The sequence below is a fragment of the Neoarius graeffei genome, chromosome 15 (genome assembly GCF_027579695.1).
Source record: "Neoarius graeffei isolate fNeoGra1 chromosome 15, fNeoGra1.pri, whole genome shotgun sequence".
Lineage (NCBI taxonomy): Eukaryota > Metazoa > Chordata > Actinopteri > Siluriformes > Ariidae > Neoarius > Neoarius graeffei.
This window is the reverse complement of record NC_083583.1, coordinates 73,567,619-73,802,770: the sequence shown is the minus strand read 5'-3', so window position 1 is coordinate 73,802,770 and position 235,152 is coordinate 73,567,619. Positions and strand designations below refer to the sequence as shown.

Genomic DNA, 235,152 nt, shown 5'->3' with positions numbered 1-235,152 from the left:
ACACTCCAGATTTCTGTTTTTTTCATCTTAATTATTGTTTGTGTCACAATAAAAAAAAACAATGTGCACATTTAAAGTGGTCGGCATGTTGTGTAAATCAAATGGTTCTAACCCTCCAAAATCCATTTTAATTCCAGCTTGTAATGCGACAAAACAGGACAAACACCAAGGGGGATGAATACTTTTGCAAGGCACTGTAAATGTCTCAGAAGGTGTTGGGCCACAACAGACCCAAGAAAAGCTTCAACACAACTTTGCACAGATTCTAGTGTACTGGAGAATATTCCTGAAGGAATATTTTTGAAAGAATGGGGTGTTTCTGATGGTGATAGAGAGTGCTGTCTAACCCATCAGTTCAGAATCTCCCATATTTGTTCAGTTGGGTTGAGATCTGGTGACTGCAAAGGCCAAAGCATATAATCTAAACCATTTTCATTCTCATGAAACCATTCTTGGCTCTGTTGATTGGGACACTGTCATCATGGGAAAGAGGATGACATTATCCTGAGATCGCAATACTTTATCACAGGAGAGAGTCAGTCACAGTAACTTTGTATTGATTTGCAGTGAATCAAACCACGCCAGCACACCCTGTCGGGAAACACAATGCACTGCACACACAAAATACATATCCTGTGATGAATACAACCTCGACAGCAACACGCTGCCACTCCTTTAACAATGGGGAAATATAGAAAAAACAGCAGGTGAGACTTTTGTGTGAAAAACAATTTATTAAGCACCTCACATGCTGCAGTTATTGTTTGCCATTGTGGAGTTCATTCAGTATGATGTGGTTTGATGATGGGTTTAGCATCAGCAGTGCTGATCAGTGAAGTACAAAACTAACATCAGCGCTTTCTAGTGCAGCAGCTGAATTTTAAACAGATGGAGAAGAATGGCCTAAAGACGATTGGACATTCTTATATGATATTATGTTTCAGGAGAAGTGGTCTGAATGGCTGAAGGAGAAAACTCGATCATTCAGCTGTGACAGAAAACAGAGTGTCATTAGCAGAATGGAAAGAGAGGCGCAGTCATCTGAACTCTACAATGATACACAACTAGTGCAAATTCTTTGCCAGAGTTTTATTACAGACTAAAACAATTGTACATCAATTCAATTTGCGAAGCTGTTTGGCCCCACGATGAAAACCATCAGTGTTTCTGAGTTTTATTGCAGACAGTATGTCTGCTTCCAATCGGCAATCTTTAGCGTCACGATTAATGCTCGTGGATCCTTCCTGTTCTTACAGACCGTTATTTGTCCTGGCAGTTCGTCACCTGGATATGGAAAAGGGCAGAGAAAAAGAGAGAGCAAGATTAAGCAAGAGGTCCAGAATTATGGAACACGAGCTGAATCATGTAATCAATACACTCATCAATCTCCTCTGTATGCAGAGGAATGCTGCGGAGAAATTTAACAGAAATCACCCAACATTAAAGGGGAACCGAAGTCGTTTTAAAATTGCTTTATTCCTTAATTAACATGTTATTCAATTACATTTTCAGTTTTAGTAACCTTATATCGTGACTTGTATTGGCAACTAATTGCAATTAAATATTATACTTATCAGCCTATTTGGTTTTTAGCCGTGTTGAATTCAGTTCGTTTAGCCCATGGCAGGCGTCGCTTATCCGCGCGATCTTCACGAGACTTTGAAACGTGAAGTGTCAGCCAGGTGTCAGTGCCACCATTTTGAAAACTGTTTTCCAAATGAAATATTGCACAAAAACGAGTTTAAATGACGATTACTGCCTGCTTTTTTTTTTCAAACTTTCCTGATTGCTATCAAAACAAACAAAACTTCCGGCTTGATTACGTCAGCATTCAAAAGAGGGCGCACGTGTCTTTTGTGTCGGTCACTTTGATTTCCGCTGCACGTTTTACTTCCATCCTACAATGTCTCGCACAGGTCTCGACGAATCTCGTTTACGGCCGCCGCTTTGAAAAACGGACTGATATATTACAGAGCATATTTCAAACACTCAGAATTTGCTAGAGCAGCGACAAAACAGCGATCGAAAATGCATTTCTATATTTAATAAAATGAGAGAAATAGAATTTTGATGATAAATTTGCTTTCAGTTCTCCTTTAATAAACCATTACTAAACAAGTACTTAGATTAACTGGTTATCAGTAATTGAAACTGATTAATTACACATCAAATACCAATTAAAAAAGAGTTCTGACTGCATATTTAAATTAAATAAACTGTAACAAATAATATTCTGTATGTACAACCCCAATTCCATAAAAGTTGGGACAAAGTACAAATTGTAAATAAAAACAGAATGCAATAATTTACAAATCTCAAAAACTGATATTGTATTCACAATAGAACATAGACAACATATCAAATGTCGAAAGTGAGACATTTTGAAATTTCATGCCAAATATTGGCTCATTTGAAATTTCATGACAGCAACACATCTCAAAAAAGTTGGGACAGGGGCAATAAGAGGCTGGAAAAGTTAAAGGTACAAAAAAGGAACAGCTGGAGGACCAAATTGCAACTCATTAGGTCAATTGGCAATAGGTCATTAACATGACTGGGTATAAAAAGAGCATCTTGGAGTGGCAGCGGCTCTCAGAAGTAAAGATGGGAAGAGGATCACCAATCCCCCTAATTCTGCACCGACAAATAGTGGAGCAATATCAGAAAGGAGTTCGACAGTGTAAAATTGCAAAGAGTTTGAACATATCATCATCTACAGTGCATAATATCATCAAAAGATTCAGAGAATCTGGAAGAATCTCTGTGCGTAAGGGTCAAGGCCGGAAAACCATACTGGGTGCCCGTGATCTTCGGGCCCTTAGACGGCACTGCGTCACATACAGGCATGCTTCTGTATTGGAAATCACAAAATGGGCTCAGGAATATTTCCAGAGAACATTATCTGTGAACACAATTCACCGTGCCATCCGCCGTTGCCAGCTAAAACTCTATAGTTCAAAGAAGAAGCCGTATCTAAACATGATCCAGAAGCGCAGACGTCTTCTCTGGGCCAAGGCTCATTTAAAATGGACTGTGGCAAAGTGGAAAACTGTTCTGTGGTCAGACGAATCAAAATTTGAAGTTCTTTATGGAAATCAGGGACGCCGTGTCATTCGGACTAAAGAGGAGAAGGACGACCCAAGTTGTTATCAGCGCTCAGTTCAGAAGCCTGCATCTCTGATGGTATGGGGTTGCATTAGTGCGTGTGGCATGGGCAGCTTACACATCTGGAAAGACACCATCAATGCTGAAAGGTATATCCAGGTTCTAGAGCAACATATGCTCCCATCCAGACGACGTCTCTTTCAGGGAAGACCTTGCATTTTCCAACATGACAATGCCAAACCACATACTGCATCAATTACAGCATCATGGCTGCGTAGAAGAAGGGTCCGGGTACTGAACTGGCCAGCCTGCAGTCCAGATCTTTCACCCATAGAAAACATTTGGCGCATCATAAAACGGAAGATACGACAAAAAAGACCTAAGACAGTTGAGCAACTAGAATCCTACATTAGACAAGAATGGGTTAACATTCCTATCCCTAAACTTGAGCAACTTGTCTCCTCAGTCCCCAGACGTTTACAGACTGTTGTAAAGAGAAAAGGGGATGTCTCACAGTGGGAAACATGGCCTTGTCCCAACTTTTTTGAGATGTGTTGTTGTCATGAAATTTAAAATCACCTAATTTTTCTCTTTAAATGATACATTTTCTCAGTTTAAACATTTGATATGTCATCTATGTTCTATTCTGAATAAAATATGGAATTTTGAAACTTCCACATCATTGCATTCCGTTTTTATTTACAATTTGTACTTTGTCCCAACTTTTTTGGAATATATAAAATTACATACACACTATATAAAACAAACTGCTGATCTATTGAACTTCAACATGTAAAATATTTTTTAAAAATAATATGCGATGACTGTAACGAGAAGAACTGCGCTGCTCTACTTCTCACCACAGTAATAACTCTAACTACACTACTGTGTAATACCATTTGTAGACTTTATTATTCCTGACTGTTCATGTCCTCAAATTTCTTCAGTACTGTGTTCAGAAGCACAGTCGAACACATAAATATAAAATGAAGCATTTTGATTAACTGTTCCGGACAAAACAGCATCATTGAAATACAACGTAATCAAACATGCAACTCATCAACAGGGAGAATGTTAAAAAATGATTTCTGGCTGAGGATCACTGATGTGCCTGTCGGCTCCAGATGGAGGAGGAGGAGCCCCTTCACAAATCACAGACAGAGAGAGAGAGAGAGAGAGAGAGAGAGAGAGAGAGAGCGCAAATACAACGTCGATGATGAAACCAGATAATCACTTTGATTAAGTTCATGTTTCACCGCTGGGGGTAAATGAATGTTTACTCATTTAGCAAACAAGCGCGAAAAAAAACCCCTCTCTTTTTCTGACTGCTGTTAAAGAAGTGACGAGGACAGAACATTACTGTTACAGTATAGTACTGAGAGAGAGAGAGAGAGAGAGAGAGAGAATTGTTTGAACTGTTGAATTGAACTGAAAGAGAGAGGAACTGAAAGGTGAAGAACAGCATGACACAGGAGCAGCAGGATCTTTATTACTCTGTCCACTGAATAGCTTTCAAATTGTAAATAAAAACGGAATGCAATGATGTGGAAGTTTCAAAATTCCATATTTTATTCAGAATAGAACATAGATGACATATCAAATGTTTAAACTGAGAAAATGTATCATTTAAAGAGAAAAATTAGGTGATTTTAAATTTCATGACAACAACACATCTCAAAAAAGTTGGGACAAGGCCATGTTTCCCACTGTGAGACATCCCCTTTTCTCTTTACAACAGTCTGTAAACGTCTGGGGACTGAGGAGACAAGTTGCTCAAGTTTAGGGATAGGAATGTTAACCCATTCTTGTCTAATGTAGGATTCTAGTTGCTCAACTGTCTTAGGTCTTTTTTGTCGTATCTTCCGTTTTATGATGCGCCAAATGTTTTCTATGGGTGAAAGATCTGGACTGCAGGCTGGCCAGTTCAGTACCCGGACCCTTCTTCTACGCAGCCATGATGCTGTAATTGATGCAGTATGTGGTTTGGCATTGTCATGTTGGAAAATGCAAGGTCTTCCCTGAAAGAGACGTCGTCTGGATGGGAGCATATGTTGCTCTAGAACCTGGATATACCTTTCAGCATTGATGGTGTCTTTCCAGATGTGTAAGCTGCCCATGCCACACACACTAATGCAACCCCATACCATCAGAGATGCAGGCTTCTGAACTGAGCGCTGATAACAACTTGGGTCGTCCTTCTCCTCTTTAGTCCGAATGACACGGCGTCCCTGATTTCCATAAAGAACTTCACATTTTGATTCGTCTGACCACAGAACAGTTTTCCACTTTGCCACAGTCCATTTTAAATGAGCCTTGGCCCAGAGAAGACGTCTGCGCTTCTGGATCGTGTTTAGATACGGCTTCTTCTTTGAACTATAGAGTTTTAGCTGGCAACGGCGGATGGCACGGTGAATTGTGTTCACAGATAATGTTCTCTGGAAATATTCCTGAGCCCATTTTGTGATTTCCAATACAGAAGCATGCCTGTATGTGATGCAGTGCCGTCTAAGGGCCCAAAGATCACGGGCACCCAGTAGCCTTGACCCTTATGCACAGAGGTTCTTCCAGATTCTCTGAATCTTTTGATGATATTATGCACTGTAGATGATGATATGTTCAAACTCTTTGCAATTTTACACTGTTGAACTCCTTTCTGATATTGCTCCACTATTTGTCGGCACAGAATTAGGGGGATTGGTGATCCTCTTCCCATCTTTACTTCTGAGAGCCGCTGCCACTCCAAGATGCTCTTTTTATACCCAGTCATGTTAATGACCTATTGCCAATTGACCTAATGAGTTGCAATTTGGTCCTCCAGCTGTTCCTTTTTTGTACCTTTAACTTTTCCAGCCTCTTATTGCCCCTGTCCCAACTTTTTTGAGATGTGTTGCTGTCATGAAATTTCAAATGAGCCAATATTTGGCATGAAATTTCAAAATGTCTCACTTTCGACATTTGATATGTTGTCTATGTTCTATTGTGAATACAATATCAGTTTTTGAGATTTGTAAATTATTGCGTTCCGTTTTTATTTACAATTTGTACTTTGTCCCAACTTTTTTGGAATCGGGGTTGTACATTAGACGGGTCTTACAATCCACGGCGTTCCTGCGAGAGACAACGGGGATCGCCATGATGCCGGTCTTTGATTTTCGGTTTATCCAAGCAGCTGAGGCTGAGGGACCCGAACGTAGCTAGCTACAACAACCATGTTTTAGTCAGAGGATAACGTCTTTTTAAATTCTCTTTTTCTGGCTCAACGTGTGCCGTCATTGGGTGTGCAAACAACTCGCGAAAGCTTCAAGATTTTATGAATGGAATCTGTTTTGAGCACAAATGGACTCGCAAGACATGCCGTCCAGCACCGTACGCTGCTCATCTGTGCATGCGATTCCCGTCTTTCCACTAACCGCTGCATTTTGGACCTGAATCAACAACATTAATTGTATATAATTGATGGTTAGATATTGTACATTATTCAAACATTACACTCCATTACAGTCATTTCGCTGACGTTTTTATTCAAAGCGACTAACAATGAGTGCGTGTTGCCTCGGTAGCTGAGAGAATCCAAGAGCGAGCAGTGCTGAAGTACGAGTGTAAACAAATAGCCTACAAATACCATCCAATATCTGGAATGATCAGGGGAGTTAAGAAGTTGAAGAAGCTTGGACAAATACACAGACAAAGAATTATTTACGTATGGTGTGTTTATTCTTTCCAAAGTTTGACAGCATCTGCATTAAAATGGTGAGCCCGTGCTTCTCTCCTACTGTAGCTTTTGCTTCTTGAGCCTAAACAAGACACATCATGGGACAGTGGGCTGCTAGAGTTCTATTAGACTAGAGCTCGGTGCTGGTGGTTAATATGGTTATAGTTATGGTTCTGGTATTTGGCAGACGCTTTTGTCTAAAGCGACTTACAATATATAAACATTACATTATTAGTAAACCAATACAATTGCTCTACTCTGACATCCACCTTCCGATGAAAGCTGCTGCATGACTGCAGGATTTATTTCCCTTTTTTTCTTTTTTTGCTCTGGCTCGGCTCAACCTCAGCCTTTAAGCAAAAAAACTCACCCTTTCTCTCTTTCACACACAATTTTGTCAATTTTATTACTGTGTAGATAACTGTACGCCTCTGTGCTTTTGTAGTTCTTCAGCTCCTTGCCATCAACGCCCTCACTAAGGATAAAATAATTAACAACGTCAATGTAGCTGACGTCGGCCCACAACTTCATGTCGTCTATCTGTTCCGTGAGGGTAGACGGATGGGGCCCTTGGATCGTATTATCGCCAGAGCACGTCAGAAAATTGGACCTGTGCAACCATCTTTTAGTCATCTTTGAACTTAACTACCTAGCAGTTAGCGTTAGCTACAAATGTCAACACAGTGGAGTGGAAGAAAGATCCCGGCTTCTGCTATGACGCAGCAGTGAATCATGGGAAAGGTCAGAGTTTGAGAAAGTTGTGGATAAGAGCAGCAAAAACATATCTGCCATCAGAAAATGATTATTTTTCATCGCTATGGTGTAATGACTCAAAGAAAGTATTAGCCATAACATATTTCCCAAAATGAAACTTTCGTCTTCCCATAAGCAAAATCTCATTAAACAGAGTCATTCTGGAGGATCTTAAGGCTGTCTGTGAGCTGGACGTTGCCCATGCATGGAATTGAAAGGGAGGAAAAGAAGTCGTCCGTCATGACGCTATTTGGATTAAACACATGAAAAACCAACCAAGAGCAACAGAGGCCATAATGAGAAACGAAGAGCTATAAAACATTCCTGTTTCTAACACACACACACACAGCTGTCTAATACTCTAAAGCATAAATGTAACCCTTTATTCAGTTCATGTTAATTGTTTCATGGGAAACACCCGGCATGCTGTCAGCTGCAGTTCTATGTATTTTGTACTTCATTAGTGTCTTCACTCCCTGGACTGTGTCCTAAATGCCACATTATTCCCTACACCGGAGAATCATGTGCCCTGTATAGTATGCTATGCTAATACACTGTGTGTGATCTGGCATCAAAGCCATATGTCCAATTGTGTTCAAATAAGTAGCGGTGCATTAAAAATGTCCATATTTCAAATGTAGTGGAAACATTACACATTCAATTCCAAATCAAATCAAAGCAAAGCACAACTTTATTCATCACACTTGTGAAATTTCCTCTCTGCATTTAACCCATCTGAAGCAGTGAACACACATGTGAGCAATGAGCTCACAGAGCAGTGAGCAGTGGGCAGCCATGCCAACAGCGCCCGCGGAGCAGTTGGGAGTTCGGTGCCTCGCTCAAGGCCGTCCCATATTAACCTAACCGCATGTCTTTGGACTGTGGGGGAAACCGGAGCACCCGGAGGAAACCCACGCAGACTCGGGGAGAACATGCAAACTCCACACAGAAAGGCCCTCGCCGGCCACGGGGCTCGAACCCGGACCTTCTTGCTGTGAGGCGACAGCGCTAACCACTACACCACCGTGCCGCCCATTAACAAATTTTATCAAGACTGTATTATTCTTTTACAGGAAGCAAAGAAAAGGAAGATCCCAGACTTGAAGCTGTTCTGTACGGAAGAACGGGCTAAAATTCCTCCAAGCCGGTGTGCAGGACTGATCAACAGTTACCGCAAACGTTTAGTTGCAGTTATTGCTGCACAAGGGGGTCACACCAGATACTGAAAGCAAAGGTTCACATACTTTTGCCACTCACAGATATGTAATATTGGATCATTTTCCTCAATCAATAAATGACCGAGTATAATATTTTTGTCTCATTTGTTTAACTGGGTTCTCTTTATCTACTTTTAGGACTTGTGTGAAAATCTGATGATGTTTTGGGTCATTATGCAGAAATATAGAAAATTCTAAAGGGTTCACAAACTTTCAAGCACCACTGTATAATTTGCTTCACTTCTTTTAGGTTTTCCCGTCTCCAATTAACTTTTTATTCAAATTACGTTGTTCATCTGAACAAAGTTTAGGACGGCTCATTTTACTTTGCGATTCAGAAGGAAATATATTTTAGAATGTGTGAAACATTTGCTTCCCTTCTTCCTTAATAAAGGAGAATTAACGATACCTATTTTTTCTCAGAATGAATGCATTCTCTAATTAAACTCCACACTACTATTATTTTGAACACGCCCCTTTCAATGAATGAATTACTCAGAACAAGCAGCGTGCATGTCATAACAGTTGGGTCTGTTGTTTTTCTATTACACTACTACATCTACAAGTAAATTATTTGCCAGGCAGAAATATCACTCCACACTAATAACAGTGGTTCATCAGGTTACTGATGTTGTGCTGCTACACTACCGTTCAAAAGTTTGGGGTCACCCAGACAATTGTGTGTTTTCCATGAAAAGTCACACTTTTATTTACCACCATAAGTTGTAAAATGAATAGAAAATATAGTCGAGACATTTTTCTGGCCATTTTGAGCATTTAATCGACCCCACAAATGTGATGCTCCAGAAACTCAATCTGCTCAAAGGAAGGTCAGTTTTATAGCTTCTCTAAAGAGCTAAACTGTTTTCAGCTGTGCTAACATGATTGTACAAGGGTTTTCTAATCATCCATTAGCCTTCTGAGGCAATGAGCAAACACATTGTACCATTAGAACACTGGAGTGAGAGTTGCTGGAAATGGGCCTCTATACACCTATGGAGATATTGCACCAAAAACCAGACATTTGCAGCTAGAATAGTCATTTACCACATTAGCAATGTATAGAGTGGATTTCTGATTAGTTTAAAGTGATCGTCATTGAAAAGAACAGTGCTTTTCTTTCAAAAATAAGGACATTTCAAAGTGACCCTAAACTTTTGAACGGTAGTGTATGTGAGAAGGAATGGATTAAATGTTGCCATCTGTACGGTGTTTAAATTGAGCATCAAGTGAGATTTACACGTGAATCGTTACAATTTTTTTCGCTAAACAAACTCTTGGTCACTTCAAGAAATGAGGATTCCTGAGAGAACGCTTTCTTGTGTGTCTTTCATGAACAGTCAGGCCTCAATTCCCCCACAGCACTCTTCACATCCCTTCATCCATTTTTCCCGTCCTTTCATCCAAGTCCACCTTATTCAAACACCTCAATGACCTACAAGCATCTGCATCACGTAAGAATGGCCTTTGCTGAGAAGTCAAGTGAGTAGTGGGAAGGGAAGGGAAGGGAAGGGAAGGGAAGGGAAGGGGGGACCCCCCCAGCTAATCAGAGAAAGAAAATGCTCAAGAAAGCAGCTAAATGTACATTAATTGTTTGAAAATATTTCTAGATGAGGTCAATTCACCAGTTAACTGCACAAGACTACACTGCTTTAACAGACCGATAATATCTTAATATCACTTTTACATGAGGTGCAGAGGTGCGAGTGAGACCGCGGGGGATCCCACTCAGCTAGATTAGAGTCAGATCAGTGGAGCATGACAGCTCAAATCCCATCAAGACTTGCTTTGGACACTTCCGAGGCTGAAGCTGAACTTGGTGTAAAAACCTCCCAGATGCTGCTGTACACATCACCATCGTCCATCCTTCAGTAAGCTAGGATCTTATCATCGTTAAGCTATCAGGAGTTTCCATGCCATGCTCTCAGTTAATCATCTGAGCTGTGAGCTCGTCCACAACACTGCATCTGAAGAGCCTTAAACGCTGTAACTTCATGCATGGATTTGTTAATGCAGAAAACACAACAGCTGGGAATGTAATGTGTAGTGTGTGTGTGGTTAAGTGAAGTCCAGTGTGGCTTGTTCTTTTCAACACAAATAAAACAGCCTTTAAATAGTAACAGTTTTTACTTCAAATATGGAAAAGAAGATGGACTACAAGATCAACTGTGAGCTACTGTTCACTTGTGTATCCCCCCCCGCGCTTATATCAGAATGTAAGCAATCGAAGGAATAGGACACTTATTATGAATGTTGACTTCAACAAATAATGAACCCTGAAACAAGTAAGTAAAGAGCCGTGTCTCTCCCGAGGGATTTCAAACAGCATCCTGGGAAACTCATTTTGAAATCGCATTTTGCTTCTTGAAATAGCGTCAAAATCCACCCTATATGTTTCATAAATACGTTGAGTTGGTAAACAGGAAGTCGACGTGCAACAGACCTGAAAATGGTAAACATGGTATAGAACCCCAAGCTGAAGCTCAGTACCAAATATCAAGCAGTTGTGATTTGTCATTGCTGCAAAAAATGTTACGAAAATTTTGTAAATCCATGCTATACAGTATGTTTCGTAAATACAATAAATTGGTAAACAGGAAGTCGATGTGTGACAGACCTGAAAACAGTATACATGGTATAGAACCCCAAGCTGAAGTTTGGTACCAAGAACCAAGTGGCTATGATTTGTGGTTACTGAGAAAAAGGGCGTGTCGGACGGACAGAGGTAAACCAGTATACTCCCCCTTTGGAGTGGGGGTATTATAATAATAATAATTTTATTATTATTACTGGTTGACTCATAAAAATGAATAGGTCCTGCAACCCCTAATGGAAAACTACGCTGAGCATCATGGGAAGTTCTTTCTAGGTTACTTCAGGAGACACGGCAGAACTTTTCTACTTTTAATGATCCATGCAAATAAACTAAAGCATGACAAATGAAGGTGATTTAATTGACAGAGCTTCGAGAGTGAGGCGTTTCTGCCAGGGTTTTCTCACAGGATGTTTGTCAGCGTCTGTTAAATCTATTAAATAATGTCGCCTCCTTTCTCATTAGTGCTCTGAAATGTACTTCTCTAACAGCAGTCATTCTTCACGAATACTATGTTCTTATTGGGTGAAAGCAGTAGGGACGATAACAGGCCACAGAGGAGCGTACTCGATCAATATGAGGTTATTAGCCATTATGGCCCCCTTCACACCCTGCAGAACATGCACCTGGTACATTTACACTTCCCTGTCACACAGGTTCTGTAGATTGTGATCAGTCATCATTGCTGCATTATTACAGGATTGTACTGAAGTTATATGCAGAAAACTCTTCATTGATTGCTACAGTTCAATGTGATTTTGATGCCCTTTCTGTTTCCTGTTGAACCTACACTTGTGATTGCATCTACAGTGGTGCTTGAAAGTTTGTGAACCCTTTAGAATTTTCTATATTTCTGCATAAATATGACCTAAAACATCATCAGATTTTCACACAAGTCCTAAAAGTAGATAAAGAGAACTCAGTTAAACAAATGAGACAAAAATATTATACTTGCTCATTTATTTATTGAGGAAAACAATCCAATATTACATATCTGTGAGTGGCAAAAGTATGTGAACCTCTAGGATTAGCAGTGAATTTGAAGGTGAAAGTAGAGTCAGGTGTTTTCAATCAATGGGATGACAATCAGGTGTGAGTGGGCACCCTGTTTTATTTAAAGAACAGGGATCTATCAAAGTCTGGTCTTCACAACACATGTTTGTGGAAGTGTATCATGGCACGAACAAAGGAGATTTCTGAGGACCTCAGAAAAAGTGTTGCTTTTTCCAGCTCATCAGGCTGGAAAAGGTTACAAAACCATCTCTAAAGAGTTTGGACTCCACCAATCCACAGTCAGACAGATTGTGTACAAATGGAGGAAATTCAAGCCCATTGTTACCCTCCCCAGGAGTGGTCGACCAACAAAGATCACTCCAAGAGCAAGGCGTGTATTAGTCGGTGAGGTCACAAAGGACCCCAGGGTAACTTCTAAGCAACTGAAGGCCTCTCTCACATTGGCTAATGTTAATGTTCATGAGTCCACCATCAGGAGAACACTGAACAACAATGGTGTGCATGGCAAGGTTGCAAGGAGAAAGCCACTGCTCTCCAAAAAGAACATTGCTGCTCATCTGCAGTTTGCTAAAGATCACGTGGACAAGCCACAAAGCTATTGGAAAAATGTTTTGTGGATGGATGAGACCAAAATAGAACTTTGTGGTTTAAATGAGAAGAGTTATGTTTGAAGAAAGGAAAACACTGCATTCCAGCATAAGAACCTTATCCCATCTGTGAAACATGGTGGTGGTAGTATCATGGTTTGGGTCTGTTTTGCTGCATCTGGGCCAGGACGGCTTGCCATCATTGATGGAACAATGAATCCTGAATTATACCAGTGAATTCTAAAGGAAAATGTCAGGACATCTGTCCATGAACTGAATCTCAAGAGAAGGTGGGTCATGCAGCAAAACAACGACCCTAAGCACACAAGTCGTTCTACCAAAGAATTGTTAAAGAAGAATAAAGTTAATGTTTTGGAATGGCCAAGTCAAAGTCCTGACCTTAATCCAACTGAAATGTTGTGGAAGGACCTGAAGCGAGCAGTTCATGTGAGGAAACCCACCAACATCCCAGAGTTGAAGCTGTTCTGTACGGAGGAACGGGCTAAAATTCCTCCAAGCCGGTGTGCAGGACTGATCAACAGTTACCGCAAACGTTTGGTCGCAGTTATTGCTGCACAAGGGGGTCACACCAGATACTGAAAGCAAAGGGTCACATACTTTTGCCACTCACAGATATGTAATATTGGATCATTCTCCCCAATAAATAAATGACCAAGTATAATATTTTCATCTCATTTGTTTAACTGGGTTCTCTTTATCTACTTTTAGGACTTGTGTGAAAATCTGATGATGTTTTCGGTCATATTCATGCAGAAATATAGAAAATTCTAAAGGGTTCACAAACTTTCAAGCACCACAGTATTACATTTTTAATTAAACTGTAAACATTGTACAAGTATTTGTGCATGTGCTTACATGTTCTGTACCAGGCTAAAGACTAAAATATTGTTGTATTGTATTGTGGCATACACTACAGAGTATTAACATAATAGACTTATTGCTGCAAGAGAGTAAAAACCCCACCCTGCCTTTATTTCTGTAGGGATGATAGCAGACTTTATTGATCTGAATGTCGAGTTCTGCTGGTCGTGTTGTAAAGTTAGTCATTGATGTGCACAGTAGCAAGAAAGCAATGCATGTGTGTAAGTGCTCTGGTGAAACAAGAGGCTGTTTATTTGAAGGGAAAAAAATGATGACATCTCAATTGGGTTGGGACTTTTCTCTAAAATGCAGGTCTGATACAAACACTGTACAGAGGGTGCCTGAGCGCCAATGACACTGTAAATCAGACAACCATCGAGGGATCTCAGACGCAGTTACATTCTGATCACTATATGCATCCTGTGTACCATTATGCCAGTATTTTTAAATGTTGTCAGAAATGTAACTTTATCTGTGAGAAAATCAGAAGTGTTGCATCGCTCAATAAAGCAAATGGTGTTTTGGAGGTAAAAGCACAGTTTTAGGACACCTGGTACTGCAAGATATGAGACGCCTTTGGGTCGACTTTGAGAAATTTGCCATTCTTGTAAAGTGTACTCACATGGGAATCATTGTGTGTGTGTGACCTAGTGAGAACTGTAAGAAAGCCCAGCCAGTGCTGTTAAAATCCCATCAGTGTGTAAACAGTGTGAGATGGGAGACAAGGGGACACTAGAGCTACTGGACTGGCATAAACCAAGGAGTTAGCGATTGAGCACACAAATAAGTACTTTCTTTTTCAAGCTTTGCTTTCAGCCATCATACCTCTTCTACACTCACTGACCTTAAGCTTCTGGATTTTTCAACCTATTGCTGAAAAGAGAAAACACAATATAAACACATAATGCTAGCATATGCACCTCTGCTGTGTAAAAAATGGAAAACCCATTGACACAAAACTCACACTGGGATAGCGGCTGATTCACAGATGTTTGAAATGTACAAACGTGCTCACCTATAGGGTGGTCACTATGTTACAGTTTCACGGTTAATCAAGGTATATAATCAAACAGTGACCTCACCATTGACTTCAAAACAAATTAAAAAGCATTTCCATGACATGATGATCTCCCTCTGACAGCTCCAGGAGAAGAGTAGACAGCAAGGCCAGCCGCTCTACATGATGTTCACTGACCTCACCAAGGCCTTTGATCTGGTCAGCAGGAAGGTACTATTAGAACTTCTTCGGCGGATCGGTTGCCCTCCGAAGCTTTGCAGTATGGTGATCTCGTTCCATGCTGACATGACAGGTATAGTCCTGTATGATGGATCCTCCTCAGACTCCTTTTCCATCAACAGCAGAGTCAAGTGAGACTGCATCTTAGCGCTGACCCACTTCAGACTCTCCTTTTCCCTCCTCCTGTCATATGCCTTCGACTCGTCCACTGACGGCATCTATCTGCTCACCAGATCCGATGGGAAGTTGTTCAACCTGGCACGACTAAATGCAAAGACCAAGATGAGGACGGTACTCTTTGTTGATGACGCGATCTTCGTGGCCCACACTGACGATGCCCTACAATGACTCAGTGATCGCTTCATCGATGCTTGCAAACAGTTCGGCCTCATTATAAGCCTGAAGAAGACGAATGCCAGCACACAAGATGTCACCACTCCCCCCTCTATCACCATTGACAATATCACCCTGGAAGCTGTGGACAACTTTACTTACCTGGGGTCAACCATCAGCAACACCCTCACTCTCAAAGTTGAACTTGACCAGCAGCTCAGAAAGGCAAACACCATCATGGCCAGTCTGACAAAGACAGTGTGGGAGAACAAAGCGCTGACAGAACATACTAAGATCCAAATCTATCAGGCCTATGTTCTCAGTACTCTACATTCACTCTACAGCAGTGAAGCCTGGACCACCTACATGAGGCAAGAACGTCGGCTCAACGCATTCCCCATGCGGTGCCTTAATCGCATCCTAGGAATCAGCCGGCAAGACCGCATCCCACAGCGACATCCTGCAGTGCACCAAGATCGCCAACATGTACATCCTGCTGAGCCAACGCTGCCTTCGATGGCTGGGACACGTCTAACACATTCGGGTTGGGAGTATGCCAAAAGATGTCCTGTATGGGCAGTTAGCCCAGGGTACCAGAAGAGTTGGCTGCCCTTCACTCAGATTTAAGGATGTCTGCAAAAGAGACATGAAGGCCTGCAACATCTTAGATAGCTGGGAAACATGGGCCATGGATAGTTCTACCTGGTGTCAAACTGTCTGCAAGGGCATCACAGACGCAGACACAAAAAGAGATCATCTCACAGCGGAGAAGAGAGACTGGAAGAAGCGTACTGCAGCAACCCCAGCCTCTCAGTTCTTCTGCACCGACTGCAACAGGGATTGTCATTCCTGCGTCGGCCTGCACAGCCATAGCAGGCAATGCCACAACCCATCCAACAGACGACACCTCAGGGGTGCATCAAGCATGGTCTCCTGAGACTGAGATGCCAATGATGATGAATGATGACTGTGAACCTGCATTATCATACCACAAAAATTTCAAATTTTTTGAATCCTGTTGCATTTTGGGGTTTTAGATTGCTCCATATCCGTTTATGTGTTATGTGACATGAGCATCATTTGTGGATTTCTGTCCTGTACAAATCAATCCACAAACATGTTTTTGCAGAGTCTGCATTAACCATCTCCAACCGACGAGCAGCCAAAAACGCAGTCTAATTTAGCAGAAACAAGTACAACTTGCCATCAGGGTGTTGATGATGATGTTTCCACCACCGTCCAGCCTTGTTTGCCTCAAATACCCTTATAATATACTTCAAACAGGAAAGAAGCTACTGAAGAAAAACTATTTCAGATGTTTGACCCTGATTAAATCAATTATAAAATCGAGTTAGATTTTGTAATCCTACATTCAACCACCCATTCTTGAAATATTGTGGTGACTGAGTCTGGCTGACAACATTTCTGCAGGGATTGCTGGTTCAAACATGTGCGTCAAGTTGTGTAAATATACAACCCCGATTCCAAAAAAGTTGGGACAAAGTACAAATTGTAAAAAAACCGGAATGCAATGATGTGGAAGTTTCAAAATTCCATATTTTATTCAGAATAGAACATAGATGACATATCAAATGTTTAAACTGAGAAAATGTATCATTTAAAGAGAAAAATTAGGTGATTTTAAATTTCATGACAACAACACACCTCAAAAAAGTTGGGACAAGGCCATGTTTACCACTGAGACACATCCCCTTTTCTCTTTACAACAGTCTGTAAACGTCTGGGGACTGAGGAGACAAGTTGCTCAAGTTTAGGGATAGGAATGTTAACCCATTCTTGTCTAATGTAGGATTCTAGTTGCTCAACTGTCTTAGGTCTTTTTTGTCGTATCTTCCGTTTTATGATGCGCCAAATGTTTTCTATGGGTGAAAGATCTGGACTGCAGGCTGGCCAGTTCAGTACCCGGACCCTTCTTCTACGCAGCCATGATGCTGTAATTGATGCAGTATGTGGTTTGGCATTGTCATGTTGGAAAATGCAAGGTCTTCCCTGAAAGAGACGTCGTCTGGATGGGAGCATATGTTGCTCTAGAACCTGGATATACCTTTCAGCATTGATGGTGTCTTTCCAGATGTGTAAGCTGCCCATGCCACATGCACTAATGCAACCCCATACCATCAGAGATGCAGGCTTCTGAACTGAGCGCTGATAACAACTTGGGTCGTCCTTCTCCTCTTTAGTCCGAATGACACGGCGTCCCTGATTTCCATAAAGAACTTCAAATTTTGATTCGTCTGACCACAGAATAGTTTTCTACTTTGCCACAGTCCATTTTAAATGAGCCTTGGCCCAGAGAAGACGTCTGTGCTTCTGGATCATGTTTAGATACGGCTTCTTCTTTGAACTATAGAGTTTTAGCTGGCAACGGCGGATGGCACGGTGAATTGTGTTCACAGATAATGTTCTCTGGAAATATTCCTGAGCCCATTTTGTGATTTCCAATACAGAAGCATGCCTGTATGTGATGTAGTGCCGTTTAAGGGCCCGAAGATCACGGGCACCCAGTATGGTTTTCCGGACTTGACCCTTACGCACAGAGATTCTTCCACATTCTCTGAATCTTTTGATGATATTATGCACTGTAGATGATGATATGTTCAAACTCTTTGCAATTTTACACTGTCGAACTCCTTTCTGATATTGCTCCACTATTTGTCGGCGCAGAATTAAGGGGATTGGTGATCCTCTTCCCATCTTTACTTCTGAGAGCCGCTGCCACTCCAAGATGCTCTTTTCATACCCAGTCATGTTAATGACCTATTGCCAACTGACCTAATGAGTTGCAATTTGGTCCTCCAGCTGTTCCTTTTTTGTACCTTTACCTTTTCCAGCCTCTTATTGCCCCTGTCCCAACTTTTTTGAGATGTGTTGCTGTCATGAAATTTCAAATGAGCCAATATTTGGCATGAAATTTCAAAATGTCTCACTTTCGACATTTGATATGTTGTCTATGTTCTATTGTGAATACAATATCAGTTTTTGAGTTTTGTAAATTATTGCATTCCGTTTTTATTTACAATTTGTACTTTGTCCCAACTTTTTTGGAATCGGGGTTGTACATGTAGCAATCCACAAATAGATGCAGTTGACTCCACAAATAAAGGAACGGAGAGAACATTTTCTTTTGAGCATTTTTTGTGAATGAATAATATTTGTGAAACATGGAGATATCTCTGCATCAGAATTTTAGGAATCGCTATTCTATTGTGGATCTCATGCTATTTATTTGCGGCACGGTGGTGTAGTGGTTAGCACTGTAGCCTCACGGCAAGAAGGTTCTGGGTTCGAGCCCAGTGGCCGATGAGGGCCTTTCTGTGCGGAGTTTGCATGTTCTCCCCGTGTCTGTTTCCTCCGGGTGCTCCGGTTTCCCCCACAGTCCAAAGACATGCAGGTTAGGCTAATTGGTGGCTCTAAATTGACTGTAGGTGTGAATGTGAGTGTGAATGGTTGTGTGTGTCTATGTGTCAGCCCTGCGATGATCTGGCGACTTGTCCAGGGTGAACCCCGCCTCTCGCCTATAGTCAGCTGGGATAGGCTCCAGCTTGCCTGTGACCCTGCACAGGATAAGCGATTACGAATAATGGATGGATGTATACTCCTCCATCTGACAGCTAGTGTGTGTGTAAACAATGATGGAAGAAGCTACTGTTATACACACCTATCAAATATCAGAATGTTTACACTCACCAATGTCTGTCTTACATTTTCTACACATTTGTCATTTGTATTAATCGCCAGTAAGGTGAGGAGAAGACAGATTATGGATTTTAAAATAAATATCTCAGTCATCTGGCTATAAAAACTAAAGCAACAGACTGGGAAGATAAGGTATTCATGGTACCTGGTTTTATCTATTGTACTCGAATATGCAGCAACATCCAACCACAACACATAACCCCGCTATCCAGCGCCATTATCAGCAGTGTCAAAACAAACATGGCCAACCGAACAGAAATTTTATCACAGGCCAAATGTCATTTATAATCTCAGAGTGGAGCTTCATCCATCTGCACATCAGATGACATTTTCCCGATTCCTATTACGATAAGACAGACTTATCATCAGTCAGGACAGCTGGCTGAGGGGAACACTAAGCAAAGTTAAGAGTACACTGGAAGAAACACAAGTACATTAAGCTGACTAAATACAGTGTCTTGCAAAAGTATTCATCCCCCTTGGTGTTTGTCCTGTTTTGTCGCATTACAAGCTGGAATTAAAATGGATTTTTGGAGGGTTAGAACCATTTGATTTACACAACATGGTGACCACTTTAAAGGTGCACGTTGTTTCATTATTGTGACACAAAAAATAATTAAGATGAAAAAACAGAAATCTGGAGTGTGCATAAGTATTCACCCCCTTTCGTATGAAACCCCTAAATAAGAGCTGCTCCAACCAATTCACTTCATAAGTCACATAATTAGTTGATTAAGATCCACCTGTGTCCAATCAAAGTGTCACATGATCGGTCACATGATGTCTGTATAAATCAACCTGTTCTGGAAGGACCCTGACTCTGCAACACTACTAAGCAAGCAACATGAAAACCAAGGAGCCTCCAAACAGGTCAGAGACAAAGTTGTGGAGAAGTATAGATCAGGGTTGGGTTATAAAAAATATCCCAAACTTTGAATATCCCACGGAGCTCCATTAAATCCATTATAGCAAAATGGAAAGAATATGGCACCACTACAAACCTGACAAGAGAAGGCCCCGTCCACCAAAACTCACAGACCGAGCAAGGAGGGCATTAATCAGAGATGCAACAAAGACACTAAAGATAACACTGAAGGAGCTGCAAAGATCCACAGCGGAGATGAGAGTATCTGTCCATTGCACCACTTTAAGCCATACACTCCACAGAGTGGGCAGGGCTTTATGGAAGAGTGGCCAGAAAAAAAGTAATTGCTTAAACAAAACAAAACAAAAAAAATCACATTTGGAGTTTGCCTAACAGCATGTGGCAGACTCCCCAAACACATGGAAGAAGATTCTCTGGTCAAATGAGACAAAAATGGAACTTTTTGGCCATCATGGGAAACGCCATGTGTGATACAAACCCAACACCCTGAGAACACCATTCCTACAGTGAAGCATGGTGGAGGCAGCATCATGCTGTGGGGATATTTTTCATCTGCAGGGACAGGAAAGCTGGTCAGGACTGAAGGAAAGATGGATGGCACTAAATACAGGGCTATTCTGGAGGAAAACCTGTTTGAGTCGGTCAGAGGTTTGAGACTGGGATGAAGGTTCAGGGTCCAGCAGGACAATGAACCTACTGTAAACATACTGCTAAAGCTACACTGGAGTGGTTTAAAGGGAAACATTTAAATGTCTTGGAATGGCCGAATGAAAGCCCAGACCTCAATCCAATTGAGAATCTGTGGCATAACTTGAAGATTGCTGTACATCAACACAACCCATCTAACTTGAAGGAGTTGGAGCAGTTTTGCCTTGAGGAATGGGCAGAAATCCCAGTGGCTAGATGTGCTAAGCTAATAGAGACATACCCAAAGAGACGTGCAGCTGTAATTGTAGCAAAAGGTGGCTCTACAAAGTATTGACTTTTTTTTTTTTTTTGGGGGGGGGGGGGGGGGGGGGTTACTTATGCACACTCCAGATTTCTGTTTTTTCATCTTAATTATTGTTTGTGTCACAATAAAAAAACCAATGTGCACGTTTAAAGTGGTCAGCATGTTGGGTAAATCAAATGGTTCTAACCCTCCAAAAATCCATTTTAATTCCAGCTTGTAATGCGACAAAACAGGACAAACACCAAGGGGGATGAATACTTTGCAAGAAACTGTGTAGGTATGGTCCCTTTAAAAACTACATTTCCCATCAGCCAACTTCCGCGTTGACCTACGTCACGCGTGGGCGGGATCACCAACGTCACATCCACCATGAAGGCATAAGTAACGGAACATGTTTCCGCTTCCTCCTCTTTCCGTCTCGGGACCAGCGGTCCACGGACACAAAGAGGCTGTTCACCCGAGCAAACCAGAAAAAGACCTCTTTCTTGCAAGATCCACGATTTAGCGCGATTTCTTTCTTACCCTTGGCCAAGGTAGACTCCAGAGTTGCGCGACCTTTAACTCAAGTCGAGTTACAACCGGTTTTATTCGTATTAGAAGTGACGTCACGACTGCCGCCCAAAAGCAGTTTAATTCAAAGTTGAGAAAGCGGCTGGACCCTTTTTTTAACTGAAGCGCTGTGCACCTTGTTCTACAAAGATTTCCTTCCCACGAGTTACGAAGCGTCGGACCAAGAATTCTTTGTTTTTCTACAGAAGTCTCAACGGGCTCCTGTGAACTCAGCCTCTCCAAGAAATTCCCTGTGCTTCACGGAGATCTCCACAACGGTGAAAACTCCAAAAGTCTCGGGACATCTTCTCATAATCTCGTGTAGAAGCGAAATACGGAAGTAAGACTGGCATTTTTGGGCATAATAAAAAACCTAGTCTTAGGAATTAGCTTTTATTGAAGTAGTGTGAATTTAAACTCAGGAACGGTTTAATTGTTTACACTGTAAACACGCAGAGTGTTGAATTGATTATTGTTTTGTTTTAATCTCTCAGTTGTTTTAATAGATAGGCTGTGCATGCTTCTCTTTATTCCTCACTAACACTTTAATTTCATTATCACACATTTTGACCTTATCAAGGTTTCAGTGGATTCAGTACTGTTATAAGCTAGTGAAATTAGCCTACGGCTAATTTCTTTTGTCCCATTAGCATCCAAAGCTAAGTGTATTGTCTTAGAAACAAGTGGCGGTCCTCCCCCACACACACCAACACACCTTAGCTAGCATTCCTTTACCTTAGCTAGCAACCCATGCTAGCCTTTCTTTTGCTAGGCCATACCACGTGGTGGTCCTCCCCCACACACACAAACCCACCTTAGCTAGCATTCCTTTGTCTTAACTAAACACAAGGCTAATCTAGGCCTCCACACGTGGCCACATGCCTCACAAACCCACCTTAGCTAGCTTCCCTTTGTCTTAGCTTAGCCACACGAGGCTAATCTAGGCCTACACAAACACATGGTCTCCAGGCCTCACCAGGCCTGACACACACAAACACACCTTAGCTAGCAATCCATGCTAACTCTTTGTTCAGGCCACACACAGGCTAACTCTTTGTTCAGGCCACGTGGCCACTCACAAACACACCTTAGCTAGCATTCCTTTGTCTCAGCTTAGCAACACAAGGCTAATTCCTTTGTTCTCCATAATTCTCCATAATTGGAATACCATAATTTAGCTGTTTGGTAATTTATTATTAAGCACCAAAATTAATGGTATTAATTAATGAGACTGATTCCATGAGTGATTTAATGATAATATGAGACTGATTCAATGAAAACGATTCAATGGTATGATTCAAATGAGACTGATTCAATTTTAATTATTAACCTTCAGATTTAATGAGATTGATCACTCAATTACCCAAATGCACCTACAACTGTATATGAGTAACTTATTAAATATATATAAGCAGTTATAAAATTATGGTTTGCAGTTATTTATTTCCAGTCTAAATTTTTAAAAATGGCTCCCACTTGCTGTTTTAGAGCAACAAAATGAAAAATACCAAGCAGGCTAAAAAAAAAAAAATCTGCAAACTTGTTACTCAGTATCTTTAATTATACACCCATCAGCTGTGCCTTTAAAATTACCTGCCTAATATTGTGTAGGTCTCCTTGTGTCGCCAAAACAGCTCTGAATTGAAAATTATTCATAAAAGAGAAAAAGTCAGTGCGTTTACATGCACATAGAGAGAATCGAATTTCTCCCATTGCTCGACTGAAATCGAAGTTCAAAATGCCATGTATACACCTTAATTCGGCTGAAATTGAACCGAACTTGATTTCTCGGAATCGAGCTACATGACCTACGGTAGATTATGCGATTTCTGCCGAGCTACTTAGTGCATGTAAACCCTATCGAGCTATGTATTTGAGCTACTTACTTCAGCACTGCCCCTTCCGGAAGTGACGAGTGATGAGACCACAAGCGGGAAACACAACAGCCTCGGTCGGCATGACAACGGCATGAATCTTTTCTTTTTGTGGCATTGTTTGCACTGTTAAAATTTAGCTCACTTACTGTATCACCAAATACATCTGTACAGCTGTTGCATAGCTGTGAATTGTGTACATAAACAAGTATTTGTGTGTGTGTGTGTGTGTGTGTGTGTGTGTGTGTGTATATATGTCCAACATCTGAAGAATGTCAATAAAAACAAAACAATTGAACTTTTTGTGTGTTTATTAAGACATAAGTTAAAGGTCTCATGGCATGAAATTTTCACTTTCTGAGGTTTTTTAACGTTAAAATGAGTTCCTCTGACCTTCTTAAGTCACCCCAGTGGCTAGAAATTTCATAATGTGTAAACCAAACTATGCCCAACATTTAAGAATGGCGCGTCAAAACGGCGCATTGATAAACTCTTCCCTTGCCTACGTCAGCAAGGGAGATGATCCCCACGCCCCCCCTCTGGATTCCCACCCACTGTATGGATTGCCCGCCCAGCTCAAAAGTTGCCACCAAACATGGAAGTTGCGCTGTACATGGATGTGACAACACAGAAAGGAGTCTGTTTTTACTGCCGACGGGAGAGCCCCTGAAGACACAGTGGCTTAATTTTATTTACTCCAATAATACGCCGTCGAGTCTACCTAAGACGGTGTATGTTTGTCGGAAGCATTTTCCTGATGAATGTTTCCACAACTTGGGACAGTACAGGGCAGGTTTTGCACATCAACTGTCACTGAAGCCTGGGTCCATACCAAGCATCCCTGCCGCATCAGCCACAAACACCGAACAAGTAAGTGTACAACTGTTAAGTCGTTTTGCCGTGTTTTAAAATCGGTGCCACGTTAGCCTTGCAATGGCTACATTAGCTGTGCAGCTAACTGCTTCCTGCAGTTAGCCAGGTACTCTGCGCTACAAAACCAAAAAGCATGCAGCATGCTCTGCTATAATAGCCAATCAAAACAGTTCTTACAAAGACACCCACATTCTTTTTTTTAAGTCACTCGTTCATTTTATTTGTTTGTTTGTTCAGTAAAAACCCAAACATTTGTTGAATTTATTTTATTTCCTCGCGTCGCACCTTAATGACGTCAGCGCGCGGTATTTTTCCCTTCGCGGTTTGTTCCTTCTCTCTCGCCATAGTAAGACACCCACATCCGCTTGTTCTGACCCACTGGAGATAGCGTCACAGTGCTGTTAGCCAATCAGAGGTAACGTTTACATGTCATGAATATGAATGATAAGACCCGCCCCCACCCTCTACCCTTCCCCGCCTCCTGCTTCTCATTAGCAAAACGACGCACTGGGAAAAGCGCTGAAATGGGGCTTTCTCCCAGGAGGCTATATCTACGTGCCGAGGGTTCATTTCGAGAAAGGCTGCGGATATAACATCCGGAAACCTCCACGAGCCCGTTTAAAGCATCAACAAACCACCATGCCATGGGACCTTTAAATTGTAAGCAAAAAATCAACTTTAGAAAAATATTTTTGTAAGCAAAAAAAAATAAATTTTTGTAAGCAAAAAATGGACTTTAGAAAAATATACAATTGTGCAAAATAAGTTGTCTTACAAAACAGTGGTCTGCGCAGGACAGTTTGTAGCCATACAGTCTGTTAGAGCAAGCCTAACAGCTTGAACACGGAACTTGTGAACACAGAACTGCCAGTGTTGCCAGATTGGGCGGTTTTAAGTGCATTTTGGCGGATTTGAACGTTTTGGGCTGGAAGACGTCAGCAGTATCTGGCAACACTGCTGATAACTTTGTTTATACTCTTGAATAGCTCTTCTTCATGACGACAACTGGAAGTGTACCAACACGATGGGGCGTGTAGCGCCACCTGTGGCTCGGGTGCACAATGTACCTCACACAATAGCTCGATTAACTTGTGTGCATGTAGGATTGGATTTCTCTGGCACCCCTGCTGGGACCCTTAGCTCGATTACCGACAGTAGCTCGATTTGGATGTGCATGTAAACGCACTGATTGAGTGCCTAAGACCTTGAGTCTTTTACCCCCGTGACCATATCCCTCGCCCTATGATCTGTTTGAGTTTTCCATTCTTGGGGCAACTGTTTCAAACACTACTCAGTTTCTTTAGGTTCCTTTCAGTTCTGCTTGAATCAGTTCATTTTCACAAATATCATCTAATTCACTAATTTCCCCATCTGTCCTCTGAATACAGTCACACTACCATTGCTTTGCTCCATTGTTGTTTTGCTGCACTGCCATTAGAGTGCATTGGGAAGAAAGCCACATGATGTCCATTCACACCATTCTCATTCATGGTACACAGCCATTCAGCTGAAACCTTCCCAAAGCTCCATCACCTCACTGTGCAGGGGGTCAGTATAATCATGCATCTCTTCCATATTTTCAATCATTTCAGAATTACTTTTTACTTTAGCACTGCTTGTGCGTAATGGTTATTTTAACTGGTGGTTCTTTAAAGTGCTAGTCTTAAGAAAATGACATCATAAAATCCCGGGTTTTCTGTGCGTGATATGTTCAAACGGGTTGTAAAGTTCACCGATAAATAAAAAAAAATTGGTTCGAGAAAGAAATTTTTTGCATCTGAATTCTGTTCCAAAAATCACTAAAAGCTTGTCTGCCATTAGATCGCAGCAATTTATTAGTCAGCAGCGCTACATGTGTGACGTCATATGCGCCCCACCTTCTTTTGTAAAGCTCTCGACGACAACAAGGACAAAGAAGTGACTCAGTAAGCGTGTTTCGGTTTGCGCGCTTCGTTTGCTAAAAGATCAGTAATTATCTGTCATCTATCTCAGTATTATATTTGGTCACAGAAACTACCTTAGAACGTTATTGATCTGATGAAGGACAACTAATAAATTCAAGCAACCAGCTAAACACAAGCGGGACACTTCCTGTGCGGCGGTGAGCTCTTTGGGATGGAGCTTCTGACTTCTGTTTCCAGATGGTAGGAGCTGCTCCGCGTACCAGACGTCGCTCAAATCCTTCGATGTGAATCTACGTCATAAATTTATCTTTTTTTACAATGTATGGAGCAGACACCAAATCGTCCTTTCGGCTTGAAGCTACCTCTCTCTGTCCGTACAAATCGAACCCATTCATTCCACAAGTGTCCTGCTGACTTTGGGCTATACCGGATCGAAATTCTACTTTTTTTTTTATCAGCTACACTTGAACAGCCTTGAACAACACACCTCTCAGGAGGCAAGTTTTGTTGTGGAATAAAAAATATCGTTAAAATCATGCTACGCTTTGTAAAGCAGATGAAGCCAGAAATGCCGCGAACTTTCAAGCGTTTCGCATATGATGTCACTTCCTTTGAATTAACAATAACTTACCAGGAACGCATTCGTGTAATGGCGGACTCAAGGAGTCAAACTTTACCGGTTAAATAGAACATGTTCCCGGTCTCGTATTAAAATACAATTTAGACAGTAAACTATTGAACATGTCTAGTTCTATAAGGTATAATTTCCAGGGGTGATGTCATTTTCCTAAGACTAGCACTTTAAATATGCATTATTATATGACGTATGAAGGTCCACAACCATCTCTGTTTTGTGTACAATTTTTTTTTTATTCAATATCCCATTTTTAACATTCCTCTACATTGCCAAAGAAAATCAACACCAGGGCACAGTGTGCCAAACTATTACTTTTTAATAAGTATTTAAGCCCCCGCAAATTTTTGCATATTTGAATGGATTGCAGATTATATTGCACACTGAATGGTTTCAGATCCTCACGGAAAATGTAATAAGAAAATGAAAACATGAGAACTTTTTTTTTAAATCAATAGGAAACTGGAAAAAAGGTTATGCAGCACCTACGTGACCTGCGTGGGGAAAATCTTTTCCATTTCAATAAACGATCACTAAAAACTGTATTGCGCTGTTTACTCAGTTTGTTTTTGTCTTGTTAAGCCTCGGTCACAACCGGCCGTACGTGCTCCTACGGCCGGTCTACGTGCAAAAAACGCAAGAAACGCACGGAGGGCGCGCATGTGACGTGCTGATTTTTGAGCCGTAGACCGGCCGCAGAGGTTCTTTGTCATGTCAAACAAACTCTACGGGCACTTATGTTTTTTTCAGGTTGCAAGACAAACTTACGGCCAACGTGCGTCTTTCTCCACGAACAAAAAAACCGCAGCGATTTGGGAAACGCCAAAAATCGCAAGGCCAAAAAATCGTACGTCTGGTTGTGACCTAGGCTTTAGTTTTGTGTGAAGCTCTGAATCCATTAAGTGTGGCACATACACTACCGTTCAAAAGTTTGGGGTCACTTTGAAATGTCCTTATTTTTGAAAGAAAAGCACTGTTCTTTTCAATGAAGATCACTTTAAACTAATCAGAAATCCACTCTATACATTGCTAATGTGGTAAATGACTATTCTAGCTGCAAATGTCTGGTTTTTGGTGCAATATCTCCATAGGTGTATAGAGGCCCATTTCCAGCAACTCTCACTCCAGTGTTCTAATGGTACAATGTGTTTGCTCATTGCCTCAGAAGGCTAATGGATGATTAGAAAACCCTTGTACAATCATGTTAGCACAGCTGAAAACAGTTGAGCTCTTTAGAGAAGCTATAAAACTGACCTTCCTTTGAGCAGATTGAGTTTCTGGAGCATCACATTTGTGGGGTCGATTAAATGCTCAAAATGGCCAGAAAAATGTCTCGACTATATTTTCTATTCATTTTACAACTTATGGTGGGAAATAAAAGTGTGACTTTTCATGGAAAACACAAAATTGTCTGGGTGACCCCAAACTTTTGAACGGTAGTGTATGCGCAAAAAAAAAAGAGAGAAGGAATCAGGAAGGGATAATGTATGTGTTACAAAATGCATGTTTTTTTTAAATCCTCCTTTCACAGTACTTTTTCTAACACAGTCTATCCAACCAGTGTATTGTTTTTTATCTTAACGTAATGGTCTCTATGTTTCTGTAAAACTGTAGAAAAAGGAATTATTATGATCCTGTTTCACAAACCTGATTGGACGGGGATTGGATTCTCTAGAAAGAAGACTGTCTGCTTCCAGTGAGTCTTAGTGCAGTGAGGAGATGTAGAGAACATCACCTGGAAATGGACATAATACCGGATTAAACCAATTCTGATTCAGATTCCGATCAAAACTGATTAAATTTGTTGTTCTACTTCTTAAGATTCCGATCAAAACTGATTCTGACCAAACCATTTCTGAGGCTACATCCACACGACAACGGCAACGAGATTTTTTTTTTTTAGCAGGTAAAAAAAATATCGCGTCCACATGGGCAACGGATCAGTAAAATATCAGGTACATATGGCAACGCAACGCTTGCTGAAAATGATGCAATACACATGCCACACCTCTACGTGCGCTGTAAGACGGTCCCATCGGAGACACCAGAACAATAGAAGAAGTAGGACGCATGCGCATAAACCCCTTCTTCTACCCGGCGTGATGACTTGTTCTAGTCATGTGGTTGTGATGTCATCATAAACAAATCCGTTCTACTCATCCAGATGACTTCGCAATGGCGCCGTTGCCAGATTTTTCCACTCTGGAAACCGTTCTCAAAAAATATCGTTTTGGGGCACCCAAAACGCCGGTGCCGTGTGGACGCCAGTCCAAAACGATAAAAAATTTTATCGGATTCACCTGAATCCGTTGCCGTGTGGACAGGGCCTGAGACTGATAATGAGTCTGATTAAGGCTACATCCACACGACAATGGCAGCGAGATTTTTTTTTTGCGGGTAAAAAAAATATCGCGTCCACATGGGCAACGGATCAGTAAAATATCAGGTACATATGGCAACGCAACGCTTGCTGAAAATGATGCAATACACATGCCACACCTCTACATACGCTGTAAGACGGTCCCATCGGAGACACCAGAACAATAGAAGAAGTAGGACGCATGTGCATAAACCCCTTCTTCTACCCGGCGTGAATAAGTGAGTGCTGCTTGTTCTGGTCATGTGGTTGTGACGTCATCGTAAACAAATCCGTTCTACTTATCCAGACGACTTCGCAACAGTGCCGTTGCCAGATTTTTCCACTCTGGAAACCGTTCTCAAAAAATATCGTTTTGGGGCACCCAAAACGCCGGTGCCGTGTGGACGCCAGGCCGAAACGATAAAAAATTTTATCGGATTCACCCGAATCCGTTGCCGTGTGGACAGGGCCTAAACAAGTTCCAATTCTGATTAAAAAAAAAACCCAAAACAAACAACACCATTATAACACAGTTGAGTTGGTTGAGTTCTCGAATCCGAAGGTGTGGATTAATTTTCTATGACAGCAGCTCTGACTGTGGTTCTGACTGTGATAAACATATTATATATTTATACTAATGCACTCACTCTAGTATGTTATCAGCTCATTCACATGGACATAAATGGGCCATTTTCAAAAAAAATGTACCTATTACGGTAAAGAAGAAGTCTTCACTTATTTTTCAGTTTCTCATCAGAACAGAGGGGTTTAATTGAAAAATGATTCACATAACTGCATAGACAATAAAAACCTCTCTAAATTTTCATACTGAAGTTTTTATCTTATTTAATAAGAAAAATAAGAGTGATTTATGTTATCATTTTTCTTTACCGTTACCAATGCAAAAACTAATTATTCATAAATATATCTTACATTCTTGAACTTACTCAGGAGTAAATTTCATTTTTCACAAAAATAACTAATTAGGTGTTTAAACAAAAGTATTGAGTACTGTGGCAGCGGGGGCGTGGTCAAGCGCCGGTCTGTGACAGGAGGGCGGAGCCAGGGAAGGTGAGTGGCAGAATCGCTACACCTGACGGTAGTTAACCTGTGTTTTGTGTGTGTTTTCCCAGTAACCGCTCCCTATTTAAGGAGGCAGAGAGAGAGCAGAGGGAGCGCAACCCGGGACCAGATGCAGAGTGTGTGTGTGTATGTATGGGCTTATGCCACAGAAGACTGAAAAGTTATGGAAATAAATAGCCTTCTCTGCCTCGAAGCGTTGTCCTGCCGTCCTCTGTGCTCCACCCACACATTAAAAGCGCTACAAGTACGTTATCTGATTTGTTTTTTTTAAATAAATTCAAAAAATATTGTTGTGTTACTTCACCGTTACCCAAAAACATTTTTGAAAATAATTAGTTCCTAGTGCTTGCTAAAGAGGGAGCTGTTCGACATCCTGAAGTGCCAGGATGTTGGGACTCCATTTTGAATTTTTTTGAGGCAGTGGAGGCTGAAAGGTGAGCAAAACATTTCATTAATTACTCATGCCACGCAAATATACTTTCTTTACCGTGATGCCACATATCATCTTATAGACATCAGTGATCAAATAGAAGCTATTTGTAGTTGTTGATTAAGTTTGAGTGATGAAATATGAGCAATTATTCGAAAGCATAACTGTCATGCTGTGTTGTAAGAGAATGAGACACCTCTTTACCGTTACCATATACTTTCTTTACCGTTACCATTCCTAGTAACGGTAAAGAAACTTTGGTAACGGTAAAGAGAAAATCATGCATAAATGTCTGTTTTTCTCTAGACTTCCGGGCCAAATATAGCCTAGTAAACTAGACCCACCCGCCTAGCGGCCAAAAATATTTTTGCCTACAAGTGGGTCTAGCCTCGGACCATATCAACAACACACCCCGGACATCAAATCGTGCCCGCCAATCACAACGCAAGGTTTTTGTTTGGATTCTTTGGGCGGGCTTTTGCAGGAGTGACGACAAGGCTGCGCGACGCTGGAGAAAGCACAACAGGAAAGATGGCTACGGCTATTGAACAGCGCTCGTTTGACTCCGCTTTGGAATCAGTTTTAGAAGAATTAGACTTGGAGTTTTCGTTGAAACATGGAGCCTGGCAAGCCAGACTAAAAATATTTTTGGCCGCTAGGCGGGTGGGTCTAGTTTACTAGGCTACCTTTCTGTCGCTCTGACTATGTCACAGTCACTGTTGCACTGATTGGTCAGAGCGTTGGCCTATACGCACAGAGACAGTTTGAAAGACAACGGGTTGTTCCTCCCACACCCTTCGGAAATGTCTACGACCGAGACCAGACTAAATATTCACATTTAGTCTGGCTTGCCAGGCTAGGCCAAATAGGCAAATAGAATTGAATTTAAAATATTTTAAGTCATTGTGTACCAGATGAAATATAATAAAAGCTTTTTTGGTATGGTAACGGTAAAGAAAGCCACAATTTCAGAAAAATTTATTTTTTCATAAAAATAATAGGAATCTAGCTTTGCTGATTAGTAGGACTTGATTTTAATCAATAAGCAATCTTTTTTGTACATTTATAGAAAGAGTGACAACATTTTTTTTCATTTCTTTACCGTAATTGGTACAATTTTTTGAAAATGGCCCAAATACACAGCTGTTATTTATCAAAAGTAAAATGTATAATCGTGATGTGTCGTTCATTACTAAACTGGCTCTCTGCTGTGTTATAAGCAGAATAACACCTTTCGGGTCATGCTGCTATATGAAAATAATCCACTGCATGGTGGTAACCGTATCACATCACCATGACATGGATTATTTTTGTATAACATCAAGAAACAATTGTGTTATTCCTTATATGTGAAAACACAAAACTAATTCTGAATCTCAGAGAACTGATTCTGATCAAAATGACTCTTTATACGAGTATTCACTGTAAGAATGAAAATTATATTTACTAATCAACATGAAAGGGAGCAGCGTATGCTGCAAAATCAAAAATGCTGTGAATGCACGGTCTGGTTTTATTTCTGTTCGGTTTGGCTGATGGAGGACGGTGAATGCTGAGTGTGTTAAAAAAAAATCACCTCGGGTGTGACAGGAAAAGCATGAGAGTGTAATTGTAATTGGTTTGCTGTTAAACTAAACTTACCTTGTTCATGCAGTCTCGGTCAAAAAAAATATCAAAATAACCCACCACTGCCTGGAGAGAGAGGGGGGGGGGGGGGGGGGCATTCACATAAATGTAAAGCTAAAAGTAATAAAATATTTGTCTTTAATTATATTCAAACATATTAAAATTGAGATGAACAAACTTTCAAGAAATGCTTTTACGTCACTATAGTTAGTTCAGTGCACACGTTCTTTTGAAAGAACTTAAGGTGTTTTCACGCTTGGACCCTTTTAGCCCGTTTTTAGAGCGTTTTTTGCACGTGTGTGAGCACTCCAGATGAACTCGGACCCCTCGGGAGGCGTCTCACGTCAGCTGGCTTCCAGTCCACGCTGCAGTTCGTTTAACCTGTGTATTGTGAACACAAAGTGCTCCAGGTTCACATTACCTTTTGCCATTGTGTTTTAGTCCTCTAGGCTTGCCGTACGCAGATCACATACTATTGCACTGGGACACTGGGGGGGTTAAAGGTCTGAGAGCTCCCGAGGAACTATAATGTGAACAGGACGAGGACCGAGACCACATCAGTGGACCAAAAAGAGACCCGAGTCCCCTTTGAAATGAACTCGCAATATGAATGGGACATTCCACCGAATGGGTGCCATTTGTTTGTTGTACCACTCCCAAATTAAACTTAATTTGTTATATCTTTTCAACACTGATTGTAATAACACACATATTTAACTATTCAAAATGGGTCAACCTCAGGCTACGTTACTTATTTTTTTTACAAGGTTTAGAAGTCAAAGATGGCTGCATACTCTTTATATGAGTAACAGGACTGAAAGTAACAGGACTGAGTTTTTAGCCTAGGATTAGCTAATACATGGAATTAAGCCACATGGCGTCATCGCTAATAGCATGATCACACTTAGCACATTTTAGTGATTTACCAAAAATCTGTATTTTTAAAATAAACAAATCTGATGTAACTTCCTGTTGAGCATGTGATTTATGGAATGTTCCAAATTTGTCAGATGGGGTAATATGTTTGGGTAACAGGACTGAGTGAAAACCCAGGGACATGACTAAAATGTGTATTTTAACTAAGATATTGTGGATTTCTTATGAAAAAAATATATTTAAACCATGGATAGGATATGGAGTCACACAACAGTGCAAAAGAAATACTGTTTCTGAAGGATTTTAATCATAATATTTCATAGTTAAGTATAAAGTTAGAGTGCGGGGACAGGTAATACATGCTATTTTTCAGTGTTTTAGGTAGTTTTTATTAATCCTTACAATTATATATATCTTAAATTTGAAATCAGATCAATGTGCAGGACATCCTGCGTAATAAGGAAATGTATTTTAAAGTGCATTTATACATATAATTTTCTAGGGACGGAAATGGCACCGATTCGGTGGAATGGCTCGAATGCAAAAAGAACAGAGTCCCTTTTCTGCTGGTCCACTTTAAGAGTTTGACTCGTTTAAAAAGGACGACGTGAAAACACCCTTCGTTAAAATGCTCTATCTTATTTACATGGCACTGAAAATATGAGACATTTTACACTATTTTGAAGTGTTTTTTTTTTTTAATTAACTTTACTGAGGGTCAAAACTTATTGATTTCATTTCAGTTTTGTCTTTTTTTTTAATATGTGTGAGATTACGCCCATTCATCTCATCACCTATTCTTCTCTTCCTGCTCTGCCTCTCACTGATTGTGTTCTTTGTGTGTGTGTGTGTGTGTGTGTGTGTGTGGTGTTGTCAGCTGTGTCAGGATTAAAAGCTATTAGTTCTGCTTCACTGCCTCTGTGTGTGTGTGTGTGTGTGTGTGTGTGTGTGTGTGTGTGTGTGTGTGTGTGTGTGTGTGTGTGTGAGTGATTGATAGTCACTCTTCTCTCACAGGAGAGCAGCACTGTATTCCTTCATTCTGCTGCTACAAAATGTAAATATACATTAATATAATATGTACATCTACGGTATGTGTGTATAATTAATATAGATAATAGCTGCATATGTGCATACAACAACAACAACAACAACACCACACACACGTATGCAATAACAACAGAAAAAGGGGAAATTAATTTTTGTATATTTGTGAGTGTACTGCGCAATTTTTCTCTTTTGTCCCTTTTTGCATTCGTGTGCAATTTTCATGTGCAAGTGTGTGTGTGCTGCAAAGTTGCATTCCCCTGATGAAAGTGTGACCTGCTTTAGCTCAGGCGTCCCAGTAGTCTTTGCTGGAGGCTGTACATTTCATCACACAAACACACATGCTCTTTTAGTCCTTGTGTTCGTAACACTGAGAAAATGAATTCCCGTTTGGGAACGGTGGAACGCAATGTGATCAGATATCTGATCCGTTTCAGACAAATCGTCCCAGGATGCATACACAATTACACACACACACAGGTATACTGTCAGGATGACGCAGGACTGACTGACTACGACACACAAGCGTGTATCTTTAGTGCTGCACGCATTTACACTGTGTGCATGTTTACACTAAAACACGGCAGAAATTGTTTTCTAAAGTAAACCAGCAGCATTTCTGTTTCCCTGAAGAACTTTTCAGTGCTACGGTGTTTATTTAATGTTAGTCCGACAAAACCTTTTTTTTTTAATAATGATTTTTTGATATGAGGAGGGATCTTTATAGGTGAGAACTAATTATTCAGTTCAAACAATACATCATTCTTTATGAATTAAATACAGTTCTCGCATGATGCTGATGGACAGGATTATCATTATTACACCAGCTCCAGTCTGTGTATATACAGATTAGTTCCATGTGTGTATAACAGTGCGGTAATTTTACGGTACACGGTAAGAGTCCAGCCATGCAGGCAGATTAAAACACATCATATACTCGTACAGTTTCCTCATTTCAAAGAATTAAATCTCATAACACGACGGCAGCGAGGTGGGAATCCTGGGAAACTGCTCGAATACTAATAAAATAAGATTTATAAAGACTACATCAGAACAAATGTTTTCTCTTCAAGGCTTTAAAAATCTTTCCACAAGTAGATATTAAGTGTTGATGAGGATAACGGGGATCTGCTTCTGACAGCATGATGGCTTTCAGCTGATCCTGAGGTTTCTTCACAGCTTTAAATCAATTTTAAACCATTCGAGCAAATATTGAATTCAACTCGTTATTTAAAACTAATAAATGTGTCACAAACGGACATCGATTTTAGTTTTGTAAGAATAATTTACTCAACACTTTACACGCAATACGTTTAAAATAATTTACACGTCCCAGCCTTTGTTGTTATTATTATTATTATTATTATTATTATTACTACTTCACTCAGCACAGTCACGTGCGTTTCCAGCTCAACAAAGCAGCGCAGGGACATGTGAGTGCAGCGCGAGAGAAACAGAAGGAAAAAGCACGAGAGGAAAAAAGGACACGAGCGTTTTGTTGTTGTTTTTTTCTTTCTTTCTCATCAGAAGTGTCCGGCCTTCACAGGCGGCGAGGATAAGCGATGAGCGCGTGCTGTCGAGCCCAGCCCACGAGCAACACGACAAGCGCAGGGAAAATTAATAATTATCATCATGGCTAACGCCGACCGGGGAGCAATTCATCATCGCGCTCTTTTCCGGCGCTATCGTGGCGGAGCAGCGCGTGCTGCAGCCAGATACAATTATGCGGCGCGAGCTGCAGAGGAGGGCGGGCTAACGGGGCTAATGCGCTTTTGATGGGCTTTATTCGCGCGTGAGAGCGGTCACGCTCGGCCACACCTCCCTCTCTCTTTCTCTCTCTCTCTTTCTCTCCAACGAACGAACGAAACACACACACAGGAGCTCTCCGTTACGTTCCGCCGCATTGGTAGCGAACAAACAAGGTTTAATTCGAGAGGAAGAGCCTTTACACGCGCGGGAACGAGCGCAAACATTCACACGCCAAATAATAAAGACAATGCGGATACAATGAACGGGTTTACAGCACAGTCTCTCTCTCTCTCCATCTCCTCCCCATCTCTGCATCTCTCTCTCTTCCCAATCTCTGTGTGTCTGTCTTTCTCCATCTCTCTCTGTCTTTCTATCTCTTCCCCATCTCTGTCTCTCTCTCCATCTCTCTCTGCCTCTCCATCTCTTCCTCATCTCAATGTCTCTCTCTCTCTTCACCATCTGTCTCTCTCCATCTCTCTCTGTCTCTATCTCTTCCCCATCTCTCTCTCTGTCTCTCCATCTCTTCCCCATCTCAATGTCTCTCTCTCTATCTCTTCCCCATCTCTGTCTCTCTCTCCAGCTCTCTCTGCCTCTCCATCTCTTCCCCATCTCAATGTCTCTCTCTCTTCCCCATCTGTCTCTCTCTCCATCTCTCTGTCTCTATCTCTTCCCCATCTGTCTCTGTCTCTCCATCTCTTCCCCATCTCAATGTCTCTCTCTCTCTATCTCTTCCCCATCTCTGTCTCTCTCTCCATCTCTCTCTGCCTCTCCATCTCTTCCCCATCTGTCTCTCTCTTCCCCATCTGTGTCTCTCTCTCCATCTCTTCCCCATCTCTGTCTCTCTCTGCCTCTCCATCTCTTCCCCATCTCAATGTCTCTCTCTCTCTTCCCCATCTGTGTCTCTATCTCTTCCCCATCTCAATGTCTCTCTTCCCCATCTGTGTCTCTCTCTCCATCTCTTCCCCATCTGTGTCTCTCTCTCCATCTCTCTCTGCCTCTCCATCGCTTCCCCATCTCAATGTCTCTCTCTCTTCCCCATCTCTCTCTCTCTTCCACATCTCTGTCTCTCTCTCCATCGCTTCCCCATCTCTCTCCATCGCTTCCCCATCTCTCCATCTCTCTCTCCGCCTCTCCATCTCTTCCCCATCTCAATCTCTCTCTTCCCCGTCTCAATGTCTCTTTCTCTTCCCCATCTCGGTCTCTCTTTCCCCATCTCTCTCTATCTCTTCCCCATCTCTGTGTCTCTCTCTCTCTCTATCTCTTCCCCATCTCTCTCTCTTTCCCCATCTCTCTCTATCTCTTCCCCATCTCTGTGTCTCTCTCTCTCTCTTCCCCATCTGTGTCTCTCTTTCCCCATCTCTCTCTATCGCTTCCCCATCTGTCTCTCTCTCCCCCTCCTCCAGCATGTTCTCTCGTTGTCTGTCATTTTTTCTTCTCCTCTTGTCTTTTTTTCTTCATATTCCCTCCATCTCTTGCCCACTTTCTTTTTCTTTCATCATTTCCATCCTCCCCTTGCTCTCCTCCTCTTTTCCACTCATATAAATACACTCCCTTTGGCATTATTTCTTTATTTTTTTCTTTTCTGTTCTGTTTCAGATTCTCTTTTGTCGTTCTCACCATTCGTTTTTTATTTGTCATATCTCCTTTCTCTTCTCTTTCTTTCTTTTTTCCTGTTTGTTTCCCCTTTTTTCTGTTTTCTTCACACACACCCCTTAATAGAAGCCCAGTGTTTATTATTATGATCTGTTTAAATGATCCCATGAGAGCGGTATCTCTCACACTCTGTGTGTGTGTGTGTGTGTGTGTGTGTGTGTGTGTGTGTGTGGAGGGCACTGCTTCCCGCTGACCGACACTCCGGTGCACGGCGAGTGTTATTTGTCTTCGGTTGGCGCGCGCGCTGCTGTGCTGTTCATTTAATGCAAGGTTAGGCAGGCTGATGTGATGAATGGAGTGTCGGTGGAGGAATAAAAGCATGCGCTCCATCATCATGGGCGGTTTTTTTAATGTTACGAGGTCGTTTTTGGTCTCGTTTATTGCTACTCGAAACTGGACCAAAATTATACTCAATATCTTTTTGCCGTGTTGAAAAAAAGTGGCAGCACCAAACAGCCTACAGAAATTTTTTGTTCGAGGAAACTGGGGTAGGTTGGTACAGGTTTGGTTGCTATATCTGTGCCACATGTGTGAAAGTATCGATACACCAATCAGCCAGAACATTACAGCCACCTGCCTGCAGTCCTCTGCATACCAAGTCCAAATTTTGGGATGAAATATTCAGGTGAAATCAGGCAGGTCATTAAATATGTGTGTTATATAAATAATTAAATTAAATCAATAAATTTATTATTATTATTATTAATAATGTTCTAGTCTTTGCACACCAAAAATGAAATTCTGTACAATGAAAAAATAAATTCCAATCCATCTTGACTGTTGTGAAATTTCACGTGGGAGAATGATTACCTGACCAAACAAATACAGGTTCCACTGAGTTCTACTGATGTCACACGATAGAACGACAAGTAGGGAAAAAAAGCAGGAAAAATGGCTGAGCAGCTCATTAATCTTGTTGCCCAACATCCCGTCTCTCAGCTTCACCGCTCCCTGGTGTCCTCTCCATTCCAACAACCAGAGTACCCAAAACTTTCTCTTTCTTCAGAGAATGTAGATAATTACTGTCCTTTCGTCACTATTAGAAAACTCCATCATTCACTCAGTTCACAACTGAAGGGTAATGGAATGTGAAATAGTTATTTTAAAAAATAATAATCACACCAGACTTGGTGGGTACAATCTGTGGGTGCACAAATTTTTTTGTATTTTTGCATCACAATTTTGTGTCGTATCCATGAATGGGGATGAGAGTGTAGTGAAGATGCAAGGAGTAGACGTAAAGAAAGTTGGTGAATTCAGGTACCCGGGGTCAACTGTGCAGGAAAACGGGGGCTGCGATAGTGAGGTGAGAAAGAGAGTGCAGGCAGGGTGGAGCAGTTGGAGAAGGATTTCGGGAGTCATTTGTGATCGGAAAGTCCCAGCAAAAGTGAAAGGTAAGCTGTATAAGACAGTAGTGAGACCAGCTGTGATGTATGGATTGGAGACCGGACCCTTAACGAAGAGACAGGAGGTAGAGCCCTGCACTCCCGCGGGACCCGACGCAAAGCAGTGCGGCGCGGGACAAATTTTGAAAGCTCATTGCGGGCGCGGGCGGGAGCAGGAGTGCACATATGCGGGCGCGGGCGGGAGCGGTGATAAGCTGCAGTCCCGCTAACTAAAAACGTGTTTAAAATAAAATTTATAAATTATTAATTTATGTCTATCATATATAATTTGTGCTGGATATTTTATTTGGCATTAATAAAAACATTTTAAGATGCCTAAATTTGCAGAGAGAGTCAGATTGCCAGATTGAGTGAGGAATGGCATCTTAAATTTGTCATTGATCACCCTAACGGGCAATCCTTTGATCACTCTAATGACTCGCCGTTCACACCCAGCCTCCAGTGACCCACACTAACATGATGCCTCAATGACACCTTAGCCCATGTTTACATTAGACCGTATCAGCGGATCATCAGATTAACGTTTTTAAAACGATTAGTGTGCACACAGCAACACCAATACACGGATACGCTCGGCTCCGCAGGCATCCTGCGCTCCAAATCACTCCGCCCTGAACCGCGAGTGCCCTCTGGAGGGTGCGCACTCCGGCCCTGCGCAGCTCACAGAGCGCGCGAGTGAAGTGAACAAGCTGTGATTCGGGACTGAGCCGCTGTGTGTGTGATCCCAGCGCAGATCACTTACCACTTGCAAGTGGAAGGATGGCAAGCCTAAAGACAATCATAACTACACAGTGGGCAGTATTTGCATCAGTATTTGCAGTATTTTCATACTTTTATACTCTTTAATGAAAGGTGATACAAGGCGGAAGTCCGCGCCGTTTTTCAGCAGTAGCGTCACATGACCAACGCCAGCGAATCAGGAAGGTGGATGTCACAGTGACGTTGTCCAATGACGACGCCAGCTAGAGCTCAGCACAGCGTATCCGCGTATTCTCAATGTTTACACAGCACCGGAGCTGACACGATCTGGATTGAATACGTGGACCCTGACGGATTCCCGTTTCCCGGTGTTTCCAGGCGGTTTAATGTAAACGGACAGTGCATCCGCGAAGAAAACGAGACAGATACGGTCTAATGTAAACTTGGCCTTAGATGAGCTGGTCATCAGAATTCTGATTCTGATCCAGGAGAGGATAAATAACTCTCATACGTTTCCGATTCCTTTCCTCTTCCGTGTTTGAGATCTCCGATCATGGCAGAAGAGCAGAGCTCCTTTACTGAAGCTCACAGTGCTTCAAAAGTAAGTGCTGCTTTAAAAAGAGCAATTTTTAATTTACCGTTAAAAAGTCAAGAGTCCTGAAATCAGACATTTTAGTTAGAAATGCTTTACAAATGTAAACTGGGTTAGCCTAATGTTTTGTATGGCTGAACAATAAATATACCAAATTTCCACTTGGAATTACGTGCTCGCCTGTCTTTTTTTATTGTTTATTATTATTATTATTATTATTAGAGACACTGACAAAGGCAACAGCCGAAACGTTTGTCTCCTTCTGTTGCTAAAAACAACTGAAAAGAAATGTAACTAAAAGAATAAGTTCAAGAGTGCGATCCATCTCTCCTTTCACACTAATTATTCATAGGAGGCGCATCACGGGAGAGCGCATACTTAAATGATTAGTCTACTTAAATAATAATTATTATTATTAGGTCTACATGCTGCCATTTCAACATTCCGAACTCAGAAACAAGGTAAATAATAACAAACGTGAGCGTGAGCTGTAGATATTTATGCTCAAATCCACTCAAAGTAGGGGGCGGGGCACCATCACGCTGTGTCAAGACAAGAACTTTCCTGAGAAATAACGCGAACGTCTGCATCATGCGGGATTTGCGGGCGGGAGCGGGACAAAATATGGCAGGCGCGGGCGGGAGCGGGACTGAAAATCATAATTCTTTGCGGGCGCGGGCGGGAGCGGGACTGCACAATGCGGGCGCGGACGGGAGCGGGACTGAAAAATCCGACCCGCGCAGACCTCTAACAGGAGGCAAAGTTGGAGGTGGCGGAGTTGAGGATGTTAAGGTTTTTGATGGGAGGTTGGACAGGATAAGGAACGAGCACATCAGAGGGACAGCACATGTGGAGAGCTTGGGAATTAAGCTAAGAGAGATGAGACTGAGATGGTATGGGAACATCCTGAGATGTTGGAAGGAGAATGTTGAGGATGGAGCTGCCAGGCAAACGAAAACGAGGAAGGCCAAAGAGGAGATACATGGATGTGGTGAGAGAGGACATGAAAGTGGCAGGTGTGGTAGAGAAGGATGCGGAAGACAGGGAGCAATGGAGACGAAAGATCTGCTGTGGCGACCCCTAATCGGGAGCGGCCAAAAGAAGAAGAAGAATAATTTTGTGTTGTATCCAATGTGTAAATGCATTAATATCCCTCACTTTGGGCAAGAGGCATGGTTCACCCTGGGCAGGTCACTAACTGTATCACAGGGGTAACACAGAGACAAACATTCACACTCACATTCACACCTATGAGTAATTTAGAGTAACCAGTTGACCACATATCTTTGGACCGTGGAAGGAAACTGGAGCACCAGAGGAAACTCACACAGGCACGAGAACATGCAAACTCCACACAGAAAGACCGCAAGGTTTGAACCGAGAACCTTCTTGCTGTGAGACAACAGTAATAACCACTGCACCACCGTGCCACCCTTCCTCAAACCATTCCTGAACAATGTTGGCAGAGAGCATTATCCTGCTGAAAGAGGCCACTGCCATTAGGGAACACCAGCCCTATAAAGGGGTGTCCTTGGTTTGTAACAATGTTCAGGTACATGGTACCTTGGTGGTATGCATGAAAGTAACATGCACATGAATGCCAGGACACAAGGTTTCTCAGCAGAACGCTGCCCAGAGCATCACACTGCCTCTGCCAGCTTGCCTTCTTCCCATACTGCATCGTGGTGTCATCTCTTCTCCAGGTATGTGACAAACACACACACACACACACACCCAGCCGTCCACATGATGCAAAAGAAAACGTGATTCATCAGACCAGGCCACCTCCTTCCACTGCCCCATGGTGTAGTTCTGATGCTCACATGCCCCTTGGAGGTGCTTTCGGTGGTGGACAGGGTTAGCATAGGCACTCTGACCAGTCTGTGGCTACACAGCCCCATATGTATCAAGCTGCACTGCATTGTGTGTGTTCCATCAGCCAGCATTAACTTTTTCAGCAGTTTGTGCTCCAGTCACTCTTCTGTGGGATTGGACCATACAGGTTAGACTTTGCTCCCCATGCGAATCAATGAGCCTTCGACACCCATGACCCTGTCGCCGGTTCACTGGTTCTCCTTCCTTGGAACACTTTTGTTCGGTACGCAGGAACAATGCATACCAGGAACACCCTACAAGCTGTTCCATTTTGGAGATGCTCAGATCCAGTCATCTAACCATCGCAGTTTGTCAAAGTCGCTCAGATCCTTACGTCGCCCATTTTTCCTGCTTCCAACACATCAACTTCAAGAACTGACTGTTCTCTTGTTGCCTAATAAACCCCACCCCTTGACAAGTGCCATCGTAAAGAGATAATCAAGGTCATTGACTTCACCAGTCAGTGTCAGTCATGTTTAATGCTATAGCTGACTGGTGTGTGTGTAACGTGACTTAAATAAGTAATATTACTGATTTCTCTGTGCACATATGCTATACGGCTGAAGGTTTGTGGACACCAGACCATCACACCAATATGTGGGTTTCCTCAAAATTCCCATAATGTTTGAAGTACACAGTTGTATAGAACGTGTGTGTGTGTGTGTGTTGTAGCTTTTCAATTTCCCTTCACTGGAACTAAGAGGCCCAAACTTGTCCCAGCAGGACAATGTCCCTGTGCACAAAGTGAGCTCCATGAAGACATGGTGTGTTAAGTTTGGTGTGAAGAACTCGAGTGTCCTGCACAGAGCCCTGACTGAACTCAACCCCACTGAACACCGTGATTGATGGTCAGGTGTCCACAAACCTTTGGCCGAAATGTCTAAACTGCAGGAACATTATTAATTTCAGTTTTTAAAAGGCAATTTTTTAATGACTTTACCCTTTGTTTTTAATCAACATTAAACAGTTCTCAATTTTTATTCTCGAGTAAACAGCCTCGACATTCTATGCTTTTTCACTTTGGTACAAGTTGACTACACTGCAAAAAATAAAAATCTTAGGAAGTTTATTTGTCTATTTTCAAGTCAAAACATCTAGCCACCCTTATTATAAGACATAATTGCCCAACAAGCAAAACCTCATTTAGCTAGAAAGGCTAGTTTTTAGACAGTCCATCTTGAAAATCTTGTTTAGACAAAATGTCTTGAAAAAGTCTTATTTGGAGCACCTTTGAAAATAAAAAGTTTTTTTTTTAAACAAGTACGTACATTTTAGCCTAGTAAACTAGACCCACCCGCCTAGCGGCCAAAATATTTTTGCCTACGAGTGGGTCTAGCCTCGCACCATATCAACAACACACCCCGGGCATCAAATCGTGCCCGCCAATCACAACGCAAGGTTTTTGTTTGGATTCTTTGGGCGGGCTTTTGCAGGAGTGACGACAACGCTGCGCGACGCTGGAGAAAGCACAGCAGGAAAGATGGCTACGGCTAGAGAACAGCGTGTGTTTGACTCCGCTTTGGAATCAGTTTTAGAAGAATTAGACTTGGAGTTTTCGTTGAAACATGAGCAGGAAGAGGCTCTCCGCTCATTCCTTTTCAAGAAGGACGTTTTCGCTGTTTTGCCGACCGGCTGTGGCAAAAGTCTGATCTACCAGCTGGCCCCGCTCGTAGCCAAAAGGATGGGGCTAGTTTGTGCAGTATGAAGAATTAATAAACAGCTTTGAAACATTACTTTTTGATTGTTTCTTATTTTCCTGTTATTTTAAATTTAAGGGAAATTATTTCACCAAACACCACTAAATAAAAACTCTCAAACAGTTTAAGCAAACACTTGAAAAAAAAAAAGTGTATGTTAAGTATGTGGTACAGACTCCAAACTTGTGGTCATTATCTCCAAACTTCTTAATATCTAGAACCTGTTTATTAATTAATACGCATTTTGAAAAATTATTTATTTCAAGGCCTCCCCCACTGCTTTCTGTCGCTCTGACTACGTCACAGTCACTGTTGCGCTGATTGGTCAGAGCGTTGGCCTATACGCACAGAGACAGTTTGAAAGACAGTGGGTTGTTCCTCCCACACCCTTCGGAAATGTCTACGAGCGAGGCCAGACTAAATATTCACATTTAGTCTGGCTTGCCAGGCTACGTACATTTTGGACATTTGTCAAATGCGGTTCATTTTGTTTCAAGAAAAAAAAAACTAAGTATGCTTGTTTTGGGAATAAATGAACTTTAAGGCCCGGTCCCACTGGCCGATGGACACAAAACGTATGCAAAAAGGACACAGCGGACGAGCAAAATTTCGGGGGTGGCTCTATCCGTTTTCATCCGCTCCAAAAATGGACAAAATTTGCGAAAATTTGCGAAAATAGAACGGAAAAGAACGGACGTGGGTAGTATATAGCGGGGATGTTAAACGCATGTTCATAGGAAGCCTAGCGGATGAAAGCGGATGGAAGTGGATGACAGCTCCGAAGGGGTTACTGGTGATAACTGAGAAGCGGACACATAGCAGAAAGAGCGGATGCATAGCGGATGAAGGGGATGCATCACGTACGCCTAACGGAAACAAAGGGGATGTTGCGCGGATGTATATCGGATGCAGACCGTTCACTGCGCATGCGGGGGGTATGAATTGCGTCTGCTCCGCGGATATAAAGGGATGCAGCACGCACGCCGTCAGCATAAAGCGGAAAGACGTGCTGGCGGCTACATCGATACATCTCTACTACTAGATGATTTTCTCTACCTTTTTATACAAAATATCGATTGTCTGCTAGGTGTCCTTCTACATACTCTAGACATACTCCAGACATCCTAAATATACGAGATACATCCCAGATATAAACGCTTTGTCCGTTTTGAATACTTTATATACGAGATGCATACGCTTACATCCTTTCTATTTCCATGCTACTAACGATGAATAGACGTTTCATGTACCTTATCTTTCCTCCCTCTTTCCGTTTTCAGCTGCAGCGGATGTGAGTTGCGAGGATGCCCAGAGGATGCAGAGAGGATACAGCAGACGTTTAACGGATGATAACGGACATAGAACGTTTGTTGCTCGTATATGTCGTGGATTTACATCGTACACGGCGGAAAGTTCATCCGTTCTAAAAGTTTTGTGCAGCTCAAAACTTTGCGCGGATGAAATCACAGTGGACGGATGCTCGATGGATAGAGCGTATGAAGCACGTATGCAATGAGTACACAACGGATGCATAGCGTTTTCCAACGGATGGCAAAGATTTTTTTACGTTTTACATCCTCTTTGCATCCGTAAGTGCAGTGGGACCGGGCCTTTACTGAAATCTTTGAATCTTTCATTACAATTCAACTCCACCTTACAGATCCTAAGTTTACTGCGACTGTTTTCTCAGTCAGTCATTCAGAGTGAGCTCCTTCTCGATGCTGTACAGACTCGAGACCAGACAAGTGCCTTCAAAAAGGCTATGAGTGAGTGGAGGGCGTTTTAGTGAGGTCTTTTTGGAATGCTGTGAGTTAAGTTCAGGTGGTTTTTTTTGTTTTTTGTGCCTGATCTTGTAAACCCCTCGTACACATGAATAGTCAGTGCCCCCAAAATGCACTGTTGCTTTGGCGTTGTGTAAGCACTGCAAGTCAAAATGCGTAGACTTGTTTTTTTTGGTGCCTGAGGTCCTGGGGAAGTGGAATCTTAAGAGATGTTTTAATATTTGAATGTTGAAATGGGAAAAAAAATAAACTTGTTGCAATGCTACACGTGTCGTCAACTTGATTCAAGATGGTCTCTGGTCTCATATCTAGAGTATTTTACTAATTACAGGTCACAAAAGGAGAATCTTTTAAGCTAGCAATGCTTAGTTGTAGAATTTAACAATCCTAATATTAGTATATTTATCTTAAATTCAGTTTTTTCTGCTAAGACTTTGTCATGAATTGAAGTGAAATACCCTTAAAATGAAATGAATAAAAATGACTTGAATGGCTAAATGTAAGAAGTACGATCTTGTTAAGAACTATTTTGATTATTTTGAGTTAATCAGATCTCGCATAATAAGTTCCCCAATCTTATTTTGGAATTATTTCATCTAAAAACAGGTTAGATTTTTCATCTTACTTTAAGAAATCTTACCAAGTCAAATTTGACTAGTTCCATTGGCAGATTTTTTTTCACCTGATTCAATCTTTTATTTCTTATTTTTGAAAGGCCATTTTTTGCAGTGTATGATCGTTGTGTTAAGTGTAGAAGTCATTCCTTGTTTGACATACAGTACAGTCTAATGACAGTCTAAAGCACAATCTGTGTTTTTAACCTAATGTACTGCATCATGATGCTAATAAAATAATTTTGGGTTGTGTAGGAAACTCCAGATATGAGTTTGGTTATTTAACAATTATTCGCCGAAGGTGAAGTGAATATCGGTGAGTAATAACAAAAGTCGAGATTATTATTCACCGATATTCACTGAGCCTGAGGCGGATAATTGTTTTAGTATAAATACGCAGGTGATTATTTAAAAAATGTAAATAAATCATATTTAAAAAATCATTTATTTCAAACTTCAAAAGCAGCATGCGAATGTAATAAAGGCGCAGAGCAGACTTGTGTCACTTATCTACACTGACTCACATAAAATACTTTGCTCTGAAATCGATAAAATAAATCACAATTCCACCTCACCTTGGAACAGTTTTAGACCAAACTTCGCAGCATCTTTAGTGCTTTTAGGGCAGTGTTGTAGTCGAGTCATTAAACCTTGAGTCCGAGTCCAGTCTCGAGTCCCTAGTGTTCAAGTCCAAGTCATTAAAGAAAATTTGGAGTCGAGTCCACTATTGATCCGAGTCGAGTCCGAGAACAAGACTCCAACGGCACCATGTGACGGTGTCTGTTGCTGCCTTCATGTGAAAGCGTCTCTGCTACAGTGTTGGACTAACGTTTCTGCTCGACCACCCCATTTTAGTTAATAGGCTACAGACAAAAAGCTTGTTCATCACTCAGCAAGCCCCGCCCACTATCAACAGGGCAATGAACACAGCGTGCCACTTCCTTCTCCGGATGGAGTCTCGCCAAACGACAATTGAAGATCGAGGTCGTCCCCGTCGTCTCCTCGATAGTTCTTCTACATATGGAACACACAGCAGTGCATTTTTTCCTACTGCACGAGAAGTCTGTATAAGCAAAGCGGATAATCCTAGCGGCGTTCTCTCCAGGCATTTTAGTGCCGTTAACGTTAGTTTGTTCCTGAACATGACGTATGAACAGGTGAATGTGCATTCTCTTGCACAAAATTAGTAGAAAAATTAATGTAGATATAAATATTTTATGCCAAATTATTATGGCATGTTACAAAAAATAAAGAAAAAAAAAAATCAGAGTCCTCGTCTCCAACTTATGAGTCCGAATGCAGTTCATGCACGAGTCAGAGTCATCAGTGCTCAAATCAAAGTCAAGTCACGAGTCCTTAAAGCAGATACGCAGAACCATGGCCTCACTTTTTGTTTATAAATGCCTTGAGACTTCAAGAATGGCACAGGAATAGTTTTAAGCGTTAACAATAAATCTAATATAGTAATTTTTACGATTAAAGTGATTCATATAGGTAGCGGTCTGAGTGAACGACCTTGACATCCGTGATACCACAGCAGGAAGTCTATCGGTCTCATCGCCATTTCCGCTATACTAAAACACAGAGCTGGCTGCAACTTCGATCCTCCATTCTGAGCTAATTTGTCGCCATGCCACGTAGATGTGTTGCTGGCGGGTGCAGCAACACAACAGAAGGTGGATTTACGTTGCATTCACGGCCCGAGAATGTTCAAACTGCAAAGATTTGGATGCGTTTTGCAAGAAATTCATGGATTGGGCGCCTACGAAGTGGTCTCTCCTCTGCTCTGCACATTTTACTGAAGACTCGTATGAGACCTCTGATCTGTTGAGGCGCGTTGGCTATAAGCCTGGATTGAAAGAGGGGGGTGCAGTACCAACAATTAAAGGAAAAGAAAACTACATGTAAAGGAAAGTAAGTTCAGTTGCACCAGTTCTCCCGGAGTGTGAGCCGAGCAGTAATGGTGGAGTACTCAGTGTGGAGAAAATGGAGAATGAGTGGAGCAGTCGTCAGATTTCTCTGCTGGATATGCTCGACTCAGCAGCAATATCTCGCCTTTATGTGGAAGAAGCGAATGAAGGAAGAACTGAAAGTCAGATTGTTTCAAAACAATCGGCCACAAGGTCGGCCTTCAAGAAGTGAGAACACAGACGGGTAAGATGCGACTCTCATTTGGTTACATAACAACAACACTACTTGTTTACCTGCATTTAGATTAATACATGTAACTTGTATTGTGTGTTTAAGTTAGCGGTATAAGATTATTTAATTTGCTTCAGAATGTGATTGTCTCAGTTCATCTGATTATTTAATGAGCCTTTTACGTTTTATCAGTGGAAATGCATGCATGTACATGTATGTTGCATAAGTTATGACACCCATCCTGTTTTAATGAGAGTCACATGAGACTGTCAGTTCAATTCCATCCAATTCTCTAGACGGCTTTGTTCTCTGGCTTTATTTCGTAAGGCGGGGGCCTCCGTGGCCGAAGTGTTACTATCGGATTCACTTTCCGATGGTTCGAACTGATACGGTTCTACCGTATGTGTTTAGCAGTAGCATGTACACACACTCTAATTTCAGGACTATTGCAGGCAGATGTATTACTATCTGAGGAAGCTGAAGAATCTCCAATAAATCCGAACGAAGAGGCCACTGCAACCGCTCTCGCCTGCCGAGTCTGGCTTTGGTCTACAGCACCGGTTCCCGCTGTGACGTCACGCACTCAGGGCTGGCTGGCTCAGCGGGGCGGCTCCAATCACAACTTTGCGGTCGATTTTAACTCTCAAAAATATATATTTTTTTATTCCCAATTATGCAGCATACAAGAGTCAAGGATGGAGATACTATCCACTCAGAAATGTATTTAAAAATAAAGGTTCTGCGTATCTGCTTTAAAATTAGGGCACGAGTCAGACTCGAGTCCGAGTCCTGGACTCAGTACTACAAGCCTGTTTTAGGAACAGCATTTTCTTTCATAATTTGTAATTCTTCTTCGAGTCGCTCGAGGTGATTATCGAGAAATAGTCTGAATCTCTCGACCAATCAGCACGCACGATTTTCTATAATCACTTGATTTTTATACTAATCTCTGCTATTTAGTTCAAGAGATAGAGTGAAACATGAGAGACAAAGTGAAAATGATGTTTACAAACTCCATTTCATCTGGTGTACAGCTCCAAAAGCAGAGAAAGAGATAATAACGGTGTATTGATTAATCTATAAAACTGATGCCAGTGTGTGAGGGATGTGCATGTGGGACCGCACCAGAATGGGAACAAAAAGAAAAATTCGTCTCGCAGAATGTAGGGTCGTTGTTTTTTGTCTGTCTCTCTCTCACACACACAAAAGTTTAGTTTATAAAGTAACTGTGAAGTGAAACACCTTATTCTCCTGGCAGACTGGGGTCATCTATCAATCATTCAGGTGTCACATGGCCAATCTCAGCCAATCAAAGGCCTCATCCATCTCCTCTCTCCTAATTAATCTTCACTCTTGACAACCTTGATTAACAACCTTGTGTGTGTGTGTGTGTGTGTGTGTGTGTGTGTTACTCACGGTGCAGTATGTGTTTGCTGTTATCTTCAGAGTAAAATCAGCAGTGAAATTCAGCTCAGAGACAGTGACAGCATTACAGTCCAATGTCTGGGGAAGACACACACACACACACACTATAGGACACAAGTATTAGACATCATAAATGGAGAACTAACAAAGAAAACTAGTGTGTGTGTGTGTTTATTGTACTGAACTGCTCAATACACAATACAATGGTGTGTACTGTCCATCCATCCATTATCTCTAGCCGCTTTATTCTGTTCTACAGGGTCGCAGGCAAGCTGGAGCCTATCCCAGCTGACTACGGGCGAAAGGCGGGGTACACCCTGGACAAGTCGCCAGGTCATCGCTGTGCACTGTATTTTCCCAAATATCAGATGTCCTCTAAAACTATTTTATAAAAATGATTGCATGAAATAACTCTTAAACACAACAATTAGGTTTTTTCCACTCAAACGTTAAGAAAACCTTTTTTTTTTTTTGGTCCATATTCTCATTAGATCTATTTTTAAATAATAGTACTTAGCAGTATACCAGCAGCCCTGTGATGACCTGGCGACTTGTCCAGGGTGTACCCCGCCTTTCGCCCGTAGTCAGCTGGGATAGGCTCCAGCTTGCCTGCGACCCTGTAGAACAGGATAAAGCGGCTACAGATAATGAGATGAGATGTGAATTAGAGCCCTACACTCCCGCGGGAGTCCCGCGGGGCCCGACGCAAAGCAGTGCGGCGCGGGACAAATTTTGAAAGCTCATTGCGGGCGCGGGCGGGAGGGGAAGTGCACAATGCGGGAGTGGGCGGGAGAGGTGATAAGCTGCAGTTCCGCTAACTAAAAACGTGTTTAAAATAAAATTTATAAATTATTAATTTATGTCTATCATATATAATTTGTGCTGGATATTTTATTTGGCATTAACAAAAACATTTTAAGATGCCTAAATTTGCGGATGTGGTCTAATCTCGCGTACGTTTCCGATTTCTTTCCGCTCTTCCGTGTTTGAGATCTCCGATCATGGCAGAAGAGCAGAGCTCCTCTAGTGAAGCTCACAGTGCTTCAGAAGCAAGTACTGCTTTAAAAAGAAAAGTAGGGGGCGGGGCACCATCACACTGTGTCTTTAAATTATATTAATTTCTTATAGGCCTACTTGTATTTCCTAGAATGTAAATGTGAGGAGTGACATATAAGCTATGTGCAATGTACAATATTCTTAATATCCACTGTAGATTTTGGTAGGTGCATTGGGTGTCTCTGTAAAGCCTCAGCTGCGCATGCCGCCTGGCAACGCGCACCCTCGCTCCGTGCGCTAGGTGAAGGATCGGTCAGTGGAGAGCTCAGCTAAGCTCAGCATGTTTAATTCCCCAAGCCAATGACAAGAACTTTTGTGAGAAATAACGTGAACATCTGCATCATGCGGGATTTGCGGGCGCGAGCGGGACAAAATATGGCAGGCGCGGGCGGGACTGAAAATCATAATTCTTTGCGGGAGCAGGACTGCACAATGCGGGAGCGGGACTGAAAATTCTGTCCAGCGCAGACCTCTAATGAGTATACCAGCAGGATGGAGAAGGGTGCCAATAATTCTGAGAGGCACTCACCATTAACTTTATATCATTTGAAGTTTATGCAGCGAGGGCAACCTTACGAATGTATAATATAATCTTACAATGTATAATAAACTAATAAACCCTCACCTAACGACTAGTGAATGCTAGTCACTTTCGACAGCTAACTTTGCTGGGGCTGCGACAAAGAATCGACAAAATTATCATCACCTCGGAGAAAAACACGAACATTAGCAACATGCGGAAAACATTCCACACCCTCGAAACAAAATCAGTCAGTGGGGGGATTGCTTTTTAAGAACGCTGGATGTGTGTCAGAAGCGAATGTGATTTGCCCCACAGCACTGCATTTTACTCTGCTGCATTTTCAACAGGACGATGAAGTGCAGGTGCAATTCCAGTTCGAGGCATGCGATGGGGAGTCTCCGAGGAACGAGATCTTTGCAGTGGATGCTGAATTTTCAAATTGTGAGAGGATCTCCTGCGCACAGCCCTCTTTCAAGTCATTCCACAGGTTTTGGATGGGATGTAGATCTGGGCTTGGGCTGCACCATTCCAGACCGTTGATGATCATCTTCCAAACCATTCCTTGGTTAACTTGGATGTGTGCTTTGGGTCATCACGTTGGAAGGCCTTCATCTTCAGATGTCTAACAGAAGTCTGCAGATTTCGTGCAAAACAGATCGATGTTTGGAGTTCTACCTTGGCGTCATCAGACCATACTACATTTTGCCACATGGTTTGGGATGATTTAGGCGAGCTTGGGGGATTTGTTTTCTCCTGAGAAAGGGCTTATATCTAGCCACCCTAACCTATAGCACAGAAGTGAAGAACCTGTCACATGCAGGTTGTGACCAGTACTTGTCAGATATTCCTGCAGCTCCTTTAATGGTCTCTCGGCAGCCTCACTGATAAGGTTACTTCTTGTCCTGTTATCAGTTTTAGCGGGACGTCCTGTTCTTGGTGATGTCACTGTGGTACCCCATTTTCTCCACTTGTTTGTTCTCCACTGGCTTCCAGTAAGCTACAGAATTGACTTTAAAGCATTGCTGCTGGTGTACAAATCTCTAAATGGTACAGGGCCCAATTACCTCTCTGATATGTTGCAGCGGCCTAACCCAATCAGATCTACCAGATCGCAACAGAAACATTTACTATTAAAACCAGTTGTTAAAACAAAGTGTGGTGAAGCAGCTTTTAGCTACTATGCAGTACAGCGATGGAACCAACTGCCAGAGGACATCAAAAACGCTCCTGCTGTTGGCAGCTTCAAATCTAGGTTAAAGACCAAGCTGTTTTCAGATGCTTTCTGTTAAATAATTAATATTTTTACATTTTTTATAATCTTTACTTTCTCTGCATGTTTTAAATTTACTTTAACTTTATTCTATTTTATTCTGCTAGTTTCTTTTTCTTTCTTTTTCTCCTTTTTCTTTTTGGCATTTTAATATTTTATTTCTACTATTGTTTAATTCTTATTATTTTCTTTTAATTCTTTTAATTAATTATTTTATGTAATTTTATTTCTCTATTGTTTACTGTTTTTGTTTTTACTTCTGTAAAGCACATTGAACTGCCATTGTGTATGAAATGTGCTATATAAATAAACTTGCCTTGCCTTGTTGTTGATTGCCTTCATGGTGTTCAATGGTACATCTAATTTTTTTTTTATTATTTTGTATCCCTCTCCTAACTCATATCGTTCAACAATGAGATCCTGTATGCACTTTGTAAGCTTTTTACGGACCACGGCTTCAGCAGCTGGATGAAATAAAGACCATCTTTATTTAGGGTTAATTAGATTCATGATAATTACTTCTGAACGTTGACTGTGATTGGGTCATTCTGAGCACAGTCACATGCCCCAATATAAAGGGGTGTACAGACTTGTGCAACCAGGTTACTGGAAGTTTCTTATTTTTCTTCCCCCCCCCCCCCCCCCCGCTAAATGTCTCCATTTGTTTTCACTTGAATTTTGTTGGTTGCTATAAATCATAAAAGATGGAAAAATATCTGACATGATTTATCTTAGTTTTATTTTTTACATCACAAAACTGTGGACAAAGGTGTCGATAATTGTGGAACGGTGTCACGTGATCTGATACGCCAAGTACCGTATTTTCTGGACTATAAGCCGCTACTTTTTTCCTAGGTTTTGAACCATGCGGCTTATACAAAGGTGCGGCTATTCTGTGGATTTTTCTTCCACCGCTAGGGGCGCTCTAACCGGAAGTAGAATCAAAAATAAGATAGACGAAAAATCAATGCAAAGAAGAATTAGCAGATCTTTAGCAGATAGAACACGCACGACAAATTACTAACTGGTAATTATTTTCAAATCCAGCGAAGATGATTAAAGTGACTTGTGGTTTCAAACACAGGAGAAATGAAGATAAATAAATACCGGTTATTTTCTCTTGGTTCTGTTCCGTTTTAATCAGCAAAGTTGCTGCCGTGTTAAAAGGCACTGTTCGGAAAGAATCTGTTCAGGTACATACATGTACATTTACAGTACAAAATCGTTCTGTACATGCAGTAAATATCTAATTTTTCAACATAGATATCTGCGGCTTATAGCCCGGTGCGGCTTGTATATCTTTTTTTTTATTTTATTTTTTAAAAATAGAGCGGATGCGGCTTATATACAGGTGCGCTCTATAGTCCAGAAAATACGGTAATCAGGAATCATCCCTCTTTTTTTTTTTCCAGTGGAAGTTTGAGTAATTATTCATGCACAATTTATGTACTGAAAGTCTTTTCTACTTTTGTAATGGCCAAAACATCGTTAAGGTGTCGATAGTAGATTTCAAAATATCAGTAAGATTAAAATCTTTGGTTTACTGTCATTTCTTTTCCCACCGAACATTACAGCAGCCTACATCTCGCTGCTTTCCATAATTTTCGAACAGTTAAGTGCATATACGAGCTCGACAGAGCACGTATTCCAAAAATACTGAAGTCTGTTGAAAACAAAGCGAGTTACAGCTGATATTATTACAGCAGAATAGAGTAGAGAAAAGACTTGCACTGGTTTACAAGTGATTTGTGGCCTTGCTAATGTGGCAGGGTGTTGATGTATGTAAGTGTTTAGCAACCATGACTGAACATCTGGATTTTCTATCTCCATGATGAGAGCTTTCTTCCACCGTCACCGTCACTGTGATTGCATTTCACTGTGGTCTAATTCCCTCACACTGACCAACATGCAGTTAAAAGTGCTGCCCAGTAAAATGCAATAAATCACGGTGGATTACTTTCACACTTCTGACACATTTAATTCTGCATTTCACATTCATTAGAGAGATCATGTGACCTGACAGAAATGCAATACATACAGTGGTGCTTGAAAGTTTGTGAACCCTTTAGAATTTTCTATATTGCTGCATAAATATGACCTAAAACATCATCAGATTTTCACACAAGTCCTAAAAGTAGATAAAGAGTAAAAGTACTTGGTCATTTATTTATTGAGGAAAATGATCCAACATTACATATCTGTGAGTGGCAAAAGTATGTGAACCTCTAGGATTAGCAGTTAATTTGAAGGTGAAATTAGAGTCAGGTGTTTTCAATCAATGGGATGCCAATCAGGTGTGAGTGGGCACCCTGTTTTATTTAAAGAACAGGGATCTATCAAAGTCTGATCTTCACAACACATGTTTGTGGAAATGTATCATGGCACGAACAAAGGAGATTTCTGAGGACCCCAGAAAAAGCGTTGTTGATGCTCATCAGGCTGGAAAAGGTTACAAAACCATCTCGAAAGAGTTTGGACTCCACCAATCCACAGTCAGACAGATTGTGTACAAATGGAGGAAATTCAAGACCATTGTTACCCTCCCCAGGAGTGGTCGACCAACAAAGATCACTCCAAGAGCAAGGCATGTAACACTCTGCGAGGTCATAAAGGACCCCAGGGTAACTTCTAAGCAACTGAAGGCCTCTCTCACATTGGCTAATGTTAATGTTCATGAGTCCACCATGAGGAGGACACTGAACAGCAATGGTGTGCATGGCAGGGTTGCAAGGAGAAAGCCACTGCTCTCCAAAAAGAACATTGCTGCTCATCTGCAGTTTGCTAAAGACCACGTGGATGAGACCAAAATAGAACTTTTTGGTTTAAATGAGAAGCATTATATTTGGAGAAAGGAAAACACTGCATTCCAGCATAAGAACCTTATCCCATCTGTGAAACATGGTGGTGGTGGTATCATGGTTTGGGCCTGTTTTGCTGCATCTGGGCCAGGACGGCTTGCCATCATTGACGGAACAATGAATTCTGGATTATACCAGCGAATTCTAAAGGAAAATGTCAGAACATGTCCATGAACTGAATCTCAAGAGAAGGTGGGTCATGCAGCAAGACAATGACCCTAAGCACACAAGTCGTTCTACCAAAGAATGGTTAAAGAAGAATAAAGTTAATGTTTTGGAATGGCCAAGTCAAAGTCCTGACCTTAATCCAATGGAAATGTTGTGGAAGGACCTGAAGTGAGCAGTTCATGTGAGGAAACCCACCAACATCCCAGAGTTGAAGCTGTTCTGTACGGAGGAACGGGCTAAAATTCCTCCAAGCCGGTGTGCAGGACTGATCAACAGTTACCGCAAACGTTTAGTTGCAGTTATTGCTGCACAAGGGGGTCACACCAGATACTGAAAGCAAAGGTTCACATACTTTTGCCACTCACAGATATGTAATACTGGATCATTTTCCTCAATCAATAAATGACCAAGTATAATATTTTTGTCTCATTTGTTTAACTGGGTTCTCTTTATCTACTTTTAGGACTTGTGTGAAAATCTGATGATGTTTTATGTCATATTTATGCAGAAATATTCTAAATGGTTCACAAACTTTCAAGCACCACTGTATTCTTTAGTGTGGAATGTACTGGTTTTTAAGTTCTCCTAAGTGTTACTGTGACATTTTTTTAATCCCATGATAGTCATGGGGATCATGGGATTACAGTAGACTTTTATAAAAAGATATGTAGCCTGCTCCATAACCATATAAAAATCTAAAAATTCATTACGTTTAATCAAATATCATGGCTGCAGTGACACTGGCCCGATTCTAGCTCTCCCTGTCTCCGTGTTTCACTTACACTGTTGTATTTTTAAGTTATTCATTCTCATGCTAAAACTGAAAATGTGCTGATGGCTAGACTTCAGTCTCACGCGTGTGTTTCTTAAAATTAAGGTTCACTACACTTAGTTTGCTGTCATTAGAAGACTGAAAAACCCTAAAACTGAACCCAGTTACACAGTGAATGAAAAGGTTTAACGGTAAACATTTCTGTGTTTAGATTTTTGGTAAAAAAAAAAGTACTTATAAACATCTCTCTTGTTAGCATTACGAAACACTAAAGCATTATGAAATCAACGTACCTGAATAACAGTCGGCTCGGAGATGACCGTTTCAGGTTTCAAAACCTCGACCACGGCTTCGGGAAGCACCGCCTTCTTCATACATGCCATCTTAAAGCCGTAAACGTCATCCCAGAATGCAATATGATCACGGTGTTTCTCGGCATCGCTCACTGCTGCCAGGCTAATGCTACATCGGTCAGGATAAACTGAGAACCAGACAGAAGGAACAACACGCGTTACGCAAAATGTTAAAAACACGTTTCTGGAAAACAGTTATTCTGTATATAATGGTTCACTGTTATCTGAATGTTACGTGTGTAAATTGTGCAAGTCATTTCTCGGTGTTAAAACTGCAGTGCATTATGGGTAACATACAGTTCTTCAGCTGTCAAGAACAACACTGTATGAACATTTATGCCAACATAAAATAACCACCGTCAAGGAATCTCATTCGAATGGGTTCTTTGTGGTCTGGGGAAGAGCCTTAAAAATGAAAATGTTCATGAAGAACGCGAACTAGACACGAAGCACTGAGGATGGAAGTTTCTTCTGCTGTGGTTTTGAAGAGGGTGAATTTCCTTTTGTGTAAACATCTGAAAGTCAAAACAGCTTCTGGCAAAAGAAAATCTGAATTAAACTGGTCATAAATGCTCAGCGTACATTCATCAGTTTTAATGTGTTTTATGGTCATAAGAAAAAGCGCTTAGAGCTAAACTTACTTCCTGCTGCGGAACCTGCATATGCTACATGCTAATGGTAGATTGACTAATGCCAACTAATGAAGGCTGAGCTCTCTCTCTCTCTCTCTCTCTCTCTCACACACACAAAAACAGGCCCAAGGCAACAACATACACTCAGATTAGACTCATAATGCAACCATATTGCAACAGCTGACACGTTGCATGTGCTGTGGTTTGGTCGGCAAATAAAAAGCAAAAAAAAGGGCTTGAGTGAATGAATAATAAAAATAAGTAAGTAAGTAAATAAAACGATGAAAAGAACACAGTGTGCGGACATGGTTCTTAATGAAGTGGGTAAAAAAAAATAGTATGCACACAACATTGATAAATAAAATATTCATCAGGTAATAATTATTTTAAAAAGAACAAAACATCACTTTAATAATGAATGAATAGCAGAATAGTTACAACCCCGATTCCAAAAAAGTTGGGACAAAGTACAAATTGTAAATAAAAACGGAATGCAATAATTTACAAATCTCAAAAACTGATATTGTATTCACAATAGAACATAGACAACATATCAAATGTCGGAAGTGAGACATTTTGAAATTTCATGCCAAATATTGGCTCATTTGAAATTTCATGACAGCAACACATCTCAAAAAAGTTGGGACAGGGGCAATAAGAGGCTGGAAAAGTTAAAGGTACAAAAAAGGAACAGCTGGAGGACCAAATTGCAACTCATTAGGTCAATTGGCAATAGGTCATTAACATGACTGGGTATAAAAAGAGCATCTTGGAGTGGCAGCGGCTCTCAGAAGTAAAGATGGGAAGAGGATCACCAATCTCCCTAATTCTGCGCCGACAAATAGTGGAGCAATATCAGAAAGGAGTTCGACAGTGTAAAATTGCAAAGAGTTTGAACCTATCATCATCTACAGTGCATAATATCATCAAAAGATTCAGAGAATCTGGAAGAATCTCTGTGCGTAAGGGTCAAGGCCGGAAAACCATACTGGGTGCCCGTGATCTTCAGGCCCTTAGACGGCACTGCATCACATACAGGCATGCTTCTGTATTGGAAATCACAAAATGGGCTCAGGAATATTTCCAGAGAACATTATCTGTGAACACAATTCACCGTGCCATCCGCCGTTGCCAGCTAAAACTCTATAGTTCAAAGAAGAAGCCGTATCTAAACATGATCCAGAAGCGCAGACGTCTTCTCTGGGCCAAGGCTCATTTAAAATGGACTGTGGCAAAGTGGAAAACTGTTCTGTGGTCAGACGAATCAAAATTTGAAGTTCTTTATGGAAATCAGGGACGCCATGTCCTTCGGACTAAAGAGGAGAAGGACGACCCAAGTTGTTATCGGCGCTCAGTTCAGAAGCCTGCATCTCTGATGGTATGGGGTTGCATTAGTGCGTGTGGCATGGGCAGCTTACACATCTGGAAAGACACCATCAATGCTGAAAGGTATATCCAGGTTCTAGAGCAACATATGCTCCCATCCAGACGACGTCTCTTTCAGGGAAGACCTTGCATTTTCCAACATGACAATGCCAAACCACATACTGCATCAATTACAGCATCATGGCTGCGTAGAAGAAGGGTCCGGGTACTGAACTGGCCAGCCTGCAGTCCAGATCTTTCACCCATAGAAAACATTTGGCGCATCATAAAACGGAAGATACGACAAAAAAGACCTAAGACAGTTGAGCAACTAGAATCCTACATTAGACAAGAATGGGTTAACATTCCTATCCCTAAACTTGAGCAACTTGTCTCCTCAGTCCCCAGACGTTTACAGACTGTTGTAAAGAGAAAAGGGGATGTCTCACAGTGGGAAACATGGCCTTGTCCCAACTTTGAGATGTGTTGTTGTCATGAAATTTAAAATCACCTAATTTTTCTCTTTAAATGATACATTTTCTCAGTTTAAACATTTGATATGTCATCTATGTTCTATTCTGAATAAAATATGGAATTTTGAAACTTCCACATCATTGCATTCCGTTTTTATTTACTTTGTCCCAACTTTTTTGTAATCGGGGTTGTAGAAGCTAGGCAGAAAAAATAGCTTAGAAACACAGATATAGTATGATGCATAAATAGAGTAAATGTAGAAGGAAATGAAGGAGGAAAGACAGAAAGAAGAGAGAAGTGTTTACTCCCAGTGTGTGCTTTTACAGCTCACAGTGTTCGCTGCACAATATCTACACTATAATATGCATAATACACACACGATTCTCTCTCTCTCTCTCCACCCACAGGGGGGTCTAACTACATCACACACACGCACTTCAGTGACGTCCAAGCGCTGATCGAGTAACGGGACGTCCCACTGCAAGTGAGCGAGCGAGCGAGAGATAGAGGCCGTATTCTAAGATTCATTGCTTTGACATCATTGTCCTTCTCGAGCCGGTGCTCACGGCCCGTTTATCACCTCACGCTCGGCCATGAAGAGGTGCAGGGGAAAGTGCCTTCATCATGGAGGAAGGATGAGGGGAGAGAAGTTAAAGATGAGATGGGAAGGAGGGGGATAAAAGGGAGCTGTAATAAAGAAAGGAGAGAAAAAAAGAGAAAAGGTTTTTATTCTTCTTTCAATCTGTGTGTTTATTCCTCACCCACCCTCCCTACCTTCATCCAGTCTCACCCTTCCACATTCATCACCTCCCCTTATTTAACCTGCTCTGCGTAGGTTGCTGCACTGACTCCGTCCTACAGGTGATTTTATTTCTGTCCACATCAGCAGTGTCTGGGTTTCTCTCGCTCTCTATCCCCAAATATCAACTGATCATTTTAGTCTGGACAGACATGCTATGACAAGTACACTACCTGGACCAGGCAGCACGGTGGTGTAGTGGTTAGCGCTGTCGCCTCACAGCAAGAAGGTCCTGGGTTCGAGCCCCGGGGCCGGCGAGGGCCTTTCTGTGTGGAGTTTGCATGTTCTCCCCGTGTCCGCGTGGGTTTCCTCCGGGTGCTCCGGTTTCCCCCACAGTCCAAAGACATGCAGGTTAGGTTAACTGGTGACTCTAAATTGAGCGTAGGTGTGAATGTGAGTGTGAATGGTTGTCTGTGTCTATGTGTCAGCCCTGTGATGACCTGGCGACTTGTCCAGGGTGTACCCCGCCTTTCGCCCGTAGTCAGCTGGGATAGGATCCAGCTTGCCTCCGACCCTGTAGAAGGATAAAGCGGCTAGAGATGATGAGATGAGATGAATATCTAAGAGCGTTTGATTGGATAATTACTGCAGTGATTAATGTGTTTCAGCTTCAACAAATCTTTTAAGCCTAACTGATGCAGTGAGTAGCTTCTCATTTCTTAAACTACCATGTTGGAAGATGGAGCTCGTGCTCATGGAAAAGATGTTCCTGTGTTTCAGAAGGTCAGATTATTGACCTGAATCAAGCAAAGAAAACAAGTAAGGAGGTTTGAACTGAAGTTACTGGAATTGGGTTAAGCAGGGCTGCCAACTTTTCGAAATTCCTTGGAGTGAGGTTTTTTTTTTTGGGGGGGGGGGGTCGACGGCAAAATTTTTCCACACACCACGCAGTAAGTGGGAATTTTGTATTCAGTTTGATATTCACTTGTCCCCCTGCATTCTGATGTTTTGTTTGTGGGTCGTCCAGCTGGAGATGGACAATGGGGGGGGTGAGATTTTGGATTTAGTAGATGTTCCTGCATTCTGGTGGATTTTTGGAGTGGCCTGCTGTGCCATACCTTTATTCTTACACACCCTGACTTGCCAGGCCTTCAGCTTGTGGCCAACAAAAGCACCAAGTTTTGGCTTAAAAGCCCCCACACTAGAAAACTACAGATGACCGCCAATGTTCCTGTAGCCCTATAGACCTGTGTTTCAGATTTAAAGGCAAGTTCATGTTTGAAAATATTTCATCAGCTAAGCCTAAACACCTTCTGAATTGAAACTAAATGTTAAGTTTTTAATAACTGTTGCAAAAAATAAGATTGTCCCTCACTGACTATTCATTATGCATTTAAGGGCTTTCCCCACCACTGGGTTCAGCAGAAGATTGGCATGGGGAAAAATATCAACAGCAAAAGAACAAATAAAATGCTTAAACAGTAAGCAAAATGTGCATGTGCTACAAGAAACATTAAAATGATTAAGTTTGAACAGTATTGAAACACAAAAAGCTGAACCTTGGCCATAGGTGGGAATGTGCACACAAAGTTGGGCTTAAAAATTTTGGTCATACTTAAATAAGCTATATTAATATATTTCTTATTAATTTATTTCTTATCTATGTTTCTTATTAGTAATAGAGCATTCGTCAGGGCCTGTTATCTGACAAATATTCTCTACCTGTCTTGCCCTCTTTGAAACCCTGTCTCCTCAGTATATTGTTCTCTGTCTTTTTTTTTAAATTATTCACAAGTTCAAGTTCTTTGATATTACAGGTGACCATGCTTTATTTACTTTAACTGAGCAATTACATACATCATAAATAATTAAAAATAAATACCCTGTAAATAAACAATAGGTATGGTGGCTAATGGCTCTTCTTGCATTTGTAATATTATCTCTTACTTGCTTTATTTTACAACATTTCCAGTATGGCTTCAAATAAAGTCATAAAGTATGATAACATACAGTAAACAAACTAAAAATGCGCTTAATAACCGTGTGCTAAGGAGGTGCTCTCCCGTGCTGCTTGTTGGGGAAGATAGAGGCTGTGGCACGGCAGGAGGCCTATAATGATTCAGCATGCCTAGTACACAGCTCTCGATATGGCATTAAATATTCTCACAACACTTATAGGCTAAAACGATTAAGAAACTTTATATAAGTTCATAATTAGGCCAGTAACACCACACATTGGCGTGCATATGTACAAACCTGTCTGAGACACCCGTCTTCAACTCGGATACCTTCTTCTCTCTCCTCTTCCTCTAAATTGACGGTAGGCAATTATCCAACTTCCGGCGAGTGCAGCATCATTAGATGCGCCACCTACCATAGTGGAGTGTGTACAGAAGGGAACACCTCTCTGCCTGTTTAGCCGTGTGTAAGGCGTAATTGATCAATCGCAAGTGGTTGGCGCGACGCAATGGGTAGCCTAGATCAGATAGATAAACTAGATTTTTTTCTAGCGTGAGAAATTGGAGGTATGGCGTGTGAGCGTGTGAAGACAATCAAAGGCGTGTGTCTCACGCTCACTGTGTGAGAGTTGGCAGCCCAGGTTAAGAACCGACCAACACATTATTAAAACCTGGGAGGATAGTGATGAACCGTCAACTTCAGGGAAGAAACGTGGTCGGAAAAAAAAATCCTGACTGACTGTAATTGAAGATCACTTACAAGTTTTTTTGAAATCAAATTATTTAAAAAAAAATTGACAGCAGAACTCACCGCTGTTTAATAGTGAAAGTCAGATCATTTCCACACTCTCAATGTGACGAGAACTCTCAGGATTGGGACTAAACAGCTGTGTGTCCGGAAGAAAACACTTGTTAGTGAGACTAATCAGGAGAAAAGGCTTCAGTTTGTTCAGGAGTATCAAGATTGGACTCTGGAGCGATAGAAAAGGGTCATGTGATCTGATGAGTCCAGACTGACCCTATTCCTGAGTGATGGGCGTGTCAGGGTAAGAAGGGAAGCTCATGAAGCGATGCCCCGTCATGCATAGTGTCCACTGTCCAAGCCTCTGGAGGCAGTGTGATGATCTGGGGTTGATTCACTTGTTCAGGCCGAGGCTCAGCAATGTTATGGGGCAATAAAATGAAGTCAGCTGACGACCTGAATGTACTGAATGACCACATTATCGTCACATCAATGGGGTTTTTCTTCCCGGGAATAAAATTAGGGCTCAGACTGTGAAAGAGTGTCTCAGGGAGCATGAGGAATCATTTTCACGCATGAATTAACCACAACGCAGTCCCGACCTTAACCCCGCTGGAGAAGACTTTAAAGAGTGGCTCAACTCTCCAGTCGCGAAGACAAGATCTCAGTGAAAACTTAATGCAGCTCTGGAAGGAAATAAATGTTGCGATGTTGCATCAGGTTGGTGAAACAACGCCATGAGAAATGTGCGCCGTAATCAAAGCTAAAGGTGCAAGTAGCGTGCGTCTGTTTTTTGTTCTGGCCAGGCAGAGTAGATTTCTCCCTTGCTACGTATCTAAATTAGTATTAGTGCGGATATGTGTAGTTACCTTGGGTGCAAAAACAAGACGCGTATTAATAGCTTCCATTATAGTCTGATGGAGGCTTAGGGAGGGGAAAAAAAATCTCTCAAATGCAGAGTTTGAGAAACAATGAAAACGGCACACGAGGAAGCAGAATTACAAAGCGGAAATTGTCATTAGGGAAAACAGAAATGGGAATAAGAGGTCACGTGACTGCGTGCTGCGAGTGCCATCGAGGAAAGAGAATAAAGACGATCAGAAGGGTGTGATGGAGCGGGTTGATTAAACAGCTGTATAGTACTGAGACAAATGGCATCATTATACAGTACATAAAGTCCTGTTATGTGATCATGTGACACAAAAGCATCCAGAATCAGAAACCTGATTCTTTCACAGCGAAGGATTTTTTTTTCTTCTTACAGAGGATCAATCATTCCAAGAGGGCTTTTCTGTCACTCACACGCTCTCTCTTTTATTTCTGTTACAGAGAAACAACACCGAGAGCAGCAATTCTCAATACTACAATCGCTCTCTCTCTCTCCTTCACCACCCCACTCATCCACTATCAGGAGCAATGACCCTGTCTCTTTTTCTCCCCATTCTCACTGAAGCAGTAAAGATCAGGCAGCAGAACCTCTGCTCTGCTGCCACTCACAAATCACACACGGCTCCATATGCTGCATATGACTCTACATTTCCCTCTCGCTGAACGTCCATGCAGTGGATTTGTACATGTCAAACATCCTAAACCTAAATTTATCAACACATAAAAAAGGAACATGGAATCAGGACAATGAGTAGCTAACATATTAAGATATTACAGAATGTAGTAAATACGAAGCAAAAAAAAAAAACCTAATGCTGCAACAATTAATCAACAAAATTGATAATATTTCTCTCATTTCTCAGCCTCTCCCTTCCTGACAAGCCTCTCTCTTGCTTTGCTTCTGCGGACTCGTCTTGTCTGAGAGACCCTTCCTGCACTGTTCTCCGAATCGAAATTATGGATTTGATCAACTGGTCACTTCACGCAATTGACACAATCTTCTCGACTAGAAGTCTGGGTTTGGGGGAACCTGCCTGTCCAGCCGGAACGTTTGCAGCCGGATACACCATGGATGCCTGGGAGAAATGGCGTGTGGTGTGCTTGGTGATTCTTTCCGTGGAGGACATTGAGGATATTTACCAATTCGGAACCATGATCACAGGATTTTTGCTGATTGGACTTGGCATTGCCCTGGTGTATCGAGGAAATCAGTTAACGGTGGCAGCTGTTCAAAGCCCCACAAAGCTGCCCGACATGATTGAGGTGGTGGGCAGAGCTGTTAGCACTCAGACTGTAGCTATTCAGAACTTGAGTCGTAACATTGATAACATCATTGAGAAGTTGATGGCTTTGCAAAGAGAAATGGATCATTTTGGTGGCCAGAATGGACAAACGGGTTAAGCGAAAAAGGACACGTCTACCCATCTTAAGTCTAAACAAATTCCAATCTTATCTTGGCTCTCCCAGCCAGCACTGCCTTCAAGGCCATCGCTGTAGAAACGCGATTCTCCCCCTGGAGTTCACTGCAGTGAGACTCTCTCTGTGGGTGTGTGTGTGTTTTTTTTCCCTATACTTTCTTTCTGTCTGTACTATGAAAGCTAAGTCGAACCGGAGTCAAATTCCTCGTGTGTGTAACATACCTAGCAATAAAGTGCTTCTGATTCTGATATTCAATAATAAAAAGTAGTTGGCAATGAATTTCACTGTCAGAAATTCACGCTCTGACTTCATTTAGAATAAAAACACGTGCTGGAAATGGCGAGGCACGTTACAACAAATAAGACCTCGTTTGAAGTATGGAAACGCTTTCCATTACGCTACACTGTTGGCCTTGTGATACGGCTCATTCGGATGTGAGTAATATTTCAATCTGTAATCATGTGTTTGTGGGAATATGGGAAACAGTGCAAGTGTGATGCATCTGCTTGAATCATGCTTATTGTCCACCATGTACAGAGCTGTCCTTCCTTATTGAGTTCACATATATGGTCATATTTAAATCAACCTTCCTGCTCTTTCAGAAAACATTATCTCATTATTAAAACACTCAAATGTAAAACGTTACAGAGCCATAGTCAAGTCAAGTTTATTTGTATAGCGCGTTTAACAATAAACATTGTCGCAAAGCAGCTTTACAGAATTTGAACGACTTAAAACATGAGCTAATTTTATCCATAATCTATCCCCAATGAGCAAGCCTGTGGCGACGGTGGCAAGGAAAAACTCCCTCAGACGACATGAGGAAGAAACCTCGAGAGGAACCAGACTCAAAAGGGAACCCATCCTCATTTGGGCAACAACAGACAGCATGACTATAACATTAACAGTTTTAACATAAAGTCAGCTTCATTGATGCTAAAAGTCAAGACCGTATACACTCCTGTCAGTGCAACTGGATTGATAATACGCAGATGAAAGGTTAATTGAAGCACAAAGTGCCTAGTGAGATTTCACAACGCGCTCTCAGACCGATGACAAGGAAGGGAACTGAGAACCCAGCAGTCACTTGAAAAGAGTTGCAGGACGACCTGAAAGCAGCAGGAACAACGCTTACACAGAGAACAATAAACAACGAACCGTACCACAATCATCTCCCTTCTTTCACCTCACACAAAACACCTGTGCTAAAAAACAAAACAAAGAGATACACGCCTGAACGCATTTAGAATTAAAAACATCTAAACTCCTCGGGAGCTTTAGCAATAACTCAGCTAACGATCTGAGAAAGAAGGGTTGTGTGTAGGATCACTGTGGCTTTCTTAGGGAGTATGGATGCAGAAGCATCAAGATATGGGGCTGAACCTTTGGGAAAGGTACTGAGGGATTACATGGCATCAAAGGAAACATGAATAAAGCGATGCACCGGGACACAGAAAAGTCAAAGTCCCTTCCCACGCCATGTGGCGCCGCCGATCTCTGTTTCTGTAGCCCTCGGCCACTCGCCTATTACATAGCTAGGGTTACGGGGGGAGGTGGGTCCTCTGGTAACCGCGAGAGTTTGACTCCCCACTCGCATCTGTATTGAGGTTTTTCACCCACGTGACCAAGTCATGTGATGCATCGTTAGGCTGCCATTTTGGACGTCACGGCTCGAATCAGTTTGAATGCGAGGAAGGCGACAAACGAAAAACATAAAAGAAAAAGGAGCGAGATGCAGAAAATACCTTCACTATCCAGCGACGTAGGGCATTTACAGGGCAAGCAGAGGGAGAGGTATTTGCAAAAATTGAGGTTAGCAGGCTTAGAGAACGACGTTTACCTGCTTCCACCAGGATTGTTCACTGACGTACGGAAGTACACGAAGCCCTCGTCTTTACCTGACTTCGGCCCACATGATCTGTATACCTATGTCGTTAAAAACCCATCGCCATACACAGGTATTGATCTGAAAGCGTATAAGAGTTTGGATGCCTACAAATATTTTGTGTCAGGCTGGGTAACATGCCTACATCAGTGGGTCGTCCCTGGAGCCGGTGGTCGCCATCTTATTACAGCTAAGGTTTGTTCACATTTTCATTTACTTTCGGTCCTCAGGATAAACAAAATGTTATTAAATGTCATTGAAATAACTTCTTAGTCTGTTGAGACATGGCCCGTTATAAATTTGCTGTTACCAGGCAATGACCAAGAACTCTATTATTAGGGTCGGTGTCTGTGTTGTAGCAGTGTACTAGCAGCTAGCTGTTAGCACTAGCTAATATCAACAACATAGTGGCTAGTATGTTATTGTAGCAATGTTTACGTTCAGTCATTTGGATGACTGTTAAAACCTTTCAGTCTCAAGTTTTTCCTTTACTGGATTTACTAGTTTACTGTAATTATGATCCGGCAGCTATTTACACCGGATCCAGTGTAAATAGCTGCCGGAGCGCGCTCCGGAACCTCGGCCGGAGCACTCCGGGAGCAAGCCGGAGCGTGCTGCTTAATTTGAGGGGGAGCAAGCCGGAGCGCGCTCCGGAACCTCGGCCGGAGCACTCCGGGAGCAAGCCGGAGTGTGCTGCTTAATTTGAGGGGGAGCAAGCCGGAGTGCGCTGCTTAATTTGAGGGGGAGCAAGCCGGAGCGCGCTGCTTAATTTGAGGGGGAGCAAGCCGGAGCGCGCTGCTTAATTTGAGGGGGAGCAAGCCGGAGCGCGCTCCGGAACCTCGGCTGGAGCACTCCGGGAGCAAGCCGGAGTGTGCTGCTTAATTTGAGGGGGAGCAAGCCGGAGCGTGCTGCTTAATTTGAGGGGGAGCAAGCCGGAGCGCGCTCCGGAACCTCGGCCGGAGCACTCCGGGAGCAAGCCGGAGCGTGCTGCTTAATTTGAGGGGGAGCAAGCCGGAGCGCGCTCCGGAACCTCGGCCGGAGCACTCCGGGAGCAAGCCGGAGTGTGCTGCTTAATTTGAGGGGGAGCAAGCCGGAGTGCGCTGCTTAATTTGAGGGGGAGCAAGCCGGAGCGCGCTGCTTAATTTGAGGGGGAGCAAGCCGGAGCATGCTGCTTAATTTGAGGGGGAGCAAGCCGGAGCGCGCTCCGGCAGCTATTTACACTGGATCCGGTGTAAATAGCTGCCGGATCATAATTACAGTAAACTAGTAAATACAGTAAAGGAAAAACTTGAGACTGAAAGGTTTTAACAGTCATCCAAATGACTGAACGTAAACATTGCTACAGTAACATACTAGCTACTATGTTGTTGACATTAACTAGCTTGACCTTCAAAATGGCGGACACCGGGGCGTCACGTGACCCTGTGACGTCAGGTGAAATACCTCAATTGCAGCGTGCCTTGCCAGACGGCAGTAGGGACCATTTTTACGATGGTCTTTGGTATGACCCGACCGCGAATAGAACTCGCGATCTCCTGATTGAGAGGCGGACACACTAACCACTAGGCCAGCTCGCGGTACCGGGACATACAGTGCTGTGTGAAAGTCTTAGGCCCCCTATTTGTTTTCATACAAACTTTGTTATAGATTTCTATTTTATGACTTCTACATTGAGTCAAAACATTACAAAAACATTTTAGAATCCAAACGTTCGGGGTTTTTTTCCAGCACAAAATTAAATGTTACAGAAAAAAAAAGTTTGTATCTGAGCAGCATATTCCATAAGAGAGCACTTTCCAGATGAAAAAAGAAAACATAATGAAGGCTGCTGGGTTTTGGTGTAAAATGAAGAAGTGAGTGTGACAGTCAAAGTGTCCAGAAGAACTGTAGCTGGTTCTGGAAGACGCTCAGTAAAACCTACAGCTCATTTCCGCATAAAACTGACCTCACTGGACCTCATTCTCATTATCTGTAGCCACTTTATTCTGTTCTACAGGGTCACAGGCAAGCTGGAGCCTATCCCAGGTGACTACGGGTGAAAGGCGGGGTTCACCCTGGACAAGTCGCCAGGTCATCACAGGGCTGACACATAGACACAGACAACCATTCACACTCACATTCACACCTACGGTCAATTTAGAGTCACCAGTTAACCTAACCTGCATGTCTTTGGACTGTGGGGGAAACCGGAGCACCCGGAGGAAACCCACGCAGACAACATGCAAACTCCGCACAGAAAGGCCCTCGCCGGCCACGGGGCTCGAACCCAGGACCTTCTTGCTGTGAGGCGACAGCGCTAACCACTACACCACCGTGCCACCCTACTGACTTTGCTTCATTTATTTTCGATTACTATTGTTTATAGTATTTTTTTAATGTTGAAACATTTAATTTCATTATTTTTGAGCCATTTTTTGGTCGACAGCATTTCTTTCCATGTGCCTAAGACTTTTGCACAGGACCGTATTAGAGGAGAATTTCATTTAACTGGGGAGAAAATGGACATTTCAAAAAAGACAAGGGCCCCAAACATGCAACCAAAATAATTCAAAAAGGCCTTGCATGGCCGAGCCACAGACCTCCTGAATTGAATTCTATTGAACGTTTATGGAGGACACAGAGGAACCTTCGAAACCTTGGGGAATTGAAAACAATTCATCAAGAGGAATGGGCCAATATTAGACCAGAATGCAGATTAAACCTAATTACTTCTTCATGTAGATGTCTCAAAGCTGTAGTCAACGATTTCTTTGCAACAGAGTACTAATTTTGGTAATTTGTGGTATAAGCACTAGACGTTAAATAACAAAAGCAATAGTGCCTGAATACTTATTTCCCCTCACTGTTTAAAAGAAAAGTGAAAATCAGGAATGAAGAAAGAACGAGAGAGTGAGAACACTATAATGGGATTAAAATGATTACGTAATTCCACTGTGTGCGAGTTCATGCGAAGCTGCTGTTCGGCTCATTACGACTTCAGCCAGCAGCTGGACTTCAACGTTCTGTCACTTCAATGGGAAAGTGTAAGACTTTAATCTGAAATATTTATGATTATTAGATTTATATAGAAATTCTTAGACTGGCTGCAAAATATGGGCAAATTCATGATCTGGTACAGTGCCCATGCAAAAGTATTCATCCCCCTTGGTGTTTGTCCTGTTTTGCCGCATTACAAGCTGGAATTAAAATGGATTTTTGGAGGGTTAGAACCATTTGATTTACACAACATGCCGACCACTTTAAAGGTGCACATTGCTGTCTTATTGTGACACAAACAATAATTAAAGGGGAACAGAGGGCAATATATAGAGTAAATATAACAATAAAACACACATTAACGAACCTTATTCAAGACTTACAAAAGTTTTTTGTTCTAAGGTTGGAAAGTTATAGTGTTTTGAAAGTAGCTCGAGCAAACTATTTCCGCAGTTTGAACAGCCCGCCATGATATTAATTTTATCCAATCAGAATGCACGTTCATTTTCTCTGCGTAACACTCATGACGTATGTATGTGCCCAGTTGTGTTGGCTCATTGAGGTTGGGAACAGCACGTGTGAAATACCTGTTTCTGCCTCTTGCGACGATTTCGCAAGTCCACGGGTGGCGCCTATCTCATTGCAGCAAATAAATTCTGCTGGACTCGTGAGCAACTCCACGTTACATTTTCCGCACGAGTACCACGCCGTGTCACCTGCACGCAGACGCTCTGCCCCACGCTCGCCATGCCCATGGTCAGCATCAGTCTCATCCTCGCCGTCATCCGAGCTTTCTTCTCTTCTTTCTTCATCACCGGAGTCGAGAGTACCTCTCCTAGGTTCAAACTGGTACCCTTCTAAGCCATAGCCTGCTTGCAGTGTGTCTTGCGGGATCTCTTCGTACGATTCGACAGAGCTGTCGCTTTCACTTGATGCGCCCGACGCCATGATTACACGCTTATCTCCTCTATTTCGGAGAGTTCCGCTAGTGCAGTGGGTAGCGCTGACGTCACGGTCTTTTAAAAATGGCGACTCTTGTGCGGTTTAGCGTATAAAGTGTTATATTTACAATTACCAAGATATTTTGTTGTTTTCTAGTATATAAATTTGATAGAATACTTAAGAATACGTTACTTTGTCACATCAGCAACTGTATATATTATATTTGGTACCCCTTTAAGATGAAAAAACAGAAATCTGGAGCATGCATAAGTATTCACCCCCTTTCATATGAAACCCCTAAATAAGAGCTGCTCCAACCAATTCACTTCATAAGTCACATAATTAGTTGATTAAGATCCACCTGTGTGCAATCAAAGTGTCACATGATCTGTCACATGATGTCTGTATAAATCAACCTGTTCTGGAAGGACCCTGACTCTGCAACACTACTAAGCAAGCAACATGAAAACCAAGGAGCCTCCAAACAGGTCAGAGACAAAGTTGTGGAGAAGTATAGATCAGGGTTGGGTTATAAAACATATCCCAAACTTTGAATATCCCACAGAGCTCCATTAAATCCATTATAGCAAAATGGAAAGAATATGGCACCACTACAAACCTGACAAGAGAAGGCCCCGCCCACCAAAACTCACAGACCGGGCAAGGAGGGCATTAATCAGAGACGCAACAAAGACACCAAAGATAACACTGAAGGAGCTGCAAAGATCCACAGCAGAGACGGGAGTATCTGTCCATAGGACCACTTTAAGCTGTACACTCCACAGAGTGGGCGGGGCTTTATGGAAGAGTGGCCAGAAAAGTGTCATTGCTTAAGAAATCACGTTTGGAGTTTGCCCAACAGCATGTGGCAGACTCCCCAAACACATGGAAGAAGATTCTCTGGTTAAATGAGATTAAAACTGATCTTTTTGGCCATCATGGGAAACGCCATGTGTGGCACAAACCCAACATACTGAGAACACCATTCCTACAGTGAAGCATGGTGGTGGCAGCATCATGCTGTGGGGATATTTTTCATCTGCAGGGACAGGAAAGCTGGTCAGGACTGAAGGAAAGATGGATGGCACTAAATACAGGGCAATTCTGGAGGAAAACCTGTTGGAGTCGGCCAGAGGTTTGAGACTGGGATGAAGGTTCAGGGCCCAGCAGGACAATGAACCTAAACATACCGCTAAAGCTACAGTGGAGTGGTTTAACGGGAAACATTTAAATGTCTTGGAAAGGCCTAATCAACCTCAATCCAACTGAGAATCTGTGGCATAACTTGAAGATTGCTGTACACCAACGCAACCCATCTAACTTGAAGGAGTTGGAGCAGTTTTGCCTTGAGGAATGGACAAAAATCCCAGTGGCTATTTTATTTCAAAATTATTTGCCAATAGAATAAGACACTTTTAAACCTGAAATGAGTAAAACAGGCTGAATGTTCGATTTGATTTACAAAAATCTCAAAATGAGGAATATTAATAAAAATGTTCTCATATTCAAGATATTTTCATTTGCTAAGGTCTCATTTTTTACAAGGAAAAACAAACAAACAAACAAACTACTACTTACTACAGCTACTTATTGCACAATAACAACAAAAGCATGTATATAATTTTTCTAGCATTAATGCAAACCATTTTTGGAAACAATAGGCCTATAAATGAAACATGCGTCATTATGCATCTTCAGAGAGGATGTTTTTATTTACCCCTGCCTGCGCGTACATGTTCCATCAAGGGTCTAACAGTGGTGTACACTTTAGGTTGTTTACTACATTTAGTGCACACCACCTGAGGTTCAGCCACAGAAAACAATGGCGTGATAAAGCAAATATAACGTGGCAAATGTCCTTCTTTACATATTTACTCAAGAAAGCATACCGCTGTATGAAACCACTGTTCTTCAAGTAAATGACTTTTATATATATATGTATTAGGGGCGGCACGGTGGTGTAGTGGTTAGCGCTGTCGCCTCACAGCAAGAAGGTCTGGGTTCGAGCCCCGGGGCCGGCGAGGGCCTTTCTGTGCGGAGTTTGCATGTTCTCCCCGTGTCCGCGTGGGTTTCCTCCGGGTGCTCCGGTTTCCCCCACAGTCCAAAGACATGCAGGTTAGGTTAACTGGTGACTCTAAATTGAGCGTAGGTGTGAATGTGAGTGTGAATGGTTGTCTGTGTCTATGTGTCAGCCCTGTGATGACCTGGCGACTTGTCCAGGGTGTACCCCGCCTTTCGCCCGTAGTCAGCTGGGATAGGCTCCAGCTTGCCTGCGACCCTGTAGAAGGATAAAGCGGCTAGAGATAATGAGATGAGAGAGATGAGATGAGATATATGTATTAATGCTCGCCTGCTTAATAGTGAGAGTGTGTGTGTGCGTTTTTTAGCTTTGTGGTCCTGTCCTGTAGACCTTGAGTCTACAGTGTGAATCACTCCAGTGCTGCCACATCAGTGCTCAATGTTGTTTATCAAACCGTATTAAAGCCGACTTTCATCGCAGAACTCCATGATGCTTTCTTTACTCATGAAGACTCCTACATTTTGTCTGCTGTGTCCACACGGCTCACCTGAACCTCCCTCTGCGAGGTATCGACTCCTGGCGAAGATCACTGAATCCAGCATCGACTCAAACAGGAGGAAGTATCCCTGTACAGAAATGCAGAACTCTTAAAATTATAAACACACAAACGCACACTTCATGACATAATAACGCACAAACGCGTTTCCAAAGCTGTTACTGATTAGAGACTAAAATTATATTAAGGAATCAAAAATCAGACAACTGAGTAATAAGCATAATATATTCTAGTACAATATTATCATCAAGTACATGTATTCACGGGCGGCACGGTGGTGTAGTGGTTAGCGCTCTCGCCTCACAGCAAGAAGGTCCGGGTTTGAGCCCCGTGGCCGGCGAGGGCCTTTCTGTGTGGAGTTTGCATGTTCTCCCCGTGTCCGCGTGGGTTTCCTCCGGGTGCTCCGGTTTCCCCCACAGTCCAAAGACATGCAGGTTAGGTTAACTGGTGACTCTAAATTGAGCGTAGGTGTGAATGTGAGTGTGAATGGTTGTCTGTGTCTATGTGTCAGCCCTGTGATGACCTGGCGACTTGTCCAGGGTGAACCCCGCCTTTCGCCCGTAGTCAGCTGGGATAGGATCCAGCTCGCCTGCGACCCTGTAGAACAGGATAAAGCGGCTAGAGATAATGAGATGAGATGAGACATATATTCACATCTGCTGCTGCTATCACTAATATTAATATTATTAGTGCAAATACTGATGTTGATCTTATATCTACTACTGTTTCCATCCACAGCCTCTGTATATATGATATTGTAAAAGCTCTTTGCTATCCATCACCATGAGGTAATGGCCCGGTCCCAGAACACCCATAACTATAACTACACCTATAACTACAGCTATGACGATCCCTCTGCCTGAATTTAGTTCCAGTCTGGAGCAGAAACACCACAACTATAATATCGCTTGGTCCTGACACTCAGGGAAATAAACGCATGCAACCGATTTCATATGGATAATGCATCACGGATTAAAAAAAGAAGTCTAAAAGCAATTCAATGTTTGGACTGCCGAAGTTCATAATTAAAATATCTTACCTGCATTTACATGTTTACTTTATTAATTTGCTATTGATATTTCACTGAAAATAATCACATATCTGTGAATAAAAGATCCGTGCTTTGTATTAAATTTTTTTTATTTTCCTGGAATCTGTATTCCGTGACTTCATAATGCAACAAAGATGTACAAAGATGCCCAGGGAAAAACAGCACATGCTCAGACAACGTCACATGGAAACAATTAACTGATTGGTCAAATGTTTTAATGGATCAGGTCCAGGCCTGGAAAAATCACTCCAGAAGTATGTCTGTGAAGATTCTCAGTCATCCAGGTCATGGTATACTGTGGGTGGTAAAAGAGAGCAACTGGACTTGCTTGAAGATTCTTGAAGACGTTTCACCTCTCATCCGAAAGGCTTCTTCAGTTCTGTCTGACTGGTAGGGAGCATCAGGTATTTATCCTCTCATGGATGAAAAGCTCATCTAAGGTGTCATTGAGTCATCCTGTTGGTGTGGGTCACTGGGGGCTGGTTGTGAACGGCCGTTCACATCTGCTGCTGCTGCTATCACTAATATTAATATTATTAGTGCAAATACAGCCGTTCATAACCAGCCCCCAGTTGACCCACACCAACAGGATGACTCAATGACACCTTAGATGAGCTTTTCATCCATGAGAGGATAAATACCTGATGCTCCCTACCAGTCAGACAGAACTGAAGAAGCCTTTCGGATGAGAGGTGAAACGTCTTCAAGAATCTTCAAGCAAGTCCAGTTGCTCTCTTTTACCACCCACACTCCAGAAGTAATCTCACCGATACGGATAAACCCAGCCCTGGGCTATAGGGATCGTTATCGGTCTGGTGCAATGAGCTCTACGTAAAAACCTGGAGAGATCATAGCCTAGTCCCAGCTGTAGAGACGAGTGAAGCCATCTGGCCGCCATATTACCACTCACATCACATGTATTTGGCTTGTTTGTTAAATAGTCATATCCCCAAGAAAAGTATCTCTTGACTTTTTATTCCCTTTCATTATCTCCTCTCATTATCTCAACTTCACCGACATTCCTTACATATCTTGATAGCAATTTTATATATATATATATATATATATATATAAAAGAGTGATTCCACGCTTATGGGTACTGAAATGGGGACATGAACTTATTTTTAAAAATTCACCTAAAACCATTTCTTTTTTTTACCATCAGGTCACAAAACATGTAATCTTTAATGAATGATATGTTAAAAGATAACTTTAATTTTCTGAGATGTAATAAAAACATTTATATGCCAAAGTCAGAACGTAACAGAAGTGTTGTGGACATATATATTCTCAATTTTAACAATGTAGAATTACTTTTTGAAACATAGGAAGGTGATGTTTTAGCAAATATAATTAATAAACATGTGTAGTAGAATAAACATACACATTCTTTCAATAAGATTAACATGGTCTATAGCTAGATTGTAATTAATTTGTAACAGACGCGAGATGGACAATCGTAACAGAAGTAATGGAACAGACATCATTTTGGAACTCATAGGCTTGACTTCGGCATATAAATATGTTTTTATTACATCTCAGAAAATTAAAGTTATCTTTTAACATATCATTCATTAAAGATTACATGTTTTGTGACCTGATGGTAAAAAAAGAAATAGTTTTAGGTGAATAAGTTCATGTCCCCATTTCAGTACCCATAAGCGTGGAATCGCTCATATATATATATATATATATATATATATATATATATATATATATATATACACACACACACACACACACATTATATATATATATATATATATATATATATATATATTTTTTCCCCTATCCACATTCACTCAATGAGCAATCGCGTGCTCTGATTGGCTACTCTACTACTAGGATATCAGCTCATATACTGTGAGTAGAGAAAAACAAAATGGCAGAGCGCATCAAGTCAGACAGATCACTTTGTCATTAAGTATTTCAAAGAAACAGAAGCAGCTAAATAAAAGAATATAGGGTTTTTTCCCCCCCACAATATCTCCTGTTCCACACTCCAGCCCAGTCGGTGGCGGTAGTGCACCTTTAAGTTGGTTTGCCAACCGGCAAAAAACCCGAAAGTAGAAGAAGAAAAACAAAACGGTGGCGCATGTTGCTGAACCAACCAAGGATGAAATAAAAACTCTACTCAAAAACACAACCCCCAAAAAATACAAAAAGCAACAAAATGTGGAATAAAAAGTATTTGACGGTATCTTTTTTTATTTTTCAATAATTATTTTTATTATTATTATCGCATTTTTCACAAATTGCTCGTCATTTCGCCGGTTTGTTTACATTCTAAGCGGAAATTATTTTGTCGGATGTTTTATATAAAGTTTTTATTTATTGAATTTGCAAAAAATAAAAATGCTGTTTCTCAAAATCCAGTGAATGTGGATAGAATATTAAACAATTATTTCACTCACTCTGGTCATACATGGCCTATAGACAGCTTGATGCTACGTGTCTCATCGCCTATCAGCTCATGTACGACTCGATTTCGTGGATTAACTGTTTTATATTATATATAATTTCCCAATTTAACTCATATTTCCTGATCAACGGTCAGTAAATATAAACATGATAAACATCTCCCATTCACTTTGTACAGGAAATCATACATCAAATGCTGTCTGGGAAATAAGCCATTGACCGGGAGATGTGACCAACCTTGATTTAAGAATGCTTATCAAAATACTTTGGGGGCAAGGATCACTGGAGGAGTAGTACCTTTCTGGTTGGCCTACTTGGTGTCCCAGACTGGTCTCCCCAAATCCAGCAGCATGTGACGTGCAATATACGGCCAATCCATCATCAGCAAATGGCCACTCCACCTAGCCACTCACATGCTGAAGACCATCTGTTATGGGTCTCCACGCCGCCCCTAGTTTATGCAGAACGCAGCGGATCTAGGGGAGTAAACCCCAATAAAAATTCATGGTCAGTCCCTGCTTGGGCTAGCCCACTGACCCTTCAACCATTAGCCCCTTTGGATTAGTTGTGGTGATTTGTGTCTCTATATGATTCCACTCTACAATCTACTCACTGGGGATCATAAGTATGGAAGAGGGCAGCCTGCTTGTGCAATGCTCGGAGCTAGCAACCCTTCGCAGTGTAATTCAATCCGCTACGGACCCAATGACACCTAATCAGCAACTACATCACCAACACCTGCGTCGTAAATCTGAACAGCATAACAGCAAGCATGATGGACCTCGGGTAAAGCCTTGTGGACCCCGTGGTCCTGATCAGCCCGGATCCACTTGCAAGGGCCCACAACAAGTTAAGTTAGCTTGTTGGAACATCCGGACTCTGTCTGATGCAACAACATCCAAGTGCCAGGCTCCAGAGCGCCGGTCAGCTTTAGTTGCCTTAGAGCTAAAGCGCCTCAACATCAACATTGCTTGTCTCAGTGAGTGCCGAATACCAGACGAATGTGAATGATGGAAGGACTGTGCCAAAGAAGACCTTAACCTCTTTGGGATTTACAGCCAGTCCTGGTACCAGCACGCCCAGGATCGCCATGCTTGGAGAGACCATCTCCTTGCCGGGAGACAACTATGCGAAAAGAAACTTAAGGGCAGAGTAGAATCAAGAAGATGCAGAAGACATGAAAGGGCTGGATGGGTCCCCCATCGTCAATGACTGACGGGGACCTTAAGTAAGTAAATAAGTCAATATACTTGCACTCGATTTAAACTAAAATCATGCCATTAAAATAGACAATCATGCCCACTTTGTCAATGAATGACCGTTCCACTCCGCGATGTGAGTGGTAAGATGGCGGCCAGATGGCTTCACTCTGACGAGCCATCCGACTTTGATGAACTCTCCAGAGTTTTACATAGAGATGACCACCAACCACAAACTGCAGGGGACCGATTTATTTACAGTTATTGTGATAGTTGTAATTATTGGTATTGTGGGATCGGGCCTTAATTTAACAGAATCATGGTCAATCAAGAAGATACTTAAAAAACAACATTGCCATGAAGTGCACACTGTCTACAGACGAGGTGAGGATGGTGATGGAGCTGAAGAAGAATCTGATTTGTTTACACAAACTGTATACCATCATCGAAACCACAACTGGAACTATTTTGTGGTCAGATGAGACCAAAACAATGACAAACATCAGACACCGACCATGAAATATAGATGTTTTGAGGCTGTGTAGGTTTTAAGATGGAAAGGGTTTTTCAGAAATTAGATAATAACGAAGAGCTTCCTGATTTATTGGTGTCTCTAAAGGAATTATAAAATTGTCAGTAATTGTTTTTCCATCAGATCACATTTCGGTCAGCTTTTACAAATATGATTATTTTATGTCTGTTTTATGTTTATATGCAATATAAATCAAATCAATGTAACCACATTATACTGCAAAAATATCTTAGCAAACATGCTGATGTTAAGCTGCACAGTTTTTCCCCCCGAGTCAGCATCAGAGCTACCATCGAGCTAGGACCATTTTCACAGGATTCTGATGAGTTTCTTTGACGGCCCCTAGATATTTTAGCCAAACCCCTGTCTGCCTTTGCCAGGAGGTTAGGATGTCATTGTGAATGTTTGTGGGGACCCCAAATAAATACACTGCAACCCCGCTATGAAAAACTCTTACGAGGAACTTTTGCATATAACGCACTAAGTTTGTGTCCCCTGCCTTTAGTGAGAATGAGTCTAAAGGCCTCTGCATGCTCTTGCGACAAGGCTTTCGCAGATAGCTTTTCGCAGACAGTTGTAATTTATCGTTGAGCGGGGAGTAAAGGCGTGCGCGATGTTATTCACCGGCACAACGCAAGGGGGCGCAAAGTCGCTAGGAGTAGATGGTGGGTGTGGTTAGTGGAGTGTTTATCCTCCGGTTACTTATAATGAGTAGAACTTTTTTTTTTATAATGACTAGAACTGGAGTCGTATAGCTGTCCGTACTTCCTCAATCAACCGCTCTTCATGCTGCTCCATCTTCGCTCGTGTTTTTAAAAATGCCGGTCGTGAAAACAAAACAAACCGGGAAAGTAGGGAAGCGGAAGTGCGTGTACAGTGGATGTAGAGTGGACCAATCAGAGCCCTCTTGTCTGCGACGCTGTCTGCGAGGCTTCTGCGGTAGTCACAATTTTTGGGAGGTGCGTGCAGAGCATCTGCGAAGGTGGGGGGGCTACGCAGACACTGTCTGCGACGCTATCTACGAGGACTGGGTTGTCAGCATAAATTGGCCTTAAGTCTTCAAAAACAAACCATCACTGTGTCACAGCCACACGCGTTGGTGCTCGGAGTGTGCAGCGCCATTAGGACTACTTACAGTACCATGCACCTGTTCCAGATTAGAGTGCAATCACAGCGCACCCTTATAAGGACTCTAAATACACAGACTTGGTGAAGTATTCACACTGTATCGACTGTCTCATGTTACTAAGCCTTGTATCCGTGTATTGCCTTTCTGGTTTTGACTTTGTTTTGTGTATTTGGACTCCGCCTTGTCTTTGCCACTGCAATTCTGTTTGTGCCTCGCGTGACCATTACACGTTTCACGGCCCTGCCTCTGTCTTACGTTTTTAAACTGTTTGCCTGCCTGTTTGTAAATAAACACTCTTCCTGGAATTACAGCCTTCATTCACCTGCTTTCATGACACACTGAGCCATGCGCTCCTCTTCCCACCAGAGACAAACAATAAGTAATCAAATCGGCAGTTGAGTTAACAATACGTGTGAATGTCATAAAACAAAGGGTTAACAAGTCTCGCTTAGGTGTCCATCACTAACAATTATCGAGAACGGTAATCACAGGATCGATAAAAGGATGAAATGACTGATGACACTGCTAAACTTAACACCTAGTTCAAGTGTACCGGAGGTCTTTTTATACCCCCCTCTTCGCCCAGCCCAACAGCATGACATAAATGACATCATCGGGGATTTGCAACACATGAATGAACTGAATGGTGAAGATTGAGAAAACACAGCGAATGGACACTGACTATGATACACCGTTAACCTCCATCACTTCCAAACAGATGAAGAAACCAATCATCACCTCTATTCATGATCCTTCAACTCAGTCAGTGAACTGCGATAGTGACTCGGAAGGAGAAATTCATGACAAGGAAAATGTGCCTAAAATTTCATAAATAACGTCAGTGTTTGGTGTGAAAAGTGATGCCATTACAACAAGAAGACAGAGTCATCTATATTCCCCGCCCTATATACCAAGTTTCAAGGTATTATTTGTCACATTTTTCAAGTTCTGCTGCAGGAAACCAACCCGACCTCTTTACACTGACCTCAGCAGCCAATGGCATAAACCCACTGGACCTTTGGTCCAGGTGAGCTAAACATTCTCACATTTCTTAGTATCAAAAGGCCCATATACAACCCCGATTCCAAAAAAGTTGGGACAAAGTACAAATTGTAAATAAAAACGGAATGCAATAATTTACAAATCTCAAAAACTGATATTGTATTCACAATAGAACATAGACAACATATCAAATGTCAAAAGTGAGACACTTTGAAATTTCATGACAGCAACACATCTCAAAAAAGTTAGGACAGGGGCAATAAGAGGCTGGAAAAGTTAAAGGTACAAAAAAGGAACAGCTAGAGGACAAAATTGCAACTCATTAGGTCAATTGGCAATAGGTCATTAACATGACTGGGTATAAAATGAGCATCTTGGAGTGGCAGCGGCTCTCAGAAGTAAAGATGGGAAGAGGATCACCAATCCCCCTAATTCTGTGCCGACAGATAGTGGAGCAATATCAGAAAGGAGTTCGACAGTGTAAAATTGCAAAGAGTTTGAACATATCATCATCTACAGTGCATAATATCATCAAAAGATTCAGAGAATCTGGAAGAATCTCTGTGCGTAAGGGTCAAGGCCGGAAAACCATACTGGGTGCCCGTGATCTTCGGGCCCTTAGACGGCACTGCATCACATACAGGCATGCTTCTGTATTGGAAATCACAAAATGGGCTCAGGAATATTTCCAGAGAACATTATCTGTGAACACAATTCACCGTGCCATCTGCCGTTGCCAGCTAAAACTCTATAGTTCGAAGAAGCAGCCGTATCTAAACATGATCCAGAAGCGCAGACGTCTTCTCTGGGCCAAGGCTCATTTAAAATGGACTGTGGCAAAGTGGAAAACTGTTCTGTGGTCAGACGAATCAAAATTTGAAGTTCTTTATGGAAATCAGGGACGCCGTGTCATTCGGACTAAAGAGGAGAAGGACGACCCAAGTTGTTATCAGCGCTCAGTTCAGAAGCCTGCATCTCTGATGGTATGGGGTTGCATTAGTGCGTGTGGCATGGGCAGCTTACACATCTGGAAAGACACCATCAATGCTGAAAGGTATATCCAGGTTCTAGAGCAACATATGCTCCCATCCAGATGACGTCTCTTTCAGGGAAGACCTTGCATTTTCCAACATGACAATGCCAAACCACATACTGCATCAATTACAGCATCATGGCTGCGTAGAAGAAGGGTCCGGGTACTGAACTGGCCAGCCTGCAGTCCAGATCTTTCACCCATAGAAAACATTTGGCGCATCATAAAACGGAAGATACGACAAAAAAGACCTAAGACAGTTGAGCAACTAGAATCCTACATTAGACAAGAATGGGTTAACATTCCTATCCCTAAACTTGAGCAACTTGTCTCCTCAGTCCCCAGACGTTTACAGACTGTTGTAAAGAGAAAAGGGGATGTCTCACAGTGGGAAACATGGCCTTGTCCCAACTTTTTTGAGATGTGTTGTTGTCATGAAATTTAAAATCACCTAATTTTTCTCTTTAAATGATACATTTTCTCAGTTTAAACATTTGATATGTCATCTATGTTCTATTCTGAATAAAATATGGAATTTTGAAACTTCCACATCCTTGCATTCCGTTTTTATTTACAATTTGTACTTTGTCCCAACTTTTTTGGAATCGGGGTTGTACATTACTTAATCAAAACAAAAAACAACTTTCAAGACTATACCACTCATAGTTTTCAAGTTCTGCTCTGGAAATAAAACCTACCCCTAAGACTAACCTGAGAGACCAAGTCTGAAATTGTTTCCATGGAAACATGAAAAATTTAGATTTCTCAAATTTCTTAGTATGAAAAGGCACATCTACATCACCTTGTTAACATGTATACCAAGTTTCAAATCCATATCATGAATAGTTTTGGATATACAGTGGTGCTTGAAAGTTTGTGAACCCTTTAGAATGTTCTATATTTCTGCATAAATATGACCCAAAACATCATCAGGTTTTCACACAAGTCCTAAAAGTAGATAAAGAGAACCCAGTTAAACAAATGAGACGAAAATATTATACTTGGTCATTTATTTATTGAGGAAAATGATCCAATATTACATGTCTGTGAGTGGCAAAAGTATGTGAACCTTTGCTTTCAGTATCTGGTGTGACCCCCTTGTGCAGCAATAACTGCAACTAAACATTTGCGGTAACTGTTGATCAGTCCTGCACACCGGCTTGGAGGAATTTTAGCCCATTCCTCCGTACAGAACAGCTTCAACTCTGGGATGTTGGTGGGTTTCCTTACATGAACTGCTCGCTTCAGGTCCTTCCACAACATTTCCATTGGATTAAGGTCAGGACTTTGACTTGGCCATTCCAAAACATTAACTTTATTCTTCTTTAACCATTCTTTGGTAGAATGACTTGTGTGCTTAGGGTCGTTGTCTTGCTGCATGACCCACCTTCTCTTGAGATTCAGTTCATGTACAGATGTCCTGACATTTTCCTTTAGAATTTGCTGGTATAATTCAGAATTCATTGTTCCATCAATGATGGCAAGCCGTCCTGGCCCAGATGCAGCAAAACAGGCCCAAACCATGATACTACCACCACCATGTTTCACAGATGGGATAAGGTTTTTATGCTGGAATGCAGTGTTTTCCTTTTTCCAAACATAACGCTTCTCATTTAAACCACAAAGTTCTATTTTGGTCTCATCCGTCCACAAAACATTTTTTTCCAATAGCCTTCTGGCTTGTCCATGTGATATTTAGCAAACTACAGACGAGCAGCAATGTTCTTTTTGGAGAGCAGTGGCTTTCTCCTTGCAACCCTGCCATGCACACCATTGTTGTTCAGTGTTCTCCCGATGGTGGACTCATGAACATTAGCCAATGTGAGAGAGGCCTTCACTTGCTTAGAAGTTCCCCTAGGGTCCTTTATGACCTCGCCGACTATTACACACATTGCTCTTGGAGTGATCTTTGTTGGTCGACCACTCCTGGGGAGGGTAACAATGGTCTTGAATTTCCTCCATTTGTACACAATCTGTCTGACTGTGGATTGGTGGAGTCCAAACTCTTTAGAGATGGTTTTGGAACCTTTTCCAGCCTGATGAGCATCAACAACGCTTTTTCTGAGGTCCTCAGAAATCTCCTTTATTCGTGCCATGATACACTTCCACAAACATGTGTTGTGAAGATCAGACTTTGATAGATCCCTGTTCTTTAAATAAAACAGGGTGCCCACTCACACCTGATTGTCATCCCATTGATTGAAAACACCTGACTCTAATTTCACCTTCAAATTAACTGCTAATCCTAGAGGTTCACATACTTTTGCCACTCACAGATATGTAATATTGGATCATTTTCCTCAATAAATAAATGGCTGAGCATAATATTTTTGTCTCATTTGTTTAACTGGGTTCTCTTTATCTACTTTTAGGACTTGTGTGAAAATCTGATCATGTTTTCGGTCATATTTATGCAGAAATATAGAAAATTCCAAAGGGTTCACAAACTTTCAAGCACCACTATATGCTCTGGAAACAAACAGTGCTCTTTTTGCACCAAACGGCACCAGTTCACATGTTGTTTGATATGTCTACAAAGTTTCATGAAAATATCTTCAGTAGTTTTAAAGATATGGCCCGGAAACGAAAACGTGACGGGACGGACGGAACCCATTTCTATATCCCCGCCAAACTTTGTTTGGGTGGGGGATAATATTCTGAACTTTTGAGTATAATGACCTATTTGGATGCCCCCCCCGCAAGGGGTTTGTTTGTTATCGGAGGGTTGCAGTGTCATTGTTGTGGACATCTCACTTCCTGTATATGAAGCTTCCTGAAAACCTCATCAACCAAAAAGTGCTTTAAAATATTCTGTTAAAAGAGAATGTTTTTAAAACCTTTTTATTCATGACAAAGAGGTTCAACAGGTTTGAGACCAGCATTTTTCAGGAGAAGAAACACTTCACAGGGTGTATTTTGCCCCATAATAATCTGCTAACTGTACAACAAACAAATACATAAATCCATACAATACAATACAACAGAACGCTAATGTTTTAGAGATTCCCATCAACACAAACTCACCCTTTTCACACAGACACACGTACAGACGCAGATTTATCGCCCATGTTCCTACATACATGATTACCCAGAGTGCTCTCTGCCCCCTGTGCCCCCTCTTTGACCCCGGTTCAGCTTGTGGAGACTCCATCTTCTTCCTCTTACTCCATATCTGCTGAAACGCTGATTTAGCCACTGGCTTCGTCCTGAACAGATAAATGTTGAAGAACTGCATCCCACAATCCCCCTCTCCTCCTCACAGCTGTCGGATGTCTCATGGCTCAGTTCCAAACACTTGTATTTGCGTCAGTTATTAGCACAAATACAGTATGACCTATACAGTCAGCTACAGAATTATTGGCACCCATGGACAAGATGGGTGAGGGAGGTAATGGGATGCCCTTATTATTATTATTATTATTAATTAGCTTCATCTCACGATACAAGTTTATTCTAAGAGAGTGAAAAACAGTGCTGAAGGTGTGTCAGCTCTGCGTTCCACTGGACTGATGCCTCTATCTGTATGATTGTTGTTCTGTCTGTTTATATCTCGAACCAGCTGTCATCATGATCGTTCTGTCAGATCGTCTTTCCTTACAACAAATAATCTATCCATCTATAAACAATGTATGCATGTGTGTATCGCACTCTCCCTCAGTCCTTCAGGTCTGTGGTGTGTGTGTGCGCGCGCATATGTGTGTGTGCGTGCATGTCCTTGCTCTCACTCTCTCTGGGTCGCTTTTTAACACACTCAGCATTGGACTGATGGCTAACGCTTCTCCGCTGTGTAATTTAGAACCCAATTTCACACGCGGCTGCTTCCTCCGCAGTGAGAGAGAGAGAGAGAGAGAGAGAGAGAGAGAGAAAGAAAGGGATTGAGGGAGACAGAAGGAGGAAGATTCCAGAAAGCAGAGGAGTGACACATCCCGAGGTACTGAATGCCCCGAGTGGAAACTCGTTTAATTATTAATTACTAAAACAAGGTGTGATCTCCACCTGGCATCGCTGAGAGGTAAATACAGACCCAGTGGAGCGGATCGCAATAATCACACACGGTATTGACTCAGCTCGGTCTCTCTCACACACACACACACACACACACACACACACACACACTGCTCTGCATGTAAACAAGTTGACATGGCTCCTCTACCAGATTGACACGCTCATTATAGCAAGTTAAAGCTAATTTGAAGGCGACACTTGCTTGAATGAAGCTACGTCTCCATCCAGCGTTTGCATTTATTCAAAATCCTTCCAACTCCATCCTTACAAAAGCACCACTAAGGATCCCATCCAATGGTCGACATCTCAAGTGGCACTGTAACACAAGGCTAATTGATTTATTTTAATTAATCTTTGATTATATACACTGATAGCAGTAAACTAGAGAGATGATCATAGTTGTATCTCCCTGCACGGTTAATGTACCGGTGTGCTTTCAAATGTTGGGACAAATCTGGTCTTGAAAAATTCCCCATCTCTGTAAAAAAAAAAAAAAAAAAAACGTTCATATGGGATAAGAACTCCTACCTTTGAGCAAATTTATATACAATGATTACTACGAACGGGCGGCACGGTGGTGTAGTGGTTAGCGCAGTCGCCTCACAGCAAGAAGGTCCTGGGTTCGAGCCCCGTGACCGGCGAGGGCCTTTCTGTGCGGAGTTTGCATGTTCTCCCCGTGTCCGCGTGGGTTTCCTCCGGGTTCTCCGGTTTCCCCCACAGTCCAAAGACATGCAGGTTAGGTTAACTGGTGACTCTAAATTGAGCGTAGGTGTGAATGTGAGTGTGAATGGTTGTCTGTGTCTGTGTGTCAGCCCTGTGATGACCTGGCGACTTGTCCAGGGTGTACCCCGCCTTTCGCTCGTAGTCAGCTGGGATAGGCTCCAGCTCGCCTGCGACCCTGTAGAACAGGATAAAGCGGCTACAGATAATGAGATGAGATGAGATTACTACGAACACTAATATGAACCTGGATTGATCAGCTTCAAACTGTATAGTTTCCGGTTTCTGGAATATTATATTCAGATCATGTGATGGATATCGTATCTAAAGCATGCACTTATTTTAATTACACACACACAAACATAACTGTTGAGTGAAAAGTCATTTGTCAATTTATGACAAATATGATTATTGCTTGAAAATACAGCAATCAGAATCAAATCCAAAAACGAAGATAAATAAAACTAGTCAGTCAAGGTGAACAAAATTAATGGCATCCTCTGATGCACTGCAATGGCTGAGCTGCATTACTGGAAGATTTAACAGTCACCATGCCATGATCAGGAGGCGCTCTTTCACCGTTTAGTCATTTTGGCATTTTTAGCTAGCTCTAAAATTTCTTGATGTCAGATGTTTAACACAGAATCAGCCGTTCCAGTGAGTGGTTTAGCTCCCGTCTCGTAAAAGAACCTAGTTACTGTGAAAATGTCTGGTAATGAAAAACACATTTCAGGTGTGTGAATTTGTAAATTGATTGGCACGATGAAAAAGAAAAGAGGACGTAGAACACAGTAATGACATTTTTAACCCAATCGCCAGAATAATCTACAGCCAGACGGACGATACAGCTGAAAACTAAGCATGTTTACTGAGTTCCTTTGGCTCTACATCATTTAGAGGCTAAAGTAGATTACCTACAGTACAAAAGTTTGGACACACCTTCTAATTCAACATTTTTTCTTTATTTTTATTAATTAAAAGTCACTTCATGTCTTAAAGTCATGATGGATGTCGTTTCTCTTTACTAAGTTGAGCGGTTCTTGACATAATATGGATTACTACAGTTGTAGAATAGGGCTATTTCATTATTTGCATTTTTATAATTTAGTGTTTGATCTCAAACGCATTGAGAAGGCAAGAAACTCGTCCACTAATTAACTTCTGACGAGACACACCTGTTAATTGAAAAGCATTCCAGGTGACGACCTCAAGAAGCTGGTTAAGATAACGCCAATAGATGACTTGCAACCACGTAATCGAAACGTGCTACGTCGTGAGCGTCCGCCATGATGGTGGAGATACAAAGCAACTCGGATGGCAGCCGCTGAAAGCGTGTCTGTAAACAATGCCGAATTTTCTCACTATTCCCACGATTTGAACAGTCAAGCGAAGATTTGATACAAAGAGAAGATAGATATGTGTGGGTTTTGACCCATATTATTTAAAAAAGTCAGACTTTTCTGAAGCTTCTGCTGACCATCGAGTCCCCAGATATCACGTTCTATCTGGTTCTGCTGCCGATGGATCAAGTCGGACCTTGGGCGAAACACAGCCCATGTTCTGAGTGGGCGCCCAGCCTGGATTCCTTCTATCGTATAATTTTGCTGGCGCTCCTCGAAGTGAAATGGTAATACACGTGTTAAAATTATAACAACAAGTGAGTGAAGTACGACAAGAGAACGCTCATTTTATAGCAAAATTCTAGCAACACGAAATAAAATTCTTCCATGATATTATCGAGAAAGCTTTAGAATCTCACCTGAGATAAAATGATCACTGCAAACACGAGCTGTTTTGGTTTTAGCCTCTGTTAGATCAGCCCTGCCGATGCTGTTCAGCCGTGCTCGTCTCCTCTCCGTACTAAACCTCAGAGTTTCCTCGCCGTCTTTCCGAGTCCCGGACGGAATTCTAAAAAAATCGGAACGTGCCACGGTCACGAGTACTGTTGTAACCACGACCATATACAGCACAAAGATATGGCAGAGCTAAAAGAACGCTTAAAGCAGCGTTAAAACAAAGAGAGTTGCTAAAAAACGTGTGACTGCGTTTTGTTTGGAATGTCGCTTAACCCCGTATTTGTATCTCCACCAACATGGCCGACATCCGGGTTTCTGTTTTGCTCTGACGTCACTTGCAAGTCAAGGATAGTGCGCAAAGTGTCATCAAGGGAAACACTGGCGACTATGAATAATCTAAAATACCAAACATATTTTGGGTTTTTATTTAAAAGACTTTTTTGTTTACCATATAATTCCATTTATGTTCCAGATGTTATTTCATAGTTTTGATGTCTTCAGAATTGTTCTACAATGTAAAAAAAAAAAAGGGTCAAAATACAGAAAAACCTATGAATGAATAGGGGTGCACAAACTTTTGACTGGGACTGTATATCTCTCACCACTGTGTAGAACAACAAAATTATGTGCTTGAGCACAAAACACCCTGGTGAACAGTATTACTTGAGACACATTTAAATCTGCAAATTAATAAATAAATAAATTTAAAAAAAATTTATATATATATATATATATATATATATATATATATATATATATATAAAATATAAAAAAGCAGCCTGTTCAGGAAGCGGGGGTAGTGGAAACCGTCTGAAGCCCTGATCTCACAGATTTCTGTTTTTGTTGAAGAAATAACACACTGGCAAACAACTGTTCAAGATTCCGTGCGAATTAGTTTGCAAATTTATATCCTTAAAGGGGAACGAAGTTGTTTTTAAACTTGCTTTATTTCTTAATTAACGTGTTATTCAATTACGTAACCTCATATTGTGACTCGTATTGGCAACGAATTGCAATTAAATATTATTATCAGCCTATCCGTTTTTTAGCCGTGTTGAATTTAGTTCGTTTGGTCGACAGCAGGCGTCGCTCATCCGCGCGATCTTCACGAGACTTGTGCGAGACTTCGAAGCGTGAAGTGACAGCCAGGTGTCAGTGCCGTCATTTTGAAAACTGTTTTCCAAACGAAGTATTGCACAAAAACGAGTTTAAATGACGATTACTGCCTGCTTTTTTCAAACGTTCCTGATTGCTATCAAAACAAACAAAACTTCCGGCTTGATTACGTCAGCATTCGAAAGAGGGCGCGCGCGGCTTTTGACAACGTTAGCAGATGTCGATTGCTTTGATCTCCGCTGTACGTTTTACTTCCGTCCTACGATGTCTCGCACAGGTCTCGACAAATCTCGTTTACAGCTGTTGCTTTGACATACGGACTGATATATTACAGAGCGTATTTCAAACACTCAGAACTTGCTACAGCAGCGACAAAATAGCGATCAAACATGCATTCCGATATTTAATAAAATGAGATCAATAGAATTTTGAAAATAAAAAATTTGCCGTCAGTTCTCCTTTAAAAGTTCCAAATTGATTTATTCCTCAAAAAAATAGAGAAACCACAAACACACCTTGGGTTTATGACTGAAGTCTGAACTAAAGCACAATCCACACTGCTAATGAAATGCTAATGAAATCTGAACAGCAGCACTGAGAGTTGTTAAATGAATTACCCCATTATCGCTCATCATGCAAGGACATAAACACACACACACACACACTTCTGGGCTTGATCCCACAGATGTGAGAAATATCAATATTAAAATGTGTTTCAAAAGTCGAAGCAGTACAGGAGTGTGGTGATCTATCAGGATGACTGTAGACCCTGACAGGGAAATCTGACGCCTCGAACATTTCACATCGCTGAGCAACAGAGGCTCTGAGCTGGCTCAGTAACCGTGAGATCACTGTCAGGGGTTGTGTTAGAGAAAAGTCTTTCACAAATTCTCATCTCATCTCGTCTCATCATCTCTAGCCGCTTTATCCTGTTCTACAGGGTCGCAGGCAAGCTGGATCCTATCCCAGCTGACTACGGGCGAAAGGCGGGGTTCACCCTGGACAAGTCGCCAGGTCATCACAGGGCTGACACATAGACACAGACAACCATTCACACTCACATTCACACCTACGCTCAATTTAGAGTCACCAGTTAACCTAACCTGCATGTCTTTGGACTGTGGGGGAAACCGGAGCACCCGGAGGAAACCCACGCGGACACGGGGAGAACATGCAAACTCCGCACAGAAAGGCCCTCGCCGGCCACGGGGCTCGAACCCGGACCTTCTTGCTGTGAGGCGACAGCGCTAACCACTACACCACCGTGCCGCCCCCCTTCACAAATTCACAGCACAAAAGTAGATCCTGTAATACCTGATTAATAATATCTTCTCAATTCCGGAAATACTAAATCATTCGACAAAGATTTGTCCTATCTGCTCTCTGTTAGACCACAGCCCTGGGACCGGGACCAACCCGATTCAGGGTCTCATTCGGTAATTTGCTTTAGGTGATGTGTTACACTGATTTTTTCCTTCTGCCCCACTGATATTGGGTAATCATGTGGCCTGTTACCTAAAATGGTTTCACAAACCGAACACCACAAATTTAAGATGTGGTTAAACTGAAACGTCTCCCTGTTTGATATAAAGTCCACTAAACACGAGGGATGGGCCATTATTTTAAGCCACATCAGGTGCAGAAAAGCTAAACTGCTTTGCTGACATTTCCAAAGCCAGACTTGTGGAAGCTGCAGTCATCAAGAAGTATGTTATCAACAAAACATCACATAACTTTCGTCAGACTTTACAAGCCTTTTCATCATTATGTGGCTTGCAGTATTAATAAACGTGCTACACAGCTGGGGGGTTTTTTGGGCTGTGATCTTTTCGTATCTGACGTCAAGAAAAAAAACCCCAGAATATCTATTACCCTTAACAAGATTATAATTTCAGTTACTAATAAAAACATAATTATTATTTCAGTTAATATGGTTTTGTTATATAGACCCAGTAGGGTGCATCAGTTGCCCTCACTTTCATAAAATCTGATGCGTTTTTGTTTGGGTGTTCCTTTTCACCAATAAAGACATCCTGTAAAATTGTTTGGCCATATTCAAAAGTCTAATGGTGGCACCATGAGGTTCATTTTTTGCCAAAAAACGCTTATTTTATGTTTTCGCGTAAGGTTTGAATCACAATGTTGGACTCAGTTTATTGATTTATTGTGACCCAGAGATCATGTTAAGAACCTTTGCAAGGGACTGAGAAGCATTAATGTGATTCATAATACATTTGTATTGTTTAAAACAGGGCTTTTCAAAGTGTGGGGTGCGCCTCCCCTGGGGGGCGCCAGAGTTCTTCAGGGGGGGCGCAACGTGAGGAAAAATAAACCAGAATAAGTTACTATTGTGGACATTTAGCGAACTTCAGCTAGCCTTTGCCAGAGACAAAATGGATCGATTTTTAGTACCTAAAGCTACAGTGAGTGAGGAGACAGAGTCTGGGCCAAGCAAAAAAACAGAGCCTCCAGGATGTTGCGATTTGCAACTTCAATGCAAATTCAACCAATCCCCACGAATTCAGGGCGGTGTTGCAATTATATCCAATCACCGCAACTTTCCCGCAAATTTGACCAATCGTTGATGTCGTCTTGAGGTGACGTCGACAAACTACCTTCCGCCTTACTTCCGTGTATACGTTCAAGAGAAGCAGCAAGCGCGCAGTGTTGCCAGATTGGGTGGTTTCAAGTACATTTTGGCAGGTTTTAACATATTTTGGACTGGAAAACGTCAGCAGTATCTGGCAACACTGCATGTGCGAGTCAGTGTTTATGTAGGCTTAAATTCTGTTACTGAAAGTGTGTTATGTTTACAGTGAAGGACTGTGTGCACTTTATTTTTTTACTTAATACAAGAAATTAATGGATGCCAACATTTTTGCCAAAATGGTATTTTATTTTCCATTGTTTAGGCAGCTTCAGCATCATACTGTGAGATTCTGTTCAAATTGTTTTTTTTTCTTCTATGAAGCCTGAGCCATTTATTTTATTAGTTTATAATTATTGTTTAATTTAGTCTTCAGGAGAGACTGCCTGCACACAGTACTAGTATTAATAGTTTTTTTTCTTACATGAAAGCTGAGGCATTTATATTATATTTTAAGGTAACTTCATGTTGTGCTGTGACATTCTATGCACTTTAACTTTTGAACCAACAGGTGCATTTGGATAAGTAAAGCCTATTTTTCTGCATTTTTGTAGTCCTGCTAATCTTTTATATTGGTAAAGATGTTTATAGGACCATTTCTCAGTGTCTTTGTTTTTTTAATCAATAGTTTTTCAGTAATAACAATATTTAACATATCACTCAATTTTAATCACAAAAAGAGAAAATCGCAACAATTTCTCGCAACTTTCACTTCCTCCCGCAATGTTCATCGCAATTTTTTGGAACCCCCCCGCAACATCAGACATTTTAGCCCGCAACAATCACAAAAAAGGCCTGCGGAATCCTGGGGGGACTGAAAAAAGAAGGAAGTATGACCACGATTATTTAAAGTTTGGATTTTCATGGACTGGATCTGAAGATGCTCCACTGCCACAGTGTGTTGTCTGCCAAGAGGTGCTAGCTAACGATGCTATGAGATGTTTAAAATGTGTAAAACAGGATGTTTTAAAAAGCACAGGTGTTTAAAATGTGAAAAAGAAAAAAAATGTGTACAACAACCATTTTTTAAAAATATGAATGGAACATTAAGTATAGCAACAACAAAAATTGTAAGGGGGGGTGCTGTTGTTTATTTGCTCTCCAAGGGGGCGCTGACTCTCCCACACTTTGAAAAGCCCTGGTTTAAAAGTAGTTGAACAATGATTCAATGAACAGCTAACACTCAAACTGTGCTTGATAATATATTTAGAATATGTACTAAAAATGTGTATCTAAGATATTTGGTATACTCTATAAGGTGCCATAATGTTCCATGAAAAGTGATCGAAATTTTGTCATAAAAGTCATAAAATAGCAGCTTTTTCCATAACTTTGAGCTCCTGGTGCCACCATTAAACTTTTGAATTTTGTCAAAATATTTCACCCAGTGTGTTTTCTCACCAAAAGGAACATGAAAACAAAAATGCATCATGATCGGAGGAACTTTTCATTTTTAGGGGGCAACTGATGCACCCTAAGACCCAGGTATGTGCCAATAATGAGATATTATTTGCATCCTCAGCTACGCTGGTCGACGACGAAGTCTCAGAATACATACATTATTGCTTCAAATCTGCCTTATAAAAAACAGTTGTAAAATGGGCCGTCCTAAAATTAAGTAAAGCTGATTGTCCGATAAAGATGCCATCAGCTAACGCGAGGCTGAATGAGCTTGTCCCTCCCACAGACAGCTCACTGCTACGTGCTCACACTTGAAAGGTCTCTCTGTAGTGAACATTAATCGAGGGAACATAGTGTACTGCGGTGTAAACAGTCCTGACTCACCCCGCTTTGTGTTTACGCCTGCCTGAGTGGCCTAGCAGGCTGGGAGTTGTGAAGAGAGAGGTGTCAATCGAGCATGTTCATTAAAATATATTAGGCCACATCAAGATCATTTTCAGAACAAACTGATCTCCGAGTTCAGCTGGCATTTAAGCAACATTTTATCATCACTATCCTAACTTCCTATTGGAATTTACTGGACGTTTTATACAACACTCGAATTTGGTATCAAACGAACTGAATTAACATTTTCCACCACACTCCTCGGGACCTATTCTTTGCGATTACTAGCTCACCCAGCTGACACAATTAATCAGCATTACAGCAAACCAACAAAATATCCCATATCTCGCCAAACACAAAATTAGGATGCAAAACACGACTGGGTAGACCGAATGATTTAAGACAGTGGTTCTCAACCTTTTCTACTTTAAGGCACACCTACAGTGGTGCTTGAAAGTTTGTGAACCCTTCAGAATTTTCTATATTTCTGCATAAATATGACCTAAAACAACATCAGATTTTCACACAAGTCCTAAAAGTAGATCAAGAGAAACCAGTTAAACAAATGAGACGAAAATATTATACTTGGTCATTTATTTATTGAGGAAAATGATCCAATATTACATATCTGTGAGTGGCAAAAGTATGTGAACCTTTGCTTTCAGTATCTGGTGTGACCCCCTTGTGCAGCAATAACTGCAACTAAACATTTGCGGTAACTGTTGATCAGTCCTGCACACCGGCTTGGAGGAATTTTAGCCCGTTCCTCCGTACAGAACAGCTTCAACTCTGGGATGTTGGTGGGTTTCCTTACATGAACTGCTCACTTCAGGTCCTTCCACAACATTTCCATTGGATTAAGGTCAGGACTTTGACTTGGCCATTCCAAAACATTCACTTTATTCTTCTTTAACCATTCTTTGGTAGAACGACTTGTGTGCTTAGGGTCGTTGTCTTGCTGCATGACCCGCCTTCTCTTGAGATTCAGTTCATGGACAGACGTCCTGACATTTTCCTTTAGAATTCGCTGGTATAATTCACAATTCATTGTTCCATCAATGATGGCAAGCCGTCCTGGCCCAGATGCAGTAAAACAGGCCCAGACCATGATACTACCACCACCATGTTTCACAGATGGGATAAGGTTCTTATGCTGGAATGCAGTGTTTTCCTTTCTCCAAACATAACGCTTCTCATTGAAACCAGAAAGTTCTATTTTGGTCTCATCCGTCCACAAGACATTTTTCCAATAGCCTTCTGGCTTGTCCACGTGATCTTTAGCAAACTGCAGATGAGCAGCAATGTTCTTTTTGGAGAGCAGTGGCTTTCTCCTTGCAACCCTGCCATGCACACCATTGTTGTTCAGTGTCCTCCTGATGGTGGACTCATGAACATTAACATTAGCCAATGTGAGAGAGGCCTTCAGTTGCTTAGAAGTTACCCTGGGGTCCTTTATGACCTCGCCGACTATTACATGCATTGCTCTTGGAGTGATCTTTGTTGGTTGACCACTCCTCGGGAGGGTAACAATGGTCTTGAATTTCCTCCATTTGTACACAATCTGTCTGACTGTGGATTGGTGGAGTCCAAACTCTTTAGAGATGGTTTTGAAACCTTTTCCAGCCTGATGAGCATCAACAACGCTTTTTCTGAGGTCCTCAGAAATCTCCTTTGTTCGTGCCATGATGCACTTCCACAAACATGTGTTGTGAAGATCAGACTTTGATAGATCCCTGTTCTTTAAATAAAACAGGGTGCCCACTCACACCTGATTGTCATCCCATTGATTGAAAACACTGGACTCTAATTTCACCTTCAAATTAACTGCTAATCCTAGATGTTCACATACTTTTGCCACTCACAGATAACTGTTAATTGGGTTCTCTTTATCTACTTTCACGACTTGTGTGAAAATCTGATGATGTTTTAGGTCATATTTATGCAGAAATATAGAAAATTCTAAAGGTTTCACAAACTTTCAAGCACCACTGTATTCATATTTGTAACGAGTCGGGGCCCATTAAAAAAGATCCCCAATTATTTTGGCTCATCTATTCTATTAGAATCTAATAATCTACTGTAAAGTGTATTAATGGCATGTGACATCACTCCCTGTTACAGATGGGAGCCCAGGAATTAAATAAATGCAGTAAAAACAAACTGTTTTTAATTATAGGTATTGGATTTAAAACTGTATGGATGTACCAGAAGCCAACATAAACCCATGCATGCGGAACATTCGCAGTCAAAAAGGATTAATGATCCAAAAGTGGAGTCTGGTCCATTAACACAAGAACTTATTGCCATGTTTGTGTTCAGCAAACAAGCAAGTTATTAAAACCAAGAAGGTCACTCAAAAGAAGTGGATATAGAACCCCCTCGATGGGATTAGATCCTTACACGCTAACAAAGAAGGATTGTTCCTGTGAAAGAAAAGTTTACTCGCTAAATTTGACATGAGTAAAATAAATTTTGATCCTCTTGTACCCGGAACTAAATACAAAGACAATAGTCAAGAAAACTATTAATTAACTTAATGTGAAGATAATCAACAGATTTTAAAAGGTTTTTTTTAAAAGATTGTGTATATTTTTAGTCCTTCGTATTTATAATTGTTTGTATCATCTGTCCATGCACGACCCCACCAGCTTTGCTGATCAACTCATCGTGTTTCAATAAAGTAATTAATTCATTCATTCATTAGGAGTTAAAAAATGATCCATCCGTTGAGTTCCCGACGTCTCAAACTACCTGGTGCTGCAGACATCGTTCTACACGGGGACACAGATGAAAACCTGGAAGAGCATGGAGGAGAACAACTTTTTATATGTGGCTGGGTTAAAGATCAGGACACTACAAGATAAATCCTGGATTGTTTCTGCCTGGGTAAGGAGGAGTTTCTGGGCTTTTTGTCCACGTCTTTGAGAAGGTTGCTAGGACGCTACAAGTTTTAGTATCGGGTGTAAACAAACCAGAGCTGCTCGATTCTCAATCCTCCCTGCTCTTCTCTTCCAACAGGCATCACAGATCCATATAATTTACCCACAAATGTATTTATCCCACTTGAAAAGTGTTCAGCAAACCAGCTACCAGATTTGGGACACTACAACATCCTGAACTATTTAGTATTTGGCTTCAAACTCGAAAAAATTTTGCAGCCCACTAGATGGCGCTTTGTGGCCCATTGGTTGAGAAACACTGATTTAAGCTAACACACAACAGCACTCTAAACATACATCAGAAACCAGTAGGTGATGGGTTTGTGGGACGTGTCGTTTTCAGACCACAGTTGCATTAGTGCACAAGGTAAAACGCGACAGCAGCGTGAAAAGCAGCTACGCATCACAATTGTCTGTGTAATCTGGAAGTCAGTAGCTGAGCATAAAACAAACTGTGACACAATAAAGTAGTCATATTAATAGTGTATATTCATCAAACCCCGAATTTAGAGTGTCTTTGCAGCTCAAGTTTAGGTTGGAGGAGGAAAAAAAACAAAAAAAACCCTCATTTGCAGAAATGCCACTCCGTATGTTAGTATTTAAAACATGCTGATGAATGCAAGTTAAATCAGCAGAATTTCTCCCTGCACTAAAACGTAATTTTCTCCACAACCCTTTCAATTACAGCGCAACATCATCAGCTGTATTCTCCAGGGTCCACACACACAAAATAATTATAAACGCCCCAATACACATTTCAGCAGGGCTGCGACAGCCGTGCATACGATGTACACTCGAGGGTATAGAAAGCGTCACTCACACTAATGCATACGCACTCACGGGTCTGTGCTTTTTATGATATGTAACAAAGAAAAGCACCAATTTGCTGAAAAAAAAAAATCAGGCACATTTGATGCATGAAGTTTATAGCCTCTGGGTTAATGCACGTTTCAGACTCATCGTAGGAGGTGAGGCTTTCAATTTCACTTTCCAAAATGTGAAACCTACCATGAGACATTAAGGCCAATGTAAGCCAAAGGAAGAAGCCGGGGTGGGGGTGGGGACAGAATTTCTGACAGAAAAAAGCACCAATTTACTGAAAAAAAAAATTCAGGCACATTTGATGCATGAAGTTTATTAAAGTTTATTAAAGTCAGAAATTTATGAAAATGTATGAAAAAATACTCAGATATTCTCATCTCATCATTTCATCATCTGTAGCCGCTTTATCCTTCTACAGGGTCGCAGGCAAGCTGGAGCCTATCCCAGCTGACTACGGGCGAAAGGCGGGGTACACCCTGGACAAGTCACCAGGTCATCACAGGGCTGACACATAGACACAGACAACCATTCACACTCACATTCACACCTACGGTCAATTTAGAGTCACCAGTTAACCTAACCTGCATGTCTTTGGACTGTGGGGGAAACCGGAGCACCTGGAGGAAACCCACGCGGACACGGGGAGAACATGCAAACTCCGCACAGAAAGGCCCTCGCCAGCCACGGGGCTCGAACCCGGACCTTCTTGCTGTGAGGCGACAGCGCTAACCACTACACCACAGTGCCGCCCTCAGATATTCTCAGAGATTATAGTCATACATTTGCAAGAAATAAAACTCAGAAGATCCGAGATTAAAAAGTTACAAATTTACGAGAAAGAACCAGAAGGTTGGATCAACATAATCACAATACAGACGCCACGGCTGAGCCGAGTTATAGGCAATGCAGTCTTTCCTCCTCGTTCATGCAATATATAAGAATAGAGCACTAAGAGGGAGAACTACATTTCCCAGAATGCACTGCAGCCAGGAAGCTGCTGGGAAGCAGAAGAGATTTTTTCCCTTGTAAATTTGACTTTTTAATCTCAGAATTTTATTTTTTCCTCTTTTTTCTTCTCATAAATTTACAAGTTTTTTTCCCCCCCAAGAATATTACCCCTGCCTTAACAGGCCATCATAGAAACCAATAACATAGTGCCAATTTGATTTGTATATTTGGGTTTTTTTTCCCCTTCATTAATATATACACACACAGATCAGTCATAACATTCTGACTACTGACAGGTGAAGTGAATTACATTGATTATCTCATTACAGTGACACCTTCCAAGGGGTGTCAGCGAGAGAACAGTCAGTTCTAAGTCAGCCTAAGCGCCTTCCTAGAGCATTTTCTTGCATTCTACTTGGACTTATCTACTACTCGCCCGAGGCCACTGCTCAAGACAATAATAACTTATACAACCACATCCAGTCCACTGTTGATAACTTCCTATCGCAACACCCTGATGCCTTGATTTGCATAGCTGGAGATTTCAATCCCAACTATATCAACTAACATATTCTCTCATATGTGTGGGCTTACGCAAATTGTTAAGGTGCTGACACGTGATACCGGTATCCTGGATTGGATGTTAACAAATTCTCCCAAGGCCTTTTCTGATCCGCGACAACTCCCCAAGGTTGGTTCAAGTGACCATTTCTGTGTCTTGATACAAGAAAACTGGAATCGTCCCAAACCCTCCAAGAGATCTGTGGTGTCACGTGACACTAGGGAGAGCTCCTTGAGATCATTTGGATTACAAGTTATGATTGGGATCAAATTGTCTTGTGTCATGTCAGGATAAGTTTGATACTTTCATCACAACATTTGGTAACGCCGTGGATCATTTTATGCCACTAAAAACGAAGAAGGTATATAGCAGTGACAAACCATGGATCACTCAGAAGATAAAACGCTTGGTTAAAAAAAGACAAAAATACTTTATCCAAGGAGGTAAAGACTCGCCCATGTTTCATCTGTTGTGCAATAAGGTCCAGCGAGCTATCAAGGACTGTAAGAAGGCATTTTACAAGTCAAAGGTGAAGAACTTGAGGGATGCAGCTATAGGGAAGTGGTGGAAAAAGGTTAAAAGCCTTTCGGGTGCATCTTATCATGAGCGTAAGTGGTACGATCAGCTGATTGACGGTGCTGATGATTCTCCGGACTGTTTGTGCGACAAAATCAATAACTTCTTCGTAGGATTAACAGCTGAGTTCCCGCCCCTGCAACCGTCGGATGTTGACAACGTCATTGCGGATGCCCCACCTGAGAGTCTTTTGGTTTCTGAGTTCGAGGCCTATGTTGTGCTGCGCAAGATCCACGTAAAAAAGGCACCAGGTCCCGACGGTATTCCAAATATCGTTCTCAAAATATTTGCGTTTGAGCTCGCCCCAATCATCTCAAACATCTACAACTCTTCTCTCAGGGATGGTTTTGTTCCACCTCTCCTGAAGTGCGCTGCTGTCTGCCCTATACCTAAGCAGAGACCACCTAAGGCAATCGAGAATGACATTAGACCTATATGTCTTACTTCACAATTAGCTAAAGTGTTGGAAAGTTTTACTTTAGTTCGACTCTTCCCTAAAATTTTGAATAATTTAGATAACCAACAATTCTCTGTTTCTGGTAGGTCAACTGAGCAAGCAATAGTTTACTTGTTGCACCTAACATTAGAAGCGCTTGATAAAGGTAACTCTAGCATTAGGTATTTTTTTGCAGATTTTAAAAAGGGCTTTGACCTAATAAACCACCATATTCTACTTGAGAAGCTAGCAACCTTTGATATCCATTCCAGTCTATTAAAGTGGGTAGCAGCCTTTTTGCAGGGCAGATCCCAATTTGTGCGTATTGGTAACAGTGTATCTTCTACCAAATACCCTCACAGAGGAATTCCTCAAGGTACAAAATTGGGACCACTGCTCTTTGCGGTTATGGTCAATAGCCTAGTTTCTCAGTGGCCGCTCCACATAAAGTTTGTTGATGACTTATCTATCATTGAGGTAGTTCCAAGAAATTCTCCATCCCTGACCAACTTTACTGTAAGGGACATTCAAGATTTTGCTGAGCTTAACGACATGAAATTAAATCCTTCTAAGTGTAAGGAAATGGTTGTTGACTTTCTTCAATACAACAGCTGCGTTTGGTGCCCGATTGCCATCGGCTGCACTACTGTGGAACGCGTTAAGTCATTTAAATTAATCGGTGTATACATCTCTCATGACTTGACATGGGACATCCACGTAAACTACGTATTGAAGAAAGCCAACAAGTGGCTTTATGTAATAAGGAATCTAAAACGTTCTGGCTTTCAGGTAACTGATATTGTTACCATATATTGCTCTCTCATAAGATCTATATTAGAATATGCATCCGTTGTTTATTCCGCTCTTCCTAATTTTCTCTCCAAGGCACTAGAAGATGTCCAAAAACGCGCGTTGACAATAATTCTACCGGGTGTACATTATAGCGACGCTTTATCACAAACCGGTCTACCTACACTTACAGACCGTCGCGCTGAATCTCACAAACGTTTTATGAAAAAGATACAACCCGTGAATCCCCTTTTTCCTCTGATACAAAGCAGAATTGTAGAACGTGATATAAGGTATAATCTAAGATCGGCTAGGACTGCTATAAAGTCTGTATGCAATACTGAATGGCTGAAGGATTTTGTAACTGTCAAGTATTTAGATTATTGTTATGCTTAACTGTTTATTGTTATGATTAATTGCGCAATACCCTGCAATTCAGCCATCATGGCTGCGATTGGAGTTAATAAACGAATAAATAAGTTCTTGAAGTTGATGTGTTGGAAGCAGGAAAAATGGGCAAGTGTAAGGATCTGTGTGACCCTGACAAGGGCCAAATTGTGATGGCTAGATGACTGGGTCTGAGCATCTCCAAAATGGCACATCTTGTGAGGTGTTCCTGGTATGCAGTGATTAGTACCGAACAAAAGTGGTCCAAAGGAGGACAACCAGTGAACCGGCGACAGGGTCATGGGTGCCAAAGGCTCATTGATTTGCATGGGGCACGAAGGCTAGCCCATATGGTCCAATCCCACAGAAGAGCTACTTTAAAGGAACAGTCCACCGTACTTCCATAATGAAATATGCTCTTATCTGAATTGAGACGAGCTGCTCCGTACCTCTCCGAGCTTTGCGCGACCTCCCAGTCAGTCAGACGCAGTCAGACGCGCTGTCACTCCTGTTAGCAATGTAGCTAGGCTCAGTATGGCCAATGGTATTTTTTGGGGCTGTAGTTAGATGTGACCAAACTCTTCCGCGTTTTTCCTGTTTACATAGGTTTATATGACCAGTGATATGAAACAAGTTCAGTTACACAAATTGAAACGTAGCGATTTTCTATGCTATGGAAAGTCCGCACTATAATGACAGGCGTACTAACACCTTCTGCGTGCTTCGGCAGCGCATTGATATCTAAGCTCCGTATCAATGCGCTGCCGAAGCGTGCAGAAGGTGTTAGTACGCCTGTCATTATAGTGCGGACTTTCCATAGCATAGAAAATCGCTACGTTTCGCGTCTGACTGACTGGGAGGTCGCGCAAAGTTCGGAGAGGTACGGAGCAGCTCGTCTCAATTCAGATAAGAGCATATTTCATTATGGAAGTACGGTGGACTGTTCCTTTAACACAAACTGCTGAAAAAGTTAATGCTGGTGAAAACACAAAGGTGTCGGCATTAACTTTTTCAGCAGTTTGTGCTACAGCAGCTCTTCTGTGGGATTGGACCGTATGGGCTAGCCTTCGTGCTCAGACCCAGTCATCTTGCTATCACAATTTAGCCCTTGTGAAAGTCACGCAGATCCTTACTTTTGCCCATTTTTCCTGCTTCCAACACATCAACTTCAAGAACTGACCGTTCTCTTGCTGCCTAATAAACCCTGCCCCTGGAAGGTGTCACTGTAATGAGATAATCAATGATTTTCACTTCATCTGTCAGTGGTCAGAATGGTATGGCTGATCGGTGTACTGTGCTATCTTATTAAACTGCATTAAATATACAAGCAGTAATACTGGAACAACTAAGTGATTTAATACATGCAGTGATATAGATTTTACTCCATGAACAATATACTTTTATTTTATTTGTCTATGGAAAAAAAACAGTCTCCTGGTATTAAGCTTGATTAAACTTTATTCAAAAGTATATTGTCCTTAAATAAGACAAATAAAGTGTTTAAAATTTTTTACATTAAATTACAAAAGTGACATTCTATAAATAACATTATACATACAGGAGATTTTTTCGATGGAATAAAAACGTGTTCTATTCCCTTCTAGCGGGTTTCTTTCATCTGGTTTGATAGCATGCAATATTGTTAGCATATCACTTATCCTACGTGTATTACGTCACTCTACCCAACGGAGAATGAGCGTTGAATATGGTTTACAATATTGCATGGTTGTCAAGACAACATGGCGTCACACGTCAGAGCTGATGCAAAGATTCAGTGAGAAAGTTTTCTGCTGCGCATGCGCACAAGCATTTCTTTGTTCGCCGGCAGTGTCCACAGCAAACTGTCGCAGTGAACTGAAAATGCCATAAGATACATACTACACGTAAAACTATAACTGTTCCATCAAATGTGTATGTATAATAATAATAATCATAATAATAATAAAATTGGCTGGCTTTCTTCCCTGGTACAGTGGGGCAAAAAAGTATTTAGTCAGTCACCAATTGTGCAAGTTCTCCCACTTAAAAAGATGAGAGAGGCCTGTAATTTTCATCATAGTTATACCTCAACTATGAGAGACAGAATGAGGAAAAAAAAATCCAGAAAATCACCTTATCTGATTTTTAAAGAATTTTCTTGCAAATTATGGTGGAAAATAAGTATTTGGTCAATAACAAAAGTTCATCTCAATACTTTGTTATATACCCTTTGTTGGCAATGACAGAGGTCAAACGTTTTCTGTAAGTCTTCACAAGGTTTTCACACACTGTTGCTGGTATTTTGGCCCATTCCTCCATGCAGATCTCCTCTAGAGCAGTGATGTTTTGGGGCTGTCGCTGGGCAACACGGACTTTCAACTCCCTCCAAAGATTTTCTATGGGGTTGAGATCTGGAGACTGGCTAGGCCACTCCAGGACCTTGAAATGCTTCTTACGAAGCCACTCCTTCGTTGCCCGGGCGGTGTGTTTGGGATCATTGTCATGCTGAAAGACCCAGCCACGTTTCATCTTCAATGCCCTTGCTGATGGAAGGAGGTTTTCACTGAAAATCTCACGATACATGGCTCCATTCATTCTTTCCTTTACACGGATCAGTCGTCCTGGTCCCTTTGCAGAAAAACAGCCCCAAAGCATGATGTTTCCACCCCCATGCTTCACAGTAGGTATGGTGTTCTTTGGATGCAACTCAGCATTCTTTCTCCTCCAAACACGACAAGTTGAGTTTTTACCAAAAAGTTCTATTTTGGTTTCATCTGACCATATGACATTCTCCCAATCCTCTTCTGGATCATCCAAATGCTCTCTAGCAAACTTCAGACGGGCCTGGACATGTACTGGCTTAAGCAGGGGGACACGTCTGGCACTGCAGGATTTGAGTCTCTGGCGGCGTAGTGTGTTACTGATGGTAGCCTTTGTTACTTTGGTCCCAGCTCTCTGCAGGTCATTCACTAGGTCCCCCCGTGTGGTTCTGGGATTTTTGCTCACCGTTCTTGTGATCATTTTGACCCCACGGGGTGAGATCTTGCGTGGAGCCCCAGATCGAGAGAGATTATCAGTGGTCTTGTATGTCTTCCATTTTCTAATAATTGCTCCCACAGTTGATTTCTTCACACCAAGCTGCTTACCTATTGCAGATTCAGTCTTCCCAGCCTGGTGCAGGTCTACAATTTTGTTTCTGGTGTCCTTTGACAGCTCTTTGGTCTTGGCCATAGTGGAGTTTGGAGTGTGACTGTTTGAGGTTGTGGACAGGTGTCTTTTATACTGATAATGAGTTCAAACAGGTGCCATTAATACAGGTAACGAGTGGACGACAGAGGAGCCTCTTAAAGAAGTTGTTACAGGTCTGTGAGAGCCAGAAATCTTGCTTGTTTGTAGGCGACCAAATACTTATTTTACCGAGGAATTTACCAATTAATTCATTAAAAATCCTACAATGTGATTTCCTGGATTCTTTCCCCCCATTCTGTCTCTCATAGTTGAAGTGTACCTATGATGAAAATTACAGGCCTCTCTCATCTTTTTAGGTGGGAGAACTTGCACAATTGGTGGCTGACTAAATACTTTTTTGCCCCACTGTATATCAGATATACTCCATTCAGCTACTCGTCCTCGACTCATTCTATATCATGCTAGCTGAATGGAATACATCTGATATATCACTCAACGCCAACCAATATTATTTAAATATGCACATATGGCATTGAATAACACATTAACAAACAGCATGTTAATAACTGAATTTATATTAATGTAAATGAACTAATTTACTCTGCACCAGACCCACTGACAGATGCAGCGCTTACCCACTCGGTGCCCAGTGTCCCCAAGCTTACATGAACGTACATGAGCAGGTGAGGAGGAAATATCGCTCTTGAAATTTAATTACTGACGAACAAAATAAACCTAAAAGGTTATTTGGTAACAGCAAAAAAGGCACACAGAAGAAGAAAAGCGTCAAGAAACAGAGGCACCATGATATCAGAAAAGTAAAAATAAATAAATACGTTATGCAGTACATGTCAACATACTGAAGAGTCAGCTACTGTGAGATTTAAGGCCATGGTGAACCCAAGTCCAAGGTATGTCGAGAACAATGTGAGGAAATTTGTGAGAATCTAACAAGTGAAACATGCAGTGTGTGTATTTCTGTGTATGATCAGGGGACTAGTGAGTAATGACTGCTGTCCTCACCTGAAGGCAGTGAGACCACCATCAGGAGTAACACCATTAATTCAGCCACACACACACACGCGAGCAAAGTGCACATGCACACACTTGCAGACATATAGTGCACTAAAGGCTGTGAAGGACCAGGATGTGTTCCCTCTGCTGAAACACTCTTTAACTGAGCTGTACTGTTCTGCTCTATTTTGGTCCCCTAATTTGCAGTGTCCTGGTGTCTCCCTCCCTGTGTGCGCAGTCAGCTCAGCTCGGTCTGATCTGTTCTGTTAGCGCTGGAGTGCTGTATAGTGCCACGGGCATTTCTGTAGTTCACATTGAGCCGTAAGCCACTAGTCAGAATTAAACCAATAAAACAACAATGAACAGCAATTCAGCGAGTTCAGGATACAGCAGGATACGAGGAAAAGAAAGTCAGAGTGCATTACACCAGTGTTATTCTATATTTTGGCAGCCTATTAAGTACCACATGGTTTAGCGTTAGTTTATCTTGCTGACCTCTCAAAGCAGTATAGCCCATCACAAACACTTCACGAAGCAAAGGATCAGTCAGTGGAAGATATTTTGTTCTAGTTCATGTAATCTCTGGAACAGTGTTCCTGAGAACATCAGGAATGCTCTATGGGTCATTTTAAAGACATATTAAAAATGCACATGTTTAATCTGGCCAATATTTCCCAATTTTTGTAATCAAATTTGTCATCATTTTCATAATTTTTTTAGTCAATTTTAGACCCTTCATGAGGGTGAAATCTTGTCACAGTGGAGGGGTCTGTGTACCCTAGTGAACCTGAGCAATCCTCATGACCTCCATGAAAGGTTGTCATCGGCTGTCCATCATAGCGATGATGACTACTTCATTAGGATGCTCAGAAACGCAGATGGGCTGCAAGGCCCACATCAGAGCGACAGAGTCGTCCGCAGCGGCGGCACGAATGGCCCGGCCGGGCCGAGCCGACCACGGAATGTCTGGCCTCGCAAGCTCTTGCATACTATTCTCCTCTTCCAACAAAGTGCCTTGCATAGTAAGGAAAGACAAACAATGTTGTGTCCCCATCGTGTTGTCTCTCTGGACTTTCGAGCCTGATGCCAAGTGGTGCACAAAAGCGCGACAGACCTGATGGGCATGGAAGTTGCCCCGCAGTGACAACTGACTTGCCAAGTGATGCCATCCATTGGCCATTTGAGTAGCTCTTCCACATGCCATCTGGTGGTGTGCCATTGACCCTGTTGGGTTCATCTGCAACAATGCACCGAAAAGTGCCCTGCTGCCAGCGCCTTATTGGTGATGTACTATTTAACCCATAACTGGAACCCAGGCAGGTGCTACCACCTGCCTGGGTTCCAGACGGACCTGGGAGCAATGGTGATTAAAGAGTAACTCCACTTTGCCCAATACACAAGTCCTCCTGGACCTGAGACTCACCACCAGTTGCAGTTTAAAGTCATACCCAGGACTCCATGAAAGGTACATTAAAGGCTAAGTGTACACTGCCTGGATTAGGGTTCCCAGGACCCATCACTGGAGGCAAGCCTGGTGATGGTGTGCATAGGCAAGCATATGATGACTAGGTCACCCACATAGCCCAGTCAGGCTCAGTCCAAAATGGTAATATGGAGCTGTTTTGTGGGCTCAGCACCTGCCAGATGAAAGGTGGGGATCAGGTGCAATAGCAGAGGGGAGGCAGGCGTATGATGTGACCAGAACCTGCTTCACTACTGAGATAAGTTCATGAGTTAGTATGATATGGACTATATATAGTTGGGCTTTCATCCACACACATTTAGAGCTCCAGTATCAAATGTTTTGACTGGAGGTGGTGTCTGTCCTACTCTAAACTATTCACAGGGGGAAAAAAAACTTTTGGAACTGGCGGGGAAATTTTCAATATTAAGAAGAAGATACTCTGATTGTAGTTTGTGCAGACACACCAAATAGCATTTCAGAGCATTTAGCGTTTGTGGAGCAAGTGACTGAGATAGTACCTTCTACTTACTCAACAGTGTGTCTGGGCAACTCCAATGCTCATTGCCCTCTGTCCAAGCAAAAGGGTGAATTTCATACAATCCAGTAAAACTGTATAAACACAGAAGAAGGCAAGGAGAGGGACTCTGCTCCTGGCAGCGATGTTTAAGTGTCTTGGGATGTTATTCACCACTGATGGCCACCACTGAATATCAGGGTGGCTGTCCATCAGCTGAAGCTAAGTAGAAGTTGGGTGATGCAGCAGGACAATGACCTAAACTTTGAAGTATAGCTTAAAAAAAAGGAAAAGCCGCCATTTGGAGCGGCCCAGACCTTAACCCAGCAGAGAGCCATTTGCACCAGACATCCTAAGAATATGGAGGAGATGAAGCAGTTCTCTAAGGAAGAACGATTCAAAATATTCCAGATCACAAGTACGGCAGAAGGTTTTAAACAAAAACCAAATGTTAATTGTCCGTGTGTTTGACATATCTACAGTGGTGCTTGAAAGTTTGTGAACCCTTCAGAATTTTCTATATTTCTGCATAAATATGACCTAAAACATCATTAGATTTTCACACAAGTCCTAAAAGTAGATAAAGAGAACACACTTAGACAAATGAGACAAAAATATTATACTTGGTCATTTATTTATTGAGGAAAATGATCCAATATTACATATTTGGGAGTGGCAAAAGTATGTGAACCTTTGCTTTCAGTATCTGCTGTGACCCCCTTGTGCAGCAATAACTGCAACTAAACGTTTGCGGTAACTGTTGATCAGTCCTGCACACCGGCTTGGAGGAATTTTAGCCCATTCCTCCGTACAGAACAGCTTCAACTCTGGGATGTTGGTGGGTTTCCGCACATGAACTGCTCGCTTCAGGTCCTTCCACAACATTTCCATTGGATTAAGGTCAGGACTTTGACTTGGCCATTCCAAAACATTAACTTTATTCTTCTTTAACCATTCTTTGGTAGAACGACTTGTGTGCTTAGGGTCGTTGTCTTGCTGCATGACCCACCTTCTCTTGAGATTCAGGCTACATCCACACGACAACGGCAACGAGATGTTATTTAAAAATATATCGCGTCCAAATGGGCAACAATCAGTAAAATATCAGGTCCATATGGCAACGCAATGCTTGCTGAAAACGATGCAATACACATGCCACACCTCTAGGGGCGCTGTAAGACGGTCCCTTCGGAGACACCAGAACAATAGAAGAAGTAAGGATGCATATTAGCCACAAAGTCAGGAAAATCTGTTTGTAAAATTACATTATAATGACCAAATACAATGAAAAGTATTTTTCCAGTCTCACCTGTGAAAGGTAATCCCATGTGATCTCGTTTGGATGGCAAACCTGTTGGTACAGTTAAACGCAGCTAATCTTTATTCTCCGCTTTGACCTCTCCAAAATGGCGGCGAGGATGACCTATGATTCTACGCGGAAGGCGGTGTCTTTAATGGTCTGGAATAAATTGAATGCTAATTAAATAATGATTAATTTGCTCCTCTACGCCCTTTTTGAGGAATGTATTGTCGGACTTAAACCCACATCTGAAGAGGTGAGATTGCTCTTTTTTTCTCTATTTTTGCTGGCGGGATTGACTCTCTCTCTCTCTCACTTTGCACCATTACACAATAAATATTCACAGTGAAAATATTTTGTAAGCGCGTTTCATGAACCAAGTTATAGGATTTGTTGACAACTCGCATCGCAATGAGAAGATCATTGGCACTACTGGTGTTAAGAATCAGACCATTTCATAAATGAATATTTTGCTGTAGAGCTGCAGTGTTTGTACAATTGCATGTTTTTGCTTCACTATTACTGTCACTATTCTGCTTCTTGCATTACTACTGTGAACTAACACTGAACATAATAATAATAATATCTAAGCTCGTGTTTCACTCTCACTAGTGCTCTGTAAGGCTTTTTCCTGGTGATATTCGTTACACTTCTACCCAGCGTGAAGCACTCACAGTCATGTGGTTGTGACGTCATCGTAAACAAATCCGTTTTACTCATCCAGACGACTTCACAACGGCAACGTTGCCAGATCTTTCCACTCTGGAACCCGTTCTCAAAAAGATTGCGTTTTGGGCACCCAAAACGCCGGTGCCGTGTGGACGCCAGGCCTAAACGATAAGCAATTGTATCGGAGTCACCTGAATCCGTTGCCGTGTGGACAGGGCCTCAGTTCATGGACAGATGTCCTGACATTTTCCTTTAGAATTCGCTGGTATAATTAAGAATTCGTTGTTCCATCAATGATGGCAAGCCGTCCTGGCCCAGATGCAGCAAAACAGGCCCAAACCATGATACTACCACCACTATGTTTCACAGATGGGATAAGGTTCTTATGCTGGAATGCAGTGTTTTCCTTTCTCCAAACATAACGCTTCTCATTTAAACCAAAATTTTTTATTTTGGTCTCATTTGTCCACAAAACACTTTTCCAATAGCCTTCTGGCTTGTCCACGTGATCTTTAGCAAACTGCAGACGAGCAGCAATGTTCTTTTTGGAGAGCAGTGGCTTTCTCCTTGCAACCCTGCCATGCACACCATTGTTGTTCCGTGTTCTCCTGATGGTGGACTCATGAACATTAACATTAGCCAATGTGAGAGAGGCCTTCAGTTGCTTAGAAGTTACCCTGGGGTCCTTTATGACCTCGCCAACTATTACACGCCTTGCTCTTGGAGTGATCTTTGTTGGTCGACCACTCCTGGGGAGGGTAACAATGGTCTTGAATTTCCTCCATTTGTACACAATCTGTCTGACTGTGGATTGGTGGAGTCCAAACTCTTTAGAGATGGTTTTGGAACCTTTTCCAGCCTGATGAGCATCAACAACGCTTTTTCTGAGGTCCTCAGAAATCTCCTTTGTTCGTGCCATGATACACTTCCACAAACATGTGTTGTGAAGATCAGACTTTGATAGATCCCTGTTCTTTAAATAAAACAGGGTGCCCACTCACACCTGATTGTCATCCCATTGATTGAAAACACCTGACTCTAATTTCACCTTCAAATTAACTGCTAATCCTAGAGGTTCACATGCTTTTGCCACTCACCGATATGTAATATTGGATCATTTTCTTCAATAAATAAATGACCAAGTATAATATTTTTGTCTCGTTTGTTTAACTGGGATCTCTTTATCTACTTTTAGGACTTGTGTGAAAATCTGATGATGTTTTAGGTCATATTGATGCAGAAATATAGAAAATTCGAAAGGGTTCACAAACTTTCAAGCAGCGCTGTATGCTATTTCTTGCTTCACAATGTCAGACAAATAATAAAATAATAGAAAAATAACATACAGCATATTAGTAAGTTGTTACTAAATACATACAGGCAAACATGCAGGGAATCTGCTGCACAGAAATGTTGTGGCTCTGATGTGGATGTCATTCTTAATCCTTTAGATGCACATAAGGTAAATAGTTGAGTATGTGAAGAACGTCACTTGCCATTGTTTCTGTATGCATCGTCACTATAGGTGTAAATTCAGCTCTACACTCTGACAGGACAATGCTGCAGGCATTTTAAACAGTGTCCCAAGTTTAGGGAACAGTCAGTGTTTCTCTCGTCTTTCTTTATACCGCGACTGTGCAGCATGAAGATAATGTCACAATCCACACATGCACCAGAATGATGATCACATCACTCTGGCCCCTAAATCAGTCACTGGCAAGCTCTGCTTTTTGAATTTATTTTAAAAATGTTTAATTTGTGTTTTAAAGTTCTGCACGCCCAATCCTGTCTCAGTTAAATGACTGAAATGGCAGGTTTGCCGTCTACTGTACATGTTGGCCTGGGTGCAACTTTTCCCAAAAACATCACTCCAGTGCAAAACCAAACATCTGCACAAATGTCCAAACCATCTTTCATTTACCTCCACCAACTCGGTCAAAACAGATTTTGATGAAATTTTGAGAAAAGTTGGGCCAGGGGCCAAGGAACAATTGATTAGCTTTTGATGCAAATCTGGATATGTATGTGGATCCAGGATTTTTTTTTCCCCAATGTAACTCAAAAAATAGTGAACAGATTTTGATTAAATTTTGTGTATGTTTTTAGTATTATGCTAGGTTCAAGTGATTTGATTTTGATGTTGATAATATGTGGCTTGGCGGAGGTATGCACTCTACCCTTCTAGTTATTGAATATATTTATTTCAATATAATTTCTTTTTAATTTCATCATGTGTCTTATTTACACTTACCCCAACTGTAGTCGATCAGCCAAGAAGTTTATTATCTGAAGTTTGATTCTTTATTTTTGTGTTGGAACTGTGATACTAATGTGGACTAAAAATTGAGTTCCCATCTAACTGCTAACTCTATTCACTTATGGTAAAGAGCAGCCAAATGGTTTCTGTGGCTTTGCCCGCCATGGACAGTTTCAGAGAGCATTTAAAAATAATATTTAAGCCTGTTGTTTTAAAATCCATAAGCTTTAAAACAGATTTCAGCATTATTACTCATAATTTATAATATGCATGACTTGGTTAATATTCAACAGCATGATTATCGGTGGTGGTGTTCTTTAACAAGGCCTTAGCTGTAGCTATGTTAGCTATTTTAGCTCCAGAGAAATTTCAGAATTTTGCCTGCGATACAACCCCCAAGGTATGCCATCTCCTATCCAACCATGAAACATACCAATAAATGTACTAACCCCATTTCCAGAAAAGTTGGGATATTTTCCAAAATGCAATGAAAACAATATTTGATTTGTTCATTCACATGAACCCTTGTTTATATTTACTAAATACAGTCAAGTTGTTCAATGAAACTAAGCTACAAAAGTACAAAGAAACTATCTTTTCTTTGTACTTTTGTCAGAGAAATAAAGTTAGAATTTGATGCCTGCAACACACTCAAAAAAAGTGGTCCTCCATTCATCTGTGTTACTCGTTCGATGGATTATTTCAATAGGACTTCTTTGTGTTACATCACCTTTCCTTTCAATAACACTTTTTAATCGTCTGGGATCTGAGGACACTAATTGTTGCAGTTTTAAAATTAGAATTTTTGTCCATTCCTGCTTGATACAAGACTTCAGCTGCTCAACAGCCCGTGGTCTCTGTTGTCTGAGTCTCCTCTTCATGATGTGCCATGAATTCTCAACAGGAGACAGACCTGGACTGGCAGCAGGCCAGTCACACACATGCACTCTGTGTCTATGAAGCCAAGCGTTTGTAGCCCATGCAGAATGAGACCTGGCGTTGTCCTGCTGAAATAAGCATGGACTTCCCAGGAATATGAATATGTTGTGATGAATATACACTACCGTTCGAAAGTTTGGGGTCACTTTGAAATGTCCTTATTTTTGAAAGAAAAGCACTGTTCTTTTCAATGAAGATCACTTTAAACTAATCAGAAATACACTCTGTACATTGCTAACGTGGTAAATGACTATTCTAGCTGCAAATGTCTGGTTTTTGGTGCAATATCTCCATAGGTGTATAGAGGCCCATTTCCAGCAACTCTCACTCCAGTGTTCTAATGGTACAATGTGTTTGCTCATTGCCTCAGAAGGCTAATGGATGATTAGAAAACCCTTGTACAATCATGTTAGCACAGCTGAAAACAGTTTAGCTCTTTAGAGAAGCTATAAAACTGACCTTCCTTTGAGCAGATTGAGTTTCTGGAGCATCACATTTGTGGGGTCGATTAAATGCTCAAAATGGCCAGAAAAATGTCTCGACTATATTTTCTATTCATTTTACAACTTATGGTGGTAAATAAAAGTGTGACTTTTCATGGAAAACACAAAATTGTCTGGGTGACCCAAAACTTTTGAACGGTAGTGTATCTCTAAAATCCTAATGTAAGCCTCTGCATCAATGGTACCTTCACACACATGCAACTCACCGTGGGCAGTGATGCCCCCATACCATCACAGATGCTGGCTTTTGCACCTTTCTCTGATAAAATTTGGCACCTTTGGCACTGAGAACTCAACGTCCAGTTTTCCCAAAAACAAGCTGAAATGTGGACTCATCTGACCATGGCACACGTTTCCACTGTCTTTTGGTCTCTCTGAGATGAGTTCAGGCCCAGAGAAATGTGTGGTGTTTCTGCATAGAATTGATGAATGGCTTCCTTCTTGTGTAATACAGTTTCAGGTTGCATTTCTGGATGCAGCGGCAGACTGTGTTAAGTGGCACTGGTTTTCCAAAGTACTCCCAAGCCAATGTGGCTAAATTTGTTACATTAGCATGATGGTTTCTCAGGCAGTGCCGCCTAAGGGGTTGAAGGTCATACACATTCAACAGTGGTTTCTGACCTTGCCCTTTACGCATGGAGATGTCTGTGAATTCCCTGAATCGTTTCACAGTATTATTAGGTACCCCAAGGGCTGCTGCAGCACACGTGGACAAGCGCTGACAAACACCGATAAGAGTGATTTTTCATTAAGCCATTTTATACGCAAAAGTTGTATTATTCATTTTAATTTTGCATGAAAGCAAAGAGCAAGTCTTGACCATTACGTATGCCCACTTATGTGTATTAATGTAAAAATGTATGAATTAAACAATAACTAAAAACAGGCTGCTCCAGCCTTTTTACAGCAGGTTGGCCCGGTGGCTGACAGCCTGTTCACAGAGCATGTTGTTTTCTGACGGCTCGCTCAATTTCCCATTGGTTGGAATTGCTTGAAAACTCTAACAGATCTCTTCAGCCACATTTTCATACAAAAATTATGCCCGTCACTCCACTATAAGTGGTTGTACTATTAACGATCAAATTAAACCTTGAGTTCCGATTACAAAATGGCTTAATACATGCAAAATCGGTCAAGTTTTACATCAATAGAAAGCTGAGATGGTCTATTTAAAAAAAAAAATTATATATACAGAGTATACACACACTAGTGTAAGGTCAAATAATTTGATTCAAAACTACACCTCGTGAATTTATTAACCCAATTCTCCCCGCCACGGACATCAACTCTGCGCAAGAAACATGGAGGATCCGGTGCGCACATTATGCCAACAAGTGACACAAATGCTCAAAGAAGTTGATGTTTCCTCTCAAATATACAAAGAATTGTGTTAGCCATCATTTTCTAAAGCCATAGCATCTCCCTTACATGAATCTTGTAGCTTAAATTTTGCTTAAATTTAATTTGAATTCCACCCCAAGACACGCCTTTGAACAGCAACCAGTCAGCAGCACTGAATCAGGAGAAGCAGGAACACTGACCCAGTTCATCAGAAACTCACACCTACTGTGAGAGTCGGTCACTAGGTTTCCATTTGGATCTCTGATCATTAACGTCAGACTTGTGTTTTTGACTCTTAATAGGTGGGTTGCATCCGACGTCACATCCGCCTCATTAGACATGCAAGACATGGAATGGTGGTCAGCTAAGCTCACTGTTCACAAAGTGCTACTATCACTGAGGTACTTTAAAATGCCCTATGCTTGCATTGTTTTGGGCTGTTTGAATCAAAACGTGAAACTGCTAAAAGTTTCTTCCAGGTTCTCCATGAAGTGACACAAAAGGGTGAAAAAGCAAAGGATTTTACCAAAAGATGATGACAAAGGTGGCTCTTGAACCTTTCACTGCAACTGAAGGGAGCCGAGACAAAGGACGCTCGAGTATGCAGTAATCACTTCTTGAAAGGTTTGTAAATTTCTCCAATTTATTTTGTTTGGATTTGCAAATGACTTCTCACCATTTTCTGTTATTTCGTGATGTTCTGAAGTTCAGGAGACGTTTAAATCCTCAGATGTGTTTTTATTTACTGTTTGATCATGATCACCATATTGTAAACTAAAACATATGTTTTCACTTTATTTATCAGGATGTCCTAGCAAGCTTCACAAGGACGATGATGTCGATTGAGCTCCTGCACTGAAGTAGAGAGATAAGATAATCAGGACGATCCACGTAAACACAAAAGCAGGGCTCACAAGTTAACAGCACGAAACTTTTTACCCAGCCATGCAGTTACAGTGAGCCGTGATAACTTCTCCATCCTGTTTCACCAATACCAAGGTATTTAAAGGGGCTTCTGTGGATCATTGTGAATGATTTAATAATAATAATAATAATAATAATAAAGTTTAACTTATATAGCACCTTTCTCATACCCAAGGTCGCTTTACAATTAAAAAAGTCCACCAAAAGAGGTCAGGATGGCGTATCTGGCCACAGTTCCACCAAAAGGTGCACAAAGGTAAATCCCACACCACTTACACAGCTCCCACGATGCCACCAGGCAACACCGCACCATGTATCTGCAAAGTGAGCACAGAAGCACCGCCGCTCAGCCACACAGAGTGCTGGGCAAAAAGAAAAGAAAAAAAAACACTCCGGCGAGAAGCGGCAACCAAAACGCGCACAGCGTACTCTCAACTGGAAACGGGTTTAGCTGGAAGAGAAGAGCAGGGAGGACTGAGAATCGAGTGACTGTGGTTTGTTTACACCCGATAATAAAACTTGTAGCATCCTAGCAACCATCGCAAAGGCGTGTACAAAAAGCCCCAAAATGCCTACTTACATAAATGATACAGGATTTATCTTATAGTGTCCTGATCCCTAGCTCTTTAACCCAGCCACATATAAAAAGTTGTACACCTCCATGCTCTTCCAGGTTTTCATCTGCTTTTCCATGCAGAACAATGTCTGCAGTACCAGGTAGTTTGAGATGTCGGAGAACTCAACAGACGGATGATTTTCCAACTCATAGGAAAATTTCTACTTTGCTGACAGGTAAGGATCTATCCTATTACAAAAAGCAACTTTCTGAAGGTATCCTGACCATGCATTGGCCTCTAAACTGTGAGACGGTTTCACTAGCACTTTACATAACAGAAGCCTGACCACCACTTCATTCACCGGAAGTAAACCCGCAAGCAAAAGTCAAGTGACTGAATACAACCTATTCTAGCTGATCCCACCTTGACCTCAGCCATGTCTGCACTGTTACAAGCAGGGCTTTGAACCGGAATTTTTTTCCTATTGGTTCGTTCCGAACAGAAACGGAATTTTAACGTTTCTGGTTTTGGGTTCCACCATTAAATAGACGTTCCCGACCCGGTTAGAACAAAAAAATTTCGTTCCCGGAACGGTTAATTACGTTCCCTGTCAGCTGTTTAACAAATGGCTATAAAATTATGTCTCTGTCTCATCCAGCTTAAGCCAAATGTAGGCTAATTCTATTACAACCTTCATTAAATAAGACAAGAAATAATTCAAAACAATTATTATTTCAAATGTTGGCGATTTGGATTCTCAGTATGTCTTCCCATCTACACAAACAGAAAAAGTGCCAAAAATGAAAGATAATTCATTTAGTGTGTTACCAAAGGCTAGTCAGGCCCTATAGAGGGCTACCGCATGACGCCACCGCACCGCGAGATTTTGTTAGGCGCCATATTGGAAGTACACATCTATGCAAGTACATACATACATAAACTACAGCTGAAATGTAGCCAGGGCCGGTTCTGCCCTAATCTGGACCCGGGTGCAACATCGCGCAACCCCCCCCCAAAAAAAACAGTCTAAATCAGGACAACCATCACATAACTATAACTATAAACATTTTATATCAACTATTTTAACTAAATGGGCTATAATAAATAAGCCTGCAGGCAGCCACGGCGGGCTGCCTCAGAAAAGTAACCATTTGTCCTACCTTAAAACTCGTTTTGCATTTTCTGCCTCCTTTTTTGTATTTTCGACCCTCCGTTTATTTTCTTTCCTTTTCTGAAAACCCGATTTGTGTCCAGACATTTTGTTCTGCTACCAACGAACTAACTCGTCAGGTCTCTTCTCTCGAGCCCGCGATGATTCCCGTGGGAAGGGCAACAACTGATACATTTTTACAAACAGCCAATAAACAGCCAATAGGGAGGTTGCATCGTTGAGGCTCTTCTTTGCTCAGACACTCAGTAATGCACTTACTCACTAGCAGTCCACCTTCCCGCTCTCTCCATTCAATCAGCGAACGTCACAGAGGAAGTGAACCCCAGCGGGTCATAGAAACTTGCGCAGGAGAAGAATGACTATTTGTAGGCTACAGAAACTTTGAGGAACGAAATAAAAACCGGTATTAACCGGTTACCATTATTTTTAATAAGCGTTTCTGTTCCGGAACATAAAAAATAATAAAGTTTCTGGTTTCGTTTCTGTTCCATGTGAAATAGAAAAAGTTCCCGGTTTTCGTTTTCGTTCCTTGAACCGGTTCAAAGCCCTGGTTACAAGATGCATGAGAACTTCAGACCTTCAGTGCTATCTCCACTGAAGAATTATGCACAGCGAGTCACGTGATTTCTGGACAAGTGGACTTAACTAGGCTATGGCTAGACCTTCATCATGATGGCCATGAGGTCATGATATTGGCAGTGTTGCACATGACAAAAGCATTCAAGATGTTGACTTGGTCTCCATAGTCCTCATATATCAATCCAATTGAGCATCTGTGGGATGTGCTGGACAAACAAGTCTGATCCATGGAGGCTCCTTGTTGACATCTGTCTGTCTCGGAAGATGATGGAGTGTGCGCCAAGGATTATTCTGCAGGTTGCAGCACCTGCTGTGACTGTACAGCCCGATCCTGGAATGGAAGGCTCTGTTGCGGTTGCTGCCGATTATAGTCCATGCCTGTGGGTGCTGATGCTGCTCTCTGCCATCTGTGCTCTCTCCTCTCTTCCCACTGCCTGTCTCTTCTCTGCTCGCTCATCTGAATGCCTGCCTCGATGGCAAGCCTCTAGCTGCTGCAGTCTGCAACTGCAGCTTCCCAACCTGCTGGACTGATGTTGCCTGCCTTCAAGTCATGTTTACAAATATCTTTGTAGTGAAGAACAGCCTTTCCTGCAGGTCTGGAGCCAGTGGCAAGCTTGCCATACAGCATGTCCTTGGGGATTCGGCCATCCTGCATGCAACTGACATGGCCAAGCCAACACAAGTTCCTCTGGGTGAGCAATGTAAAAATGCTTGGTATACCTGCCTGTGCCAGGACACTCTTGTTTGGGATGCGGTCTTGCCAGGTGATGCCCAAAATCCTTCTAAGGCAGTGCAGATGGAAGGCATTGAGTCTGTGTTCTTGACGGGAGTACAAGGTCCATGCTTCACTGCCATGGAGCAGAGTGCTGTGACAGCTGAGCTGAGAGAGCCAGGGCAAAGTGCATTTCATTGCATGTTATTGTACATTGTACTTTTTAAATGCATATGACAATAAACTTGAGACTTGCTTAGCACACAGGCTTGGTACATGTACATCTTGGTGTTGATGGTCATCATAGAGTTTTCCCAAACCCTCTTTGCAACGTGAGCCATTGCTGTTGCTGCTTTGCCAATATGTATGTTCAGTTCAGCATCCAGGGAGAGATTGCTGGTGATGGTAGAGTCAAGGTAAGTGAAGTTTTCCACTACCTCGAGGGTGTAGTCGCCGATGGAGATGCTTGGAATGCTGCTGACACCTTGGCCCAAGATGATAGTCTTCTTGATGCTGATGGTGAGACCAAACTCTCTACATGCATGTGCAAAACAGCTGATGAGACACTGTAGAGCTTCCTCAGTGTGTGCAGTCAAGGCAGCATCGTCTGCAAACAGCATCTCCCTAATCAAAACAGTCAACACCTTGGTCTTTGCAAAGAGGTGAATGAGGTTGAAGAGGTTCCCATTACTTCTGGAGTAGAGGTATACACTGTCCTCTGACTGGCAGAAGGCAAAGGACAGCAGCAGGGAGAAGAATATGACGAAGCGTGTCAGGGCAAGTACGCACCCTTGTTTCACTCCGCTCCTGATTGGAAGTGGGTCTGAGGATGAGCCATCGTACTGGACGATACCTTGCATGTCTTTATGAAAAGACATGATCATCCTCAGGAGCTGGGGGAGGGGGGGACACACACGACATCCAATCCTTTGCAGCAGGGCAAACAGGCCTTTCCTGTGGACAAGGTTGAAGGCCTTCACCTTGTCAATGAAGTTGATATTGCTCTTGACACTTCTCTTGCAGCTATCTCAGTGAAAAGATAATTTCAACTGTTGATCTTCCTGCTCTGAATCTGCATTGTGCCTCAGGGTATATATATTCTGCAAGTGCCTGCAGCCTGTTCAATAATACCCAAGTGAAGGCCTTCCCAACAATGCTGAGGAGGGATATTCCACGGTAGTTGTTGCGATCACGGATGTGGTTCCATCTCTCTTTGGCATTGCCTGTGAGGCAGTCCTTCAGGGCTTCTTCAATGGAGTTGGTGAAGTGTTCACATAGGTCTGGAATTGTTGTCCTGGCTGTGTTGATATGTGGGCATCCTTTCTACTTGAAGCAGTGGATTCGTTTGGGCTGAAGACGCACCTTGCTGCCAACTAGGGAGTAGTTGGTGTCACAGTCAGTGCTGTGATAGCTGCGAGTAACAAGGATGCAGTTCAGCGAGGGTCTTTGAGTGATAATGAGATCCAGCTGGTGCCAGTGACAGGACCTGGGGTGTCACCATGATACTCTGTGGTTCAACTTGTTGGAGAAGAATGTGTTGGTTATACAGAGATCGTGGTAGAAGCATAGCTCTAGAAGCCTCTATCTGTTCTTGTTGAGCCAGGAGTCATGGTCAGCTCCCACTTGGGTGTTGAAGTCCCCAAGCAGGTACAGGTGTTCTGTGCGAGGAATCCTTCTGATGGTGGAATCAAGTTCCTCGTAAAACTTCTCCTTGCCCTTGGCTCATGAGCAGAGTGTAGGAGCATAGATGTTCACTGTGTCAGAGGAGGTAGAGAGACAGAGCGAGAGGATTTGGGTTGTGCCTTTAGATGGCAGTTCCAATGATGACAGGAGAGAGTTTCTCACAGTGAATCCAATGCTGTGAAATCACGGTTCCTTTGGTTCCTTCCCTGCCAAAAGAACATGTAGTCCTGTTCTCTGAGGCTGCCATTTGAATGGAGTCTGGTCTCCTGCAGCATGGCAATGTCAATGTTGAGCTTTTTGAGCTCTCAGTTGATAAAAGCTGTTTTCCTGAAGCCATCAACCTGACGTAAGTCATCGGAGAGGCCAGGACACATCCTCCTGACATTTCAGCTTGCTAGTCACAAGAGTGATGGTTTTCTCTTTCTTTTTTCTTTGCCTGGTGTGAGGTTTACAATATGCTTGTCAATTATTACCCTTGGCTCCAAGCACCCAACGAAATAGGCAGACTGTGGCGGGTCAGCACCTTACTGGCTGGGGGCTGTCCAGCTTGAGGCAGGTGATACCTGACCAATGAGACTACAATAATCCCTCCCACCATCGGAGACAGCCAATAGTGCCCGAACCTATGCCAATCAGTCTGGACTTACAACTCGTAGCTGCTGCTTCCCGTGTTGTTTCTGATGCTGAGAACAGCAGTACTGGAGTGACCTCTTCAGGACACATGCCTGAACAAAGTGTATGGAGATCCTGTGGTGCCCAGTCAACAGAATCCCCCTCACCAATGTGGTCCAAAGGAGAGCAGAGCAATATGTTTGGCATCAGCTTGGCTGCAGGAGCCGGTGGAAGGAGGTCGGTGACGACGATCCAACCACCTTAGGGGCCCCACTCCGGATTTTTCCTCGATGTTTGCTGAAGCCTTTTCCATAACTGGATATGGCCACAAGGCAACAGAGTTTTGAGATCAGAGTTTACATTCTCCTAGATGGACTGCCTTCCCAGGCTGACAAGCTCTACCTACCTGAAGCAACTAGTTTTAAAGTGCCAGAGACCCGCCCTCACCCCTTCTCCTCTCAGTAGAAGCAGTTCCGCTGGGCTTAGAGACTAAGCTGCACAAGCAGGCCAGGAGTTGGACTTGGTTGTCAGAGGCTATTTGAGGCACATACCATGTGGGAACACTTTTTAGGTAGTGGGAGCTTGTCCCCACTGCCACCCCTAGCTATGACAACCTTGGAACCCATGGAGGCTCCACCTCACAACTTACAGGACTTAAAGGAACTGCTGCTAATGTCTTTATGCCAAATCCCACAGCTCACCTTCAGAGGTCTTGTGGAGTCTATGCCTCGATGGGTCAGAGCTGTTCTGGTAGCACAAGGGGGACCTACACAATATTAGGCAGGTGGTTTTCATGTTATGGCTGATTGGTGTTAGTGAGCAGTTTCAAATGAAAGGTTTCCTGCAGCCAGCAGTTTTGCATTATAGCTGAAATATTACATTACAGTTTAAATAACAGCATTCACTGCATTACACAACAATTGGATGCATTTATGCTCTTCCAGATTAAAAAACTGTACAAACAAAGCAAGTGACATGATCCACCTGTACTGATGGGTTCCTCTTTCTGAATCAGTCCAGTGTGCAGACAAACATTTAAGCCATGTAAAACATTCCATATTATATCAAAGCCAAATCAGCAACTATAGGGTGCAAATGTAGGTTAAAACAACTTGGTGATGTTTCTAAATTTATGAGTTATCCTCCAGCATGCTGTCAGAGCCTCAGGCAACAGGGCTCAGATGTGTCGACCTCATTTTCTCTATGTAAGGACATTCTTAGGTACAAACACCACAGTCAAACCCAGTGTATACATGTGCTTAATATAGAACAGGTAGAGTTCATGAACACTAAATGCACAATAATTTGTGTGCGCGCTGAGATCTGATGTTCATACTGACGTTCACACATTCAGCTGAGTGACTGTTGTATGCCAAACATGTCTTGGCTAATCAACTTGGCTCAGGGGGACACTATGCTGCTATGTATATTTCCTTTTTTTTTCCCCCCGTGTTTGTTTACACACACAGATGATTGTTATAACAACAACAAGATCATTACGATTCCGCTGCGAGAAGACGAGAGACGCAAAAGAATAAAATGAGGAGGACGCACTGCCACTCATTCACTGAAATTAAATACAACCCCAATTCCAAAAAAGTTGGGACAAAGTACAAATTGTAAATAAAAACGGAATGCAATGATGTGGAAGTTTCAAAAGTCCATATTTTATTCAGAATAGAACATAGATGACATATCAAATGCTTAAACTGAGAAAATGTATCATTTAAAGAGAAAAATTAGGTGATTTTAAATTTCATGACAACAACACATCTCAAAAAAGTTGGGACAAGGCCATGTTTACCACTGTGAGACATCCCCTTTTCTCTTTACAACAGTCTGTAAACGTCTGGGGACTGAGGAGACAAGTTGCTCAAGTTTAGGGATAGGAATGTTAACCCATTCTTGTCTAATGTAGGATTCTAGTTGCTCAACTGTCTTAGGTCTTTTTTGTCGTATCTTCCGTTTTATGATGCGCCAAATGTTTTCTATGGGTGAAAGATCTGGACTGCAGGCTGGCCAGTTCAGTACCCGGACCCTTCTTCTACACAGCCATGATGCTGTAATTGATGCAGTATGTGGTTTGGCATTGTCATGTTGGAAAATTCAAGGTCTTCCCTGAAAGAGACGTCGTCTGGATGGGAGCATATGTTGCTCTAGAACCTGGATATACCTTTCAGCATTGATGGGGTCTTTCCAGATGTGTAAGCTGCCCATGCCACACGCACTAATGCAACCCCATACCATCAGAGATGCAGGCTTCTGAACTGAGCGCTGATAACAACTTGGGTCGTCCTTCTCCTCTTTAGTCCGAATGACACGGCGTCCCTGATTTCCATAAAGAACTTCAAATTTTGATTCGTCTGACCACAGAACAGTTTTCCATTTTGCCACAGTCCATTTTAAATGAGCCTTGGCCCAGAGAAGACGTCTGCGCTTCTGGATCATGTTTAGATACGGCTTCTTCTTTGAACTATAGAGTTTTAGCTGGCAACGGCGGATGGCACGGTGAATTATGTTCACAGATAATGTTCTCTGGAAATATTCCTGAGCCCATTTTGTGATTTCCAATACAGAAGCATGCCTGTATGTGATGCAGTGCCGTCTAAGGGCCCGAAGATCACGGGCACCCAGTATGGTTTTCCGGCCTTGACCTTTACGCACAGAGATTCTTCCAGATTCTCTGAATCTTTTGATGATATTATGCACTGTAGATGATGATATGTTCAAACTCTTTGCAATTTTACACTGTCGAACTCCTTTCTGATATTGCTCCACTATTTGTCGGCGCAGAATTAGGGGGATTGGTGATCCTCTTCCCATCTTTACTTCTGAGAGCCGCTGCCACTCCAAGATGCTCTTTTTATACCCAGTCATGTTAATGACCTATTGCCAATTGACCTAATGTGTTGCAATTTGGTCGTCCAGCTGTTCCTTTTTTGTACCTTTAACTTTTCCAGCCTCTTATTGCCCCTGTCCCAACTTTTTTGAGATGTGTTGCTGTCATGAAATTTCAAATGAGCCAATATTTGGCATGAAATTTCAAAATGTCTCACTTTCGACATTTGATATGTTGTCTATGTTCTATTGTGAATACAATATCAGTTTTTGAGATTTGTAAATTATTGCATTCCGTTTTTATTTACAATTTGTACTTTGTCCCAACTTTTTGGGAAACGGGGTTGTATATCAAAAGACAATTCATGCTTTTCCAGCTTCGTTAAGAAAAGCTCAATGGAATGCATTAATCATAAAATCCATGTTTAAAGGAGAAGTAGTGAGAGAAATCAACTGAACATCATCCATCCATCAGCTGGTTCTACTACTGTTTTATATTCTTAGTTTATTCAAACTAAAAGGGTTTAGTGCACAATTTTATACTGTAAAAAATATGACTGTAATAATACAAGTCACAGTGCTACATGTACAGGAAGTTCAGTCTTTACTGCACATCAGTTTAAAATTCATTCTCACAATTTACTCAAAGGTCTTGGACTGTCGTCTACAACGAAACTGCATTCTGAGCACCGGACCAGTCGAAGTAACCATAATGGAAATATGTAGATGGGTGACAGAAAAGCTGGAGAACTGGATAAAGCCTTAAATCATGCCAAGTACCCAAGAAAAGGCTCTCGATTTTTTTTTCTTTTCTCCTTTTATTGTCATTGCTGTCTTTGTAAATGAAGGATGACTGTTTCACCAACTGATACGTTTAGATAAAAGTATTAGAATATAATCTCAGCAGACAGAAAGCTCCATGCGTGCGTGCATCTGTGTGTGTTTGTGATGACATCAGCATTCTGCAGACATTTTGTGAAACAAACGTTCCTTTTTTAATGCTTTGCATGCTGAAAAAAAACAAAACATGCAATTTGCAGTCACGGCTGTGAGACAGGGCGGCACGGTGGTGTAGTGGTTAGCGCTGTCGCCTCACAGCAAGAAGGTCCGGGTTCGAGCCCCGTGGCCGGCGAGGGCCTTTCTGTGCAGAGTTTGCATGTTCTCCCCGTGTCCGCGTGGGTTTCCTCCGGGTGCTCCGGTTTCCCCCACAGTCCAAAGACATGCAGGTTAGGTTAACTGGTGACTCTAAATTGAGCGTAGGTGTGAATGTGAGTGTGAATGGTTGTCTGTGTCTATGTGTCAGCCCTGTGATGACCTGGCGTCTTGTCCAGGGTGTACCCCGCCTTTCGCCCGTAGTCAGCTGGGATAGGCTCCAGCTTGCCTGCGACAGTTATTTATACTGTGTGTAAATAAATAAATAAATTTAAAAGGTGTGTAAGAAAGCGGGAAAGGAAAAAAGAAATAAATATCAGCATTAATCTCCAAACAGAAACAGCGCTTCTTCCTTTCACACTTATCAATGCCATGACTGCAGAAATAAGAAGTGATGGGACTTTCACAAAGTTATTAATGATCATGGAGTTTTGTGCCATTCTGCATTATGTGTGCCATCCTTCATCACTTTGTGACAGGCCACAACACAATTTCAATTTTCCTCATGATTGAGAGGGAGCGAGGCACAACGAGGGTCAAAACCTCACACTAAACTGAGATGGATTTAACCAACACCTGATATTCACTCCTCTGTTACTCTCCTCTGGGTTACCTGAAAGCAGAAAGGATGATGATAAATAAGAAAAGTGTTCTAAACTGTCTGAGTGAAGTCCGAAGACATCTTTTTGTGTCTTCGCGTCTGATAAAATAAACCCAGCTCTTGTTTGTGCACTTAAACTGGAAGAACATTTTGTTGTGTTGTGTGTCAGGATAGATGGTTTACGAAACAAAGTAAACAAAAAGGAGAGCTGATGCATCGTCACTCACCATCCACTCTGAAATAATGATGTCCACTTTCTCCACCGGAAGCTCCACTTCCTCCATCCGGCCTTTAATCAGCGTGATTGTGTCTTCGAGATGATTAGCTCTGGCAATCAACAAACGCAAACACATAAGTCAACAAATAAATGGGAGATAAAGGACATAACGGTGGCTCTTTTATGCTGTAGGGGCATTTTGTTGACAGGGAAGTTGCTGCAAATTAATACCAATTAGGGCTGTGCAATGTCCCCTTAATTGGCATCGACGATGTTTACAGTGCAAACATCGTGATGGACGATCATATCATGGGGGGGGGGGATTTTAATACCACATTATAAAATATTTTATTATTATTATTATTATAAGTATTAGATACTCATCCGAGGCTTTGGCACGTAAAGAAAAAAAAATTCCATTGCGCTGAGAATTGTGATACTATATCCCATAGCCTACTATCTCTTTAAATTTAGGCTAACTAATCTTCTATGTTTGATCTTCACGCCACAAAATCTGAGTTGAGGAAGAGATGGTGACAGAGATCGTTCCGTCGCTGTCAGGTGCTGCAACACCCGGTCCGTCACATGATGAAGGGGAGGAACCAGGTGACTGCGCCGCGGCAGTGCCTAAGAAAAAGAGAGGGTCTTTGGGCAGCCTTCTTGGGAAGAGAGCAGCAGCCAGAGCATCCACGCTTACTGATGAAGAAACGTCTGAGGCAGAAATGACCATGTACCTGCAGGAAATTGTCATTGATGGGGGGAGGACCCACTGATGTGGTGGAAAAGGAACGAGAAAAGACTTCCATTAATGGCAAGATTAGCACGTAAATATTTGTGCATATGCGCCACCAGTACTCCATCAGAACGAGTGTTCAGCACCGCGGGTAGTATAGTTACCCCAATCCGCAGCTCATTAAAACCAGGCAAAGTAAACATGCTAGTATTTTTGGCCAGAAACCTCGACATTTAAACATGGTGACCACTGCCTGCACTGTTAACCCATTAGGTTAAATTGCTTCGGACTGCCTGCGTTTTCTTGATTTTGATTTTTATTATTACTATCATGGGCGGCACGGTGGTGTAGTGGTTAGCGCTATCGCCTCACAGCAAGAAGGTCCGGGTTCGAGCCCCGTGGCCGGCGAGGGCCTTTCTGTGCGGAGTTTGCATGTTCTCCCCGTGTCCGCGTGGGTTTCCTCCGGGTGCTCCGGTTTCCCCCACAGTCCAAAGACATGCAGGTTAGGTTAACTGGTGACTCTAAATTGAGCGTAGGTGTGAATGCGAGTGTGAATGGTTGTCTGTGTCTATGTGTCAGCCCTGTGATGACCTGGCGACTTGTCCAGGGTGTACCCCGCCTTTCGCCCGTAGTCAGCTGGGATAGGCTCCAGCTTGCCTGCGACCCTGTAGAAGGATAAAGCGGCTAGAGATAATGAGATGAGATGATTATTACTATCATTGTTATTTATTTACTTGTTCTTGTATTAACGCAGGCTCTCTCGTTTTTTTATCGCTGTTCTTTGCTAACTGAGTCGACTTCATGAATATTCGGTAGCTTTAATTTCACTGTAAAAAGTTAATGCCCGGCTACGTTAAACTTTGTGAGCGCATTTCGTGCTGCGCACGTTCCGGTTCTCTTCGTCTTGATCGTTCATCTTTAAATAAATATATGTTTACAAAATCATGTTCATGACTATTTATTTTGTAGCATTTTTACAATACAAAGTTAATGCCTAAGCCTGGTTAATGCTAGCCTGGGAAATCCCATGCTGCTTTGTACAATCGTTCCGATCTGAAAAGACAGCATGAAAACTATGGTCTAAAGGCTCGCCTGAGTTAGGGAGCCAATCAGAGAGTGGGGAGGGGTGGAAAGACGGTGACGCGTACTACTCGACAAACGGAAGCTTGTAGTTTATTTGGGACTGTTTACGGATCACATTTAACATGGCGGCGAGCGATACGAACCAAACTTTCGATCAAGCTTTGTCTTGCACAAACGGCAGTAATCGTTCGGTGCCATTGTTTTCCTATTTTTGTTTTGCCTTCTCTTTCCGCCTCTTCGTCTTCTTCGTCGCTCTAACTACGTCACCGGGTACAACTGCCATGATTGGCCATGGGCTACGTATACGCCAAATGATAGACATTCGCAACGTCCAATAAACGGCCGTTGACAATCGTAAACCACACCTCCCCTACGAGAAATTCAATAGGCGGATTCCAGACCATATTTCACTTGTGATATGGTCTGGTGTTAACCAGACTAGGTTAATGCCTAATGCCTAAATTAAATTGCGTAGGCTACCGTTAAGCGCATGCTTGTGCGTTCCTGTTAGACTTGATTTGTTGTTCAGCCTCCTGTATCTTTTCACGAATACTGGTTCACAGAATCACCTTCATTCTTCCATTTGGTTTGACATTATGGCTTAGAGTGGACCATTTTGAGTCTGAAAGTAGGCCTATTTGCCAGATTAAAGTTATTTGACTTCTGCCGAAGTCTGCGCTTCACTGCCGTTTGATAAGGTGAAATATTTCCCGACTGTTAATAGTGGCTATTTGTTTGAACAACATGACAAATTTTACATTAAAAGTATAGTGTGGGCTAAAAAATGAAGTCAAAATTTATTATTAGTAGCATACTGTATTTGTGTAACCACATGTTATGTTCACTAGCACGTCCCTGCACCATAGCCTACGTGAACAAGCGGTAATAGGATATTACTTTATAATGATTTATATAATTATGTATTTATATATAATTATATGTTATATAAAATATTTGTATATTAAACAAAACTAACTAACTAAACTAACAAAAAACTAACTTTTTAGGTTAAATAGGCCCAGATGATATAGTATGCATGTTTATGACAGGAGGGGGCGTGGTATCACGATGGTGGCTCTCCATCGTGATGGATGACCACCATTGTCGATGGACGATGGCATCGTCTATCGGCACAGCCCTAATACCAATAGCATGTAACCTATGATTAGACATTATTCTGACGGGAGTCGTCTCCTCCAGGATGACAACATTCCCATCCACAGGGCATGACGGCTCGTTGAATGGTTTGATGATGCGGTGGGTAGCATTGCTGACTCACATCCCCCAGGTCCTGGGTTCAACCCTGAGCTAGAGCCCTGCACTCCTGCGGGAGACTCGCGGGACCCGATGCAAAGCAGTGCGGCGCGGGACAAATTTTGAAAGCTCACTGCGGGCGCGGGCGGGAGAGGAAGTGCACAATGCGGGCACGGGCAGGGGAGCTGCAGTCCCGCTAACTAAAAACGTGTTTAAAATAAAATTTATAAATTATTAATTTATGTCTATCATATATAATTTGTGCTGGATATTTTATTTGGCATTAATAAAAACATTTTAAGATGCCTAAATTTGCGGATGTGGTCTAATCTCGCGTACGTTTCCGATTCCTTTCCGCGCTTCCGTGTTTGAGATCTCCGATCATGGCAGAAGAGCAGAGCTCCTCTAGTGAAGCTCACAGTGCTTCAGAAGTAAGTGCTGCTTTAAAAACAGGTACATTTACCGTTAAAAAGTCGAGTCCTGAAATCAGACATTTGGAAGTCGTTCTCACTCGTGTACGACGCAGAGGGAAATCAGCTGCCCTTTGCTTGTTGTGATAAGTGCCAAAAGGTTCTGACATACAACGGCCATAAACCAGGTACATCAGGCCTGAATCGCCATGTATGCACTGTCTTAAATGGACAACAACTGTTGGAGTTCAGAGGGAACAACGCAAAAGTGACAGATGCGTTGAAGGCAAAGACCGTGGAGAAATGAGCTGATTTTGTTGCTGCGGACCGCCGCCTGTATGACGGCATCGCTGGTCGGGGATTAGTTCAGTTAGCCCAACACTTAGTTGACACGGCAGCCACAATAGGCAAATTCGATGTGCGACATATTCTGCCCCATCCAACAACTGTGTCACGTCATGTAGATGATAGGGCACTCAAATTTAGAAGAGCTGTTGTTGATGACATGAACAATGACAAGAACTTTCGTGAGAAATAACGCGAACGTCTGCATCATGCGGGATTTGCGGGCGGGAGCGGGACAAAATATGGCAGGCACGGGCGGGAGCGGGACTGAAAATTCTGTCCCGCGCAGACCTCTACCCTGAGCTCCGTTATGGTCTGTATGGGAGTTTGCATGTTCTGTTCATGTGCTGAGTGTTTCCAGGATTAGGTCACAGATAATCCAAATCCAGGCTGGGAAAACTTTGCACCTTCCACAGGAGACTTTAGTGTCAATGTTTATCTGAAATCTCCCCTGACTGATAATCAATGGTGGCCCTACTGGGACGATAAAGCTTGTGGTGAAATAGCCTTGATTGCAGAAGTCCCTTCACTACGACCAGGTCTCAATCCGCGAATAGGCTTTACATGCATAATGGAAGAGAATGTGACTGTGAACTCATGGAATTTATATAATCCAGTTTCATTATACGATGTGACGTAATTTCCATAGACTACGTTCAGACTGCACCCTGAAACGACCCATATCCGATTTTTTTGCCCATATGCGACCTGTATCCGATTTGTTATTGACAATCTGAACGACACAGATCCGATTTTTTTCACATGCGACCCAGGCCGCTTGGATATGTGGTCCTAATTCCGATGCATATCCGATATTTTCACATGCGACTGCAGTCTGACCGGACAGGTCGCATTCATGCGACCTACACGTCATCAACAAGAGACAAACGTCACTATTCTGCGTTGGCTAATCCCGCCTCTTTGGTGGAAACTTGAAGAGTGAGCTTTTTTTTTGTTTACGTATTACGTAGATGTGCTTATTACGTGTCAATTTGCGCATGCGGGACACTTTTGGGTCGTTTTCCGTTCATATTGGAGATCGCATACAAGTCTCATATAATTGGTAATGTGAACGGCCTAACAAAAAAATCCGATTTCACAACAAATCGGATATGGGTCGTTTCAGGTTGCAGTCTGAACGTAGTGATAGTTAACAACATCCAAAAATATGATAAAGGTGTAGTCTCATTTATGACATTTAATTCGGCTTAAGGCAATAGTTAAGTTTTAATTAAAGAATACACCTGTAAACCAAAGGAACAATTAGACACCCTGAATCATAAAAAATAAATAAATAAATAAATAAATTTTAAAAATCCCAAATATGCACAACCTTCCAGCAGTGGTCAAGTCTCCTGGTCTCCTAAAATATGTATAAAAACAAGCAGCACAAATACAGGGACATGCTGGAAAACATTTCACTGGTCTATGAAATGCATCAACTGAGAAAATCGGTGCTAATTACAGTCATTCAGCTCAGTCTGACATGAGTGCCAATTTATTCCAATTACATACACGCGTGCCATAATCCAGCAAAGACTCCTCCTGTGACCTTTGGCAGCCCTGAACCTACGTGTGTTAAGCTGTAATAATGATCCTTTACGCATGTGTATCAATCTCCCTCCACACTCCATTATAATGACAGCTAATGTTAGCAAGGACAGGGGCATTATTCAAGGCCGCTGTGTGTGTGCGCGCAAGAGAGAGAGAGAGAGCGAGAGTGTATTTCTGTCCCAGCTGATCTTTATCCTCACACTATCACACACTCCAGAAATCCGCACTCCCCCCGGCGAGATTGGGGGGGACACTGTAATCTCATTACTACAGGACAATGGCAGCTACAGGACAGAGTGGGGAGAGAGAGAGAGAGAGAGAGAGAGAGAGAGAGAGAGAGAGAGAGAGAGAGAGCTCTCAACACCTCACTTTTCTTTTTTGAACACTCAGGAATCAGGGTTGTGGGTTGAGCGATACAACACAAAAGGGTTTATGTGTTAAGTCACACTGAAGTGCTGCTAGAGAGAGTGCGTCCGATTATAGACTAAACAAAAGCCCCTTTCACAGATGAAATCCATTACTGTATGAGGTAAAAACAACACGGAATAGATAATGAATTTTTATTCCTCTTCAGTCTTCCATAACGGAAACGTAACGGATACCATATATTTCCACTTGACTGTATTTAACGGAATGCTGTGAACATTGCCAGACTGGATATGACGTATAATTCACGGGGCAGCGAGTCCATTGTGGTGTAAAGCCCAAACTGATACCCTGTCCACACTAGAGATTTTGTACCGATACGAAACTACTTTCGTACCGCAACACCTGTCCACACTAGCAACTATACCGGTACTGTAGCGGTATAACTGTATCGGTACGAAACCCACAAATGTATGGGTTTCGTACCGGTACAGTACCGGTGCTGTAGCGCTTCGCTGTAGTGTGGACCGATGAAGCGATTCTGTATCGATACAAATATAATGCGCATGCGCAATGAACCATTCCTACGTCTTCCGGGTTATTCATACAATACAATACGCCCGCGCTTTCCAGCTGTAAATAAAACGTCAAAATGGCTCAAAATGACCGTGGAGCTACATGGAGCAAAGAATGGGGTGAGAAAGGGAGAGGGGGAGGTGGGAGGGAAGGGGAAAGAGGGAGGAAGAAAGGAGGAAGAGGGGAAAAGGGAGAGAAAGGGAGGGGGAGAGAAGGAAAGAGGGAGAAAGGGAGGGGAAGAGAAGGAAAGAGGGAGAAAGGGAGGGGAAGAGAAGGGAAGAGGGAGAAAGGGAGGGGAAGAGAAGGAAAGAGGGAGAAAGGGAGGGGAAGAGAAGGAAAGAGGGAGAAAGGGAGGGGAAGAGAAGGAAAGAGGGAGAAAGGGAGGGGAAGAGAAGGGAAGAGGGAGAAAGGGAGGGGAAGAGAAGGAAAGAGGGAGAAAGGGAGGGGAAGAGGGAGAAAGGGAAGGGAAGAGAAGGGAAGAGGGAGAAAGGGAGGGGAAGAGAAGGGAAGAGGGAGAAAGGGAAGGGAAGAGGGAGAAAGGGAGGGGAAGAGGGAGAAAGGGAGGGGAAGAGAAGGGAAGAGGGAAAAGGGAGGGGAAGAGAAGGAAAGAGGGAAAAGGGAGGGGAAGAGAAGGAAAGAGGGAGAAAGGGAGGGGAAGAGAAGGAAAGAGGGAGAAAGGGACGGGAAGAGAAGGAAAGAGGGAGGAAGGGAAGGGAAGAGAAGGGAAGAGGGAGAAAGGGAAGGGAAGAGAAGGAAAGAGGGAGAAAGGGAAGGGAAGAGAAGGGAAGAGGGAGAAAGGGAGGGGAAGAGAAGGAAAGAGGGAGAAAGGGAGGGGAAGAGAAGGGAAGAGGGAGAAAGGGAAGGGAAGAGAAGGAAAGAGGGAGAAAGGGAGGGGAAGAGAAGGAAAGAGGGAGAAAGGGAAGGGAAGAGAAGGAAAGAGGGAGAAAGGGAAGGGAAGGGAAGAGGGAGAAAGGGAGGGGAAGAGAAGGGAAGAGGGAGAAAGAGAGGGGAAGAGAAGGAAAGAGGGAGAAAGGGAGGGGAAGAGAAGGAAAGAGGGAGAAAGGGAGGGGAAGAGGGAGAAAGGGAAGGGAAGAGGGAGAAAGGGAGGGGAAGAGAAGGGAAGAGGGAGAAAGGGAGGGGAAGAGAAGGGAAGAGGGAGAAAGGGAAGGGAAGAGAAGAGGGAGAAAGGGAGGGGAAGAGAAGGAAAGAGGGAGAAAGGGAGGGGAAGAGAAGGAAAGAGGGAGAAAGGGAAGGGAAGAGAAGGGAAGAGGGAGAAAGGGAGGGGAAGAGGGAGAAAGGGAAGGGAAGAGAAGGGAAGAGGGAGAAAGGGAGGGGAAGAGAAGGGAAGAGGGAGAAAGGGAGGGGAAGAGAAGGAAAGAGGGAGAAAGGGAGGGGAAGAGAAGGGAAGAGGGAGAAAGGGAGGGGAAGAGAAGGGAAGAGGGAGAAAGGGAGGGGAAGAGAAGGAAAGAGGGAGAAAGGGAGGGGAAGAGAAGGAAAGAGGGAGAAAGGGAAGGGAAGAGAAGGGAAGAGGGAGAAAGGGAGGGGAAGAGGGAGAAAGGGAAGGGAAGAGAAGGGAAGAGGGAGAAAGGGAGGGGAAGAGAAGGGAAGAGGGAGAAAGGGAGGGGAAGAGAAGGAAAGAGGGAGAAAGGGAGGGGAAGAGAAGGGAAGAGGGAGAAAGGGAGGGGAAGAGAAGGAAAGAGGGAGAAAGGGAGGGGAAGAGAAGGAAAGAGGGAGAAAGGGAAGGGAAGGGAAGAGGGAGAAAGGGAGGGGAAGAGAAGGAAAGAGGGAGAAAGGGAAGGGAAGAGAAGGGAAGAGGGAGAAAGGGAGGGGAAGAGGGAGAAAGGGAAGGGAAGAGAAGGGAAGAGGGAGAAAGGGAGGGGAAGAGAAGGGAAGAGGGAGAAAGAGAGGGGAAGAGAAGGAAAGAGGGAGAAAGGGAGGGGAAGAGAAGGAAAGAGGGAGAAAGGGAGGGGAAGAGGGAGAAAGGGAAGGGAAGAGGGAGAAAGGGAGGGGAAGAGAAGGGAAGAGGGAGAAAGGGAGGGGAAGAGAAGGGAAGAGGGAGAAAGGGAAGGGAAGAGAAGAGGGAGAAAGGGAGGGGAAGAGAAGGAAAGAGGGAGAAAGGGAGGGGAAGAGAAGGAAAGAGGGAGAAAGGGAAGGGAAGAGAAGGGAAGAGGGAGAAAGGGAGGGGAAGAGGGAGAAAGGGAAGGGAAGAGAAGGGAAGAGGGAGAAAGGGAGGGGAAGAGAAGGGAAGAGGGAGAAAGGGAGGGGAAGAGGGAGAAAGGGAAGGGAAGAGGGAGAAAGGGAGGGGAAGAGAAGGGAAGAGGGAGAAAGGGAGGGGAAGAGAAGGGAAGAGGGAGAAAGGGAAGGGAAGAGAAGAGGGAGAAAGGGAGGGGAAGAGAAGGAAAGAGGGAGAAAGGGAGGGGAAGAGAAGGAAAGAGGGAGAAAGGGAAGGGAAGAGAAGGGAAGAGGGAGAAAGGGAGGGGAAGAGGGAGAAAGGGAAGGGAAGAGAAGGGAAGAGGGAGAAAGGGAGGGGAAGAGAAGGGAAGAGGGAGAAAGGGAGGGGAAGAGAAGGAAAGAGGGAGAAAGGGAGGGGAAGAGAAGGGAAGAGGGAGAAAGGGAGGGGAAGAGAAGGGAAGAGGGAGAAAGGGAAGGGAAGAGAAGGGAAGAGGGAGAAAGGGAGGGGAAGAGAAGGGAAGAGGGAGAAAGGGAGGGGAAGAGAAGGAAAGAGGGAGAAAGGGAGGGGAAGAGAAGGGAAGAGGGAGAAAGGGAGGTGAAGAGAAGGGAAGAGGGAGAAAGGGAGGGGAAGAGAAGGAAAGAGGGAGAAAGGGAGGGGAAGAGAAGGAAAGAGGGAGAAAGGGAAGGGAAGAGAAGGAAAGAGGGAGAAAGGGAAGGGAAGGGAAGAGGGAGAAAGGGAGGGGAAGAGAAGGAAAGAGGGAGAAAGGGAGGGGGGAGAAAGCGAGATTCGTTTTCTTTGTTTCTTTCTCAACTGCCTCGCGCGCTTTATACGATTCGACTGAATAAATGACCACCAGAAATACAGACTGTACACTGACAACAAAAAGCACACACGCTGTTTCATCCACCATATTCTCGGAAGGAAGTTACTCGGTAACCACGGAAACATTTCGCGCACGCGCATTCCAACTACCATGAAAGAAAACCGCAAACATTTCTCGCTAGTGTGGACAGATGCACTAAACTGTACCGCTATACTTTGTATCGATACAGTTATACCACTATCGTACCGGTATAAGTGTGAACACAGCGTTGGATAGTTAACAACATGGCACGAGTTGTGCTGCAACACGGCTCTGCTGAGAGAGTCTCTTCCTGTTTCTGAACATTTGTTTTGTTCAAGCAAAGATTATTTATAACATTTTTGCTTATACAGTGGAACTGCCGTATTCACTGACTCAGTGTTCAAACATGATACCCTCGAACTACAATTCCCACATAACCTTTAACCACACACGCCTGCTTTCACGGCCCCTTATTGCTCGCCTGATTTCAGAATCAGAATCACTTTATAAATCCCCGGAGGGAAATTCAAAATTGCAACCAAGTTCCTGAATCAAGGAAGAAGTAAATATGTCTAAAAATAGAAGATAAAATAGTCCTTAAAAAAGAATAAATAAAAATAAAATAAATTTAAATAAAAGTTCAATAACTTAAAGGGCTGATGACACGAACATGACTCTATGCAATTTCTTAAATAAACTATACAACATGGCAAACATGTTAGATTTCTGTTATAATTACGTGAAAAGAAGCTGTTGTTACGCGAATATCCAACTTTTAATTGCACAGCGCAAGAAAACTGGGTCCGTGGCTCGCGGCCATGTTGTGACGTCAGCGGGAGAACACGCTGCGGTTCACTGGCTGTTCTACTCTGGTTCTACTCAATGGAAATGGCGCATGAAAACGCCAGTGAACTCTCTAGTGCTAGCTCTTCCTCTTCTGGGAGTCTAGAATTGTGTTGATCTCTTCCGAATAGAATCTATGATAGCCTACCCTCTTTACCCTTTGCCTCTCGTTGCTAGGCGGCAGTTACATGAAAGCCGCAAGCTTTCACAAGCAAATACATGACTGATATCACGCCGACTTTATGATTACATTTATGATTATCATGTAGAATCTATAGCTCTACGTACCTTTATCTTATGTCGTTTCACAACACATGTTCTGACAGGAGGACTGTCTTTGGATCCAGCATAGCTACTAGTAGACCCCCTCCAGAATGCTGGCAGTGTTGCCAGATTGGGAGGTTTCCCGCCCAGTTGGGCGGTTTCAAGTGCATTTTGGTGGGTTTTGAACATATTTTGGGCTGGAAAATGTCAGCAGTATCTGATACTGCTGACGTTTTCCAGTCCAAAATATGTTCAAAACCCACCAAAATGCACTTGAAACCGCCCAACTGGGCGGGAAACCTCCCAATCTGGCAACACTGTGTAGGCACTGCTGATGGTAGCAGCACACGTTTGTGCTGAACTGAACACCCAAGAGATTCTTTTAAGCTGGGAAGGGTGTCAAAACAATCCAAATCGAAGTGTTCAGAGCACAGGACGGATGTTGGTGAGGGCTCCCACTTGTCACGAGTGCGCCTGACTTGCTTCACCCACTTCGCATGCAGCTCGGGATCTCTGGGAAACTTGAATAAACTTACCCCATCCTTGTGGGTTTTGGAGCAAAAGCCGGCAACACAACGCGAAGACATAATAACTATATAATGTATAATAATGTCTAATAAAAATACTAATAATGATAAACTGAACACCTGTCGCATCAACAACAAACTAGTAAGTTAGGAGGAAGGTTCTTTCGCTGACGTCATATAGCTCCTCCTCCTCCTCTTTCGTCTCCTGGGTGCTGCAGCCCCGTCAAATTTGCCCAAATAGCCGCGTTTTTTATCATAACTTGTAAAATAAGCGCCTTCGTGAATTAATATATGGATCATCGGGAATTACTTTTTATGTTATAAAACATCGCCAAAGATGTCAAAAACGTGTCATCAGCACTTTAAGTAAAAGCAAAATGAAGTGATTTTACAGTTAGGTCCATAAATAGACAACATTTTTCTAATTTTGGTTCTGTACATTACCACAATGAATTTTGAACAAAACAATTCAGATGCAGTTGAAGTTCAGACTTTCAGCTTTAATTCAGTGGGTTGAACAAAATGATTGCATAAAAATGTGAGGAACTAAAGCATTTTTTAAACACAATCCCTTCATTTCAGGGGCTCAAAAGTAATTGGACAAATTAAATAATTGTAAATAAAATGTTCATTTCTAATACTTGGTTGAAAACCCTTTGTTGGCAATGACTGCCTGAAGTCTTGAACTCATGGACATCACCAGACGCTGTGTTTCCTCCTTTTTAATGCTCTGCCAGGCTTACTGCAGCAGTTTTCAGTTGCTGTTTGTTTGTGGGCCTTTCTGTCTGAAGTTTAGTCTTTAACAAGTGAAATGCTGCTCAGTTGGGTTGAGATCAGGTGACTGACTTGGCCATTCAAGAATATTCCACTTCTTTGCTTTAATAAACTCCTGGGTTGCTTTGGCTTTATGTTTTGGGTCACTGTCCATCTGTATTATGAAACGCCGACCAATCAGTTTGGCTGGATTTGAGCACACAGTATGTCTCTGAATACCTCAGAATTCATCCGGCTGCTTCTGTCCTGTGTCACATCATCAATAAACACTAGTGACCCAGTGCCACTGGCAGCCATGCATGCCCAAGCCATCACACTGCCTCCGCCGTGTTTTACAGATGATGTGGTATGCTTTGGATCATGAGCTGTACCATGCCTTCGCCATACTTTTTTCTTTCCATCATTCTGGTAGAGGTTGATCTTGGTTTCATCTGTCCAAAGAATGCTCTTCCAGAACTGTGCTGGCTTTTTTAGATGCTTTTTAGCAAAGTCCAATCTAGCCTTTTTATTCTTGAGGCTTATGAGTGGCTTGCACCGTGCAGTGAACCCTCTGTATTTACTTTCATACAGTCTTCTCTTTATGGTAGATTTGGATATTGATACGCCTACCTCCTGGAGAGTGTTGTTCACTTGGTTGGCTGTTGTAAAGCGGTTTCTCTTCACCATGGAAATTATTCTGCGATCATCCACCACTGTTGTCTTCTGTGAGTGTCCAGGTCTTTTTGCATTGATGAGTTCACCAGTGCTTTCTTTCTTTCTCAGGATGTACCAAACTGTAGATTTTGCCACTCCTAATATTGTAGCAATTTCTCGGATGGGTTTTTTCTGTTTTCGCAGCTTAAGGATGGCTTGTTTCACCTGCATGGAGAGCTCCTTTGACCGCATGTTTTCTTCACAGCAAAATCTTCCAAATGCAAGCACCACACCTCAAATCAACTCCAGGCCTTTTATCTGCTTAATTGAGAATGACATAATGAAGGAATTTCCCACACCTGCCCATGAAATAGCCTTTGAGTCAATTGTCCAATTACTTTTGGTCCCTTTAAAAACAGGGTGGCACATGTTAAGGAGCTGAAACTCCTAAACCCTTCATCCAATTTTAATGTGGATTCCCTCAAATGAAAGCTGAAAGTCTGGACTTTATGTCCATGTCCATTATATAACTATAACTTGAATATGTTTCAGTAAACAGGTAAAAAAAAAATTTGTGTCAGTGTCTAAATATATATGGACCTAACTGTATATACAATGATTTCTATATACATATATTGCACCCGGGTTAAGGATACATGGTAAGACAGTGTACCACAGTTATACAGTGGCATTGTACAGCTTGACAGCAACAGGTAGGAATGATTTCCTGGGTCTCTCAGTTGTGCAGCGTGGAAGAATCAGCCGTTTACTAAATGTGCTTCTGTGGCTGATCACCGTTTATTTAAACCCCAACGTCTGTTAGTTTGTCTTGCGTTGGCCGATGTTTGCTGTGTTCCTCACTTCTACACTCTTATTTTCATGACTGGTGTTTTTTTATTGCTTTGACTATCCTGCATAAATAAAAGGTTTCCACACTTGCATCCATCTCCACGACTCAACGATGATAAAAAATATTACGTGGAAATGTCAGAATCCTGAGAGAGAGAGAGCACATTCACATAACTTTAATCACAGGACTTTATCATCACTGATTTATTTTATTAGTTACTGTTGTTGAGGTGACTGTGTGGAGTTTATCAATTAAATTTTATCATTTCATTAGTATGTATGTACACGAAAAACAAGCTTGATACGGTATACAGTAGGCTGGTTCGGTCCTATCAGTGGTTTCAGCTCTCCGTGTTCGATCTTCGAACATATCCCCTGCAGATATGGTGCTCCCACTGTGCCTGCTGATGTTTCCTTTGCTTGTCGTTTTGAGCTGCCGCTGGTCGCTTTACATTGACGTGGTATGAGTGCCGTCGCAATATCATTACATCATCATTTACATCACCATCGCAACATGTGAATCTGATGGTTCTGATTCCCACTAGAGCTGTGACAAAAGATTTCCATAAATGTTACTAGGTCAGCAGGGGATAGAGGACTTTGTGCTTTTGCTCCCATTCCTGCAGGACACACTAAAAACAGAAAACTCCTCCCCTGTTCTAATCATTACATTAGAGCAACAGTTTCTCCAAAACCATACCGGAAATGCAGCTGATGAGCCCAGGCATACTTAGTGTCTGAAATTTGCTTCTTTCGTTTTGCGCTTGAGCTACAACCCTGATTCCAAAAAAGTTGGGACAAAGTACAAATTGTAAATAAAAACGGAATGCAATGATGTGGAAGTTTCAAAATTCCATATTTTATTCAGAATAGAACATAGATGACATATCAAATGTTTAAACTGAGAAAATGTATCATTTAAAGAGAAAAATTAGGTGATTTTAAATTTCATGACAACAACACATCTCAAAAAAGTTGGGACAAGGCCATGTTTCCCACTGTGAGACATCCCCTTTTCTCTTTACAACAGTCTGTAAACGTCTGGGGACTGAGGAGACAAGTTGCTCAAGTTTAGGGATAGGAATGTTAACCCATTCTTGTCTAATGTAGGATTCTAGTTGCTCAACTGTCTTAGGTCTTTTTTGTCGTATCTTCCGTTTTATGATGCGCCAAATGTTTTCTATGGGTGAAAGATCTGGACTGCAGGCTGGCCAGTTCAGTACCCGGACCCTTCTTCTACGCAGCCATGATGCTGTAATTGATGCAGTATGTGGTTTGGCATTGTCATGTTGGAAAATGCAAGGACTTCCCTGAAAGAGACGTCGTCTGGATGGGAGCATATGTTGCTCTAGAACCTGGATATACCTTTCAGCATTGATGGTGTCTTTCCAGATGTGTAAGCCACCCATGCCACACGCACTAATGCAACCCCATACCATCAGAGATGCAGGCTTCTGAACTGAGCGCTGATAACAACTTGGGTCGTCCTTCTCCTCTTTAGTCCGAATGACACAGCGTCCCTGATTTCCATAAAGAACTTCAAATTTTGATTCGTCTGACCACAGAACAGTTTTCCACTTTGCCACAGTCCATTTTAAATGAGCCTTGGCCCAGAGAAGACGTCTGCGCTTCTGGATCATGTTTAAATACGACTTCTTCTTTGAACTATAGAGTTTTAGCTGGCAACGGCGGATGGCACGGTGAATTGTGTTCACAGATAATGTTCTCTGGAAATATTCCTGAGCCCATTTTGTGATTTCCAATACAGAAGCATGCCTGTATGTGATGCAGTGCCGTCTAAGGGCCCGAAGATCACGGGCACCCAGTATGGTTTTCCGGCCTTGACCCTTACGCACAGAGATTCTTCCAGATTCTCTGAATCTTTTGATGATATTATGCACTGTAGATGATGATATGTTCAAACTCTTTGCAATTTTACACTGTCGAACTCCTTTCTGATATTGCTCCACTATTTGTCGGTGCAGAATTAGGGGGATTGGTGATCCTCTTCCCATCTTTACTTCTGAGAGCCGCTGCCACTCCAAGATGCTCTTTTTATACCCAGTCATGTTAATGACCTATTGCCAATTGACCTAATGAGTTGCAATTTGGTCCTCCAGCTGTTCCTTTTTTGTACCTTTAACTTTTCCAGCCTCTTATTGCCCCTGTCCCAACTTTTTTGAGATGTGTTGCTGTCATGAAATTTCAAATGAGCCAATATTTGGCATGAAATTTCAAAATGTCTCACTTTCGACGTTTGATATGTTGTCTATGTTCTATTGTGAATACAATATCAGTTTTTGAGATTTGTAAATTATTGCATTCCGTTTTTATTTACAATTTGTACTTTGTCCCAACTTTTTTGGAATCGGGGTTGTACACAGCTAACATCAGGCAAGAAAAAAAAACATACTCTGTCAATTTCTCAATCTTAAATAAACAACAGAAGCTGCCAATCGCATTAGTAAGGTCTGTTGAAGCCTGCTTAAGTTTGACCATATAAGCAATTTTAATGAGCTGCTTATTTAAACTCCACTGCCAGCCTTTATGCAGTTTTGCTCATGTAAACAGTTAGACAGTATTTATCACCTGTTGTTTAGAATACATATTTCTTTATTCTCCTTTTGGTCAATGCTTCTTAAATGACATTCAATAAAAATTATTTTTTAAACACTTAAAATCATGTTGGCGGAGGCTTTACGATAGCTGGAGGTTGCTGGTTAAATGCACAGCTGTCGCATCTTTGTCTCTGCAGTCTCATGTTCCCGCAAATTCACATTTCTAGGTAGACTCACAGGATGTTCTTCCCTGGAATACGACCGTTCTCTTCGCATTAAATTAGCATTGCGTTCAGTTCTCCCACTTTTATAATTTGTATAAGGAGCTCATTGCTGACAATAACGCTACCAACTCAATAAACCTATATAAAACTTGATTATCAAATAAAACATTACTTTTAAAATCTGTTAAAACACTAGAAATAACAGTTTATGGAGCATACATTAAGCTGCTGCCTGAAAGCTCTGGAAGAGGAGCGCAATTGCTGGTGCCATGATCAGGTGTTAAGGGCAATAGCAGACGCAGAGGGATCATTCACAGCAAGCAATGACCTTCACCGAGACAAATTAATGCTTTTGTCAGAGAGGTGAAAAAAGCCTCAGCTGCAACCAAATGAACCAGGCAGATCCTTGCAAGAGCATGGGACTGGCAGTTGAAGGTCAACCTAGGAGATGGCTAAAATTCCCAGACACCATCACATTAACCAAACACGGGCCTGATGCCAGAGCAAAACGGAGGGCTTGATGTGAGCCCATCAAAGTTGGCTGCAAATGCTTTGCGGTCCAGCTTTTCCACAGGGCCCTTAAGCTCCTTGTCATCAAAGATTTGCACAGCAGGAAAGCGATCAAGAACACTACAGACAAGGCTTTGAGATAGCTGTGGATCAAGCAGCGTGATCCATGGAACAACCAAGCTATTTGGGTACAAGATAACACCTGATTACCCCCGTCTAGGTCACATGGGCAAGGGTATCTAATGTTGAACGACCTGAAAACCCCCATCTCTGGGGACATGTCACACAAAAGGTGACAAAACCAAACGCAGCCAAAACTGATGAGGTACTGGCATCTACAGCCCATACAGTGCCTTGCAAAAGTATTCACCCCCCTTTGTGTTTGTCGTGTTTTGTCGCATTACAAGCTGGAATTAAGATGGATTTTTGGAGGGTTAGAACCATTTGATTTACACAACATGCCGACCACTTTAAAGGTGCACATTTTTTTTTAAATTGTGACAAACAATAATTAAAATGAAAAAACAGAAATCTGAAGTGTGCATAAGTATTCACCCCCTTTCGTATGAAACCCCTAAATAAGAGCTGCTCCAACCAATTCACTTCATACAGTAAGTCACATAATTATGTAGTTATGATTGTACTTTTTTTTTTTTAACTTGTGTGGCTTGATGTGTCCTCTTCTGCTGTTATCCACTGTGCTGCTGCTGCTGCTGCGAACAGGAAATTTCCCCATTGTGGGATAATAAAAGTCTTCTTATCTTATTTTTACAAAAATGACAGATAAATGAAGATGTTGTAAAAAGCAGTTTTAGAACTGTGTTGGAATGTGTGAAAAAAACATGACCTTACCCATTCCGTTGAACCATTTTGGTCACTTGAGGTGATTCTGTTCAGTTTTAGGAACGTATCAAGCACAAAAACTTAAATCTGCACCACTGATTTGGACAACTAACTGGCCATCGAAAAATGTATGTCACGTTGTTTTGGGATAAAGGGTTGGCAGTGGGACGGGTATTCAATGAGAAGTGCAAAAAATTTCCATTCCATTCAATGAGAAGAGTGAAAGCCCCTCCCACTGCCATCTCTTAATCCCATCAGATTAATTTTTAATCCCATCAGGTCAAGTCACAATGGGTAAGGTCATGTTTTTCACACATTCCAACACAGTTTTAAAACTGCTTTTTACAACAGCTTCATTTATCTGGCATTTGACTCGATTCAGTGTGTCTTGAAATGAACTTTTGTACTATTTTACTCAGTTCAGAGCCACAATCAACTCTGTTACACAATTACTCTGTAATTTTGCTCCAACTCCAAATTTTGCACTCTAAAATCAAAACAGAGCAAAATTAATTATTTTTGAGAAAAATATTTTTAACTCTGGAAAAACTGCTCAGTCATTTTTTGTGTGTATGCACTACAGCATACACATATAAACCGATCTGCTCATAATACAGGGTTAGTCAAAATTATGTTAACACTTAAATGGTAGAAACCATTTATTCACAAAACATACATCAGATGTGCAAGATGATTTACAGGACGGTCTCAATCTGTTCGCCATCGTGTTCAACACACAAGAACCAGCGAGCAACAGTACCATTTAATCTGTCACCCATGGCGTACGTCTATCTGCAGGAGAAAAATAATCCATTAGTGTTAACATAATTTTGACTAATTCTGTAAATAGAAGAAATATTTAAAGAAAGCGCAACTTTATTCATCACACACTTGTGAAATTTCCTCTCTGCATTTAACCCATCTGAAGCAGTGAACACACACGTGAGCAATGAGCGCACACACACACACATACATACCCAGAGCAGTGGGCAGCCATGCTAACAGCACCCGGGGAGCAGTTGGGAGTTTGGTGCCTCGCTCAAGGGCACCTCAGCCCAAGGCCGTCCCATATTAACCTAACCTGCATGTCTTTGGATTGTGGGGGAAACCAGAGCACCCGGAGGAAACTCACGCAGATACAGGGAGAACATGCAAACTCCACACAGAAAGGCCCTCGCCAGCTGCTGGGTTCGAACCCAGAACCTTCTTGCTGTGAGGCGACCGTGCTAACCACTACACCACCGTGCCGCCCTTTACACTTCAACTCAAGTTAACACTTGATTTAAACTTAACTCAAGTTGATCTTGGGCTGGATCAAGTCTAAGCTTAATTAATTAATTAATTTTTAAAAAAGACAGAAAAAGAAAAGGGTGCTACTGATCATCAGTGTCGCAGTTCTCAAGATTGAACTGAATCGCTGTCCTGAATCATGCATCGATTCACTGTCCTGAAACATCCGAAGCGCATAAAATCCGCATACCATGCTTTACCTCCAAATAGCCTGAACCATGTCTGACAGATTTTATCCTGTTTACGGCGGGCGTTCCCACCGCGAAAGAGAAACCAAGCGAAACCAAAAGAGTGAAAGCGATCATCACGCAGTTACCATGTGAATAGTCTTTCATGAGTGCAGAAAAACTATAATAATATTTGTCAGTGGGCACATAGGAAAGTGTAAAGTATAAAGTTTCTGTCAGTATGTTTATCATGCTTGTATGATGAAAAACTCATGAAGCTATTTATCTAAATACATGACCTACTCATTCTAAACCTGCCGAGCTCCACCGGCGAAGCTCTCGACCCCAGAGGGTCAAAAATCAAAACAATGGCCACACTCTCAAAGCGATCTACCAACAATGCTTTCATTGTAGTACAATGGAAATACAAGTGTCTTGGAATTACCCCAGTCCAACTAAGATTTACGATGAAATTTGAAGAAAATAACCGAGAGTTACAAACCTGACGGGGCGGCTTTCTGCCGCCGCTTTGTGTGTTGCCGAGCCCTCATGTATAGCGATACTTGTTATCGTCATCATTTTACAACCATTGACAAATGCATTTCTGCCATCTGACTTGTCGAATTCTATGCACCGGTCACAAAGTATCTTTTCGGTCTCTTCTCCTGTGTCGTAACGTAGCCATGGGCGTCCTGCTCGCCATGACTCTTGAAAGACGTAGCTACGGACACGCTTTGAAGGCTTCCCCGCTGTCGTCTGATCACCAGCCGTTTCCTCTTGCTGTACTTCTGTTTCTGTCCCAGACGTTCCTTGTCCTTGCTCTTCTGGACTTTCACTTGTAGCAGCAGTCTCACTGTCGTCTCCTTGACTAGCTGACTTGGAAAAATACTTAAACAAAAGTGATTTGACTCGCCATGTTCACAAAACTCCGAGAAAGTTCCAGAAAACTTGAAACGTCATGATATCGTAACGAGGCTCAGGGTTCGTAAATTTTCTCTGTCAATGTCCGAGGGTGATTCGCTGCCTGTACAACAAGCGTCTTTGCCACAAAATTAGTAGCGCAGGTTTGCAAATAGGTTGCGCGTAACAAAATGTGGTTGTGCGGTGCAACTGGGCAACCGAGTATTTCGAACACACTGCATACAGGGTCAAAAATTTACATACGCTCACTTAGATTATTAATTCAGAGGTGCTGAGACTTCCAAAACATCTCTTATATTGCCAAGGCCTCTTAACTTCCTGTTAGTGATTATGATTGATTACAGATGGTAGCTTCTCTGTGCTTTCATAAAAAGGGTTTGTTTGCAGCACTCATTGGATTGACCAACACACAGTAAAACTGGAAAGTCCAAGGAGCTCAGTGCAGCTCCGAGAAAGAGGCTCGCAGATGCACACAACTCAGGACTGTCTCTTAGAGCCATTTCTAAACAACTGCAGATCCTAAGATCAGTTCAAACAATTGTATGTAAGTTATTGTGAGGTGTAGTCACTTTGCCAAGCCACTTTGCTTCAAGAAAACCCTAACAGTCACCCTCAGCTGAAAGGAAATTGGTTTGGATGGTCAGGAACAACCTGGGAACCATCATGGCACAGCCCTGCCATGAACTGGAAGCTGATGGATCACTGTCTACAGTTTAGTGAGTTTTATATCACTATGGACCAAGAGGCTGCTATCCAAGAAATAACACCCTGCTCCAAAATCGACAACTTCAACTGACCACACGGACAAAGAAACAGCCTTCTGGAGGAAAGCTGCATGGTCACATGAGACAAAGATTGGGTTGTTTGGCCACAATGACCATGATGTACAGAGGAACACTGTACCAGCTAGTGGTGGTGGTAGGATCATCATGCTCTGGGGCTGTTTTACAGCCAGTGGAACTGGTTCATTGCACAAAGTGGATGGAATAATGAAGGAGGAGGACTACCTCAGAATTCTTCAGCATAAACTCAAACCATTGGAAACATGATTGGGAGTCACAACAGGACAATGAACCCAAAGACACATCAGAGCTGGTTGTGGAGGATAAAGCAGGCTAACATTCAGCTTAAAACAAGTCCTGACTTCAACCCAATTGAAAATATATGGACTGTGCTTATAAGTCCAAGGGAAAAAAAAATAATAATAATTGAACTCTACCAATTCTACCATGAAGAGTCATAAAATATCTAACCAGAATTCTGCCAGAAGCTTGTTCATGGTAAACAAAAAAGTTTGGTCAAGATGAATCTTGCGAAGAGACATTTATTAGGTGTGCTGTATGTATAATTTTGACCCTGTGTTGATTTCAGAAAACCCAAAGAAAATTGTGCACCGAATTCTAGGCTTTTTTTTTTATTAAAGCTGTATGCTGTACAATCATTCTGCCACAGAAAAAGAACAGTTCAGAGAAATCACTGAAAGCCCAAATATTGCTGTGACCTTCATATCCAAGATGACATTCATGTCACTGTATGTAAACTTCTGACCACAACCGTATGTGCATGTAGCATTCAGGTTTCCCTTCGCTGGAACTAAAGCGTTGAGCTCAAACCTGTTCCAGCATGAGAATTATTATAACAACAAAGGGGACTAAATCTTGAATGGTATAGTTCAACAAGCACATATGGGTGTGATTAGTTAAGTGACCACACCCACGTTTGGCCCAAATAGTGCATGTGTTTGAATATGCTGTATTTCTCATTCCATGGGTTTTTTGGTGTGGTGGGTCTCTGTGGCCCCTTTTCCACCAAAGCAGTTCCAGGGCTGGTTCGGGGCCAGTGCTTAGTTTGGAACCGGGTTTTCTGTTTCCACTGACAAAGAACTGGCTCTGGGGCCAGAAAAACCGGTTCCAGGCTAGCACCAACTCTCTGCTGGGCCAGAGGAAAGAACCGCTTACGTCAGTGGGGGGGCGGAGTTGTTAAGACCAACAGCAATAACAAGACTGCAAAAGATCGCCATTTTTAAGCGATGAGAAGCAGCAGCTGTACAAACGCGAAGTCATCCATTATTATTATTGTTGTTTCTGCTTCTTCTGTGTTGTTTTTGCTTCGATATTCGCGCCAAGGTTTATGCAAACGTAGTGACGTAACTGACGTATACAGCGACGTAATGACGTGGCTTCCCTTAGCACCGCGAGCTATGGAAAAGCAAACTAGTTCTCAGCTGGCTCGCAAGTTGAACAAGTTGTGAACCAGCACCAGCCCTGGAACTGATTTGGTGGAAAAGGGGTAAGTGAGAGAACACACCACGGTCAGAGGTGAAAACTCTGTGGCTCTCAAAAAAGATTTACTACCTGCCTTTTTAGGCAGAGAGGTATGCTGTAAAGTTTGCATCTCGCCACTCGGCGAATATTGTCCACTTCAGTAATTTCTAGTCAGTTGAGAACATGCTCTGGAGCAGAAACTGAAATGGTTCCTTTGAATAACTATATCCCAGCAGCTAAAATCTGCCTCGAGTGGAAACCTGCCTAAAGACCTTCAATGTCTTTTTCTTACTTGGGAGCCTCCGAAGAGACGTTAAAATAATTTCTCACCTTACAATCCACAAACACCCCTCAGTCTATGCTTATTTGCTCTCGTAGGTTTGACATGTATGGTTCCATTCAACAAAATGACATCATGATGAACTATATTGGTTCTTTAAAATGTAAGTACAGCGGCACAGTGGTTAGCAGTGTTGCCTCACAGCAAGAAGGTTCCATGTTCGAGCCCCATGGCCGACGGGGGCCTTTCTGTGTGGAGTTTGCATGTTCTCCTCGTACCTGTGTGAGATTCCTCTGGGTGTTCCAGTTTCCTCCCACAGTCCAAAGACATGCAGATAAGTTCAACTCTATTGCAGATAGGTGTGTGTGTGTGAATGTCTGTCTGTCTCTATATTGGTCCTGCGATGGATTGGCAGCCCATCCAAGATGTACCCTGCATCTTGCCCGATGTTGGCTGGGACTGGGTCCAGCTTTCCCGCGACCCGCAATGGATAAGCGGTATAAAAAATGAATGAATTTTAAGTATGGCAGGTGAACACTTTAAAATCTAGTCCCTGCAAAAAACAGCAAACCTGGTTTCCTCCTAAACCCTCCTTAAAGCTGGGGTAGACAATTTATTTTAGAAACATTTTTTGTTACATCTCTTGAAATTCTCTTTACATCTAGACAGTAATGAATAAATCAAAAGAAAAAAAAATCTGTCACCTGTGTCTGTATAAAATGATTGGATGGCCTACCTGCCCGTGCACTCATTGCACATCACCTGAGTCTTCCACGAGGCTATGGAATCAATTTTGTGCCAACATGTTCATACAATACTTTTGAAATATCAAACAAAAACGAAAAATCAAAATACAAAAAAAAAAGTCAATTTTTTTAGACTGGCAAACAAATTATTCGCGTAATCTTGCAAAATATCAGTCTATTACTCTTCAGAAACCTTTTATTTTTGTTCCGCGTCTTTCTCAGTTTTGTTTGACGTAATTTATTTTGGTTGCGATTCCAGCTTTCTCGTTTGCGCTCCCTGACTTTTTGCTTGCAGTTTTGGCACAAACTTCACATGTGGGTGGGCTGTCCAGGAATGCATTCCCATTGGGTAACTTGTGTTTGACTGACAGCTGCGCTCAGCCATTTCCTACTCGGATTCTGGCGGACTGTTTGACGAGTGACCGATCCATTGACGGTAAACAAGGATCGAATGGACTTCAGTGGCGACTATGATATTGAATTTACACTTTGTTGAATTAATTCTATATCATAGTTGCCACTGAAGTCCACTCGACCCTTGTTTACCGTCAGTGGATCGGTCACTCGTCAAACAGTCCGCCAGAATCCGAGTAGGAAATGGCCGCAACAGCCTCCGGGGGAAATCGCTGAGCGTAGCTGTCAGTCAAACACAAGTTACCCAATGGGAATGCATTCCTGGACAGCCCACCCACACGTGAAGAATGAGGCTCGGTGGTCGGTCAAGATTTTTTTTAGTTTTCGCCATCCCTAAAAGTGACACAGTGGATGCTGAATTTCTGTTAGACAGGTAATTCAGTTATTGAAAATGTGTTACTTTCCTGAACTATGTAGCCAATGTGACTAGCTACAAACTCCATTTTCAATAATACTTACCAATACTAACATGCTAGTCTGACAGCTGTGAGAACTAACGATTACATTACATTACAGTAATGGCATTTAGCAGACGCGCTTATCCAGAGTGACGTACAACATACCCATATAAATAACCCCAGGTGCAGGTTAGGTGCCTTGCTCAAGGGTACTTCAGCCATTCCTGCTGGTCCAGGGAATTGAACCGGTGACCTTTTGGCCCCAAAGCTGTTTCTCTAACCATTAGGCCATGGCTTCCCCAATAGCCGTGTTTGTTGTTTATATTATTATAATGTTTGAGGTTTTCTTATACAGTATGTAAATTAAATATGAGGTAGTTGGATATGACAGTGACACACTACACTCCTGTCCCCAGCGCTCTCTCTCATGGACTCATCCTCCAGCAGTAGTCAGGCAGTGCGCGTTCGTCTGTTTTGGAGGAGTGGCTTTAGAGAGAGGGCTGAAGAGAGTGGGTTGGATACTTTCAAGATCTAGCTTACTCTTTCTCCAGCGATGCCTACCCTACCCTTAAAAGGATAGTTCGGGATTTTTGACATGAATCTGTATGGCATCCCCATCAATAGTGTCGTGCAAACACACTGAGGTGGGGTTTACATTAGACCGTATCAGCGGATCATCAGATTAACGTTTTTAAAATGATTAGTGTGCACACAGCAACGCCAATACACGATTCGCGTGCACATAGCAACGCCAATACACGGATACGCTCGGCTCCGCAGGCATCCTGAGCTCCAAATCACTCCGCCCTGAACAGCGAGTGCCCTCTGGAGGGTGCGCACTCCGGCCCTGCGCAGCTCACAGAGTGCGCGAGTGGAGCGCACGAGCAGTGATTCGGGACTGAGCCGCTGTGTGTGTGATCTCAGTGCATGTCGGGCATGCGCGTCACTTACCACTTGCAAGTGGAAGGATGGCAAGCCTAAAGACAATCATAACTACACAATGGGCAGTATTTGCATCAGTATTTGCAGTATTTTCATACTTTTATACTCTTTAATGAAAGGTGATACAAGGCGGAAGTCCGCGCCGTTTTTCAGCAGTCGCGTCACATGACCAACGCCAGCGAATCAGGAAGGTGGATGTCACAGTGACGTTGTCCAATGACGACGCCAGCTAGAGCTCAGCACAGCGTATCCGCGTATTCTCAATGTTTACACAGCACCGGACCAGACACGATCTGGATTGAATACGTGGACCCTGGCGGATTCCCATTTCCCGGTGTTTCCAGGTGTTGTAATGTAAACGGACAGTGCATCCGCGAAGAAAACGAGACAGATACGGTCTAATGTAAACTTGGCCTGACTTACCCCCGACAGCATCCTGTGAGTCCAGTTCTTGTCCAGTTTTGGTCCAGACGAAAGTAGTCCAGCAAGTTTGTTGGGGTCACGAAAGTAAAACGTTTTTCGTCTCAAAACAGTACGTGTTCAAAAGAGTGATATATTTGCATCACAAAACCGTTGCCAAATAAAAAGTCAGACCTCGAAATCGCTTGGCACTATTTTCTCTCCCTTCTTATCACTGCGCGCTGCCGCCAGGTGACAGCCACGGCTGTTTCATTCATTGTTTTAGTGATGGGAATTTCGGCTCTTTTTCGGGAGCCGGCTCTTTCGGCTCCCAAACGGCTCCTGAGATTTTATTTTTGATTTAATTGCTGCAATTAACTAGTTAATTAATTACATTATTATTTATATTTTATCAATAGGATGTTTTCCATTTTATTTTTTAGTTTTTGTAGCCATTGTAAAGCTTTGTAAAGTATAGCAGTGTAACAATGCTCTAGCTATAGAAATAAAACTTACTTACCAATTAATAAATTATTTTCTCACAAACATAATGCAAAACTGTGTTATATTACCAATATAAAATACACAGAAGACATCAACTGTTTATCCTTTATGGCTTTATTTCACACTCGACCTTGAACAAAATGCCACAAAATAAGTTATGAAGTATAAATCAGGCCTAAGAAACTATGAAGCAAAGTTGGAAATTATTTGAACAAACACAGAACAATGTGCAACAAAATATGTGGCACCTTGAGCGCATGTAAAAAGAGAAAAAAGTGCCGCACTCTGCTCCACCAGTAATGAGAAGCCGCTGGAATAGCAAATATGCTCCTGTTATAATGACTGCTGTCTCGTTGTATACCGCAGATTAATCTGGCCATGCCAAGGCGGTTGCCGACCGAACCTGTCAATTTATGAGCGACAATTTATATCATGAGCTTTAGGAATTCACGGCAACAAAACAATGATCATGGTTGTCAAATAGACAATCATCCTTCAGCTGAGCTGAACTCTGTCTCTCTCTCTCTCTCTCTGAGGCACCTAAGGACAAAAAACTGATTCGGCTCCCCAACTCGGCTCCCACCGAAGAGCCGGCTCCCGTCGTTCACTTCAAAGAGCCGGCTCTTTGAACCGGATCGTTCGCGACCGACACATCACTACATTGTTTACTGCTAGCAAAGTTAGCGACAACATGTCTGACTACGACGGTGAAATGTGTGCGGAGATTCAGCCACATCTTTGCTGCTACAGCCTGGATAGTCGCAAGTGCGCACCATTTTCACAAATATATTATTGTATAGGTTATAGAAGGTGATAAATTTGTCGCTGTTCTTGCTCTCAAATTAGCTTGTTAGCGCCGCTGATCTGAACTCCTAATCACTGCCAAACAATGGGAAAGGTGTTGATTCCTGCGCAGATGTCAACATGACAGCGCGCAGTGATACTGAGGGAGAGAAAATAGTGCCAAGCGATTTCGAGGTCTGACTTTTTATTTGGCAACGGTTTTGTGATGCAAATATATCACTCTTTTGAACACATACTGTTTTGAGACGAAAAACGTTTTACTTTCGTGACCCCAACAAACTTGCCGGACTACTTTCGTCTGGACCAAAACTGGACAAGAACTGGACTCACAGGATGCTGTCGGGGGTAAGTCAGTGTGTTTGCACGACACTATTGATGGGGATGCCATACAGATTCATGTCAAAAATCCCGAACTATCCTTTTAACTTGTCAATTTCAGGAATGCCCAACCCCCCACAGCTTCTCTCCCATTTTTTCCTCAAAGTTGAACAAGAGGTAGGGGAAACTAGAGGGTCTTTCTGCCCTTGTCTTTCTGTATCTATTTTTATCTTCTCCATTCATTTTTCACTCTTTCTTTCTTTGTGGTGATGTGTTTGAAGGGGGAATGTTTTTGTTGTGCTGTCTCTGAAACACGCTCAGACACGCAGCTGGCCACACAATGGCCCAATGGTGTGTAAAATTAAACTTCACTCTTTGTGTACATCCTGCTGACTTTCCAACATATAGAATAATAACAGTCACAATCAAACACACACAGACATAAATGCAACACACACAGCCATGAATGCAACACAACACGCTGGGAAGAACACTATTACAAATCACCTGCAGTGTGTGCGCTGCGGGCAGGTGAGGGAGGAGCAATGTAGCGTGGGATGGGTAGATAGACCGGTTCTTAGAAGTGTTCTCTGTCCTGTCTGCTTTCTCTGGAAACTTTGTGTACTACGCTAATCTGTTACGGCAATTACTACTGGAGATCACTGCTGGTACTTCCTAGACAGACAGACAGACAGACAGACAGACAGACAGACGTCTCACCTGACAATGTCTATGGCATGGTAGATGATTTCTGACTGGTCAACACCAATAACTTTCTTTGCCCCAGAACGAGCAGCGAACATGGATAGGATTCCCGTGCCACAGCCCACATCTAGCACCACCTTGAGGGAAAAACAAACAATAATGAAAAATTTTAAGAAAATAAGTCACTTGTGATGGCTGTTGTTCAGATAGCTAATGAGCTAAAGAGCAGCTAGTGTATGAAATTAGCAAGCTGCACAAATCATCACACACACTCACATTCTGACAGAAGACCCCAGGACACTAAACACCTCGATAAATATGTTACAGAAAACTATACTACTTTATTACACACTCTGTATGTAAGTTATGTTTGTAATCCTTGTCGCTTACAGCCATTTCAGTGTCAAACTGGCACGGTGGTGTAGTGGTTAGCACGGTCGCCTCACAGCAAGAAGGTTCTGGGTTCGAACCCAGCAGCCGGCGAGGGCCTTTCTGTGTGGAGTTTGCATGTTCTCCCCGTGTCTGCATGGGTTTCCTCCGGGTGCTCCGGTTTCCCCCACAGTCCAAAGACATGCGGTTAGGTTAATATGGGACGGCCTTGGGCTGAGGTGCCCTTGAGCGAGGCACCGAACTCCCAACTGCTCCCCGGGCGCTGTTAGCATGGTTGCCCACTGCTCTGGGTGTGTGTGTGTGCTCATTGCTTCAGATGGGTTAAATGCAGAGAGGAAATTTCACAAGTGTGTGATGAATAAAGTTGTGCTTTCGTTCTTTTTCTTAAACCTGACGTACACCTGAAGTGCTTTATGCTTTAATAAACATACTCACTTACATACTGAGAACAACAGTTTTTTAGAATTTAAGGTTTTGTCCCAAACATCAGAACACGTTAAATCTTTTCTAACGTTCCAGTATGAACAGTAATAATGAGGCAAGTAACAAGATATCATGCAATGATAAATCACGATACACATTTATACTATGATTCAAACCGATGAAATAAAAAATGAAAATCACAATTATCACCAGGCTGCATGATCTCTTGTGAACCCTTTAGAATTTTCTGTATTTCTGCATAAATATGACCTAAAACATCATCAGACTTTCACACAAGTCCTAAAAGTAGATAAAGAGAACCCAGTTAAACAAATGAGACAAAATATTATACTTGGTCATTTATTTATTGAGGAAAATGATCCAATATTACATATCTGTGAGTGGCAAAAGTATGTGAACCTTTGCTTTCAGTATCTGGTGTGACCCCCTTGTGCAGCAATAACTGCAACTAAACGTTTGCGGTAACTGTTGATCAGTCCTGCACACCGGCTTGGAGGAATTTTAGCCCGTTCCTCCGTACAGAACAGCTTCAACTCTGGGATGTTGGTGGGTTTCCTCACATGAACTGCTCGCTTCAGGTCCTTCCACAACATTTCCACTGGATTAAGGTCAGGACTTTGACTTGGCCATTCCAAAACATTCACTTTATTCTTCTTTAACCATTCTTTGGTAGAACGACTTGTGTGCTTAGGGTCGTTGTCTTGCTGCATGACCCACCTTCTCTTGAGATTCAGTTCATGGACAGATGTCCTGACATTTTCCTTTAGAATTCGCTGGTATAATTCAGAATTCATTGTTCCATCAATGATGGCAAGCCGTCCTTGCCCAGATGCAGCAAAACAGGCCCAAACCATGATACCACCACCACCATGTTTCACAGATGGGATAAGGTTCTTATGCTGGAATGCAGTGTTTTCCTTTCTCCAAACATAACGCTTCTCATTTAAACCAAAAAGTTCTATTTTGGTCTCAATCGTCCACAAAACAGTTTTCCAATAGCCTTCTGGCTTGTCCACGTGATCTTTAGCAAACTGCAGACGAGCAGCAATGTTCCTTTTAGAGAGCAGTGGCTTTCTCCTTGCAACCCTGCCATGCACACCATTGTTGTTCAGTGTTCTCCTGATGGTGGACTCATGAACATTAACATTAGCCAATGTAAGAGAGGCCTTCAGTTGCTTAGAAGTTACCCTGGGGTCCTTTGTGACCTCGCCGACTATTAAACACCTTGCTCTTGGAGTGATCTTTGTTGGTCGACCACTCCTGGGGAGGGTAACAATGGTCTTGAATTTCCTCCATTTGCACACAATCTGTCTGACTGTGGATTGGTGGAGTCCAAACTCTTTAGAGATGGTTTTGGAACCTTTTCCAGCCTGATGAGCATCAACAATGCTTTTTCTGAGGTCCTCAGAAATCTCCTTTGTTCGTGCCATGATGCACTTCCACAAACATGTGTTGTGAAGATCAGACTTTGATAGATCCCTGTTCTTTAAATAAAACAGGGTGCCCACTCACACCTGATTGCCATCCCATTGATTGGAAACACCTGACTCTAATTTCACCTTCAAATTAACTGCTAATCCTAGAGGTTCACATACTTTTGCCACTCACAGATATGTAATATTGGATTGTTTTCCTCAATAAATAAATGACCAAGTATAATATTTTTGTCTCATTTGTTTAACTGGGTTCTCTTTATCTACTTTTAGGACTTGTGTGAAAATCTGATGATGTTTTCGGTCATACTGATGCAGAAATATAGAAAATTCTAAAGGGTTCACAAACTTTCAAGCACCACTGCACGATTATCCTGAAAGATAAAGGAAAGAGAAGCAAATGGAGGCAGTACAAAATGTTCATAAGTTTATTAAGAAAGGCCTATTTGTTCTTACCTTTCTTCTTTTTAATAAAAGGAATATTTTGTAATAGTTCTACAGTAGCTCTATGTTTAAATGAGAGACGCTTAACCCTCTAATATTAACTGTGGAATGTTAAGTCCAACTTTCTCCAGTAAACCAAACACTACTGAAGTAGTTATGATATAATACAACCCCGATTCCAAAAAAGTTGGGACAAAGTGCAAATTGTAAATAAAAACAGAATGCAATAATTTACAAATCTCAAAAACTGATATTGTATTCACAATAGAACATAGACAACATATCAAATGTCGAAAGTGAGACATTTTGAAATTTCATGCCAAATATTGGCTCATTTGAAATTTCATGACAGCAACACATCTCAAAAAAGTTGGGACAGGGGCAATAAGAGGCTGGAAAAGTTAAAGGTACAAAAAAGGAACAGCTGGAGGACCAAACTGCAACTCATTAGGTCAATTGGCAATAGGTCATTAACATGACTGGGTATAAAAAGAGCATCTTGGAGTGGCAGCGGCTCTCAGAAGTAAAGATGGGAAGAGGATCACCAATCCCCCTAATTCTGCGCCGACAAATAGTGGAGCAATATCAGAAAGGAGTTCGACAGTGTAAAATTGCAAAGAGTTTGAACATATCATCATCTACAGTGCATAATATCATCAAAAGATTCAGAGAATCTGGAAGAATCTCTGTGCGTAAGGGTCAAGGCCGGAAAACCATACTGGGTGCCCGTGATCTTCGGGCCCTTAGACGGCACTGCATCACATACAGGCATGCTTCTGTATTGGAAATCACAAAATGGGCTCAGGAATATTTCCAGAGAACATTATCTGTGAACACAATTCACCGTGCCATCCGCCGTTGCCAGCTAAAACTCTATAGTTCAAAGAAGAAGCCGTATCTAAACATGATCCAGAAGCGCAGACGTCTTCTCTGGGCCAAGGCTCATTTAAAATGGACTGTGGCAAAGTGGAAAACTGTTCTGTGGTCAGACGAATCAAAATTTGAAGTTCTTTATGGAAATCAGGGACGCCGTGTCATTCGGACTAAAGAGGAGAAGGACGACCCAAGTTGTTATCGGCGCTCAGTTCAGAAGCCTGCATCTCTGATGGTATGGGGTTGCATTAGTGTGTGTGGCATGGGCAGCTTACACATCTGGAAAGACACCATCAATGCTGAAAGGTATATCCAGGTTCTAGAGCAACATATGCTCCCATCCAGACGACGTCTCTTTCAGGGAAGACCTTGCATTTTCCAACATGACAATGCCAAACCACATACTGCATCAATTACAGCATCATGGCTGCGTACAAGAAGGGTCCGGGTACTGAACTGGCCAGCCTGCAGTCCAGATCTTTCACCCATAGAAAACATTTGACACATCATAAAACGGAAGATACGGAAAAAAAAGACCTAAGACAGTTGAGCAACTAGAATCCTACATTAGACAAGAATGGGTTAACATTCCTATCCCTAAACTTGAGTAACTTGTCTCCTCAGTCCCCAGACGTTTACAGACTGTTGTAAAGAGAAAAGGGGATGTCTCACAGTGGGAAACATGGCCTTGTCCCAACTTTTTTTGAGATGTGTTGTTGTCATGAAATTTAAAATCACCTAATTTTTCTCTTTAAATGATACATTTTCTCAGTTTAAACATTTGATATGTCATCTATGTTCTATTCTGAACAAAATATGGAATTTTGAAACTTCCACATCATTGCATTCCATTTTTATTTACAATTTGTACTTTGTCCCAATTTTTTTGGAATCGGGGTTGTACATTATAATTCACTGACATCAAAAATGTAATCAAGAGCTTCTGAAAAACCTGCAGTTTGCTGATTTATAAATGTATCACACTCTGGTTGCAAGTCCTGAATTTTTATAATGTGTGTTTTGGGATGGATACCCTGCAGCGAATCAATCACTCACTCACTGTCACTGTTTATTCCGAAAACACTGATTCTGGCTCATTTTATCTTTATACGTTTCATTTATTATTTTTTAAAATTCATATTCAAAATTCAGCTCGTCCTTGTTTCTGTGTTATCATGCTGACAGGGGCGTGCTGCTTCACTGATCCTGCAGACACTCACCAAATAACCTTTGACCTCTGATACATCAGATAACACAGTGCTTTTCCTTTCCTCCCTCTTTTTCTATATCGGTTTCTAACAGCAGCTGTTTAAAAGCGATCTACTCCTTGTCAGCACATAATAAATGGCCTCTATATGAGCTCCTGTGCATTTCACTGACTGTGTGTGTGTGTGTGTGTGTGTGAGAGAGAGAGAGAGAGAGAGAGAGAGAGAGAGAGAGAGAGAGAGAGAATGTGAGTGAGAGAAAGAAAGAGAGAGTATTTCCTGTTATCAGTTCTTTGCAGTTGTCCACTCTAAATATAAAATGCTGTAGTTCATTATAATAAAATGTTAAATCAGCAGCGGTCATCATGACTGTTAACCCTTCCCCCTCCACGGCTAACCTTTATGCTAATGATAACGTTAACAGAGAGAGCAAAATAGAAGACAGAAACAATACGCACTTTGTCCTTGAACAAATCTGGGTTGCCGTACATAAAATCCCGGTAGCTCTCAGTGCGCACTTTATCCTGCAAGTGAGAAAGAAAGAAAGAAAGAAAGAAAGAAAGAGAGAGAGAGAGAGAGAGAGAGAGAGAGAGAGAGAGAGACATAAGTAATGACGGAGTGTGACCATTACATTTTCTATTAGGAAGATAAAACGTGTGTCTCTCGAGGCAAAAGTGTAATCCCTGATCATTTAGTTCTGGAAGTTTAATTCGCTCACAAAGCCACAGTTCGAGAAGACAACTTTCTCGGTTTCTGTCAAAGGACCAGGGGATAAAGAAAATTAAAAGCAGGTAAACAGCAAAACCGAGTTTTAAACACAATCTGCTGTTCCCAGAGGAAGTACTGTACCTGTTAAGTGCTGAAAAAAGTATTAGGCTTTCTGAATAGCTAAATAAATAACATAAGTCAAATAAAATGAAATAAAATAGTGAAATGTGAGAGATGGAATGTGCACACTGCAGCCCAAGGGCCAAATCTGGCCATCGAACACAATGATTTGGTCTCCCAGTAACACGCTCCTGACCGCACGTGAAATTACACTCATTTGGAAACTGGAAGATGAAATCGAGTGCTGCCCTGCCGAACATTCCTGTCCTCGCACACGATGCATAGCATAGACATCTTTACAGCTCATTCCGACACAGCAGACTAGCGCTGGGCAACGCGACCAGAACTATCCATCAGGGTGGGTTTTTGTTTTTTAAAGATTTTGAAGGTTTCGAGTTTCAGTATCTCGGGATCTTGTTCACGAGTGAGGGAAGGATAGAGCGTGAGATCGACAGGCAGATCGGTGCGGCCTCCGCAGTGATGTGGTCGCTTTACCGGTCCGTCGTGGTGAAGAAGAAGCTGAGCCAAAAGGCGAAGCTCTCGATTTACCGGTCGATCTACGTTCCAATTCTCACCTACCGTATGGTCATCGGCTTTGGGTAATGACCGAAAGAACAAGATCGCGGATACAAGCGGCCGAAATGAGTTTCCTTCGCAGGGTGGCTTGGTGCTCCCTTAGAGATAGGGTGAGAAGCACAGTCACTCGGGAGGAGCTCGGAGTAGAGCCGCTGCTCCTCCACATCGAGAGGAATCAGCTGAGGTGGCTCGGGCATCTCTTTCGGATGCCTCCTGGACACCTCCCTGGGGAGGTGTTCCAGGCATGTCCCCCCGGGAGGAGGCCCCAGGGAAGACCCAGGACACGCTGGAGGGACTATGTCTCTCGGCTGGCCTGGGAACGCCTCGGTGTTCTTCCCGAGGAGCTGGCCGAGGTGTCTGGGGAAAGGGAAGTTTGGGCTTCCCATGCTCAGACTGCTGCCTCCGTGACCCGGCCCCGGATAAGCGGAAGAAGCCGAGACGAGACGAGACATTGCATATCATGTTTTTTGTTTTTTTTAAATGCCTGGGCCTTTTTTTAATACCACCTGCCATCACAATCGACGGTTCTCAGCTGAAGCGTGCCCAAACCTTCACATACCTTGGAGGCAACTTATCAGATGATGCAACCCTTGACTCGGAGATCCAGCAGCTTTCAATGCCCTATGATCTAGGTGCTTCAACAGGACCGGTATCTCTCGGTCCACCAAGCTGACTGTATACAATGCTATAGTCCTACCATCACTTCTTATGGATCTGAAACATGGCCAACTTTAGTCTACCTTATACGCCGCCTTGAAGTGTTCCACCAAATATCCCTCAGGCAGATCTTAAATGTCAAGTGGTGGCATCGCATGACCAAATGTCGAGGTTCTACAACGTGTAAACATCATCTCGATCAAATCTATGCTACGCAGCAACAGGCTCCGCTGGCTCAGCCACGTGTCCAGGATGGATGACTCTAGAGTCTCCAAACAGCTACTCTTTGGCGAGCTCAAACATGGAAAGCGCTCCAGGGGTAGACCGTGTAAAAGGTGGAAAGACTGCACCAAAGAAGACCTTAACCTCTTCAGGATTGTCAGCCAGTTCTGGTACCAGCACGCCCAGGATCACCATGCTTGGAGAGGCCATCTTCTCGCTGGGAGACAACTATGCGAAAAGAAACTTAAGGGCAGAGTAGAATCAAGAAGATGCAGAAGACATGAAAGGGCTGGACGGGTCCTCCATCGTCAATGACTGACGGGGACCTTAAGTAAGTAAGTAAGTAAGTAAGTAAGTAAGTAAGTAAGTAAGTAAGTAAGGGCCTTTATATGTTTATGGCTCATTCAGAAGTGTTTGTTGTGGCACAAAAATCACACCGCTCTGAGTGAAATGGGAGTTGTGCAGTAGAACGCTTGAGAAAGAACGCTTTGAATACTTAAAAAGTACAAAGAATATAAAAATATTTCAACTCTGTCACACATATATTGAAGGCTTTGATAGGGTTCAATATATGAAGGAATCCATTGCATGAAACAGCTAGAGTGTGTAAATATTTTTTATTGTGCAAACTGCAACAGAACTTAAAAATATAGAGATGCCAACAACTTTATCATTGCTTACTTTTCTCAACAAATATATTTCATGATAGGAATTTTATGAAACTCTATAAAGTGACCTAAAGTGTTCAAGAACTCAAAGAGATGTGTTTTTCCGTATTGCGTTCCAGGCTTCTTTTCAGTGCTCTGAGATATTCCCCATTTTGTTGCTACAACCAGGAACTGAAATGTTTTATCATTTGCATTAAACATTATTTCCAACATTTGTAGATGCAAAATGATTTTTTTTAAAACTGTGACACAGTTCAATTCAACAAAAAGAGACATTTCTCGGTTGCCTGAGTCTTTACTCCCCAGGTCTATACATGGTCAATCCCCTTTTAGCTGCAATTACAGCTGCAAGTCTTGTGACATGGCTCTCTCAGCTTTGCACATCTGGATCCTGAGAATTTCGCCCACACCTCTTTGGAAAATTGCTCAAGCTGACTGAGGTCTGGACTTTGACACATTCAGGTTCTTGGCTCTGAATCACTCTGGTGTAGGTGTGGCAGTGTGCTTTACGTCCTACTGGAAGTCAATCTTCCATCACACTCTCAAGTCTCTTGGACAATGGGTGTTTTTCTTCTAAGATTGACCTATAATTCACTCCACCCACAACATAGCGCTCCCATCACCATGCTTCACTGTGAGGATGATGTTCTCATGGTGATCAGCAGCCAAAAGCAGAGCTCTGTGCCAAGGCCAAAATGTCCAATTTTGGTCTAATCAGACTAAAGAACCTTTTTCAACGTGCACATGTAGTCTCCAACATGTCTTTTGGCAAATTCTAAATAAAATTTCATATGATTTGTTATTGATAAACGCTTTCTTCTTGCCCCTCTTCCATAAAAAGCTTCATGGAGTGTCCAGTCTATGGGCATCTCCCATCTGAACTGGAAATGCTCAGCTCCTTCAGAGTTAGTCTTGGCCTCTAGGCTGCTTCTCAAAATAATGGCCTCTCATTCTGCTCACTGACTTCTGGTGGATGACCTCCTCTAGATGTTAAAGGACTCGATGGCACTTTTCTAGATGTTCAAACATCCAAACTTTTCAGAACCACACCCTGACTGATACTTTTCCAAATCTTTGTCCTGAACTGTTTTGACTGCACTTTGTTTTTTTTTCCATCATGGTGTCTGGTGAGGGATGTTTAATGTGTCTAGTAACTTTGCAAAATAAATAAATAAATAAATAAATAAATAAAGTCATTTGTTTAATTGGTTTCTGTTTATCTAGTTTTAGGACTTAGATGAAGATCTGATCACATCTCAGGTCAAATTTATGCAGAAATACAGAAAACTCTAAAGGGTTCACAAACTTTATAGCAGCACTTTATATAGATGGGCTGTTTTGTGAAAATCTTCCAGGGCTCGTCAGTCTTCTCCGTAAAGGGTCAGCGTGACTGCAGGCTTCATCACAGCTAAATTATACGTATATATGGGGATGTGTGTGAGTCACTGCTGTGATTGTTATGATGACGGTAAAAGAACATCGTCACGGTGACGCAAACCTCAGCTTTAACGTAAAGAAAAAACACCAATCGGATGCTGCCTCTCTCTGGCACTTTACTGTAGTGTGTGTGTGTGTGTGTGTTTCTCCCCTTACAGCATTAAAGCATCACATCTTAACTCGAGGAATCGTGAGAAGAGTCAACCTTAAAATCAAATAGCAAATGTTTCTCTCTCTCTCTCACACACACACACACACACACACACACACACACACACACACAAAATGTGCTATTGTGCATTTTGTAACCCTGAATTTGAGAAATATGAAATAAATCAACATGGAAGGCTACTTCCTGAAGGAAACAACACTGCATGTGCAAGAAACTGAAAGTTCAACATTTAAATAATATAAAATATATAATTATAAAAAGTTTTACTTTACAAATACAACATACATTTTACAAAAAAATATTTAATATAAAAGCTCATAGTTTAAAATGAGGGGCGGCACGGTGGTGTAGTGGTTAGCGCGGTCGCCTCACAGCAAGAAGGTCCGGGTTCGAGCCCCGTGGCCGACGAGGGCCTTTCTGTGTGGAGTTTGCATGTTCTCCCCGTGTCCGCGTGGGTTTCCTCCGGGTGCTCCGGTTTCCCCCACAGTCCAAAGACATGCAGGTTAGGTTAACTGGTGACTCTAAATTGACTGTAGGTGTGAATGTGAGTGTGAATGGTTGTCTGTGTCTATGTGTCAGCCCTGTGATGACCTGGCGACTTGTCCAGGGTGTACCCCGCCTTTCGCCCGTAGTCAGCTGGGATAGGCTCCAGCTTGCCTGTGACCCTGTAGAAGGATAAAGCGACTAGAGATAATGAGATGAGATGAGTTTAAAATGAGATATATACACCGATCCATAATGTTAAACTCACTGACAGGTGAAGTGAATAACACTGATTATCTCATTACAGTGAAGGGGCGGGGTTTATTAGGCAGCGAGAGAACAGTCAGTTCTTGAAGTTGATGTGTTGGAAGCAGGAAAAATGGGTGACGTAAGGATCTGAGTGACTCTGACAAGGGCCAAATTGTGATGGTTAGCTGACTGGGTCTGAGCACCTCTAAAATGGCATATCTTGTGGGGTGTTCCTGGTATGCAATGGTTCGTGCCTACCGAAAGTGGTCCAAGGAAGGACAACCGGTGAACCGGCGACAGGGTCATGGGTGCCAAAGGCTCGTTGATTCGCATGGGGCACGAAGGCTCGCCCATACGGTCCAATCCCACAGAAGAGCTACTGTAGCACAAACTGCTGAAAAGGTTCAGGCCGACACCTTTCTGTTTTAGCCAGCATTAACTTTTTCAGCATTTTTTTAAAGAGACCACTGCAAAATTATCAGTTTCTCTGATTTTACTATTTATGGTTGTGTTTGAGGAACGTGAACATTTTTGTTTTGTACCATAAACTCCTGACAACGTTTCCCTCAAGTTCCACATAAACATGTCATTTAGAGCATTACAGAAAATGACCACTGGTCAAAATAACAAAAAAAAAAAAAAAGATGAAGCATGTTCAGACCTTGAATAACGCATCGAAATCAAGATCATATTCAATTTTAAACAACACAGTACTAATGTTTGAACTTAGGATGAGTTCAGAAATCAAATATTTGGTGGAATAACCCTGGCATTTAATCACAGCTTTCATGCATCTTGGCATGCTCTCCACCAGTCTTTCACGCCGCTCCTGGTGGAAAAGTCCAATCAGCTCAGCTTTGTTTGATGGCTTGTGACCATCCATATTCATCTTCATCACATTCCAGAGGTTTTCAATAGGGTTCAGGTCTGGAAATTGTGCTGGCCATGCCAGGGTCTTGATCTTGTGGTTCTCCATCCACACCTTGATTGGCCTGGCTGTGTGACACGGCCTGCTGCCATTGTCCTGCTCAGAGTTAGGGAACATTGTCAGAGCAGAAGGAAGCAAGTTTTCTTCTAGCATATCCTTGTACATGGCTTGATTCAGGTGTCCTTCACAAACAAAAATCTGCCCCATTGCAGCCTTGCCGAAGCACCCCCAGATCACCACCAAATTTCACAATGGGTGCAAGACGCTGTGGCTTGTAGGCCTCTCCAGGTCTCCATCTAACCATAAGACAACCAGGTGATGGGAAAACCTGAAAATTGGACTCAGAGAAGATGGCCTTACTCCAGTCCTCTACGGTCCAATCCCGATGGTCTTTAGAAAACCTCAGCCTGGCTCTTCGTTGCTTTTCATTGATGAAGGGCTTTTTTTTCTAGATTTGCAAGACTTCAACCCCACCCGGAGGAGCCTGCTTCGAACTGTCCTGGCTGTGCACTTAACCTCAGCTGCCATTCACCATTCGTTTTGTAGGTCACTTGATGTCATCCTATGGTTGTTGAGTGACATTCGAAGGAGTTGGCAATCATCCCGGTCAGTAGGGAGTCGTTTTCGTCCTCTGCCAGTCTGTAACTTTGTCCTCCCCAATGTTTGCTGCTTGACCTTGTTCTTATGAACTGCCATCTTTGAAATTTTGAGGATGGAAGCAACTTGACACTCACTGTATCCCTCTGCCAGTAAAGACAGAATTGAACCCTTCTTTTTCTCACTCAAAGCTTTTCTTTTTAATGCTTTTGGCATGAGGATAGATATTTTTTTAATTCCCATTAAATTTAAGGTACTACTCGCACTGTTTTTGCCATCCAAACTGGTCCTATTGCAAGAGGATAGTGATGACCACAGCAGTGGTTTTTATACTTTTCCTTGTTAAATAAGATTTGGTTCAGATGATCATCTCATCAGTCCCTCAGTAAGTAAAGTGAGATGTGCTTGTGTTGGAACCCCAGTACAGACACTGGAATGAAATGGTTGCCGTACATAGGGATGCTCATTTAAGAAAAAATCGAAGTGGGTTCTTGATTTTTTCCACACACTTGGCTCAATCACAAACATGGTCTTCCAGAGGATAACATGAGCACTCAGTCCACCAAGCTTGTCTTCCACTTTCACTGACAGAATGGAAATGAATTCATGATCTTAAATAATTGCATTTGTTGCCACCAAAGCTCTCTTGCTCCCGCTCTCTCACAAAATCCAGACCCTTCCATAATGACTATCAACTGGCATATTACGCTTCCTTGTCAGAGACAGCAGTTCGCCGCAGCGGACAGAAACATCACTCTGACATTACAGATGTTAATTAGCTCTATGTTTTGTCGAGTATGACTTCTAGTTTACGGCACAGATTAACTCTGTAGATCGCCACAAGTTGGTCACACGCTAACATCACACTGCAAAAAATGATGTCTTAGCAAGTGAAAATATCTTGAAAATAGTTGAAACGATCTAGCATTTCTACGGAAGCCGCGAGAGGCCCTTCATATAATCTTTTTTTTTATTCACCTTGTTATCCCGAGATAACGACATAATTAATTCAGGATCTCGAGAAAACAACACAACTAATTCGAGATCTCGAGAAAACAAAAACGTTATTTCGAGATCTCGAGAAAACAAAACAATTATTTCATGATCTCGAGTAAACAGCTGAGAAATGGTTCATTCAGGTGCGCCGAGAGACTTGTGATATGCTGACTTTGGGGCTATTTCTCATTCTGTATAGACGCAACTTTGGTCATTAGAATGTCTGGAATAATCGATCACCTAATAAGGCGGCAATATTTTGATCAGGGGTTGACTCGAGATCATGAAATAATTGTCTTGTTTTCTCGAGATCACGGAATAACTGTCTTGTTTTCTCGAGATCACGGAATAACTGTTTTGTTTTCTCGAGATCTCGAATTAGTTGTGTTGTTTTCTCGAGATCCTGAACTAATTATGCCGTTATCTCGGGATAACAAGGTGAATAAAAAAAGATTATATGAAGGGCCTCTCGCGGCTTCCGTACATTTCCTATTAGAAGGATACGAGACACTAATTCTGAGATTATTAAACCTAGCTCTAGATTGCAACCAACGTATTCCAAGATGTCTTGTCTGTCCATGAGGCAAGATCATTTCACTCGTATTAAGTCGTTTTCTCCTCAAATTCAGTTGTTTTCAATTTTTTGCAGTGTACAGTCCTTACATCACACCACATGCATCATATCTAACTGAGTCACTGCTGCTAGTTACCTAGGTAGCCATGTCCATTAATTTACTGCACACACACAACTTTATTTCAAACGACAATACTGTGTGCGTGTGTGCGTACACACACTTACCTTGAGCATCTCTTCGTGGATGCTGTAATGCCCATAAGAACTGAAATAGGCCTCGTCTTCGTCTTCTCGCAGCTCTGCTACACTCCCTACACGCTTCTGTGTCACGTCTGAATTCAGCACCAGGCCCTGTGCAAATGTTCTACACACACCGAGACACGTTCGTGGCATTACTCATTTCGTTTGGTATCATTAATTTGAAGAAACACTGTGAGAGTAAGAAATAAAACATGATTTTTTTTTTTTTGAAGTCACACATGGCTGGGTCACACAGAGGTCAGCAGAGAGCACACAGGGCCCGTCCTTTCCATTGCTGCCCCCCTCAGTCACACGTGTGTGTGCACGTGCACTTAACCTTAAACACCGCAGTGGAATTTTCCCCCTACCTCACTGCACGTCGCTAACAAGCAGAGGAGCCCAATAGCGCCCCCTGCTGGCAGTGTCTCACTCACCAAAATCTTCAAATGACAGACGGCTGGATAGAAGGATCGATGGACTGACAGAGAGAGAACGTAAGGATAGAAAGAAGTGAAGAAGAAAATAAAGGCCAGGCAGTTGGATGGCTGGAAGGAGAGTTCCTTTATTGGTCAATTTCATCTTTGAGATACGGGTCCGTCTCAGAAACTGCTCTCTCACTGGGGACATTATGGTCAAAAAATAAATTTTCTAATTTTACTTTTTTTTTTTTGCATTTACCTAACACTTAGTGTTTCTTTTCTCATGTTTAATAAGAATAAAGATAGCATCTTGCTTTATCTGGCCTCCACTGTGGAAAATTTTTTTGATTACAATTCAAATGCTTTTGTAAAATTGATTTCCATCTAAAATAACTCCATCATGAAGAATTAAAGCCGCTCCTTCACAGATGAGTGAAAATATTGAATAAATTTCCTCTTTTTGATTGCTCGGGTTAAAAATGCCAAGTTATGATGACTGAATTGATTATTCACTTGAATATGAATAATATGATACATTTTGGGTATTTGATATGGCAAAATAGGACACAATCAAGAACACACCGGAAAGATGGGAATAACGGCGGTGGTAAAAGAACAGCGGCTGTACCGGCTGAAGGTCGCGCGGGTCTCTGCTGCGGCGTGCGAGCAATGGGACATCACTACCGCACCGGGCGGAGCGCGAGGCGGGGGCGGGGCAAAATGACTGGCCGTAGATTCTATCAAAAGTTCGATCTAAATTGACCGTGGTTGCAAAATATTGGCCAAAAATACGCAAACACTACGAAATATGAAAGTAAGATGAAAAAGAAACAAATATTCTATTTCCTTATACTGCAAGACTAAAACAAAATAAAATTGTCAAAACTCACCTTTTCAGTGATAACGTCCAAACAGATCACCCGCGTAACAGAAAGACCGCAAATGGAAGCACGATCAACTTCTAACTGTTGGAGTGGAAAATTCCATTCTACACATGCAAATTGTTAATGTGTGTCCTTCCCCGCACACAAATAACACGCTACGGTAAAAAATAGACCACGACTCATTTTATAGCTCAGAAATTCATACAAGACCAGCTACCATCGTAACATATTCTGTAAGAAACATATTCTATACCTAACTTTCAGCTTTCGTTTTAAAAAACAAAATCGCAGATTTATAACTAAATGTTTACCGTATTTTCTGGACTATAAGCCGCTACTTTTTTCCTAGGTTTTGAACCATGCGGCTTATACAAAGGTGCGGCTATTCTGTGGATTTTTCTTCCACCGCTAGGGGCGCTCTAACCGGAAGTAGAATCAAAAATAAGATAGACGAAAAATCAATGCAAAGAAGAATTAGCAGATCTTTAGCAGATAGAACACGCACGACAAATTACTAACTGGTAATTATTTTCAAATCCAGCGAAGATGATTAAAGTGACTTGTGGTTTCAAACACAGGAGAAATGAAGGTAAATAAATACCGGTTATTTTCTCTTGGTTCTGTTCCGTTTTAATCAGCAAAGTTGCTGCCGTGTTAAAAGGCACTGTTCGGAAAGAATCTGTTCAGGTACATACATGTACATTTACAGTACAAAATCGTTCTGTACATGCAGTAAATATCTAATTTTTCAACATAGATATCTGCGGCTTATAGCCCGGTGCGGCTTGTATATCTTTTTTTAAATTTTTTTTTTAAAAATAGAGCGGATGCGGCTTATATACAGGTGCGCTCTATAGTCCAGAAAATACGGTATACGGCGTAGTGATTTTAAGTTGCTACTTTTGGTGAGGTCGTGACCTTGACCCTGAGGCTTTCCGTTTAGATCAAAACACACAATCGTATTGGTTTTGGGTTTGCGGAACATGGAGTTACAACGGTGATGAAATATTTTGCATGATGTTTTATTACGGTTATGATTATTCTGTGAGCGCACCAATCCTTAGGTGTATAAAGTTACAACTTAAAATACAATTAGTGATAACTGTAGACTTTTCAGTGGACTACAACCTTTTTAAGGGAACGCGATGTAGTCAACCGTTTATCATGTCCCAGATCAAGCCGCCATTTTTCCACAAATTTGCAGAATTTTTGCCAAATTCTGAATAGAGTATTCACATCAAAGATTTAGTTTTATCTGTATTATTTCTTTCATCATTTTATTTTAAATTAAAACCAACATCACCATTCAAAACCGTATAGTTTATTGACTAAATATACTCATATTTAGTGGGGGACCCCCACAGTACCCAGTTTCTGAGACAGACCCATATCTGTAAGATCAAACTCATGCCTCCTCAGTAAGTTCGAGCATAACATTTCAACAACCTGAAAAACTAATAAATAATCTCATCTCATTATCTCTAGCCGCTTTATCCTTCTACAGGGTCGCAGGCAAGCTGGAGCCTATCCCAGCTGACTACGGGCGAAAGGCGGGGTACACCCTGGACAAGTCGCCAGGTCATCACAGGGCTGACACAGACAGAGACAACCATTCACACTCACATTCACACCTACGGTCAATTTAGAGTCACCAGTTAACCTAACCTGCATGTCTTTGGACTGTGGGGGAAACCGGAGCACCCGGAGGAAACCCACGCGGACACGGGGAGAACATGCAAACTCCGCACAGAAAGGCCCTCGCCGGCCACGGGGCTCGAACCCAGGACCTTCTTGCTGTGAGGCGACAGCGCTAACCACTACACCACCGTGCCACCCCCTAATAAATAATCTGTATGAATAATTACAGTATAGCAAGTATCATTAGAACACCTATAAGCGCACAGGATTGTTAAACCAAACTATAACCAGTGGGATTGAGTGTAAACCTGTTACTAATGCATAGACACGGATCTTTACCAGCTCATCAGTCCTTCACTTTGGGTTTCTACCTGATTTTCACCTTAAACGGGTTTATAACGCAAAAATCGAGCACTTTGTGTCCATGTGACGCCAATAATTTCAGCGAAAACGCAAGATTACAAAACGACAAAGCTCTTTGCCCACCTTTTCCTCTTTTTAACCGGTGCCAACAGTTGCTTTTATTAGTTTTTTTATTTGTTACAAAACAACAACAACTTTATTCATCACACGTACACTTGTGAAATTCCTCTCTGCATTTAACCCATCTGAAGCAGTGAACACACACATGCACGCGAACAATGAGCACACACACATACCCAGAGCGGTGGGCGGCCATGCTAACAGCGCCCGGAGAGCAGTTGGGAGGTAGGGGCCTCGCTCAAGGGCACCCCAGCCTAAGGCCGCCCCATGTTAACCTCACCTAACTGTGGGAGGAAATCGGACACACGCGGACACGGGGAGAACATGCAAACTCCACACAGAAAGGTCCCCGTCAGCCGCTGGGCTCGAACCCAGAACCTTCTTCCTGTGAGGTGACAGTGCTAACCACTACACCACCATGCCACGTCCATTTTCAAGGATACCAAAAAGAACGCGTTTATTTTCAGTAACCTTGGCCACAAGCACCTCAAGATGTATTTTCCCCCTGTGACCATTCATAACTGCAGTCTGCTGAATAATTCTACAACATTAAGCCTCGGTCACAACCGGCCGTACGTGCTCCTACGGCCAGTCTACGTGCAAAAAACGCAAGAAACGCACGGAGGGCGCGCGTGTGACGTGCTGATTTTTGAGCCGTAGACCGGCCGCAGAGGTTCTTTGTCATGTCAAACAAACTCTACAGGCGCTTACGTTTTTTTCAGGTTGCAAGACAAACTTACGGCCAACGTGCGTCTTTCTCCACGAACAAAAAAAACGCAGCAATTTGGGAAACGCCAAAAATCGCATGGCCAAAAAATCGTACGTCCGGTTGTGACCTAGGCTTTAGCTCACTGTCACAACACTTACAGAAATTCTTTCAATTACGTTCATTATGTCATATATTAAATATAGTTAGGTTTTTTTTTCTTTTTTATCAGACATCTAGCCTTTCGGTTTGTTTACCTGACATGTTTCGACGTACGACTGTCGTCTTCCTCAGAGTGTCACCGGATGTTATTGGTGACGCATCTTTTATCAGCTGATGTTTCCGAAGGCGTGGCCTTCCTGTCTGGTTTGACAGGTCGGTCACGCCTTCTACTTATCACATTATGGACTGGGGGAATGCCAGAGTCATCCGCACAGAAGATAATAAACATCAGCGCTGGATTAGGGAGGCCATAGAGATCCGTAAGCGAAGCCCGAGGACCATCAACCGAGATGAGGGGGCATACATGCTGTCCCATACCTGGAGTGCCATCTTGCAGGGGACGAACTGACAGTAGAAGGCGTGACCGACCTGTCAAACCAGACAGGAAGGCCACGCCTTCGGAAACATCAGCTGATAAAAGATGCGTCACCAATAACATCCGGTGACACTCTGAGGAAGACGACAGTCGTACGTCGAAACATGTCAGGTAAACAAACCTAAAAACTAGATGTCTGATAAAGAAGAAAAAAAAAAACTAACTATACTTACAGAAATTAGTGTTTCATATAAATTAGATACACAGTGGGGTCCAAAAGTCTGAGCACACGAGTGAAAATGCTTCTAGTTTGCATTCTGTTCTCATTTATTACAATGATTTTCACTACAAATGACGTAACCCACAACAACTTGAGTGAAAAGTCCAACCTTTGAAATATTTGCATGAATTTCAGAGTTTCTTCGTATCTGGTTCATCCCCTTTGTGGCTTGAAATGGCGTGGACTCCGCAAATTTGTGCAAAACCTTCTGATCCGTTTTAGATCAAATTCATCAGAGTGACGTCTGATCACGCCACACGCTTCAACAGAAGAGATCGGACGTGAGGAAACGCTGACCTTCTGTACAAAGCACTTAACACATTTGCTTACGTTTAAATATGGGCAAAGGCACAGTGCAGAATCTTGAATATTAAATATTCAAAATATTGAACATTTACTTCCTTTGCTTTAAGGATTTCAAAACGACCCCAAATCAGAAACAGTCGCGACGGTTTGCTAAAATTGAAATTACAACTGAAAACAATGATTGGTAAATAATCTTTGACCTGTATTGCATTCAAAACAATACAGCAGCACATTATTTGATGTTTTACCTCATAAACTTTAGTTTTTTTTCAAAATAAACTAGTGCTGTCAAGCGATTAAAATATTTAATCGCGATTAATGTCGCGACTGTCATAGTTAACTCGCGATTAATCGCAATTTAATCGCACATTTTTGTCACATGAAAAACCATTGTAATTCTCTTATCAGCATAAAAATGTGAATGGGCTTGCTTTATACCAATGTTTTTTTTATTGCAAAGCATAACACGTCTTGACACAGCCACTGCAAACTGAAACCTAAGCCGAGCACCGGGGCTAGCAAAAGAACCAGGAGTGAAGTGATCTACTGCTTGAGTTAGTTTACAATTCTAATCAGAGAGACAGGTTACACAGTGACGGTAGGCTTGACATGTTTGATTATAATATAAAGTACACTATTATATTAACTTTAAGTTGTTCGTTGATAAATATTGCATTGAATCTGATCTTTACTGTTTCAGCTCACTTAACACATTTTGTACTTTTACACTTTCTGCCTGTTGATGCGTCGCGCTGTCCAATCAGAGGCGGCCAAATTTGCATATTACAGGAAGGATTTCTGGGATAGCATTGAGTTTACAGTTCAGAGGGATCTGGCTTCTTTAGACGCTGTCTTCTTAAAACTGAATAAATATTTAAAAAGAGCCAAATGAGCCAGTCTTTTGAACGTTTTTTTCAAAGAACGGATCACAAAGATGCGGATCCCATCAAAGAGCCATAAATCCCATCTCTACTAGCGCGCCCTGCCCGCGCTGGTTCTTTGGGGAGGGCAGAGGACTCTGGCTGTGCGGGGCGTGGCATTACAGTCTAGCTGCTATCGGTTTTCTAAGCAAAGTCTCTGTTCCAAGTTCCTGGCAGTTTCAGAAGCTTATGAAAAACCTACATCATGTCACAGAGCGTTAATCTCGCGATAAAAAAATTATCGCCGTTAAAATTGAGTCAAGTTAACGCGTTAATAACGCGACATTTTTGACAGCACTAAAATAAACACTTACTTCAATTTTGATTCTTGCAATACGTTTCATAAAAGTTGTTACAGTAAAGTGTTTCCCACTTTATAACGTTCCCGTTCCTTCTCACGACGCTTCAAACCTGTTTATGGACTGAAGTGATGAAGCGTCTCAGGTGTTATTTTTGTCCCGTTCTTCCTGTAAACAGGTCTGAAGGTGTGGAACAGTTCGGGGTCACCACTGTCGTATTGTTCATTTCTAAATTCTCCACACATTCTCTATTGGGGACAGAGTGGACACGCCCTCTTCTTCAACAGCCACGCCTTTGTAATGTGAGCAGAATGTGGTTTTGTATCGTCTTGTTGAAATCTCCCTGGAAAAGACGTCGTCTTGAAAGCAGCAGATGTTGCTCCAAAATCTCAGTGTACTTTTCTGCATTAATGCTCCACCACGGAAGTGTAAGTTACCTTTACCGAGGGCACTGACCCAACGCCATACTGTGACACACCCTGGCTTTTGGACTTGTTCCTGGTAACGGTCTGGATTTTCCTTTTCCTCTTCAGAGCATACAGCATCCATTTCTTCCAAAAAAGACCTGGAATACTGATCGGTCTGACCATAATACCCGTTCCCACTGTGTGATGGTCCACCCCAGACGCCTCCGAGCCCAGAGAAGTCGACGGCGCTTCTGGACACAGCTGACATAAGGCTTCCTTTTAGCACAGTAAAGTTTTAAATTTATCGTATTGTAGTTTGATAAAGGTTTGCCAGAGTAATCCCAAGCCCATGTGGTTCTATCAGCCGTAGATGAACGACGGTTCTTGATGCCGTCTGAGGGATCGGAGATCACGGGGGTTCAGATTAGGCTTGAGCCCTTTACACCCCCAAATTCCTCCAGATTCCTTGAATGGTTTAATGATATTCTGCACCATAGAGGGTGAAATATCCAAATCCCTTCTTATCTTTCTTTGAGGAACGTTGGTTTTAAACATTTCAATCATTTTCTCACACATTTGTTGACAAACTGGAGATCCTCAGCCCGTCTTTACTCCTCAAAGACTCGGCCTTTCCTGGATGCTGATTTTGTTCCAGATCATGATTACAGTCACTTGTTGACATCACCGGTTTCAAATCACATCATTATTTAACTGTGTTACCTCATTACTCACCCTAAACTTCCCCGCCCCAACTTTTTTTTTGGAATGTATTGTACACTACCGTTCGAAAGTTTGGGGTCACTTTGAAATGTGCTTATTTTTGAAAGAAAAGCACTGTTCTTTTCAATGAAGATCACTTTAAACTAATCAGAAATCCACTCTATACATTGCTAATGTGGTAAATGACTATTCTAGCTGCAAATGTCTGGTTTTTGGTGCAATATCTCCATAGGTGTATAGAGGCCCATTTCCAGCAACTCTCACTCCAGTGTTCTAATGGTACAATGTGTTTGCTCATTGCCTCAGAAGGCTAATGGATGATTAGAAAACCCTTGTACAATCATGTTAGCACAGCTGAAAACAGTTGAGCTCTTTAGAGAAGCTATAAAACTGACCTTCCTTTGAGCAGATTGAGTTTCTGGAGCATCACATTTGTGGGGTCGATTAAATGCTCAAAATGGCCAGAAAATGTCTCGACTATATTTTCTATTCATTTTACAACTTATGGTGGGAAATAAAAGTGTGACTTTTCATGGAAAACACTAAATTGTCTGGGTGACCCCAAACTTTTGAACGGTAGCGTAGGTCTGAAACGCAGGAATGGATGTACAGTATATTAATAAATGAAATGAGGTTGACAAACCAAACATGAAATATCTTGGGTTCATTCCGTCTGCGACGAAATACAAGTCAGGGTACATTTAGAAATCGCTGCTTTCTTATTTTATTTGCTTTTTCCACACCGTCCCAACTTTTTCTGATTTGTGGTTGTAAAACCTTTTGTTTATTTCCAATTTAAAATAAAAATAAAAAAATCCCAGATTTTTAATGTGGTCTCAGTCTTTTGGATTCCACTGTGTGTGTATATATATATATCAGAGTAAATTGGGGACACATGCACATTATATAAAAAAATAAGGGACTAATGGGTGGAGCATCGACGCATCATCATTTGAGCTCGATTCACTGTAGAGCCCTGCACTCCCACGGGAGTCCCGCGAGACCCGACGCAAAGCAGTGCGACGCGGGACAAATTTTGAAAGCTCATTGCGGGCGCGGACGGGAGGGGGAGTGCACAATGCGGGAGAGGTGATAAGCTGCAGTCCCGCTAACTAAAAACGTGTTTAAAATAAAATGTATAAATTATTAATTTATGTCTATCATATACAATTTGTGCTGGATATTTTATTTGGCATTAACAAAAACATTTTAAGATGCCTAAATTTGCGGATGTGGTCTAATCTCGCGTACGTTTCCGATTCCTTTCTGCTCTTCCGTGTTTGAGATCTCCGATCATGGCAGAAGAGCAGAGCTCCTCTAGTGAAGCTCACAATGGGTATCTCTGTAAAGCCTCAGCTGCGCATGCCGCCTGGCAACGCGTACCCTCGCTACGTGCGCTAGGTGAAGTGGAGAGCTCAGCTAAGCTCAGCATGTTTAATTCCCCAAGCCAATGACAAGAACTTTCATGAGAAATAACGCGAACGTCTGCATCATGCGGGATTTGCGGGCGGGAGCGGGACAAAATATGGCAGGCGCGGGTGGGAGCGGGACTGAAAATTCTGTCCCGCGCAGACCTCTAATTCATTGCTCATTTTGATGCCCTGAAATCTGAGCTGAGTGTTCAGTTTCGGTTTTTTTTTTTAAATCTCATATTATCTCACAAGTGTTAAATTTCCGTTTGTGTAATATGTGAAAATCTGGACAATCTGTACGTATTTGATATAAATGTAGCTGTGAGTGAGTGTACATTATTTTGGTTTATTTGTGTGAAAGTAAACTATGTAAATGCCTGACTTGAGTTTATGCAGGTCTTCCATGGCACGGCTGAGATTCTCCTCTGCCTCGTGTGCTCTCTGAACCCACGTGGACACGTCATCACACGCTGCGTCTCCACTCAACTCCTCCACATCTGCGTACACACACACACACACACACACACACTTAAATAACGCAATCAATTTTTTATACAATCAAAACAAAAGTAAGATATTACAAAGAAAATGGATCAATTAGAAATACAAGACAGGAGTAAATAAAAAAAATAACTACATCAAAAATATTTTTAATTATACATGTACATACAGGACATGCATGCGCAGTTGCATGTTAATTAGAGGCAGACTACGGGAGTGTGGAGTATTAGTGATTAATTACAGAGCCCAAAATGTTTTAGTAATCCAACACTTCATCTCCTGCTTCTCCATCAACTCTACTAAAGCAAATACAGCGCTTCAGAAAGTGTGGTGCTGGAAGCTTTGCTACACCTGGATTCTGAGGATCTTCTCGCGTTCCTCTCTGCAGAACCTCGGCCAAGTAAACACTGAGGTCTGGAGAGCTTTTTAGCAGGTTTTCCTCAGGAACGTATCTATACGTTGAGATCACCTTCCCCATGATTCGGACACGTCTCCCAGTTCTTACACATCCCTGCACCATGGCCCTTCACCGTGAAGATAGACTTGATCAAGTCATCAAAGCTTCCTGGGTTTCTCAGGATGAACTGTGTGGCCTTCAGAGTCCTTTGACTGTGGAGTGTTTTGGGGTTTTTTTTCTTTGTGTCATACGATAATAAAGGCTTGATCAATGGTCTTTCCTACTGTACGTATTCTCCAATCTCCATACAGATCCTCTGCAGTTCAGTCAGAGCAACCTTCAGGTTCTTGGTCACCTCCCTGACTAAAGGACTCCGAGGTTTGTTCAGTTCAGCTGGACAGGAGCTCGAAGAAGAGTCTCAGTGGCTCATGGTGGAAGCCAGTGTTATTTGGATTCCTCATGACAGCAATAATCTGATCTAAAACGCAATCCCATCTCAGAAGTACACAAATCTTTGACCTCATGGTTGGTTTTTGTTTCGGTATTCTCCTGTCAGCTGTGGAGCTTTATGATGGCGTCCTTTTCCAAATCATGTCCAACCAACGGAATAAACCATAAATGATTTTGTGAATCATGTTGGGAAAAAAAGTCTGAAGAAAAGTCAACAAAAATTGGACAGACATGGGATCAATTTTGAGTAGCGCAGCAAAAGGTGTGAATTTCAGAGATTTTTCTATAAATTTACAAAAACATGGTCTAGTCCTTTTCGACTGTAGAGGATGAAACTCTCTTTTAGAGTAGAAGATCTCCTGTGCACTGTGTTCACCACAACACTTACATCCCAGACAGGAGCAAAGACTTCACTGTAATCTCATCTCATCTCATCTCATCTCATTATCTTTAGCCGCTTTATCCTGTTCTACAGGGTCGCAGGCGAGCTGGAGCCTATCCCAGCTGACTACGGGCGAAAGGCGGGGTACACCCTGGACAAGTCGCCAGGTCATCACAGGGCTGACACATAGACACAGACAACCATTCACACTCACATTCACACCTACGCTCAATTTAGAGTCACCAGTTAACCTAACCTGCATGTCTTTGGACTGTGGGGGAAACCGGAGCACCCGGAGGAAACCCACGCGGACACGGGGAGAACATGCAAACTCCGCACAGAAAGGCCCTCGCCGGCCCCGGGGCTCGAACCCAGGACCTTCTTGCTGTGAGGCGACAGCGCTAACCACTACACCACCGTGCCGCCGACTTCACTGTAATATTTTGGAAATTTCTAGTTCTATTAACGTTTTCATGCCTAACTTTAGACCTCAAAAACAGTTAAATGGAAACACTCTATGGGGAAAAAACTGATTATTCAACTAGAATTAGTAACACAGTTTCGGAGGTTTAATAAGCGTAATGTTCTGCACCGATCTGTAGCAGAGCGTCATCAGGCAGAGCCGGCTTCATGTACTCGTCTCCGCTCCACGGCAAAACACTGCCTGAACACGACGCCAAACTCTCCACACTGCACTTCTACAGGAAACATACACAAAACAATATTTCAGCCCTGATTTTCATTTGCATATTGAAGATGGAAAATCTGACAAAGAATAAGGAAAAAATTATTTGAGAATTTTTGTACCACATCATCTAACACTAAACTATGATCTTAAACTAAGGTATGTAATAAAATACAGATGTCACTTGTGATTCCTTCTTTTATCCATTTTCATTTACTTTTAAGCATTAAGCTTGTAAAAATTATTTCTCTTCCTCTTACAGGAACAGGATTTGTGACAAGAAAATCACATCTGGTTAAAATGACTTAACACACAAATAAAACATGATTTAAAACATTCAACGTTTAAATGATCACTTACAATACGTATAACGAACGTGTGAATGCTCACCTCTGTTCTGATGTAGTTTATCATTTTTATATATCCATAATCATCAAGCCCTGTGAACAAAATCCACAAACCCGTAATTAATCTCAAATAAATTTACATATCCGTTGTTCCTGTCAGTGGGTTACATTCAACATACATTTTCATTAAACCAATCCCGGTGTTCACTTCATCAAGCCATTAAATCTAGGAAAAAGGCAGAATTCAATAAACAATATTGTAAGCTATAATAAAAGTCTATAATAAAAGATACTGTTATGAACAGCTGGTATGAACAGCAGATACGAACAGCCGATGTGAACAGCTGACACTGTTATGAACAACCGATACAAACAGCTGATATGAACAGCCGATGCGAACAGCTGATACTGTTATGAACAGCCGATACAAACAGCTGATATGAACAGCCGATGTGAACAGCTGATACTGTTATGAACAGCCGACACAAACAGCTGATATGAACAGCCAATGTGAACAGTTGATACCGTTATGAACAGCTGGTATGAACAGCCGATGTGAACAGTTGATACCGTTATGAACAGCTGGTATGAACAGCCGATATGAACAGCTGATACTGTTATGAACAGCCGATACAAACAGTTGATACTGTTATGAACAGCTGTTATGAACAGCCGATACAAACAGTTGATACTGTTATGAACAGCCGATACAAACAGCCGATGTGAACAGCTGATACTGTTATGAACAGCCGATACAAACAGCTGATATGAGCAGCTGATGTGAACAGTTGATACCATTATGAACAGCTGGTATGAACAGCCGATGTGAACAGTTGATACAGTTATGAACAGCTGTTATGAACAACCGATATGAACAGCCGATGTGAACAGCTGATACTGTTATGAACAGCCGATACAAACAGCTGATATGAGCAGCTGATGTGAACAGTTGATACCATTATGAACAGCTGGTATGAACAGCCGATGTGAACAGTTGATACAGTTATGAACAGCTGTTATGAACAACCGATATGAACAGCCGATGTGAACAGCTGATACTGTTATGAACAGCCGATACAAACAGTTTATACTGTTACGAACAGCTTATATGAACAGCCGATACTGTTATGAACAGCCGATACAAACAGTTGATACTGTTATGAACAGCCGATATGAACAGCCAATACTGTTATGAACAGCCGATATGAACAGCCGATACTGTTACGAACAGCCGATATAAACAGCCAATACTGTTATGAACAGCCGATACAAACAGTTGATACTGTTATGAACAGCTGATACAAACAGCTGATACAAACAGTTGATACTGTTAACAGCTGAGATGAACAGGCAATAGAAACAGCAGACACTTATTAACAGCCGATATGAACAGCTGATATGAAGAGTCGATATTGTTATGAAGAGCTGATATGAACAGCTGATGCAAACAGCTTATATGAACAGTTGATAGTGTTATGAACAGCCGATATGAACAGTTGATACTGTCATTAACATCTGATATGAACAGCCAATAAGAACAGCTGATATGAACAGCCAATATGAACAGCTGATACTGTTAACAGCGGAGATGAACAGCCAATACGAACAACAGACACTTATGAACAGCTGATACGAACAGCCGATGTGAACAGCCGATACTGTTATGAACAGCTGATGCGAACAGCCGAGGTGAACAGCCGATACTGTTATGAACAGCTGATGTGAACTGGTGATATTGTTATGAACAGTTGTAATGAACAGTTGACACTACCCCCAGTTCGTCTGTGTAATACATTATAAAATAAACTGTTTGCTTACTATAGCAATTATGGATGTACTGAACACTCTATACTGACTGACGTCACAAACTCTTGCACATGAAAACAGGAAACATGAGCCACTTTCCCCACTGTAGGGATAAACAGATCTGAGCAATTAACTCTTTACCCCTTAAAGCAGTTGCTACAGCCACCCTTGTATATGTATATACTGTTCACCCTTAGAACAAGGTTTTGACAAGGTGTCATATGTCGTCATTATGGGATAGGCACGGGGTCGTCATATGTCGTCATTAAGGGGTAAAGGGTTAAAGAAGCCATGGAATGTTCTTAAGCGACGCTCAGCACAGCTGTGTTTTAGGCCCAATTACCTAAATAATGGTGTAATGACCGGACTAATTAGATCAATGCATCAACTTAAAAGGAAACAACTGAAAAGACTGAAATTGAAAGTGATCATAAACTGATTATAACTGAAAAAAGAAACACAACCAGAGTGTAAAAAATGACTTTAAATCCTTCAAAAATGCTCCAAATGGTTCAAAAATTATTCATGAGCTAAGAGCAGACCAACCCGAGATTCTGAACAAAACTGGTTGCGTATCGATCAGAGGTTACTAAACTGATACGGCAGCCTGCCATTCGGATCACAGCAGATCCGATGGTATGATCAGGCCATCCTTAAAAAAAAATCCGTTTCCTGTCCACCGGGTGAGCAAAAAAATTTTCAGTAGGGAGGGAGGGATTTTTTTTTAATTGTATATATGTTTGAAAACTCCGGATCGCCTTCCTTCATGGTGGCTGCCATTTTTTGTGCCGCACGGCGCCTGCGCAGAGCTGATTCAATTCTATATTCTGCGCGGAATGCAGGGCTTTCCACAAGCGCCGGCTGCCGGCCATACAGCTGACTACACAATTAAGTCCAGCCGGCTACTTTAATGACTTATTTTTGTAGCCCACAGGCTCTAAATTTTCGATTTTAATAAAATTAAATGTTTATCTAACGGACTGACAATAATGTCAAACTGAACCGCACTCATTTAAGTTGTGATTCACGCTGTTTGTACCGATAATAACCACAAATTCCCCGCCAACTTCGTTGATCAAGGGAGAGTAACTCATCCGCGGCCCGACATGCAGTGTGTGCGTGCACTCGGCGGAGGCAGTAGTGTGTCGGGGCCGTCGGAGGGAACAGAAGCAGAGATGACGCTTATTTTGTCTCCGGTAAACCAGTCTTCTCTCGTTCAATTACGTGCTGGCATCAAAAGACACCGCTGGTTGTAAATGAAACCAAACTGAGTGGTTGGAGTGTATTTTCATACACAAATGGAGAAATGTTGGCTGAGTGTGTAATTGTGTCGCCCCACTGCAGACCGTTGTCGTCGTTGTTAATTCATAGCATGCTCAGCTGCGTGAATGTGTCATGCACCGAAAATAAGAGATTTACAAGCCAGGAACGCCTCATGATGCAATACGCAAGAAAAGAAAGAAGATTTACTGCCATTTTACTTTGTATTTGAGTAAAGTGAATAAATAAATGGTCTGTGGAAAATACATTTAATCCTGGGAACTGCGTGCACAGGAGTTTATTTTGTGTTTACTCCCCCCCGGCTGGCTACTTATTTGTCATGGCTGGCTAGTATGAGCTTTAGTGGAAAGCCCTGGGAATGCGCAAATGTCAAGTTCGATTTTAGATTTACGAACCTGAAAAAAATGTCGAAAAAACGGCGTTAAAAAAAATTTTCAACCGTACAAACGGCGCTCACCCGGCCGGTGGACCGGAAACAGAACATTTTTTAATAATGGCCTCAAATATCAAATCACTGTGCAAACGGCTGTGACAAGACTGAAATATAATGCGATTAAAAGGCCATACTTACGGTGTTTTTTCACCAAACTTTCAATGCTAATGCGGTGATCCACCTGGCAGTGATGGAGAGTTTCAGAAACAGAATGGAGACACCTGTTCCAAATCAGACAGAGATATAGTTTTATTATAACTCTTATTGTCATCATCAATAAAAACAACATCTTTATCTACTGCATAATTCAGTGCACCATACAACACATTATCACAGAGTTTGTTATTGACATGTTTTGTCTGTTGAAGGATCATGTAATAAAACTGTAATAAGACCAAAGATCTTACTGTTGTTATTATTAGTAGTAGTAGGCGAATATAAAATATACAGTGGGGCAAAAAAGTATTTAGTCAGCCACCAATTGTGCAAGTTCTCCCACTTAAAAAGATGAGAGAGGCCTGTAATTTTCATCATAGGTACACTTCAACTATGAGAGACAGAATGGGGGGAAAGAATCCAGGAAATCACATTGTAGGATTTTTAATGAATTAATTGGTAAATTCCTCGGTAAAATAAGTATTTGGTCACCTACAAACAAGCAAGATTTCTGGCTCTCACAGACCTGTAACTTCTTCTTTAAGAGGCTCCTCTGTCCTCCACTTGTTACCTGTATTAATGGCACCTGTTTGAACTCGTTATCAGTATAAAAGACACCTGTCCACAACCTCAAACAGTCACACTCCAAACTCCACTATGGCCAAGACCAAAGAGCTGTCAAAGGACACCAGAAAAAAAATTGTAGACCTGCACCAGTCTGGGAAGACTGAATCTGCAATAGGTAAGCAGCTTGGTGTGAAGAAATCAACTGTGGGAGCAATTATTAGAAAATGGAAGACATACAAGACCACTGATAATCTCCCTCGATCTGGGGCTCCACGCAAGATCTCACCCCGTGGGGTCAAAATGATCACAAGAACGGTGAGCAAAAATCCCAGAACCACACGGGGGGACCTAGTGAATGACCTGCAGAGAGCTGGGACCAAAGTAACAAAGGCTACCATCAGTAACACACTACGCCGCCAGGGACTCAAATCCTGCAGTGCCAGACGTGTCCCCCTGCTTAAGCCAGTACATGTCCAGGCCCGTCTGAAGTTTGCTAGAGAGCATTTGGATGATCCAGAAGAGGATTGGGAGAATGTCATATGGTCAGATGAAACCAAAATAGAACTTTTTGGTAAAAACTCAACTTGTCGTGTTTGGAGGAGAAAGAATGCTGAGTCGCATCCAAAGAACACCATACCTACTGTGAAGCATGGGGGTGGAAACATCATGCTTTGGGGCTGTTTTTCTGCAAAGGGACCAGGACGACTGATCCGTGTAAAGGAAAGAATGAATGGGGCCATGTATCGTGAGATTTTGAGTGAAAACCTCCTTCCATCAGCAAGGGCATTGAAGATGAAACGTGGCTGGGTCTTTCAGCATGACAATGATCCCAAACACACCGCCCGGGTAATGAAGGAGTGGCTTCGTAAGAAGCATTTCAAGGTCCTGGAGTGGCCTAGCCAGTCTCCAGATCCCAACCCCATAGAAAATCTTTGGAGGGAGTTGAAAGTCCGTGTTGCCCAGCGACAGCCCCAAAACATCACTGCTCTAGAGGAGATCTGCATGGAGGAATGGGCCAAAATACCAGCAACAGTGTGTGAAATCCTTGTGAAGACTTACAGAAAACGTTTGACCTCTGTCATTGCCAACAAAGGGTATATAACAAAGTACTGAGATGAACTTTTGTTATTGACCAAATACTTATTTTCCACCATAATTTGCAAATAAATTCTTTAAAAATCAGACAATGTGATTTTCTGGATTTTTTTTCTCATTCTGTCTCTCATAGTTGAAGTGTACCTATGATGAAAATTACAGGCCTCTCTCATCTTTTTAAGTGGGAGAACTTGCACAATTGGTGACTGACTAAATACTTTTTTGCCCCACTGTATAACCCTGCACAGATGATGAGCTTAATCTAACCATACAGCCAAAGGTCTCACTACATGCATCAGCGTTTGCAAGGAATGTTAATGTGTACAAATAAATGATATTCAAGCTTGATGTAATATTAAATCTGAAATGCCTGTCCATGCTCCGCTTGATTTTGGTGTAGCGTTATTAACCTTCTTAGCTGTTCTAATAATGCTGTGTTTATAAACTCTACATTGCTTCAGCTGGATATGTGGCTCAAACCACATTTTAAGAAAAGTCTTCTAATCTGCCATTAATGCTGGGTCATTTAAGGTAACGTTCGGATAGCAATCACCGTAAAGCAAATAAAGATCGCTCAAAAAGGACATCACAGGAAGAGTCATATCTTATAATTGTTTGTACTTCTCTACTTTAGGTTTAAAGCAGCTACCTGTCACAGAAGAGGCACAACACACGCTCTTCAGTCTCATGTTCATCTCCTTCCTCCATCCACTGGTCTTCATCCTCACTGTCGGATAGTTCGGGAACCTCATCGCCTGCACCACGAAGATCTTCAAACATAAAGGTGTTTACACTTCTCAACTCTGATGTAAACTCAGACATGTTAGGCTCAGCGCTTACTTGGTAGTGACTCTGATGTTGTACGTGTGCATCAGATATACAACCCCGATTCCAAAAAAGTTGGGACAAAGTACAAATTGTAAATAAAAACGGAATGCAATGATGTGGAAGTTTCAAAAGTCCATATTTTATTCAGAATAGAACATAGATGACATATCAAATGTTTAAACTGAGAAAATGTATCATTTAAAGAGAAAAATTAGGTGATTTTAAATTTCATGACAACAACACATCTCAAAAAAGTTGGGACAAGGCCATGTTTCCCACTGTGAGACATCCCCTTTTCTCTTTACAACAGTCTGTAAACGTCTGGGGACTGAGGAGACAAGTTGCTCAAGTTTAGGGATAGGAATGTTAACCCATTCTTGTCTAATGTAGGATTCTAGTTGCTCAACTGTCTTAGGTCTTTTTTGTCGTATCTTCCATTTTATGATGCGCCAAATGTTTTCTATGGGTGAAAGATCTGGACTGCAGGCTGGCCAGTTCAGTACCCGGACCCTTCTTCTACGCAGCCATGATGCTGTAATTGATGCAGTATGTGGTTTGGCATTGTCTTGTTGGAAAATGCAAGGTCTTCCCTGAAAGAGACGTCGTCTGGATGGGAGCATATGTTGCTCTAGAACCTGGATATACCTTTCAGCATTGATGGTGTCTTTCCAGATGTGTAAGCTGCCCATGCCACATGCACTAATGCAACCCCATACCATCAGAGATGCAGGCTTCTGAACTGAGCCTTGGCCCAGAGAAGACGTCTGCGCTTCTGGATCGTGTTTAGATACGGCTTCTTCTTTGAACTATAGAGTTTTAGCTGGCAACGGCGGATGGCACGGTGAATTGTGTTCACAGATAATGTTCTCTGGAAATATTCCTGAGCCCATTTTGTGATTTCCAATACAGAAGCATGCCTGTATGTGATGCAGTGCCGTCTAAGGGCCCGAAGATCACGGGCACCCAGTATGGTTTTCCGGCCTTGACCCTTACGCACAGAGATTCTTCCAGATTCTCTGATGATATTATGCACTGTAGATGATGATATGTTCAAACTCTTTGCAATTTTACACTGTCGAACTCCTTTCTGATATTGCTCCACTATTTGTCGGCGCAGAATTAGGGGGATTGGTGATCCTCTTCCCATCTTTACTTCTGAGAGCCGCTGCCACTCCAAGATGCTCTTTTTATACCCAGTCATGTTAATGACCTATTGCCAATTGACCTAATGAGTTGCAATTTGGTCCTCCAGCTGTTCCTTTTTTGTACCTTTAACTTTTCCAGCCTCTTATTGCCCCTGTCCCAACTTTTTTGAGATGTGTTGCTGTCATGAAATTTCAAATGAGCCAATATTTGGCATGAAATTTCAAAATGTCTCACTTTCGACATTTGATGTGTTGTCTATGTTCTATTGTGAATACAATATCAGTTTTTGAGATTTGTAAATTATTGCATTCCGTTTTTATTTACAATTTGTACTTTGTCCCAACTTTTTTGGAATCTGGGTTGTAGACGATACAGACAAACCTCCACACAAATGTGAAGTTTTGGTCACAAAGCGACACAAGTGAAGGCTAGAGAATGATTAGTGCACACAGAGAACAATAATAAAGTGGCCAGTAAGTGTACACAGTGTTTAAACTCCAGCAACACCGCTGCATGCGACACACTGTACCAGTAAAACATACACACACACACATACGGTGGAACGATCCACAACCCAGACAATATCTGCTCAGTGGTGGTGCTTTTTCGTTGTTGGATGAGCTAAAAGGGGACTGACAAATTGTGCACACCACCACATGGGATACAGTCAGTCATGGTATACAAGCTATATTTAAGTTGAGAGCAATTCCAGCGTTATGGACGTGACACTTGAACTCAAAATGGCAACAAATGACCCAGTGCATGTTTTATTGTCTCCCAGTATTTAAACAGGTGTTGCATATTTTAAGGCTGTACCATACTGGAGAAGTGATGGAACAAGAACAATTCCCATAGTACATCTAGGGCATGCCAGAAAACGCCAATAAAAGATGTGTTATGGATGTGACAGAAAAAGTATCACTTTTCTTGGGTGACTGTACATTTTTATCAAACTCTGTGAAATTGTAAACCTAATGTCGAAATGGAGATATCCATTTGATAGAGGGGTCCAAGGTGAATATTAAAAAATCTTTGTTTAAAATATTTTCATAGCTGCCAACATTCCGAAATTGTAAATAGTAATACAAGGTTGGGTACTGAGTCTTGGTGGGGGGTCGGCCCCCCGCCGCCAAAGCTTTCTAGCAAAACTACCCTGAAAAATCACACTAAAACAAAATAGTTTGACAAAATTTATTCTACAAACTAAACTATCATCTTACATTAATTTGCAAAGTTCTTTTCAACAATGTATGAAAATAGTCAGTGAATCAGGCAAAAACTTCAAACAATCGATCATCGTGGCTGCGTTATCGGAACCTAGGGCTGTGCAACTCTCCCAAGGAATGCCATACTTTTCGAATTCCTCCCTCAAAACCATTGCAATATTCTCACCTGTCAATTTTGACTTCAAGCTCGGCATTGAAAATAGTTTGTTTCTTATAGATTCTCCATCAATGTAAGTGATGACAATCGGATACATTTTGGAATGTACATCACTGCTTCCATCTGTTGCTACAGCAAACGGATCTGTTTTCATTGCACTGATCATGTTACTTCTAGTTTCCCTTGCCATTTCGTGAATTATGTTTGTGGTTTTCGTTCTGGCACATGAAAACTTTTTGACTTCGTCAGAGTTCGGAAATGCTTTTCTGAGCAAGGGCCCAACATGACTAGCAACGGCTAGGGGAATGTTGTGTTCAATGAAAAAAGACATGAACAAACATTCGGCCCGGATTGTTGACAGTTCATTCGAAGTGGCCGCCCATTTCGTTAGTTTTGCAGTCTTTGAAATATTGTCCGTGCTTTCCTTGTGAAGGGAGGTTTTCACATGTGTTACGATATCAGAACGCCCGCCATGACTGATAGAAATGTCTCGCCGACATGGAGCACAAAACACGTAGTGATCGCCCTTACTTGACTTAGAAATGAAGGGAAACTTCTCTCGGTACGAGTCCTTGAAGCGCTGGCCCTTCCCCTTAGCCATGCTTTCTTTAGAGATTAGTACTACGCTACATCCTCATAACAAAAGCTTGAAACGCCATGCTTTGTTCAGAAACTTCGTGAACAAAGTCCAGACGAATCTCAGTGTTGCCAGATTGGGCGGTTTCCCGCCCAGTTGGGGGGTTTCAAGTGCATTTTGGCGGGTTTTGAACATATTTTGGGATGGAAAACGTCAGCAGTATATGGCAACACTGCAGACGATAGCGTGCCATGGATGATCTAATAGCATCATTGATTGGCTGAGAGAACAAGCAATAGCCAATGAAATTTGGCGTAGTATCTGCCGCTTGGAACGAAGCGGTGTTTTATCAAATACGAATCCCACCGGTGATAGACTTTGAAAATGACCCATGAAAATTGGCAAAATCATATTTTATTGTAGTAAATTCGTATTTTCGTAATCAAAACGACAAATCGTAATAAATACGATTTATTCGTAGTAGTTGGCAGCTATATATTTTGTATTTCATGCAGAGTTTCGGAAGGAAAAGTCAGCGTTATGGATGTGACGCGTCTGAAATAGACATGGCGTATGTTTAGAAAATCAGCAATTTAACCACCATAACCCTTTGAAAAACTCTCTAAATATCAGCTAAATCTATCAAAGTTCTTAAATAATATTTAGGATGGCTATTATTTTGCTGTTTTGTGGATTTTAGCATACATTTCTGTGGCTTGTGGCAATAATATAGAATTGTACATGATCAAAGTTGATTTTAGCTTGGGGTTTACATTATAAGAAAGAAAGACTGACAGTGACATATTAGGTCGGTTACAAATTGGTTCAACTTATTCACATCTGTAAAATACAGGCCTAGGTGATATCTCTGGGAGTGGTTTTGATGTATTACATGTTGCTTTATTTTTGCATGGTGAGGTTGACATTTACATGGAATTGCCCTTTACCTGATAAAATAATTATTATAGATATGTATTTAATGTGTCTACTTGTGCACTTGAGTGCAGCCCTACACACGAGAACAACCGAATTTCTTTCAGACAACCAAAAATATGTCTTACTGTATGTTAAATGAATGGCTGCTGAGCATTTGTGTACGCCAGAAAGTCTTTACTGTCATTCGTCTCATCGCACATATGGAATGTTGGCTATGAAATCTAGTTCCCTTGTGGTCTTCATCATGGTTTTAACACTTAACATGACACACAGAGCAAAGTAAATAAATACAAACTGTAAACTACCAAAAAACTATATACTATACAAGAAACAGTTACATAAAGTGGTGCTTGAAAGTTTGTGAACCCTTTAGAATTTTCTATATTTCTGCATAAATATGACCTAAAACATCATCAGATTTTCACACAAGTCCTAAAAGTAAATAAAGAGAACCCAGTTAAACAAATGAGACAAAAATATTATACTTGGCCATTTATTTACTGAGGAAAATGATCCAATATTACATATCTGTGAGTGGCAAAAGTATGTGAACCTCTAGGATTAGCAGTTAATTTGAAGGTGAAATTAGAGTCAGGTGTTTTCAATCAATGGGATGACAATCAGGTGTGAGTGGGCACCCTGTTTTATTTAAAGAACAGGGATCTATCAAAGTCTGATCTTCACAACACATGTTTGTGGAAGGGTATCATGGCACGAACAAAGGAGATTTCTGAGGACCTCAGAAAAAGCATTGTTGATGCTCATCAGGCTGGAAGAGGTTACAAAACCATCTCTAAAGAGTTTGGACTCCACCAATCCACAGTCAGACAGACTGGAGGAAATGGAGGAAATTCAAGACCATTGTTACCCTCCCCAGGAGTGGTCGACCAACAAAGATCACTCCAAGAGCAAGGCGTGTAATAGTCAGTGAGGTCATAAAGGACCCCAGGGTAACTTCTAAGCAACTGAAGGCCTCTCTCACATTGGCTAATGTTAATATTCATGAGTCCACCATCAGGAGAACACTGAACAACAATGGTGTGCATGGCAGGGTTGCAAGGAGAAAGCCACTGCTCTCCACAAAGAACATTGCTGCTCATCTGCAGTTTGCTAAAGATCACGTGGACAAGCCAGAAGGCTATTGGAAAACTGTTTTGTGGATGGATGAGACCAAAATAGAACTTTCTGGTTTAAATAAAAAGCATTATGTTTGGAGAAAGAAAAACACTGCATTCCAGCATAAGAACCTTATCCCATCTGTGAAACATGGTGGTGGTAGTATCATGGTTTGGGCCTGTTTTGCTGCATCTGGGCCAGGACGGCTTGCCATCATTGATGGAACAATGAATTCTGAATTATACCAGCGAATTCTAAAGGAAAATGTCAGGACATCTGTCCATGAACTGAATCTCAAGAGAAGGTGGGTCATGCAGCAAGACAACGACCCTAAGCACACAAGTCATTCTACCAAAGAATGGTTAAAGAAGAATAAAGTGAATGTTTTGGAATGGCCACGTCAAAGTCCTGACCTTAATCCAATCGAAATGTTGTGGAAGGACCTGAAGTGAGCAGTTCATGTGAGGAAACCCACCAACATCCCAGAGTTGAAGCTGTTCTGTACGGAGGAACGGGCTAAAATTCCTCCAAGCCGGTGTGCAGGACTGATCAACAGTTACCGCAAACGTTTAGTTGCAGTTGTTGCTGCACAAGGGGGTCACACCAGATACTGAAAGCAAAGGTTCACATACTTTTGCCACTCACAGATATGCAATATTGGATCATTTTCCTCAATAAATAAATGACCGAGTATAATATTTTTGTCTCATTTGTTTAACTGGGTTCTCTTTATCTACTTTTAGGACTTGTGTGAAAATCTGATGATGTTTTGGGTCATATTTATGCAGAAATATACAGGACTCGGACCGGTCATGGTCTCGTAATCCACTGCATTTTTACTCGGTCTTGTCTGGGTCTCAGGATTTTATTCCAAGACCACAACTGTAGGGATTTCACTGAATTGCCTGTGCATTATCTGATTTATTTGTTAGCACTGTTCCTGTGATTGGATGTAAAACTTCCTTCTTCAAATGCAACCAATAACATGACTCATTGCTAATTTGAAATCTTTCTACCTGTTAATGGCGGTTACCCCACCACCCCACCCCACCTGTCTTGATTCTGCAGCAAGAGTTCCCAAATTCGGAGTGTGGGATGGCAAGAAAAACTCACAATCTCCTCTTTGGTTTTATTCATTTATTTTACAAATTAATATAGAAATATAACTCAAGCTAAGAAGAGTTCTTCACATCAAGTGAGAAGGAGCTCCTCAGTGTTTTACATTACTGACTAGGGTGCATCAGTTTCCCTCACTTTCATAAAATCTGATGCGTTTTTGTTTGGGTGTTCCTTTTCACCAATAAAGACATTCTGTAAAATTTTTTGACCATATTCAAAAGTCTAATGGTGGCACCATGAGGTTCATTTTTTGCCAAAAAACGCTTATTTTATGTTTTCGCGTAAGGTTTGAATCACAATGTTGGACTCCATTTATTGATTTCTTGTGACCCAGAGATCATGTTAAGAACCTTTGCAAGGGATTGAGAAGCATTAATGTGATTCATAATCCATTTGTATTGTTTAAAAGTAGTTGAACAATGATTCAATGAACAGCTAAAACTCAAACTGTGCTTGATAATATATTTAGAATATGTACTAAAAATGTGTATCTAAGATATTTGGTATACTCTATAAGGTGCCATAATGTTTCATGAAAAGTGATCGAAATTTTGTCATAAAAGTCGTAAAATAGCAGCTTTTTCCATAACTTTGAGCTCCTGGTGCCGCCATTAAACTTTAGAATTTTGTCAAAATATTTCACCCAGTGTGTTTTCTTACCAAAAGGAACATAAAAACAAAAATGCATCATGATCGGAGGAACTTTTCATTTTTAGGGGGCAACTGATGCACCCTATTACTGACCATTCAGTTACTTTGTTCAACCTGGAAACCACATGGACAAGATATTTCAACCGAAAAATTTAAGTTATTTGTGTATTTAAAGCCTTTTCAAACACACAGGACAAAAAAAACCCGGCAACCAACAGATTATCAACAATATTTACATCTTTCACGTGTTACCTGTGTATTCCGCCATTCCGGCTTCTTCTAACTTCTTCCGGGTGAGAAGAAGTTGAGCCGGAAGTGGCGTCACTGGCATCCGGCGATCTTTTTTTTTTTTTTTAATTAAATTCAAACATAAACAGAATTATTTTATATTACAACATAAAATCACACCTCCTCTGAAAATATAATCTGAAAAGACAACTTATCAAATACATATATATACAAAATATGTAAGATGGGAAAAAAAACCAAGGGGTTTATGAAAGGTTAAGTTCTGCTATGAATGTGTCCAGTATATTTGCATGGGGATTGTTGATATATTTCAGACATTTTTGTAACAAGGACAATTCATTCTTAAGAGCAGGCCATGAAGGGGGAGATTTGGCATATCGACACTTGTGTATGTAATATTTTGTAAAAAATAATGAGATTATTCACCAAAAACTCAGTTTTCTTATCTTTAAGGATTACTCCCATTTGAATATTTTGAAAGGACCAGGAGTCAGTGTTTCTGGAGCTGGAAGATATGAAATCATGGAGAGATTTCCACAAACTTTGGACAATTTCACATTTGTAAAACAGGTGCAGGCAGGGTCGCAGGTAAGCTGGAGCCTATCCCAGCTGCCTACAGGCGAAAGGCGGGGTACACCCTGGACAAGTCGCCAGGTCATCACAGGGCTGACACATAGACACAGACAACCATTCACACTCACATTCACACCTACGCTCAATTTAGAGTCACCAGTTAACCTAACCTGCATGTCTTTGGACTGTGGGGGAAACCGGAGCACCCGGAGGAAACCCACGCGGACACGGGGAGAACATGCAAACTCCGCACAGAAAGGCCCTCGCCGGCCCCGGGGCTCGAACCCAGGACTTTCTTGTTCTGAGGCGACAGCACTAACCACTACACCACTGTGCCACCCGGATATGTAATATTGGATCATTTTTCCTCAATAAATAAATGGCCAAGTATAATATTTTTGTCACATTTGTTTAACTGGGTTCTCTTTATCTACTTTTAGGACTTGTGTGAAAATCTGATGTTGTTTTAGGTCATATTTATGCAGAAATATAGAAAATTCTTAAGGGTTCACAAACTTTCAAGCACCACTGTATATAATGTGGTCATTAATTAATGAAACTATTTTACATTTTTGGCAATTTCTTTTATTCCAAGTGTGTTTTTAATGAAATCAACAAACGTTCACACGAAATAATTGATCTCATTATTTAGCTTATTATTTGCTCAATAAGCTAAATAATGAGATAAATGTGTTCCCCGTGCCCGCTCATTTCACTGTTACCCCCAATCATGCAGTCAGGATTATTAGTGCGCTTGCTCAAGCACACAGTAGCCGAAGGCAAGCACACTATTGTTTCTGCCTTATTCTGACACGTTTTTTGGATCCACTATTCCTCCTAGGGCGTTCGAGATAGAGACACCGTTCCAACTCTGAGACGTCTGGCCCGAAGTGGTGTAGTGTGCTTGTATACAGCTTTTGGATCAACATGCCCGTTCTCTTGTTCTTGTCATTTTTCTTTTGTTTTTTTCCCATAGAGAATGAATAGGGCTCATGAATCGAATTGTCCTACTCGGACACGCTCCATCGCAGATGCACCAAACCTCATGTGATACTTCAGGCCAACTCCCCCGACACATACATGCAATCGGTTCTGACCCGCACTCATATTTTTTTCCTTTCTTTTTGCTCATCCTTTTTTCCTCCATAGGCTTACATTGATTTTTGGCCCCATTGAAAATGAATGGTGTTTCAGGAGAAAAACATTCACTCTCCATCAATTTTTTTAACCAAGTGACCAAACTTCAAGAAACTTCACTTGATGCCTCAGGCCAAGTCCCCGCACAGATCCATCCCCTCATCTGAGACCTGCACTCGTCTTTTCCTTGGTTTTCACGCATTTCTTTTTATCTCCATAGGCTTCCATTGATTTTTGGCCCCATTCAAATGAATGGAGTTTTGCTCAGTAACACTTCACCACACATCCACCAAACTTCATACGGCACCTCAGGCCAAATCACCATCACACACATGATATCGGTTCTGACCCGCACTCGGTTTTGTCTTGCCTTTCATCCGTCCATTTGTTCTCCATTTTGCCGCTAATCAATGGAAGCTTGACTGAGTCGTTCCTCCCTTCCCCCATAGGTGATGATGCATTTGGCAAGGATCTGCTCATTTGAGACTTTGACAGCAAATCAACTTCAGCTCAATGGCCACTTTATTAGGAATACTTACACGCACACACGGTAGCAATTAGCATATAAGCATTCACGTGTTACCATGCTAGCTGTTAGCATGTTACCCATTACGATATCATGCCTGCTGTTAGCTCGCGAGTTGTTAGCATGTTCACGATTAGCATGTTATCATGAGAGCTGTTAACATGTTAGGATTAGCATGGTAGCATGCAAAGTTCACATGTTTCCTGTTAGTGAGTTCGCCTGAGCATGTTAGCATGCTAACTGTTAGCATGTTAGCTGTTAGCATGTCACCCTCAGTGTGTTAGCATGATAAAAGTTAACACACTAGCCATTAGCATGTTAGCCTGTTAGCATGATAGCTGTCAGCATATTAGCCTTAAAGTGTTAGAATTTTAACAAATAGCATGTTAATTATTAGCATGTTAGAATGTTAGCTGTTAGCATGTTATCTATTAGCATGTTAGCATTAACATGTTAACATGTTAGCTTTTAGCATGGTAGCTGTCAGCATATTAGCCTTACAGTGTTAGAATTTTAACAAATAGCATGTTAATCATTAGCATGTTAGAATGCTAACAGGCTAACATGCTAATGGCTAGCATGTTAGCTGTTAGCATGTCACCCTCAGCGTGTTAGCATGCTAAAAGTTAACACACTAGCCATTAGCATGTTAGCCTGTTAGCATGATAGCTGTCAGCATATTAGCCTTAAAGTGTTAGAATTTTAACAAATAGCATGTTAATCGTTAGCATGTTAGCTGTTAGCATGTTATCTATTAGCATGTTAGCATTAACATGTTAACATGCTAGCTTTTCGCATGTTCGTATGCTGTTAGCATGTTAGTATGCTAATTGTTAACATGCTAGTTGTAAGCATGTTGGCATGCTAGCTTTTAGCATGCTAGCATGATAGCTGTTCTGCTACAGCTCAGCAAGCACACTGCATTTTCTCTGCGGAAATGCCGTCTAGTTTCAGCTGTTATCCATAGTGCAGAGTGGGCCATGTTCTCCCTTACAGAGAGAGAGAGAGAGAGAGGTTGAATTGACCTCTTTATGATCAAAACCTCTCTCTCACACACACACACACAATGTTAGAGGTGCAGAAAGGTCTCTCATTTATGACACTAAATTAGATAGCCTGATGGAGTTAAATTTGATTCAAATGTAGCGATTTCAATGTGACATTACGATATCCATACGTAATTCCATAACAGATTAAAATGTATTTAATAATTAGCTTGAAGTTACTTGCAATGTACAAGAAAAATTATTTAACACCATCAGCAGGTTCAACAGGGGCGGCACGGTGGTGTAGTAGTTAGCGCTGTCGCCTCACAGCAAGACGGTCCGGGTTCGAGCCCCGTGGCCGGCGAGGGCCTTTCTATGTGGAGTTTGCATGTTCTCCCCGTGTCCGCGTGGGTTTCCTCCGGGTGCTCCGGTTTCCCCCACAGTCCAAAGACATGCAGGTTAGGTTAACTGGTGACTCTAAATTGACCGTAGGTGTGAATGTGAGTGTGAATGGTTGTCTGTGTCTATGTGTCAGCCCTGTGATGACCTGGCGACTTGTCCAGGGTGTACCCCGCCTTTCGCCCGTAGTCAGCTGGGATAGGATCCAGCTTGCCTGCGACCCTGTAGAAGGATAAAGCGGCTAGAGATAATGAGATGAGATGAGCAGATTCAACACCAGTTTCCCCCGTTGACTGTGAGAGTCCCGCGGCAGCGCATGCGCAGTTTGTGTATTCGGCTGTGAGCGAGACGCTCTTTGTTTTGAACGAGTGGTCCAGGCCCCTTGTCAACTCTGAGCAAACTAAAGGACTACTTGGGCTACGATGTTGTTCGGGAAAACCACGTTAGCTTGACGATGGATCTCAGGAGGTAATTTAAGACTCTCTTGGCCTTAAGAAGCTTTCAGGAAACTCACCCCTTATCCAGAGCGACGTACAAGTGCAAGTGTCACCATGTAAGGAATAAAAACACAACTGCTGGTTTATAGTTAGATTTAATGTTGTGACTTGTCCAAGACACAGATTAGTTCCTGTTCTCACTTCCATTATAGCTGTGATAAACAGTCATTCCCTCATCAATCAATCAATCCATCTCTCTCTTTCCCTCAAAAAAGTTGCCAGCTCTTTTCAGGGGAAGTCGCTAACGTGCACTCAGAAATAGTCACAAGAATTCACTAGATGGTGTCAAACTAATTTGCATATGAATTTTATTCAGCATGATCATTGGTTACCAAGTCGTTTGTTGCACCCTGATGGGGTTGTACACCCTGAGGTGTGATTAATCTGCACTCTCTACCAGCTAGAAGTAGGTTTTCTGATTCCACACTAACTCTGGATGGCCTTTCTGTTCCTTCACGTGCAGCAGTAAGACTTTGGTGTAATTATTACACGACGCAGAAAAACTACAACCCCGATTCCAAAAAAGTTGGGACAAAGTACAAATTGTAAATAAAAACGGAATGCAATGATGTGGAAGTTTCAAAATTCCACATTTAATTCAGAATAGAACATAGATGACATATCAAATGTTTAAACTGAGAAAATGTATCATTTAAAGAGAAAAATTAGGTGATTTTAAATTTCATGACAACAACACATCTCAAAAAAGTTGGGACAAGGCCATGTTTCCCACTGTGAGACATCCCCTTTTCTCTTTACAACAGTCTGTAAACGTCTGGGGACTGAGGAGACAAGTTGCTCAAGTTTAGGGATAGGAATGTTAACCCATTCTTGTCTAATGTAGGATTCTAGTTGCTCAACTGTCTTAGGTCTTTTTTGTCGTATCTTCCGTTTTATGATGCGCCAAATGTTTTCTATGGGTGAAAGATCTGGACTGCAGGCTGGCCAGTTCAGTACCCGGACCCTTCTTCTACGCAGCCATGATGCTGTAATTGATGCAGTATGTGGTTTGGCATTGTCATGTTGGAAAATGCAAGGTCTTCCCTGAAAGAGACGTCGTCTGGATGGGAGCATATGTTGCTCTAGAACCTGGATATACCTTTCAGCATTGATGGGGTCTTTCCAGATGTGTAAGCTGCCCATGCCACACGCACTAATGCAACCCCATACCATCAGAGATGCAGGCTTCTGAACTGAGCGCTGATAACAACTCGGGTCGTCCTTCTCCTCTTTAGTCCGAATGACACGGCGTCCCTGATTTCCATAAAGAACTTCAAATTTTGATTCGTCTGACCACAGAACAGTTTTCCACTTTGCCACAGTCCATTTTAAATGAGCCTTGGCCCAGAGAAGACGTCTGCGCTTCTGGATCATGTTTAGATACGGCTTCTTCTTTGAACTATAGAGTTTTAGCTGGCAACGGCGGATGGCACGGTGAATTGTGTTCACAGATAATGTTCTCTGGAAATATTCCTGAGCCCATTTTGTGATTTCCAATACAGAAGCATGCCTGTATGTGATGCAGTGCCGTCTAAGGGCCCGAAGATCACGGGCACCCGGTATGGTTTTCCGGCCTTGACCCTTACGCGCAGAGATTCTTCCAGATTCTCTGAATCTTTTGATGATATTATGCACTGTAGATGATGATATGTTCAAACTCTTTGCAATTTTACACTGTCGAACTCCTTTCTGATATTGCTCCACTATTTGTCGGCGCAGAATTAGGGGGATTGGTGATCCTCTTCCCATCTTTACTTCTGAGAGCCGCTGCCACTCCAAGATGCTCTTTTTATACCCAGTCATGTTAATGACCTATTGCCAATTGACCTAATGAGTTGCAATTTGGTCCTCCAGCTGTTCCTTTTTTGTACCTTTAACTTTTCCAGCCTCTTATTGCCCCTGTCCCAACTTTTTTGAGATGTGTTGCTGTCATGAAATTTCAAATGAGCCAATATTTGGCATGAAATTTCAAAATGTCTCACTTTCGACATTTGATATGTTGTCTATGTTCTATTATGAATACAATATCAGTTTTTGAGATTTGTAAATTATTGCATTCTGTTTTTATTTACAATTTGTACTTTGTCCCAACTTTTTTGGAATCGTGGTTGTGTGTGTGTGTGTATATATACATATGGGGCGGCACGGTGGTGTAGTGGTTAGCGCTGTCGCCTCACAGCAAGAAGGTCCTGGGTTCGAGCCCCGGGGCCGGCGAGGGCCTTTCTGTGTGGAGTTTGCATGTTCTCCCCGTGTCCGTGTGGGTTTCCTCCGGGTGCTCCGGTTTCCCCCACAGTCCAAAGACATGCAGGTTAAGTTAACTGGTGACTCTAAATTGACCGTAGGTGTGAATGTGAGTGTGAATGGTTGTCTGTGTCTATGTGTCAGCCCTGTGATGACCTGGCGACTTGTCCAGGGTGTACCCCGCCTTTCACCCGTAGTCAGCTGGGATAGGCTCCAGCTTGCCTGCGACCCTGTAGAAGGATCAAGCGGCTAGAGATAATGAGATGAGAGGGATGAGCACCAATCACAACTCCGATCGTCATTTTTGTCAGTTTTATTGATGTTGCATGACCTGTTAATATTTAATGCACAAAGAAACACCAAAATTCTGTGTAATTATATCAGTAATTATAGACACACATACTGAGTCCCTGATTTATTAAAACAACAAACAGTAGTACCATTACACACCCTGTCCCAAATGCTAGAACACAGAATTCATTCTAGCAAGACTCTGAAAAGCGATTATTTATGCTTAAGGGTTCATGTTCTGTTCCCGTGGGTGTGTGTTACCCATAATGCACTGAAGGTGTACATCATATTGAGTACCTGCAAGCAGAGAGTCAGTTTACAAACATAACTAACGCTATCTGTATGAACACATCAGGGCCCTGTACTACGAACGGAGGTTAACCTACCCAGAAGTAACCCAGGGTTCCCCCGCTAAACCGGGGTTGACAAAAACTGGTTATCTTGTTTGGGGTTAAACGGTACTATGACGCCAGTTACGAAGTTGATTTGTTGAACCTGGTTTAACCTAATCAGGGTTAATGCGCGTTCACGTTAAAGGGGAGGTTATCAGCACAAATCACCACTATTCACAATGGCACGGTCGCCGTACTTCACGGAGGAAGAATGCGCTGTCATAATGCAAAGCTACGAGGAGTTCAAAACAACATTAAGAGCAAAATCTAACACAGCGGCTGCCAATAAGGAGCGGCAAGCATGTTGGCAACGAATTGCCGATCGGGTAAATGCGCAAGTACATTCTCCCTTCTACATGTTCCAGAACAGAAGTAACTATAGGATGAGAGAAAGCTTCATGATCAATCACAAGTCACAGAAAATGGTCCTTCGACGTGGCCCCAGTCATATATAGCTTGTTTAATGTCCGAAAAATCCTGAATAAAATTTGGTATGGTAAATTCATGGAGTAGCCTACTTAAGCTGATCTGTGCACAGAGTCACATGAATTAGGATGACTGACTGTTCAGTCCCTTTGACTAAGTTGGTGTATGTCCTGTGAACATTTCTGAGGCAACAGCAGTGCCAAACGCACCTGGCAACAGGTGAAAATGAAATATAAAAACATCATTCATAATGGTAAGTGTGTGTCGTTCTTTTTCTGTACTGTGTTTCAGATGAAAAAGCTTTTGCCCAAGGACAAGAAGTAGGCTAAACAGCATTTGCCTTTTATTTATTCAAGTTTTATCTGTTTGCCTAATAGTTCAAATTGTTTTGTATATAGTTTATAATGTTGTTGTGTGATATTAATGATAATATTGTGGGAAAACTACTTTGCACGGACGTTCATTTAATTTATTCTATCGTCATTTTGTTTGTTCTATTTTTGTGTATTTTATTTATTTATCTGTTTGTCTAGTTGTATCTATTTTTCTAATAATATATTTTTTGCATTAATTGTTTTTTTCCTATTAAAATAATCTTGTGTTCTTGTTATAACTTTATCTATTTATCTGACTGTTTAGTTGTATCTATTTTTGTTACAATTTCAATATTTTTAATATAAGTTTTTTTCTATTAAAATGTTCTTGTGTTATATTTATTGTAGTTGTATCTATTTTATATCTCAGACTTAAATATTTTTGTAAAACAAGTGTTTTTCTATAAAATATTCTTGCGTTCTTGATAACTATGTTCTTGAGTGGGTTCTTTTTTTTTTTTTTTTACAGAAAAGCCGTTCTGCATGGACATTCATTGAAGCCCTCATTGTTTTTTTAATGGTTATTTATGAGCGTTTAGGGGTTACAATAATGTAAGTCTAGGTTGCTTTATATAAAAGGTATGTCCAGAAATATTGTCACTGTCTAAGCAGAGGGATCTGGCTTCTTTAGACGCTGTCTTCTTAAAACTGAATAAATATTTAAAAAGAGTCAAATGAGCCAGTCTTTTGAACGGCTCTTTTCAAAGAACGGATCCCATCAAAGAGCCATAAATCCCATCTCTAATCTGCGCTCCGATATCGCACGGGTCATCCAGGTACGCTGGCATTGTCTCTAGAGGAAATGTCGGTGGAGAGGTGGTGTTTAAAAAGGGTGTGGTTAATCGGAAACCTCAGGTTAACCAAGAACATAACCTGAGACGAGCAGGTTTGAGATGCAGCGTAAGTTGCCATGGCAGCATACCTCGGTTTGAACATAGCCAACTTTTGTAGTATGGGTTAATCGGGAAGTTACGCTGCACGTGATCAAGTTACTCTCGAAGTTACCCTGGTAAGCCAGAAAACCCGCTTCGTAATACAGGGCCCTGGAGAGTTTAGGTGTTTATCGTCCCTGGGTCCTCGGTCATGATTTAACCATTTCATATGCTAATGACCAACAGCTTCTTATGGAAACTGTATTATAGGGGTTCTGCGTGCACCATCCTCAACCACACAACCTTTGGAATGAACTCGATGACTTTACAAGTTCAAAAAAAAAAAAAAGATTGCATTTGAAATTCTCTGACCCGTTCTCTTGAACACAAGCCCTTAAGGAAAACTCCCAGCTGTTAAAGGCTCACAGATGAACAGAAAGATCCCTTAGGTTTTTACACAAGACAATTTAAAGTCCCTGAAAAGAACATCAACAAAATCACCAAACATCCCTTTATGAAGTTAGAAGTTAAAGCAACGATTGCCCTTGACACATGAGATTTGAACAATCCTCAGCTTAACGTTTTTCCTCGACCTTGCCGAGGTTATAAATGGCTACGTTTTCAAGGATCTCGGTCTTTCTCTCTCCCTCGATGAGCGTGTTGATCACCATGGCTCGAGCCACGGCGGTGATGGGGATGGACATCGCTGTGGGGAACGCGGAAGAGAAAGCTCCAAGAAATTTGCGTGCCACCCATTCGAATGGTCTGCTCTCCTCTCTGTTCACCAAGAGCACTCTGAAATCAAAGAAATCGATACAAACACCTGACTTCGGTAATAAAATCTGGAACAATACATACACATCTACAGTACCAGTCAAAAGTTTGTATACCCCTACTCATCCATACACTATATTGCCAAAAGTATTTGCTCACCCGTCCAAATTATCGGAATCAGGTGTTCCAATCACTTCCATGGCCACAGGTGTATAAAATTAAGCACCTACACTACCGTTCAAAAGTTTGGGGTCACCCAGACAATTTTGTGTTTTCCATGAAAAGTCACACTTTTATTTACCACCATAAGTTGTAAAATGAATAGAAAATATAGTCAAGACATTTTTCTGGCCATTTGGAGCATTTAATCGACCCCACAAATGTGATGCTCCAGAAACTCAATCTGCTCAAAGGAAGGTCAGTTTTATAGCTTCTCTAAAGAGCTAAACTGTTTTCAGCTGTGCTAACATGATTGTACAAGGGTTTTCTAATCATCCATTAGCCTTCTGAGGCAATGAGCAAACACATTGTACCATTAGAACACTGGAGTGAGAGTTGCTGGAAATGGGCCTCTATACACCTATGGAGATATAGAGATCTTGCAGTCACGTGACCGGAAAGTACACAGCCGCCATCTTGTCGGTAAAAAACACCGCTGAATACTGCTGCACTCGTGTACAGAATGGATCAATTTCAACCGACGGACTACACGGCTCATTTTTCTAATGAACAGATAACTAGATACATGTCTAAAATAAACGATCTACAGATTAGTGACCCTTATGGCTTACCGGATGTAGTTTTCACGACCGTGTCAGGGGATATGGAACTGCCAGAGGTGGAATACCCAGACGTGTATAATTACCTCATCAACTTTCCCTCACTGTTCAGTGGTGAAGCACTGCGCGCTTATAAATCTCTGGACATTTATCTTTACAGAAATTCAGGATTTGTCAGCCGCGGCATTTTGTAAACAAGAAAATCCTCATTGGACGGGTAAGTCACTTAAGTATTACTAGTACTGATACTAGATATATCAGTAGTATAGCACTGACCAGCCGATTATAGAATAGAATAAGGTAATTCCAGCTGTAATTCCAAATTGTCCGTCTTGTTTACATGGATCTGGCGTTGGAGAGGTAGAGGCTTAGCAGTGGAGATTTGAGTGGCTGTTTTCTGAGCTTAGTCAACAGGCCGGCTCTGCCTGCAGCCTCGCTTTTGCTTCCGCTCCCGACGCCGCCTCCTTCGCCTGCCAGACCCGATAACAATCCACGGAGACCCCGCTGGTCTCGCTATCTCGTCCGGAATGTTGTGCATGCGATGGAAATCGCTACAAACAGTCATTTTCTGCTGGAAAATCAATGTCCAGTAAGTCCATACGGTTGTAGTGGATATTGAAGTCCGATACAGACGAACAACACGCAAAAATACACACAAAAAACATAAACGTGCACAGGTAGGGAGAGCTTGTAGCCGCAGCCGTTGTAGTAGAATTGTATATAGTAGGGTTTTCCAGAAGAAAAGGTAGAACTAGAAGTAGAAGGCGGAAATATGGTGTTTGACCGACAAGATGGCGTCTGTTACAATCTGGATCGGCTGTGACATCACATGCAAGATCTCCATTGCACCAAAAACCAGACATTTGCAGCTAGAATAGTCATTTACCACATTAGCAATGTATAGAGTGGATTTCTGATTAGTTTAAAGTGATCTTCATTGAAAAGAACAGTGCTTTTCTTTCAAAAATAAGGACATTTGAAAGGGACCCCAAACTTTTGAACGGTAGTGTAGGCATGCAGACTGTTTTTACAGTTTGGAGCTGGCCCCTTCCTCTTCCAACATGACTGTGCACCAGTGCACAAAGCAAGGTCCATAAAGACATGGATGACAGAGTCTGGTGTGGATGAAATTGACTGGCCTGCACAGAGTCCTGACCTCAACCCGATAGAACACCTTTGGGATGAATTAGAGCGGAGACTGAGAGCCAGGCCTTCTCATCCAACATCAGTGTGTGACCTCACAAATGCGCTTCTGGAAGAATGGTCAAAAATTCCCATAAACACACTCCTAAACCTTGTGGACAGCCTTCCCAGAAGAGTTGAAGCTGTTCTAGCTGCAGAGGGTGGACCGACGTCATATTGAACCCTATGGATTCGGAATGGGATGCCACTTAAGCTCATATGTGAGTCAAGGCAGGTGAGCGAATACTTTTGGCAATATAATGCAAGTTTTCTGTATTTTCTGCATTGTAGAACAATACTGAAGACATCAAAACATTGTCAGAGTCCTGTATAATTCTGCCCGAATTCCTCAGATCCACAGTCAAAAGCATGCCACTGTTTGCTGGTGTACTCTCTCGATATCTTCATTGCTCATTCCCACCATCTCAAAAGGTCTTCAGCCAAAATTGCTTCAGAACCTCAAAAAAATGGGGAATAATTCTTGTGCCTCAGACCAGCGAGTATCAAACTCGGAGGCCAGAGGGAAAACGAGAATCCTACAGTCCTTTAGATATCCGGGACATTCAGAGTAGCCCTTTTGTAAGTAAAGCCAAGGTCACAACCGGCCGTACGTGCTCCTACGGCCGGTCTACGTGCAAAAAATGCAAGAAACGCACGGAGGGAGCGCGTGTGACGTGCTGATTTTCGAGCCGTAGACCGGCCGCAGAGGTTCTTTGTCATGTCAAACAAACTCTACGGGCGCTTACGGTTTTTTTCAGGTTGCAAGACAAACTTACGGCCAACGTGCGTCTTTCTCCACGAACCAAAAAAAAAAAAAAAAAAACGCAGTGATTTGGGAAACGCCAAAAATCGCACGGCCAAAAAAAAAAAATCATACGTCCGGTTGTGACTTAGGCTTAAAGTGGATCCAGCTGAAGCTACGTTCATCAGCTACTCATTCTCTCTGCACTGCTGGTACACGGTTCTTTTGCAGAAACACAAATTATTAGATGCCTCTAATAGACGCACCCCCTCCCACACACACGGACCCTCAAACTGTAGGGGTGAGTGCCTTTTCATTTCGAAATCCTACCTGGTTTTGTATAGATTGGGAGAAAGGAATGATCTTTAACATATTTTTAGTTTCAAACAAGTTTAGTTGTGTTTGTCAAGTTGGCATTACTCACCCCGATGCACATTATCGGGCAGAAATCTTTTCTACATCTACCAGGTATTGTATATGGTATTAAAAAAAATAGAAATAAATAAAAAGGCAAATTTGGTGTTTTGTGTCTTTAATTTATATTACGACCCTGACTCCCTGTTGACAACAAGCCCCATGTTGGTTCGGTTTATAGACAACTGAAAAGGTTGCAATATTTAACGGTATAATGTGACCTGAATTATTTTTTTATTCCAATAATGGAGAATGGTATTAGATTGTGGGACTACAATCTCTATATAAGAGACACGGAGAACAATTCAGTTGACGTCAGTACGGACATTCTGAAATACTGCTTCAATATAAAAGCCAAACCATTCTGTATACTGCAGCCAAACACATTTACTGAACTGTGGGTGATTTTCACGCCTCCGTTTCATACCAGTTGTGTAGTGAGGAGTGTAAACGTTACAAGCAGATTGAGTAACATACGCAGGTCTGTAGATGGAGTATCGCTCAAAGCCCAGCTCCTCTACATCCGCTTCAACTTGGCCCTGCAATACAACACCAGCACACAGATAATAAACAAGTTTACCACCTACAAAATCCTGGATTAGTGCTGCAGTTAACACACAAACCACAGTTATCGAGCTTTATAAACACACATCACTTCAACTAAAAACAAACTTCTAAAATCAACTTGGCTACAATTAGACCCAGTCGGCCTACATAGGCCTAAGATGTTAAAGTGCATATCACAGGTAAATTCAAGAGCAAGATCAATGTAATTCTCCTATTTTATATTAAACTTTGGTCAAATATCTGTAACATTCCGCATTCTCTGCAATTTTTTTTTTACCTTGCGCAATCCCAGAAAAATTCAGTTGAAAATCAAGCCATTTGAGGCGAATTGGTCCACCTCTGAAAAAACTTGGCATTTGAATATCCCGGCAAGCGTTGATTTTCGTGACGTCATCTGCGGGACGCCTCCCTCTGAATCCGACGTCAGCGCTGGTTTGTTTATGAGAAAACGGCCTGGTGGTTTTCTGCAAATTTCTTCAACGTTATCACGTAATTATTAAGATGGTTAACAGATGTATCGTAGGAGGGTGGAGCAACACCAATCATGATGGGATTAGTACTCATCGTTTCCCAAAAGACCGGACAATGAGAGAGAAGTGGGAGCGCTTGGTCTACACAGGCTGTGCACTGAAACCGTGCAAAGCTCTCGCAGCCTGCTGGCGCTTCCGCAGGTGACGTCACGAATCTGGCTCCAGACTCCCTTGGGATTTTTCCAGACACATTTTGTTACTTTATTTTTTTTTCTGCTGTAGACAGATGGCCTTGTGCAAAATTACCCTTCTGGATGAGTGTGTAAAGGGACATACACTACCGTTCAAAAGTTTGGGGTCACTTTGAAATGTCCTTATTTTTGAAAGAAAAGCACTGTTCTTTTCAATGAAGATCACTTTAAACTAATCAGAAATCCACTCTATACATTGCTAATGTGGTAAATGACTATTCTAGCTGCAAATGTCTGGTTTTTGGTGCAATATCTCCATAGGTGTATAGAGGCCCATTTCCAGCAACTCTCACTCCAGTGTTCTAATGGTACAATGTGTTTGCTCATTGCCTCAGAAGGCTAATGGATGATTAGAAAACCCTTGTACAATCATGTTAGCACAGCTGAAAACAGTTGAGCTCTTTAGAGAAGCTATAAAACTGACCTTCCTTTGAGCAGATTGAGTAAAACACAAAATTGTCTGGGTGACCCCAAACTTTTGAACGGTAGTGTACCTTCATATAAAAAAACAAAACACTAAATTGGTCCAGAATATGCACTTTAAGCGGATTGCAGGTTAAACACACACACACAAGCAAGCTGACATCAAAAGCTGACTAGACAGCATGTAATTCTAAAATATAAAGATACAAAAAAAGAAAATATTAAGAGCTCTCAGCCCTCATAAGCACCAATGTCTTTTGTTAACTCTTTACCTGAAACCAAACGCAACCGCACCGAAGCTCCGGCAACGTCGTCGCATTAACTTAAACACTGAATTAAGCAAATCAGGTGAATGAAACCATAAAGTAAATGCACAAAATATCAAAGCACAAAATTACTGGAAATGAATAAACATTAAAAAAATAAATAAATAAAATCAAACTGTCTGTGGGTAAGGGCAAAGGGAATTGAAAAAGCTGGAATGGAGAGGAATGGAATGGAGAGAGACGTGATATTGTGGAGTTGTTTGCCACCGTAGAAGAGTGGGCACGAGGAAAATAAACTAAGTTAGGATAATCAGCGAACAAACAAGTCATTCAGCCTCAGGTAAATCAAAAAGAATTCTTTTCAAACCGTATCCAGACAGTCTTGAATTCGTCCGATATCCACTGATCAAACAAAGGAAGAACCAATTCAACAGGCCAGTCGTTGACTCCCGTGTAGCCGAGTTACCATCAGCCGTTTCTCCCAGGGTTTAAATCAAAGAAACCAGAGAAAGTGTCTGAATAACACTACACTAAGCAAACTTTGACTACTTTTGTTCCAATTGGGCAGAGCTGTCGGCACTCAGACTGTGGCTGTTCAGAACTTGAGTCGCAACATTGATAACATCATGGAGAAGTTGATGGCTTTGCAAAGAGAAATGGATCATTTTGGTGGCCAGAATGGACAAGCGGGTTAAGCGAAAAAGGACACGTCTACCCATCTTAAGTCTAAACAAATTCCAATCTTATCTTGGCTCTCCCAGCCAGCACTGCCTTCAAGGCCGTCGCTGTAGAAACGCGATTCTCCCCCTGGAGTTCACTGCAGTGAGACTCTCTCTGTGTGGTTTTTTTTCCTATACTTTCTTTCTGTCTGTACTATGAAAGCTAAGTCGAACCGGAGTCAAATTCCTCGTGTGTGTAACATACCTGGCAATAAAGTGCTTCTGATTCTGATTTTATTTTCTTAAATTTACCACTGTACCGTACTCCGCCATCGGTACAAACGCGCCACTTGAATAACGCGCTCTTCCATTTCAGAGGGCGTCGCTGATCAATAAGGAAAAATCCTCAGTAAACGTCGTCATGCCATGAACCACTCCTCCGTTAAAGCAAAACAGCAACAATAAAGACTTTTTGTTTAAAACAAGATAGAATAAATTGAATGACTATGGAAGTTTACAAGGAATCTGTAGCATTCCGCTACTGACTCTCTCTATGTGTGTAAGTGTGTAATTCATACTTTGGTTTTCAGATAAAGGAAATTGCTGGTTTTGTCGGCTCCTTTAGATGACTCCAGGTGGAAGTGTGTGCAACCACCGGCTTTGGCTAGCTCTGCTGATTTCAGTACGTAGTCATGATCCACACGGACAAATCCCTCCTGTAAAACACACAAACACTTTACATACACCTCCACAACAAGTATTACATCTTTTAACTAATGTATTAACACTACAACGTTTTTCAACAAAGCTTTATTTCATTTGCTTGCTGTTTCTAAAAGACCTCAAATCATTTTACACATACACTATATGGCTAAAAGTATGTGCACCCCTGACCATCAGACCCATATGTGGTTCTTCCCCAAACTTGCCAAGTTTGTAACACACACACACACACACTTGTGTAGAATGTCTTTGTTTGCTGTAACACTAAAAGTTCCCTTCACTGGAACTACGCAAGAGGTCCAAACCTGTTCCAGACATGCCAACCCTGTATGATAGCAAACTGTAATGGTTGTTTTGAGATATTTGTCCATGTCTGCCAATGGCAGACATAATGCATGCAGAGCGTGCATGGGGGGGTTCCAAAGGGGGGTGCGACCCCCTTTGGGCTCGGAAAATTTTATAAAATGCATTCAGAAATGGTGACATCTGGTGGCTTTTACAGTGAAAATAAAGGGCAATCAGTACCATTTGAATACTTATAATATTAAATCATACAACTTCAGTTATTCTGTCAAACTTCAAAAATATTTGCAAATGAACATAAAAAAATACTGTTTTTTTAGAATATATATTCTGAAAAGAAATCAAATGATTATCAAAAAATAACTGAGAAAACTTTATTCTATAACTTCAAGCAACAAGAAGTGTTCTCTCAAAAATGACAAATTACAATATAAAAATATCAGCAATTAACAAAACATTGGTTCAAACACAGGACATCTATTCCAGTTCTACGTGAATTTGATAGACAGGATCCCCATCATAACATTCTTCAGACCTTGATTAGCTAAAAAGCATGCAAACCTACTGTAAAACTTTCCACATTCATATATATGAGTAAATTGAAAATGGAAAAATGCTTGAATCTCTGAGTACATATATAAATGAATCATAAATGAAAATCTAAAGATATACATATTGTAAGTATGAATGGTCATGACTAGAGCATCTTGTATTGCAGTCATTCAACCAAACTAAAATATAAAAACAAGTATTTGAAAAACAAGTATTTGGTATAAACACATACAACTAATCTGACTAGAGACAACAGATATTGAAAAAGTTTACGTGTACATATACCTTGATTTTGGAAAGCACCAAAAACTGGATACAAGGTACTGTATTCCTCTTTACATTTTTGGTACACGGTCTTAGTTTTGCCGATTGTTTTTCTTGCTTTTTTCGGCGGCGGGTCAGACGGATCGGCTGAAATGTCAGCCATTTTTTGCTTCTTCTAAAGTACAAAATGTGCGCGGGGCTCTTATTGGTCGAAATTTGATAAAACTGCTGAGGTTAACCAATCAGAGACCAAGTTTCTAAAGCATTGGCTGACATTCTAGTAATAGCGCCCTCTGCCGGGAGACTGGGAAATCGCAAGTGTGGGAATTCTGGCGGCAAATTTGAAAATATCAATTATGAGCAAAAACCGTAATAATCGACTTAAGTCGTAATAGCGTAACTGGACCACCGAAACCGTAATGATTACAGGCAAACCGTAATGGTTGGCATGTCTGCTGTTCCAGCATGACAGCACCCCATGCACAAAACAAGCTCCAGGAAGACATGGTGTGTTGAGGCTGGAGTGAAGAACTCGAGTGTCCTCACACGCCCCTTTTCCACCAAAGCAGTTCCAGGGCTGGTTCGGGGCCAGTGCTTAGTTTGGAACCGGGTTTTCTGTTTCCACTGACAAAGAACTGGCTCTGGGGCCAGAAAAAACGGTTCCAGGCTAGCACCAACTCTCTGCTGGGCCAGAGGAAAGAACCGCTTATGTCAGCGGGGGAGCGGAGTTGTTAAGACCAACAACAATAAGACCGCGAAAGATCGCCATTTTTAAGCGACGAGAAGCAGCAGCTGTACAAACGCGAAGTCATCCATTATTATTATTGTTGTTGTTCCTGCTGCTGCTTCCGTGTTGTTTTTGCTTCAATATTCGCGCCAAGGTTTATGCAAACGTAGCAACGTAACTGACATATACAGTGACGTAACTGACGTATACAGCGACGTAATGACGTGGCTTCCCTTAGCACCGTGAGCTACGGAAAAGCAAACTGGTTCTCAGCTGGCTCGCAAGTTGAATGAGTTGTGAACCAGCACTGGCCCCGAACCAGCCCTGGAACTGATTTGGTGGAAAAGGGGTAACAGAGCCCTGACTGAACTCCGTTCCACTGAACACCTTTGGGATGAACAGAAACACTGACTGCATGCAAGGGCACATGTATGCGATCACACTTGACTTATGCTACAGACTACGATCTTGTGAATTTTTAGCGTAACCTTGTAACAGGTAGCTGGGAGTCACCAACACACAGGCTCGGACCTTGCTGTGAGAGGTTTTAAATGTACTTTCAAGCATGTTCCAGAGAATACCATCAACCAGGGTTTACATGTTTTTGCAAAATTTCCGATCCAAATACATCAAGAACCACACAAAATATCTTAAACTAGCCCCTCAATTTGGACAACGGAAAAGGAAGATGCGTTTCTTCTTTACTTCTGGTTTCTTTTACTTCCAGCAGAGTTGCGGGCGGCAGCCTACCATAGTCGCTCTTCATCATCTAGGGTGTTTCTTTTTACTTTTCTTTAGGTTTAAGCATTTATAACCTATAGCTGTAACTACGTTTTTGGTCTCAGTGGTATGAGGTGGTTTCGCATGTTCCTTTTCATTTTTTAAAATTGCTTGTGGAGTACCATGTCAGATCCCCATCCTGGCGGAGATGCACCAGGGCTCTATTGTTTGCACCAGGGATCAGCTGATGAGCCTCCGAAAAAGTGGCATGGTCGGCGAGAGACCTGAAATCCCCAAGGAATTGAGGAAGAAATACCGGGGCTGCAAAGCCAGGAGGAGACAATGGCTAAGGAACAGGAGATACCGACCAGATCTTCCGTCTATTGTTATGGGGAACGCAAGATCACTGGTGAATAAAATGGAAGAATTAACATCACTCACAAAGGGCGAGTGTGAGATTCACTGAGACATGACTGTATGAGAACATACTAGACTCTACTGCGAGTTTAGCCGGTTTTCAGTTGGTGTGGGTGGACAGCTGCTGCGATCCTGGGGGCCTTCACCCCACCAGGATAAGGAACTGTGTAACCTTGTCGAGGTGTAGCAGCTTGTTCCAACCTGGTTTGTCTGCCCGGGTTTGGTGCATGGGAGACCTGTAACCTTCGGGGGGCTTAAGACACCAGGGAGGTACTAATTAGCAGTTCCGCCAACCCCTCTCCCAGAGGTTAAATGGGTTTGCATATGGCCAACAACCTTACCTAGGAAAAAGACTTGTTACCGAAGCACCGATGATAATCCAGCAGTCTTGCTATACGGATCAGAGGCATGGAGAATGAACAAGACAACACAACACAAGATACAAACATTCATCAACAACTGCCTCAGTTGTATCTTCAACATCAGGTGGCCAGAGAAGGTCAGAAACGAAGAGCTGTGGTGTAGGGCAGGACAGGAACCTGTTGCCAAACAGATCCTGAGAAGGAAATGGGGGTGGATTGGTCATACCCTGAGGAAGTCAGCTGACAGTACCACCACACAGGCACTGACCTGGAACCCCCGAGGCAAGAGAAGGAGGGGCCGCCCTAGAAACTCCTGGAGGCGAGACACGGAGCGGGAGCTGATTGGACTGGGGATGCATTGGGAAGATCTGGAGAGGGAAGCTCAGAACCGAGCTGGATGGAGGAAGATCATCGGTGGCCTATGCTCCGCATGGAGCCAAGGGCCCAAGTAAGTAGTGGGCGGACAGGAGTTGCAGCCAGAGTGGCAAGACAACAAGTGGTGCAACCCTGGACACATTACAGTGAAAAATTGTGCGCGCAGCCCGGACACTGAACCGTTAGCAATAAGTCTCAGTCCTTATTACTTGCCCAGAGTGTTTTCCCAGGCCATTGTTCTTGTTTACATTCCTCCCACAGTCAATGCATCGCGAGCTGATGTCAGCGCTTTCATAGCAATCTCAGGAGATTTTAACCATGTAACCCTGACAACATCCCTGCCCACTTTCAAACTGTTTGTGGACTGCAAGACCAGAGATAAGAAAACACTGGACCTGCTGTATGCTGTTAAAGGAGCATACAGCTCTGAAGCGCTACCTCCCCTGGGTAGATCGAATCACAACCTAGTCCATCTCAAGCCCCTCTACATACCTGCAGTCCAAAGGCAGCCCATGATCACTAGAACTGTCCAGATATGGTCACAGGAAGCTGAAGTGACTTTACAGGGCTGTTTTGAGGCGACTGACTGGGACGTTCTCTGTAATGCACATGAGGACGACACAGATGGAATTACAGATTGCATAACAATGTTAATTTTTGCACGGACAGTAGCGTCCCCACCAAGACGGTACGCTGTTTCCTCAATAATAAACCCTGGGTGACTAAGGACATTAAGGCATCACTGAACAGGAAGAAGGCTGCCTTCAGGAGTGGAGACAAGGAGGAGATGAAGGTGGTGCAGACTGAACTGAGGGAAAAAGTTTGCAGAGGGCAAGGAGTGTTACAGGAGGAAGCTGGAAAGCAAACTCCATCAAAACAACATGGAGGCATGGAGTGGCATGAAAACCATAACTGGCGATGGAAGGAAGACTGACCAGAGGATGGAAGGAGACCTGCATCAGGCCAATGAGTTAAACACATTCTTTAACAGGTTTGATGAGGGGGCTTCTGCCCACCCCCCACACAGCTCCTCCTGTGACTCACCCCTCCAGACATCCTCACCTCAAACATCACTGCCTACCCCCACCCCCCCATGCCCTTCATCTAACACCCCTCACCAACACTCCCACTTTACCATCCCCCTCAATGACTCCCCTGGTTCCTGGCCATTCACTTCATCCCTCCTCTATCAGGACTCCAGAACAGCTCTCCAATCAACATCACAGTGGAGGAGGTGAGAAGGCAGCTCCATCGTCTCTGCCCAGGCTGCAGACCCTGAGGGCCTCAGCCCTACAGTGCTGAAAGGATGTGCCACTCAGCTGTGTGGGGTTTTTCAGCACATGTTCAACCTGAGCCTGAGCAGGAGGATCGTCCCAGCCCCATGGAAAACATCATGCCTTATTCCTGTGCCCAAGTAGAAACATCCAAGCACATACAATGAGTCCAGACTAGGGTTGGGCGGTATCCAAATTTTGATACCTTTAAACCGTCTCTGTGTTTTCCCGGGGTATACGGTATTACCGAGAAAAAAATAATATTTTGTTTCGGCCTACTGTGTAACGTGCGCCTATGCCTCAAATGTACTATTTAAAAGCAGCATAGCGAATTGTGTGCATTGTGGTATGGATTAAGCAGCAAAGCGAATTTTGTGCATTAAGTAGGGTTGCCACATCTGAGTTGTAAAAAACCGGGACACATCGGTCGGCGGTCGCGCCTGCGCGCACGTACGAGCGCGGGGGTTGAGGGCTGCGGACACGCACATCTACGATGCCTTATGTGAATGTTCACGTTTAAAAATAAAACAGTTCAACTGGTGCAGTTAGGCGTTTAGTTAAAATTCATTTTGTCTTCTTAACCCTTAAATGGGCACTACCACAAATATTATTACAAAAAATAAGTTCATATAGGAATGATCTTATTTGGACGCCAATTTTTTTTTAAACAAATATTTAATAGTAGGCTAACAGCCCTCTGAAGAGTCTCTCCTCCCATTCCGTTTCCAAATCAAAATAATACAAATATAATCAATATAATTTCTCTCAGTCTGCTTCGTTGTTGTTTTAGCCTTTTCTCTGGAGAACTGAACTTTAAAAGTTAGACTACCGTATCATACCAAATAGCCCTAATCCTTTGTTTTAATCACAAGAGAGAGGTGCTATGTTATTGGGACAACTGATTTATTCATTTCTCACGCCAGTGTTCAGGCATTCTTTTTTGATATATTTAATGATTTATTTAATGATTCATTTATTGATGAAATTGGCCCAGGCTTATCAGAATCAGAACATAGGAAGTAGACAGCCAGCCTACTCGCGCACCGACCAAGGGAACTCTCACCTATTGTTTGGTATTACGGTATTCCAGTATCTTTGATTTCGCGCGGCCGCCGTTGTATTGACCACGATCACCTAGCAACGGCGACTGGCTGCGTGCGCAAACATTCGGTGAGGCCGCACAAGTAGCTGCCCACAATATGCCCGCTTACGTGAAAACTATTAATATGTTAAGTGGCTGCGAGAAACATTAATGATTTGTGTTTATTTCAATGGGGATAATGTGAGGAAGTAAAAAACCGGGACAAAACGTGTCCCGGGAAGGTTATTCCATTTTCCTGGACATTTTCCATTTTCCACAAAAAACCGGGACAATCCCGGAAAAACCTGGACGTGTGGCAACACTAGCATTAAGAGATATTTCAAAGCATCACGCAACTCTTCCTTCATCTTGAAAATAGCATTCAACTGTCGTTTACACATGTCTGCGTTGAAACGCCATTTGCAGCACTATTTCACCTGCTCCATCAAAAAAAGTACACGATGAGCAGGATCATACCCTTTCAAGCATGGGAAATAAAAAAAAGAATCAACCAACACCCAAGTCCGTTTAGACTGCGCGATAAACCATATTCTTCAGCGCAAATGAGGCGAACCTAATTCAAATGCGCGGTAGCTGCACAAGGCAAAATCATATGGGCCCACGTCATGCCATGGCGGGGAAATTAATAATCAAATGGCCTTACCTTGCTTAAAACGTTGTCTTGATCACATAACTCCTTACAATTATTCCACTTAAATCCATACGGTTTAACACACCCAACAAAGATAGCAAGCGCATTGCTAATTCCCACCAGAAACCTAACAGTTTACGCTACGATGTTTTCTTCCGTTTCTTCAGTAGATGACATTTCAAACGTTTATTACCCACATCCCAAATGTCATACGTTATATTATTTTACCTTGTTGTTACTCATGTAACCTACTCAAAACACAACTCATTGGAGAGATCTCGTGGAAGTGGAGTACCCCAGGCTATGGTGTGCCTTAGGGGACATATTAGATTTTTCGTTTGAAACCAAAATACTGCCACACTGCCGATGTTGTATTTTTTTTTTTTTTGCCACTAACTCGTTATCTTGACTTGCCATCTTTCAACCGCGGTCTCAGTCTTTTTTTTTTTTTAGATAGGACAGTATAGAGAGACAGGAAATGAGCGGGGGAGAGAGAGAGACGGGATCGGGAAATAACCTAGGGTCAGAATCGAACCCGGGTCCCCGGATTTATGGTACGGTGCCTTAGCCATCTGAGCCATGACACCCCCGCTCTCAGTCTCTTGCGAAGCTTTCTGTCAGACTCCAAAATGTCACGCAGGGTTGCCATGGTAACGACATAAACAACCCTGCACGCGATGAAAACTTCTTTAGGAAATTGATAGAATTAGTGAAAATACGATCACACAGTTATTCGGGATGATCTTCAATTTATTATTTTATATTATGACCTCATGTACTCCATATTTATTTAGATATTATATATTTTTTTTAAATGACGGTAATGAGACCGATACCGTTGGTACTTTTGGATACCTCGGGATACCTTCTTACCGTAATACCGCCCAACCCTAGTCCAGACCAGTGGGTCCGACTTCACGTCATGAAGTCACTGGAGAGGCTGGTCTTGAAGCACCTCTGTTCAGTAGTAGAACTATCACTGGACTCCCTACAGTTCACCTACCAGCACCATATGGGAATGGAAGACACCACCTTTCTGCTGCACATTCTAGAAGGCTTATACCCATCTAGAGGAGACAGGCCGCATTGTGAGAGAGCCATGTTTTTGACTTTTCCAGTGCTTTTAACACAATAGGACCTGCCCTGCTTGGTGATGAGCTACTGAAGATGCAGGTGGATGCTCCTCTAGTGGCCTGGATCACCAACTACCTCACAGGAAGGCCACAGTATGTGAGGCTCGAAAACAACATGCCGGGCCTTATAGTGAGCAGCACAGGGGTACCTCAGGGGACGGTCCTGTCTCCCTTCCTGTTCACACCCTATACTTCTGACTTCAGATACTGCTCACAGTCCTGCCACCTGCAGAAGTTTTCGGATAACTCTGCCATTGTGGGCTGTATCAGCAGGCTGAGAATAGGAATGTGGTGGACAGGTTTGTGGAGTGGTGCAGACAACCACCTGCAACTCAATGTTGCAAAGACTAAGGAGTTGGTGGTGAACTTTAGGAAGCAAAGAACCAGTCTGAGCCCAGTCAACATCAAGGGAACGGAGGTAGACACTGTGGAGGAATACAGGTACCCGGGCATCCATATACACAGTAAACTGGACTGGACAAAAAACACAAATGCATTATACAAGAAAGATCAGAGCCGCCTGTTTTTCCTCAGGAGACTCAGGTCTTTCAGTGTCTGCAGAACCATGCTGCAGATATTTTATTTCACTCTGTGGTGGCCAGCATCATTTTCGACACTGTGGTGTGCTGGGGCAGCAGGGTGAAAGCAGCTGATGCCAACAGACTCAACAAGCTCATCAGGAAAGCTGGGTCTGTCCTGGGGGTGGAACTGGAGTCGTTGGTAGAGGTGTCAGAGAGGAGGATGCTGAGGAAACATCTCAGTATTATGGACAATCCCTCCCACCCCCTGCAGGACACAGCGGTGTCACATCAGAGCACCTTCAGTGGGAAACTGAGGCCACCAAGGAGCACCACAGGAGGTGTTTCCTACCAGTGGCCCTCAAACTGTATAACTCCTCCCCCTTCTGCAGGATGGGCAGCTGATCAATCAAGATAATAATACCCACCATCATGTGCAATAATGTTTTTCACAACACCATATGCAATATCTCCCCCATAAGCCTCATAGCTTCAGTGAAAAATTAAAGCAAACATATCTTGGCATGCTGATTTTATCTGATGTATTGTGATGGTAAACACTGTATCGTCCATCACAAAAAAGCTTTTATATTATTTTAAAAAATACAAATAAACAACAACTCACAGCTCCAACTTTCTTTCTGGTTGTTCCAAGACAGCAGTATCCAACATCGTGACCCTGAAACGCTTGGGCATATTCATCCAGTTTCTCAAAATCCACCACTTCCTGTACCTTAAAACATACGAACATCAATCATCAGTTCTTGGTCCATTGAAACGAACTACATCCAGTGTATTTTATATGAACGTTCAGCGATCGCAGTAGTTTATTTTCTTCAACAGAGTGGTATAACCAGTGCAGAACGCTGTACGTTGTTAATATTGGGTGATTAGCAATGCTGAATTCCCTGTTCCGATTGGTCAAGTATGACATGCTGTTCTTTCATTAATAATCAACAGCAATGTGCTGTGTTATAAGAGGAATAAAACCCTCTGGGACATGCCATTATTGGAAAAAACAATTCTTTATTCTCCTGGCATTGATCATTTCCTAGAACAGCATGCACATTAATGGTTTGTTCCTTAAATGTTATCAATTTAATGATGTATTAAAGGAGATACGCAGAACCATGGCTTCACTTTTTGTTTATAAATGCCTTGAGACCTCAAGAATGGCACAGGAATAGTTTTAAGTGTTAACAATAAATCTAATAGTGATTTTTACGATTAAAGTGATTCATATAGATAGCGGTCCGAGTGAATGACCTTGACATCTGTGACGTCACAGCAGGAAGTCTATCGGTCTCATGGCCATTTCCGCTATACTAAAACACAGAGCTGACTGCAACTCTGATCCTCCATTCTGAGCTAATTTATCGCCATGCCACGTAGATGTGTTGCTGGCCGGTGCAGCAACACAACAGAAGGTGGATTTACATTGCATTCATGGCCCAAGAATGCTCAAACTGCAAAGATTTGGAAGCGGTCTGTGAGAAGTTCACGGGCACATTGGGCACCTACGAAGTGGTCTGTCCTCTGCTCTGCACATTTTACTGAAGACTCGTACGAGACCTCTGATCTGTTGAGGAGCGTTGGCTATAAGCCCGGATTGAAAGAGGGTGCAGTACCGACAATTAAAAGGAAAGGTTTTTTGTTTTTTAAAAGGAAAGTTCAGCTCCACCAGTTCTCCCGGAGAGTGAGCCGAGGGTTGTTGCTAAAAGCCGGGACAGAACGGGATGTGACATATCGCTTGGGCAGTGACCTCCCCACGGTTGCTGCTAAAACTGGTGACGTTCTGTTCCGTCTCGGGTTTTAGTAATTGCCTGAGCCGAGCAGTAATGGCGGAGTACTCCATATGGAAAAAATAGAGAAAGAGTGGAGCAGCTGTCTGATTTCTAAACCGGATATTGCTGCCATCTCGCCCTTACGTGGAAGAAGCGAATGAACGGAGAACTGAACGAACAACTGAAAGTCAGATTGTTTCAAAAACAATCGGCCACAAGGTCAGCCTTCAAGAAGTGAGAACACAGACGGGTAAGCTCCGACTCTCATTTGGATGTAAAACAACAAAAACACTACTTTGTTTACCTGCATTTAGATTAATACATGTAACTTGTATTGTGTGTTTAAGTTAACGGTATAAGATTATTTAATTTGCTTCAGAATGTGATTGTCTCAGTTCATCTGATTATTTAATGAGCCTTTTACATTTTATCAGTGAAAATGCATGCATGTACATGTGTGTTGCGTAAGTTATAACACCCATCCTGTTTTAATGAGAGTCAACCCACAATCAGTGAAGTCAAATCAGTCTTAGTTGAGCAAGTCGGTAACGGGATTTCTTACTTTCACCATAAATGTTTATTTATATGACTTTGGTCTATAGCTGTCAAAGGCCTCGGCCTTAAAACCGGTTCCCGCTGTGACGTCACACATGCCCCTTTTCCACCAAAGCAGTTCCAGGGCTGGTTCGGGGCCAGTGCTTAGTTTGGAACCGGGTTTTCTGTTTCCACTGACAAAGAACTGGCTCTGGGGCCAGAAAAACTGGTTCCAGGCTAGCACCAACTCTCTGCTGGGCCAGAGGAAAGAACCGCTTACATCAGCGGGGGGCGGAGTTATTAAGACCAACAACAATAACAAGACTGCAAAAGATCGCCATTTTTAAGCGACGAGAAGCAGCAGCTGTACAAATGGGAAGTCATCCATTATTATTGTTGTTGTTGCTGCTGCTTCCGTGTTGTTTTTGCTTCGATATTCGCGCCAAGGTTTATGCAAACGTAGCGACGTAACTGATGTATACAACGACGTAACGACGTGTCTTCCCTTAGCACCGCAAGCTATGGAAAAGCAAACTGATTCTCGGCTGGCTCGCAAGTTGAACGAGTTGTGAACCAGCACTGGCCCCGAACCAGCCCTGGAACTGATTTGGTGGAAAAGGGGTAACACTCAGGGCTGGCTGGCTCAGCGGGGCAGCTCCAATGCCAACTTTGCGGTCGATTTTAACTCTCAATTTTTTTTTTTTTTTTAATTCCCATTTATGCAGCATACAAGAGTCAAGGATGGAGATACTATCCACTCGGAAATTTATTTTAAAATAAAAGTTCTGCATATCTGCTTTAAGCCCCAGTACACTTTTACACATGTATATCAGGACAACGTCAAAGTATATGATTTTTTTTGTTTGTTTTTTGACTAGCAAACAGGCAAAATAGTAATAAGGCCAAACATTATGGTTAATAACTATCCTTGAAGGTCTGACAAGGGTAATTAAGGCTTAAAATAATTAATTTTAAAATTACTCAAGATCTGCTACTGTGTACAGACCAGTAACAACATGAGAATGAAAATTACCACATTTTCATAAGCTTTATCCTCAAAGCTCAACTGTCGTCGCCCAATCAGAGTAACTTTGGTGAAAATATTACGCTGCACGATTTCCTTTAACAGAACTTTTCCTGTCTCTCCAGAAGCACCAAGAATAAAACAACTTTTATTCTTTGGTCTGAAGTTTTCCTCTAATGCAGCCACATCCATCCTGTGGAGTAAAAACAAAAAGCAGGTTCATTTTATTTGGCATGTTTCCTGTTCTACATACTGCTTTAGCAAGGAAGGACACTCCAGAGACTGAAGTTAGAATGGTGCTTAAATCAGGGTTCCCACACCTTCTTAAACATCAAATTCAAGGACTTTCAAGGCCCAATTCTATTAAATTCAAGGACCCAACACAGTATAGTTTGGGACATGGATCAAGGTTAATTACTGTTGCAACACTAAGAATTTTGATAACGAGAACTAGCAGCCTTTACAAAAGCTCACAGTCAACAATTAAAACGAGAGAGAGGCTTGAACGTGTCAAGACTTTTCAATTATGCTTTGACAGTGATGGCAGACGATGTGGTCTCTTGCCTCCTCTAATGCAGCACGGCAAAACAATGTGTCGAGAAAGAGTCTTACGAGTTGAAGAGCAAAGTAACTGCTCGTTTATTTCATTAGCATCAGCCTCTCAACGCAACACATTTTTCATGAACATAACCATGGCCAAATGAATAGACAAATAAATGCCACCTGCCTCAAGAAAGTGCGACGGTCACCGTCACCATCGCATGCGTGCATGAGTCACTGAAGTCGAATGATGCAGGTTGAACAGCGGCAAGAAAGCTAACGTTGAGCGAAGTTTGTGGAGGTCACTCCACATTTTAGTGCTTAAGAAAGGTTTGCTAAAGTTAATCCCAAGCCCATGTGGTTATAGCAGCTAATGATGAATGACGGTACTTGTTGCAGTGTTGTCTGAGGGTCTTCAATTTCTATTTTTGCACAAAATATAGAAATTCAAGAACTTTATTATTGCCCATGTCTATTTATGTAGATTTTTAAAAACTTTCAAGGCCTTGATTTTTTTTTTTCTCAAATTCACAAACTTTCAAGGATTTCAAGGACCCGTGGGAACCATGTTAAATGTTTAGGTCAGCACTTTAGTTTGCTGTTCCCGTGGATATTGGAGGAAAGAAGAAAAAAAAAAATCCCTGTTGTAGCCAGAGCACAGTGTAGACTCCAATTCTAATTTCTACCCCTCCCCCTTCCCCTTGGCCCTTCCCCTTGAAACTGAGCTACAAGGGATAGGGCTTGAAATTCAACCACTACGTATTGGGATAGCCCTTCAACGATCGCATACGTCATCGCGTACCTCCGTCAGCGTTTACGTTAGCAAAACGCGACCAAATGCGTCACTGGCTGTGACCAGCCGCTACAGTCAGAGCCAGAGGCAGAACCAGAAATCTCTGCTGGCAGGGTGTGATTTGTTAACTAACACCACTGAATGGGATATCTTTGGCGCTTCGTGCACCACATCCGACAGAATGAGGTGTCAGAACAGTCATGTAAACAATAAAAGCGAGAATAACAGAACAAAACGTACGCAGTCAAGCAACCGAAAACAATACTCACTCCCAAAGCTTTTTAGCAGCAGCTTGGATTTCAGAAATCGCTGCTCATTCTCAGCTCGAAAGCGAATCAAGCGGCGTGTTTCCTCTGGATAATAACTTAAAACACGTAAATAATGGAGAAAATACATTTATGACAATCTTTCACCGCGGGAACCGCCATCTTTCTGAAATCCGCATGAAATCTCGCTGAAATCCGCATGGCATTGTGGGAAATCATTCAAACCCCTTCGCTCGGAGTCTGCTCCAGGAAAATCTCCGTTTGGAGGGGTACAGAAGCCCTACCCCTTCCCCTACCCCTCCGCGTTAACTGGGATTGGGATACCCCTACCCCTTCACGTGAACGCGCAAAATGGAGGGGAAGGGCCAAGGGGTTGGTCCAAGGGGTGAAATGGGATTCGGCCTTACTTCTGGCAGTATGTGGCTCTGGTAGTATGCAGTCTGTCACCTATCTAGGACTCTGATACCTATGATCTGTTTTTGAGAAGAGAGCTTGTGGCATGGCGGCACGGTGGTGTAGTGGTTAGCGCTGCCGCCTCACAGCAAGAAGGTCCGGGTTCGAGCCCCGTGGCCGGCGAGGGCCTTTCTGTGCGGAGTTTGCATGTTCTCCCCGTGTCCGGATGGGTTTCCTCCGGGTGCTCCGGTTTCCCCCACAGTCCAAAGACATGCAGGTTAGGTTAACTGGTGACTCTAAATTGACCGTAGGTGTGAGTGTGAATGGTTGTCTGTGTCTATGTGTCAGCCCTGCGATGACCTGGTGACTTGTCCAGGGTGTACCCCGCCTTTCGCCCGTAGTCAGCTGGGATAGGCTCCAGCTTGCCTGCGACCTTGTAGAACAGGATAAAGCGGCTAGAGATAACGAGATGAGCTTGTGGCATGGTGCTGGACACCATTATATGGTGTCACCAGGCACTGGATTACATGGTACCACTGACTCCCATTATGCGATTTTCAAATTTGGTCGAGTTAAAAGTCATCTTAACTTTGCGCAGTTGGTCAAAATTGGAGGTAGGACATGTGCAGTAAATAAAGCTTCTGTCCCCACCCATACTGGTTAGCTTCTTGGTTACCAACTAGCTGATATGCAAATACAACGCATCAATTTAAAGCATACAAGTAAACAGGAGTCAACATGTACACCTCAACACAACTTTTCTTTTTTGCTCTCTGCGATTTCCATCAAGCTGCAGGACATTACCCATCTGAATGTTCTGCTGGTGGAGTTTGTTGAAAAAAAGACGACTGGCTAGCCCATAGATATTCCATAATAATTAGATAGGGCATGCTGTGCTGAAGGTATTGGTGAGCAATGGGCTCGTCGCGGCACCATCTTAGATAGCTGATTTTTTTTGTGTGTCCCCTTCAAGCTGACATAACTGAGTGCACAAAATTTCTTGGAAAAGGGCATTAATGCTTCACAATTAACTGCATCCATTACACCAACAAATCTTGGAACTCAAGAGAGATCACCTTCCACAAATAAGAATTCAAGTTCAAAACATATTTTAGGCTATTTAGGTGCATTTTGGTGTTTGGGTGTGCAGATTTTCATTCGGTACAGCAATATGAAGAAATTGTTCAAATGTCCGTTGAAAGTAAAATATGTTTGGTTAGCCATTTACATGTCTACAATGATCTGTGTATGATCATATTTTGATCAGACAATCAATGTTATTGCTGCATTGCTACGATGTAAAACCATCAAGATTTAAGTTCTTACATGGCTGCCATCATAATGATTTATATATGGAAAGAAGGATTTACTTAAAGCATACAACGCAGAACCATGGCCTCACTTTTCGTTTATAAATGCCTTGAGACCTCAAGAATGGCACAGGAATAGTTTTAAGTGTTAACAATAAATCTAATATAGTAATTTTTACAATTAAAAAGTGATTCATATAGGTAGCGGTCTGAGTGAAAGACCTTGACATCTGTGACATCAGAGCAGGAAGTCTATCGGTCTCATGGCCATTTCCGTTATACTAAAACACAGAGCTGACTGCAACTCCGATCCTCCATTTTGAGCTAATTTATCGCCATGTCACGCAGATGTGTTGCTGGCGGGTGCAGCAACACAACAGAAGGTGGATTTACATTGCATTCATGGCCCAAGAATGTTCAAACTGCAAAGATTTGGACGCGTTTTGCGAGAAGTTCATGGGCACATTGGGCGCCTACGAAGTGGTCTCTCCTCTGCTCTGCACATTTTACTGAAGACTCGTACGAGACCTCTGATCTGTTGAGGATTGTTGGCTATAAGCCCGGATTGAAAGAGGGTGCAGTACTAACAATTAAAGGAAAAGAAAACTACAAGAAAAGGAAAGTAAGTTCAGTTGCACCAGTTCTCCCGGAGTGTGAGCTGAGGGTTGTTGCTAAAACCTGGGACGGAACGGAACAGGACATGTTATCACTCAGGCAGTGACCTCTCCACGGTTGTTGCTGAAACTGGTGACGTTCTGTCCCGTTCCAGGTTTTAGTAATTGCCTGAGCCGAGCAGTAATGGCGGAGTACTCGGTATGGCGAATGAGTGGACCAGTCGTCTGATTTCTCCGCTGGATATGCTCGCCTCAGCACCAATATCTCATCCTTACGTGGAAGAAGCAAATGAATGAAGAACTGAAAGATTGTTTTTGAAACAATCGACCACAAGGTCGGCCTTCAAGAAGACGGGTAAGCTCCGACTCTCATTTGGATACAAAAAAGAAACAAACATGTTTACCTGCATTTAGATTAATACATGTAACTTGTATTGTGTGTTTAAGTTAGCGGTATAAGATTATTTAATTTGCTTCAGAATGTGATTGTCTCAGTTCATCTGATTATTTAATGAGCCTTTTACGTTTTATCAGTGAAAATGCATGCATGTACATGTATGCTGCATAAGTTATGACACCCATCCTGTTTTAATGAGAGTCAACCCACAATCAGTGAAGTCAAATCAGTCTTAGTTGAGCAAGTCGGTAACGGGATTTCTTACTTTCACCAGAAATTATTTATATGACTTTGGTCTATAGCTGTTAAAGGCCTCGGCCTTAAAACCGGTTCCCGCTGTGACGTCACGCACTCAGGGCTGGCTGGCTCAGCGGGGCAGCTCCAATCACAACTTTGTGGTCGATTTTAACTCTCAAAAATTTTTTTTATTCCCATTTATGCAGCATACAAGAGTCAAGGATGGAGATACTATCCACTCAGAAATGTATTTAAAAATAAAAGGTTCTGCGTAGGGCGGCATGGTGGTGTAGTGGTTAGCGCTGTCGCCTCACAGCAAGAAGGTCCGGGTTTGAGCCCCGTGGCCGGCGAGGGCCTTTCAGTGTGGAGTTTGCATGTTCTCCCCGTGTCCGCGTGGGTTTCCTCCGGGTGCTCCGGTTTCCCCCACAGTCCAAAGACATGCAGGTTAGGTTAACTGGTGACTCTAAATTGAGCGTAGGTGTGAATGTGAGTGTGAATGGTTGTCTGTGTCTATGTGTCAGCCCTGTGATGACCTGGCGACTTGTCCAGGGTGTACCCCGCCTTTCGCCCGTAGTCAGCTGGGATAGGCTCCAGCTCGCCTGCGACCCTGTAGAACAGGATAAAGCGGCTAGAGATAATGAGATGAGATGAGAAGGTTCTGCGTATCTGCTTTGAAGGATTAGAGGACACCGGATGGATGGATGGATGGATGGATGATAGGCGAATTGAGGTTGGTAAAGTCCATGTACAATGTTTTATAGTTTGCAGAATTCCAAATAGCAAACGACAAACTAACTTTTGCGGCATGGTGCATAGGGACGGATTACTGCATGAACAAACAGCGTGCTGATCCGAACACTTCCCCTGTTTTCATCGAACTCAAACATATTTAACTGTTCTTAACCTACGATGAAAATCTCAACATCACCACAGGTAGGACAACTGATACAAGCTGCCAAGATTACAAGCAAACACCATTTATTAACAAGAATTTTAAATCAAGCTGGACTTGGTGACGTTTAAAAATATAAAGCTTATATTCGTAAGGAACAAAAGAACAATAGAGAATCCTCCATCGGAAAGACCTACGATAAGCACGTAATTCTGACCAGTCATAATACCCAGCTTCGTTTCGTTGAGCAAACAGTGATTTCTTTAATGTTGGTTAATGTACATGTTGAATGATCACAAACCCTCTGGGTCACGCATTTTCATTCCTGATCAACATCATTTCAGTGTTAATCAATAAACAATGCAATATATGAAGTGGAATCTATGACAAGAATCAAACCAATACGGTGTCTAACTGTACCGGAAGTAAACAGCTTGTGTGCTGTCTGGTTATTATGGGATGTCTGTGGGCTAAGCTACTTCACTACATGGGTTTTCGGTGCGTGTTGGAAAGCGCGCGCGCATTCATGAGGCTCGACTGTCAATCACCTCATAAGCCAGGCCCCTTTATCATCAAATAAAAGACATTTACTGTAGTAGAAAAATACTGGTCAAAAAGTTAAAAACGACGGAACACTATTCCCGAAAATTATTTACTTAAAGCAGATACGCAGAACCTTTATTTTTAAATACATTTCTGAGTGGATAGTATCTCCATCCTTGACTCTTGTATGCTGCATAAATGGGAATAAAAAAAATATATTTTTGAGAGTTAAAATCGGCTGCAAAGTTGTGATTGGAGCCGCCCCGCTGAGCCAGCCAGCCCTGAGTGCGTGACGTCACAGCGGGAACCGGTTTTAAGGCCGAGGCCTTTGACAGCTATAGACCAAAGTCATATACCGTATTTTTCAGACTATAAGTCGCACTTTTTTTCATGGTTCGGCTGGCCATGCGACTTATACTCCGGCGCAACGTATATATGTTTTTTTTTTCACCGCGGAATAACTGGAGCTGATGCTGAGTCTGACGACAGCCACGCAGAAGAAGAGGAAACGGCACTTCGTCTGCCGCTGGAGTTGGCAGAGTTGTTCAGAAGCGACACCGAGGATGAGGAATTCAATGGATTTGCTGATTTGGAGTGAAATCGTCAGCTTGATAAACTTGATTGACCTGTGTTTTATTATTAATGATAGGCCTATAGTTATTTAAATAAGTTATGTAATGATTTTAGGCAGTGCTTAATTTGTGAAGTGGGAGGTCCCGGAACACAGGAGGTGGGTGGGTCTGGCGACTCAAAAAAAAAAAAAAAAAAAAGGTGGGGGGTGGTTTACTATAACTTTATACACACACGCGCTTATTGTGTGTGTAAAAAAAAAAAAATCAGACATTATGATCTTAGAAAACGCTTTAGTGACGAACAGTTACAGACAGTAATATGTCGTGATATTATAAAATATTATTTTTATTAGGCTATATATTAAATTATATATTAAATGTATCTTCTAAAATAACAGACTGTACTCATCACAACTGGTTTATTTCACCATTAGAGATCAGATCACACAAGACATGAGTTAAATGACTCATTTTAAGGATTTACATAGAGGATTTAAAAGCAGTGCCAGCAGAAGTTCGTGGCTCAGGTGGATAAGGCGTCGTACCATAAATCCGGGGACCGGGGTTCGATTCCAACCTGCGGTCATTTTCCGATCCCTCCCTGTTTTTCTCCTGCTCATTAAAAGCAGTGCCAGCAAACATCAGTGCAATCAATTCAAGTAATAGTTAAGAAATAAAGGGTTTACAAAACCAGTTGGAGAATTCATTTTAAACATTTTAGTAAGCTTTCTTGTTTTTTTGCCATTTTTTCCACAGCGCAAGCTAACGGCTACAAAAAACCCGCTGTTCTATTGAGCGGAAGTATACACCCCCTGTCCCGCCCTCTTCCCCTTTCGCATAGATTTTGTGGATGTCATAGGAGAGAAATCAACAACAGATATCAAAATCAAAACCGAACACTAAACACATTTTTATTTACTTATTTAATTTATTGTTTGATTTTTTTCCCTTTGTGATGGTCACGGAGGTGATCTGATCCATTTAAATAGCTGCCGGAACACCGAATGAAATGAAAATAGCTGCCGGATCCGACAACGGAGGTTACGGATCTTGTTCCGTCATGTTCCGGCTCAAATTAAGCCCTGATTTTCGGCCTATAGGCTGTTGAATAACTTGATGTTACGGTACATATTCAGCCAGTTTTTCTCTGGGCTATTATAAATGATTTTGTTTTGCATTTTTAAAAATAACTCTCCTTCCAAGATGAACTTTATTCTTCGTCTCTGATGTTATGGTGTTAATGGTCTGAATAACGTTTAATGTTTTTATCTGATATGACGTTAACTGGCAGGGGCACTTTCTGCCTGTTTTTTTTCTCTGAGCGGTGGTTGTTGTTTTTTTTTTTTTCACTAGACGGTTGTTTTTACTACCGTACCTGTCTTTGGAGATGATATACCTATAGCCTACTTGACCTCTGATTTGATGAAATAAAATTCGCCAAAAACAAGGCCCACTTTACACGGGGACGGTCTGAAACAAAAACGCAAAAGTCCGTTTTCGTTCTCACTTTTTTCCGCGTCTCCACGACCGTTTTCAAGGAGGAAATCTGCGTCTATACGGCGACGCATAAACGTGTGGAATTCAATTGGATGTGCATGCCAGGCGGCTAGGTGGTGCTGTGAAAGACCTCCGCTATGTCTGCACGCATGCGCAACGTCTTCCGTCTTGTCTGATCTGCACATCTGCGCCGCGAAAACTTTGACTACTCTGGCTATGGTAAGTAAAAAAGTAAGAAAGAAAGTAAGAGCATGCTATACCCGCCTCTGTTCATTAACGGTATATGTGCAGATTCGGTATAGATGTTCGAAGGACTCCTGGACGTTTATTAAAGCTGCCAGAGCAGCTTGAAGGTCCGTTGGATCGATGTAATCAGACATGCTCTTACTTTTTTACTTACTTTCTTACTTCCCAGGCTGGCATGGACAGTATATGACATATGTATGATGTAAACGCGTACCCGACGTGAGCAGATCCGAGCAGAGTTTGGCGTATTGGGTAGTTTAGACGGATATGCAACGGGGGCTGTTTTTAACTTATCCACTCTGGAAGGCGTTTTCAATTTTTTCCGTTTTTCAGCCTCGGAAACGCCGTCCCCGTGTAGACGAAAGGCACTTCCGATAAAATATTTGTTTTTACCCAACAGCGTCCTCGTGTAAACGGGCCCTAAAGAATGACCCTCCTCAATGATGACTACAGCTTTAATAACACAGATGAAAGAGCCATGGGGCGATAATAAGCCCTACCGGTAAAAATATTCTAAAAGCAAACTGATTAATGCATCAGTAATAGGCTACTAATATTAGTTATAATAATAATATAGGCTATTAGTAATAACGATAGTGATAGTATTAAAGATAGTAGTAGATATTTAAAATAATCAGACTAGGTACTTACAGGGCAAAGGGCGCGTTATCGCTGCTCAGCTGTTCGTTTATTAAATAAACAATGCAGTCGCGCAGTAACCACGCGCCGCTTATCAGATACAATCACACATTCTATGGATAGAATAACCCTTCAAAAAAGTGTGACTTGGGGGCATCGTGGCTCAGGTGGATAAGGCGCCATACCATAAATCCGGGGACCCGGGTTCGATTCCAACCCGAGGTCATTTCCCGATCCCTCCCCATCTCTCTCCCGCTCGTTTCCTGTCTCTACACTGTCCTATCCAATAAAGGTGGAAAAAGCCCCAAAAAATATCTTTAAAAAAAAAAGTGCGACTTGTAGTCCGGTGTGACGTATATATGTTTTTTTCGTCTTCATAATGCATTTTTTGGCTGATGAGACTTAAACTGCAGAGCAACGTATAGTCCGGAAAATACGGTAAATAAAAATTTCTGGTGAAAGTAAGAAATAGCGTTACCGACTTGCTCAACTAAGACTGATTTGACTTCACTGATTGTGGGTTGACTCTCATTAAAACAGGATGGGTGTTATAACTTACGCAACACACATGTACATGCATGCATTTTCACTGATAAAACGTAAAAGGCTAATTAAATAATCAGATGAACTGAGAATCACATTCTGAAGCAAATTAAATAATCTTATACCGCTAACTTAAACACACAATACAAGTTACATGTATTAATCTAAATGCAGGTAAACAACGTGTTTTTGTTGTTTTGTATCCAAATGAGAGTCAGAACTTACCCGTCTGTGTTCTCGCTTCTTGAAGGCCGATTGTTTTTGAAACAATCTGATTTTCAGTTGTTCGTTCAGTTCTCCGTTCATTCGCTTCTTCCACGTAAGGGCGAGATGGCAGCAATATCCAGTTTAGAAATCAGACGGCTGCTCCACGCTTTCTCGCCAGACTGAGTGCTCAGGCAATTATTAAAACCCGGGACGGAATGGGACGTCACCGGTTTTAGCAACAACCGTGGAGAGGCCACTGCCCGAGCGATATGTCCCGTCCCGGGTTTTAGCAACAACCCTTGGCTCATGCTCCAGGAGAACTGGTGCAACTCTACTCACTTTCCTTTTCTTGCAGTTTTCTTTTTCCTTAATTGTTGGTACTCCACCCTCTTTCAATCCGGTCTTATAGCCAACAATCCTCAACAGATCAGAGGTCTCGTACGAGTCTTCAGTAAAATGTGCAGAGCAGAGGAGAGACCACTTCGTAGGCGCCCAATGTGCCCATGAACTTCTTGCAAAACGCGTCCAAATCTTTGTAGTTTGAACATTCTTGGGCCGTGAATGCAATGTAAATCCACCTTCTGATGTGTTTCTGCACCCGCCAGCAACACATCTGTGTGGCATGGCGATAAATTAGCTCAGAATGGAGGATCGGAGTTGCAGTCAGCTCTGTGTTTTAGTATAGCGGAAATGGCCATGAGACCAATAGACTTCCTGCTGTGATGTTGTAGAAGTCAAGGTCTTTCACTCAGACCGCTACCTATATGAATCACTTTAATCATAAAAATTACTATATTAGATTTATTGTTAACGCTTAAAACAGTATATTCAAGTCCCTGGGGTCAACTGTGCAGGAAAACAGGGGCTGCGATAGTGAGGTGAGAAAGAGAGTGCAGGCAGGGTGGAGCAGTTGGAGAAGGATTTCGGGAGTCATTTGTGATTGGAAAGTCCCAGCAAAAGTGAAAGATAAGATGTATAAGACAGTAGTGAGACCAGCTGTGATGTACAGATTGGAGACCGGACCCTTAACGAAGAGACAGGAGGCAAAGTTGGAGGTGGCGGAGTTGAGGATGTTAAGGTTTGTGATGGGAGGTTGGACAGGATAAGGAACGAGCACATCAGAAGGACAGCATGTGGAGAGCTTGGGAATGAAGCTAAGAGAGATGAGACTGAGATGGTACGGGCACATCCTGAGATGTTGGAAGGAGAATGTTGAGGATGGAGCTGCCAGGCAAACGAAAACGAGGAAGGCCAAAGAGGAGATACATGGATGTGGTGAGAGAGGACATGAAAGTGGCAGGTGTGGTAGGGAAGGATGTGGAAGACAGGGAGCAATGGAGACAAAAGATCCGCTGTGGCGACCCCTAATCGGGAGCAGCCTGTGCCATTCTTGAGGTCTCAAAGCGTTTATAAACAAAAAATACCCCTTTTCCACCAAATCAGTTCCAGGACTGGTTCAGGACTGGTGCTGGTTCACAACTTGTGAACCAGCTGAGAAACAGTTTGCTTTTCCATAGCTCGGGGTGCTAAGGGGAGCCACGTCATTACGTCACTGTATACGTCAGTTACGTCGCTGCATTTGCATAAACCTTGGCGCATACATCGAAGCAACAACAACGCCCTTTTCCACCAAATCAGTTCCAGGGCTGGTTCGGGGCCAGTGCTTAGTTTGGAACCGGGTTTTCTGTTTCCACTGACAAAGAACTGGCTCTGGGCCAGGGTAGCACCAGCTCTTTGCTGGGCTAGAGGAAAGAACTGCTTATGTCAGCGGGGGGGCGGAGTTGTTAAGACCAACAACAATAGCAAGACCGCGAGAGGGCGCCATTTTTAAATAAGTGACGAGATATCATGGATGCAGTAAAGCAGCAGTCATCCATTATTGTTGTTGTTGCTGCTTCTTCTTCTCCGTGTTGGTGTTGCTTCGATGTTCGCACCAAGGTTTGTGCAAACGCAGCGACGTAACTGACGTATACAGTGACGTAATGACGTGGCTCCTCTTAGCACCCCGAGCTATGGAAAAACAAACTGGTTCTCAGCTGGCTCGCAAGTTGAACGAGTTGTGAACCAGCGCCAGCCCTGGAACTGATTTGGTGGAAAAGGGCTAATATACCCCTTTTCCACCAAATCAGTTCCAGAGCTGGTTCGGTGCTGGTGCCGGTGCACAACTCGTTCAACTTGCGAACCAGCTGAGAACCAGTTTGCTTTTCCATAGCTTGCGGTGCTAAGGGAAGACACGTCATTATGTCGCTGTATATGTCAGTTATGTCGCTACATTTGCATAAACCTTGGTGCGAATATCGAAGCAAAAACAACATGGAAGAAGCAGCAGCAACAACAAATATTAATAATAATAATAATAATAATAATAATAATAATAATAAATGACTTCGCGTTTGTACAGCTGCTGCTTCTCGTCGCTTAAAAATGGCGATCTTTCGCGGTCTTGTTATTGTTGTTGGTCTTAACAACTCTGCCCCCCCCCGCTGACGTAAGCGGTTCTTTCCTCTGGCCCAGCAGAGAGTTGGTGCTAGCCTGGAACCGGTTTTTCTGGCCCCAGAGCCAGTTCTTTGTCAGTGGAAACAGAAAACCCGGTTCCAAACTAAGCACTGGCCCCGAACCAGCCCTGGAACTGCTTTGGTGGAAAAGGGGTAATAATAGTGAGGCCATGGCTCTGCAGCTGGTTCATGCAGCTGTTCACTTCCATGGCAGTAGGCGGGGCTAAAAGTTGTAATACAACCGGCCACTAGAGGGAGACAGAGACACTTCTATTTTAATTGGTGTCAGAACAGGATGGGTTCTCTTTTGAATCTGCAGCAGAAAAAAGTAAAACACAAGGATTAATCATGTCCCATACACACTAACACAGTGCCTGGAGGCCCCTGAACGCCGTCCCACAGCCCCTGCTCTTCTCTCCTGTAGATCAGACAGCATGCAACACTCCTCTGATTCAGCACAGCTCATAAACAAACAGCCGCATACTGAACCCGGATGTTTATTAAAAAGGTATATCATGTAAAAACACGCTCACTACAATGACTTATTATAACTGTTCAGCATGCTCAGTGTTCATTAGGCAGGACTGGATGTGCACAGTGCGGTGTTATTGCCTCCTCACACATCATTCCATTATCCAACACAGCGCTGAAGATGTTGATGAAGTTTTTACCCTTTATACTCCACAGACTCTGCTGAATCCTCCATGCAGTATAAAACCGCCGCAATTATAGCGACTGACACAGTTAACGCAGCAAACACTAAACTAAAACCACTCTCTAAAATCTTCATAACACGCTTCACTGAAGCACAGCCACTCACTTCCGCCTTTAGGCTCCTGATTGATACTGCGCATGCGCGCCTTCGCTCACAACAACCTTGTGAAGTTGCATTCTTTAAAGCAGGGCTTTTCAGTGCGGGAGAGTCAGCGCCCCCCAGAGAGCAAATTAACAACAGCGCCCCCCAGAGAGCAAATTAACAACAGCGCCCCCCAGAGAGCAAATTAACAACAGCGCCCCCTTCAGAGAGCAAATAAACAACAGCGCCCCCATTACAATTTTTGTTGTTGCTATACTTAATCTCATCTCATCTCATTATCTGTAGCCGCTTTATCCTTCTACAGGGTCGCAGGCGAGCTGGAGCCTATCCCAGCTGACTACGGGCGAAAGGCAGGGTACACCCTGGACAAGTCGCCAGGTCATCACAGGGCTGACACATAGACACAGACAACCATTCACACTCACATTCACACCTACGGTCAATTTAGAGTCACCAGTTAACCTAACGGGCGGCACGGTGGTGTAGTGGTTAGCGCTGTCGCCTCACAGCAAGAAGGTCCTGGGTTCGAGCCCCGGGGCCGGCAAGGGCCTTTCTGTGTGGAGTTTGCATGTTCTCCCCGTGTCCGCGTGGGTTTCCTCCAGGTGCTCCGGTTTCCCCCACAGTCCAAAGACATGCAGGTTAGGTTAACTGGTGACTCTAAATTGAGCGTAGGTGTGAATGTGAGTGTGAATGGTTGTCTGTGTCTATGTGTCAGCCCTGTGATGACCTGGCGACTTGTCCAGGGTGTACCCCGCCTTTCGCCCGTAGTCAGCTGGGATAGGCTCCAGCTCACCTGCGACCCTGTAGAAGGATAAAGCGGCTAGAGATAATGAGATGAGATGAGTTAACCTAACCTGCATGTCTTTGGACTGTGGGGGAAACCGGAGCACCCGGAGGAAACCCACGCGGACACGGGGAGAACATGCAAACTCCACACAGAAAGGCCCTCGCCAGCCCCGGGGCTCGAACCCAGGACCTTCTTGCTCTGAGGCGACAGCGCTAACCACTACACCACCGTGCCGCCCTACTTAATGTTCCATTCGTATTTAAAAAATGGTTGTTGTACACATTTTTTTTTTCTTTTACACATTTTAAACATCTGTGCTTTAAAAAAAAACTTTTACACATTTTAAACATGAGCTTTATTAAAACATCTTTTTTACACATTTAAAACATCTGTGCTTTATTAAAACATTTTTACACATTTTAAACATCTGTGCTTTTTAAAACATCTTTTTTTTACACATTTTAAACATCTGTGCTTTTTTAAAAAAAACATCTTTTTTTACACATTTTAAACATCTGTGCTTTTTTTAAAAAAACATCTTGTTTTACACATTTTAAACATGAGCTTTATTAAAACATCTTTTTTACACATTTTAAACATCTGTGCTTTTTAAAACATCTTTTTTTACACATTTAAAACATCTGTGCTTTATTAAAACATTTTTTACACATTTTAAACATCTGTGCTTTTTAAAACATCTTTTTTTAAACATTTTAAACATCTGTGCTTTAAAAAAACCTTTTACACATTTTAAACATCTGTGCTTTATTAAAACATTTTTACACATTTTAAACATCTGTGCTTTTTAAAACATCTTTTTTTAAACATTTTAAACATCTGTGCTTTAAAAAAAAACTTTTACACATTTAAAACATCTGTGCTTTATTAAAACATTTTTACACATTTTAAACATCTGTGCTTTTTAAAACATCTTTTTTTACACATTTTAAACATCTGTGCTTTTTAAAACATCTTTTTTTACACATTTTAAACATCTGTGCTTTTTTTTAAAAAAACATCTTGTTTTACACATTTTAAACATGAGCTTTATTAAAACATCTTTTTTACACATTTAAAACATCTGTGCTTTATTAAAACATCTTTTTTTACACATTTTAAACATCTGTGCTTTATTAAAACATTTTTTACACATTTTAAACATCTGTGCTTTTTAAAACATCTTTTTTTAAACATTTTAAACATCTGTGCTTTAAAAAAAACTTTTACACATTTTAAACATCTGTGCTTTATTAAAACATCTTTTTTTACACATTTTAAACATCTGTGCTTTATTAAAACATTTTTTACACATTTTAAACATCTGTGCTTTATTAAAACATCTTTTTTTACACATTTTAAACATCTGTGCTTTATTAAAACATTTTTTACACATTTTAAACATCTGTGCTTTTTAAAACATCTTTTTTAAACATTTTAAACATCTGTGCTTTTAAAAAAAACTTTTACACATTTTAAACATCTGTGCTTTATTAAAACATTTTTACACATTTTAAACATCTGTACTTTTTAAAACATCTTTTTTTTACACATTTTAAACATCTGTGCTTTTTTTTAAAAAAAATCTTGTTTTACACATTTTAAACATCTCATAGCATCGTTAGCTAGCACCACTTGGCCGACAACACACTGTGGCAGTGGAGCATCTTCAGATCCAGTCCATGAAAATCCAAACTTTAAATAATCGTGCTCATACTTCCTTCTTTTTTTTGCTTGGCCCAGACTCTGTCTCCTCACTCACTGTAGCTTTAGGTTCTAAAAATCGATCCATTTTGTCTCTGGCAAAGGCTAGCTGAAGTTCGCTAAATGTCCGCAGTAGTAACTTATTCTGGTTTATTTTTCCTCACGTTGCGCCCCCCCGAAGAACTCTGGCGCCTCCTAGGGGAGGCACGCCCCACACTTTGAAAAGCCCTGCTTTAAAGTGTAAAGGGCATATCCTACACTGGACCACTTTAGTGTTGTTGTTGTGTTTTTTTTTTAAATATACACTACCGTTCAAAAGTTTGGGGTCACTTTGAAATGTCCTTATTTTTG

General features: G+C 42.1%; 2 protein-coding genes across 5 annotated transcripts; both read right to left on the bottom strand.

The window, feature by feature from the left end:
- Positions 1-1,074: 1,074 nt before the first annotated feature.
- prmt3 (protein arginine methyltransferase 3) lies at positions 1,075-191,665 on the bottom strand. Of its 2 annotated transcripts, none has more exons than XM_060941852.1 (16): positions 191,632-191,665; positions 184,273-184,393; positions 181,944-182,026; positions 178,329-178,378; positions 177,846-177,951; positions 175,906-176,020; positions 166,497-166,635; positions 158,343-158,408; positions 153,111-153,232; positions 125,591-125,690; positions 73,461-73,539; positions 56,814-57,001; positions 49,865-49,951; positions 32,336-32,386; positions 28,470-28,557; positions 1,075-1,284 (listed from the first exon to the last, which is right to left on the bottom strand). In XM_060941852.1, exons 1-16 carry the CDS (start codon positions 191,645-191,647, stop codon positions 1,175-1,177), a joined length of 1,521 nt encoding a protein of 506 aa, XP_060797835.1. In that variant the 5' UTR covers positions 191,648-191,665; the 3' UTR covers positions 1,075-1,174. The 2 variants fall into 2 exon arrangements, with proteins under 2 accessions (XP_060797835.1, XP_060797836.1); XM_060941853.1 differs by having other exon boundaries at positions 184,273-184,378; positions 191,632-191,660.
- Positions 191,666-198,285: 6,620 nt separating this feature from the next.
- On the bottom strand, positions 198,286-232,361 carry htatip2 (HIV-1 Tat interactive protein 2). 3 transcript variants are annotated; one of them, XM_060941849.1, is made up of 6 exons: positions 232,168-232,360; positions 219,322-219,505; positions 216,596-216,703; positions 207,448-207,585; positions 204,711-204,772; positions 198,286-201,137 (listed from the first exon to the last, which is right to left on the bottom strand). In XM_060941849.1, exons 1-6 carry the CDS (start codon positions 232,284-232,286, stop codon positions 200,918-200,920), a joined length of 831 nt encoding a protein of 276 aa, XP_060797832.1. In that variant the 5' UTR covers positions 232,287-232,360; the 3' UTR covers positions 198,286-200,917. The 3 variants fall into 3 exon arrangements, with proteins under 3 accessions (XP_060797832.1, XP_060797834.1, XP_060797833.1); XM_060941851.1 differs by lacking the exon at positions 232,168-232,360 and adding an exon at positions 232,117-232,135; XM_060941850.1 differs by lacking the exon at positions 204,711-204,772 and having other exon boundaries at positions 232,168-232,361.
- Between the last annotated feature and the right edge of the window lie 2,791 nt (positions 232,362-235,152).

Bases quoted from the DNA above. Each gene is read 5' to 3' on its own strand.
- htatip2 (XM_060941849.1), bottom strand. From the start codon at position 232,286: ATGAAGATTTTAGAGAGTGGTTTTAGTTTAGTGTTTGCTGCGTTAACT. The intron at 219,506-232,167 runs GTAAAAACTTCA...TTTACTCCACAG, and splicing joins GAGTCTGTGGAGTATAAAGG to GATGGATGTGGCTGCATTAG. The intron at 207,586-216,595 runs GTGAGTTGTTGT...TGTGTTTTACAG, and splicing joins CCAGAAAGAAAGTTGGAGCT to GAGGGATTTGTCCGTGTGGA.
- prmt3 (XM_060941852.1), bottom strand. The intron at 49,952-56,813 runs GTACGTTGATTT...TGTCTTCCCCAG, and splicing joins CCGAGCCGACTGTTATTCAG to ACATTGGACTGTAATGCTGT. The intron at 28,558-32,335 runs GTAAGTTTAGTT...GTCCATTTCCAG, and splicing joins ACCGAGACTGCATGAACAAG to GTGATGTTCTCTACATCTCC.